This window comes from Gigantopelta aegis, chromosome 12 (genome assembly GCF_016097555.1).
Source record: "Gigantopelta aegis isolate Gae_Host chromosome 12, Gae_host_genome, whole genome shotgun sequence".
In the NCBI taxonomy this organism is placed as follows: domain Eukaryota; kingdom Metazoa; phylum Mollusca; class Gastropoda; order Neomphalida; family Peltospiridae; genus Gigantopelta; species Gigantopelta aegis.
In genome coordinates, this window is record NC_054710.1 from 38,502,957 (window position 1) to 38,725,456 (window position 222,500).

The window sequence follows — 222,500 nt, forward strand, 5'->3', positions numbered from 1 at the left end:
TGCTAACAGTTCACAAAAAGTCCTTACATTTATTTTAATCAATATCATCTCTTTCTTGAAAAATAAAAATAGTTTTTGTTAATTTTTTAGATGAGCTATTAAGTATTTGATATTCACGCCAATACAATTTGTGTGTGCATACGTGTGTGTGTATGTGTGTGTGCGTGTATGCGCGTGTTTGTGTGTGTGTGTGTGTGTGTGTGTGTGTGTGTGTGTGCGCGCGCGCGCGTGTGTGTGTGTGTATAATGTAGCACATTAAAAAAAATCCTTTTATATATTTTTTTAATTTACAAAAACAATTTTAATGTGCAAAAAAATTAATTTACGATTATTTTTAATACGCACTATGGATTCAATTTGTTACAGTAATTATTAATATTGTTGAATATAATTAATACACATTACGCATAGAAGATAATGGTATAATTAATGCCCAGAGTCATGGCAACAAAGATCTCAAGGCCATTTATAATAATAAATGAAAAACGAGTTTACTTGGTTTAATCAAACTATCGGATATTATATTGGATGTCAAACATTTGGACATTTTGATATATAGTCTTAGAGAAGACATCCACTACATTTTTCCATTGGTAGCAAGGGATCTTTAAAAAGCATCATCCCACAGACAGAATAGCACATACCAGTCGCGGTACACTGGCTGGAACGAATAATAGTCCAATGGGCCCATTGACGTGGATCGATCCTATATCGACCGCGCATCAGGCGAGCTCTTTACCACTGAGCCCCTAATTGTGCAATTTTCAATGGTACTAAAATTGGTCAGTATATCGGTTGATATACTGTATTCCAGTGGCGGAACCAGAAAATCCATTGGGGGTGCAATGCATTCCTGAATCGATTCTTCTGATTTTCCAACGTAAAAAATAAATAAATTAAAAAACAAATTAAAACATGAAATAGAAATATAACTTTCGCAAAATTTAGGAGAGCCCCAGACCCCCCCCCCCCCCCCCCCCCCCCCCCCAACTCCACCCTCCCTTAGATCCGCCACTATATTAATTAATTATTAAAACATCTTTGACGAAGTCTGGTATATTGTTCCTCCTAAGAAAATAATTATATTCACATTTACAATAATATTAATTTACAATATTTATACAGTGACAACACTGCTGACCTTCGTACGTTTATCATAGCGTTCAGTAACATGATATATCACGTGATATGTCTGTTCCCCCTAACAACGCAGACGCCTTGAAACAATCGTAGCCGGTTTTTGTTGACACACTCAACACCCGTTCGGATTTTCTACAAACCTACAACTCATTTGGATAAAGTTATAACAGAGTGAAAGAAGAGTCTGTGACTTTAAAACTGGGAAATAGCCTTAAAAAATAGACTAAAACTCGAATCAATACGCTCTACTTCTCAGACGCACGTGCGTTTTTAAACATATGAAACATGTATTTTTCATATCAACACTCAATATCTCTAATGATATTTCGGTCCATTTATGTCCACTATAACTATTTTACTAAAATATAAGTCAGTCCTTCATTACTTAAACTATAAGCACTATGTCCACACACTATGCACAAACTGGAACTGTCAGTAAACATCGCTATTTAGAAATGCCAGTGTTCTTCGACATCACATTCTAATGGACAAAGTTTGGTAATAGGTCTCAACAATACTTTATTCGCGGTTTGCACTTTTGCCACACGCACATGACCATCTGTCCCGGGAAAAACTTCTATGACTCGCCCTAAAGGCCACTGACCACGAGGAGTGTCTGTAGCCACTACTATCACAACATCACCTACACGAATGTCCCTTTCAGACTTGAACCACTTCTTCCGCGAATTCAAACTAGGTAGCCATTCTTTTAACCACCTTTTTCAGAAATGTTTAACAAGTTCCTGAACTCTTCTCCATCTTTTCCTAGGATGAAAATCACTCTTGTCAACGGATTCTGGAGCAAACTGTACACCAATACAACCATGTAAAAAGTGATTAGGTGTCAACTGAATATTGTCATCTGGATGAGCACTTTGATATGTCAACGGCCTCGAATTAATCAACGCTTCTGCTCCTGCAAACGCTGTCACTAAATCTTCATCAGTTACATCAGCACTACTTAAAATTGCATATATCGCCCGTTTTGCAGACTTGATCATACACTCAAAGACCCCACCAAAATGGGGTGCACTTGCAGGATTGAAATTCCACTGCATACCTCGATTTGCTGCAGATTTGAGCAATTTGTCCTTATCAAACTTATCAGCCAGCTCACGAAGTTCTTTTACAGCTCCTACAAAATGTGTTCCATTGTCAGACAACATCTTTTCCAGAACACTGCGTCGACTTGTCATCCGATATAAGGCATTTAGAAATGAATCAGTATCTAATCCATAAGCCATTTCAAGATGTACAGCTCTCGATGACACACTTGTAAATAAGCAGAGATACCGCTTTTCTCTACGTTTTCCTCTGCCTTGAACAGTGATAAATGGTCCAGCAAAATCCACTGCACAATGACTGAATGCTCTAAGGCTAAATCTGATATTAAGAAGAGGAGCCATCACTTATCTTGCAGGTATAGCTTTCCGCCTTCGACATTCAGAACACTCTTTTTTCCCACTCACGAATCTCTTCACGAGCTGATATTATTCAGAAACGACTTGACAAACTTGCTAATGTCTGATTAGTACCTGCAACATGATGCCCTTTTTCATGATGTTGTTTTACAATCAGCTTTGTAACCCAACTTTTTCGAGTCAATATAATTGGCATTCGAACATCATGCAGTAAGAAATGTGCAAATTTGAGACGTCCATTCATGCGAAGAACTCCATCTTCATCAATAAACGGTTGTAGCCCAATTAGTTTACTTCTCAGAGGTAATATTTCCCCCTTTTTGAGGACTGAATACTCTTCAGGGAAAAACTCTTGTTGTGGCAAGATTATCTGACTAATTTCTGCATCTTCTATTTCATCTGGTTGCAACTCGCCATACAATCTTTCATCTTTTGACATCTGGCAGTTTCTGATAAACTGACTAACCCAAGCGTGAACTCGTGTCAATGTTCTCCAACTTGAAAATTGTTTTGGATTCAATCTCCATTTCAGATCATTTTGAGTAGCAACAAATAAAGTCCTAAAAGGCATTTTCACCTCAGTGTCAGAAGTCTTTATAGCAACTTGAAAATTCTTGTCTGGCCAGTTTTCTTCATTCAGTCCACGAAAGTCAGGACCTTCCCATCAGAACGTTTCACTGACGAGCTTTGAAGCAGGTATTCCTCTAGAGAGCATGTCTGATGGATTAGCTGCTGTTGGGACATGACGCCATTGTCTAGTTTCTGTCGAACTTTGAATTTCTCCAATTCGATTTGCTACGAAGGGTTTGAAGTTTCTGCTTGGTGAATTGGACGAAGTGGAATATAGCTTTAAAAATTTCTTGTTTATGATGTTTATCTGGATTAAGTAGTGAGTTGGGGGTAATTAAAGTGGCATGGTTGGCTTTAGTTAGCGATTCTAACATTATGTTTTGTGATTGTGGTGCAGCGTGCAATCCAGAAGGTAATGTTTCAAACTTCTGGAGTGCCGCACTCACAGTTAGTACTTTTATTAGTTATTATGAAGGAACAGCTATTAAGTTGCATTGGTTTTTCTATTCGAAGTTTAGTAATAGTTTTATCCATATGAGAGGTTGAATGTTTGGGACTTAAAGAGTTAACTATTGGTTTAATGTTATAATGCCATGTGTTAGGTGTTTGGTCCAAGCTTTCTTGTCATTTGTTAATGTAGTGTTTCCTTGCTTTGGACATGAGTTCGGTGATGCCTAATGGTAGTGATTTAATTCTGTTAGTGATTGATAGTGCTGCTTTGGCTCCATAGTCCGCTACTTCATTGCCAATTATTCCTATGTGAGCTGGGACCCATTCGAAGACTACATTTAGTTTAAGTTGGTTAATTTCATTGAGTACATTATGGATAGCTGCTATTATGTCTGGCCTAGTAGATTGATTTGTTTGAAGTGATTGTATAGAGCTGAGACTAGCAGAGAAAATGACGCTTTTAGTATATTTTTGAGTTTTAATCCAAATGAAAGCTTCATGTATGGCTGTCAGTTCTGCTGTATATGCTGATAAATTATCTGACAACCTGGAGTATTTAACTAGTTTAGAATGTCTGGATAGTTTTTCTTATACTACTGCAAAGCCAACCCTACCGTTATCTGGATTTTTTTAGAGCCATCTGTGTAAATGTGGATGTGCTTGGAGTAGTTTTCATTAGCTGCGGCTTCGAACAGGATTTTTTTAAAGGGTGGAAATAGAGTTGTGTTGGTAGCTTTTTTAATTAGATAAGGGGTGTGGCAATCTACTGGCTGACTGACATGGTATAATGCCACTGATGTGTTATCTATTCCTACTTCAATTTCTATTTTGCTAGCTTTAGTGGCGAAAGAGTCATTAAGGTTACGGTTGGTTTTAAATACCTGCCCTGGTTTAGCTATTATAGGTGTGAGTTCCTGAACTAGGTGGTCTAGTTTAAGAGAATGAATTTTGAGATGGTAGTTAAGATGTTGAAGGTTACAGCGATACTTCAGTGGCATAATATTAAACTCGACTTCTAAGCTTTGTCCTCTAGTGTTTGATGGAACTTTAGCTATTATTCTAAGAGCTTGATTTTGAATGACATCTAATTTATGTAACAGCTTGGGGGCGGCGCAACTGTAGGCTTGGGCTCCATAATCTATTCTGGAGAGTATGCATGCTTTGTAAACCATAAGCATTGCCTCTGTTTGCGCTCCCTAGCTGGTACCTGAGATGGCTCTTAAAAAGTTTAGGGTTTTTTTTCTATGCCGTTGATATGTTCACTGAATGTTAATTTTGAGTCAAAGGTTACTCCCAGGAATTTAATTTTTTTTACTCATGGAATTATTTTGTCACCTGATTTTAGTTGGTGGTTATCTGATTTATTGGTTTTATTAAAGACAGTTTTAGTTTCTGAGAGTTTAATGCCCCAGTCCAGGGCCCATTTATTTAGTCTATTCATATCGGCCTGCATTTTGGTAAATAGAGCTGAGGTTATATTGTCTGTGCGCCAGATGGCACAGTCATCGGCGAATAATGCTGTATTTAGTGGAGAAGCCTTCCCTACTTTTTCATTAGCGTTAAGTGCTTTAGTTATATCATTAATAAAAATGTTAAATAAGGTTGGTGAGAGGACCGAACCTTGTGGTATACCATTTATTATTTCAGTTCTATCTGAGTAGTGACCGTTAACTCTAACTGAGACTGATCTGTTATGGATGAAGTTGTTAATAAAATTAAACATGATACCTTTGATTCCGTTACTTTGGAGTTTATTTAATAGACCATGGCGCCATACCGTGTCGAAAGCCTTTTCAATATCTATGAAGATTGGTAAAACTTTATGAGATTTTCTAAACGCATCGTTGATACTGTTTTGTAATCTAACTATTTGATCTATGGTAGAATGTTTAGTTCTAAATCCGCTTTGTACATTAGTTATTAAGTTATTTTTAAGTAAGAAATTGTTGAGTCGTTTATTGATGATGGTTTCTAAAGTTTTACACATGTGGGACCTGGGTGTTATCGGTCTGTAACTGCCCGGGAGGGCATGGTCTTTTCCCGCTTTAGGAAGACTAAAGCATTCTGCATGTTTCCATGCAGCGGGCATTTGACCCTCCCTCCAGATTCTGTTAAAGAGCGATAACACTACCGCTAGGGCTACGTCCGGCATGTGTTTAAGTAGCGTGTAACTTATTTTATCGGGCTCGGTGGCGGTACCTTTTTTTTTTAGCTTTAAGAGCGGTTTTAAGTTCTAGTAAGGTTATTGGTTGATTATATTCCAAGTTATCTGTAGTTGGTTGATTTGCAGTTTTTGTATCATTAGTTGGTAATGAGTTAGTTTTTTAAAGTTTCTCAAAGAATTGTTTAGGAAAATTTTCGTTACTACTATTTTTACTAAATGCTTTACTGAGAAAGTCGGCCTTTTGTTTGTTAGTGGTTGCTGTTTTATGTTTTTGAAGGACTGTGGAATTGACGCGTTGTCCTTGGATAGCTTTAACTTTTTTCCACATATCTCTAATGGATGTTCTATTGTTAATTTCTCCGCAGAATTTATGCCAGCTGGCTTGTTCAGCATTAATAATGAGTTTACCTACTTCACTTTTAGCTATTTTATACTTAGTGTGTTAGTCTTGTTTACGTGGGGGTTTTTTTTTATAAAGTTTACGCATCCTGTTCCGAAAGCCGTATTTACTTTAAATTTCATCGTCCACCAGCTAACTGGCTTATTTTTATTGAAAGGTTTGGTTTTAGGGATATTTTTTCAGCTATTTCTATTATTTTATTTGTACGTTTTGTAGTGGCATTGTCAATGTTTAGGTTATCTTCTAACTTGATTTTATTACATTCGCTGGTGAAGCCAGCCCAGTTGGTTTTAGTAAATTTAAATTTAGGTATAAATTTTTCTTCTTTTGAATAAGTATTATTACATTTGTAGCTGGTTATGATGGGGAGGTGGTCGCTATTGCGAGCTTCCAATACTTCCCATTTGGCGTTTGCACCTATGTTGCTAGATGTGATAGTTAAGTCAATGGCAGAGGTGCCTAAATAATCATGGATAAATGTAGTACTGCCATCGTTGAGACAGACTAGGTTGTGCACATTGATTAATTCGTCTATTACGTCTCCCTGTGTGTCGGAGTGCAGACCTCCCCACAGTGTGCTATGATAATTAAAGTCTCCAACAAGAATTAGGTTATTGTTTGGATTTATAAGTTTATTGTAATATCTCAGAGTTAGTTGGTTGTGGGCTGTTCTTGGCCGGCTATAAACATTAATGACGTCAATAGGCATTTTATCATTTTGTATAGTAAGTCCTAGAACTTCTAAGTTGGTGCTGATAGATTCATATTTGATTTCGGTATGAGGTATGGTATTTTTAAGTAATGTGGCTATTCCACCTCTAGTGCTATTATCTCTATTTTTATAGTAACTAGTATATCCTGGAATTTTAAATACTTTAGTATTTTTATTTTTAGTGCCGATTTCTAGCCAAGTTTCTTGTAGGCAAATTATATCTGGCTTGATGTTGCTGGTGCTAATTAGTTGAATGAGTTCAGCACCATGTCCCACTGAATGGAGGCCTTTAGCGTTCCACTGAAGAATGCTGAGGCCCTTATTTACTGTGTTGATATTATTAGTGGGGCGTGTGGAGACGTATCTCCCATTACGCAGGCCCGAAATTATGGTTGATGATATATATTGTTTAGTTTTAGCTTTAGTTTTTAGAAGTTACCAGGCTGAATTTAATATTAGATATTTCCTGAACTAGTTGTTCGATGATAGTTTTGAGTTCTCTAACCTGAGTTTGGTCAGTAGTTTTAAGTTTGTCGGCATATGTAATTGATTGAGTTACTGTTTCTGGTTTAGAAAAAGTAGGTCTGCTTTGCTTAGTTTGACTAGCTTGGTTTAGTTTGTTGTTAAGTTGTCGAAGAGCCCTCTGGTAGTGATGGCACCTGGGGTCATGTGCCATGTGCCTACTAAGACAGTTTGCACATTGTATCGGTTGGGTACAGGGGGAGTTTCTAGAACTCCATGGATGTTTTTGACCACATCGGTTACAAGTAGGAGGTTCCCTGTAATTTCGGCATTTTGCAGCCCCGTGCCCCCACTGTTGGCAGTGTTGGCATTTGCTTGGCTTCCTTTCAAATGGAAGAAGCTGATGTTGGCAACCATTGATGATGATGTGCATGTCGCCAGTGGTGGTGGTTGATATAAGAACATATCCATTTAACCATATGGTGGCATCCTCAATCTCAAGGTGGGGGTTATTAGTTTTGAGAGTGGCTAGAGCTGTGGCCTGAGGTGGAAGTGGGTGAAGTTTGGCTAGCCACTTGTTGGTAAGGTTCGGTGGAGCGGTTACGTTGGAATGGGTGTTAGTTGGTGGGGTAGGGGTGGGTTGGCTTGGTGGTTGGCTGTGCTGTTGTGGCTGGTGCTTCAAGCTACCAGTGGCCTTGATGGTCACCTCTTTATAAAATGGTCCAGGGGACAGTGAGGTGTTGTTGTTAGTGGGTGGGTTCACTATGTTATTGGGCACTTTGATGGTTTGACTGGTTATCTTGACTTTTTTTTCTGATTGAATGGTTTTGGCTGGTTTAGATTTGAAGAAGTACTTTGCTGTGATTGATTTGGTAGATTTGATGGGGCTCCTAACTTTCCTTTTGCTAAGTTTCTTATTCGTTGTCGTTTTGAAAGAGGAGCTGGCCGGTTTTTTAAAGCTAAATCCAGTTTGTTGGCTCGTCTTATCTGTTTTGCTCGTGTTATCTGTCGTGCTGTCACTAATGTCCGCGCCGGCTTGTTGTTTACCGGTGGACGTTGTGCCTTCGCACGGTTCCGCACTGTTGGTGTTATTTTCTTTGTCAGTTAGCATCATGGTAGCGGGCGCTGCGCCGTCAGTTGAGTCCGCCTGAGTGGCTTTGTCTACTGTTATCTTATTTCCTTTGTCCCCGGCAAAGTTTAGCGACTTCCTTTTTGATAGCTGAATGTATGTTTTTACTGGCTATCTTACTTTGTCTGTAGTCGGTGGTGCTTAAGGCCTTTGTCAGCTGTTTCGGGTTTACACTAGTAAATATGGGTTTTTTCCCCTGGGCCGAGTGTAGCAGCGCAAGCCGGACCAGTGACGTTTTAGCAGACTTTGGGTCTGCGTTAACTTGGAGGTGTGATCCGAGGGCCTTAAAAAATGTCTGGGATTCCTGATTTGTTTTTCCCATTTTGCATGGTTAAGATGCTTTTTTGTCAGAACGTGTACTCGTATGGGGTGGGGTTAAGCCTGTCAAATAGCACTCTGCGGAGGCCTGGTTTACTGGCGACTCCTGTTGTGTAAGTTTTGGCTTTTTTATTGAGGCATATGAGTCCTGCCTTTTTATCTTCTGCTAGTGGTTGGAATCTATTTTTGGTTATCACCTCAGGGTGGATTCCAATGGGGGCATCGTTTTTGTCTACGGTTTGCGTGTCCTTTGTCGTTCAGTATATATGCAGACGAGATAGACTGCTTGGTTTCTTCTCTCTCTCTCTCTCTCTCTCTCTCTCTCTCTCTCTCTCTCTCTCTCTCTCTCTCTCTCTCTCTCTCTCTCTCTCTCTCTCTCTCTCTCTCACACACACCAACGCAAAATACGTCTAAACCATTATCCAGCTAGGACACACTCGAGTAGCTTGCCTAGAAATGAATGCATGAAATTTATTGTGTTTACGTAACAATAGGTCTCCCAACCTGGACGGGGATAGAGCGGCTGTCTGAGGTCGTAGGATCAATCCTCATAAGCGTACGAGACGGCGTGGGCGGGGGGGGGGGGGGGGTGAGGGAGGTGCAACAGCACCCTACTTCTGGAGCAAAACTTAAAATTCGGGCAAAAATGGAGAGATGTTTGAGTAAAATGAGGTAATCTGAGACCATTTTACCATGTATTTCCATCATTCTACACTCATAATTAGTTGTGATCTACATAAAAATGCGTAGTGATTCGTTTGCAACCCTATATAGTTGTTTGGCAGTAATGCTAATATGAATAAATGTTGTTATCCAGATTCGGGTATTTTTGTTTAATTCGGGCCTGCTCTCCTTGCACATATGGGAGCCCGTAGCCTACACCTATGTTGATCCTCCTCATTGGAATCGGGGATTGTTTTTCTGTGTCAATCAGTGCCTCACAACTGATATATCAAAAACCATGGTATGTGTTGTCCTGACTGTGGGAAATTGCTGCCAATGGAAACAATGGCAGCTTATTTCCTCTGTGTAGGAATTATCTAACGTTTGACATTTAATACCCGATTATTAATTCATCAATGTGCTCTAGTGGTGTCGCAAAGCAAAACAAAGGTTTACTTGGTCTGGGCAACTCCGTTATTTAATAGATTAATTAAATTTGAACGTATCTCTCTGTTGGTAGCCTACCAAGTTTCAGAATTAATCAATCGAAACTTTAGGATAAATACTTCGGTTGTAATTGAATATATATATATATATATATATATATATATATATAGAGAGAGAGAGAGAGAGAGAGAGAGAGAGAGAGAGAGAGAGAGAGAGAGAGAGAGAGAGAGAGAGAGAGAGAGAGAGAGAGAGAGAGAGAGAGATTAGGGCCAGAGCGTCAAGCAGAAATGAATATCATAAAACACGATCCATTCAGCTTATACACACGTTGTATATAAGCACCCCCTCCATTACAGACCCTCTTGGAACTTTAGCACCATAATATGATCCCATTCAGAAGCCGATATTTCAACTGCATTTTTCTGTATGTTAGCATAAGTGTATGATATGTACTGTTATAAACAGTGTATTAAGGAGTGGATTAAAAATGCATTATATGGATATACTTAAAGATGTATCTTGAAAAGTAAGTATATACTATATTAAGAAAAAAAAAATCATATTTCAAATAAATAAATATGTACGTTAGGGGCACTCCGCTCTCACATCCTCCCCCTCCACTACCCGCCCCCTCCCCACACCCCCGAATCCAACCCTATATATATATATTATCGTCATCGAGATGTCTGTGTGTGTGTGTGAGGGGGGGGGGGGGGGGGTAAACAAAATTCAAGTGAGCTCACACATAGTTTAGATTACCAGGATGCAGATCAACTGAACGATTCACAGCTGACAGATATCGCATTTCAATTTGACTCCCAGACTGTGATGCCTTATATCGTATAAGATTACTTGCTAAAATCATTCTCACAAGTAAGCATCTATGTGGATTTTTCCTATGGATATTATTCTAATATAGGTGAATGTGGCATTAATATCATTATCTTCTATGCGTAATGTGTATTAATTATATTCAACAATATTAATAATTACTGTAACAAATGAATCCATAGTGCACAGTAAAAATAATTGTAAATTAATTTTTTTGCACATTAAAATAGTTTTTGTAAATTAAAAAAAAAATAGAAAAGGAAATTTTTAATGTGCTACTTTACACACGCGCGCGCGCGCGCACACACGCGCACACGCGCGCAGACGCACACACACGCACGTATGCACACACAGATTGTATTGGCGTGAATGTCAAATACTTAACAGCTCATCTAGAAAATTAACACAAATTATTTTTATTTTTCAAGAAAGAAGAGATGATGTTGATTAAAATAAATGTAAGGACTTTTTTTGAACTGTTAGCATTATCGTGCGCATAAACATTCTACAACGCAAACATCTGCAGTGGCGGATCCAGAAAATCCATTTGGGGGAGGGGGGGGGACCAGTGACGGAACAGGACCCAGTAATCCGGTTTCACGGAGATGAGATCATCAAAAGAATTGCAATTGGAGCCGAGTAACAAATCGGTTCACAGAGTTATCCGCCCCCACAGTACTGCGTGCACTATTGGTTTCTTAGTATTTTCAGCATTCCCAGTCTGCAGCTCGACGCGGTAAGATGTGTTTATTTCCCTTGTGCACACTGCACGTGCTTTCGCGGCTCGACTTGGGGATCCTTTACTTCGTTGTTTTTGTCAGCGAAGTAAAGTTTTCTACTGGGATGTATGCGGCCATTGGAACTGATTGAACGCTGGAACGCTTCTTGTTTCGACAGTCTGCACCACCAGGTTGGATTCCTTTTTAGCGAGATTCCTTGCCTCCACGTCATTTCTCCGTCTGACTATGTTGACTTGTTTTTTTCGTGACTCGTATGACGGCCATTCTGCAGAACGCCACGGTTGTTCGCGTTTAGTCTCTACATGTCCGAACCTGTCCTAGCAGCACTGGAAGATTGACCGCCCCACTCTAAGAAGAAATAGGAAGCGGGGTCGGCCCCTACTACTCTTTTCTAGACTTTACTTTGTTTTATTGTGAACCATCTCGTATCCTCCGGAGTCGGGCCCGTCCGCACCACTATACCAACCCATGACGACTGGACTATACCCTAGTCTGATTCTCTCTCTCGTTCAGACGGATCCGGTTTCTTAAGATCTGTATTTCAGCACAGCACTACACCTTCAACGTCTATTGACTGTCAATCTAGGGGTTTTCTTGACGGGATACAACCCATTTCGTCCCTACAAGCTGTGCACCCTAACGACCTTAACGAGGCCACTCACGTGGACATATAGATCGGACTTTAAGTTTATGTCGAAATTACTTTCTTTATTATTAAATAGTCTGATCCTCTCTTCTTTCTCTTATTTATTTTTGTACTCCAAATTATATAAATATTCGACCGAGCAGTCAATTCTTTTTATTTTTGGCTTGTAACTTTTTTTCTTTTTTTTTAAATTCTATTAACTTTTTTACTCATTGCTATTTTCAAAATTCTGCCTATTTTCAACTCTATCCCCCCCACCCCTCCATCCCGAGTCAGGCCATCGATCTTATCTAATTTCTTTTTACCACCCGATCTAATCTAGCGACCAAATTTAATGAGTAGCATTTCCTTTATGAATTATATTAATTATATGCGCATCAAAATTTTAATGGCCCACTATTTAATTTTTGGATGTAAATTTCAAAAAATAATTCTGTCCCGGGACAAGGCCCTGGCAATCCAGAGACAGGCCCCGGGACGGACATGCTCAAAACTCTAGTGGTATATGAGCATGTAAAAATTACTCGCACTCGCACTCTACTACACGTAACCATGAAATGCGTAGTAAAGTTTCATTTGTTTAACGAAACCACTAGAGCACATTTATTTATTAATTGTCGGCTGTTGCATGTGAATTTTTTGATAATTCTAGCATAGAGACTTGGAGAAAACACGATACATTTTTCGATTTGCATCTTTTATATACTAGTACACTTTTCCATAGACAGGATCGTACATACACGGTCTTTGATATAGGGAAGCGGAGTAATAGATCGCAGAGTTATCTTCCCTGAAAGTACTATTTGCACTTTTGGTATCTTAGCCTTTACAGCCAATAGTTTGCAATACTGCATTCGAATACATAATACAACAGTCTCTCTGTCTGTCTGTCTGTCTGTCTCTCTCTCTCTCTCTCTCTCTCTCTCTCTCTCTCTCTCTCTCTCTCTCTCTCTCTCTCTCTCTCTTTCCCTCTTTTCCCTCTTTTTCTCTTTTCCCTCTGTTTCTCTCTCTCTCTCTCTCTCTCTCTCTCTCTCTCTCTCTCTCTCTCTCTCTCTCTCTCTCTCTCTCTCTCTCTCTCTCTCTCTCTCTCTCTCTCTCTCTCTCTCTCTCTCTCTCTCTCTCTCTCTCATATTACTTTAGCCTTTCGCTGTCTTGGCGGATCCCATGTTTGGTTGTATTGTATTTTTGGTTGGTTTGTTTGTTTGCTGTGTTTTTGTTTTTGTTTTTTTGTTGTTGTTTTTTTGTTGGGTTTTTTTTTTGGGGGGTGGAGGTTGCCAAGCACCTATTAACGGTGAACTAAACGACTACTAAACGGCTACTAAACGGCATCAGCCTTTACAACGTTACAAACACCATTATACCAGGATACAGTATCACCATAGACGGCCGGAATTTGCGGAGGAGGGTCCCTTTCAAATACACTATACAATGTATTTCGGAATTGAGTCGTCATATAATTTTTGCAAGGTCAAATCATAAAAAGTGTAATAACATACTACTACTAATAATACATAGTTTTTCAATTAAGATATTGTTTTTTAATCGGCTTTAATCTATTTTAAACACACACACACGAACGCACGCACGCACACACATACACACACACACGCACGCACATATATATATATATATATATTGTAAACATTTAACATGTTGTTAAATCTATTGAATTCTGAAAATATGTACCTATTTCAAACATGCCTTCCTTTTCTACAAAATTCTTCAAGAACAAGACAATGTCTGTCCGCCCTTCGTTCGTTTATTCATTCATAATATGATTGTTACTAGTATGTCAACGACATATATAATATGTAAAACAAATATGTAGGTTAGGCCTACTTTAAAATATAAAAAAGGGGAGGGCGAGCGGATGGGGGCGGGATGTAGCTCAGTCTGTAGAACGCACATTGGAGATGCTTGCGTTGTTGAATGTTTATGCGCACGATAATGCTAACCGTTCACAAATAGTCCTTACATTTATTTTAATCAACATCATCTCTTTTTTCTTGAAAAATAAAAATAGTTTTTGTTAATTTTCTAGATGAGCTATTAAGTATTTGACATTCACGCCAATACAATTTATGTGTGCATACGTGTGTGTGTGTGTGTGTGCGCGCGCGCGTGTTTGTGTGTGTGTGTGCGCGCGCATGTGTGTGTGTATAATGTAGCACATTAAAAAAATTCCTTTTATATATTTTTTTAATTTACAAAAACAATTTTAATGTGCAAAAGAAATTAATTTACGATTATTTTTACTACGCACTATGGATTCATCTGTTACAGTAATTATTAATATTGTTGAATATAATTAATACACATTACGCATAGAAGATAATGATATAATTAATGTCCATAGTCATGGCAACAGAAATATCTCTAGGCCATTAATAATAATAGATGATGAAGATAATAATAATAATAATAATGATAACAACATTCAAATAAATAGAATAAAAATAAACAAATAAACATCTTTTCAACAACCTTTATTTAAAATTTAGATATCATAGACGTCGGGAGGTTACTTTGCATGTCAGCGGTTTGGGGGCGGGTGGGGGATGCATTATTTCCAAAGTAATTTAATTGTGCGAAAAAAAGAGTTTGTTTGGTTTAACCAAACCAATGGATATTATATTCGATGTCAAACATTTGGACATTTTGATATTTAGTTTTAGAGAAGAAACCCACTACATTTTTACATTAGTAGCAAGGGTTCTTTTATATAGACAGACAGAATAGCACATACCAGTCGCGGTACACTGGAACGAAAAATAGCCCAATGGGCCCATTGACGTGGATCGATCCTATACCGACCGCGCATCAGGCGAGCGCTTTACCACTGGGCCACTAAGTGTGCAATGGTACTAAAATTGGTCAGTATATCGGTTATTAAATAAATAAATATTAAAAAATTAAAAATTAAAACATGAAAAAAATAGAAATAAAACTGTCGCAAAATTTAGGAGAGCCCCAGCCCCCTCCCTTAGAACCGCCACTGTATTCTTTAATTATTAAAACATCTTTGACGAAGTCAGGTATTTTGTTTTTCCTAAGAAAATAATTATATCCACATTTACAATAATATTAATTTATAATACTTATACAGTGACAACACGTTAAGTAACAACTTTGAAAACACTGCTGACCTTCGTACGTTTATAACAGCGTTCAGTCACATGATACATCACGTGATGTGTCTGTTCCCCCTAACAACGCAGACGCCTTGAAACAATCGCAGCCGGTTTTGTTGACACACTCAGAACTGTGGCTAAACTCAACACCCGTTCGGATTTGTTCTTGTTGCGCTATTTTAAATCGGGATAATGGAGGCGAGGAGGCTATCTCCCCCGTTTATGAGCATGGTCCGTAGCAGTGGACACGGACAGACCTGGACACACCATACGGACGCCGAAAAGTTCAACGAGTTTGGATGGCGATCCACAACCAACGAAAGCAACTTCGAAAACAAAACACTGGTCGGAAACTGGAACGAAGAGCGATTCGATATCGAGGAACGCAAACAAGGAGTGCAATTACCGTCGCAGGTATTATTATTATTACTACATTGGCGTGCCTAGGCTATGATTTTATATTACGAGGAGGGGCGCAACACATATTTGGGGGGGGGGGGGGTAACCCACACCATTATTATTATTACTACTACTACTACTACACTGGAGTGCCTAGGATTTTATATTGGGGGGGGGGGGGGGGGGGGCGCAACCCATATGGGGGAGGCAAACCACACTATGTATGTGTATATTATATGAGAATAAGAATAATGTATATTTATGTTATTGTTACTGCAGATAAATGTATATTGTATTGTTATTTTTGCTCTGCCCATATTCGGGTGTTATGCAAATAAATTATTCTTATTCTTATTCTTAATAACAACAATAATAATAAATACATTTTAAAATACAATATACATGTAATTTATATTTCAACCTATTTTCATGCTTCTATCCAATTAATGTTCAAGCACCCTGTCCTGGTCACACACCTCAGCTATCTGGGCTGTCTGTCCAGAACAGCGAGTTAGTTGTTAGTTGTTAGTGAGAAGAGGATGTAGTGATCTTACACCTACCATTTGAGTCGTTAAAACTCGCTCTGGGTGGGAGCCTGTACCGGGCTGCGAATCCTGTACCTACGAGCCTTATGTCCGATGACTTAACCACAACACCACCGAGGCCGGTATAATTTATAGAAGGAAGATTCGTATATAACGAGTGTTTGTAAATATTTAAAATATTAACCACCTGAATGTTAGTTAATCTGTATTTATCAAAGCTCTGCTTTTTGTTCTAAATATTTGTTCTTCTTTTCTTTATGTTAATTAAAATACATGGATAAAAGAAGAGTAATCTACATGAACATAACATTTTATCTGGATTAAAAATAAAGGTAAATTGCCAAAAGTTATATAATAAATAGAAAATTTTATGTTTTTTGTCAAATATGATTTATATTTCATCTCGTGAAGTTTGCAAAAAACCCAAAACAAACATGAAATATCCTCTATTAATAATATTAATTAATTAATTTAAACACTTCTAAAAATACACATTTGTGATATTTAATAGTAGTAGTAGTAATACTAATACTAATACTAATACTAATAATACTACTACTACTACTACTACTACTACTACTACTACTACTAACTTCTTTTTCTTTCTTTCTTGTTTTTTAAACTATGTTTATGTTTTTATTTATTTATTTATTTTTAAAGCTACTCTAACTACCCTAGCCTTAATTTTTTTTCCGGCACGTTCCCGGAAATACACAAGTTTCCAAGCTCCCCAGATAATGTTTGAAAACTAGGGACCGAAGTTAGAAAGTCACCGGCCGCGGTGGTATCGTGGTTACGCCATCGGACATAAGGCTGGTAGGTACAGGGTTCGCAGCCCGGTACCGGCTCCCACCCAGAGCGAGTTTTAACGACTCAATAGATAGATGTAAGACCACTACACCCTCTTCTCTCTCAGTAACTACTAACAACTAACCCTCTGTCCTGAACAGACAGCCCAGATAGCTGAGGGGTGTGTGCCCAGGCCAGCGTTCTTGAACCTTTATTGGATGTAAGCACGAAAACAATTTGAAATGAAAAAAAAGAGAAAAAAAATATGTCGAATCAAGTATAGGGCGTCGCTTACAATGCTTTTTTCTCCCCCTGCGTTTGAAAAATTCGGCCTTAGTTGTCCAGAAATCATTGAAATACAATTTCCTGTGTATTCTGCAAGTAAAATTCATAATAACAAATCTTAGTTAATGTTATCATGTTTAAAATGCTTTTTTTCGCTACGTATAATTTCGATATATTTTACGCTGAATATAATTTTATCCACCGGCTGCGGTGGTGTCGTGGTTAAGCCATCGGACATAATGCTTGTAGGTACAGGGTTCGCAGCCCGGTACCGGCTCCCACCCAGAGCGAGGCCACTACACCCTCCTCTCTCACTAACCACTATAACAACTAACCTACTGTCTTGGACAGGCAGCCCATATAGCTGAGGTGTGTGCCCAGGACATCGTGTTTGAACCTTAGATGGATATAAACACAACAATAAGTTGAAATGAAATGAATTTTTATCAAATGAACGTGATACATTTTGACGTTCATAGAGAGTATTATACGTGCTTGTGTGTCGTACTGATTTTACGAAACGAGTGTCAGGATTATTGTATAGCCCGAGCGAGAATGAGGGTAATACATGAATCCTGACACGAGTTTCATAAAATCAGTACGACACACACGCGAATGTAACAATTTCTTTATTATTCATATTATTATTGTTTTTGTTTTTTATGAATAACAAGAACCGTTTCAAAATGTTTCAACCACAACTAGAAGGAGAAGACGAAATGACGTCATAATTCACATGCAAAGTGTGGCACCTCACATCTAATCTAGCTGCAAGAAAATGGGGGGTCACGTATCATTTAAGAGATTTAATTTATGTTTTTAATAGCAACCGTAATTTTTGCTGAAAATTGCAGTTCCATTTTTGGGGGTACCCCGCATTAGTTTCAACCTCTGGTATATACTGCATAACAACTGTATAACAAATAAAAGTGTATTTATTTATTGTCAATGGATAATAGTATTTGCACAAATAATCAATGTCACATATTACTACCAATCACACCCACAGCTGCTTTTACTCCGTAAATATTTGACGGTGCACGTCGAACTTTGACACGTCGAACTTTGACACGGTACTCTCTTCTTTGGTACTATGCAACCTATATCAACAAAATATATTTTTCAAAAAGTGTCCAATTGGGTGTTTTCGTGACTATCAGGATCTTCTGTGTTCTGATATGATGTGACAACAAAATTGAAAGTGTTGTTCCTACAGTGCAACCTGATTTAATGTACACCTCAGGAAGCATCAGTGTTATGCAAAGTTGTATACAAATGCAATGTATCATATTTAAAACAAATAATAAATAAAAATACTACTCTTGAAGATACATGTACATACTATGGGTTGGTTGTGTATGCTTAGTTGTATATGTAGTGTGTGCATGCATAGTCAGAGGTACTATGCAACCTACACGCGTGCTTCGTATGATTATTATTAACTCGGTTATGTTGAACCATGTTGATAATAAATACAAGTATGAAACAGAAACCCGTTGAATACGTAAGTGTGTAAACTGGTTCTGTGTTTCATACTTGCATGAACGTCAAAAATTAGTGTGTTCAAATTTTAAAATTCAAAGCGTATAACTACTTAGCATGAGACATTGTCCATCTTGCTCCCTTACGGTCGGAATACTACTATGAAATAACGATTATGCTATTACATCAGTAGCCGAATAAGGCCCAAAACACACAGAAGCAGGGTCTGGGTCTGGAGAGTGTGGCAAAGACTGGTGTATTTTGACGTCTGGGTCTGGTGAGTGTGGCAAAGACTGGTGTATTTTGACGTCTGGGTCTGTAACTGTTACGTGTTATCAATATAATTGACTGCGTTCATATCTTTGGAGATATTTTCTTCTATAAACATCAACAATAATTACGATGGTTCCACATTGCTTAACATGTATCTTTTTCTGTTGTTCATGAAAAAAAATAAGGCTCCAACATTGCGCAGCTGGCAGTCTGCAGGGGCGTGTCCGAACCCCCCCCCCCCCCCCCCCCCCCCCCCGCTGAAGCAAATGGTCCGCTTTCAGAACTAAAACATACAGGTTTATACATATGGAGTTTCTGGTGGTGCAAACACAAAATTGAAAAAGGTCCACTTGGTTCATATTCGAACACACACCACCCCCCCCCCCCCCCCCCCCCCCCCCCCCACCCCCCAGGTCCAGATCACGCTACGCCCCTGGTCTGGCAGTTTGAAAATATAGCGCATGTTCTATATCGTCTGTTGCCAGATCTGTAGTTGACGCAAGGCACAGACGCTGTGTGTTTTCTCACATTCGATTCAGTGAGTTTCGTTTTGAACTTGTACCATACTCGCCAGACCCAGATCCAGATTCAATGTGTTTTGGGCCTAAGGGAATTCTCACGGTTTTTTCATATATTAATCGGGCCTACAACCAATTTAAACAATTACTGATACAACATTAATAAATTACAATTATTTTATTAATATTATTTGAAATAGAGAAAACAGCAAAAACTTTTCATAAGTAGTGCAATATTGAGTTTCATGCAGTTACGAACGTCAGTTTTTATAATCACAGGATATCATTTTCGAATATTTTAGGTAAATAATGCGTCATATATGCAGGAATCCTGCATCATGTAAAACCCTGGTTAAATGAACACACATGCACGCACGTGCGTATAAAAATACGTAAGTAAACACACCAAACAGAGGTCGAACCCGAGATGGGCGTGCTTGAACCTTAACTGCATAGGGGCACGTTACAGTCCCCCACCCACCCAAACAACAAAACCTTCGTGCATCGTGTACAATTATGTTATCAAAGTGATTTGTTTATTAGAAGATGTTAATTTCCTTTTATTACTGTTCATTTCAGTACAACCATTACTTCGAAACGACGTACAGCACAAGTATCAAGGGTATGCCTCGCAAGGTGCCCCCAGAACTTAAACATTTAATAGGTTGGTATTTACTAGTATACGGATTTGTACACTAATTATACTGAAAGTAAAGTCAAATTTGTTTTGTTTAGCTACAATGTTGGCCGTAGGATCAGGCACGGCGGAGCAGGGAGGCTGCCCCCATCCCCCACCCCCAATAATTTTGAATCACAAATAGTATTGGTAGAGATGAATTTTACTTGTAGAATGCAGGAAATTGCTTGTCAAGACAACATTTCAACATTTTACGGGGGAGCATACCCCGAACCCACTAGAAAATGTGCTTTGCGCCCTCGATGTCAGTCAGTCAGTCCACACACACACACGCACACGCACACACACACACACACACACCTCCACCCCAATGTGTACTTGCTTCCGCCGTGCCTGAGGATGTCAAAATTGTTGTAAATGCGATACGTAGCCTTCATGGGAAACCCGCTACATTTTTCAGTTAGATGCAAAGGATCTTTTATATGCACTTTCCCAACAGACAGGACAGCACGTACCACGGTCTTTGATATACCATACGTCTGAGAATGTTAATATATTTCGTGACACTTTTTCGTCAAGAGACCATTAAATCTTATGGTAATTTATAAATATTTAAATTAATAAGTTAGCATAATATTGTAAATGAGAATTAGGTTAACTCGTATGTATGTATGTATTTTTATATTTTCAATATCTCTATTGTATGTATGTCGGCTTTTGACTTAAACATACATATATTCAATGACGCACTGGCACAGGGGATATTAAAATCCTTTATTGCCTTCACAAATTATCTCATGCCGTTACCGAGACCCGAACCTGTGGCACCCAATCGCCCGCAATTGTTGGGCCGGAACGCTACCAATCAGACCAACTACGTTCCACAAAAATAGAACGATCGTTAGTCGACCATATTCGTACCGGTCCAACAACCACGCGGTTCTAAGGCCCCATGGCTTGGCAACGTTTGACTGACATGCATATGGCTATATATGTATTTTTATATTTTCAATATCTCTATTGTATGTATGTATAGCATACTATTGTAAATGAGAATTAAGTTAACTCATATGTATGTATATATGTAAGTATGTATATATGTATGTATCGTGTATGTATGTATGTATGTATCAATAAGCATATTAAAACGTCAAAGCATTGTTGACATTACGTCAAAGGAATGTTGGCGTTGTTATGGTAACGTCTTTGGCAATTTTTGTAACTTAACAGAAAATGGTGAACTACCATTGAAACACAGCTCCAGCTCCCCACCCCTGGATCCGCGTCTAACAAATAATAAAGGTAGCGTAGAACTATGCACAGTAATAATCCACTCTTCGTTACCGGAAGGATTGCCGGTTCTTTGTCAAATCCAAAATGTAACATCACGTCTTGGCCTGTGGGTCATCCTCAATGGATGTTTCAATAAAATACATTTGGAAAAAACCCCAAAACAAACAAACATTGGAGTAAATACAATTATTAGGATGTAGGTTTTTTCTTGGGGGGGGGGGGGGGTATTTTAGGGCCGTATCCTCCGGGGGGGGGGGGGGGGGCAGGGGGGCAGTTGCACCCCTGAAAATCTCTTTTTTTTTTTTTACTCAAGAAAATAGCATACACATCTCAGGGTTTAATTTGTATAGTGTTCCATTTGTTTATAAAAAGTAGTGCTCCCCTAGGATTTTGATCAGGATACGGCCCTGTATTTAAAGGCACACTGTCACGGATTTAAGGACCTTATTTTTCTACAAATGGATAATAAATTAAAATTACATTAATTTTTGGAAACCAAATCTAGCTATCGCATCACCTTAACTGAAACATGATGGAGTGAAATCCATGTCAACCCTCTCGGCAATTTTAGCTTTTGAATTGTGTACCATTGCCATAATTCAATCATTTTTACATATTGTTAATAAGTGGAGTATGGTGGCTACATAGATGGTTGAATAAAGTACAGTTAAGGACAAATTAAATATATATTTTGTAATATTTTGTTAGGCCATATAGGCTAATTATTAACTATTAAATAGGTCAGTGGTCTGTGACAATATGCCTTTAATTCAATGTATAATATTTACACTTCCAAAGAAAAATGAATAGTTTGGTCATCGTACAACCTTGTCATGTCATGTCATAGGGTTTAACGTGTACATTCAGAGCAAGCTGTTGTAGCGCACGCCTGTCGTGGGCGCAAGTGCTTGCGGAGCAAGCTCTTTCGTCCAAGACAGAAAGTTGGGGGGGGGGGGGGGAGGAGGGACCGCCTGCACTGGCAGGTGCAAGGGAGCACCAGCAGTCTGCCCAGGATCGGTTGCAGGCGGGGGTGGGTGGTGGTGCTATGGAATTTTGAATGGAGCAGTTAATATGCCAAAGAGAAAAGGTGCGCAGTTTTGATTTGAATGAATTTTGGCGTGAATTGTGAATGGTCAGTCTAAACTGTAAAGGGTAGTAGAGCTAGTATAAGTTTTGACTTTAGTATATCGAGAGTAGCTCGTTAATTAGACCTAGGTGTTGCTGTGGTGTCTCCCTAGGTTGCCCGTACAACCTTGAGACTACCGTTTTATTTAAATGAATGTGTTACTCACCCGTTGGTGAGAACATCATGACATAGTGTTATTACTGATAACACATAGCTGTTTACACATGTACATGTGTTAACAATTTCAAGACATACGACTGGCTGCACCTAGGTGATGACCAGGTCACTAGTGCCATATGTGCAATAAAAAAAAAAAAACTCGCGATGGAAATCGATTACACTGTGACGTATAGTTAACCTGACAATCATCTGTCTGTGACGCGTAAGTCAGCTACAAGTGCAACGGCTGTAAATAACGTTTAGTCTAAAAAGATGTTAAAATTTGCTTAAAACCTGGATTTTGAGGATCTGTAAGAAATAGAATAATACATTCGTGTCCGTTAAATACAGGGGCGGGACGTAGCCCAGTGGTAAAGCGCTCGCTTGATGCGCGGTCGGTTTAGGATCGATTCCCGTCGGTGGCCCCATTGGGCTATTTCTCGTTCCAGCCAGTGCACCACAACTGGTGTAACAAAGGTCGTGGTATGTACTATCCTGTCTGTGGGATGGTGCATATAAAAGATCCCTTGCTGCTAATCGAAAAGAGTATCCCATGAAGTGGCGATAGCGGGTTTCCTCTCTCAATGTCTGTGTGGTCCTTAACCATATGTCTGACGCCGTAGAACCGTAAATAAAATGTGTTGAGTGCGTCGTTAAATAAAACATTGCCTTCTTCTTTCGTTAGATACAATTTATTTTACAACGCGTTGTTTAAAAACGTATCAAACTCGCTTTCGCTCGTAAGATACATTTTAAAACAACTCGCTGTGAGATAAATGAGACAGTCGTAGAAGTCGTGACAGCAGAATATTGTCCAACGTTTTGTTGGCAGTTGGCAGTTGGTCAGGGGTGGCACAGTGTAATTGCCAGATTCTCCTTTCAAATTCACCTGGGAAGGACACTTTCAAATATAACCCACACAAATAAAAGAAAAAAAAGAAAAAAAGAAAGTGGTACGGCTATTTTAAAAGTGATACGGCCACCATGACCGTACCGGCCGTACCGTCTGCGCCGCCACTGTTGGTAGTCTGAACTTAGCCGAGAGTACATGTTAAATGTTTGACATCCAATAGCCGAACGGCGGGACGTAACCCGGTGGTGGTAAAGCGCTCGCTTGATACGCGTACAGTCTGGGATCGATCTCCGTCGGTGGATCAATTATGCTATTTCTCGCTCCAGCCTGTGCACCACAACTGGTACACCAAAGGCCGTGGTATGTGCTATCCTGTCTATGGGATGGTGCATATAAAAGATCCCTTGCTGCTAATCAAAAAGAGTAGCCCATGAAGTGGCGACAGCGGGTTTCCTCCCTCAATATCTGTGTGGTCCTTAACCAACGCCAATATAACCGTAAATAAAATGTGTTGAGTGCATCGTTAAATAAAACATTTCCTTCCTTCCTTATTGGATGTTTCAATAATATACATTTAAAAAAAACAAAAAAACAACAACAAACAAACAAATAACATAGGAGTAAATACAATTATTGAGATGTAATTTTTCTCCGGGGGTGAGGGCATTTAATTCAAGGTATAATATAATGTAGCGGGTTTCGTCTCTGAAACTATGTAGCGGGTTTCCTCTCTGAGACTATATGTCAAAATTACCAAATGTTTGACATCCAATAGCCGATGATTAATAAATCAATGTGCTCTAGTGGTGTCGTTAAACAAAACAAACTTTAACTTTTGTTTTGTTGCAGGCCGTGAGCCCTACGCATACCCGGGACACCAGCCGGAACTGGACTCGCCCTCTATGAAAGAGACCTACAACAGCTGGGCGACAACGTCACGTGTTGCGTACGGCGATCCGTGTCTGCGCACGAGACCGCTGGAGATACTGAGCAGCACAAACAATCAAGAAGCAGGCGGGCTTAGCGGGTCAACGTGAAATGTGCTTCAATGTGAAACGTTTAGGTGTACCTGGATTGTAACATTATTAACAGGGTTGTTTTTTTTTGGGGGGGGGGTTGTTTTTTGTTTTTTTGTTGTTGTTGTTTTTATGTTGTTTTTTGTTTGGGGGGGGGGTGTTTTAGGGGGATTTTGGGGTGTTTTTTTTAGGATACATATATAATATATATATCAAATATATTTTTCATATGTAGGCTTTGATCAGAAGGGACAGATGATTTTTAATCATCTATCAAAGTGTGACAGAGGCGGATCTAGGGGGGTCGGGGTGGTGCTAAATTTGCGACAGTTATAATTTTATTACATATTAATTTTCACCCCCCCCCCTCACCCCCCCTCCAAACCTCCCCCAAAGTTCCCTTGGCATTCCACCTTATGTCATTGCCTCCCCCCCCCCCCACCCCCGAAATGAATTTTCTGGATCCGCCACTGCGTGGGGTGAAGTGATTTAAAATAAAATAAAATTGGAGGGTGTTTATACATATACATGACTTGTATATATATTTTTTCATATGTAGTCTAGTATAGGGGCTGGTCATTTGTAATAATCAGTAACGGGTGTTGGGTGGGTTGGGATGTAATGATGCTCGGCCTAAGTTCAGCCAGCATACGTTTCGTTAACGTTCGCGAACTACTTGATTGGTTCCCAATGTAGCCATATGGTTTAACGTGAAGCACATAAACCAGTCTAGCTGACATTTTTTCCGCTCGGTCTGGTTGAACGCAGTCATGTTAGACAGGTGACTATTATTTACACAAAGCAAAGCAATCAAAAATGCGAGTTGCCTAGGGATACCTATAGTCCGTCCCATCATTCTATAAACATGTTTTTTTTTGTAAATAATTTCAGTCTGACGTCAGAAGAAAAGCAAAATGTTTTGGAAATAACAAACATATACTATTGTGTGTGTACAATTTGCAAATCAATCGGCTTTGACATTAATAATTTGTAGTAAATTCCATAGCATGAAAAAAAAGGAGTTCCCTGTGGGACGGACTGTAGCTGGAACATGTTCTTAGGTTGTGCGCCTGTTTAGGGCTTATTTTGAATAATAAGTTTTTATGTAATTGTCTTTTTTTTTTAATTAATTAATTTATTTATTTAAATTTTATGCATGAAATATTCCCCAAGTCAGGTAATTTATACTGACATGTCAAGGTCAGCAAACTGATTCACCGTTACCTATTATTACCTTTATTTCCGAAGGTTTTACGCGTATTAATGTTAGTCTTATAACCAAAGGTTGCATTTTAGAGACTAGTATTTGTTTATGTTTTGATTCCTTATATTTCTCTTTTTGGAGAGGTAAGATAATGAGTGTCTGCCTGGGATACACTCACTCACTCTCTCTCTCTCTCTCTCTCTCTCTCTCTCTCTCTCTCTCTCTCTCTCTCTCTCTCTCTCTCTCTCTCTCTCTCTCGCTAAAGCTGGTTGCCATACACCCAGTAAAATAAAAAATAAAAACTTTATTATAAAAAGGTATCGAGGGTTTACTATTGTAGTACTATAATGTTAAATATTTCGTTGAGCTACACAGATAAAACAAGAAATATATTAAGATGTGTAGGTCTGTTCATAGAAAGAGATGTTGTGATCGATTACTAATTTACAGTTTTCCATTCTTGTTGGATTTATAATTTACTTTATATTGCATGTATTACTAGTATATATTCTTGAATTTTTTTTTAATTATTATATAAAAGTATTAATGCATACCTGAGTAATGCAGAAGTCAGCTATTGAGTCACGAGCACCTTAAATAATTAATTACTAATACATTGTAATAATTTAAAAATTACACTTTTAAAATCTGATACAGCCAATACATTATGAGATTATCATTTATAGGGTGTACTCTACAGAAACCACATTCTTAAACACCCGTTGCCGAGAACACCATGCATTATTTTTGATAACACATGGTTGTTTATACATCTACGTGTGTTAACAATTTCAAGACATACGACTGGCTGTTCCTTGGTGATGACCAGGTCACCACTGTCATATATCTAATGAAAAGCTACACGATGGAAATCGATTACATTGAGACGTATAGTTAACCTGACAATCATGGGTCTGTGACGCGTAAATTAACTACAAGTGCAACGGCTGTAAATAACTTCTAATAAAAAAAAGATGTTAAAATTTGCTTAAAACCAGGTTTATGAGGATATGTAAGAAATAGAATAATACATTCGTGTCCGTTGGATACCATTTATCTCACAATTCGTTGTAAGATAAATGGTAACTAACGGACACGAATGTATTATTCTCTATTTATAAATCGATTGTGTGTGTGTGTGTGTGTGTGTGTGTGTGTGTGTGTGTGTGTGTGTGTGTGTGTGTGTGATAGCCATCAAGAAGAGAGAAACAAAACCATCATTTAGAACAGGTTGCATTGAACCGGCCTCGGTGGCGTCGTGGTTAGGCCATCGGTCTACTGGCTGGTAGGTACTGGGTTCGGATCCCAGTCGAGACATGGGATTTTTAATCCAGATACCGACTCCAAACCCTGAGCGAGTGCTCCGCAAGGCTCAATGGGTAGGTGTAAACCACTTGCACCGACCAGTGATCCATAACTGGTTCAACAAAGGTCATAGTTTGTACTATCCTGCCTGTGGGAAGCGCAAATAAAAGATCCCTTGCTGCCTGTCGAAAAAGAGTAGCCAATGTGGCGACAGCGGGTTTCCTCTAACAAACAGTGTCAGGATGACGATATGTTTGACGTCCAATAGCCGATGATAAGATGAAAAATCAATGTGCTCTAGTGGCGTCGTTAAATAAAACAAACTTTACTTTTTTACTTTAGGTTGCATTGAAGAAATCACATTATTCTAGGATGTGCCCAATCCTTTTGTATACACTAGTAATTATATATACTATATGCAATAATAAATATGTTTACATTATATATCTTATTGGTATAATCAAACAAAACCCACAGTATTAACATAACTTACTATCACATTGTTTTGAAAATCATATTTTTGTTGTTAATATAAATATCCTGTTATATTATGTTTGTATTATAAAATTACTACTATTATTAATGCTCAATGATATTTTTAAAAACTAACCTGTACAGTATTAATGTAACAAATATTTCAACCTCCTCTGAGGAGATTCAAACCGGATTATCTGTATTCGAGTCCAGTGCTCTTCCAGCTGAGCTAATAGGGACATTCTCACTTGCTACTGCCAGTAGAACGTTATTCCAACATTATTAGTAGAAGTATATAAATATATTTTAGTTTGAATCCTTTTCCCCCGTTGTTATGGTACTATTATAATAAACAACGCTCAAAAACGTGTTTAGAACAAAATATGTAGAATATATGTATATATATATATATATATATATATATATATATATATATATATATATATATATATACGTAATTATGTGCTAATGTATGCATTTGAAACGTTTTTTCCATTAAATAAACGCTTAAGAGCATGCATTATCATATGAGTTTTATACGATTTTGCCATTGTTATGATAAGATTACAACAAACGCTCAAGAATATGCTTAAAAGTCGACAGTATTAGCAGTTATTGACATATAATTTTCACACGTGTTTAATACTATAATTGATTATATTTCTCTTTTGTTTGATGTGCTACTTATGGTACTCAGAAGAGCAGTAATAAACAATTTTATATACATTTTATCCGTATTTTGTTTCTTATTTTAATTCTAATGTTTTGTGGGTTGTTTTTCTAAATTATTTATTTGTTGGGATTTTTGTTGTTGTTTTTAAATTATAGATGATGGTTCATCAAAGGCCGTGATAGGTGCTGTCCTGTCTGTGGAAAAGTGCATATAAAAGACCCCTTGCTGCTTATCGAAAAGAGTAGCCTATGTGGCGATAGCAGGTTTCCTATAAAGAAATATGTCAGAATGACCATATGTTTGACGTCCAATAGCCAGTGATAAGATAAAAATCAATGTGCTCTAGAGGTGTCGTTAAATAAAACAAACTTTACTCTAGTTTTACAAATCAGAGCAATCTCTTTTTTTAATTACAGTTCAAGTCAGCGAGTTTATTACAATTCAATTCAGTATTACAATTCAGGGATTTTGTTTTTTGTTTTTATGACATTTCAAAGTTTAAAGTTTATGTTGTTTAACGAAAACACTAGATCACATTGATGTATTAATCATTGGCTATTGGATGTCAAATATTTGTAATTTTGACATTGTCTTAGAAAGGATACTCGCTACGTATTTCCATTATTAGCAAGAGATCTTTTATATGCACCATCCCACAGACAGGATAGCACATACCACGACCTTTGATATACTAGTCGTAGTGCATTGGCTGGGGAAAACCCCAAACCCAATGGGTCCACCGACGGGCAGCGAGCGCTTTGCCACTGTGTTGCATTCAGCCCCCATTACAATTCCAGTCAGTGTTACAATGCAGGACAGCAGGACATTTTCGACATATCCAAAACTATATTACAATTCAAGTCAGTGTTACAATGCAGGACAGCAGGACATTTTCGACATATCCAAAACTATATTACAATTCAAGTCAGTGTTACAATGCAGGACAGCAGGACATTTTCGACATATCCAAAACTATATTACAATTCCAGTCAGTGTTACAATGCAGGACAGCAGGACATTTTCGACATATCCAAAACTATATTACAATTCAAGTCAGTGTTACAATGCAGGACAGCAGGACATTTTCGACATATCCAAAACTATCAGGACATTTTCGACATATCCAAAACTATATTACAATTCCAGTCAGTGTTACAATGATTACAATTCAAGTCAGTGTTACAATGCAGACATATCCAAAGGACAGCAGGACATTTTCGACATATCCAAAACTATATTACAATTCAAGTCAGTGTTACAATGCAGGACATCAGGACATTTTCGACATATCCAATACTATATTACAATTCCAGTCAGTGTTACAATGCAGGACATCAGGACATTTTCGACATATCCAAAACTATATTTTATTGAAGATTCCTTGACACGAAGAACCTCACCAGGGGCCTAAGGGTGGGGCCCAAAGGAGAACATTAAGCCTATTATTAACAGTCTTCTCTCTTCCAGAAACGCTTTAACTAAATAGTCTTCATATATATCAACATAAAAGTTGCCTCCTCATTTAGAAATTATTACGGTTCACAAAATGACCCCTAAATATTTTTAGTCTAAGCTCAAGTCTAAGTCTAAAATTATGCTAAATCTACTCTCATCCAAATAATTTCATGCACTACCTTTAAAAAGAAATAATATATATAGATATATATATATATATATTATATATATCTATCTATATATATATATATATATATATATATATATATGCTATTAAAACATCCGCCGACAGGTTAAGATATGACTTGACTTGAACTTTTTAACATGCCCTATACCACTACGGTTTCAGGCATATCTATCCGGACCTGTATCTGGATAGCCAGGGAATTGACCCGGGACGGAACAAGATATGACGCTATATTTTTAATTTGACATTAAAAAAATAAAATAATGCATGAATATTATTATATTTGTATGCACTTTATATGTTTTGCATCATCAGTCATGTGGTTGACGGACCATGGATTATTACTGTACACAGTCATGTGCTAACTTTATCCCCTGTCAGGTGCGGATCAAGGCAAGCCCGTGGGGACGACATATTGAGTGGGGGAAGGGCACACTGTAGTGGAGGACGCAAAATTTTAGTGTGTGTGTGGGGGGGGGGGGGGGGGCACAAGCCAGATATCTATCTTTATTTATATATAGTAGGGTGAAAAAACACGTATATTTTTGTCTTCTACCCCAATTCCTCCATTCCTACGGGCCTGTAAGGGGAGGGTTTTGGGTGCGTATTTTCGATGGTATTTTGACATTTTCCTAACGAAAATGGCCAGAACCTACAAACATTCCTTTGGCGTGACGTCAACAATGCTTTGACGTTTCAATATGCTTATTGGTGTCAAAGCGATACTACGTACATGCTTCTGGATATAGAGATGTGCGAACAGATTCGCTTTTTGACATTTATAATCATATTTTATAATAATATTTTAAATGTGTATATATGTAAAATATCTGCGCATGGATCTAATACGTCTGGACCTAATGTCGGCAGCTAACTACTGTGCTAGCTGTTTGTTGGATTTTTTTTTTTTTGTTATAAGAGCTGCGTGGATAAATATTAAATAAATAGAGGTAAACTTTGATTTTTTGTTTATCAGGGCCGCGTTCCACGAAGCGGTCTCTTAGACCTAAGATCACCGTACCAGCATATGCACTTAAGGTGATCTCAGCGCTAAGATCGCTTTGTAGAACGGGGCCCAGGATCGTTGAAGTAGGAGCGGGGCGTGTGTGTGTGTGTGTGGGGGGGGGGGGGGGGGTGCGTAGGATTTTATGTTGAGGAACCACCCACATTGGACGGGGTGGGGGTGGGGATGGGGTGGGGTTATGTGAAACAAATACCATGCTCCACCCTTTCCCAATATACAAGAAATGTTCGCGACACACTACAGGAAGAAACCCGTCAGCAACTACATATTTAACCGGAACATTATTATCGGGTTTCTTTCTGTAGTGTGTTTAAGTAATGTGTGTAAGTAATGTGAAACGGTTGTTGTCGGGGAGCTCGAAAATTATCAATATAAAGGTATTGTTGTATCAAAGCAGGAATCTTTGACTATATTTGGCGATTGCGAGTGCGAGTGCGAATAATTTTTACATGCTCATATACCACTAGAGTTTCGAGCATGTCCGTCTCGGGGCCTGTCTCTGGATAGCCAGGGGCTTGTCCCGGGACAAAAAAATTAAGCGGACAATTTTGAAATTTACATCCAAAAATTAAATAGTGGGCCTTTAAAATTTTGATGCGCATCTCTAATTAATATAATTAATAAAGAAAATTCTACTAATTAAATTTGGCCGCTAGATTAGATCGGGTGGTCAAAAAGAAATTAGATAAGATCGGTGGCCTGACTCGGGATGGAGGGGTGGGGGGGGGGGGGGGGGGGGGTAGAGTTGAAAATGGGCAGAATTTTGAAAATAGCAATTGGTAAAAAAAGTTAATAGGCTTAGAATTAAAAAAAAAAAACAGGAAAGAAAAAAGTTACAAGCCAAAAATAAAAAGAATTGACTGCTCGGTCGAATATTTATATAATTTGGAGCGCAGCGATTGCACAGAATTTAGATTGGTCTGACGGTTAGAAAGTACTGGTGTAGGAAGCGGAGGTGGGCGGAGCAAAGGGCTCCCCCCACACTTTTCTTGATCTAGTAGCAGCAGCCATGGTTTATATACTAGTATTTATATATATATATTGTGTGTGTGTGTGTGTGTGTGTGCGTGCGTGCGTGCGTGCGTGCGTGTGCCCTCTGCCCTACTTTTTGGCACCTTCCTACGCCACGGGAGAGTTTTGCCATAACTGTCCAATTAAATGTCCGTCTATAGTTCGTCCCATCCTCCTATAATAAATATATATATATATATATATATATATATATATATATATATATATATATATATATATATATATATATATATATATATATATATATATATACTCTTCAAAAGAAGAAACGCAAAACCACATTGTCGTAACATTTGGAGAATTGATTTAATTATTGAATGGTGAGTCCGATAATTACCAAATGTTGCAGGATTGTTCACAATTCACTCTAGTCCATTTTGAGTAAGTGATAGGACACACCACCAAGGTCAAGGTCATCTGGAGTCAATACCGGGTGTGGCCTCCGCGTGTGTTGACAACTGCCTGGCACCGCCTGCCCATTGAAGCAACCAGAGTACGGATGACGTCCCGGGGGATGGTGGCCCACTCGGCCTGCAAGGCTGCTGCCAGCTCGGGCAGGGTCTGGGGCTGTGGTTGTCGCTGTCGGAGGCGTCGGTCCAACTTGTCCCATAGATGCTCAATTGGGTTCAAATCCGGGGATATCGATGGCCAAGGAAGGACATTAATGTTGTTGTTCTGTAGGAAAGCCGTTGTGAGACGTGCTGTGTGAGGCCTGGCGTTGTCATGTTGGAACACTGCGTTGGCGTTGGCCATAACTGGAACGATGTGTGGCCGGAGGATCTGGTCAATGTAGCCCTGTGCATTCAGGTTGCCCTGCACGTGGACCAGGTCAGTTCTGCCAGTGTGTGAGATGGCTGCCCACACCATGACACTACCCCCGCCGAATCTGTCCACTTCCTGCACGCAGTTTGCCGCATAACGTTCACCACGACGCCTATACACGCGACATCTTCCATCATGACGTCGGAGCAGAAATCGGGACTCGTCACTGAACCACACCTGTCTCCATCGCAGTTGAGGCCATTGTCGATGAATCTGGCACCACTGCAGTCGGAGTCGACGGTGTTGTGGTGTTAAGATGACACCTCGAACTGGACGTCTGGCACGAATTCCTACCTCACGTAGGCGGTTCCGTACGGTCTGGTCGGATATCCTGCGCAAACCTGGTATTGCTGCGGCTGTGGAGGTGGCAGTAGTCAATCGTTCCCGAAGGTGGCGTACCCGGATGTAGCGGTCCTGCCCGGGGGTAGTGACCCGTGGTCGACCGGATCTAGGGAGGTCACGTGTTGATCCATGTTGCTGGTAACGGTCCCACAGTCTGGAGATGGTGCTTGGGGACACATGGAATGCCCTGGCAACGGCCGTTCTGGATTCGCCTGCGTCTAGTCGGCCGATGGCATTGTTTCTCTGCGGTTCACTGAGACGTGGCATGTCCTGGATTGTCAACTGTCGGCCAGATACAGAGGCCAGGCAAGCGATCACCCTGCACTTTTATACTGTCGGTGTTCATGTTGCACGTGCAGACAACGCACGTGCAGTGGTGACATGGTTTGCACGTGGCTGCGTTTTTGCGAATATTCACATTTTGGAACTTTATTGTACAGTAGCTGCGTTTTATCGAATGTAACCGTGGGAATGTGTTTGGGACATGCAATGACCTTATATTCACAAAGCATGAACCGGTAGGAAACATAAAATCGGAGTTATAACCCATTTGTACCCTTTTGCGTTTCTTTTTTTGAAGAGTATATATATATATATATATATATATATATATATATATATATTTTTTTTTTTTTTTTTTTTTTTTTTTTTTTTTTTTTTTTTTTTTAAATAATTTCTGTTTGATTTGACGTAAGAAAAACAGTAAAAGTGTTTTTGAAAAAAAAAAAAAAAAAAAAAAAAAAAAACAATTTTTGTGTGCAATTTTGAACAATCGGCTCAGAAATAAATAACTTGTATATACTAAATTCCGTAGTATAAAAAAAGGCGTTCACTGTCAGAAAAGGCATACTCGCGCTAGGGTTTGACAATATAATATTGCATTATTACTACTACCCATCCGCCAACATTATGTACCGGCTGTACTGCAGCCTTTTTGTGACCCCTGTACGATTTCACGCTGGATCCGCCACTGTAGGGCCGTAGCTAGCGGGGGAGGAAGCATTGGGGGTATCCCCCCGAAAATTTTTATAGAAACTTAAAGAAAATTCTCTTCTTAACCTTTAAGGAGTTTTAGTCTATTAACTACTCAGTTGCCCCCCATAACAAAAAATCCTAGCTACGGCCCTGCCACTGATATTTGAAGGGGGGGGGGGGGGGGGGGGGCGTCAGTCTGATGGCATGGGTCTTTGCGGGGGATTTAGGAACATAGCCCCTCGAAGAAACTTTAAATTGCTGGTGTTCAGTCTTCTGATTACAATAACTGAGAAAAGTGAATGGGGCGCACCCTCCCCCCCCCCCCCCCCCCGCCCCACCGGTTCAGATCGACACCGCCAAAGCGTTCCGAATGGTACGATAAGTGTTGAAAGACTGAGTACATGTGACGGCTGCTTTTGTGATGTTGGAATAATGAAATAAACATAACATAAAATCTTTTTAAGTTATATATAATTAACGGCATTAAAAATGTATGCTCATACGATAATCATACGTTCAAAGACGTTCATTTGGCGTTTTTACCCTTAGACTAACCTGAACTTTGAGTGATAAATCATAAAAGTCAAGTTAAAGAAGTCTTTAAAGGCTACGCTAATGAAACTATAATATGTTTCGGTAACAAATTATAATAATCAATTATAACAAAATGATCTATAAAAAAAATAGACTAAGTTCAAAACAAAAACAAAAAATTACCACATGCACAATTTTATCCAATAAATATTGCTGTTCTTCATATATAACTTTATTTTGTAACGTGATGTCATGTTGGTTCGGTAGTGTAGTGGTTATCACGCTCGCCTCACACGCGAGAGGTCCTGGGTTCGACCCCCAGCCGAACCATTAGTTTATTTTTCTGATTTGTTTTTTTTAAATTTAATTTCTTTCATATTATTTAACAGCATTATGTTTATGTGTAAATTTTTATATCAGTTTAAATTACTGTTCTGATGTAATATTGTGTATTTCGTGATGATATTTTTATATTTATAGTTCAATTTATTATGATTTATCATTATGATACAAATAAAATGGCCATAGCTACCTCATCTTGATTAACTTGATATTTCTGTGAAAATTACCATGTAGATAATACATGTAAGTTAGTGTATTTTTTAATACTCTAGGTGGCCATTATAAACATTGCACCCCCCCCCCCCCCCCCCCCCCCCCCCCCCGAAAAATCTACTCCTGTTAAAAAAAAAGCGTCTGAGAACCCACCTCCATGAACACACGCACACTTGCATAAACAAATACTAAAAGTTAAGGGTTTTTTTTTTTACTGACACCACTAGAGCACATTGATTTATTAATCATCGGCTATTGGATGTCAAACATTTGGTAATTTTGAGTTTTAGAGGATACCTTACTACTAATGGAAAAGTGTAGCGAATTTCCTCTATAATTAGACTATACATTAAAAAAAACCACACACCCCAAAAAACATAATATGTCAATGTGCTACAGTAGTGTCGTTAAACAAAACAAACTTTAACTTTAGTTTTAGAGAGGAAACCCGCTACATTTTTCATTAGGTCAGGTCAGGTCAGAGGGTTTTATGTACACATTCAGAACAAGCTGTTGTAGTGCACGCCTGTAATGAGAAAGTATTTTCCCCATTAGTAGTAAGGCCTGTCATGAGAAAGGATTTTCCCCATTAGTAGTAAGGGATCTTTTACATGCACCATCCCACAGACAGGATAGCACATACCACAGTATTTGATATACCAGTCATGGTGCACTAGCTGGAACAAGAACTAGCCCAATGGGCCCACAGCGGGGATCGATCCTAGACTGCGCATCAGGCGAGCACTTTACCACTAGGCCATGTTCCGCCCCATGCAAAGACATACTTAGTCTCATACTATCTGTTTCCATACATACAACTATGGTACCACTAGAGCATACTGATTTATTAAAGGGACATTTCTGAGTTTGCTGTAATTTTTAAGATGCTATTGACTAACAGAGACTTTTTAACGATTGTAATTACATATGAAATATATTTTCCTTCATAACATACAATGTATTAATGTCTGTATATTAATTAAACATGCTTCTGATAATTCTAATATTTGTATTTTCGTACATACAAAATTATTTGAAGACAAAATCCACTTTGGGGTTCTCACAAATATTAAGACGACCAGAAACACATTGAATATACAGACACTGATATTCTAAACAAGAAAATATATTTAATATGTAATTCTGATATATAATCTTAGAAAACCCACTACATTTTTCATTAGCAGCAAGGGATCTTTTGTATGTTCTTTCCCACAGACAGGACAGCACATACTACAGCCTTTGATATACCAGTCATGGGGCACTAGTTAGAACAGGAAAAAAAAGCCAGTCTGAGAAAGTTTGCTTTGTTTAACGACACCACTAGAGCACATTGATTTATTAATCATCGGCTATTGGATGTCAAACATTTGGTAATATGACCTGTAGTTTTAGAGAGGAAAGCCGCTAATTTTTTTAATTAGTAGTAAGGGATCTTTTAAATGCACCATCCCACAGACAGGATAGCACATACCACAACCTTTGATATACCAGTTGTGGTGCACTGGCTGGAATGAGAGATAGTGCAATGGGCCCACCGATGGGGATCGATCCCAGACTGACCAAGCATCAAGTGTATACTTTACCACTGGGCTATGTCCCCTCTCTCCCCAGTCTAAAAATGTGTCCACCAAGGAGATTTGATCCTGAAACCAGAGAACCTCAGGCAAGTGTATACAACTACGAATAAAACCAAAATGTTTTACATCCACCATTTAGTGCAACTTTAAAAAAAAATCAATAGTTGCAACAAAAAATTTCCATTTATTTCTCCATATAAAATTAATGATAACAAAACAATAATAATATATGTAAAAAATGTCTATATACAGAGTTAGATATGTTACGGTCACTTGAGAACACTGGTGATTAATAAAATGTATAACAATACATTAGATATTATTTCCACACACATCCAATATAAAAATAACAAGAATTCTGCATAATTAATTGTCTTGCCTACCATAAATTTATTTGGTTTTGCCGATTATTAAACAAAATAATTCCAAAAATATACACAGTGAAACATCTCAAAACCCGACCCTCCTCTATATAAACCGGAACTCCCAGAAAACCGGACCCTCTATAAACCGGAATTCCCAGAAAACCAGACATTTTACTTTGTCCCGAGGGTGTCCGGTTTATAGGAGTTTCACTGTAAATATTTTTAGCATTAAATTATACATTTTTTAATTCAAAACAAAATGCACTTCAAATTTTAACTAAAATAAATTTAATTTTTTTAACATGCATTGAGATTAACATTCAAAGATGAAACTATAAACCAAGTTTCACTGAGAAATGAAGCTAAATGTGTAAGTTTAACATTGTTATTGAATTAAAATAAAAAGTTAACACAGAGGCCACCATTGTCTGAAATGTAATATCTATATCATTTCATTTCAACTTATTTTCGTGCTCACATCCCATTAGTTTCAAGCATGCTGTCCTGGGCACACGCCTCAGCTATCTGGGCTGTCTGTCCAGGACAGTGGGTTAGTTGTTAGTAGTTAGTCAGAGAGAAGAGGGTGTAGTGGTCTTACACCTACCCATTGAGTCGTTAAAACTCGCTCTGGGTGGGAGCTGGTACCGGGCTGCCAACCCTGTACCTACCAGCTTGTAGTCTGATGGCTTAACCACTGCGCCACCGAGGCCTATACCTATATCTCACCTTTTTACTTCATAAAAGCATTAAAAAAAAATTCCTGTCTTTTTTTTTAAAAGAAACGTTCACAGGAACCCTATATTTTTAAAGACCATGCAAAAAAATTCAGATTTTTTTTTCTATGTTAATGGATTTCCATCCCATTTTGACTAATGGGTCCCTGAGAAAAAACATCCCCACAATACTGGTCCCTTTGGAAGTTGGATGTTATTGATGAGTTTGATTTCTGACCTGATGTAGAATCTCTAAAAAATGTGGAGCTCACAAAATTGTAGGATCCTTTAAAATTGTAGGACTAACAAATTTGTAGGGTCCCCCGAAACATGGGGTCTGCAAATTTGTAGAGTCCTCAAACGTGTGAGTCCTACAGAGTTGTTCAGTTTGTCTAAGCTAGCTAGCAACCACTGACATCAAATATGACTTCATGATTCATAAATTAACAAGCATTCTGAGGGCATTGCTAAAGCAATACACGTCAATTGATGTCAAATATGACTTCATCATTCATAAATTAACAAGCATGCTGAGAGTACTGCTAAAGCAATACATGTCCCCTGCAAGGCCCAAAACCTTTTTCAAATCTCCTAAGTTCAAGGGCCATAACTCTATCAAAAATGAGTAAATCCCCATGAAAGCCGAACTTTATCTGTAAATCTACATAACAAAGCTATTTTACAACCTCTACACAAAATGTCAGCTTAATATATTGAGAGAAAAAAAGTCCAGAAGACTATATTTGGGACAGATGGACAGACCGACGGACAAACAGAATTATATATATTTACATATTAAAATATATTTATGTTAATAAAAAAAATCTGATCATCCTTTTCATTTAAAAGTTCATAATTATTTTGCAATATTGTACAGTCCTTCTGGTTAAAATATGCAGGTTCTTGCTTAGAATATGAATTTCTGAATATGAATGACATGACTATTGGATGTCCAACATTTAGTAATTTTGACATACATGTAAGCTTAGAAAGGAAACGATCCATTTTTTACTGTCTATTGAATCATCAAGATCCATGATTTGTTTTAGGGGATATCGAGATGCAACTAAACTAGTGAAATGGGTCCCAGACTCCTTTGACTTTCCCCTGGATCTGCACCTGATATGTGATAAATGTACTGGGAATCGGTTGGAATGTCATCACTACAATGCATTTGCACCAACCAATTAAAGGCATACTGTCACAGATTTAAGGACCTTATTTCTCTAAAATTGGATAGTAAATAAAAATCACATTAATTGTTGGAAACCAAATCTAGCTATCGCATCACCTTAACTGAACCGTGATGGAGTGAAATCCATATCAAACCTCTCGGCAATTTTAGTTTTATGGACCATTGCCATAATTCAATTATTTTTGCAAAATATCATTAATAAATGGAGTATGGTGGTTATGAAGACGGTTGAATGAAGTTCATTTAAGGACAAATCAAATTATTTTTGTTCAGGTAATACTATGTTAGACCATTAAATAGTTCAGTGGTCTGTGACAATATGCCTTTAATATTGCAACATTTTATTTCTGAGAATATGCACCTCAACACATTTGCAAAGTGTAAAATTTGCAAACAACCATTAGTATCTACAATGCGTATTTGTAACAAAAATAATGTGATTTGAGTTTGGTCGTGAACAATGCAAAATGTCAATGCACACATATTTTGTTGCTGGTTCTTAGTATACAATTGGTTAGAATTAAATGAATTTAAGAAAGATTTTAATTACTAGGACAATACACATATTGTCATGTTCACATAAATAGATCCTGCAAATCGATAATTTTAACTCCAATACCGGTACCTATTCAGTATGTTTTCTTTACTTGAACATGAAAACAAATCTAAACCCGAGCATATTAATCTAAATCCGAGCATATTAATCTAAACCCGAGCATATTAATCTAAACCCGAGCATATTAATTTACATCAGCAACCCTTGCAAATTAGGAAGCCGTCTACAGCAAAAAACATGACGCGAAAAAATCAATTGAATATAGTCCATAGTCAAAAAACAAGTGACGTGGTGAATTATAAAAAACCCACGGCACTCTCCATGGCATTGCCGATAGCTCTGAGCAGTTGCAGGGGTTGCATCAGTTCCAGTATCTAAACTGTAGAAAGAATTACAATTAATATTTCCCGTGACAATCAATTATGGGTTTTTATCATCGATCATCAGTAGAGCTCAATATATTTTCGATGATGATTAATTCAATCATAGTAACAAAACACCATACCATGTTTTATGAAAGCTTATTTAAAAGTTTAAATTTACTACAGCATTTTCTACATCAAAAACATTGCACAGAACTGATACAATAATAAAAATAATTTTAAAAAAATATATCAAAACTATCTTCTATATATTACATATAATTGCCCATCAAGTCCTCATATGTAAGTTATAACATTCAGTCTCACATTACTGACATTCAGACTCACATTACTGACATTCAATCTCACATTACTGACATTCAATCCCAATACAACTGGGATCCCATTGGGATTCCACCGGGAAATAGGTGGGATCCCGCTGGGATATAGTGGGATCCTGCTGGGATAAAATTATGGAATTCCCAGTGAGATTCTGGTCATATTCCAGTGGCATCCTGGTAGGATCCTGGTCATATCCCGGAAATATCTCACATTACTGACATTCAAGCCCAGACATTATGATGCTCATATTGACTGGAATTTGGTCTACATCCACGAAACTAAGTATTCCCTTTTTTCTTTCTCTTAGTATAACCCAATCTGATTAAAATTAGCTCTACTGGTATATGCCAGTAGATCTAACAGCATTGTACAGACTCCAATGTCCAGGAGACAATACATCTATAAATAACAATTTAAATATCGACCAATTACACTTCGCCTTTTATAGCGTTATTTGGGAGCATACAAATTCAAAAAATATCGGGCGAGACTATTTATGCAATTGGCGAACTTGTTGGTCTATTTCAACATTGAAAAAACAAGGGGAAAAGTGCAGTAATAAACTCTGGATTGTATACTAGTATAAACAGATTTTATGGCTAGACCATCATGGGTTTTTTTTTCATCTTAAAATGAATTTTATATAAAATTTTATATTGAAATTAATTTCCGGCATACTTTGTAATTCACCCGAATCATTTCGTATACCCTCGGCATAATCTCGAATGTTTTCAAATTCTTCTCCAATCACTGGCATGATTTTGCAAGTAAGGTTTTGATTGGTCAAATGAAAGGTCAACTGGACATGAGCTCCAACGGGCTGCTGTTAGATCCACATGTAATAGTGGAGCTAATTTTAATTAGATTGAGTATAACCACCCAGTATAGAATTATTGATGCATTTGGTGTATTTGACAAACATATAAAATAATTATTTTTCCTACTATGTGTGTTGAATTGTGGCCATTAAAGGGACAGACCCTAGTTTTTAAACACTAAGGCATATTTTTCACCTAGAATCTAGTTTCAACCCGTAACAATGGACGCTAAGTTTGGTTAATTTACAAACCTGTAATAAATTTGGATATAACAGAGTAAAACAATAGTCTGTGACGTTGAAATATCCTTAAAAATAAGACTACAATGTTGACTCCATAACCATTACTTCTCAGACACACGTGCGTTTTTAAAATCTCTTAGATTGGGGGAGGGGGAGGACAGGATATTTATATTTACAAAATAAGACTTAAATGCAGCATTTAACAATTTTGTTTTTCACTAGCCATCAGACACGGCAATAGTAGTTATTTACTAGCCCAACATTGAATATCACTAGCCATTGTATCATGTCCAGTGGGCTAATTCCATTAAATTGTTGTGTTTTTTTGTGGGTTTTTTGTGTGTGTTTTTTTTGGGGGGGGAGTTTTTTTTTTAAAATGGGTTTGTAAATAGAAAGGGGTATATACAGGGATGTGAGAAGGGCTGGAACACAAAAGCTTACTGCATGCGGCAGGGTCCAGGGGCCACTCAAGGGCCCCTGAAGGAAAATTGTTGTCTGCAACCCCTGGAAGTGCCAAAAATTGCATTCAATGCTAACAAATCTAAACTGGTTATAACGTATAATATAAGGCACGCATCATAAACTTGAAACTGTGAAAACATGCAAATGAACCTTGTGTGGTCAACAGTATTGAACATCATGTTTTTTTGTTTTCTTAAGATGAAATGAAAAGCGCATTTAAACGTTTCCGCGTAGCTCTCACATCCCTGTATATATGTATGAAAACAGTAGACGAGCATTTTAGTTGTAGTTGCTCTTTTCTTTTCATCAGCATATAACAAGACATTAAATGTTTTTCCCACCGGATTTCATTACAAAACACTACATTATATAGCATAAATAATGGTCTGAATATGTTGTGAAATGTACATATTTTTGGCCCATAAGAATTGAGGGGGGGGGGGAGAGGAGGTCCAACTGAGGCCCAACACATTAAATGTTTTGCCCTATTACATATAAATCAACTGATAAAAAAATAAAAACATAAAAAAACCCATCCCATTCTTTAAAGTTGAATTCCATAATGGAAAACAATATACATTGCACAGCATTAAAATTATGTATAAAATCAGTAATTGTAATTATGATATTATGGCATCTGACATATGGGACAGCCGCAAATCTAAAGACTCCATATGGTTACCTCATAAGAGTAGCCCACTGTATGGAGGCAGAGGGTTTCCTCTCTCATTATCTGTGTGGTCCATAACTTTATGTCAGACGCCACAATATCATAATTACAAGATTATGTGTAGGATATCTGTACTTATTTATTACACAAAAAAGGGTAAAATATGGCACATAAAGCTATATAATAATTCACCATTAATACAAACAATAACAATATAAATATTCAATGATAATATTCTTGATATCGCAAATAAATTAGCAACAGCTGGAAATTACTGTAACTTATTGATTCACTCTCCTGATTTTTATATTTGATATTCTATTTATTCAGCTAAAGAAAGTGATAAAAAAAAAATTAGAAGAAAATTTGCTAATTGTTTTTAAATTACATTTCATTACGTGATTTTTACATTACATCTTATTACATTTTTTTAATGTTACTTTTTATTATATGTTTAATAATTTAAGTTTTCTCAATTTGGGATTTCTGTATGGTACATTTTATTTCAGATTTATTTGTTCTCTGGGAACACACAACATGTTTATTAGCAGTTTATCCTTAGGCCTAAAAAAAACCCCAAATTCTTCGTTTCCTGGAACATGCCCAAATTTTTTAGATAGGACATCTTTAAAAAACTTTATTTTTATTTTTAAAATTATCACCTTCATTCTTACACATTTTGATAACCTACACATTAATAAAATTAAAAGAAAAAATACATGTAATATAATAATAAAAAATACATTGGAAAGAAACATTAGGGTCAGCTATTTTCTAGGTAAGTCGGGATCCCAAAAACACACAATATTTTGTTTAGATATGCAAAGACAAGAGTTATTTAAAATCCGGCTGGTGCTCCAGCATTTCTGTAATCGCTACAAGCGTAGAGATATTTCCCTTTCCGTACTACTCCCTGTACAACTGACGACACTGACACTTTACTTGTCACGTTGTGACCCTTTTCTACTAGACCTTCAATCACTTTCTGAAATAGAAAAACAAATAAAACAGAACTTAGGTTTAACATTCGAAAATAATTACACACTTCCTGCTGTTATACAATTTATTCTATTCTGATTGGACGAAAAGTTTTTTTTTTAACGACACCACAAAAGCACATTGATTTATTAAACATCGGCTATTGCATGTCAAATATTTGGTAATTTTCACATATAGTCTTAGTTAAAGTTTGTTTTGTTTAACGACACTACTAGAGCACATTGATTTATTAAACATTGGCTATTGGATGTCAAATATTTGGTAATTTTTACATAGTCTTAGAAACGAAACCCGCTATATTTTTCCATTAGTAGCAAGGGATCTTTTATGTGCACCATCCTACAGGCTGGATAGCACATATCACAACCTTTCATAGTGCACTTGCTGGAACAAGAAATAGCCCAATGGGCCCAATGACGACGATGGATCCTAGCTGATTAGATAACATCTCTAAAAAACGTAATCTTATTCTTCTACAAATGTCAGAAAATGACGTCAGTATGTAAAATGTGATGTCATTACATAAAACAGGTCAGGTACAGGATTTTAGAAAGTAATTTATGTGTATTTTAACTAAACATGGTCTGTTGTTTCATGCCTAGTGGTCTTAATGCATGGTCAGTCTAGGATCGATCCCCGACGGTGGGCTCATTGGACTATTTCTCATTCCAACCTTGCACCACAACTGGTATATCAAAGGTCATGGTATGTGCTGTCCTGTCTGTGGTATGGTGCATATAAAAGATCCCTTGCTACTAATGGAAAAATTTAGCAGGTTTCATCTCTGAGACTATATGTCAGAATTACAAAATGTTTGATATTCATAGCAAATGATTATTAAATCAATGTGCTCCAGTGGTGTTATCAAAAAACAACAACTTTAAGTTGAAAAGAAAAGAATTCCTGACAATGGAAGGAAGGAAGTGTTTTATTTAACAATGCACTCAACACATTTTATTTACAGTTATATGGCGTCAGACATATGGTTAAGGACCACACAGATATAGATAGAGGAAACCTGCTGTCACCACTTCATGGACTACTCTTTTAGATTAGCAGCAAGGGATCTTTTATATGCACCATTCCAGACAGGGTAGTACATACCACAGCTTTTGATATACCAGTCGTGGTGAACTGGCTGGAACGAGAACTAGCCCAATGGTGCCACTGATGCGGATCGATCCTAAACCGACCGTGCATCAAGCGAGCGCTTTACCACTGGGCAAGTCCTGCCCCTTTCATGACAATGGCAGCACTAACCTGATTGAACCCGGACTCGTATTCGATGTACGGAGCACTAACCTGATTGAACCCAGACTCGTATTCGATATACGGAGCACTAACCTGATTGAACCCAGACTCGTATTCGATGTACGGAGCACTAACCTGATTGAACCCAGACTCGTATTCCATGAAAGGAGCACTAACCTGATTGGGTTCAGACTCGTATTCGATGTACGGAGCACTAACCTGATTGAACCCAGACTCGTATTCGATGTACGGAGCACTAACCTGATTGAACCCAGACTCGTATTCGATGTACGGAGCACTAACCTGATTGAACCCAGACTCGTATTCGATGTACGGAGCACTAACCTGATTGAACCCAGACTCGTATTCGATGTACGGAGCACTAACCTGATTGAACCCAGACTCGTATTCGATGTACGGAGCACTAACCTGATTGAACCCAGACTCGTATTCCATGAAAGGAGCACTAACCTGATTGAACACAGACTCGTATTCGATGTACTAACCTGATTGAACCCAGACTCGTATTCGATGTACGGAGCACTAACCTGATTGAACCCAGACTCGTATTCGATGTACGGAGCACTAACCTGATTGAACCCAGACTCGTATTCGATGTACGGAGCACTAACCTGATTGAACCCAGACTCGTATTCGATGTACGGAGCACTAACCTGATTGAACCCAGACTCGTATTCGATGTACGGAGCACTAACCTGATTGAACCCAGACTCGTATTCGATGTACGGAGCACTAACCTGATTGAACCCAGACTCGTATTCCATGAAAGGAGCACTAACCTGATTGAACCCAGACTCGTATTCGATGTACGGAGCACTAACCTGATTGAACCCAGACTCGTATTCGATGTACAGAGCACTAACCTGATTGAACCCAGACTCGTATTCGATGTACGGAGGTAGCAGCTGATGATGAATGCGCTTCATGTCGATGGCGTGCTCTATATTCTTACCAAACCACAACACATCCGATGACACCTGCAAGAGACAAAAACTGAAGAAACATTTTTGTTTTCTCTTTTCATAAATACTTCACCTGACCTCTCACCTAATGCACTCCCCCTCACACCACCCCTGCTCCAAATATTTGAAGACTGGTTTCAACATCTTACAATCCTACAGCTATATCTTTCAATGTGTCTAGGGTATTACTTCCAGTCATACAAATACATGCATACAGGGCTAAAATAAGCTGATAATGTACCTTTAACTGTATATACAGTAAACCAGAATTTCTTCAAAACCGGATGTTTTTCTTGGTCCTTTTTTAAATATCAACACAGAACATAACCTCTCTAAACTGGAAACCCCCTTAAGGCAGACATTTTACTTGTTCTAAAGGGTGTGTGGTTTAGAGGGGTTTCACTGTACTTACAAACGCTGTTGACGTGGTGATGTCAGACCCATGACTGGTATATCAAAGGCTGTGGTATGTGCTGTCCTGATTGTGGGAAAGTGTTTATAAAACATGCTTTGCTGAATGTAGTGGATTTCCTCAAAGACTATGTGTCCAAAAAATTACCAAATGTTCGACATTTAATAACCAATGATTAATAAATCAATGTGTTCTAGTGGTGTCATTAAACAAAACAAATTTAACTTTGTCATGCAACACTAAAATAATGTGATAATGCTCCTTTAACAGTCTGTACTTACTAGTGCCGTTGCTGTGGTGATGTGCGACCCACCGGCCGCCCCGACCACTAATTTGACATCACCGTGCTTGTCGACAAAGACTGACGGACACATGGACGACAGAGGGCGCTTGCCGGGTTTGATGAAGTTGGCTGGAGATGGGGGAATTCCGAAGGAGTTGGTTTTGTTTGGAGACGAAAAGTCATCCATCTCATCGTTAAACAGGATCCCCGTTCGAATTCCGCGCACTCGAGAACCAAACCTGTAGAATAAATTAATACTGCTTTTAATTTAATAAGTTCGTAATTGGAATTCTACACACTCGAGACCTAAACCTGCAGAATAAATTAATACTTCTATCAAATGAACAAGTTTGTAATTTAAATTCTGTGCACTCGAGACCCAAACCTGCAGAATAAATAAATTCTGTTTTCTATTTAATAAGTTTGTAATTGTAGTGAAAAATAGAAAAATTTGTTTTAACAAAAATGATGTAAAATTATCAGGGAGTGAACAATATGGTTTTTTTTTTATCATCCTCTTACCTTTTCCCCTCCATACATACTCAAAGACATACACATAAACACTACACACACACATACACATGTACTCACCCCTAACATTAACACACCACACCAATGAACCAAAACACACACACACCAACCAACCAACCAACCAACCAACCAACCATGACAAACACACATACACTCTCTCTCCTATCTCTCTCTCTCTCCTCTCTCTCTCTCTCTCTCTCTCTCTCTCTCTCTCTCTCTCTCTCTCTCTCTCTCTCTCTCTCTCTCTCTCTCTCTCTCTCTCTCTCTCTCTCTCTCTCTCTCTCTCTCTCTCTCTCTCTCTCTCTCTCTCTCTCCCTCCCCCCTCTCTTACACATTGCTATATTCTACTTGTATAAAGATTTGTTTAACATATTCTGTACTTACAACATCACTCATTATACTCAAGCCATGAAATAAAGTCTTTAAAAAAAAAAAAAAATGTTCAAGCATTAAAAGATATTAGATATTTTTTTAACCATTTCTCAGTTATAACATATTAAAAAATGCGGATTAGATGTTATATATATTTATTGTATACGAAGACAAAATGATTCATTCTGCTGTGAGAATGTTCTGTCATCAACTGTAACCATAAATGTCCGATCTAAAAATAGATTTGGTTAAATATTAAAAACAAACCAAAGATTGATAGTTGACGTGACCGAGACTGCGTTTCCACCTTGGTCGATGATTGACAGGTGGGCGGTGCTAGTTTTGATCTCGCTGTAGGAAGTCTTCCCATAGTATGCAAGGTTGTGCGTCTGATTATCCCAGATCTTAGATCGGATCTCGTCCGCAAATTTATGAGAAGTTAGATTGGCTATCAACTGAAACATAAGAAGAAAACAATTTATTACCCATCTGGTTACAAATATCTTGGTACATATCAAAGTGATACGTCCCACTAGAATGCCAAGTGGGACGTAATACTTCGACGTCACATGATGACGTCATCGATTCGCACTCTACAACCTTACAGGAACGTTAACGAAACGAGCTGAGTGATATAAATTAAGATTGATTATGGGTAATAAATAGGATATTAAACTTCCTACCATTTCGTATCATATTTATGTACCTCGTGAAATAATTTTCATTGTCAGTGTGACAACTGAAAATAATTTCACTCGGGACATAAACATGATACGAAATGGAAGTTTGTTTAATATGCTATAAATATTGAATGTCAAACATTGGGTTATTTTGACATAGTCTTAGACAGAAAACCCACTGCATTTTTTTCATTAGTAGCAAAGGGTCTTTTGTAAGCACCATTCCACAAACAGAATAGCACATACCATGGCCTTTGATAATAATATACCAGTCATGGTGCACTGGCTGGAATGAGAAAATAGCACAATGGGCTCACCAATGGGGATCAGGGCTTCTAGAATTTTTTCTAAATCCACTAGCTATGGGATCAGTGATTTAAAACAATTACTAGCCACGATTAAAAATTCGCTAGCCCTACTTTACTTTAAGTTAATACAATTTTACTAAATAATAGTAATAATCAGATATGTCCCTAAAGAGGGAGATAGAGCTTAAAAATACTAACATTGGGGGTTGGGTGGGGTCAGGATATTCATATTTACAAAATATTTAACTGCAACATCTGACAAAAATATTTCACTAGCCGTCAGGCATGGCAAATAGTAATTATTTACTAGCCCAACATTGAACATCACTAGCCATGGGAGTGGGGCTACCATAATCTAGAAACCCTGGGGATCGATCCTAGACTGACTGTATAACAGATGACCACTTTACCACTGAACTACATGTACGTGTCATGCCGCCCCATGAACAGCTTAGACACAAAATGAGATACATTTTTTTTATTTTAAGAAATAATTTTTTTTTTCTTCAATTGTTTTTAGCGTAACTGATTTCTAAAAACAAAAGTATATTATAGCAAGTATGTACCTTGTACACGAAAACTTAATTTGTGTCAACCATAATTATATTAATATGGTGGTTTTTTCAAAATGCGCTAAATCACAATTTTCACTGTTAGTTATAATCAAATATATAATTAAAACATGAAGATATTAAAAATAAACTAGGAAAACATGACTATCCTTAATGTTTTATTATTTAAACAGTGTTTAAGCAAAGAAAAGAACTTTCTAAATAAGTGAGAAAGTACACTGTAATATAGAAAGATCTCTTAACGTTTTTCTTTCTGCAGGGATGTGCAACCCAAAATAGGGAAGGGTAAGTGAAAATAAATCAGTTCATAGCAATTTAGGGTCTTCTCCCACCTCCCATTGCTGGATTCTGCCCTGAATTTTTTCTTTTCTACATTGTTCATGTTAATGTCAATAAACTTAAACTGTGTGTTAATTTTCTTTATTATCCCTTTTAACATAGTGTGTGTGTGTATGTCTGTGTGCCTCTGTGTGTCTGTATGTGCATGTCTGTTCACGTGTGTGTGCATGTGTATGTGTATGTCTGTGTGCCTGTGTATGTCTGTGTGTCTGTATGTGTGTGTCTGTGTATGTGTATGTATGTGTGCCTGTGTATGTCTGTGTGTCTGTATGTGCGTGTCTGTGTATGTCTGTGTGCCTGTGTGTCTGTATGTGTGTGTGTGTTTGTATGTCTGTGTATGTGTATGTCTGTGTGCCTGTGTGTGTCTGTATGTGCATGTCTGTTCACGTGTGTGTGCATGTGTCTGTGTATGTCTGTGTGCCTGTGTGTGTCTGTGTGTGTGTGTCTGTGTATGTCTGTGTGCCTGTGTATGTCTGTGTGTCTGTATGTGCGTCTGTGTATCTGTGTATGTCTGTGTGTGTCTGTGTGTCTGTATGTGTGTGTATGTGTGTATGTGTATGTCTGTGTGCCTGTGTGTGTCTGTATGTGCATGCATTTGTGTGTGTGTGTGTGTGTGTGTGTGTGTGTGTGTAGGATTTAGCTCAGTTGAGCGCTTACCGAAGGTGCTTGCGTCGCAGGATTGAACCACACAGTGGACCCATTAAACTGACTGGGCTGTTTTTCATTCCAACCAGTGTACCACAACTGGTTAAATGCTATGGTATGTGCTTTCCTGTCTGTGGGAAAGTGCATATAAAAGATCCCTTGCTGCTAATGGAAAAATGTAGCGGGTTTCGTCTGATGACTACAAGTCAGAATTATCAAATGTTTCACATCCAATAGCTGATGATTAATTAATCAATGTGCTCTAGTGGTGTCATTAAACAAAACAAACTTTAACTTTGTGAATGAGTATCTGATGTGTGTGTGTGTGCGTGCATCCGTGCGTGTGTGTGAGTGTGCATGAATGTGTGTGTGTGATTAATATCTTCGTCGTTTCCACATGTATTTTTAATATATAATTTTTTTTAAAGCTACACCCCCTCTTTACAAAACTACTACATCCACCGGTGAAACAGTGACAGCAGAAAAACATAACATCTCTTACCTTAGGCAATGGTTCATCCCCCAGGTCCATCCGTAATGCATATGCGAACTTGAAGGTTTCCACGATCCTGTGGTACGTTAATATAGCATTTCTAGTGTGTTTGACACTCTCGTGAGTGAACCGATACCCTGAAACAAACATCATACAGTTATACGATATTATTCGAGATTCCATTTCATATCATGTTTATGTCCCGAGTGACAATGAAAATTATTTCACAAGAGGGATATAAACATACTACAAAATGATAGCGAGATTATTACCCATAATAGATTTTAATTTATATCATTGATCTCGTTCGGTTGACGTTCCGGTAAGTTATGGTTATAGTTTATCAATCGATGACGTCATCATATATGATGTTGAAGTGTTACATCCCACTTGATAATTATGAACCAAGATATTTTCAAACACATGGGTAATAATTAGTATTAGTTCATTCCAAACTTACACTGCAGTTTTCACTCGTCTTTAGGTACAGTACTTTTCATAACAGCAGTGGCCTCAGTATCAACTTCTGCATTTATCTCAATGTTAAAGTTTTGCGTTTATGTCATTTTTTCACAAACAATAAGTCCAAGATCAATAAAATATTATTTATAGTTGCACCATAGTCCTATAGATGTTCATCACAATTCTAGTGGGGGAATTTTTAATTAAATTTTTTTTTAATTAAATTTTAAAATTGTTTATTTTAGTTTTTGTTATTGACACAAATTATATTATAAAAATACCTGTTGATAGGAACAATTTTCTATTTACAAAAATATGTTAGATCCCCCCCCCCCCTTTATCAGGAGAACTCTCTAACACTAGCTACACCCCACCCCACCCAGAGTTGAAGAAGAATGAATATTCATGAGTTTACCGTCTAGGACATTAAGCATAAATATAAGCAGTGCCCCGCTGGATGGAAGTGGAGGAGTAAATATCGTCAGGTTGTCGTGAAGCGTGGAGGTGAGTGGATCCTTTCTCTCAGCTACATACTGCAACAGGTCTGCTTTTGTGATAATGGAATCTGAAGAAAGAAAAAAAACCCAGAAGTACAGATGAATCTCGTTGGCTCGAACCCCGTCAGTGTTCGAGAAAGTGTTCGAGAAAGTGTTCGACCCATCGGATAGTTGGACCTAACCATTTGGATAACAACATGTAAGTGTAACTTGGTACTTTGTTTTTGGTTCGAGCGTTGCGGTGAATATGACTCTTCCGAGTTTGACCCAACGAGATTCTACTGTAGCTATATTTGACATCATTAGGCTGATGGGGGTGGGTGGATGGAGGTTGGATCTAACTCAAATCGTAGAGCACTTACTTGAGGTGCATGGATTGTAGAATCAAACTCCTTTGGTGGACGAATTGTCTGGTTGTTTCCTACCCCCCCCCCCCCCCCCAAAACTTAAAATTTTTTCATTAGAAGTGGGGGATCTTTCAACAGGAAAGTCCATAGGAAGATATATATGAAGTTTGTTTATTTTGTTTAACAACACCACTAGAGCACATTGATTTATTAATCATTGGCTATTGGATGTCAAACATCTGGTAATTTTGACATATAGTCTTAGAGAGGAAACTCGCTATATTTTTCCATTGGTAGCAAGGGATCTTTTATATGTACCATCACACAGACAGGACAGCACATACCACAACCATTGATACACCAATTGTGGGTCACTGGTTGGGTCAGCCAAGGTGTTTCAATCCTATACGCCAGGTGACCGACTGTGCTCAATCGAGCCCCTTTGGTTCTAAAAATTAGACTAAAGACAGCAATGTTTTATTTAATTTGGGAAGATTCTTTAATATTATATAGTTCACCGAATTTTATTTATTTTTTTGAAGAAAAAAAATTTGAATTTTTTTTTTGTAGTTTGTTATTGTTGAATGTAAGAATAGAAGAGAGAAGAGAAGAGAAGAAAATAGAATAAATGTAAAAATGTGATATTGTTTTACCTCTCTCGTTTATATCTGACAATATGTCATCAGTCAGTGAACCATTGTAAAAAGCCTGCATTCCTTCGTCTGCTATTATCTGAAGAGTTTTTGCCAGTTTTGGATCCCTTCTTATCTCCCCTTCTTTATAAACATCGCCCGTCTTCTTGTTAACATAGGCTTCTCTGTCATAAAATAAAATAATTTTCAGTTACAAAAAGTCAAAGTTTGTTTTGTTTAACGACACCACTGGAGCACATTGATTACTTTATTATCGGCTTACTGGATGTCAAACATATGGTTATTCTGACTCGTAGTCATCAGGGGAAACACGCTATATTTTTCCTAATGCAGCAAGGGATCTTTTATATGTACTTTCCCACAGACAGGAAAGCACTTACCACGGCCTTTGTCCAGTTGTGGTGCACTGGTTGGAATGAGAAAAAACCCAATCAGCTGAATGGATCCACCGAGATGGTTCGATCCTGCGACGCAAGCACATCAAGTAGACACTCAACCGACTGAGCTAAATCCTGCCCCTTTTCAGTTACAAGTAATGATAATAATTTGATAGTCAATAGGTTTTTGCAATGTCTATTTGAAAAACATTGACAGGGTTCGACAAATACCACTAGCCCTCAATCCTGTGAATTTTTTATCTGGGATAGCAGAAATTATCAACTGTATTACTACATTTATCAACAACAAAAAAGAAAAGAAACTGTTACCTCATACTCTTGTCCTTCATAATCCAGTCTCGAGATTCATCCAGCGCTACGGCTAATTTGTTAGGGACCTTGAAACCCTTCTGGACCATGGAAATTGCAGGAAGGAACAAGTCTCTCCAAGGGAGAGAACCAAACTCCTGGTGTGCTGCCCAGTAACCTTTTATCTCCCCTGGAACTGCAATAGACAACCCACCTGAAAAGAAAAAAGAAAAAGATATGATAATCATTTCAAAAATAATATTTTACAACAACATTCTGTTCATCTAGTTCATGTTATTCCTTTGCATGTGAAGTCAATGATTAATCATTCTTAAATGTTTTTACACATCCCTGTCTTCCTACCTCTTTTTAAACAACAGTAGCCAATTAATAAAACACTGTAACTTTATGCTTACACTTATGATTGGTAAGATTACTACAATATAAAAAATTCAATATAAAAAATGTGTCATGGTAAGAACAAACAAAGTGATTCATGTATACTTTGAACTGTACTATTTGTACTCTTTGTAATTATTACAATAGATTTTCAGCCATAAATTTACATAAATCTACGAATGAATGCGATTAAGAATAGCCTTCTATGACTAAATGATTACAAATTGCTTCTCCTCCCACCATAAAGTATCGTCTTCCCTGCCAATGTTACTCAATATTGTCTACCCTCCCAATGTGATTAATTCTCTCCATCAGACATAAGGCTGGTAGGTACAGGGTTTGTAGCCCGGTACTGGCTCCCACCCAGAGCGAGTTTTAACGACTCAGTGGGTAGGTGTAAGACCACGACACCCTCTTCTCTCTCACTAACAACTAACAATTAACAACTAACCCACTGTCATGGACAGACAGCCCAGATAGCTGAGGTGTGTGTCCATGACAGCGTGTTGAACCTCAATTGGATATAAGCATGAAAATAAGTTGAAATGAAAAAAATTAGACAGCCCAAAGTATACTGGTGGGAAAAAAATAACAGAACACATGATGGGGTCTATTTGAGAACAAATTTAATTCACTTCTAGAGTAGTTATGGCTGAATACAATACAGAGAGGTAACGTGAGACTGAATGTCTGTACTGTGGGGTTGACTGTCAGTAACATGGTTACCTTCCTGACACTATAGATGAAGGTTTTGTTTGCAGACAATATTCTGTTAAAGGGACATATCCTAGTTTTTAAACACTAAGGCATATTTTTGATTATTATAGCCGTTTTTAATAACTGAAATCATACTTTACTTAGATTTTATGGTTTAGATTATCAATTTCCGTACATTCAAAGTGTTTTTGGTCATCCTGGTGTTTTAATATCACAAAATGCATTTCTCATACACACATGCATCTGAGAAGTAACAGTTATGGAGTCAAGTTTTAGTCTATTTTTAGAGGGTATTTCACCATTTCAAAGTTACAGAGTTGAGTTGAAACTAGGGTCTGTCCCTTTAATTATTTCCATCTGTATATAATTGCGTAGACTTGATACCTATATCAGATGACACGTTCTGGAACATATTCTTGTCTGCAGCCAAAGGAGCCGTTTCTCTCGCATCAATTATCACAGACTTCCCTGTTGTCCTGGCAACGAAAAATAGAGGATAGTTCATAATGTTTTTATCAGGGATTAGGCAAATGAAAAAGTCACTATATACCACTGAACTTCACCTTATTTTAGCCCAAAGGGGGTGAAATCAACTTCGCCTTCAATTTCTTATTACCATACATTTCAATCATTACATCATCGGTAATAATATATATATATATATACTCTTCAAAAGAAGAAACGCAAAACCACATTGTCGTAACATTTGGAGAATTGATTTAATTATTGAATGGTGAGTCCGATAATTACCAAATGTTGGAGGATTGTTCACAATTCACTCTAGTCCATTGTGAGTAAGTGATAGGACACACCACCAAGGTCAAGGTCATCTGGAGTCAATACCGGGTGTGGCCTCCGCGTGTGTTGACAACTGCCTGGCACCGCCTGCCCATTGAAGCAACCAGAGTACGGATGACGTCCCGGGGGATGGTGGCCCACTCGGCCTGCAAGGTTGCTGCCAGCTCAGGCAGGGTCTGGGGCTGTGGTTGTCGCTGTCGGAGGCGTCGGTCCAACTCGTCCCATAGATGCTCAATTGGGTTCAAATCCGGGGATATCGATGGCCAAGGAAGGACATTAATGTTGTTGTTCTGTAGGAAAGCCGTTGTGAGACGTGCTGTGTGAGGACTGGCGTTGTCATGTTGGAACACTGCGTTGGCGTTGGCCATAACTGGAACGATGTGTGGCCGGAGGATCTGGTCAATGTAGCCCTGTGCATTCAGGTTGCCCTGCACGTGGACCAGGTCAGTTCTGCCAGTGTGTGAGATGGCTGCCCACACCATGACACTACCCCCGCCGAATCTGTCCACTTCCTGCACGCAGTTTGCCGCATAACGTTCACCACGACGCCTATACACGCGACATCTTCCATCATGACGTCGGAGCAGAAATCGGGACTCGTCACTGAACCACACCTGTCTCCATCGCAGTTGAGGCCATTGTCGATGAATCTGGCACCACTGCAGTCAGAGTCGACGGTGTTGTGGTGTTAAGATGACACCTCGAACTGGACGTCTGGCACGAATTCCTACCTCACGTAGGCGGTTCCGTACGGTCTGGTCGGATATCCTGCGCAAACCTGGTATTGCTGCGGCTGTGGAGGTGGCAGTAGTCAATCGTTCCCGAAGGTGGCGTACCCGGATGTAGCGGTCCTGCCCGGGGGTAGTGACCCGTGGTCGACCGGATCTAGGGAGGTCACGTGTTGATCCATGTTGCTGGTAACGGTCCCACAGTCTGGAGATGGTGCTTGGGGACACATGGAATGCCCTGGCAACGGCCGTTCTGGATTCGCCTGCGACTAGTCGGCCGATGGCATTGTTTCTCTGCGGTTCACTGAGACGTGGCATGTCCTGGATTGTCAACTGTCGGCCAGATACAGAGACCAGGCAAGCGAACACCCTGCACTTTTATACTGTCGGTGTTCATGTTGCGTTTTTGCGAATATTCACATTTTGAAACTTTATTTTACAGTAGCTGCGTTTTATCGAATGTAACCGTGGGAATGTGTTTGGGACATGCAATGACCTTATATTCACAAAGCATGAACTGGTAGGAAACATAAAATCGGAGTTATAACCCATTTGTACCCTTTTGCGTTTCTTTTTTTGAAGAGTATATATATATGTATGTATGTATGTATGTATGTATGTATGTATGTATGTATGTATATATATATATATATATATATATATATATATATATATATATAAATAAATAAAAATGATAAAAGAAAACAAGTGTACAGTATATATGTATTTTAAAAAACAATTTAAAGAAATAATTATCCTTTTACATGTTTCAATCTTATCTTCAGATACATACATATATATATATACGTATGTATGTATGTATGTATGTATGTATGTATGTATGTATGTATGTATGTATGTATGTATTGATGTATGAATATCTATATATTGTATGTATGTCGAGGTTGACTATTACATACATAGATATTAACGCACTGGCGCAGGGGATAATTAAATCCTTTCTGGCCTCACAAATTGTCCCATGCCATTGCTGGGACTCGAACCTGTGGCACCGATTCGCCCACAAATTGCAAGACTAACCACGATACGCTCTGAGCTATGTATGTATGTATGTATGTATGTATGTATGTGTGTATATATATATATATATATATATATATATATATATATATATATATATATATATATATATATATAGTCACCATGGAACGTGTGTTCGTTAAACAACTGAAGTAAAACTTTAACAAGTAAATATTATTAGTGTAAAAGAAAACCAAATTGTTATAAATTATAATATTCTGTTGCTCACCTAATAAAACACTTTATTACATTAAAATAATACAATTGTCAACAACGTTGAACAAAAGAGATAAAAAGATCATCACATGGTTTACATAGACCGGGACCTTGGTCATTTTTTGTTCTTGTTTTTGTTCTAGGTTGGATCTGGTACTGGGAGTTGAACCCCAAACCTATATGTTAAAGGCCGATGTCTTAACAACTATGCCACTATTTTGTTTGGCTGTTAGAAAAAAAACATAAATTGTTACATATGAAATTATGGCAGGCAAATATTTTATACTGAGCTACTACCAAAATTAGGATGGGCAGAAATACATTGAATATCCATACAGCTATTACTATACCGACATCCAAAAGAAACTTTACAAGGCTTGAAATTGTATTACAGAAAACCAACAAGCGGTATGGTGGGATATGAAAGTATCATGAAGTTCAACATCTAAACATCACAAAACACTTTGTGATACATGCAAAGTGTTTGTAAGGTGGTTTCTAAATTGGGGGTTTTCCGATTAGCAACAATATTTATCAAATTATTCAAATTTTATGTACAGTATCTTTTGGACATCAGAATATTTTATGCACAAAAGTCTAAGTAGAGTGAAACTCCTCAACACCGGATGCTCAGTAAACTGGGATTCTCTCAAAAGCAGACATTTTTCACAATCACATTTTAAATATCAGTAAAAAACCCAGAACCTTTTTAAACTGGATACTCTTAAAACCGGATTTTGTACTTGTTTCCATGGGTGTCCGGTTTCAAGGAGTTTCACCGTATTAATATTTTAAGCCAAAAAAATCCCCCACGTAAATATATTGCAATCTTTAACGAAAGCAGACATTTTTCACAATCCCTTTTTAAATATAAGTAAAAAATAGAACCTCTTTCAACTGGATACCTCTTAAAAACCAGATTTTTTATTTTCATCCATGGAAGTCCAGTTTCAAGGGCTTTCACTGTATTCATATTTTAAGCAAGAAAATCTAAATATATTGTAATCTTTAACAGAGGATATTCCATTAAGATACCTGTTATAGATGGTCATGAAAAATCCTCCGCCTATCCCCATGTGATGAGCATCCGCCAATCCCATACACAGCAGGGTTGCAATGGCAGAGTCCACAGCATTTCCGTTCTTTTGCAAAATTGATCTGGAAAATGTTTTAACAATGTCTTTCATCACAGAATTTAGGACACAACCATCTCTCGGACACCCTCTATATAGAGTTTCAAATATATAAAAAAAAATTATTACTAGTAATTGTAATTATCAGGGCTTCTAGAATTTTTATAAAATCCACTAGCCATGGGATCAGTGATTTTAAAAATTTATTAGCCGCAATTAAAAATTTACTAGCCCTACTTACATTGTACTTAAGTTAATATAATTTTACTAAATAATAGTAATAATGAAATATGTTACCTAATGAGGGAAATGGAGCTTAAAAACACTAATATTGGGGGGTTGGGGTGGGGGCAGAATATTAATATTTACAAAATAGACTTAACTGCAACATTTGACCCAAAAAATTCACTAGCCGTCGGGCATGGCAATAGTAGTTCTTTACTAGCCCAACACTGAATATCACTAGCCATGGGAGTGGGACTACCACAATCTAGAAGCCCTGTCGGGCATGGCAGTAGTAGTTATTTACTAGTCCAACATTGAATATCACTAGCCATGGTAGTGGGGCTACCACAATCTAGAAGCCCTGTCGGGCATGGCAATAGTAGTTATTTACTAGCCCAACATTGAATATCACTAGCCATGGGAGTGGGGCTACCACAATCTAGAAGCCCTGTCGGGCATGGCAATAGTAGTTATTTACTAGCCCAACATTGAATATCACTAGCCATGGGAGTGGGGCTACCACAATCTAGAAGCCATGTCGGGCATGGCAGTAGTAGTTATTTACTAGCCCAACATTGAATATCACTAGCCATGGGAGTGGGGCTACCACAATCTAGAAGCCCTGTCGGGCATGGCAGTAGTAGTTATTTACTAGCCCAACATTGAATATCACTAACCATGGGAGTGGGGCTACCATAATCTAGAAGCCCTGTCGGGCATGGCAGTAGTAGTTATTTACTAGCCCAACATTGAATATCACTAGCCATGGGAGTGGGGCTACCACAATCTAGAAGCCCTGTCGGGCATGGCAGTAGTAGTTATTTACTAGTCCAACATTGAATATCACTAGCCATGGGAGTGGGGCTACCACAATCTAGAAGCCCTGTCGGGCATGGCAGTAGTAGTTATTTACTAGCCCAACATTGAATATCACTAGCCATGGGAGTGCGGCTACCATAATCTAGAAGCCCTGTCGGGCATGGCAGTAGTAGTTATTTACTAGCCCAACATTGAATATCACTAGCCATGGGAGTGGGGCTACCACAATCTAGAAGCCCTGTCGGGCATGGCAGTAGTAGTTATTTACTAGCCCAACATTGAATATCACTAGCCATGGGAGTGGGGCTACCACAATCTAGAAGCCCTGTCGGGCATGGCAATAGTAGTTATTTACTAGCCCAACATTGAATATCACTAGCCATGGGAGTGGGGCTACCACAATCTAGAAGCCATGTCGGGCATGGCAATAGTAGTTATTTACTATCCCAACATTGAATATCACTAGCCATGGGAGTGGGGCTACCACAATCTAGAAGCCCTGTCGGGCATGGCAATAGTAGTTATTTACTAGCCCAACATTGAATATCACTAGCCATGGGAGTGGGGCTACCACAATCTAGAAGCCCTGTCGGGCATGGCAATAGTAGTTATTTACTAGCCCAACATTGAATATCACTAGCCATGGGAGTGGGGCTACCACAATCTAGAAGCCCTGTCGGGCATGGCAATAGTAGTTATTTACTAGCCCAACATTGACTATCACTAGCCATGGGAGTGGGGCTACCACAATCTAGAAGCCCTGTCGGGCATGGCAGTAGTAGTTATTTACTACCCCAACATTGAATATCACTAGCCATGGGAGTGGGGCTACCACAATCTAGAAGCCCTGTTGGGCATGGCAATAGTAGTTATTTACTAGCCCAACATTGACTATCACTAGCCATGGGAGTGGGGCTACCACAATCTAGAAGCCCTGTCGGGCATGGCAATAGTAGTTATTTACTAGCCCAACATTGACTATCACTAGCCATGGGAGTGGGGCTACCACAATCTAGAAGCCCTGTCGGGCATGGCAATAGTAGTTATTTACTAGCCCAACATTGAATATCACTAGCCATGGGAGTGGGGCTACCACAATCTAGAAGCCCTGTCGGGCATGGCAGTAGTAGTTATTTACTAGCCCAACATTGAATATCACTAGCCATGGGAGTGGGGCTACCACAATCTAGAAGCCATGTCGGGCATGGCAGTAGTAGTTATTTACTAGCCCAACATTGAATATCACTAGCCATGGGAGTGGGGCTACCACAATCTAGAAGCCCTGTCGGGCATGGCAGTAGTAGTTATTTACTAGCCCAACATTGAATATCACTAGCCATGGGAGTGGGGCTACCACAATCTAGAAGCCCTGTCGGGCATGGCAATAGTAGTTATTTACTAGCCCAACATTGAATATCACTAGCCATGGGAGTGGGGCTACCACAATCTAGAAGCCCTGTCGGGCATGGCAGTAGTAGTTATTTACTAGCCCAACATTGAATATCACTAGCCATGGGAGTGGGGCTACCACAATCTAGAAGCCCTGTCGGGCATGGCAGTAGTAGTTATTTACTAGCCCAACATTGAATATCACTAACCATGGGAGTGGGGCTACCACAATCTAGAAGCCCTGTCGGGCATGGCAGTAGTAGTTATTTACTAGCCCAACATTGAATATCACTAGCCATGGGAGTGGGGCTACCATAATCTAGAAGCCCTGTCTGGCATGTATATATTTATATATATATATATATATTTATTTATATTTACATCTTTCTTTATATTTATTGATTTATTTAAGATGTTACTTTGTAGACTAGTTATCACATTATTCTTAAAATAGCCCTACACTGTATTAGTATACACTGTATGCATACTTAATGTATTTATTAAGTTTGATTAATTATTCACTTTCAGTGTATTAGATATAATATATATTTGAATTCTTTTTCTGACACTATAAAGTTTATAAACAACTCATGTATACTCCTCTGCTTGGGCCAAGTTTACAAATGATGAACTAAACCAGTTTATAAAAATAAAAAAAACATCTCGACTTCAAACAAACTGAGATGATTTTCACCTTTGAATAAGGGTTTAGTTAATTTTCAGACTTACTTCCCGATATCTGAACACTGCGGCACATCAGAGGCCACGGCAGCGTGACAGTATTTCCCCCACTTTGACAATGAATCATCGTCGTCATCGTCCACCTCTTGGAACAGACAGAACATCAAGACTACGAAGCAGACGAGAAGCAAGACCATCAGAGCAATAGAAAGGTAAAGTCGACATCTGTAATAAATAAAAGATTGTTTTGTTTAATGACAAGATGGCGCTAGAGTACTGAGGCATGCTAAAACAAGCTAAGGAAGAAGAAGATTGTTTTGTTTAATGACATCACTAGACCACGTCATTGATTTATTAATCATCGGCTATTGGATGTCAAACATCTGACATAATATTAATAGTCTTAGAGAAGGAAACCGTTACATTTTCCCCCATTAGTAGCAAGGGATCTTTTATATGCACTATCCCACAGACAGAATAGCACATGCCACGACCTTTGATATTATAATTATACCAGTTGTGGTGCACTGTTTTGAATGAAAAATAGCCCACCAACGGGGATTGATCCCCGTCGGTCATGATTTCGAAACAGACAAGAAGCAATGTCATCAGAACAGAAAAGAAAAGATTCTGTAATAAACATGTATATTGGATGCTCATGCTAAGTTAGAATGTTGTTGGAGACATCAATGGCTCACGGACAGGGCAAATGCATGAATTCTACATGTTAGGAATGGTGGGTTTTTTTTACACATATGGGCCCCGTTTTTTCCTTAAATGCTCGCACAAAAATGAACAAATAATGTCCATATCATTCATTTTGTCCAGGGACGGGATGTAGCCCAATGGTAAAGTGCTCGCTTGATGCGCAGTCGGTTTGGGATTGATCCCCGTCAGCGGGCCCATTGGGCTATTTCTCGCTCCAGCCAGTGCACCATAACTGGTATATCAAAGGCCGTGGTATGTGCTAGCCTGTCTATGGGATGGTGCATATAAAAGATCCCTTGCTGCTAATTGAAAAGAATAGCCCATGAAGTGGCGACAGCAGGTTTCCTCCCTCCATATCTGTGTGGTCAATATGGTGTCACACATATGGTTAAAGACCACACAGGTACCTGCTCCCACCCAGAGTGAGTTTTAATGAATCAATGGGTAGGTGTAAGTCCGCTACACCGACTTCTCTCTAACCACTAACATACTAACCCATTGTTCTAGACAGACAACCCAGATAGCTGAGGTGTGTTTTAACGAATCAATGGGTAGGTGTAAGTCCGCTACACCGACTTCTCTCTAACCACTAACATACTGACCCATTGTTCTAGACAGACAACCCAGATAGCTGAGGTGTGTTTTAACGAATCAATGGGTAGGTGTAAGTCCGCTACACCGACTTCTCTCTAACCACTAACATACTAACCCATTGTTCTAGACAGACAACCCAGATAGCTGAGGTGAGTTTTAACGAATCAATGGGTAGGTGTAAGTCCGCTACACCGACTTCTCTCTAACCACTAACATACTAACCCATTGTTCTAGACAGACAACCCAGATAGCCGAGGTGTGTTTTAACGAATCAATGGGTAGGTGTAAGTCCGCTACACCGACTTCTCTCTAACCACTAACATACTGACCCATTGTTCTAGACAGACAACCCAGATAGCTGAGGTGTGTTTTAACGAATCAATGGGTAGGTGTAAGTCCGCTACACCGACTTCTCTCTAACCACTAACATACTGACCCATTGTTCTAGACAGACAACCCAGATAGCTGAGGTGTGTTTTAACGAATCAATGGGTAGGTGTAAGTCCGCTACACCGACTTCTCTCTAACCACTAACATACTAACCCATTGTTCTAGACACACAACCCAGATAGCTGAGGTGTGTTTTAACGAATCAATGGGTAGGTGTAAGTCCGCTACACCGACTTCTCTCTAACCACTAACATACTAACCCATTGTTCTAGACAGACAACCCAGATAGCTGAGGTGTGTTTTAACGAATCAATGGGTAGGTGTAAGTCCGCTACACCGACTTCTCTCTAACCACTAACATACTAACCCATTGTTCTAGACACACAACCCAGATAGCTGAGGTGTGTTTTAACGAATCAATGGGTAGGTGTAAGTCCGCTACACCGACTTCTCTCTAACCACTAACATACTAACCCATTGTTCTAGACACACAACCCAGATAGCTGAGGTGTGTTTTAACGAATCAATGGGTAGGTGTAAGTCCGCTACACCGACTTCTCTCTAACCACTAACATACTAACCCATTGTTCTAGACAGACAACCCAGATAGCTGAGGTGTGTTTTAACGAATCAATGGGTAGGTGTAAGTCCGCTACACCGACTTCTCTCTAACCACTAACATACTAACCCATTGTTCTAGACACACAACCCAGATAGCTGAGGTGTGTTTTAATGAATCAATGGGTAGGTGTAAGTCTGCTACACCGACTTCTCTCTAACCACTAACATACTAACCCATTGCTCTAGACAGACAACCCAGATAGCTGAGGTGTGTTTTAACGAATCAATGGGTAGGTGTAAGTCCGCTATACCGACTTCTCTCTAACCACTAACATACTAACCCATTGCTCTAGACAGACAACCCAGATAGCTGAGGTGTGTTTTAACGAATCAATGGGTAGGTGTAAGTCCGCTACACCGACTTCTCTCTAACCACTAACATACTAACCCATTGTTCTAGACAGACAACCCAGATAGCTGAGGTGTGTGTGCCCAGGTCAGCGTGCTTGAACTTTAATTGAATATAATCATGAAAATAAGTATAAATGAAAATGGAAGAAGTTTGTTTTGTTTAACGACACCACTAGAGCACACTGATTTATTAATCATCGGCTACTGGATGTCAAACATATGGTCATTTTGACATAGTCATAGAGAGGAAACCTGCTACATTTTTTCCATTAGTAGCACGGGATCTTTTATATGGACCATCCCACAAACATGATAGCACATACCACGGCCGTTGATATACCAGTCGTGGTGCACTGGCTGGAACAAGAAATAGTCCAATGGACCCACCGACAGGGATCGACTGCGCATCAAGCGAGCGCTTCACTACTGGGCTATGTCTTGTCCCAAATGAAAATGGAAAAAAAGGAGTTAAAAATTACTATCTTTAACTTAGACTGAGGTGAGTAACAGGAAGGACGAGTGATAGTTATAAATTACTGTCTTTAACTTAGACTGAGGGGAGTAACAGGAAGGACGAGTGATAGTTATAAATTACTGTCTTTAACTTAGACTGAGGGGAGTAACAGGAAGGACGAGTGATAGTTAAAAATTACTGTCTTTAACTTAGACTGAGGGGAGTAACAGGTAGGACGAGTGATAGTTAAAAATTACTGTCTTTAACTTAGACTGAGGGGAGTAACAGGAAGGACGAGTGATAGTTAAAAATTACTGTCTTTAACTTAGACTGAGGGGAGTAACAGGAAGGATGAGTGATAGTTAAAAATTACTGTCTTTAACTTAGACTGAGGGGAGTAACAGGAAGGACGAGTGATAGTTAAAAATTACTATCTTTAACTTAGACTGAGGGGAGTAACAGGAAGGACGAGTGATAGTTAAAAATGACTATCTTTAACTTAGACTGAGGGGAGTAACAGGAAGGACGAGTGATGGCTACAAATTACTATCTTTAACTTAGACTGAGGGGAGTAACAGGAAGGACGAGTGATAGTTAAAAATTACTATCTTTAACTTAGACTGAGGGGAGTAACAGGAAGGACGAGTGATGGCTACAAATTACTATCTTTAACTTAGACTGAGGGGAGTAACAGGAAGGACGAGTGATAGTTAAAAATTACTATCTTTAACTTAGACTGAGGGGAGTAACAGGAAGGACGAGTGATAGTTATAAATTACTGTCTTTAACTTAGACTGAGGGGAGTAACAGGAAGGACGAGTGATAGTTAAAAATGACTATCTTTAACTTAGACTGAGGGGAGTAACAGGAAGGACGAGTGATAGTTAAAAATTACTATCTTTAACTTAGACTGAGGGGAGTAACAGGAAGGACGAGTGATAGTTAAAAATTACTATCTTTAACTTAGACTGAGGGGAGTAACAGGAAGGATGAGTGATAGTTAAAAATTACTATCTTTAACTTAGACTGAGGGGAGTAACAGGAAGGACGAGTGATGGCTAGAAATTACTATCTTTAACTTACACTGAGGGGAGTAACAGGAAGGATGAGTGATAGCTACCCGTAAACAGTGAGGTCTTACAGTAATCTTTAGAGCATGTTTTTTAAAATAAACTGGGGCGGGACGTAGCCCAGTGGTAAAGCATTCGCTTGATACGCGGTTTGGGTTCGATCTCCATCAGTTGACCCATTGGGCTATTTCTCACTCCTGCCAGTGCACCATGACTGGTACATCAAAAGCCACGCTATCCTGTCTATGGGATGGTGCATATAAAAGATCCCTTGCTGCCAATCAAAAAGAATAGCCCATGAAGTGGTGACAGCGGGTTTCCTCCCTCAATATCTGTGTGATCCTTAACCATATGTCTGACGCCATATAATCATAAATAAAAATGTGTTGAGTGTGTCGTTAAATAGTGTAAGTTGTTGTTTTTTCTAATCTTTATCAAGATAAAAATCTGGTTTGTTCCGCTACCACCACTAAAGACAGCCTGAGTACTCCAATATATAAGAGAGCTAGACGGACATCTGGACGGCCAATAACCATCCAAATGTCGTCTAGCTCTCTTACTGTCAGAGTACTCAGGCTACACTAAAGACTACACCCTCCACTTGGAATTGTGCCCCGGGAGCTGGTCAATTGGCCCCCTACCAACTCACGGCACACTGTGATTTAAACAATAATGTGGATTAAATAATATTGTTGAATATGCACACCAGTCGGAGTCCAAAAGCTTTGCCTGATCATTCCTTTAAGGATATAATGCAACAAACTCATAAAAACGTTGTTAAAATAGACTTGACTGATTATTGTTTATCCGTTATTAGGATTTCCCAAATATAAAAACATTTTTAATATTAATAAATAAAAGGACACCAAAGTTGTAGAGGTCCATTTTTAATTTCCTCACAATTATTTATGTCAGTTATCACAAACGATTTTGACGATGGAACTGATCAATTAGAGTTACGTACCTTCGCTTTCGTTTTAAACGTGTGTCGATATTCTCATCTGGACTGAAAATAATCGGATCCTTTTCAGACCTGTACATCGTATATTCAGTTTTGAGTATTAAACAAAAATGAAACCAACGAAATATATTCTTAAAATTACAGTAAGTGAGTACCCTTCTACTTGTCGTCAGGAGGGCAATGACCGTAATGTAGTTTTTGCCAAGTCACGATTACCGTACACAAAGGGCTACTGCTTCAAAAAAAAAAAAAAAAAAAAAAAAAAAAAACCCAACTTTGTTACGGTTGGATGCTCCCCTTCTCGGGTTTTGGGGTTTTTAAAACATATTTATATTTATTTTATTTTAAAGTGTTCATAGCCACGTAGCTATGATAAGTTTGTCATTTGTATTTCGTTCAATTAAAGAAATACAAATAGTTTTAGCGTTTGCTCTTGACTAGTTCAGTAAAAGGTCTCGCACAAGACTTTTGTTTAACATTGGAGTTTTCAGAGGTATGCGCTATAAATTTTATTACCTTTTTTGTTATAGAATTTCAGTGAATTTTGTGTTATTAAACAAACAAACAAACAAACAAAACCTATAACAGGCCCCCCCCCCCCGAAAAAAAAACCCCAAACAAAACCAACAACACACATACACACACAAAAAACCCCTCAACCAAACCAAACCCAAAACCACTGCCTGTGTTACAGTGTGAAGCAGGGTGTGTTATTTATCATATAATTTTATTAAAATCCATTTCCGATACACCTGTAGAGTCTACTAATTTTATTACCAAAGACAATCACACGCACACACACTATACAATATTCTAATAGGTTCCGTGGACGAATCGTCCGGTGGACGAATTGTCTGTGGACGAATTGTCCAGTGGACGAACCGTCTGGAAAGCATTTTTAGCAGGGTCCCCAAAAGGTAAGAAGAATTTAAAACAGAGAAGGAAGAATGGCGTCGATAGACGTGGAAGACGAGAACATTTTGACAACTATATTTAAAAATGCATTTCCAGGTAATAATTTGAAATAAATTACAATGCCAACCATCAATTGAATTGAACTGACGTAATTTACTTAATTCTGCATTAATGATTAAACCCTACAGACGGCATAGTCACGATAGTACCGATGCTTCTGCTGATCCGGTCCCGGTGTCTGTCTCAGTGTGACTGTCTGACAACAGACTCCAAACAGGTCAATCGATTCACTTCCGTGTTATACCTTTAAGGTCGACGACAGTCACTTTTTGCACCCTTGTTTTGATTTCGTATGCATTAAATATAGCATATCTCACTTGAAATCCATATTTCGTAAATTGTACAATTTTTTAATTACAAGATTTTCTTCACACTCGTCCAGGTTCATCGAATCATTGGTAGTCCAGAGAGACGTAGAAAGTGTGGTTCTTTCTGCATCTGGATCTTGTAACATACCCTCTATATAGCCTGTATTCAAAACTTGTGGCACAATGTTTCAACCGTTCTCAACCGAAATAGTGCAACAAACACAAACCAAAAATGTATAACTTACCGTACTCACAAAATCCTGATTGAAGTACTTGCATCATTATTAACAAAATAAGTCTTCAACGACAACCTTAAAAAATATCCCCGCCATTTAAATTTGCTAAGTAGAGTTGAAGCAAAAGTTAAGAATAGTATTGACTTGTGTCCCGTGCACTAGTTCTTACTTAATATTCAAACAACAAAAATGTGGGAATTGGGGTATAAAAATATTAGTGCCAAATACTCAAATATTTCTCGAATTCCTCTCACAACCGATTACAAAATTTTTAATAAATTGTTCAAACGTCTCAAGAATTGATCCATTGTTTTTAATGGAAGCACTGTCCACTAAATGACTCTCAACAGTGTTCTTGCTGCTCCATTTAAGCAGGGCAGGTCACCCCGCTATTGCATTTTGCCACCCCACTTTTGTGTTTTGCTGCCCCTCTTTATTTTTATGCACCCCTCTTTATTTTTCTGCAGCCTACTATGTTTTACAGAACCCAGCTCCGCTATTTCAAAATGCACGTGTAGTCTTTTTCACACAGTGAAAAAAATCGATCAGTTTGCACATCAAAGGCAACAAGTCACAATGTGTATGGAAACGCAACTTGACAATTATTGTAACATAATTTAACAATATTTTTAACAGCCTCCAATATTGTGTCCAGTATCCATTTGTATGTTTGATATACACAATAGCTACAGCCCTGATGCATATACTAATAAGATAAATAATATTAATTTTGTTGTTTTCAGCAAGTTGGCAAGAAAATCCCGACTTTCTTCAGTACTTGGTTGAACTCAGCTCATGTGGAGTGGAAAAGCTTGGTATGAACATTAACATGTGCTTTTTTTTGTTTTTAATGTAAATCAGATTTATATTGCAACATGTGTTTTTTTTTGTTCTGGAGAATATGCACCTTATTGCATGTTTGCGATTTGTAAATTCTACAGACATTTATTGCTATCTGCAATTAAACTAATGTGTGCATATTAATTTTATGAATATAGGTTTGGGATTGAATAACACAAAATTTATATACACCCATTTTGTTTCCTGATTTACAGTAAATTAATTTATCCTAATCTTGTGACAGTTCAATAGATTCACAAAAAATTAAAAAGAATTCTTATAATTACAAACTAAAACAACTTGTGTATCTTTAAATGTACAAATCAGTTATCTTTTGTCCTTCTTATGATCCATTTTCCTGGGACTTACACATTATGGTAGCCCTACTCCCATGGCTAGTGATATTCAATGTTGGGCTAGTAAATAACTACTATTGCCATACCAGACACAGTCTTCGCCTGGAAAGGCGAGTGATCACTCCCGCTCCCCTCCACACTCGCCTGGAGGGTTTTAGGAGAGTGGCAAACTGATCGCCTCTCACTAAAATATTTAATGCATTTTATTTGACACATCATGTGATTGCTCGCCTAGAACAATTTCAGGAGAGTCATCTTCAGCTGGCCTTGATTTTGCTGGTGGCGAGGACTGAGACAGGGCTTCTAGATTATGGTAGCCCCACTCCCATGGCTAGTGATATTCAATGTTGGGCTAGTAAATAACTACTATTGCCGTGCCAGACAGGGCTTCTAGATTATGGTAGCCCTACTCCCATGGCTAGTGATATTCAGTGTTGGGCTAGTAAATAACTACTGTTGCCATGCCAGACAGGGATTCTAGATTATGGTAGCCCTACTCCCATGTCTAGTGATATTCAGTGTTGGGCTAGTAAATAACTACTATTGCCATGCCAGACAGGGCTTCTAGATTATGGTAGCCCTACTCCCATGGCTAGTGATATTCAATGTTGGGCTAGTAAATAACTACTGTTGCCATGCCAGACAGGGCTTCTAGATTATGATAGCCCTACTCCCATGGCTAGTGATATTCAGTGTTGGGCTAGTAAATAACTACTGTTGCCATGCCAGACAGGGCTTCTAGATTATGATAGCCCTACTCCCATGGCTAGTGATATTCAGTGTTGGGCTAGTAAATAACTACTGTTGCCATGCCAGACAGGGCTTCTAGATTATGATAGCCCCACTCCCATGGCTAGTGATATTCAATGTTGGGCTGGTAAATAACTACTATTGCCATGCCCGACAGGGCTTCTAGATTATGGTAGCCCTACTCCCATGGGCCGGCTATTAATGACACCCCTGACTATACGTTTTCAAACAAAATGTGTGAAATTGCAGACACTAATTTTTCTGTATTCTTCTTTTAGCTAGAGAACCCGACCGTCTGGCAGAAGAAAGTGCACAGGTGTTGGAGGAGACACAAGATTTAGCCTTTCACAACTACACAACATTCATACAGACAGCAGACTGCTCCAAAGAGATTTTCCAAGATGTAATCTTCATTTGTTTATAGGATAGCTTTGTATAAATATTCTCAACATAGTGTTTTCCCTACCCAGTGATAAAGCACCATCAGTCTAGGATTGATCCCCGTCTTTGGATCCATTGGGCTATTTCTCCTTCCAGCCAGTGCACCATGACTGGCATTTCAAAGGCTGTGGGATGGTGCATATAAAAGATCCCTTGCTACTAATGGAAAAATGTAGCGGGTTTCCTCTCTAAGACTATATCAAAATTACCAAATGTTTGACATCCAATAGCTGATGATTAAACAAAACAAACTAGCTTGTTTTAGCATGGTGTGGCACCATGCCTCAATAGTCTAGTTAGTGCCATCTTTATGATCTTGTCTTAATCAGTGCCATGCTGTCCTGAGATTAAACAAGCCTTTTTCAATAATTAATTCTAAAATTGCCTTTTTATAACACTCAGAAAATGTATTATTAATTAACAAACTATGCCTGTTATATTTTGCCATTCGTTTATTAAAGCAAGCACATTAATTACATCTATTTTTATTTCAATGAATTAAAGTGTTTAGTCTGCCATGCCGTGCCAAATTTCTAGAGAAAACAATATCCAACAAAATTCATTAAGGGCCATAGTTCTTTATTAGGGTCATATTATTTTAGCAAATTTTGATCACAGATGCGGGGAACATCTTGTTCAGTATCGCATTGTGATTCGCTACGCAAGTTTCAAAGATCACTATCCAATTTTAAAATATTAAACATTACTTGCTAATCAATTTTCAGTTGACTAGAAATATCGCTAATCATGATTTTGAAAATAAAATGTCCCTGAGATAGCTTTTAAACACGGTTTCATTAAAAATTGATACATGCAAAAAATCATGCTCATTGCTAATTCTTTGCTAGTGTTAAGTTATTTTACAGCCCTGTCAGTTCAGATTATTTAGCAATGGCAATTATGATAAATTGTTCATCTGCCTTGTGAAAGGAGATACCATTTTATGATTTGTATGCTGACTGCCATTATTTTCTAATCAGTTCCAGATTATAGAGAAGCACTTGGACAATGTGTTGGACAAACTGCCACCTTTCGCTGAGGAGTGCAACAAAGTCGTGAAGAAGGCACAGGAAATCAGTTCAAGGTAAAGTTGTTTCCAATGTACAGAGTTTTTGATGTAATGCCGCGGAACTTGGAAAATGGGAGGGGCCGTTTGTTCAGATATTATTTAGCTTAACATTTTGTTTTCTTTTGTTTAATGACACCACTAGAGCACAATGATTTATTAATCATCGGCTAATGGATGTCTAACATTTGGTAATTCTGACATATAATTTTGGAGAGGAAACCTGCTATATTTTTCCATTTGTAGCGAGGGATCTTTTATATGCACCATCCCACAGACAGAATGGCACATACCATGGCCTTTGATATTCCAGTCGTGGTGCACTGGCTGGAACGAGAAATAGCCCAATGAGCCCACTGACAGGATCGATCCTAGACTGATGCGCATACAGTGAGCATTTCATTACTAAATTAATACAAGTCGGTCAACAGATGAACACACTAACTCTCCAGCAACACACACAACAGCACTATCGCCTGATCTAGATCCTGTTAAACAATCATTTATCTTTGTTTCAGTCGACAGATGAACACACTGACTCTCCAGCGACACACACAGCTGCACTATCGCCTGATCTAGACCCTGTTAAACAATCGTTTCTCTTTGTTTCAGTCGACAGATGAACACACTGACTCTCCAGCGACACACACAACTCCTGGAGATTCTCGAAATGCCGCAGTTAATGGACACCTGTGTGCGGAATGGTTACTATGAGGAGGCGTTGGAACTTGCATCCCACGTCAAACGACTCGAGAAGAAACTCTCAAATATTCCTGTTATAATGGTACAGTAATTAAATCATATAATATGTTGTCACCGCTAGCTCTGACACTCACCAGATTTGCCCATTGCTAATTTTGAAAACAATAAGGGAATTTTATAAAATTTTTGGCGAAGTAATTTCATGTAGTTTTCATGTAATATTTTTATTTTTTTAAAAAGAACTCTGAGCTTCTACAATTTTTTAGGTTTAATTACTAGATAATTTGGTGAAATGTTCGGCTCACCCAGTGGTAAGCCTGGTTCTTGGTACAGTTATTTGTTTTATCACACAGTCCTGTTCCAAAACATAATACACCGTACATAAAACAGTAAAATATAAAACTGACTTTCCATATGTCCGTCTGACATGCAACATTAGTCATACGTGAAAACACCTTCCATATATACAATTTCACGGACTGATGGGTTATTTTAATGTATGTTTTAATGCACTATACTGCATAAATTGGGTAAAGTCCGAGGACTGTGATGAAATTCCAGGTCAGTCAGGACACATCATCAGCAAATGACGCATTGAATTGCAATTAAAACGGTTTCACATAACGTGTGACGGACACTCACAGACATATGGAAGCAGGAGAGCATTTTTTGTGTGTGACAGAAGCAAAGATTGCACATATAGAAAGCCATCCTAAGACTTGTATTTTGAGCTGTTTAGAAAAAAATTGTGATTTCATTCACTAATCCTAGTGATATCATTCCTGCCTATCACCTTGTTAAATATTTCAGGGTATTGTGAACGACATCAAGACTTCTACTCAGCTAATGCTGAACGAGCTTTTACAACAGTTGCGGACTAACCTACAGCTGCCTGCGTGCCTTCGTGTGATTGGATATCTCCGACAGATGGACGTGTTCACGGAGGCGGAGCTTAGGATCAAATTCCTCCAGGTGTTTTGGGGTTGTTTTTTTTAAAATATATATATTATATTTATATATATATATATACAATAGAATCTCGTTGGCTCGACCTCAGAAGGGTGGAACACACCGTAACGCTCTAACCAAAAACGAAGTCCTGAGTTTTTGGTTCGGTAAACCCTTATATTAACTGCTGATGGGTCAAACATGTCAGTGTCAACTATAAGGCTACATTTTTCCATTAGTAGATAAGGATCTTTTATATATGCCATCCCACAGACAAGGATAGCACATACCACAGCCTTTGATATACCAGTCACGGTGCACTGGCTGTAACGAAAAATGGCCCAATTGGTCCACCAATGGGGATCGATCCCAGACAGACAGCGCATCAGGCGAAAGCTTTACCTCGTCCCGCCCCATGTTTGGCCTTGTAGGAGCCAATATCTTTTCACCAAATGTCACTTCCATTAAATAATATAAGGGAGAAGTTAATTGTAAATCACCCGTCAGTGGACCCATTGGGCTATTTCTCGTTCCAGCCAGTACTCCACAACTGGTGTAACAAAGGCTGTGGTATGTACTACCCTGTCTGTGGGATGGTGCATATAAAAGATCCCTTGCTGCTAATCGAAAAGAGTAGTCCATGAAGTGGCGTCAGCGGGTTTTCTCTTTCAATATCTGTGTGGTTCTTAACCATATGTCTGACGCCATATAACCTTAAATGTGTTGAGTGCGTCATTAAATAAAACATTTCATTCCTTAATTGTAAATTACAAACAATGGAGTGTTCATTTTATTTTATTTTATGTAATTAGCAAGATATCACATATTTACTACTACTTTAAAAGTGGTAAGTGTCCCATTCTCAATAAAGATTTGTTACTAAATTATTGTTGTTTTTAATTGTAGGCTCGAGACTCCTGGTTTCAAAGTATTCTGAATGCTATACCACATAACGATCGTAAGTTTAATCATTGTCACATAACGATCGTAAGTTTAATCATTGTCACATAACAATTATAAGTTTAATCATTGTCACATAACGATCGTAATTTTAATAATTGTCACATAATGATCGTAAGTTTAATAATTGTCACATAACAATTATAAGTTTAATCATTGTCACATAACGATCGTAAGTTTAATCATTGTCACATAAAGATCGTAAGTTTAATCATTGTCACATAAAGATCGTAAGTTTAATCATTGTCACATAACGGTCGTAACTTTAATCATTGTCACATAACGGTCGTAACTTTAATCGTTGTCACATAACAATCAAAGTTTAATAATTGTCACATAACGATCGTAAGTTTAATCATTGTCACATAACAGTGGTAAGTTTAATCATTGTCACATAACAATCGTAAGTTTAATCGTTGTCACATAAAGATCGTAAGTTTAATCATTGTCACATAACGATCGTAAGTTTAATCATTGTCACATAATGATCGTAAGTTTAATCATTGTCACATAACAGTGGTAAGTTTAATCATTGTCACATAACAGTTGTAAGTTTAATCATTGTCACATAACGATCGTAAGTTTAATCATTGTCACATAACAATCGTAAATTTAATCGTTGTCACATAACAATCGTAAGTTTAATCATTGTCACATATCAATCGTAAATTTAATCAAACTGGGCTCTTGTTTTCTCTATATACATGTAGGTATCAGTTATCTATGTTGTTAGTTTTTTCAACTTATTTGCACATCTCTCTGAACATGGTATTTAACCTTCTTGTCACCTGATTAATTTTTGACAAAAACCACATTGAGGGTTACAAATGTATTTATTTTAGGATTTGACAGTTTTAAGATCTCTTACTATGAACAAACTGGGCTCTGGTTTTCTCTATGTATCAGTTACCTATATTGTTTTTGTTTTATTTCAGCTTATTTGCATATCACGAAGACTATAGAGGCAAGTCGCGTCCATCTGTTTGACATCATCACCCAGTACCGAGCCATCTTCTCCGACGAGGATCCGCTGCTGAGCGTCTCCCATGACGACGTGATAAACGAGACTGCTCTCTTCCATGGCTGGGTCGTCAGAAAGGTATCTCATGGAACACAGTATTTAAAGGGATATTCACAGAAACATATTTCCAGCTAGAAGAGCTTTTTGTCTTTTCAACATTACCTGTCCTCAACAAGTGCACCTTCCTCTGCCCCCCCCCACCCCCCATGCAAGTTTGACTCTTAAAAACAGAGCCAAAGAAAAGACGTCTGAACCCGACGGCGAAGAGAAAAAGAAGGAAGATAAAGTCACAGGACCAGAACTACAGGGAGCATACAGTAGAAGAATTTTAGGCCATCCCTTTGGCTGTTGGGATGTTCAGACCAGACCGCTTGTGTGTGTGTGGGGGGGGGGGGGGGGGGATGCACTTGTTGAGGACAGGTAATGTATCTATAAAAGAGAAAACACTCCAAGTTTTCTCTATTTTTTTTATCTCGCCTTTATGAAGTGATATAGGTATTACTTTTTTTGTTGGAACCAACAGCGTTAACTTTTGCATTGAAACTTGGTTTATTGTTTCATTTATGAATGTTCATCACAATGTTTATGAATTTTTTTTAAATTAAATTAAATTTTTTTATTGAATATTTTGTTCATTTAATGGGATTTATTTTTTACTTTGATTTTTGTTTAGCTTGCATTGAGATGAACATCTGTCAGCGACATTGTAAAAGTATGGAGGCAAGACATTTCATTTTGTGTAATTTATGATAATTAAAATTTCATATTGATTCCATTTGCAACGGGACATAAAAGACTTGTGTTTTATCTTCCAGGTGTCCCAGTTTCTGAATACCCTTGAAGTCGACCTTCAGCGAGGCGTCGGGGGTCGTCTGGACTCCCTGCTGGGTCAGTGTATGTACTTCGGTCTGTCATTCAGCAGGGTGGGGGCGGACTTCCGGGGACTCCTCGCACCCATATTCCAGACCGCAGCAATTGTCTATTTCAGAGCCGCTCTTGCAGAAGCTAATAAGAAGTTTGTTGAATTTTTTTTCTTTTGAACATTTTTGAGTTTCTGACAGTTCTATAATTGAGGACTGTCATATTCGGGGGTAGGGGGAGAGACAGGAATCACATAATTTATAATTTATTTTTTGCAGAATTTTATACCTAAGTATACTTCCAAACCATAAGGGGGTGGGATGTAACCCACTGGTACAGCACTCACTCGATGCATGGTCGGTCTGGGATCGATCCCTGTCGGTGGGCCCATTGAGCTATTTCTCGTTCCAACCAGTGCACCACGACTGGTATATAAAAGGCTGTGGTATGTACTACCCTGTCTGTGGGATGGTGCATATAAAAGATCCCCTGCTGCTAATCGAAAAGAGTAGCCCATGAAGTGGTGACAGTGGGTATCCTCTCTCATTATCTGTGTGGTCTATAACCATATGTTTGACGCCAGATAACCGTAAATAAAATGTGTTGAGTGTGTCATTAAATAAAACATTTCTTTCTTTCCAAACCATAAGAGAGATCATGTTAAATATTCATGAAAAGAGAAAACATGAAAACTTTTCTTCAGTTTGTATTGTATGCTGTCATAATATTTTAGTTTTTCACTACATTAATTTCTACTAAATTTGTCACTATTGTTCATGTGCATCAGAAGTGTTATGGGGCAGCAGTCAAATATATAGATAGTACTAAACCAAATAACTTCCAGCTGGGTCAAAGTTTGAGGTGCACTCAACTTTTGATAGAGAAGTTAACACCACAAGTCCTGTGATTGGTGATAAATGTGAGTGTGTTGGTTGTAAAAAAAAAAAGAAGTTTCATCTGGGTAAAAGAAAGATGCAATTTTACTTCATCTAGTACCACTGAGTCAAGTAGCATTGTGCTTGAAACATGTATGGGGTACCTGTAAAAAAACAAGTACTAGAATTTTGTGTGGAGCTAGGGTAGTCATAGACTCTACCCGTTGTCTCAGAAATGATTAGCTTGACTCCCATTTTTTTCTTATTCACTTTAAGGGTGAGGGGTGGTAGTAGTTTTATCTGTGGTGTTTATGTTGATTGATACGCTGCAGGTAGGAGTTTTAGCCACATATGTTACTATTGTCATCTATGGGATTTGATTTGGTAATGTACTCCCTAGAAGGTAGTGTTGGGGGAAGGGGGTGGAGAATGCGGTGTGATAGAGCCTCTTACGCTACGTCAGTGAGAAGAGGTGGGCAAATAGCACTGGTTCCTCAACTTGGAAGGTTATACATTGTCCCTTCCATTTGAAATGGCCCCCTCTACCCAGAGGGTTGAGACATAGCCCAGTGGTAAAGCACTCGCTTGATGCGCGGTCAGTTTAGGATCAATCCCCATCGGTGGACCCATTGAGCTATTTCTTGTTCCAGCCAGTGCTCCATAACTGGTGTAACAAAGGCCGTGGTATGTACTATCCTGTCTGTGGGATGGTGCATATAAAAGATCCTTGCTGCTAATCGAAAAGAGTAGCCCATGAAGTGGCGACAGCAGGTTTCCTCACTCAATATCTGTGTGGTCCTTAACCATATGTCCAACGCCATATAACCGTAAATAAAATGTGTTGAGTGCGTCGTTAAATAAAACATCTCCTTCCTTCCTTCCTTCCATCCATATAACCGTAATTAAAATGTGTTGAGTGTGTTGTTAAATAAAACATTTCCTTCCTTCCTTCTCCCCATTTGGTGGTATTTTCTGATGGCTATGCTGTTATACATGATAAAATGTCCAAAACAAGAAAAATTGTTGTTTGATCAAATGTACATTTTTAATAAAGGTAATTTTATTTCAGTTTTGAAGAAAACATGCAGTCATACAACTTGTTGGGTGTGACATCGACGGGGGGCACTGTTGCAGCATACGGCTCCATATCTCAGGTGAGAGATTTGTTAATAATTGGGGTGGGGAGGATGCTGGGGAAAGAGTGCATTATACATTATGCATGTTTGTATGCCTTTATAGACCGTAGGTGCCTGTTGTAAATGTTGCATCTTCTGCATTAAAAATTAGATTTTAAAACAGGGATCGAAACTCACCAAAAAATATGGTGGCCCAAAAAATAATAACGGATGTTGGCAAATTATGGTAAGAGAAGCACAAGCAAGATTTTAATGTTGAATACAAATATTAATAGTGGCTCATAGGTTATAGCGCTAAAGAAGATCACCCACATAATATTATTTGGGCGACTAATGCCATTATTTTTTAAATATTTGTTGCCCACATCGGACATTGGTTGCATTTGGCGACCTGGTCACAGGCCCTTTCAAGGCCTGTTTAAAAACAAGTAACACAAATCAGTGATAAAATGCTCACGGATTGATTTCCGTCAGTGGGTGGGCCCACCACGGGTGTCAAAGGCCATGGTATGTACTGTCCTGTCTGTGGGATGGTGCACACAAAACATCCCTTACTGCTCATTGAAAAGTGTAGCCCATTGAGTGGTGGTAGAGGGTTTCCTTTCTAATTATCTGTGTTATTTTCAACTATACACCTGGAAATTAATTAAGCATCATCTAGTTCTGATGATGGGGTTTAAATTTCACAAGGGGCGGGACGTAGCCCAGTGGTAAAGCACTCGCTTGATGCGCGGTCGGTCTAGGATCGATCCCCGTCAGAGGGCCCATTAGGTTATTTCTCGTCCCAGCCAGTGCACCACGACTGGTATATCAAAAGCTATGGTATGTGCTATCCTGTCTGTGGGATTATGCATATAAAAGATCCCTTGCTATTAATGAAACAAATGTAGCGGGTTTCCTCTCTATGACTAGCTAAATGACCATGCGTTCGACATCCTATAGCTGATGTTGAATAAATCAATGTGTTCTAGTGGTGTAGTTAAACAAAAACAAACTTTTAAAATATTTTACAAGTATATGTATACATTCTACGAAAGTAATGTTCTGAGGATAATGAAAAACATTGACAGCGAGTGGCATTGTTGTTATATCAACATTTAATGTGTTTAGGAAAAAAGACCGAAAATATAATTGTACAAGAAAATGTATGATAATTAACTATGAAGATGGAATTACACCGCTGAGCTTCTCGTAAGTTATTTATTTATGCGGTCTCGGTAAATATCCAGTAGATACAGAACATGTAAAAATTCAGGTTTAAACTATGTGGGCACAGACAATTACTTCTAAACGCCTTTTTGGCTGTAATGCAAATAAGATGGTGCTTCATTCACATCCAGGTGTATACAGAGATGCCAACCATTACGAATTTGGCGGAATCATTACGAATTTAAAGCATAGATTATGCTATTACGATTGTCTTGTTCGAAATTCCAGTTTTTGAAAGAAAATCGTAATTTCGCGTATTTGGTGTCAGATTGTATTTTGGAAGGCACAAATGTTGTAAACACCGAAGAAATGGAACTTTTTCTGTCTTTACTGTCAACAATCATAGATTGGTTTCCTGCCTTGTTCTTTAAACTTATGGATTCCGAATAGCGAGCATAGCAAGCGTGACGATATAGAATAAACCAGTCTAGCAATTGGTCTTCTAAATAGCCCCAATGTTTGCCGATTAGGTACGGCCTTGAACTTGACTTTACCAAAATGTTGAAAAACGCACTCCTGAGCCATCACTGATAACATTCCTATTTTGGTGGGTGGAATTCCTATTTTTGAAGGCCTGGATTCCTGTGACACTCCAACTAGGGTTGGCATCTCTGTGTATGTATATGTTTGATGCCATATAACTATAGCTAAAATGTGTTGAGTGTGTCATTAAAAATACCCATTTCTTTCTTTCTAGGTAGGACAGAGTTAGCTAAAACGTGTTGGAGTGCATCGTTAAAAATACTTATTTCTTTCTTTTCTAGGTAGGAGAGTTAGCTAAAATGTGTTGAGTGTATCGTTAAAAATACCTATTTCTTTCTTTTCTAGGTAGGAAAGTTAGCTAAAACATGTTGAGTGTGTTGTTAAAAATACCCATTTGTTTCTTTTCTTGTTGGGACAGGGTTAGCTCAAATGTGTTGAGTACATCATTAAAAATACCCATTTGTTTCTTTTCTAGGTAGGACAGAGTTATCCTCCCACCGTTCTGCTCGACTTTTACCCACTGGCGTCATATTGTAACCATGTGCTGGTGGCGTTTAACGAACTGCGTCTCTGCGCTCCAGTTAATCTAGCATGTGATGTCGCAGACGCCCTGCAGAGGTCACTACTAGAGGTCAACAGAGTCATTCTGGCTTTTTTCAGGTTAGCTAAATAGTGTGTTCAAATCTCTTTGATGGAAGGTGGGCCTAAAGCCTAGATTGCAATTTACAACACGACACAGCTCAACTGTCGAGTTGAGTCGCATCAGTATTGAAAAAACAGTTATCTGCGACTGATTTTTAGTCAGCCCGACAGCATTGGACATGACCAATGTTCGGTGGCAGAAGACAGCCATCATATATTGTGAAAGGGTCATGGCTTGCAACGTGACCGTCTAATTAGTTGCATCGTCTAATGTGACCTAGGCTTAACGGGACATTCCTGAGTTTGCTGCAATTTTTAAGATGTTATGGACTAACAGAGACTTTTTAACGATTGTAATTACGTAACAAATATATTTTTTTGCATAAAATATTAGTGGCTGTATATTAAATGTGTTTCTGATTGTTCTAATATTTGTACTAGGTAAAATTTCTATTTTTTTCCTAAAATAAATTGTTCGTGCGTACGAAATTATTTGAAGACAAAATCCAGTTTGGGCTTCTTACAAATATTAAGACGACAAGAAACACATTGAATATATAGACACTGATATTCTAAACAAGACAATATATTTAATATGTAAGTTTAATCTTAGAAATAGTTTATTAGTGGAAACATCTTAGATTGCAGCAAACTCGGGAATGTCCCTTTAAGACCATGTGTCAGAATTATCAAATGTTTGACATCCAACAGCAGTGTGTATACTACCAAATCAAATCCCATGGACGACAATAGTAACATATGTGGCTAAAACTCCTACTTGCAACTTATCAACCGACATAAACGCCACGGATATAAATACTACCACCCCTTACACTTAAAGTGAATCAGAAAAAAATGGGGGTCAAGCTGCTCGTTTCTGAGATAACGGGTAGCGTCTATGACTACCCTAGTTTCGCACAAAATTTGAGTACTTTTTTTTACAGGTACCCCATACATGTTTCAAGCAGAAGGCTACTTGACACATTGGTACTAGATGAAATAAAATTGCACTTTTTTTTTTTCCCCAGATAAAACTATTATTTTTTACAACCAACACACTCACATTTATAACCAATCACAGGACTTGTGGTGTTCACTTCTCTATCAAAAGTTGGGTGCACCTCGAACTTTGACCCAGCCGGAAGTTATTTGGTTTAGTACTACCAGCAGATGCTGAAGATCATGTTAAACAAAACAAACTTTAAATTCAAATATATATGTACAAACTTTATTAAAAAAATATTTTGTTTTCATTTTAAAAGCCGATGATAGTTGTATTTACTGGTACGACCATGTCCATCGGCAATGACATGGAGATTGCCGTTGAGTTTTTAATTCTCATTGATACGTTTTGCTGTGGACTATATTCCTTCTCTCTTTTTTAACGTCATGTTAAGGGTAAAATTGTTTGTTTATATTATTTTTTTTTTTTTTTTCCAACAGAGCTGAAGAGACGACGTTCAATGTGGAGGAGAAGGACCAGTTTGGTCAATTCTGTGCGACGTATGTGACCGACCTACTTCCGTACATGAACAAGTGTCTGCATGTTCTCTTTCCTCCATCGCAGCTGGCTGGTGCTCTCGGTGTATCCGTGTCAGAAATGTCAAAACTGGTATGACTTTCAGTTGTTGTTATATTCAAGCTTTATATTGTTGTTGGGGCGGTATGTAGCCCAGTGGTAAAGTGTTCACTTGATGCACGGTCGGTTTTGGGATCAATCCCCATCGGTGGGTCCATTGGGCTATTTGTCATTCCAGCCAGTGCACCACGACTGGTGTATAAAAGGCCATGGTTTGTGCTATCCTGTCTGTGGGATGGTGCATATTAAAGATCCCTTGCTACTAATGAAAAAATGTAGCAGGTTTCCTCTCTATGACTGTGTAAAAAAATGACCATATGTTTGACATCCAATAGCCGATGATTACTAAATCATTTTTTTATTTTTTTAAAATTGTTTTTAATTATTATTATTTAACTTTTTTTTATTCCACTGCCCCCTTTCCTTTCTCTCCTTTGAATTCCATCTAATTTCTTCCCGAACTGGCAGCTCTTCCTGTCTTTCAACTTCTTTCACTGTCCACCTCCATATCCCAGTCCTTGTGTATCCAATCGCGACAGGTGGCTATCCATGCTACACACCTGCCATTTCCCATCAGCTTTTAGCTGTGGGCTTAGTCTGATTTTTCGGAGAGTGTTCAGTAATGAATTATTAAGAGGCATTTGTAACCACTTACTATACTCCCCTACTACCAGCGGTTGTCAGTGCCAATTAATTTTTTTTACTTCAGCTAAAACAAATGTTGAAGAAAAGTAATTTGCTTCCGCCAATATAGACATGGATCTAAAACATCTGCATCGATCCCTGTCTATTGCCCATTGGTCTATTTCTCATTCAGCCAATGCACCACAACTGGTATATCAAAGGCCATGGTATGTGCTATCCTGTCTGTTGGATGGTGCATATAAAAGATCCCTTGCTACTGATGAAAAAATGTAGCAGGTTTTCTCTCCGAGTCTATATGTCAAATTTACCAAATGTTAGAATTCCAATAGCCGATGATGATTAATAAATCAATGTGCTCTAGTGGTGTCGTTAAACAAAATCGTGGAGTTTTTAAGTCTCCATGGTACTTTTTGCTGTGGACTATATTCCTCTTGTTTTTTTAACGTCATGTCTTTTGCTGTAGACAGACTAAGTGTAAAATTGTTCGTTTATTACTTCTTTTTTAGTGTTAACTTAAAACAGTACCTAGAATTTTCTAAAAATAAATGATCAGTTTTGGTAAATTTAGGGTATGCACATGTGCAGGAAATTATGCAAGGGTAGGGGTAGACTGTGTGGTGAGCGAATTTCTAGGGGATTCAAGTTATACTCCCTTGGAAATTACATTTTAAAAAAGACAATTTGCCATGATCCTAATCCCCCCTCCCTATATATGCCTTCAAGATTTTGATACCATAATTTCCCCCCTTCCTATATGTGCCTGCAAATAATCATGCTTGCAATGTTAATTGATATTTATTTATCTTCTTTTTTTTGTCAGGGTAATGTCGGAGTGATTGACTTACAAGCAGTCATCACCCAAGTGGAACATCTTATTCCTATAATAGAAGAACATCAACCTCCAGCATCAACTACAGCAACAGCTACACCAACATCCAGTGTGGTTACATCAGCTACCACGACACCAGCGGTTACCGCAACAACCGATTCTCTCATTCCTGGACCCAATTCAGATCTACTGACTCCATCGTCTGCTGAAGCTAACCAATCAGAAGTGGTTTCTCAGATCGAACATCCTACTGACCAATCAGATCTCTCGAGCCATCTGTCTTCTCAGACTGAAGAAGTGACTAGCCAATCACAAACTGCACAGCCAGAATCAGAGACTAGCCAATCAGAACCTTCTCTGCCTGAAGCAGTGACTAGCCAATCAGAACCTTTAGAGCCAGAAGCTGACTCAGCAACTAACCAATCGGAAGCAAGTAAACAAGATATTACAATTTCAAAGACTCCAGAAGGTGCCGACACAAATGCTGCACAGATCAGCGATCAGGTTTCAAATGAGAGTGGGGTTGGTGAAACTGTCACTGAACAAGAAGGAAATGATGAGATCGATTTAGATAATCTGCCCTTTGAATTCGATTCTAGTACGTCACTCGCTAGTGGATCCCAAGAGCTAAACATTGACACTAGTTTGGCTGCAAGTTTGGCAAGCAATGTTATTTTAGGTTCACCATCTCCATCTGAGAACAAGCAAGATTAATGTCAATTTTGATCAATTATATTTAATTCAAATGTAAGATACACATACACATATCATTACAATAGGAACAGTAAGACTTTGTTTTCCATTAATGCGATTCCATACGTGGAAATCTGATTTTCCATATCTGTATTTTCGCAAGTGGATTACTATTTTTAAAATCTTTATGTTGTTGAAGTTTACTTGTAAGCTGAAAGTAAATTGTTTGTGTTATGACGCCACCTTGTTGAAAACCTGCACCTGAAAAAAATCACTCGTTGACATGTTTTTCATTTGAATTGCATCTCCTTATTAAAGGTGCAGACTCTAGTTTCAACCCGTAAAAATGGACACTAATTTTGGTTAAGTTGCAAACCTGTAACACATTTGAATAACGTTACAAGAGAGTGACACAAGTGTCTGTAACGTTGACACTGTGAAATATCGTTAAAAATAGACTAAAACTCGACTCCATAACAGTTATTTGTCAAACGCATGTGCATTTTTAAAAGTATGAAAAATGCATTTTGTGGTATTAGAAACACCAGGATGACCAGAAACACTTGGGTTGAATGGAAATGGATTCTCAAAACAATAAAATATAAGTAATGTTTGATTTCAGTGATCATAAACGGCTCTAATAGTGAAAAATGTACATTAGTGTTTAAAAACTAGCGTCACTCTGTCCCTTTAACAAAGAACCTGTACATGATTAGCAACTAGTATTTAATGTTATAAAATTGTGTAGTGATCTCCGAAACTCAAGTAGCAAATTGCGACATGATACTGAATAAAATGTTCCCTCCTCTCTTAAGCAACATTGCATTGCCCTCACAAGTCGTTTTGCCCAGTGGTAAAGCACTTGCCTGATGCACATTTGATCTAGGATCGATCCCTGTCGGTTGCCCATTGGGCTATTTCTTGTTCCAGCTTGTGCATCACGACTGGTATATCAAAGGCCATGGTATGTGCTGACCTGTCTGTGGGATGGTGCATATAAAAGAACCCTTGCTACTCATGGAAAAATGTAGCAGATTTCCGCTGTAAGACTATATGTAAAAATTAGATGATGATTAAGAAATCAATGTATTCTTGTGCTCTGTGAGATGGCAACGTTGCCAGAGTTTTTAGTGAGTTAGGCTTCTAATTATTATCAGTGTGACAAGTTATACCTGTTTTTGAGGTATGTAATTCAGTAATATAAACACATTGGGCCAAATTTTGTTTACGATGCCTGTTTTTCTTAGATGCAGGTGTTTTGAGCATTGTAAATGTATGTTAAACACGTTTAGGACATAAACAGGCATTGTAAATTTGATCTGCAGCTGTATGTAGGTTCCAGAATGTTGTACCTGCTTCAAATAAATTATAATGAAATTATTGGTATTAAACATTTTGGGCTTGGCATATATTCCTAATTTTAAAGGGGCGGGATGTAGCTCAATGGTACAGCATTCGCTTGATGCACGGTCGGTCTGGGATCGATCCCCATCGGTGGGCCCATTGGGCTATTTCTCGTTCCAGTCAGTATAACACAACTGGTATATCAAAGGCTGTGGTATGTGCTATGTGTGATGATTCATATAAAAGATCCCTTGTTGTTAATCGAAAAGAGTAGCCCATGAAGTGATGACAGGGTTTCTTCTCAATATGTGTGTGGTCCTTAACCATATGTCCGACACCATATAACCGTAAATAAAATGTGTTGAGTGTGTCGTTAAATAAAACGTTTCCTTCCTTCCTAATTTTAAAAAGCGTTTGTTTATTACATTGAATCGTGATGTTTTATTGAGGGTTTTCACATAGGTTGTTAAATGTTTTGTACGTACATAAATAGGCAGCAGCCTAGTATTGATATATATTGTATATATGGTAAAATGAAAATAAAGCATTGAAAATTTGTGTTTGTCTAATACATACATTTGATAATTCATGAATGGTGTGGAGGAATTTTAATGTAAATTATAAATTTGATAAAATTGTCATAACCTATAAATTAGAGGGGCCTTATTTTCGAAGCCATCTTAGCGCTGCGAAATCGTAAAACCATCGAAAGCTATGACATTATTATGGCATGTGCTGTAGTGACGTCATTGCCTACAATTGTTTTACGATTTCATAGCTCTAAAAGATAGCTTCGAAAATTCTTAGTCGGGTCTCTGAAAATTTCGATAACGATAGTTTCTTTCGCACACTGCTCGCACGTGTAGTTTCTCATTTCATTTCATTTCAAGTTATTTTCGTGCTTGTATCCAATTAAAGTTCAATCACGCTGTCCTGGGCACACATCTCGGCTATCTGTTCTGTCGGTCCAGGACAGTGGGTTTGTTGTTAGTGGTCAGTGAGAGAGAAGAGGGTGTAGAAGTCTTACACCTACCCATTGAGTCGTTAAAACTCACTCTGGATGGGAGCCGGTACCAGGTTGCGAACCCTGTACTTACCAGCCGTATATCCGATGGCTTAACCACGACGCCACCGAGGCCGGTGTAGTTTTGCATAAACAATGTTTTTGTAACATTGCTTACATCAAGACACTGACTTCAGCTTCTGTAGGCCTTAGGGTTCATAGTGGTCTTTAAGTTCCTTGAAAGTCTTTTAATTGGGAAAAATTATTTTTAGGTCTTTGCAAATCTTTGAATTGTAATAAAAGTCTTTAAATTCTCACAAATCATAGCCAAAGCAATGATGATATCTATTACAGCTGCATGTATTTGATATTTTCCAGTTACAAGGTTATAATCTGTCATGATGCATGTAAAAAGGCTTAATTTCTTGCCATGGACAGCAACGTAAACAAACTGATTTGGTATTTTTATCGCATTCTAGTGTCTTTGACCGCTGTGTGAAAGTCTTTGAAAGTGTTTCTTCTTCTGCATTCAAGCTATGGTTGATCATGTTTTAGATTTGGAGTTTGGTTGTGGTGATAAAAAAAGCTTTCTCTGTCAAGTCTTCTTTGGAACCCCAAAGCTTGACAGCCAGTCTTGCTCCGTTTGGCCAGTGCTTTATCCTGGCTTCATCGTAGAGGGGGCAGAATTGCAGGGTGTGATCTGGAGACTGTGGTCCATGGGGCTTAATTCACAAAGCTCTCTTAGGCTCTGCTAGACACCAAAGCATTCTCTTTGCAAGTCTTTTAGCATTGCACTGCGAGATTGCAAAGTTGCGAGACTTGGTGAATTAGGCCCCTGTTTAACATGGACATTCATCAGTGAAAGTGTTTGAAAATGGCAGGTAAAAGTCTCTGAAAAGTCTTTGAATTTGTTTGGTCTTTTAGGCTATGAACCCTGCTTAAAACGACTAAAATCTAATCAGATATTCAATAATGAATATAATAAAATAAACCCCAAAATGTAATAAAATAAAACCCGAAATACCATACAGTGATTTTAGTTTAAAAACATGTTGAAAAATAATAGTTTTATTGGGGTTTTTTTTTTTAACAAATACAAGGTATTGAGATGTTTTGGGGGCGGGGTGATGTTTTCTTTAAAAAGGTACCCAATCTGCGAGTTTAGCAGAGTTGAGTCAGAAGTGTAAGATTTTAAATTGGACTCTGAAAAATTGCGAGAGCGATAGTTTCATTCGCTGGTATAAGTATAGTTTGCTTTAACCCATTTTTCTTTCACGCGTTGAATTTATGACATCATTTACATGTCCATAATGGGTTACCTAAAAATGAAATGGGTTACCTGAATTTGTTTTTGCGTAACCCATAAATGGTTTTTACGCAAATTCTCAGAGCCTGGAGTTATGAAAAATCACCATATTCAGAAATCCCCATATTCAATGCCTGAAACCTTATGTAATACAGCAGGCTGCAAATTAATTACAAAAGGGAGTCAAAACTGACTGCAATACACAAGAAGCAAACACACTATTAAATGAAAAAAACAGCTTCACTTCAGAATTCAATAATAAATTCAGAACTCTAAGAATTAAAAAAAAAAAATTGAAAACTATTTAGGGCTAACAACCAAAGACGTTCAGAAAACCCATTTCACTTTGCATAATCTGTTTTGACTATTTATTAATGATGTCTGAAATTTAATAGGGGAATGAAACATGGTGCCTGAGCCATAGATATACAATATAAATTGTCAAAGTCCTAGTAATGAAACGCCAACATGGAAGAAATGTATAAAGTTTCTAGATGCAGAAACCAGAATGAAGATAATAAACTCACTGACAATGAAGACGTCACTGAATTCAGATGATGAAGAACGCTGGGCAGTGGCACCAACTATACGACACCCGCATACGTACACACACACACACACACACACAAGCACCAACGCATACTCACAGAGACACATATTATGCATACACGCATACACTTGGACACACGCATAAACAAACACAGACGCACACATACACACACTCTCTCTCTCTCTCTCTCTCTCTCTCTCTCTCTCTCTCTCTCACACACAGACGCTTAGGCCTACACAAACACAGACACATGTATATCCATACACAGACGCACACACACGTATACACACACATACGCATACACACAAACACACGTATACACACGCACGCATACACACACAATACATACATAACACACACGCACGCATACATACAAACACACAACTATAACACGCGCTCACAAACGCGCTACAGATACACACACAGCGAGAGAGACATGCACACACACACACACACACACACATATTAGGCCTATATACACTTGCACACACACAGAGAAAGACACACACACACACACACACTTGGACACACACGCACACACATACACACACCCGCATACGTACACACACACACACAAGCACCAACGCATACTCACAGAGACACATATTATGCATACACGCATACACTTGGACACACGCATAAACAAACACAGACGCACACACACACACTCTCACTCTCTCTCTCTCTCTCTCTCTCTCTCTCTCTCTCTCTCTCTCTCTCTCTCTCTCTCTCTCTCTCTCTCTCACACACACGCACCGACGCATACACACATACGCTTAGGCCTACACACAAACACAGACACATGTATATCCATACACAGACGCACACACACGTATACACACACAGACGCATACACACACGCACGCATACACACACATAACACACACGCACGCATACATACAAACACACAACTATAACACGCGCTCACAAACGCGCTACAGATACACACACACACACACAGCGAGAGAGACATGCACACACACACACGTATATATTAGGCCTATATACACTTGCACACACACAAAGAAAGACACACACACGCACACAACACACACATACGCACACAACATACACACATGCGCACACAACATACACACACAGATACACATGTAATGTTTCATTTTGTTCAAAGTACCTGGATCTGGGTCAATAATTTAAAAATTAGTTTAAAGATTATTTTGCATAGTGTTATAACCCAGGGAATTTGCTTTTGTTTGGTGGTGGTGGTTTATTTAAATTTATTTAGATGACCTTAAACGCATCAGTTATCAGTGATTAAGAAATAAGACATCTAGGAGTCTGTGATTATCCATTTTTAATAAATAATAATAATTAAAAAAAACTATTTGAAGGATTATCTTGCATAATATTATAACCCAAAAATGTTTTGGTTTTTATTTAGATGCCCCTAAACGCATCATATCTCATCCGTCAAGTGAGGGAGGAGGGGGATGATCACCCGAGACAATATTATTGACATCTCAATTGCAAAATTAACCAGTTTTAAACAATTTGTTTACTATTTTAAGGATTGTTTTGCAAGAATGTTTTATTTTTGTTTAGATGGTCTTAGACGTGATTACTTGGAATTTGAATAACAAAATTCACATTATCAGACAGTGATGTTAGTTACTCTTTTGGAGTTTTATAACCCCAGAATTATTATTTATAGTCTAATCCAAAGAAAACGAATTTTTCATAATATGGAATTTACTACAAGTTATTTATTTCTGAACCAATTGTTTTCTAAATTGCACACCAAAATAGTTGTTTGTTTGTTTTTCCAAAGCACTTTTTACTTTTTTTTCTTATGTAAAACCAAACTGAAATTATTTAAAAGAAAAAAACTAATTTTGTAGGAGGATGGGACGGACTATCTATATTCAAGGGTTTTTATATGCATTTTGTTCCTAGTGTATTCATGAAGATTATAGGCTAAGTATACTTGAATTTTTATAATATATTTTATATGCAAACAAAAAGAAAAAAGAAAAGAAAAAAAGAACACCCACCTTCCCTCCCCCGCTGAAGCAAATGTTATTTTTTCCAATACATTTTCGATCCCACCCCATAAAGTAGCCTAGTTCGCTCGTCAGCTAGGATAACCTCCCCCCCCCCCCCGCTAAAATCCCTGGACAGCTATAACTCACATTATTGAAATGCATGTACTTTTATATTATTGTACATTATCAAGTGAAGTTATTGAACATCTCGTGTAATCAACTATATACGCAAAAATATTTTGTCATTTATCAACAGGAATAGTATTCTTAAAGGGACAGACCCTAGTTTCAACCCGTAAAAATTAACAATAAATTTAGTTAATCTACAAACCTGTAACACATTTGGATAAAGTTACAATTGAGTGAAACATGAGTCTGTGACTTTGAAATGGCGAAATACCCTCTAAAAATAGACTAAAACTCGACTCCATAACTGTTACTTCTCAGACGCACGTGCGTTTTTAAAACTACGAGAAATGCATTTTGTGATATTAAAAACACCAAGATGACCAAAAACACTTCGAATGTACGGAAATTGATAATCTAAACCATAAAATCTAAGTAAAGTATGATTTCAGTTATCAAAAAACGGCTATAATAGTAAAACATATGCCTTAGTTTTTAAAAACTAGGGTATGTCCCTTTAATAACTATATTGCACTGGCCGAATTGAACACTCACAGGTTTTAAATACATCAACTTTATTGGTTTGGTAAAAGCAAACAACAACAAACAAACAAACGAGAAAAGCAAAATACACCCTGTTGTACATAGTGTGTGGTTTGTTTGTTTGTTTGTTTTTGCCTCTAGGAGCAACAGATTCTGAGCGTATCATTATAAGCATTGCTAGGGCAGGATGTAGCTCAGTGGTAGAGCGCTCGCCTGATGCGCGATCGATTTAGGATCGATTCCCATCGGTGGGCCCATAAGGCTATTTCTCATTCCAGCCAGTGCTTCACAACTGGTGTAACAAAGGCCGTGTTATGTAATATACTGTCTGTGGAATTGTGCATATAAAGATCCCTTGTTGCTAATCGAAAAGAGTAGTCCATGAAGTTGCAACAGCAGGTTTCCTCTCTCAATATCTGTGTGGTCCTCAACTATATGTTCGACGCCATATTTAACCGTAAATAAAATGTGTTGAGTGCGTCGTTAAATAAAACATTTCCTTTCTTTATAAGCATTGCAGTTGTATATTTCGAGCTGTAGTTCCGACGACGGTTCAGTGTTAGTGTATTCATGAACATTATAGGTTAAGTATGCTTGAATTTGATAGTAGATACAAATAAAAAAAACGTAAAACAAAGTGAGGGGCATAGCCCGGACGGCCCTGTTAATAAATCAATGTGTTCAAGTAGTGTCGTTAACAAAACAAACTAACTTTAGCACACACACCCCAAGTTGAAATTTAGGCAAAGAAAATATGGATTTAAATGCATATTTTGTTTTTTACTACCAGTTTTATGAAAATTCCCCAATACTGTAGCTCAAGTCAGTGACATAGTTCATCGCTATGATCAATGCTAACAGGATTACTTAATTAGTACGTCCAGACTAAAAAAAATTATATATTATTATTTAATAAATTTATGACCCTTGCCCCATCTAATACCTAATAGCTACTAGTATATTATGTTTGTGTACCTTTAATCACTAATCTTGAATTTGTTACGTAACATAAAAATAACCATGGTTCTACCCCCCCCCCCCACACACACACAGACAGATAACGATTAAATATAGCTATTCTTTAAATATAAATAAATAAATAAACTATAGGCATATATATATATATATATATATATATATATATATATATATATATATATAGGTAGGGGAACCGAACATACGTTTTGACCACAGACATCCTAGTAAAGAACGTTCAGGTCTGTTTATCAACACACCGAAACACATTCCATAGTTTGCACATGCATCACACAGTTGCCCCGAACACGTGCGTGGGGTGTCATTCTCGATATTTGACAATTTCAAGGAAGGTCCATTAATCAATGTGGAACATTATTTCTGTCAATCTTTTTCATTCTGTTGATCATACAGTTGTTATTGTTTTGTTTTTAGTCATTTTTATTGTTTGAATTTTCGATTTACTGATAAAAAAACCCGTCAGCTTTCAAATTTCACTTCTGACCCCAGTCGTCCTTCAAGATCTTTGGTGGTCATAAAACCTACTGTAGTACTGAACTACCGGTTGTAACGTTTAACCAATTAATTCACTATTATCATATAACCATTCCACACAGCTAATATACCTTACAATTTTGGCAATTGTAAATTCATATTAGAGTTCTCCCACTTTTTTTAAAAGAGTATACACATGAATCATAATACTTAACCATCAGTGGTCTACACAGATGTATTTAAGCAAATATAGAAAATGGAATCTTTATAGAATAGGATATATAACCAAAAATAACAACCTGTCATCCGAATACAAATCAAGTAACGTTCGTCAATGCTGATATTGTTTACGAACGATGCCCTGCAGCTGAAGGTGGAAATTTCAGCCAGAAGATAAGATGGCGGGTGTTTTGTTTGAGGATATATTCGATGTAAAAGATATTGATCCAGATGGCAAAAAGTTTGATCGAGGTACGATTTTAACCTATGAATCTTTCGTACTCATACACACAACACCTCCGACCCCTTGCCAACACCACGCCGGCCGTTTCCGACTATAATACCAATAGACTGTCCCACGTTACTTTTTTAACATGGCGGACCATGTGATTTTTCGCCGATGCGCAATTACTTTCAACTTGGACTTGAGCCAACCCTTGTGACGCTAAATGATAATGTATTGCGTTCCACTTTAAATATTTCGACTATATATCTTAATTAATTAATCTTCTTATTAAAACTTCCAATAAATGTTTATGAATGATGGAATCGGCGCTCGGATATGTTCGGGTAAAAAAGTACCCGCATTATTGACACACAAGTTACAACATGCCTACATTGAGATGAACTGATTGGATCAACGCTGCCAAGACACACACAAAATCAGAATACTAACCTCACTGCCTTCATTAGGTCAGGACCAGACAACCCTCTAATTATTCAAAAATATATATCAAATTTAAAATGACAGACAGGCTAAAAAGTCTGGCACTTCTGGACATGACAGAATGGTAAGTACATTACATCTGCCATTTTCAGGTTTGTGTTTGTGTTCCAGCATTACTGTACATGTTTTCATGAATGGGGAAAAACTCAAACCATTTGATTCTTTGGTAATATATGTTGACAGCTTTTAATGTAGCATAAGATGTATTATTTTTTAAATTGAAGTATATGCGTTGGTTACAGCCACACTTAATTACCATTCCAGAAAATATTAGTCTTTAAATCTATTCCATATTTAGATGTGTTAAGACAAAAATTATTATGTAAATTGATGACAGTGCATAATTAGTATTTGATATTTCACTCGCATAATTCTGTCAGTTGTTTTTCTGTAAAATGCTTCTTTTTATGTATAGTCATATAAACAGTAACTAATAAAATGTAAAATTGGTGTGTCAAGTGATTTTAGTAACAGTATTTGTGTAAAACATGTATTGTAAAGTAATTTGCAATTCATGTCGTGACAGGACATGTAAAGTGTCACTAACACTGGTAGCTAAACATTACGGCTGTTTTTTCTTTACCAACATGCTGTTTTAATGTAAGTACATCCAAAGTACAATTTGTTAACTTTCATTATGTATCATATAACATTAGAGATCACGTTTTAATATGAATGTATATATATATATATATATATGTTGAACGTGACATGACATGCTTCATGTAATCTGGAATCACACTGACACATTTGTACCAGGACTCTTGATAACGATATAATGAAATTAATTTGTTTCATGTAGATAAAAGTGAATGGATTTTTATTCATTGCAATTATATTGATGACTTTATGGATGTTTTTGGGGATTTTATTTCTTTTTAATTAATTTGTGAGATGTGAAATGACTTTGTGAAATGCAGGCTGTTGGTAGCCGCTGGTTGTACGGGTTCAGTCTTGCCTGCTGTCTGTTGCTAGGCCTTCAGTGTGTGTGTGTGACATAAACACATTGAACAAGAATTGATAAACCCTCATGTATTGCACATTGTTAGATCTCTGCTGTATAATCAAACACTTAACTTTTGGTTAATCCGTATAACAAATTGTATACATTTTCCTTTTGACAAGTTTGTAGAAATGTGTATTTTTTAGGGTACCCCCCCCCCCCCCCCCCCCAGTTGAGAAGGTTTTGTTTAATGAAACACTCAACACATTTTAATTACGGTGATATGGAGTTGGACATATATAGTTAAGGACCACAGAGATAATGAGAGGAAACCAGCTACCACCATGCAATAGGCTACTCTCTCCGATTAGCAGCAAGGGATCTTTTATTTGTACAGCCAAAATGGTACATTATACCACACCGGCCTCGGTGGCATCTTGGTTAGGCAAAAAAAAAAAATAGGTGTGTTTCCAGTCGACCGACCGTCCCTAATTTTACCCCCCTGACCCTAATTTTTTTTCTCTCTTAAACTGAAAAAAAAAATTGAAAAAAAAAAAAATAATAAAAAAAAAAAGTAAAAATAAAAGAGAACAACATCACCAAACAAGAGTATTTCCTTCCTTGCACATTGTTTACGTACTATTATACGATACATTTTGCACATGTAATTCCCTTCCGAAAAACATCGAGAAATTATGGAAAAGCTTTTGTAATAGAGTTCCTTCCCCTGATTAGCTACCACCGAACAGCTTAGTCAGTCACGGAAGTAACCGAATGTACGAACATAGTCTTGGTACAGGTTATTTCGATTAAATACAATCGTATCAATTCAGCTTAATTCTCGTCTTCACTTAAATCAACAGGTCTTATTATTAATGCATCTCAAATGTTTGCATAAAGTATTTAAATTAAGAACAACGAAATTAATACAAATGTCCCATTAATTTAAGGAAATACACAAACAGTGCATACCAATACTACTACTACTACAACAACGACAATAACAGTAATGATAATAATAATAATAATAATATTATTATTATTATGATAGTATTCAATTTAAAAAAAAAAAAAAAAAAAAAAAAAAAAACCTACCTACCTACCCTAATTTTTTGGGGGATGCAACCGGCAACACGCATATTTTTTTTTTTGGCCTTAGGCCATCGGTCTACAGGCTGGTAGGTACTGGGTTCGGATCCCAGTCGAGGCATGGGATTTTTAATCGAGATACCGACTCCAAACCCTGAGTGAGTGCTCCGCAAGGCTCAATGGGTAGGTGTAAACCACTTGCACCGACCAGTGATCCATAACTGGTTCAACAAAGGCCATGGTTTATGCTATCCTGCCTGTGGAAGCGCAAATAAAAGATCCCTTGCTGCCTGTGGTAAAAAAGGCCGGTTTCCTCTAAAACACAGTTGTCAGAATGACCATATGTTTGACGTCCAATAGCCGATGATAAGATAAAAAATCAATGTGCTCTAGTGGCGTCGTTAAATAAAACACACTTTACATTATGCCACATTGTTTGTTACACCAGTTGTGGCACACAGGCTAGAACATTTCATTTCAACTTATTTTCGTGCTTATATTCAACTAAGGTTCAAGCACACTGTCCTGGGCATACACCTCAGCTATCTGGGCTGTCTGTCCAGGACAGTGAGTTAGTGGTTAGTGAGAGAGAAGAGGGTGGGAGCCGGTACTGGGCTGCGAACCCTGTACCTACCAGCCTTATGTCCGATGGCTTAACCACGATACCACTGAGGTCGGTTGGCTGGAAAATGAAATAGCCCAGTGAGGTCCACCAATGGGGTTCCATTCTAGATAGATCGCACATCCAGCAAACACTTTAACACTGGGCTGGCTACCTGTACATCCCAGCTCATTTTAAAGAAATGAGAACATTGCGTGGGTGGGTAACACTGGGCTGGCTACCTGTACATCCCAGCTCATTTTAAAGAAATGAGAACATTGCGTGGGTGGGTAACACTGGGCTGGCTACCTGTACATCCCAGCTCATTTTAAAGAAATGAGAACATTGCGTGGGTGGGTAACACTGGGCTGGCTACCTGTACATCCCAGCTCATTTTAAAGAAATGAGAAGATTGCGTGGGTGGGTAACACTGGGCTGGCTACCTGTACATCCCAGCTCATTTTAAAGAAATGAGAACATTGCGTGGGTGGGTAACACTGGGCTGGCTACCTGTACATCCCAGCTCATTTTAAAGAAATGAGAACATTGCGTGGGTGGGTAACACTGGGCTGGCTACCTGTACATCCCAGCTCATTTTAAAGAAATGAGAACATTGTGTGGGTGGGTAACACTGGGCTGGCTACCTGTACATCCCAGCTCATTTTAAAGAAATGAGAACATTGTGTGGGTGGGTAACACTGGGCTGGCTACCTGTACATCCCAGCTCATTTTAAAGAAATGAGAACATTGCGTGGGTGGGTAACACTGGGCTGGCTACCTGTACATCCCAGCTCATTTTAAAGAAATGAGAACATTGCGTGGGTGGGTAACACTGGGCTGGCTACCTGTACATCCCAGCTCATTTTAAAGAAATGAGAACATTGTGTGGGTGGGTAACACTGGGCTGGCTACCTGTACATCCCAGCTCATTTTAAAGAAATGAGAACATTGTGTGGGTGGGTAACACTGGGCTACCTGTACATCCCAGCTCATGTTAAAGAAATGAGAAGATTGCATGGGCGGGTGGCTTGTAGATGTTTGTCAGTTACCTTTGTTTGACATCCAATAGCTGGGGGCGGGATGTAGCCCAGTGGTAAAGCACTCGCTTGATACGTGGTCGGTTTGGGATCAATCCCAATCAGTGGGCCCATTGGGCTATTTCTCGCTCCAGCCAGTGTCCCACGACTGGTATATCAAAGGCCGTGGTGTGTGTTATCCTGTCTATGGGATGGTGCATATAAAAGATCCCTTGCTGCTAATCGAAAAGAATGGCCTATGAAGTGACGACAGCGGGTTTCCTTCCTCAGTATCTGTGTGGTCCGTAACCATATGTCCGACGCCATATAAATAAAATAAAATGTGTTGAGTGCATCATTAAATAAGCTATTTCCTTCCCAATAGCTGATGTGTATTTTTGTGCTGGGGTTAAACATTAATTCATACATTCATTCATTCATTCATTCATTCATTCATTCATTCATTCATTCATTCATTCATTCATTCATTCATTCATTCATTCATGCACATGCAGAGCTCGACATAACAGCCTGTGAAAAAGCAGTCCAGGTGAAATAGAAACAAAGAAGTTTGTTGTGTTTAACGACACCACTAGAGCACATTGATAATTAATCATCAGCTATTGGATATCAGACATTGCGTAATTCTGAAATAGTATTAGAGAAGAAGCTCTACAGTTTTCCATTAGTAACTAGCCACTGTTTCTGCCAGATTTTTTTTTTTGAGTATGGCGCTATGGAATTGAATGCAACCACATTCAACAGGGGGTATAGGGGGCCTCTCACAGAAAGAAAATGGGTCAACTTTAGGGTTAGGGTTAAGAAAATTATAGAGTAATGATAAAAGTAATTAATTTTGACAAAAAGTTAACTTAAAAAATAAAATCTGTCAAAACATTTAGGAATGGCACCATACCCGCTTTACCCTTTGGCAGAAACCCTGGCTAGCAAGTGGTCTTTTATATGCACCATCCCACAGACAGGATAGCACATAAAAAGCCATATACCCCGAGAGATGCTTCTACAACGAATTTATCTTGCCGACATGTTAAACCATATAACCAAATAATCAAAATAACGCCAGACAATAATTGTTAACAATTTATTAACGGAGCCGTACCACGCGGACGCGAACGAAACCACTTGCCAGTGACGAAAAATAGTTCCATCGATAAACAAGTTTTTAACTTCAAATGTTTGTAATACGAAATTGTCTGAAACAGATATTAATAATAAAAAATAAAAAACTTTATTTATTTATAATCTAATTATTGCTTTAGCATTAACTGGGGTGGCTGGAAACTGTTGGAAATTACAGACAGGGTATAAGAGAATTTGGCTCCGTCCACAGGGGTATAAGGGATTTGTCCAACGGCAAACAACCAATGAGATTAAAGAATTTTACATGAAGGCGAGATAATTGTATTTATTCACTTTCCACATCATTTTATAATATTATTATTAATGGATTTTCAAATCACAATCCTCATTGCAAATCACATGTGAGAAGAAAGGAAGGGAATGTTTTATTTAACGATGCACTCAACACATTTTATTTACGGTTATATGACGTCAGACATATGGTTAAGGACCACACAGATATTGAGAAAAGAAACCCGCTGTCACCACTTCATGGGCTACTCTTTTCAATTAGCAGCAAGGGATCTTTTATATGCACCATCACACAGACAGGATAACACATACCATGGCCTTTGATATACCAGTCATAGTGCACTGGCTGGAGCGAGAAATAGCCCAGTGGGCCCACCAATGGGAATCAATCCTAAACCGACGATGATTTTAAAAATGATAATTGTATTCATTCACTTTCCATAACATTTTATGATATTAATGGATTTTCAAATCACAATTCCTCATTGCAAATCACATGTGAAAAGAAAACAAAAATTATTATAAAACAAGCATTCTTCGTCCTTCGTACAACAAGAATAAAGTGAATTTAAAGGCACATTCCTGAGTTTGCTGCAATTTTTAAGATGTTATCGACTAACAGACTTTTTAACGATTGTAATTACATATCAAATATATTTTTTTGCATAAAATATTTGTGGCTGTATATTAAACGTGTTTCTGGTCATTCTAATATTTGTACTAGGTTAAATTTAATTTTATTTCCTAAAATATAATTTTTTCTTACGTACAGAATTATTTGAAGACAAAAGCCAGTTTGGGCTTCTTACAAATATTAAGTCAACAAGAAACACTGAATATACAGACACTGATATTCTAAACAAGAAAATCTATTTAATATATAAGTTTAATCGTAGAAATATTTTATTAGTCGTAAAACATCTTACAATGCAGCAAACTTAGGAATGTCCCTTTAACAGTAATCTTTGTTTCCTCTAGGGGCCGTAAGAACCCTGCACTAACCCCATGAATTTCTTTACCGAGATTGTAAAAATCATAATCATTTTTAAAAAAGGGACTCACCTGTATGATTAATTTGCCGATATTACAGTTTGTTTTAAAAATACAAATGGTAGTAGTCATAAATATACTAGAATTCCAGTCCTCTTCAGGGCTAGCTCTGGCACTTGCCAAATTCGCCAGTTGCGAATTTCAAAGACAATTGACGAATTGTATTTTAATTTGGTGAAATAACTTTATGAAATAATTGATGTTTTGTTAGAAAATATCTGGGTTTCTGCTATTTTTGAACTTTAATAAATAATTTGGTGAAATTTTCTACTGACCCAAAGCTTGCCCTGCTCTTAATGAAAATCCTGGGGGAAACACTGGGTAATACAATTTGGTGTGAGACGTATAAATTATGTAAGTCACGTAAGATGTGTACACACAGACAAACTGGATCAATATCGGGTTAAGTCTCGACATCTGGTCTGCAGATCAACGTTGTTAAAAATAGTGAGAGTCCTGAATCTAGCTTAGTGGTTAGAGCGTTCACCTGAGAAGCTAGGGTCGAAGGATCAAATCCCCACGGTGGACCCATTCTTTGATTGTTTTTTTACCCATCTAAACCAGTGAATCTAGCTCTGGCAGTAGCTCAATTTGAACATTTTAAAAGCAATTTACAAATTTTAATTTCATGTAATAATTGTTATTTTGTTGGACAATAACTCAGTTTGGGCAAATTTTGAAGTTTTAGAAATAATTTAGAAAAAATATCTGCACACTCAGAGCTATTCCTCAGTGTCCCACACCTTAAAACAAACCGTGGAGCAGGAGCAGGGCTTCTATGATGTTTTTAAAATCCACTAGCCATCGGATCAGTGATTTAAAAAATGTACTAGCCATGATTAAAAATTCACTAGCCCTACTTTACTTTAAGTTAATACAATTTTAATAAATAATAGTAAAAATCAGGGGCCTAATTCACTAAACTCTCGCAACTTTGCGATCTCGCAGTGCAATACTTAAAGACTTGCAAAGAGGATGCTTTGTTGTCTAGCAGAGCCTAAGAGACCTTGTGAATTAGGCTTCTCGTATGTCACCGAAAGATAAAGCTTAAAAACACTTACTTCTATTTGGAGGGTTGGGGTGGGGGACAGGATATTTATATTTACAAAATAGACAACTGCAACAATTGACAAATTTTTTCACTAGCCATCGGGTATGGCAATAGTAGTTATTTACTAGCCCAACATTGAATATGAGTAGCCTGAGAGGGTAGAACAGGGATTTAATCAGGCATTCTGTAGTACCGAACATCAGCCACTTCCCAAAAGCATGTGGCATTCAAAATTCTAATTTGATATATACCGTAAATAGATTTGTATTTATGTCTGTTTTGATAAAATTAATTTAACAGTTGTGGTGTGCATCATTCAGTGGCTTAAAAAACATCCCAATTATGATGAATAAATTGCGTTAATTTTCTGAGACACTGACGAAAACTCCGGGATAAATCCATGTAGAAATTAGCACATTGTGAAAAGAATCTATAAATTATTTCAGGGTGGAATGTAGCCCAGTGGTAAAGAGCTCACCAGGGCTCCGTTCCACGAAGCGATCTGAGCGCTAAGATCACCTTAAATGCATAACTACCTAATGCACTTACGATGATCTTAGTGCTAAGATCACTTCGTGGTTCGGGGCCCTGATGTGCAGCCGGTGTAGTATCGATCCCTGTGGCCACAGACCACAATTAATTATGCTATATGTTTCTATATAGCCTTAGTGGCTATAACATTTTTATTAATATCAGCAGGCCCATGGATTTTTGTATGTACCTTTGCCTGCCTGAGGGAAACATACCCTGAAAATGACAACCCCTGTTGTCCAGTTCTTTTTCCCAGGATATTGGTTTAAACAAACACACCCACTAAACCTGGCCGGAGTATACACCCATTTGCATGGGCCAGAATTACCATAAACAAGTCTTCAATGTCAACAAGTTACACATGTTTACAAACTACATGCTCTCCCCTGTTAACGTCAGTCAAATAGTTGTCACTTCAAAGCTGTCTGCCATGAAATAATCAATCAGCAGACTACATGCACGGACGAATTTCCGGATTTTGGACAACCAAATGGGAAGATAACTGTAATCTGAGGCTCTGTCGGTGAGGTGAGCCCATTGGGTTGTTTCTTGTTGCAGCCAGTGCACCACGACTGGTATTTCAAAGGCCGTGGTATGTGCTATCCTGTCTGAGATGGTGCATATAAAAGATCCCTTACTACTAATGGAAGAATGGAGCGAGTTTCCTCTCTAAGATTTTGATTAATAAATCAGTGTGCTCTAGCAGGGCTAGCTCTGTGTTAGCAGAAACTTTGCCAAATTATCTATTAAAAGTTAAAAAATTGCAGAAACCCAGTTATTTTGTAACAAAATATCAGTTATTACATTAAATTATTTTGCCAAATTAAAATAAAATTCGCCAATTGTTTTTGAAATTCGCAATTGGCGAGTGTGTCTAGTGGTGTTGTTAAACAAAACAAACTTAAACTTTATCTAAAATATTTCTTTTCTCCACCTCGTGCATTTATCTCCGTTGTTATGATGGGATTTAGCTTAGTAGATAGAATACTCGCCTGAGGTGCATGGGTCATAGGATCCAATCCCTTCAGCAGATCTATTGGGGTTTTTTTTCTCTCATCCTAACCCGTGCACCACGACTGGTGTATCATAGGTTATTCATATAATATTGTATTTACTCAGGGTTTTAAAACAGTTTTTTTGCAACATCAATTTATTTAAGGATTGTTTATTATTTCATTTACATTCATCAGTATATGAAGAAAAAAAATCATCGACTTTTACTGTAGAATCGGTTGCTTTTTTTTTCGTTCACAAAAGAATTAGCGGATTTGTTTTTGTTCATAACCTGATCGACGTAAACAAAACCCCCAAACAATCCTTACAATTAAATTTGAAACATATTTTATTTTGAATAATTTGTTTTGTTCTTAAAAGCTCAATAACACAAAGTGCCAGTATAAAGTGACATCATCAGATATTGACGTTCCCTGGCAACGTTCATCGAGCGATGAACAAACTCGCATTGCTACGCCTGGACCGATAGGATGACATTATATATAGTAATGAATGAAACAGAATTTTAATCAAGTAATGTTATATCTTTTCAGTTTCCCGCCTTTTCTGCGAGAGCGAGTCGTTCAAGATGGACCTCATTCTGGATGTGAACACACAGATCTATCCAGTCGACCTAGGTAAAACTTATAGCAATCAACAGACAGATTTATCCAGTCGACCTAGGTAAAACTTATAGCAATCAACACACAGATTTATCCAGTCGACCTAGGTAAAACTTATAGCAATCAACAGACAAATTTATCCAGTCGACCTAGGTAAAACTTATAGCAATCAACAGACAGATTTATCCAGTCGACCTATAGGTAAAACTTATAGCAGTCAACAGACAAATTTATCCAGTCGACCTAGGTAAAACTTATAGCAATCAACAGACAGATTTATCCAGTCGACCTAGGTAAAACTTATAGCAATCAACACACAGATTTATCCAGTCGACCTAGGTAAAACTTATAGCAATCAACACACAGATTTATCCAGTCGACCTAGGTAAAACTTATAGCAATCAACAGACAGATTTATCCAGTCGACCTAGGTAAAACTTATAGCAATCAACAGACAGATTTATCCAGTCGACCTAGGTAAAACTTATAGCAATCAACAGACAGATTTATCCAGTCGACCTAGGTAAAACTTATAGCAATCAACACACAGATTTATCCAGTCGACCTAGGTAAAACTTATAGCAATCAACACACAGATTTATCCATCCAGTCAATCACCTAGGTAAAACTTATAGCAATCAACAGACAGATTTATCCAGTCGACCTAGGTAAAACTTATAGCAATCAACAGACAGATTTATCCAGTCAACCTAGGTAAAACTTATAGCAATCAACAGACAGATTTATCCAGTCGACCTAGGTAAAACTTATAGCAATCAACAGACAGATTTATCCAGTCGACCTAGGTAAAACTTATAGCAGTCTAGGTAAAACATAGCAATCAACAGACAGATTTATCCAGTCGACCTAGGTAAAACTTATAGCAATCAACACACAGATTTATCCAGTCGACCTAGGTAAAACTTATAGCAATCAACACACAGATTTATCCAGTCGACCTAGGTAAAACTTATAGCAGTCAACACACAGATTTATCCAGTCGACCTAGGTAAAACTTATAGCAATCAACACACAGATTTATCCAGTCGACCTAGGTAAAACTTATAGCAATCAACAGACAGATTTATCCAGTCGACCTAGGTAAAACTTATAGCAATCAACAGACAGATTTATCCAGTCGACCTAGGTAAAACTTATAGCAATCAACAGACAGATTTATCCAGTCGACCTAGGTAAAACTTATAGCAATCAACACGCAGATTTATCCAGTCGACCTAGGTAAAACTTATAGCAATCAACAGACAGATTTATCCAGTCGACCTAGGTAAAACTTATAGCAATCAACACACAGATTTATCCAGTCGACCTAGGTAAAACTTATAGCAATCAACACACAGATTTATCCAGTCGACCTAGGTAAAACTTATAGCAATCAACACACAGATTTATCCAGTCGACCTAGGTAAAACTTATAGCAATCAACACACAGATTTATCCAGTCAACCTAGGAAAAACCTATAGCAATCAACACACAGATTTATCCAGTTGACCTAGGTAAAACTTATAGCAATCAACACACAAATTTATCCAGTCGACCTAGGTAAAACTTATAGCAATCAACAGACAGATTTATCCAGTCGACCTAGGTAAAACTTATAGCAATCAACACACAGATTTATCCAGTCGACCTAGGTAAAACTTATAGCAATCAACAGACAGATTTATCCAGTCGACCTAGGTAAAACTTATAGCAATCAACAGACAGATTTATCCAGTCGACCTAGGTAAAACTTATAGCAATCAACACACAGATTTATCCAGTCGACCTAGGTAAAACTTATAGCAATCAACAGACAGATTTATCCAGTCGAAGGTAAAACTTATAGCAATCAACACACAGATTTATCCAGTCGACCTAGGTAAAACTTATAGCAATCAACAGACAGATTTATCCAGTCGACCTAGGTAAAACTTATAGCAATCAACACACAGATTTATCCAGTCGACCTAGGTAAAACTTATAGCAATCAACAGACAGATTTATCCAGTCGACCTAGGTAAAACTTATAGCAATCAACACACAGATTTATCCAGTCGACCTAGGTAAAACTTATAGCTCAACAGACAGATTTATCCAGCACCTAGGTAAAACTTATAGCAATCAACAAATTAAATGATTAGAAAACTTCATGAAACCAGTGATTTATCCAGTCGACCTAGGTAAAACTTATAGCAATCAACAGACAGATTTATCCAGTGAAAACTAGATACAGAAATCTGACCTAGGTAAAACTTTTGCATATTTTATTAGTCCCATACCAGTCCAACCGGAGGGGACTACAGGTTTCATCTCTGTCATTCAGTCTTGTCTGTCTGTCCATCTCTCCGTCTATCCCACCTATAGTTTTTCGGGTGTGTTTTTTTCACAATGCCTTGGGATATTGAGATGAGAATTTGTGTATATCTTTGTTGTGTACTGTTACAGATCAAGTTACCTAATTTTGACAGAGTTGTGGCCCTTGAACTTAGGAGATATGAAAATTTGTTTTTCAAACTTGTTTTTGCAATGCCTCAAGTTACTGAGCTAACATTTTGTGTATATCTTTATCATATTCTGTTACACATCAAGTATAATTTTCATAGTGATTTACCAATTTTTCACAGAGTTATGGCCCTTGAATTTACGACGGGGAATACAACTCTGCTAACACAGGGCCATCACGGGCAGATCCGTTTGAGTACGTCATGTACGGAAAAGTGTACCGGATTGAGGGAGAAGAGGGAGCCATCGACTCTTCACGACTGTGAGTTAATTTTTTATCATTGTTCCATCTCGTCTTGACTGAAGTCTAACGGCGAGATATAAATACAGGGGCTCTGGTCTTGAAAGACAGGCCTTTGCATTGTTTCTGCCAGAAATAATATTTTGGGTATGACACTATAGAATGGAATGCAACCACAGTCAACAGGGGATATGGGGGGCCTCCCGCAGAAAGAAATTGGGTTACGTTTAGGTTTAGGGTCAAGAAAACATACAGTAATGATAAGAGTTATTAATTTTGTCAAAAGGTTAAACAAAATCTGCAAAATATTTTGAGTATGGCGCCATACCCATTTTACCCACTGGCAGAAACCATGCAGTTTGGATTTCATGGAACCGATTGTTTACGGTACTGTAATGAGAGTGTGTCGGTGAAATCACGGAACTGAAATTCGTTTCACACGATTATTATATTTAGTATTACTATTCAACGAAAATAATATATATATATATATGTATATATTTTTATTTTTAAAAAAAACCGAAAGATTACCATGATCACAAGGTATGGAACCAAAAAAGTGTTTCCCGTGAAATTTGAAATCCTATGGCTTGAAATTGTGGCCTGCGAAAAACAAAAAGCAATCAATTATTTAGACCTAGCAGATGAAATAAAAATTCACTTGTTTAAAAAAAAAAAATCTCATGTCATTCTTTTTAAAGGGACAGACCCTAGTTTCAACCCGTGAAAATTAACACTAAGTTTAGTTAATCTACAAACCTGTAACACATTTGGATAAAGTTACAATTGAGTGAAACATGAGTCTGTGACTTTGAAATGGCGAAATACCCTCTAAAAATAGACTAAAACTCGACTCCATAACTGTTACTTCTCAGACACACATGCATTTTAAAAAATATTAGAAATGCATTTTGTGATATTAAAAACACCAGGATGACCAAAAACACTTTGAATGTACAGAAATTGATAATCTAAACAATAAATTCTAAGTAAAGTTTGATTTCAGTTATCAAAAAACGGCTATAATAGTCAAAAATATGCCTTAGTGTTTAAAAACTAGAGTCTGTCCCTTTAAGAGAGAGATGTGTGAACAATTATCTCATCTGCTATTTAACTGTTAATTCTGTTATATTTTAATTCTATAATGCCTAAAATCCATCTCGGAAGAAAATCCAAACCGAATTCTTACCATTAATTTTCAGAAAGCGTACTGTGTGTCATGCACCCTGCCAATTTCAAGCCTTATTTTTATACTTTAATACTTTGTGTGCATATTAAAATTATGAATTTTATTTTTGTTTAGTGAAATAAATTGCATGTTATTTCTTGGCAGAAACTTGTACATTGACATAGCCAAGAGTTTACAGGAAACATGTTTTGTTTTTTAAAACTTTTGATTAACAACAGATGGTAATCATTTAAAAATTGTGTAGCAACTACTATACAGATGGAAAGAAACAAGAGAACACATGACAGTTTAGACTAGATTTAATTTACTGTTAGATTAGTTACGCCACTATAGAATACAGAGATGTGTTGTGGGATAGACTGCCAGTAATACAGTTAACGTCATGACACTGGATGAGGGTTTTGACTGCTGTTAATACTTATGTGTTCCCTTATTTCTTTCTATCAGTATATTTAATGTTTTAGAATTGCGTAGCAATCTCTGGAATTTGTGTAGCTAATCGTGTAACAATACTGTTCAAAATATTTCATGGTTTATATTGGGAGCTAGCCACATTGAAAAGGGGGTGGGGGGGACTACACTGTCCCGCAGCCATGTTTTGTGCTGACAGGCAAACATCAAAGGTGGTGGTGTGGGGGGGGGGGGGGGGAGAGAAGAGTTGTGATTAAAGAGTGTATTTGTGATGGTTCCCCTCTGGCTAAGCCAGTAAACCTCTATACACAATAGCTCAGTGTTTTTATGAGGATACCCATTAGATATGTACAGGGCTTGAACTAAAAAAATTGTCTCCCACAGCAATGTTTAAAAGAATTGCAATGGATGAAACAGTCCAACGACAGCAATTTTTAAGCCTGCCTATGGCATTTGCAGCAAATAAACCTGATTGGAAGGCTTTCTTGTTATATATAGACATTTTTTAAATGTGCAAATGTTAAATATTGGCAGATAATGTACACCAGGTGTATACATTTCGCCATTGTTGAGAAGCTTTACCGACAGCACAAAAGTGCCAACTGTGATGCTCTCTCACTACGGCAATTTATATCTCAATGACAGCAATTGCCGTTGGTGCCGCCGTTAAGTTGAAGCCCTGGGCATGTATCATAATCATGTAACATGTAAGGTAGCCGCGCATGTCTTGTTTTCCCAAAATGTCAATGTGCTACATGTACTTTAGCTTTAACTTGCATGTCTTCGGTAAACAAATGTCCATCTCAGTCTAGCAGTAGAGTTTCAAGGTTTCTTTGTGTACACTAGTTAGAAATGTTTAAAACGGAGCGTGCAACTAAAGGGAGATAAGCCTTGTTATCTAGTTTGAAGGCATTTTGTGTACATTACGTATAGTCATAATTTTAAAGGTGTAACACAAACTAATTTTCAGGTAAAAAAATAAAAATAAATTAATAAAGGGAGATAAGCCTGATTATTTTGTTTAAAGATTTTTTGGTGTACAAAAGTTAGTCATGATTTTCAGGTAAAATTGTGATTAAAAACATGTTACTAAAGGGAGATAAGCCGAGTTATCTAGTTTGAAGGATTATCTGTGTGTATTAGTTGCAGACTTTATTTTAAACAGTACTACTAAATTACATTTTCATGTTAAAACAAAAAATAGGGGAGATCTTACTAAAGGGAGATAAATCTTTGTTATTTTGTTTGAAGGTTTCTTTGTGTACACCAGTTAGAGATGGTTTAAATGGAGTGTAGCACTAACATTTTTAAGTAAAAAGTGAGGAGAAAACAAATCTTATTAAAGGGAGATAATCCTAGTTACATGTATCTGGTTTGAAGGGTCCTTTCTGTATATAATTGCAGTAGTGGTGTAACGAATACACATGGTGGCGAATACGATACATATCATGAATATGAAGTAACAAATATGAATATGTATTCATGTCCATGAATAAAAAAAGTGAACATGTTTTGCAGAAAGGAAAAACAGTATTTTTAAATTTAAAAACCCCAACTTGTTAATCATGGGTGTTTTTTTTAAACAAAAGCGAAATTAAGGTACACGTAGGATACCAGTCCAATACGTTGAATAAAAAAGAATTGGTCTATGCACTTGATCTACTACAAAACCAGTCTTGACATCATAAAAACAGTCGCATCGGTATTGTGTTTTGGTTAGTGTGAATTAGAAACATAAATTATACAGTTAGCATTTCATAATATTATATGTATTTGTGTATTTGGTTCAGCTAGTAACAAATGCGAATGCAGCTACAATGTAGATCGCTGTTCGGTGCACCGAATATTCGAGAATATCTTACGTTACACCCTTAAATTGCAGAAATCTTTTAAATGGTGTTCCACTAAAGGACATTTTCTGGTGACAAGTGGAAAAAGGTTCTTATTAAAGGGAGGTAAACCTGTATGTCCTGCTGCCAGGCTTTCTGAAAGGTTTCTATGTGTAATTGTTGTTGTTAGTCTGCATCTCGTTTATATGCAGAAGTGAGCAAGATTTTATTTTTGATTAAGGGGAGATAAGCTATTATGTCCTATGTAATATCACCTGATACAAGACTTTTGTTTTAAGGCGAGCAGTCACCCGTGTAAGATGAATTTTAGACGTATTAATGGACAAAAGTAATGTGTACCTATAGGTTGTATACTACCAAATCAAATCCCATAGACGACAATAGTAACATGTGGCTAAAACTCCCACCTGCAGCATATCAGTCCACATAAACACCACAGATATAAATACTACCACCCCTCCCTCTTAAAGTAAATCAGAAAAAATGGGGGTCAAGCTATTCATTTCAGAGATAGCGGGTAGTATATATGACTAGCCTAGTTCCGCACAAAATTTTAGTATACTTTTTTCACAGGTACCCCATACATGTTTGAAGCACAAGGCTACTTGATACAGTGGTACCAGATGAAATTAAAATTGCATACATTTTTTGCACAGACTAAAACTAATTTTTTTTTTACAGCCAATACACTCACATTTATAACCAATCACAAGACTGTGGTGTTAACTTCTCTATCAAAAGTTCGGTGCACCTCGAACTTTGACCCAGCCGGAAGTTATTTGGTTTAGTACAATTCTGTTTTTTATGGGATAACATGGATATTGGTATAGACAGACCCTAGTTTTTAAACACTACAATATGTTTCACTATGAGAGCCATTTTTTTATCATTAAACTTGTATTATTATGTGTATTTTATTATTTAGATTATCCATTTCCATACATCCAAAGTGTTTCTGGACAACTTGGTGTTTGTAATAGCATGGAATGCCTTTTTTTATAATTCTAAAAATACACATATCTCTGAGAAGTAACAGTTAGGGCGACAGGCTCTAGTGTATTTTTAGAGGGTACTTATTAGTAGTACTATAGTATTTGGTGCCAAATTTGTCGCATGATCAGAACCAGTCATTAAGTCTTTTTATGACTGCTGATATTTTCTCCTCAATTGCAGATTTAATTGGTCAGAACTGATGATTTTTATTTACCACCGTTTTTTATTCTGTAGTTCCCTATAAATGATTAAAAACTACATTTTATTGGGGATATCACCACTTATAAAAAACCCGGAAGTGGTAGTGTTCATCATTGCAGTTATCTATCGCTGGTGTTAATAATGTCCACTGTTTTATAAAAGTGAAACTACATTTATCAGCTAGCGATGTCAATGCGATTGATTCATTTGAGAAAGACAGAAATAAAATAACAGAACAGTGATATCCCACATTAGAGGATTCTTCTTCTTCTTCTTATTTAAAATCTTTATTCTTTTTCAGCTATCTTTATTAAAATAGTTGTTGTACTTTGATTGATTTACCAAAACCAATGCTCAGGACCAACATTATTTCAATTTATTAAAATGTTTTGTCCGGTTCAACTATGTAAAAGTTGAGTCGGCTTATGTAAATCATACCAACCTTTTTGCACTAGATATGAATGGGAAAATTAAGGGGTCGGCCTATCTGCAGACTCGGCTAATACACAGTGATATATGGTATATCAAAGGTCATGGTATCTGCTGTCCTGTCTGTGGAAAAGTGCATGTAAAAGATCGCTTGCTACTAATGGAAAAATGTATGGGTTTCCTCTAAGACTATATGTTAGAATTATGACATTTTTGACATCCAATAGTTGATGATTTAATTAATCAGAGTGCTCTAGTGGTGTCGTTAAACAAAACAGACTTGAGTGAAAGTGCAGTTTGAAAGTGCTGGACAGCGTGGCTTTAAGAGATGAGTCACATGACATGTTTGTTGGAGATGACCCGAGGTGTGCGCGGGAGTTTCACGTCACGTACTGTTGACCCGCAGACAATATACAGGTGTCGCGCCATGTGTCGTCACGGAGATAAGTGGTCGCTAAGACAACACATTTCCAGGTTGGGATTAGGAAGGGAAAACAACCGAAGAATCACACTTCCCTGTCATGTATGTTCGTCTTTCAACAATGTGAAATCATTTTTAATTTTTTTTTTTAAATGTTTGAAAGAAAAGGACTATTTGTTTGACAAAACCTCAGAATATTATATATTATTATATGACTGACTAATTGGTGTTTGATAGCATATGGTTATTTTGACATTATGTGAAAGGAAGAGAGAGAGAGAGACAGAGAGAGAGACAGATAGAGAGTGAGGAGAGAGAGAGAGAAAGAAAGAAAAAGAGAGATAGTGAGAGAGAAACAGACAGAAATAGTGAGAGAAAAACAGACAGAGATGGAGAGAGGGGGCTGAGGGAGAGAGAGAGGGATAGGAGAGAGGGAGGGGGAAAGGAGAGAGAGGAGGGGTGAAAGATATATGGAGACATTGGGTTAAAGCACAGAGGGAGGCAGAAGGAAAGAAGAGAATGAAAACGAGGGTGGTGGAAGGAGAGAGCGACAGAGAAGGGATAGGGGAAGTGAAAGGAGAGTGAGGTGGTGTGGTGTGGGTTCGCCAATTGTTCTTAAAATTCACAATTAGCTAGATTGACGATGACAACCTTGAATAGATCTGGTTAGAATAAAACCAAATTAATGTTGTGTTTTTTTACTCATCGAGACAGAAATGCACAGAGCTGCATATGTGTGCCTAGCTGCCCTTACCCACCCTCACCCTCAAAGCTACTGCTCCTTCAGATGCCAGGGTTTCTGCTAAAGGGTAAAACGGGTATGGCGCTGTACCAAAATGTTTTTGCAGATTTCTTTTTTTAAGTTAACCGTTTGACAAAATTAATTACTCTTATCATTACTATATGATTTTCTTAACCCTAACCCTAAACTTAACCCATTTTCCTTATTGGGGGGTGGGGGGGGGGGGGGGGGGGGGGGGGTACCTCCTGTTGATTATGGTTGCATTTAATTTCATAGCGCCATACCCAAACCCATACCCATACTTTGTGACAGAAACACTGGACCGTTAGTCTAGAAGCAAACACTTGGGGTGGGAACTGTTACTCTTCAAATTTTCCCACTTCAATACTGAGACGATGGAAAAGCTAAATTTAACATGCTCCGAAATACTCAACAGAGTACAATCTATGATTCTAAAGTGTGTGTGTGTGTAAGAGAAAGAGTGTGTGTAATATATAATGTATATCTGAGAATTAAAAAAAAATTTGTTTTGTTTAACGACACCACTGGAGCACATTGATTAATTAATCATCAACTATTGGATGTCAAACATTTGGTAATTCTGACTCAGTGTCATCAGAGAAAACCCGCTACATTTTTCCTAATGCAGCAAGGGATCTTTTATGTGCATTTTCCTACAGACAGGAAAGCACATACCACGGCCTTTGACTAGTTGTGGTGCACTGGTTGAAATGAGAAAAAAACCAACTAGTTGAATGGATCCATCAAGGTGGTTCAATCCTGTGACTCAAACACCTCAAGCGAGCACTCAACCGACTTAGCTAAATCCCACCCTTGTATATTTGAGAGAGAGAGAGAGAGAGAGAGAGAGAGAGAGAGAGAGAGAGAGAGAGAGAGAGAGAGAGAGAGAGAGAGAGAGAGAGAGAGAGAGGAGAGAGAGAGAGAGAGAGAGAGAGAGAGAGAGAGGGAGAGAGAGAGAGAGAGAGAGAGAGGAGAGGGAGATAGAGGGAGAAGAGATGGGGGCGGGAGGGGGGGATAGAGAGAGAGAGAGAGGAGAGAGAGAAGAGAGAGAGGAGAGGGAGGGGGAGAGATATAGATAGAGAGAGAGAGGGAGAGGGAGGGGGATAGATAGATAGAGGAGAGAGAGAGGGGAGAGGGGAGGGAGGGGGAATAGGATAGATAGAGAGAGAGAGAGGGAGGGGGATAGGTAGATAGATAGAGAGAGAGAGGGGGGGGGGATAGGTAGATAGAGAGAGAGAGAGAGAGGGAGGGGGATAAGGTAGATAGAGAGAGAGAGAGAGGGGGGGGATAGGTAGATAGAGAGAGAGGGAGGGAGGGGGATAGATAGATAGAGAGAGAGAGGGAGGGAGGGAGATAGATAGATAGAGAGAGAGAGAGAGAGGGAGAGGGGGATAGATAGATAGAGAGAGAGAGAGAGAGAGGGAGGGGGATAGATAGATAGAGAGAGAGAGAGAGAGAGGGAGGGGGGATAGATAGATAGAGAGAGAGAGAGAGAGGGAGAGGGAGGGGGAGGAGATAGATAGATAGAGAGAGAGAGAGAGGAAGAGAGAAGAGAGGGAGGGGGATAGATAGAGAGAGAGAGAGAGAAAAAAAAAAGAGAGAGGGAGGGGGATAGATAGATAGAGAGAGAGAGAGAGGGGGGGGGATAGAGAGAGAGAGAGAAGAAGAAAGAGAGGAGGGGGATAGATAGAGAGAGAGAGAGAGAGAGAGAGAGAGAGAAAAAAAAAAGAGAGAGGGGGGGGGATAGATAGATAGAGAGAGAGAGGGAGGGGATAGAGAGAGAGAGAGAAGAAAGAGGGAGGGGGATAGATAGATAGAGAGAGAGAGAGAGAGGGAGGGGGATAGATAGATAGAGAGAGAGAGAGAGGGAGGGAGAGAGAGAGAGATAGGGAGAGAGAGAGAGCATGAGAGAGAGAGGGGAGAGGGGGAGAAGAGAGTGGGAGATGGGGGAGAAGAGATTATGAGAGGGAGAAGAGATCATGGGGGGAGGAGAGCATGAGAGGGGGGAGAAGATAACATGAGAGGGGGAGAAGAAATCATGAGAGGGGGAAAGAGATCATGAGGGGGGAAGAGCATGAGAGGGGGAGAAGATAACATGAGAGGGGGAGAAGAGAGCATGAGAGAGGGGGGAGAAGAGAGACAGCTAGGGACAGACATACATGTATAGACAGAAAAAGAATTAAAGAGAAAACAAGGCAGTTTGCTGCTTTCTGTTTTGGTATACATCTTTATACATACATCCCAGCCCACCCCAGCAGGCGTGTTACAGTTTAGATTACATATCTTTAAAAACAATCGATGCTTTGTGTTTTCTCTGTACTTGTGAGTTGTTATCTTGTGCACATGATGAGATTTACATGTACTGAGTAATCACAAACAATAGTTGTGTCTGGTACACTGACTTTAAAGTTTGAGGGGCGGTGGGGGTTTTGATGAGGGGAAAGAGTAGCCCCTGAAGTGGTGACAGTGGGTTTCCTCTCTCAATATATTTGTGGTCCTTAACCATATGTCTTATGCCATGTAAGCGTAAATAAAATGTGTTGCGTGCGTCGTTAAATAAAACATGTCTTTCTTTGGTGGGGGGTGGGGTGTATTTCAGAATTGTATTGCTGGTCTGAGGTGCAGTGAGTTGTCGGATATACTATTGGTGTTGGGAATCAGTTAGAATTTCATCGTCAGTCATTGGTTATGATCAGTTTGCACAGGGCACAATATTTCACGAGAAACGCAACTTTAAAATCACAAGAACCACCAATCAGTTACTGTACGTGGTGAACAATTACATTCTAAAATTAAAAGTACCATATATCAGTATTGAAAGTGAAAATCAGTTTATGTTTTTAAATGCATTTGAAGCATCATTTTAGCACAGAACCCATAGTTCAAGTGTTTTAGGATTAGGTAGGCCTAACTCATCGGTTATGTTCATGTAACCAAACAATCAGTTACCTAAGTAAAACTCACGTGAACTGAAGATTTTGAAAACTTCAGATACACATTTAAATTTTTAAAAATGAAAATGGCACTTTTTCACAATTTTAGGGGATGGGAGAGGGTGTGTGTGTGTGTGTGTGCGTGTGCGTGTGTGTGAGTAAACCTCAAGTTTAACTGACTTCTGGTTACCTACAATTTTGAAATATTGTCACCTGTTTGCATCAATCAATCAACTTTCGACTACACAGTCGGTTAGAATTATATTAGCATATAATAAGGATTGATATTATAAGCACCATGCACATATTGTGATATTCACTGGGATATACATGTACCCTACAAACACCATACACATATTGTGATATTCACTGGGATATACATGTACCCTACACACACCATACACATATTGTGATATTCACTGGGATATACATGTACCCTACAAACACCATACACATATTGTGATATTCACTGGGATATACATGTACCCTACAAACACCATACACATATTGTGATATTCACTGGGATATACATGTACCCTACAAACACCATACACATATTGTGATATTCACTGGGATATACATGTACCCTACAAACACCATACACATATTGTGATATTCACTGGGATATACATGTACCCTACAAACACCATACACATATTGTGATATTCACTGGGATATACATGTACCCTGCAAATGTCTAAGTTTGCCTTTTATGACTTTTAAAGGGACATACCCTAGTTTTTAAACACTAAGGAAATTTTTTGACTATTAGAGCTGTTTTTGATAACTGAAGTAAAATTTTACTTAGATTTTATTGGTTAGATTATCCATTTCCGTACATTCAAAGTGTTTTTGGTCATCCTGGTGTTTTTAATATTACAAAATGCATTTCTCATATTTTTAAAAACGTGTGTGTGTCTGAGAAGTAGCAGTTACGGAGTTAGGAGAAAGTTCATATAAAAGATCCCTTGCTGCTTTATTTGTAGCGGTAGGTCATATAATCCATGGTATGTACTGCCCTGTCTAGGAGAAAGTTCATATAAAAGATCCCTTGCTGCTTTATTGGTAGCGGTAGCTCACATAATCTATGGTACGTACTGCCCTGTCTAGGAGAAAGTTCATATAAAAGATGCCATGCTGCTTTATTGGTAGCGGTAGCTCACATAATCTATGGTATGTACTGCCCTGTCTAGGAGAAAGTTCATATAAAAGATCCCTTGCTGCATTATTTGTAGCAGTAGATTACATAATCCATGGTATGTACTGCCCTGTCTAGGAGAAAGTTCATATAAAAGATCCCTTGCTGCTTTATTGGTAGCGGTAGCTCACATAATCCATGGTATGTACTGCCCTGTCTAGGAGAAAGTTCATATAAAAGATGCCATGCTGCTTTATTGGAAGCGGTAGCTCACATAATCTATGGTACGTACTGCCCTGTCTAGGAGAAAGTTCATATAAAAGATGCCATGCTGCTTTATTGGTAGCGGTAGCTCACATAATCTATGGTATGTACTGCCCTGTCTAGGAGAAAGTTCATATAAAAGATCCCTTGCTGCATTATTTGTAGCAGTAGATTACATAATCCATGGTATGTACTGCCCTGTCAAGGAGAAAGTTCATATAAAAGATCCCTTGCTGCTTTATTTGTAGCAGTAGCTTATATAATCCATGGTATGTACTGCCCTGTCAAGGAGAAAGTTCATATAAAAGATCCCTTGTTGCTTTATTTGTAGCGGTAGCTTATATAATCCATGGTATGTACTGCCCTGTCAAGGAGAAAGTTCATATAAAAGATCCCTTGTTGCTTTTTTTGTGGCGGTATCTTCTGTGATAGGGGCGAGATCTAGCTCAGTCGGTAGAGTACTCGCAGGATCAAACCACCTCAGTGGACCCATTCTCATATTGGGTTTCTTCCCATTCCAACCAGAGCACCACGACTGGTATATCAAAGGTCGTGGTATGTGCTGTATTGTCTGGGGAAAGTGCATATAAAAAATTCCTTGCTGCAAATGTTTGACATCCAATAACTGATGATTAATAAGCCAATGTGCTCTAGTGGTGTTGTTAAACAAAACAAACAAATAACCAAACTTCTGTGACAACGGTCGGTTTAATCAAGTTAGACACCAAATGGCCATAGTTTTGTTTCATTTCAGCTTATTTTCGTGCATATATCCAATTAAGGTTCAAGCACGCTGTCCTGGGCACACACATCAGCTATCTGGGCTGTCTGTCCAGGACAGGGGTTTAGTGGTTAGTGAGAGGAAAGAGGGTGTAGTGGTCGTACACCTACCCACTGAGTCGTTAAAACTTGTTCTGGGTGGGAGCCTACCAGCCTGTAGACCGATGGCTTATCCACGACATCACCGAGGCCACTGACCATAGTTTAAAAATGAGCTGAGATGTTGTTAAACAAACATTCCTCTTGGGTTTTTTTACTACATAAGATTTCTGTATGTTTAAAGTGCTTTGGTACTTTCTTCTTTTATTTTCACAAAAATGTCAATCTTCTTTAGGATTATCTCATGAACTTGCCAGTAATCTTAATGCGTTCTAAGCCTACCAATTAGCGTCCTTTTGTCCTCCGCGGCTACGACTGTAACGGCATTACTAACACCGGTTTTTCGGGGACATATTTGCCATCGTCTCACACATATATACGGAAAAGTGTGCGTCTGTCATGTCTGGAGGGGAGACAACGGAACGGCGGGAGAGATTCGCACTGTCACCGGGTTGCTAATCTTGGCAGAACAAACGTTATGACACGGCCGCAGATTTGCCCCGACTGCTTATTCAAGTTATAAAAATGAGCCGGCAACTCGCTGGTTCTCCACTCTGGATGCCTATTTTAGTTGTGAAAACACGAACATTAGCGCATGCCTGTCATGCAACCAGCAGCCGAAGACGGTTTGGTGATGGCGCGAGATGCCGGCACAGAATACGAGTCGGCAAATATTAATATGGCGGCTGGAAACAAATAAAGTCGCGAGGACGTGTTTGGAGGGTTCCGTTTGCCTGGCACGCTCGGACCCAGCACGTCTTGCGCCCGGCCGGTGTTTATTCTTGTTGATTGAGAGCCGTTGTTTTTAGGTGAAAAATTCATACAAGGCTTTTTAAGTCTCCGTGTTGTAGGAGGGAACATCATATGTCGGAGGGACTTTGGTCGCAGATGGTCGATCGTGGTCGAAGATGAGATTTCGTGTTGGGTTTTTTCTTTCTTTTTTCAAAGTTGAAAGTCGTTTATGACGGTTGGTGTTTTGTGAAGTTGCTGTCGTTTGTTGTTGTGGATGGAGCGAAGGGGAAAGAAATGTTTCTTGTGTTTACCTAGCTTTGCTGGCAAAGAGAAGTCAACTGCTTGAGGAAATTAGCGTGTGTTAGGACACGGCGAAATGAGGACAGACTCGATGGAATGTTTAAACGTGGATGTTGGGGAAAAGTTTTCAAACGTTTTCTAAGAGCAGACTTTTGTGTGTTTGTGTGGTTAAAATTATTACTTATAACGTTCGATTTATACCATATTATTGTATTTGTTTGATCTTCTTTTTTCTGTTTTCATTTTTAAATATTTGGTTTGTACTTTGGTTTGTACTTTATTATTTTATTTATTTGATCTGTTATCGTTTTCTTTCTTTTTTAAATTACAATTTCATAAATACATTTTTTAAATTTTGTTTGTTTTGATTTTATAATTTTTTTTAATTTAAATTCTTTTTGATATTTTAGTTTTCAATCAAATGTTTTATTTTTATTTGTTTTAAATTAACTGATAATGTTTTGATGTAGTGGCTTTTTTCCTTCTGAAAACAGTCATGTTTATGTATTTAAAATTATTACTACAATATTTATTCTTACAGTTATACATTTTGTTTGTTTTCACTAAGTGCATTTCTTTATTATTTATCTTTTGAGCATGTGCAATAGCTGATATGTTTTGGGGGGTTTCATTTCGAGTGTTATTAAACATTCATTCATTCAATCTTTTTCTGGATGTTTTAAAGTGTTCACTTCAGTTTAAATGTTTTAACTTTTTAAAGGACTGTTAACAGTTTTTATAATTGCCTAATGGTGCAATATTTTAGTAAATTTCTCACTGGTTTGGGTACTTTAATTTCACTGCATATTTTCGTTATTTTATTTTGAAATAGAAATGCTAAGTACTGTTTCAGAAATCTAGTTCAGATGTCATGGAATTATTTTAGGAACTGACTGCAATTATTTTTCAGTTCATGCAAATATGATCTGAACTAATGTTGTACACACTTTTGTATGACCAGTTTTAAAAATTATTATTAATTTTTGTATGACCACCGTTTTTTTAAATCTAATAAGTAAATTTAATTGCATTATTTAAGAACAGTACCGGGTACAGTATATGTCTGCAGTATTTTTGCCAGAAAGAAATTTTTGGGTATGGCGCTATGGAATTGAATGCAATAATGATAAAGAGTCATTAATTTTGTCAAAAGGTTAACTTAAAAAACTAAAATCTGACAAACAAATTTGGGTATGGCGCCATACCCGTTTTACCCTCTGGCAGAAACCCTGGTCTGAATTTGTTTTGTTTAGTTTTAAATGTGTTTGTAGTTTTGTTTAGATAAAGTTCATTAAGATATGTGTGCCATAGGAATGCAGACATTTGTTCACTAGTTCCACTTTTCCACTTCTTCTTCATCTGCATTCAGGCTATATAGTTGATGATGCTTTAGATATGGAGTCTGGTTGTGTTTAGATAAAGTTCATTAAGATATGTGTGCCATAGGAATGCTGACATTTGTTCACTAGTTCCACTTTTCCACTTCTTCTTCATCTGCATTCAGGCTATATAGTTGATGATGCTTTAGATATGGAGTCTGGTTGTGTTAAAAAAACAAAAAAAACGCTATCTGGATCAAGTCTTCCCTGCTGCCCCAAAGTTAGTCAGCTAGTGTATCTCCATTCGGCCAGTGCTTTAATCTTCGACCAGCCTCGTTGGCATCATGGTTAGGGTTTAGGCCATCGGTCTACAGGCTGGTAGGTACTGAGTTCGGATCCCAGTCAAGGCATGGGATTTTTAATCCAGATACCGACTCCAAAACCTGAGTGACTGCTCCGCAAGGCTCAGTGGGTAGGTGTAAACCACTTGCACCGACCAGTGATCCATAACTGGTTCAACAAAGGCCATGGTTTGTGCTATCCTGCCTGTGGGAAGCACAAATAAAAGATCCCTTGCTGCCTGTCGTAAAAGAGTAGCCTATGTGGTGACAGCAGGTTCCTCTAAAAAACAGTGTCAGAATGACCATATGTTTGACGTCCAATAGCCGATGATAAGATAAAAAATCAATGTGCTCTAGTGGCGTCGTTAAATAAAACAAACTTTACCTTTTTGCTTTAATCTTGTTTCACTGTACATGGGACAAGACAGCATGATGTACTCTGGAGACTGTGGTCCTGTCTGACGTATAATTCATCAATTGTCAAAAACATGTATCAGAGAGATATCACCCTGGTTTCACTGTACATGGGACAAGACAGCATGTTGTACTCTGGAGACTGTGGTCCTGTCTGACGTATAATTCATCAATTGTCAAAAACATGTATCAGAGAGATATCACCCTGGTTTCACTGTACATGGGACAAGACAGCATGATGTACTCTGGAGACTGTGGTCCTGTCTGACGTATAATTCATCAATTGTCAAAAAACATGTATCAGAGAGATATCACCCTGGTTTCACTGTACATGGGACAAGACAGCATGATGTACTCTGGAGACTGTGGTCCTGTCTGACGTATAATTCATCAATTGCCAAAAACATGTATCAGAGAGATATCACCCTGGTTTCACTGTACATGGGACAAGACAGCATGATGTACTCTGGAGACTGTGGTCCTGTCTGACGTATAATTCATCAATTGCCAAAAACATGTATCAGAGAGATATCACCCTGGTTTCACTGTACATGGGACAAGACAGCATGATGTACTCTGGAGACTGTGGTCCTGTCTGACGTATAATTCATCAATTGCCAAAAACATGTATCAGAGAGATATCACCCTGGTTTCACATTGAATTGTTGGTGTATGTCAGAGAGTGTACCATCCTCGTTTCACTGTGAGGTATATATCAGAGTGTGTCTGTCTGGTTTCACAGCGAAGGTGTATATCAGAGAGGGTGCCACCCTGGTTTCATAGTGAGGTGTATATCAAAAAGGTGGCCAACCTGGCTTCAGTGGGGTGTATATCAGAGAGGGTGCCACTCTGGTTTTACAGTGGAGTGTATCACGAAGGGTGCCACCCTGGTTTCACAGTAGGGTGTATATCGGAGAGGGTGCCACACTGGTTTCACAGTGGGGTGTATATCAGAGAGGGTGTATATCAGAGAGGATGCCACCCTGGTTTCACAGTGGGGTGTATATCAGGAGAGGGTGCCACACTGGTTTCACAGTGGGGTGTATATTGGAGAGGGTGCAACCCTGGTTTCACAGTGGGGTGTATATCAGAGAGGGTGCCACACTGGTTTCACAGTGGGGTGTATATCAGAGGGTGCCACCTTGGTTTCACAGTGGGGTGTATATCAGACAGGGTGCCACCCTGGCTTCAGTGGGGTGTATATCAGAGAGGGTGCCACCTTGGTTTCACAGTGGGGTGTATATCAGAGAGGGTGCCACCCTGGCTTCAGTGGGGTGTATATCAGAGTTATACATCAGAGAGGGGTGTATATCAGAGAGGGTGCCACCCTGGATTCACAGTGAGTTATATGTGTGAACACAGCTGGTGGTATCTTTTCAGATGTGCACAATGTCAGCGAGATTTTGTTTGCTGTATAACTCAAGTTATTAATGTAATACTGTTAGAGCTGTTAACATTTCTGTGGATTTGTACTAAAAAAAAATGTTGAAAAATACCTGATGATATTTAGACAGTTTTGATTTTTCATAGTAATAATATCTGTTGATGATTTCTGTTCGTTGACGTTTAGTCATGGTCATGGTCACACAGTGTGGTGTTTCTGTAAGATGTTTCCTGTGTCACACTGTCAGTAGAAAGGTATAAAAGACTTGGGGAGCTTAAATGATCTACACAGACTGAACATCTAGTTTAGAAATTACAGAAATTACAGTAATGTTCACGGCTTGGTGAGACACCCGATAGCTGATGTAGTCTATGTGCTGCTGGGGTGTTGTTAAACATTTATTCATTCTTTAATTCATTCATTCATTCATTCATTCATTCATTCATTTATTGTTGTATTTTTGTTGACAGCTCACTAATGTTTTCACATGCACATTAACATGTACCTGATTTTTGTTTTTTTGTTTTAAAGGTAGCAATTTAAAAAATACAACATTTTTATATAGTTTAAAGAAGATGATATTCGTGATTGATGTAAATAGCTGTACAAGCAGAGGGCTCTACAGAAATACTCAATGTCTACTTCTTCTATAGGGGGATGGGACGTAGCCCAGTTGTAAAGCACTCGGATGATGTGCAGTCGTTTTGGGATCAATTTCCATCGGTGGGCCCATTGGGCTATTTCGCGTTCCAGCCAGTCCACCACGACTGGTATATCAAAGGCTGTGGTATGTACTACCCTGTCTGTGGGATGGTGCATATAAAAGATCCCTTGCTGTTAATGAAGTGGTGACAGCGGGTTTCCTCTTTCAATATCTGTGTGGTCCTTAACCATATGTCCGACGCCATATAACCGTAAATATAAATAAAATGTGTTGAGTGTGTCGTTAAATAAAACATTTTTTTTTCTTACATGTATTTCAATTCACACAAGTTAGTCCTACACCCCAGAGCATTCATTCCAGACAAACGAACGAACAAACCTCCTCGATGTAGATTGTTACATAGTGTTGCACTTACTTTTGTTTTTGCAGAAGAATCGAAATAAAACAGTTTTGATGTATTAAATGATGCAAGTCTATGGGTTTTTTTCTTACAGTAGAGAAAATTTAAACTGCAGACTCAGTCTGATAAGATGATTTGTGGTAGGGTGAGACAGCTGTCTACAGTTAACTGCTTTATTGTTGGGGGAAGTGGTTTCATTATATACAAGACATGTATACTATTTATGGAGAATTCACTAGAGGTTTGATGGTGAAATTGCTATAAGCTAACAGCTGAGCCAAACGTCATAAGGAACATTTTGCTTAGCTGACAACTCGTGTGCAGTAGGCTTAAGAGTAGCCAATATGGAGGGATGAATTTTCTTTCTGTGTATCAACAAAAAATTAATATTAAAAAAATCATTTGTTAGACACAAATAAATAGTCATAGTTTAAGATGTGCTGAAGTGTCGTTAAACAAAAATTTCAAAAGGGTGGGACATAGACCAATTGTAAAGCTGCTTATCTAATCTTATCTACTGGCTCCAACCCAGAGTGAGTTCTTACGGGCTGAATGGGTAAGGTGTAAGGCCACTACACCCTCTTCTCTCTCACTAACCACTAACCAACTAACCCACTGCCCAGGATAGTGTGCTTGAACCTTAATTGGATATAAGCACAAAAATAAGTTGAAATCAATCAATCAATCTAATGTTTGGTCGGTCTAGAATTGATCCTCATCGGTGGACCAGTGGGGCTATTTCTCATTCCAGCCAATGCACCATGACTGGTACATGTATATCAAAGTCTGTGGTATGTGCTATTCTGTCTGTGCGATAGTGCATATAAAAGGTCCATTGCTCTTAATGGAAAAATATAGGAGGTTTCCTCTCTGGGACTATATGTCAAAATTACCATTTGACATCGAATAGCCCATGATTAATAAATCAGTGTGCTCTAGTGGTGTCGTTAAACAAAACAAAGTTTTAATTGTTGCTCAACTGATAGCTCACGTTTGCGGTAGGCTTTAAGAGTGGCCTGTATGGAAGGAATGGGTTTTTTTTCCTATCCAGTAATGTCGCTGGGTGAAAATTAAAGGAGGGCAACCGTGCAGCACCACACAAAACCTCCCCCCAAACACACACACACACACTCACACACACACACACATACACACACCTGAAAGCATGGTTACTATCATTGTGTGTTGGTTGGTCGACTTTGTGGAAAGACATACTCCTTATTTTGCCTCTCATTATTTGGTACAAAAAAGTTGATATGAAATACAAACCTAGTCATGTTGTGACAGTTGTCGGCGTGACATTCATGGGCAATTCCAGTTTTGCTGAACCGATGAAAGTTTTAATATTATAATTTTAATAAAGTTTTCATGATATATGTAAAACAATAAAGATGTTTGTACAGTGATCCCCTAATGTGGGACTAAAAACAAATTCTGTTCATTTTATTTCTATCTTCATCAAATAAATCGATCGCTTTGATATCACCAACTAGTTTAGTTTTTGGAAAGGTGGTGTATATATTATTTGGCACCCAAGATAAATTATTTTAATTATAAACACTACCACTTGTTTTTATAAGCGGTGATATCCCCCCAAAAATTAAAAGTTTATAATATTTCATTAAGAATTGCTGAATTAACAGAATGACAGAAATTAAAATTCATTAGTTACAACCAATTAAATCTGCAATTGAGGACAAAATATCAAACGATGGTTAGTTGAAACAAAAGACAGAATGACCAGTCTGATCACGTGATACATTTGGCACCAGATTGCCGAGTCGATAACAAATAAAATGTTTTCATTGCTCAAATGAAATATAACTTTTATTGCGTATATCAAACATACAAATGGATACAGGTATGGGACAAAATAGAGGCTGTTAAAAATACTGTTAAATTATGTTACAGTAACTGATGTAAGCTTAAATGGAGCAGCGAGAACACTGTTATCGACAACAAATGTATATTGAAATAGCCCAATAGACTTTAAATACCAAATAGCTCTAATTTATAATATTCCACGGTGTCATTATTAAACAAACATTCCTTTTCTTTCCTTTCTCAATGTCACCTGGATGTACACAATAAAAATGGGAATAGCCCATGTGACATACCTTATCATTTTTATCAGTCTATTTTTAAAGCTGATGTGTTGAGACGACTTAATAAAGATCGTTTATTGTGCAATTATCTGATTACCTGTATTGTTAATTAAACAGACTGGTACACACTGACACACGCCGATACCGTTTACCTAATAAATGTACAGTGAAACTCTCAAAACCGGACCCACTTTAAACTGGAATTCCCTCATAACCGGACGTTTTCCATGGACCCTTTTAATATATTTGTACAGAAAATAACCTATCTAAAACCATACACTTTTTACAGACTTTTTTTTTTTTTTGTTTTTTTTGTTTCATTGGTGTCCGATTTAGATGGGTTTCACTGTATTTTATTTATTCTCTATTGTTTTACACTGGACTTGAGACAGGTAGAGTTGCGGGTATCAGCTGTTACTGTCTCGACACCTCAGCAAATTTTAAACTACGGTTATTCAGTGTCTGATGTGATTATTTTAACACTAGGTCGAGATAAGAGAAAGACAGACAAGACAGACAGTGAAAGTGAGAGAGAAACAAGACACAGACACAAAGAAAGAGAGGGAGGGAAGAGATAGAAAGGAAATCCACTGTTTTCCATAGGCTAATTTTACCAATAAAGCAACAAGAGATCTTTTATATGTATTTTACCATAGACAGAGACACAGACAGACATACAGAGAGACTGAGACTGAAAGAGGAAAAGAAAAAAAAAAAGAGAGAAAAAGTAGAGTGGAGAGAGTGAGAGAGACAGACAGAGACAGACAGAGAAACTGAGACAGACACACAGAGACAGACAGGCACAGACAGACAGAGAGACTGAGACAGACAGACAGACACAGAGACAGAGAAACTGAGACAGACAGACACAGAGACAGAGAAACTGAGACAGACAGACAGACACAGAGACAGACAGACAGACAGAGAGACTGAGACAGAAAGAGAAAAAGTAGAGTGAAGAGAGAGAGAGAGAGAGAGAAAGTGGAATGAAGAGAGAGAGAATGAGAGAGAAAGTGGAATGAAGAGAGAGAGACAGAAAGAGAATGAGAGAGAAAGTAGAGTGAAGAGAGAGAGAATGAGAGAGAGAGAAAGTGGAATGAAGAGAGAGAGACAGAAAGAGAATGAGAGAGAGAAAGTAGAGTGAAGACAGAAAGAGAGAATGAGAGAGAGAAAGTAGAGTGAAGAGAGGGAGAAAATCCACTGTTTCCCGTGAGATCTTTTATATGTACTTTCACATTGACATTTGACATGTCAGTCATTGAACATTGGCTGGGATGGGGGAAAACATTGTGAATCCCCTAGGGTGACTATAAGCACAATGGATACTGATATTCTTAAAGAGACAGTCCTGAGTTTACAACCATTGTAAAATATTTCAGACCAATAGAGCCTTTTCGATGATGTAACATACAAATTAAATACATTTTCTTATTTAAAATATCAGTGTCTGTATTTACAAAATATTTGTTGCGGTCATAATGCTTGTAATAGCCCAGACCAGATTTTACCTCCCAATAATTTTGTACGTACAAAAAAAATATATATCACAAATTAAAGTAAAAACTCTAATGCTACAAACATTAGTATATGACTGCAAACACGTTTGATATACAGACACTGGTATTCTACACAAGAAAATGTATTTAGTATGAAATAGTAGTCGCCAACAAGGCTCTGTTATCTCAAACATCTTACAATGGCTGCAAGCTCAGAACAGTCCCTTTAATGCATCTCAGATGTAAGTTTAGGAGGCTGTTTGTCAGAAGGATCTTTACTTTGGATTCCTTCACAGGAAAGGGTGTGTGCAGTTCATTTGTTGTGGCTGGGGATGGCTGCATGCATTTTGTAAACATGCATTCCATGTGAACGCTCTCATTAAAAATAATGTTTTTCAAAGTCCTTGGTATGTGCTGTTCTGTGTATTTCCCATATAAAAGATCCCTTGCTACTAATGGAAAAATGTAACGGGTTTCTTCTCTAAGACTATATGTCAGAATTTACAAATGTTTGACATCCAATAGCCAATGATCAATAAGTCAATGTGCTCTAGTGGTGTCATTAAACAAACCTTTTTACCTTTAAAGGGACATACCCTAGTTTTTAAACACTAAGACATATTTTTTACTATTAGAGCCGTTTTTTGATAACTGAAATCATACTTTACTTAGATTTTGTTGTTTAGATTATCCATTTCCGTACATTCGAAGTGTTTTTGGTCATCCTGGTGTTTTTAAAATCACAAAATGCAGTTCTTATATTTACAGTTCTCATATTTACAGTAACAGTTACGGAGTTGAGTTTTAATCTATTTTTAGAGGGTATTTCACCAATTCAACGTCACAGACTCATGTTTCACTCATTTGTAACTTTATCCAAGTGTGTTACAGGTTTGTAAACAACTAAACTTAGTGTTAATTTTCACGGGTTGAAACCAGGGTCTGCACCTTTAACAGTTGCCGAAATCCGGCAGATAAAAACCACGCTGACACTTGCAATAATTGTTGATTTGCACTGGCAAAAACACAACAACAAAAAACAAGCCCTGTTGTCATATGATATGACAAAATTAACTTTTTTTATACTGTATGGCTGTTGTGTGGAAAATGAGAGAACCGAATACCCCACTTTGTAGCTGTGACACTATTTTACTGTAAACGTAATTATTCTCATTGACAGAATAACTTAAGACATTAAAAGCTGACAGGTGTGCTGACAGTGACCGATTAGTTAATTAAGGTGAGGGTTACCTGTAATTGAACAGGTGTAAGAAATATTCAAATTATCGGTCACCTGTCAGATAGCTGACCACGGACATCGGTCTATCCAGGAATGCTAACTCTGGAGGGGAAAACTGATTTCAGCTCTCCTGGGTTTGGAGGTTAAAATATGTGAAAAGATTTGACTGAAGAAAATTCCAGCCTGAGGAGAAAGAAGATTTTTTTTTTTAATAACTAATTGAATTAATTAATAAAGTTAATTAAGAAATTAAAACATATATATATGTGTGTGTGTGTGTGTGTGTGTGTGTGTGTGTGTGTGTGTATATATATATATATATATATATATAATAAATAAATAGAATATAAAACTTATTAGTCAATCAATCCAAGAAGTCATTCCAGCCAGTGCACCATGACTGGTATATCTAAGACTATATATCAAAATTACCATGTTTGAAATCCAATAGCCAATGATTAATAAATCAATGTGCTCTAGTGGTGTCGTTAAACAAAACAAACTTCTTCTTTTTTCAATCCAAGAAGAAACAAGGAAACAAACAAAATGTTTAAAAAATATTTAATTAATTTTACAAATAAAAAAAAAAAAAATTCAGCATATTTAAATTACCCGAACTTTCATGTGAAAACTGTGAAGAAACACTTTAAAAGTGTCACAACAAAAGTTAACATTTGAATATTTGAACATACTTAAGTGACTTAAATAAGTACAAAATATAAAAAACCCAATTTAATTAAAATATGTTTTGCTCGCAGCAACTGCCTAAAACTTTATGATGGTGAAGACGTGGTTTATGTGTTGATAATAAAAAGTTTGTTTTGTTTAACAACACCACTAGAGCACATTGATTGATTACTTAATCATCGGCTATTGGATGTCAAACATTTGGTAATTCTGACACTAGTTATCAGAGGAAACCTGCTACATTTTTTCTAATGGGACAAGTGATCTTTTATATGCACCAACCCACAGACAGGATAGCACATACCACAGCCTTTGATATACCAGTCGTTGTGCACTGGCTGAAACGAGAAATAGCCCAATGAGCTCACCGATGGGGATCAATCCCAGACCGACCGCTGTACCACTGAGCTGTGTGCCATAGGAATGCAGACATTTGTTCACTATTAGTTGAATTGGATGATTATCAAACGACGGGGATCGATCCCAAACTGACCGCACATCAATCGAGCACTTTACTACTGGGCTACGTCACACCCATGTGTTGATAAATACAACAAAGGTAGACTAAGTAAATTGTTACATTGATGTCGGCCATCTTGAACAGTCATCGTTAGAGATGGGAAGGGAGTGGATGTGTAAGTAAACAAAAGAAGCAGTTGCTTCATTGAGAGAAAAACGTTTTGTGCTGCTATATCCAGCATCTTCAAAGCAAGCAGGGTTTAAATAAAATATAACAATGGTGTTCAGGTAACACTGATGAACTTCCATCTCGGTGATTCATGGGTCGAAATGCCCCCAACTCTAAACACAGCATTGGTGATGCACTGCCATACCAGTCACACCCAGCCCTACATGACTGATACAGTATTTATCAGTAGTCATGGTATGTACTGTGTGTCAATATCTATGTGGTCCTTAACCATATGTCTGACGCCATATAACCGTAATTAAAATGTGTTGAGTGCATTATTAAATTAAACATTTCTTTCTTTCTTTTGGAAAGTAAATATAAAAGTTTAGAATAGTCTATTAGACCATGTTTTGTTTACAATTTTCTGTGATGGCAAGGCTCTAGCACATGATTTATACGATGTACATCAAAGATCATGGTACATGTATGTATTGTACTGTCTGTGAAACGTGCTCATAAACATTAGTTCCTTAGAATAAACTGTTGGTTATTTACAATTTTGTATAATGACAATCAATGTACATGTAAATCTACCAAATGATTTGTCATGGTATGTACTGTACTGTCCTTTGAACAGTACATATAAAAGTTAGTTACTTGGAATAGACTTTGTGTGGGTTGTTTATAATTTACCATCACCTCAAGCTCTTGAAGCTGCCTGATGCAATACAATATTAAAACGCAAAAAAAAAAAACCCCAGGTTTGGCAAGTGCTGAGGTGTCTTTAAACAAACATTCCTTTCCTTTCTGTAAAGATGAGGCCCGCCATTTTAAAACATTTATTAATTCTCTTGAATGCCTTGAACTAGATTCCGCATTTCCTTGCAGCAGGTGGATTAAATGTGAGGTAGCAAACGTTTTAAACTTTTAAATTTACTGATGGAAAGAAATAAAGGATCACACTAACTGACGAAACTCTCATCCATGGTGTCAGAAAGTTAACAGTGTTACTGATATTCAATCTCACATTAAATCTTTTTCTTACACACCCGTTGGTGAGAACATCTTTCGTTAATTTTGATAACATATACTTGTTAACACATATATGTACGATAACATTTTGAAGACATATGACTGGCTGCTCCTAGGTGATGACCAGGTCACCATTGCTATTCTATCCAATGAAAAAAAAAAGCATGGTCGAATCGATCACTCCGTGATGTACAAGTTAACCTGAAATTGACTTGTGAATGTCTGTGATGCAAAAGTTAACTATAAGTGCTGTAAATAGGTTTTCGTTGGAAAAGGCATTTAAATTTATTTTAAAACTGTTTTTGTTTCAGGATATGTAAGAAATAGAATACAATATTCGTGTCCATTCTAAGATACCATCTACCTTACAACTTGTTGTTTAAAAACGTATCCACCTCACGTTTGCTCATGAGATATGTTTTTAAAACAACTCTTGGTAAGATAAACGGTATCTAACAGTCACTTATGTAGTATTCTCTATGTACTTTATACAAACATTAAGACATTAATAGTGACTGAAATCTGATCTACCATACTAAGTGTTCTTTCTCTCAGTAAAAATATACTTCCTGTGTGGATTAATTACACAAGGTATCAATTTTAGTACATGTAGAGAAATGTTAACATTATCAGCAATGAGAATTGATTTGGTGTAACAGACCCTCTAGTAGTAACACTATTAATATACCCTACGTAACAGCTCCATACTTCCTCAATGCATGTTCAGGCCTGTGCGGTCACATGACGTTTATTTTTGGCCTATATGTCACTAAGGAGTAGTCACACAGGGTACAGACGTGAATTGGCTAGCTGGCGGTCAGGTGGGTAAAACTCAGTTATTAAAACCATCAACTTTTGTCTCTATCGGACATTTACACTTTTAAAAAGGTCTCACACCCCACTCTTTGTTTTTGTTTTAATTGTGACAGATGTTGTGGTTTGTTGTTATAGTTTTTATTGACTGGTTTCCATGTACCTGCAGACAGGTGGGTGTAATACAGCAGATATACAACATGTGTATACAGGTACAGGTATTGTATGTTTAATATGTGTGTTGCTGTGTACTAAAAATGTTATGTTATGTTTTGTTAATATGTGGTGTGTAACAAACTGTTGCATAGATATATACATTGGGGTTAATTTACCTACCTTGGATTAAACAGGGTTGAAGACTGATTTAAAATGTTGGTTAGTCTAAAGTGGGAGTATGGCCACAGCAAACCTTCTTTTATCAATTGTATTCATTACTTTATATTTGGAAAGACACACATAGTGTAACAGTAACGCATAAAAAGTGACATATACCATATGTCTACATATGTATCTAATTATGTAAATTAAAGTTTGTTTTGTTTAACGACACCACTAGAGCACCTTGATTTATTAATCACCGGCTATTGGACGTCAAACATTTGGTAATTTTGACATATTGTCCCAGAAAGGAAACCTGCTACATTTTTCCATTAGTAGCAAGGGATCTTTTATATGCACCATCCCATAGGATAGCACATACCATGACCGTTGATATACCAGGCATGGTGCACTGGCTGGAGCGAGCTAAGTATGTAAGTTTACATTGTAAATTTGGATGCATTTAAGTTTTGTTCATCATGCCACCTCCACTCTATATAATTGACAACTTGTTAACATATTATTACCAGCCTTCGTGGTGTCGTGGTTAAGCCATTGGACATAAGGCCGGTAGGTACAGGGTTCGCAACCCAGTACCGGCTCCCACCCAGAGCGAGTTTTAATAACTCAATGGGTAGGTGTAACACCACTACAGCCTCGTCTCTCTCACTAACCACTAACAAGTAATCCACTGTCCTGGACAGACAGCCCAGATAGCTGAGGTGTGTGCCCAGGACAGCGTGCTTGAACCTTAATTGGATATAAGCACGAAAATATGTTGACATGAAATATATTATCTTAAAAGTGAGTAACTTCTAAGACAAGTAAAATCAATGGATACCATTTAAAAACAATGAACAGTATGTGAGACAAACAAACAATATTTAAGACTAGCAAATAGCATTAAAAAAACGGTAATAACCTTTAAAACCGGTGAATAAGCTTAAATTACCAATGAATAATATTTAAAACTGATGAATAAACATTTATTTTCAATAGTGAATCGCACTGGAAACCAGACAATAGGAAATCAAATTCCTTTTCCTATCAATTCTTACTTTTGCTTTTATCATCATGTTTTCAGTCTTTAAAGGCACAAACCCTAGTTTTTAAACACTAAGACATATTTTTGACTATTATAGCTGTTTTTAATAACTGAAATCATACTTTACTTAGATTTTATGGTTTAGATTATCAGTTTCCGTACATCCCGGTGTTTTTAATATCACAAAATGCATTTCTCATATTTTTAAAAACTCACGTGTGTTTCAGAAATAACAGTTATAGAATCGAGTTTTAGTCTATTTTAGAAGGTATTTCACCATTTCAAAGTCACAGACTCATGTTTCACTCAATTGTAACTTTATCCAAATGTGTTACAGGTGTTTAGATTAATTAAACTTAGTGTTAATTTTCACGGGTTCAAACTAGGGTCTGTCCCTTTAAACGTAATCAGTCAGTAATATACTATGTTCACATCATCGGCTATTTAATGCTACAGAGCACTTCCTTGTCCATTCTTGTAACTGTGCCAGAGAAAATTAAATGGAGGGGGCGGAAGCAGGGGTGGGGAGGGAAGGAAGAGGACAATGTACATATTATTTTATGCTTAGATCTTTTTCCTCTTATCCTGAGGTGCTTGGATTGTTGGATCAAATCTTCTCAGTGGATCCATTCTCAGATTGGGTTTTTTCCCACATCCTACTCAGTGTCCCAGGAATTGTACATCAATGACAATGGTATGTGCTGTCCTGCCTTTGGAAAAAATGTAACATATGTCCTTTGAAAGAAATGTTTTATTTAACAACACACTCAACACATTTTATTTACGGTTATATAGCATCAGACATATGGTTAAGGACCACACAGATATTGAAAGAGGAAACCCGCTGTCGCCACTTCATGGGCTATTCTTTTTGATTAGCAGCAAGGGATCTTTTATATGCACCATCCCACAGACAGGGTAGTACGTACCACAGCCTTGATATACCAGTCGTGATGCACTGCCTGGAACAAGAAATAATAGCCCAATAGGCCCACTGACTGGGATCGGTCCCACACCGACCGCGTATCGAGTGAGCGCTGTACCACTGGGCTACGACTTGCCCCCGTGTGTCCTTTGAATACAGTATGTTAGAATTACCAAAAGTTTGACGTCCAGTAGCCGATTATTAATAAGGGGCGGGATGTAGGATCAATCCCTGTCGGTGGGTCCATTGGGCGATTTCTCATTCCAGCCAGTGCTCCACAACTGGTGTAACACAGACCGTGGTATGTACTATCCTGTCTGGGATGGTGCATATAAAAGATCCCTTGCTGCTAATGAAAATGAGTAGCCCATAAAGTGGCAACAGCGGGTTTCCTCTCTCAGTATATGTGTGGTCCGTAACCATATGTCTGACACCATATAAAAATATGTTGAGTGCGTCATTAGATAAAACATTTCCTTCCTTCCGATGATTAATAAATCAATGTGCTGCTAGCAGAGAGTGCGATCTCAGAAAACAGCAGGATGTTTGAGAAAAGTAGGCTGCTATATTTACTGAATGTAGAGAGGTTTATACATAAAAATCACTACTTGCTCTACTAATGCTCTTTAACGGGGTGGGCGATTTCTCATTCCAGCCAGTACACCACAAGAGGTATACCAAAGGCTGTGGTATGTGCTATCCTGTCTGTGGGATGGTGCATATAAAAGATCCCTTGCTACTAATGGAAAAAATTTAGCTGGTTTCCTCTCTATGACTGTGTCAAAAATGACCATATGTTTGACATCCAATAGCCGATGATTAATAAATCAATGTGCTCTAGTGGTGTCGTTAAACAAAACAAACTTTTTTTTTCTTCTATAAATGCTCACACTATACTAGTCATTTTATTAAACAGACGTAGCCCAGTGGTAAAGCACTCGTTTGATGTGCGGTCGGTCTAGGATCGATCCATATTGGTGGATCCATTGGGTCATTTATCATTCCAGCCAGTGCACCAGCCATGGTATGTGCTATCCTGTCTGTGGGATGGTGCTAATAAAAGATCCCTTGCTACTAATGGAAAAAAGTAGCAGGTTTCCTCTCTAAGACTATATGTCTAAATTACCAATTCTTAAAGATCCAATAGCCAATGATTAATAAATCAGTGTGCTCTAGTGGTATCATTAAGCAAAATCAAACAAACTTTATTAAAACAAACTTTAACTTCTATTTTTTCCTCTAAGCATATATCGTTTGTGGGTTTTGAGTATATATTATAAAACAAATTGTCTACTGCTGACCACCCACCCCCAGTATGATTCTGGAACAGCCCCTCATAAGTCTCTCTTCATTTGTTGAAACTGTTATTGATTTAACACGTTTACAAAGTCGTTAGTTATGAGATACGGAGAGGTAGGTTTGTACTGTGTAGTGTATGTCTATTGACCAGGCCCAACTGTTGCAGTGTATATCATAAATGTAGGTTGCGTACATATTATAACTGTTTAATACAGTGAAACTGCTCTAAACCAGACACCAATGAGACCAAGTGAAAAATCTTATTATGATTTGATGGGAACATTTTGTTTAAAAATCTTGATGAGCGATGTTTCTAGCACTGGTTTAGGAAATGGGGGGTGGGGGCAAGGGGGGTATGTACCTCCCCACTTTTCAGATATTTTGCTTTATATTTGCTTTATAATAGTGTAAAAGTGTGTAAATATAAAAGTGTGCCCCCCACGTTTTTGCACCTTCCTACGCCACTGTCTAGTCAACTGAAAATTTATTAGCATCTACTGTTTAATGTTTTAAAGTTGTATAGCAGTCTGTAAAATTTGCATAGCAAATCGCGACACTGTACTGAACAAAATGTTCTTTGCCGGGTATCAAGTTTAATTACAAGGATTTGTATTGTGGTAAAAGTCATTGTAGTATTCTTTTGTCAAGCAACAGTAATAATAATAATATTTGGATAAAACAATGCATCTATAATTATAAACACTCACCGATGTGTTGAAAATTACTTTTGAAATGAAATGCTTCTAACATTGTTTTCACTGAACGATACATTAATTCTTATTTTTTATCATTTCACGTTTATAAAATAAAAAGGGAAGATATAGGTATTAGCCCAGTGATAAAGATTTCACCTAATGCACGGTTGGTCTGGGATCGATCCCCGTCGGTGGGCCCATTGGGCTGTTTCTCGTTCCAGCCAGTGCACTACGACTGGTATATCAAAGGTATGTGCTATGCTGTCTGTGGAATGGTGCATATTTAGATCTCTTGCTACTAATGGAAAAATGTAACAGGTTTCCATTCTTAAGACTGTATGTCAAAATTACCAGATATTTGACGTCCAATAACCGATGATTAATAAATCAATGTGCTCTAGTGGTGTCACAAATTAGAATTAGGTCAATGAAACTTGGTTTATAGTTGCACTGAAAAAAGTTTATAGTAGCCGACACATTTAATTCTAAAGAATTCTTATTTTGTTAAGTAAACGGGGAAACTAAACTGACATTAAGGAAGGAAATGTTTTAATTGACGACGCACTCAACACATTTTATTTATGGTTATATGGCGTCGGACGTAGATATTGAGAGAAGAAACCCGCTGTTGCCACTTCATGGGCTACTCTTTTTTTAATTAGCAGCAAGGGATCTTTTATATGCACCATCCCACAGACAGAGTAGTACATACCACAGCCTTTGATATACCAGTCATGGTGCACTGGCTGGAATGAGAATAGCCAAATGGGCCCACCAATGGGGATCGATCCCAGACTGACCGCACATCAAGCGAAAGTGTTATTTGTTAAGTACACTAAAGCTGCAGGTAATAGTTACCTTATACACATACATCTGTAACAGCTGTGTTAACTGTGTGTCTATTGTTGATAAAAAAAAAAAAAAAAAAAACATATCAGGAAAAGTGTCTCTTTGTAGGAAATACTCGACCTTGACAGGAAATTGTGTTTTATTATTTTCCTCCTCATTGTAATGATGCATCCAATAACTGATGGATTGTATTTTTGAAAAACTGTTTGAAGCATCCATTCATTATTATAATTCATTCATACACACTTGGTTCTGTTCATGTCAAGAGTTGTAGTAAATGGTTTTCCTCCGTTTCTGATGAAGCACTCATTGCTGATGATCTGTATTGTTCTATATGTCATTGATCGTCTTTTCCTATCAGGACAATGAAATTATTATTTTCCTCCTTTTTTAATAGAGCATTCAACAACCTGTACTTCATATTTTTAAAGAATTGCCATAAATATTATTCATTCATATACTACATATATTTCCTGTTTACATTATGAATACTAAATTAATTATCTTTGACCTCGTATTTTAATGGTACATTCATGGCAACAGTTTATTACAGAATCAGATAAGCCATTTGCTCATTAATCACAAATTGTTTTTATTGTTATTAATATCATCATTATTAAACAGTTATTTTCCTCCTTTTTAAAATAATCTCCACATTAACTATTATACATATAGTGTATTTGCAGAATTGTCAAAAACATACATTCATTTATACTTTAAAAAAAGAAGAAAAAATTAATGAGCACTAAATATATGTTTATATTTTCTTTCCTTTTTTATGGTGCACTCTAAAGTTGATTATTTGCATTTGTGCAAATTCAGCATAAAACCTTCATCCATTTATGTACCTGACACCATATAACGGTAAATAAAATGTGTTGAGTGCGTTGTTAAATGAAACATTTCCATTCATGTACATGTATTGTTTTCCTTTTTAAATTATGAGTGCTAAACCTATTTTGCTCTTTTTTAAATATATGCACAAAATGTAACCAAAAATGTAATTTAAAGCATTTTTTTTTCAATTCATAATATGTTGTTTTCCTCATAAACGTGTATCTACACTAAATATTTACTTTCCTCCTTTTAAAGATGCACTCATTAACTAATAATTAGTTTCCAAGTTGTTGGGACACATCTATTAATTTGTTTAATTTATTTGTATGTTTATTGTTCATTCATTTATTTTCTTTTTTATATCATGAGTATTTTATAAAAAAAAATTGTCCTTCTTTTAATGAATCTCCCAGTTAAGGATAAATAATTTTGTACTATTTTCCATAAAACATGCCTTTCATTCATATACTCATCGTTTCATGAGTTTTATCATTTCATGAGTACGTATTATATTTATTGTAGGACATGTGATACACACACACATATATATATATATATACAGGTGTCACAGTTTGTGAGTTTTTTTTACGTGGACCAGTTCTTACACGACTGACATACCTGACATTTTTTAAGCCGACCCAAATCCTACTGTTTCGGTTAGTGTGTCAATAGATGTCCTTCAAGCGAGTGTCGATCACAGTGGGTGTGATGGCCAAGATACAGATTTTCCTTTCATTTGTTCATGGGTGTGCGCCCACCCACCTGGGTTTCCTCATCTTGGCTGGTGGACCAAGCAGATGTCAGTTTTGTATGAAGCAGACGTGAGTAGTGTGCTTTATCAGGTCTCATAGAGAAACGGGCAGACGTGAATTTAATGAATGAATGAATCAATCTTTAATGACACCCCAGCACAAAAATACACATCAGCTATTGGATGTCAAACAAAGCTCTCTGTATCTTTATCTCTTTCTCTGTCTCTCTCTGTCTGTCTCTCTCTCTCTCTCTCTGTCTTGATCCATCCATCCTTCTGTCCATCCGTCCGTCCATCTGTCCGTTCATCAGTCCGTCCATCCATCCGTCCATCCATCCGTCCTGTCTATCTGTCCATCTGTCTGTCCATCCATCCATCCATCTACCTAAAAAATCTGTTGTTGCTAGTTGATTGGATTATCCCATGTAGCAGCATTGTATTCCCTCTCACTGTCTATGCGTCATGTCGATGTAACACACACTATATGCACCAAATAGCCACAGTTTAAAATATATAGATAATACTCCCCGAGTGTCTTGTTATATCATAATTTATTAGTACGAGTTGATAAAAGTATGAAATCCGAGGCTTGCCGAGGATTTATATACTTTTATCAACAGGTGCTGATAAATTATTATATCACAAGACAAGAGGGGAGTATTTTTTTTATCATTCATCATCATTCTTTTCATTTGCGATAAGATGTAAATAATGTCATAAATGTTGGTTGAATGTCACTATATTTGGCAGCAGTAGACTGGTTAACTAGCAGAACGACAGTGGCGTGATGTCACTAATCATAGGTTTAGTGCTGAAACAAACATAGTGATGTAGCAAAAAGAAGCGATATCTCCTAGGAGAATATTGCAGGAGATATCGCAAATCATAGTGCCAACAATATCTCCTACAGAAGCCTTTAATGGATGATAAACCAATATATTATTGAACTAACCTTTCTTTTCTTTCATCTCAGACTTTATGAAACAATCATTTAATGTATTATTTGGATGGTTAAAACAAAATTGTGGGTGGTGGTATTAAACAAAATGTCGCAGTTGTCTTGCTCCACATGCTAATTGTGGAACTGCTCTTAGTTAGAAAGACGACCGTGTGACATTTTGCAAGTTTGTTGTTCACATGCATGGAATACTTAGCAGCTAGTTGCAACTGCTTTTAAAAATGCCCCAAATAGTCGCAAAACACTCTGAAGTGAATAGGTTGTGCCCACAGTGATGTGTATTGGGAAAAGGGCGAGACGTAGCCCAGTGGTAAAGCACTCACTCGATGCGTGGCCAGTCTGGGATCGATCCCCGTCGGTGGGCCCATTAGGCTATTTCTCGTTCCAGCCAGTGCACCACGACTAGTACATCAAAGGCTGTGGTATGTACTATCCTGTCTGTGGGATGGTGCATATAAAAGATCCCTTGCTGCTAATTGAAAAGAGTAGTTCATGAAGTGGCTACAGTGGGTTTCTTCTCTTATTATCTGTGTGGTCCTAAACCATATGTTTGACACCATATAACCATAAATAAATTACTTTATGATTTTATCTTAATGAATAGTGAAAATATTATCAGGAAATAATATTTTCTAACAGTTGTTGGTGCAATACTGGGTGTTATTCGTGGTGGGGGTTTTTTGTGTTTTTTTTAAATGTAATTTTTGTAAGAAGAATGAATATAACTGCATGACCCCACCCCACCCCACCCCACCCACCCACACCTACATGTACACATATGGTTGTGATAACAGGTTTCTTCTCTCAATGTCCAGACGTAATATTTCCATTATTATGATGTTAGACACTTAAAATAGCATGCACTGATTAAACAGCATTTTTGGATATTGTTCAACCAACGTTCCTTGTTTATCAGTTAAGTGTTATCAGACGTCACTATACTTCGGAATTGTGGGTATCACAATGACTATGTCTCAATATGTTAATATTGTCTGCACTTGTAGATAATAATATTAATTTACAGATATTAATATTGACATATACAAGTGTATTAATATTAATTTTAAAATAGTAATATTAATTTAGAGATATTAATAATAATTGATAGATATTAATATTAATTGACAGATCTTAATATTAATTGACAGATATTAATATTAATTGACATATACAAATGTATTAATATTAATTTTAAAATGGATTTTTTTACATGCACCATCCCACAGACATGATAGCACATACCACGGCCTTTGTTAACCAGTCATAGAGCACTCCTATGGTGGACACAAAGCAGAACTGAAATACAAAATGTACAGTTAGAGAGGCACACTTCATAAATCAGTTATTTGCATATTATTCAGCTACACAGAACCTTTTAGCATTAAACCAAAACAATTTATATCACATAATCGGATAGCTTTACAAATATTGGTTAATTGCATACAAAAAAAAAAGGAAAAAAAGAAGAAAATTTCATCATAAAATGTTCCACAAATCTTTAATATTTTACCAGAAACATTTATATTTGCTCAGAAAATAAAACTAATGTGCACACAATTACTTTATGATTTTATCTTAATGAATAGTGAAAATATTATCAGGAAATAATATTTTCTAACAGTTGTTGGCGCAATACTGGGTGTCATTCGTGGTAGGGTTATATATAAAAAAATGTTTAAATATTGTAATTTTTGTAAGAAGAATAAATCTAATTTACAGATATTCATTTTAATTTACTAAAAGAAAAATAATAACTCAAAAATAAGTATGTCATTAAAAACAGAAATAACAGAAGGTACGAAGGTCATGTGACATAATCAGATTGATCCTATAAAGCCTAAGAAAGACAATCGGCTAATATTAACCAATCAGGAACAAGCTTTCATTTGCGTCAGACAAAGTTACTAATATGTGCAAATGACATATAGATTTCCCCGCCATGGAATCGAAGGCTGGCGAAGTCAGAACCCGAGTCCATGGTGGGCGTGCCTGAACCGAAAGGATGTGGGCACGTTAATACAGTTCCCTTCCCTTCCAAGTAGATTTTAAAATATTGACATCTGGTGTGGAAACATTTATTGCTATTACAGAGAGTCAGTGAACAATCTCCACCTGCCATCTCTTCATGACATACCATAAATATATATGGTTAAAAAACAACAACGCATAGTTAGATTAAAAGTGCATTTTATTACAAGACAATACATAGATAAAGGTCTTCAGAAAATCAGCACAGTCTAAACTGATAACATATTACACAGCAATGTTAGTGAGTTTACAGATTAGAGTCGAAGCATAGATAACTGCAGTTATTTGTTCTTCTTTTTTGGTCGGTCATAAATGCATGTAAATATCGTTAAAGATTCAAACTATGCATTTCTTTCTTTGAAGAGTATATTTTGAACCCTAAGCTTCTTCTTACTTCTTCTGTACAAATACAAAGAAGTTGAAATTATGTGAACTATGTATAGTCATTGGCTGATATTGCCTTTAAATTTTTCGAACCCTGTTCTAAAAAGATTACTTCTTCATAAAAAAAGCTTCTGCAAACTGTGTATAGATACATTGTATTTTATGTTGTGGTAACCACCCCGTTACTTAATAGAGTGCTGTCCATAATGAAGTCTAAATTAGGTAAAGTATGTCCAATGATCTTTTATCCTGCAACGACTGTTTCTATTGGTCGATTATGATGACAGATTAAAGCAAAGTCATAAACGTATGCTAGCAGATTATGACATGCATAGCTACTATTCAATATTGCTCATTTGACCTCTAGGTCATTGTACAGTGTTGCTGAAATACCAGAAATAAAAAACTTTTTCCATTTAGTTTTTATGGACTGCAAGATAAAAATAATAACTAGTTAATGATGTAGGATATCAGCTTTAACCTGTTCAGGCTGAACAGGAGATTTCCCATTCTTACCTTCACAGGATAAAGCTGGTATCCTACATCATTAACTAATTATTTTATTTGTACATGTAGAATTGGTTGTCATTTCCATAAATATTTCAAAACCTGTACCTTCTTTCTGGACAAGCTTGAACAAACTGTATTTGGCAATGACTTGTGGCAACACCCTGACCATTCTAATAAACAGATCATTGTCCGTAACAATCAAGGAAGTTAGAATTATATAAAACTACATGTACGTCAGCATTTGTTTTAATAGACATTTGCTGGCACTGTCATAAATTGTTTCGAGCCCTGAGTACGGTATTTGGCAATGATTTGTTGTGGCAACACTCAGTTCTAACAAACAAAGCATTTTTCTATAACAAGCAAGTACATCAGAATTATGTAAAGCTACAAGTACCTGTATGTCAGCAATATTTTTAATAGACATGGGCTGGCACTGCCATAAATAGTTTCGAGTCCTGTTTCAAGAAGGTACATGTACATGTAGCTTCTTTTGGGACAGGCTTTGACAGGTTGTGTCTAGGTAGGAACTGTTGTGACAACCACCCACCCAGTTCCAAGAAGTGACGTGATCCACGGGAGTTGTATCTGTACATACAAGGAAGTCTGAATTTATACGACTCGCAAAGAATGTCGTTTGCTTTAAAAGGGAACCAGCAGTGAAAGTATCAGCTTAAACAGATCCAATGGTTAATGTTTGTATTGCATGTGGTCTACGTCTCTTGTCACATTAACCTGGCTCAGTGGTCACATTGTCTTCGTTAATTACAGGTAAGAAGAGAGGTGGGGTTTTAAAATTATTTTTATTGTAACATGTTGAGTAAGTTTTGCTGTAGTCATGTAAGGGGATTTGGTAGTTTGCATGGATATTTATGTTGTTTTAACATACATTTAGTTGTATTTTATTTGTTTTGTAGAAGATTGATTCCGTTTGTTTTAACATAAATTTAATTGTATTTTATTGGTTTTGTAGAAGATTGATTCCATTTGTTTCAACATAAATTTAATTGTATTTTATGTTTAGTTGAAGATTGAGAAATGTTAATGTTTGAGGGGTGGTGCGGCAGTTGAAAGTTGTGTTAGAGTACTTTATGTACAGCATTAACATATCCACCTGTTATACATACACACACACATGTACGCACAAACACACACATATACACACACACATACACACATGTATGCACACACGTATACAAACACACACACACAGAAACATACACAGAAACATACATACATATACACATACACACACACACACGCACATACAGACACACACATACACACATGCACACATACACACACAGACACACACACACACATACACACACACACACACACACAGAGAAAAACATACACACCATATGTCCGACCTTGTCCAGTGCATCATTAAATAAAACATTTCCTTCTTTCCAAAAGAATATTTTGTGTTCTGGGTGGAAATTAACTCTTAAATTTTTATCCTTTCCAACTTAGACAAGAAGTGTTTCATTGCATCAGTACTTAAGAATATTGTTTTTATTTAGTAGTCAACTATTTTCAGAGTGTTTAAACTATACACTTGTCCGTTTGTCCTGACAAGTGAAAATATGCCTGCACCTCAGTGATTGTCCAGTATACGTATCAAAATGTTCATTGCAGTTTAATTTTGAGCAGTACACTTGACTAAACTTATTTAGACAAGTGAATATATATTCAGGGCTTCTGCCAGAGGGTAAAACGGGTATGGTGCCATACAGAAATGTTTTGCAGATTTTATTTTTTTATGTTAACTTTTTGACAAAATTAATAACTCTTTATCATTGCTTCATGCTTTTCTTAACCCCAACCCTAAACTTAACCCATTTTTCTTTCTGTGGAAACCATTAAATTCCATAGCGTCATACCCAAAAATATCTTTCTTGCAGAAACACTGATATTGTCGTTACAACTGGTGTAACAAAGGCCGTGGTATACACTATCCTGTCTCTGGGATGGTGCATATAAAAGATCCCTTGCTGCTAATCGAAAAGAGTAGCCCATGAAGTGGCGACAGTGAGTTTCTTCTCTCTATATCTGTGTGGTCCTTAATCATATGTCTGATGCCATATAACTGTAAATAAAATGTGTTGAGTGCATTGTTAAATAAAAGATTTCCTTCCTTTCACTGATATTGCACATGTTTCTTCTCTTATTATTCAAATAATAACAGAATGTGCAGAGTCTAGAATGTGCCAGGTGTTGTTTATAAAAATATTCATTTTACAATGTGTGTGTAATACAGATCGTATACAACACCTGTTGTGGATTTTACCTCCGTCCTTAGTCAGTATCTGATTATTAAAAAAAATGTGTTTTAAATTGTAATCAATAAAACTCATAAACATCACTAGGGCCATAGCGAATGGGATGGCAAAGGAGTAGTTGCCATGCCCACCAGAAAAATACCCCCCCCCCCCCCCCCGTCTTAAGCGGTCACACAAGGGAGCATATAAAAGTGGCTGCTTAAGACAGGTGACCGCTGATTACAGGTTGTCACATATATTCATTTGTTGAAATAACTTTGTTAAACATTAAATAGCCGCACAGTGCTGTTTAAAATGTGCTGAGGTGTCGTTAAACAAACATTCCTTTCCTTTCTTCTCTCAAACAAGGTCTGAAATAACTTTGTTAAAAATTAAATAGCCACATGGTGCAGTTTAAAATGTGCTGAGGTGTCGTTAAACACAACATTCCTTTCCTTTCCTCTCTCAAACAAGGGTTGAAATAACTTTGTTAAACATTAAATAGCCGTACGGTGCAGTTTAAAATGTGCTGAGGTGTCGTTAAACAAACATTCCTTTCATTTCCTTTGCTTCTATATTTCCATATAATATTCATAAAATAAAATTACTTTACTAATTTACTTATGCACCCCACTTATGGTCGGTCAGTCACATGACTTCAGCATTGAGATGTATATCCAAGTCTAACCCCCTTGGTGATAATTGTAACATTTTATAATATCCAGTGTGTGTAACATTTCTCGATTATTTAGCCTTTGTATTGTCGTCAATAACTGATTACCATATTAAAAGTTAGCTGGCTAGCTCCAAGTCACAGCTACTATTATGAAACGCGACGTCAGTCGTCCCAGTACGTGGTATATTATTGATTATTAAACGCGGGCTCACTAAATACCTGGAAATACCGCCCCCACTTATTTCACTTTGAGTACAGAACCTGTTGAAACTTGACGACATATTTTCACATGTGGGAAGGTTGCCTTGCACCTTATCTGTAATCTTGAAATTTTGGGGTCAGAGGTCAAGGGTCATTTATAAATGTGTGAGAAATACAATCGAGTGACTGGCTTTGGTGATGTCGTGGTTAAGCCATCAGACATAAGGCTGGTAGGTACTGGGTTCGCAGCCTGATACCAGCTCCCACCCAGAGCGAGTTCTAGTGACTCATGGGTAGGTGTAAGGCAACTACACCGAGTTCTCTCTCACTTACCACTAACCACAGACAAACGGCCTAGATAGCTGAGTTGTGTGCCCAGGACAGCGTGCTTGAACCTTAATTGGATATAAACACGAAAATACTTTGAAAAGAATGAATGAATGAATGAATGAATGAATGAATGAATGAATGAGCAAGCAAGTGTTGTTATAACCGGTAGTTATTAAGTGATGGGGTTTATTATTTTTAATGCTGTTAATATTATTTATACCCACTAAAGGAAAGGAATGTTTGTTTAATGACAGCTCAGCACATTTTAAACTATGGCTTTTTGGTGTCTAAATGTATGGTTATTTAAAAAAATTGAAAGTAGAGAAACAGAGAAAGAGGGGCAGTACATACCACAGCCTTTGATACACCAGCAAACGTTTTCAAACTTTTGTTTTGTTTAATGACACCACTAGAGCACATGTATTCATTAATCATGTGCTATTGGGTCTCAGATGTTTGATCATTCTGAACTGTTAGGCTTAGAGGAAACCTACTGCATATTTTTTTAGTAACAAATGATCTTTTATGTGCACTTTCCTACAGATAGGACAGCACATACCATGGCCTTTGATAAACTACTTGTGGGGAACTGGTTGGGATGGGTATATTATTTATTTCAACTTATTTTTGTGCTTATGTCCAATTAAGGTTCAAGCACGCTGTCCTGGGCACACATCTCAGCTATCTGGGCTGTCTGTCCAGGACAATGGGTTGTTAGTTTGACAGAAGAGGGTGTAGTGGCCTTACACCTATCCATTGAGTCATTAAAACTCGCTCTGGGTGAGAGCCGGTACCGGGTTGCGAACCCAGTACCTACCAACCTTATGTCCGATCGCTTAACCACGACGCCACCAAGGCCGGTGGATGGGTATAAGTGTTTTATAGGAAAATGTTAACATTATCACCAATAACAACTGATTTGGTATGTGACAACCTGCAATCTATACCATTAAACAGGTTATATATATGACTGCATGTGACTGTTAGTACTACATCTGGTCATGTGATGAAACATACTGTATGCAAATGTAAGCTAAGTGCTTTAACTACATATACTAGTACATACACGTTTAAAATAAAATTCTTATGCTTTGATTTATATTATAGTGTACAAATCCATATCGATAAAATATTACGATAAATTAATTAAAATGTTTGACACTCAATAGCTGATGATTAGTTAATTAATGCATGCATTAAACAAAACAAGTATGTAGATTTATAGGTAGGGTTTGGTAAGGTAGGTTTATAGGTGAGCTTTGGTTATGTATGATTGGGTAAAAAGAGTTTTGATAAGTGGGTTGTGGGGGGGGTTTAGGTTTTTTTCCAGGGGAGGTGGGTATGTGGGTTTGTTTTTAGATGAGTTGTGTACATGTGTTTAGCTTTGGCTATTTGTATAGGTGTGTTATTTTATGAATATATCTGATTTGTTTCAGTATTAATACTTAATACTTGGTTGTAGGATCAAATCCCCCTCAGTGGAACCATCCTTTAATTGGGTTTTCCCCATCCCAACCAGTGCCCCATGACTAGTATTTCAAAGGTTGCGGTATGTGCTGTCCTATCTGTGAGAAAGTGCATATAAAATATCCCTTGTTGCTAATAGAAAAATTTAAGGATTTCGTCAAAAGACATGTCACAATTACTATATGTTTGATATCTAATACCCAAAGATTAATCAATGTGCTATGCTAATGGTATCATTAAACAAAACAAACTTAGTTTTAAGAAATATATATTGGATTTCTTGTGAAGGCGTCACAATTACTATATGTTTGATATCTAATACCCAAAGATTAATCAACGTTCTCTAGTGGTATCATTAAACAAAACAAACTTAGTTTTAAGAAATATATATTGGATTTCTTGTGAAGACATGTCACAATTACTATATGTTTGATATCTAATACCCAAAGATTAATCAATGTTCTCTAGTGGTATCGTTAAACAAAACAAACTTAATTTTAAGAAATATATACACATGTATTTGCCCAATTCGACCCGAGTTCAGATTCAGTGAAAGATGGCCCAGAATTGTATCATCGGATGCATGTGTGTTTGTCTTGTTGTTGTAATTATTCACAAAGCAGGTCTTCTTTGTTGTTTGTGTCGTTTTGTCTGTAATCCTTACAAAGATCAGGTCTCTATTTTGTATATTTATAGCATTTCATGATGCATTGTCAGTCTAAAAAAATGTCCACTGCATGATTCATTTCCTGTATGTTGGTGTGATGCGGGTTACACTGCCCTTGCGTCTCTACACCCCTCTTTCAGCAAGTCACACCACTGAAAAACCAGACCTCACCATTTAAAAGGGAATTCAGGTCCTTAGAAACTAGGGGGACGATGGGGTCCCATAAATACAGATAAAAAATCTGACTTGTGCCACATTCACTAGAGATTATGTAATATCTCCCCTCCCCCCCCCCCCCCCCCCCCCCCCCCGGGTTTTTGCCAGAGGATAAAACAGGTATGGCATCATACCCAACTGTTTGGCAGATTTTGACAAAATTAATGACTCTTTATCATTACTGTGTGATTTTCTTAACCCTAAACCTAAACCTAACTCATTTTCTGTCTGGGGGGAGGTACTGTTTATCATTACTGTGTGATTTTCTTAACCCTAACCCTAAACCTAACCCATTTTCTGTCTGGGGGGAGGTACTGTTTATCATTACTGTGTGATTTTCTTAACCCTAACCCTAAACCTAACTCATTTTCTGTCTGGGGGAGGTACTGTTTATCATTACTGTGTGATTTTCTTAACCCTAACCCTAAACCTAACCCATTTTCTGTCTTGTGGGAGGTACTGTTTATAATTACTGTGTGATTTTCTTAACCCTAACCCTAAACCTAACCCATTTTCTGTCTGGGGGGAGGTACTGTTTATCATTACTGTGTGATTTTCTTAACCCTAACCCTAAACCTAAACCTAACTCATTTTCTGTCTGGGGGGAGGTACTGTTTATCATTACTGTGTGATTTTCTTAACCCTAACCCTAAACCTAACCCATTTTCTGTCTGGGGGGAGGTACTGTTTATCATTACTGTGTGATTTTCTTAACCCTAACCCTAAACCTAACTCATTTTCTGTCTGGGGGGAGGTACTGTTTATAATTACTGTATGATTTTCTTAACCCTAACCCTAAACCTAACTCATTTTCTGTCTGGGGGAGGTACTGTTTATAATTACTGTATGATTTTCTTAACCCTAACCCTAAACCTAACTCATTTTCTGTCTGGGGGAGGTACTGTTTATCATTACTGTATGATTTTCTTAACCCTAACCCTAACCCTAAACCTAACTCATTTTCTGTCTGGGGGAGGTACTGTTTATAATTACTGTGTGATTTTCTTAACCCTAACCCTAAACCTAACTCATTTTCTGTCTGGGGGAGGTACTGTTTATAATTACTGTGTGATTTTCTTAACCCTAACCCTAAACCTAACCCATTTTCTGTCTGGGGGAGGTACTGTTTATAATTACTGTGTGATTTTCTTAACCCTAACCCTAAACCTAACCCATTTTCTGTCTGGGGGGAGGTACTGTTTATAATTACTGTGTGATTTTCTTAACCCTAACCCTAAACCTAACCCATTTTCTTTCTGGGGGAGGTACTGTTTATCATTACTGTATGATTTTCTTAACCCTAACCCATTTTCTGTCTGGAGGAAGCCCCCCATACCCCCTGTTGACTGTGGTTGCCTTCAGCACACACATTGTAAATACATGTATTTAATTCCACAGCACCATAACCAAAACATTTCTTTCTGGCAGAAACCCTGCCTCCCTTAACTTCCAGATATAGTTCCTATGGGCCTGAAACTTTCAATATAGCTCTCCATCACTCCCATGAAATTAGATCAATTAAAGTAATTTTTAGTTTCACTTGGCATGTAAATTTTAAAAAAAACCCTATAGTACTGCAAATGGATTTAAAGGGACATTCCCTGAGTTTACTGCATTGTAAGATGTTTCCGACTAATAAAATATATGTTATATTAAACTTACATATTAAGTATATTTTCATGTTTAGAATATCAGTGTCCATATATTCAATGTGTTTCTGGTCATCTTAATATTTGTAAGAAGCCCAAATTGAATTTTGTCTTCAAATAATTTCATACATATGAAAAAATATTTTTTAGGAAATAAAATGAAATTTAACCTAGTACAAATATTAGAACGATCAGAAACACGTTTAATATACAGCCACTAATATTTTATGCAGAAAAATATATTTGATATGTAATTACAGTCATCAAAAAGTCTCTGTTAGTCGATAACATCTTAAAAATTGCAAAAAACTCAAGGAATGTCCCTTTAATACCGGTATCAACTTTTAAGTTAAATTAAGAATGGTTAGGGGAGCAATCAATCACTCCCCTCAAATCTTTTCATGGTGAGGTCTAAAAAATAGTGGGTTTTTTTCTTTTTCTGAGTCTAATACATGTAGTAAATTCTATGAACTGTTGGCATTGGGTTGCTTGTTCATTAATTCGATTGGTTTGTAATAAATAATACAACATGTATATATATGTACTAACCACAAAACTTATCTTCATTCATTATACATTAAAAACCAAACTTTGCTTTGCTATAACCTATATATGGCTTTTGCTATTAAATTGACAGTTTTTAAAGAATATTTATAAAACTTTATGTAAGTGGAACAAAAATGTCCATGCTGTTTTTTTTAAATCAGTGGTGTAAAAGTGAATCTTCTTGACAGAATTAAGCGAGAAACAAATTGAAAAGTTGCATGCCCTGGTTGCCTCTGTACCAGATATGTATTATACATTTAACATCTGATGGTGTAAATGCATCATCTGGTATCTGAGAAACCACAGGCTTCCTGCATGACAGGCCAATCAGCCGAGCTGTAACATCTCACTTCCTGCATGAAACAACCAATCATGTGCTGTTCTCTACTCACTTCCTGCATGACTCACCAATGAAAACTTGTGTAACATTAGCATTAATTTACTTTCTCTCTATCTCTGGTGTCTGTTTGTGTTTGTGATTTTTTTTTTTTTTTTTTTTTTTTTTTTTTTTTTTTTTTTTTTTTTTTTTTTTTTTTTTTTTTTTTTTTTTTTTTTTTTTTTTTTTTTTTTTTTTTTTTTTTTTTTTAAATAAAACAGATTTTGTTCTTAACTTGCATGTTTGTTTTTTGTTCACATTGTTTTGTTTTTTTTTTTGTTTTTGTGGGTTTTGTGTTTGTGGTGGGGTTTTTGCAGAGGGTGTTTATTTTTTCTATTCTGTTGTACAACATTTTCTAACAGTATTTTGCCAGTTCACCGTATGCTTAATATTTTTAATGTCAGTTGGTCACATATCTAAATTTATCAGGATGTTATAACAATCCGGAAATTACAATTCTGTTGCCAACTTCCTGTTTCATCCGTTCCACTAACACATCACAAATAAAATTAAACCTGCGGAAATAAGACCTATAATATATGTCAGTAAATGGAAAATATACCTGTAGTAGGTTTATCCCCTAATTATTACCCATATAGTTTACAATAAATGGTTGTATAAATATATTTTACCATGCTATTTTTTATGGCATGGGTCCTAATAATTAAGGGTGAATATTGCGGTCAGTTTTACTATTGCAATAGTATTGTGATAGTTAAAATACTATTATGATAGTATTGCAATAGTGATAATACTATTGCAATAGTATTGTGAATGTTAAAATCGCTTTATAACAGTAATATAAATAGATATTTTGTAAAACTATTTACCTCAGACTTAAAGTGTATGTGTGTGTATGTTATTTGTCTGTGTGAATGTGTGCACATATGTACGTATGTTTGTGTTTGTAATAATGTTAATGTTAGTGAAATTATGCATTGGTTATAGACCTATTTCACTATGCATACTATCAAAACTATCGATATTTGAGTAAACAATTGCAATAATTATCGCTAGTTGAATTAACTATCAATGCATTGGTATCGAGTCACTGACTATCGCAACATATCGATAGTTTGATGTATTGTTACACCACTACTAATAACACATTGAAAACCTTTATTGCACACTCCTAATGCAGACTTCTGAAAATTGCGAGAGCCATAGTTTCGTTTGCACGTTGCTCGCATAAGAATAATTTGGCGTAACCTATTTTTCAGACATCATTTACATGGTCATGAGGGATTATGAAAAAAAGAAATAGAGATTATTACACAAGCTTGTGTGTCGTACTGATTTTACAAAACGAGTGACAGGATTCTTGTATTGCCCGAGCGAGAGTGAGGGTAATACATGAATCCTGACATGAGTTTCGTAAAATCAGTACTATTCGCATGCGAATGTAATAATCTCTTTATTATCCGTATTATACACAATATGTTTTTAATGAATAACGAGGACCATGCCAAAACGTTTCAAACGTAACTGGAAGGTGACGATGATATGACATCATTTTGGTAAGAGATTACACAGGACTAAGACTGGAGACGCCGCATTAAGTTACGATGTTGCTTCCAAAAATGACGTCATTCAATGTGCACGTGAAATGATTATGGCACACATGTATTATACTGATTATATTTCCCTGAATATCTTGAACCATGTGGATAATAAATGGCTTTATCTGATTTCTTTTTTTTGCGTAACCCATAAGTGGTTTATGCAAATTTTCAGCTCTCAAAGGCCTGCGATGCGTCACTATAGCAGCTGCAAGCTTGCTGCAGTGGCAGTTTGTGAAATCGTTCACGGTCACTGTAATTGACATCACTGAATGTTATTAACATCGATTGGGAAGCGATCACAATCATATTTAATGTTTGTTTCAAATCACAGATGATATAAATAAATTATGACATTTGCAGGAGTGCCATACAAAATTTATGAAACTTGCAGACGAGCACTCTAACACCTGGCCACGTTCCAGTCCGGCATTAGTTGACTAGCTTGACACCTGTAAGATAATACCTGGTTTAATATTAGTGGCTGTGAACACCTGTAACGAAAACACCACGCCTCGCACCCTGACAAAGTGCGTGTTCGTTCACGTTGAGAGACGACATAGTGAACTCCATTGAAAATGTACTACCTGGTTTTCTGTTGTTATTGCTAAATTGCATGTGTGAGATTGCCGTTACGAAAAACACAATGACCGTAAAGTAGCGTGTCCACTTGTGTGTGTACGTGGATTAGTTGTAGCGGTAGGTATGGCAATGTGTATAGAAAAGTGTCCAAAAACACAAAACCGAACTGGTAACCGTATAAATGGAAATGTTTTATTTAGTGACACACTCAACACATTTTATTTACGGTTCGCCACTTCATGTGCTACTCTTTTCAATTACCAGCAAGGGATCTTTTATATGCACCATCCCACAGACAGGGTAGTACATATGATGGCTTTTGATATACCAGTTGTGGTGCACTGGCTGGAACGAGAAATAGCCCAATGGGCCCACTGACGGGGATCGATCCCACATCGACCGCATATCAAGCAAGCACTCCATTAAATGGACTCTTACATCTATGTCTGCAGAAGTGGACAGGCAACTTAACCCTTGTATAAACATTTTGGATCGTTCATTGTCTTCCAGAATACATCCAGGTAGGGGTGGAGTTTAGCTCAGTGCGTTGAGTGCTCGCTTGAGGTACTTCCGTTGCAGGATCGAACCACCTCGGTGGATCGATTCAACTGATTGGGTTTTTTTCTTGTTCCAACCAGTGCACCACAACTGGACAAAGGCCGTGGTATGTGCTTTCCTGTCTGTGGGAAAGTACATATAAAAGATCCCTTGCTGCATTAGGAAAAATGTGGCGGGTTTCCTCTGATGACTACATGTCAGAATTACCAAATGTTTGACATCCAGTAGCCGATGATTAATTAATCAATGTGCTCTAGTGGTGTCGTTAAAAAAACAAAATTTAACTGTGTGGGGGTAACTGGTGTGTGTGTGTGTGTGTGTGTGCATGTGCATGTGTGTGTGTGCATGTGCGTGTGCATGAATGTGTGTGAATAATATTTTTGTCGTTTCCACATGTATTTTTTATATATAATATTTTAACAACGAATCTACAGGGATAGAAACAGGATTTTTCTAGGGATGGAGTGTGACTTTTTAAAAAGGACACCTGCAGTATTCTTACTCAGTTATGGACAATTCATACTGTGATTGCCGACCTCATGCGCAACTGAAATTTAATTTTTTTATTAGGTAAACTAAAAACTGTTGAACGAACGCGCACTAAAATTTAATATGAACTGTGTTAAAATCACACTGAACTAACTGAAACATGAAGATTAGGTTTGAACAGGAGGGGTACTGGGTGAGTCAACTACTCACCAACAACAGACACTGTTGAAGTACAAATCTAGCTTTACACTCTGCTCACCTGTTCAGGGAGGGGTGGAGGGGGTGCAACTTTAAAAAAAGATCACCTGCATTGTTCTCAATTACATAACATTTGTAAAGACTCAAACAACTAACTTGATACATTTTTTCCGATTAAAACCCCCAGCATAAATTGATTATATTATACATTCAACTTACACTGAATTTTGTTTTGAGGGGTACCCTTATTTTTTTTCAGGTGGTATCACCTGAATTTAGTTTTTTGAGGGGTACACCCCCAGCACACACATGGATTCTCACCTGATTCTATACAGGTGGGTTTAACGAACATGTTCAACGTACTGTGAACTGTCACAAGCTTGCAACAGTTGTAAAGATATCACGATAATGATATACCAGTTGAGACGGCCAGGGTCAAAGGTCAGATGGGACTGGTAGCACAGATGGCACATAGTTTTTAGCATACCGGAGATACCAAGCCTTTGATGTTCCAGGTGATCGCTTAATCTGCGTAACGAGCCAGTTAAACATGCAGGTCAGCCATGTTTAATTAATTAATCATTCTGCCCTGATGTGTTTCATCTTGAATGTAATTAAGTAGAAGAATTTGAGAAATGACACTATGAAATGGTTTTAAATTCGCTGTCGTTTGTGGGTGTTTACGTTTACAGGTAGATGGAAAATCGTATGTGGTGTGCGTTTACGTTTACAGGTAGATATGGAAAATTGTATGTGGTGTGTGTTTTTACATTTACAGGTAGATGGAAAATCGTATGTGGTGTGTGTTTACGTTTACAGGTGGATGGAAAATCGTATGTGGTGTGTGTTTACGTTTACAGGTACATGTAGATGGAAAATCGTTACAAAAACAGCCACAGGTGAAAGATGAATAGGGGGATTATTACTGTATTTGGTTTAATCATTGTCCTACTTGCATGTTGGTGTGATTTCAAACTGTGGTGACAGAAATTCGCTGAGGGTTGGGTGGGTGGGGGTACCAGGGGGAAATCAGACGTGAGTAGGGAAGAATTGACAGAGGGGAAGTATGACAAGGAGGAAAATGCCCTGTTACCATGGTGACATGGTTTTCTTCAGCACTCATGTCTGTACAATCGGGTGGGGAGGGGTGGGCTGGGGAGAGTGACCATAAGTTTATCTTTAGTTTGCTTCTATTAACCGGCCTCTGAAAATTGTGAGAGCAATAGTTTTGTTCGTGCGTCACTTGCATTAGCATAGTTTGCGTAACCCATTTTTCGTGGTTAGGCCATTGGTCTACAGGCTGGTAGGTACTGGGTTCGGATCCCAGTCGAGGCATGGGATTTTTAATCCAGATACCGACTCCAAATCTTGAGTGAGTGCTCCGCAAGGCTCAATGGATAGGTGTAAACCACTTGCACCGACCAGTGATCCATAACTGGTTCAACAAAGGCCATGGTTTGTGCTATCCTGCCTGTGGGAAGTGCAAATAAAAGATCCCTTGCTGCCTGTCATAAAAGAGTAGCCTATGTGGCAACAGTAGGTTTCCTCTATAAAAAAAACCCACTGTCAGAATGATGTAAATGACCATATGTTTGACATCCAATAGCCGATGACAAGATAAAAAATCAATGTGCTCTAGTGGTGTCGTTAAATAAAACAAACTTTACTTTATGACATCATTTACATGGTCATAACGTGTTACTTGAATTTGTGTTACTTGAATTTGTGTTACTTGAATTTGTTTTAGCGTAACCCATAAATGGATTACATGTATTTTCAATTTTCAGAGATCTGCAGAATGACAAATTTAGTATTTGATAGTAATATACTAATAATTATAGTCTAAAACAGTTCTTCACTCTACTGGTTGTTGTGTTGCAATTAGTAAAACTAGTTGATCATAAATATCCTTATTTACTTTGTTTAATTTGCTTCTTTCTGTTTTTTTTAACTTTCACAACTTTTTTTGTCATTTTATTCATCCATCCATCCATTCATACGACCATCATTCATTCATTACTTTTTCTTTTTTTTTGACCCCACACTATTTCACATCAGTCTTCTTTGCACTGGATATATTAATTATTTTCAAAATCATTTTCCACCAATTTTTACCATCATACTTTTGAAATCATCGCATCTTTGCAACTGATGTGATTTTTTGGCAGTGTGGTTAGCTGGTTGTATTAGGCCCACCACAACCACTATCTAGACTGCCCCAAAAATGCATCTCGTTTCGGCAGAAATTCATTCATTTATCATAAATCAATCATTGTTTTTCTCTCGGTCATAAATATTAATGTATTTCATAAATATTAATGTATTTCAGTGTTGGTTGTTTATGGATGTATGGATGAAGGCGTTGATCATCTTTCTTATAATAGTTGCTATGGAAATGTGTAGTTGCTATGGTAATACTAATATATACATGTAGAACCATCAGTCAAAACATTGAAAGTGTGTAAATAACCATGAATACGACTCATATCTTTATGCTGGTACTTTAACTTACAGTAGTTTTTCTAGTTGCTAACCTTGTATGTAATTTCCAACCAGTGCTCCACAACTGATATGTACCAAGGCTGTGGTATGTACTATTCTGCCTGTGTAATGCTGCATATAAAAGAACCTTGCTGCTAATTGGAAAAAGTAGCCCATTGCGTGACAGCAGCGGGTTTCCTCTCTCAATATGTGTGTGGTCATTAACCATATGTCTGATGCCATATAAACATAATAAAAATGTGTTGAATGTGTTGTTAATAAAAACCTTCCTTCCTTCCCTCCCTCCCTCCCTCCCTTCTTCCTTCCTTTCCCCTTCCTTCCCTCCTTCCTTCCTTTCTCTTCCTTCCCTCTCTCCTTCCTTTCTCTTCCTTCCCTCCCTCCTTCCTTTCTCTTCCTTCCCTACTTCCTTCCTTTCTCTTCCTTCCTTCCTTCCCACCCTCCCTCCCTCCTTCCCTCCTTCCTTCCTTCCTTCCCTCCTCTCTTCCTTCCCTCCCTCCTTCCTTTCTCTCTTCCCTCCCTTCTTCCTTCCTTTCCCCTTCCTTCCCTCCTTCCTTCCTTTCTCTTCCTTCCCTCTCTCCTTCCTTTCTCTTCCTTCCCTCCCTCCTTCCTTTCTCTTCCTTCCCTACTTCCTTCCTTTCTCTTCCTTCCTTCCTTCCCACCCTCCCTCCCTCCTTCCCTCCTTCCTTCCTTCCTTCCCTCCTCTCTTCCTTCCCTCCCTCCTTCCTTTCTCTCTTCCCTCCCTTCTTCCTTCCTTTCCCCTTCCTTCCCTCCTTCCTTCCTTTCTCTTCCTTCCCTCTCTCCTTCCTTTCTCTTCCTTCCCTCCCTCCTTCCTTTCTCTTCCTTCCCTACTTCCTTCCTTTCTCTTCCTTCCTTCCTTCCCACCCTCCCTCCCTCCTTCCCTCCTTCCTTCCTTCCTTCCCTCCTCTCTTCCTCCCTCCCTCCTTCCTTTCTCTCTTCCCTCCCTTCTTCCTTCCTTTCCCCTTCCTTCCCTCCTTCCTTCCTTTCTCTTCCTTCCCTCTCTCCTTCCTTTCTCTTCCTTCCCTACTTCCTTCCTTTCTCTTCCTTCCTTCCTTCCCACCCTCCCTCCCTCCTTCCCTCCTTCCTTCCTTCCTTCCCTCCTCTCTTCCTTCCCTCCCTCCTTCCTTTCTCTCTTCCCTCCCTTCTTCCTTCCTTTCCCCTTCCTTCCCTCCTTCCTTCCTTTCTCTTCCTTCCCTCTCTCCTTCCTTTCTCTTCCTTCCCTACTTCCTTCCTTTCTCTTCCTTCCTTCCTTCCCACCCTCCCTCCCTCCTTCCCTCCTTCCTTCCTTCCTTCCCTCCTCTCTTCCTTCCCTCTCTCCTTCCTTTCTCTTCCTTCCCTCTCTCCTTCCTTTCTCTTCCTTCCTTCCTTCCCACCCTCCCTCCCTCCTTCCCTCCTTCCTTCCTTCCTTCCTTCCTCTCTTCCTTCCTTCCCTCCCTCCTTCCTTTCTCTCTTCCCTCCCTTCTTCTTCCTTTCCCCTTCCTTCCCTCCTTCCTTCCTCTCTTCCTTCCCTCTCTCCTTCCTTTCTCTTCCTTCCCTACTTCCTTCCTTTCTCTTCCTTCCTTCCTTCCCCCCCCCCCCCCCCTCCTTCCCTCCTTCCTTCCTTCCTTCCCTCCTCTCTTCCTTCCCTCCCTCCTTCCTTTCTCTCTTCCCTCCCTCCTTCCTTCCCTCCCTCCCTCCTTCCTATCTTCCTTCCCCCTCCCTCCTTCCTTCCTTCCTCTCTTCCCTCCCTCCCTCCTTCCCTCCCTCCTTCCCTCCCTCCCTCCTTCCTTCCCTCCCTCCCTCCTTCCTCTCTTCCTTCCCTCCCTCCTTCCTTCCTTCCTTGTATGAGAGATTCTGCTGGATAGTTTCTATGGTAACATATCTAACTTGCATTACAGTAGTTACTGAAGGCGGGACATAGTCCAATGGTAAAGCGCTCGCTTGATGCGTGGTTGATCTAGAATCGATCCACATCGGTGGGCCCATTGTGCTATTTCTCGCTCTAGCCAGTGCACTGCGACTGGTATATCAAACACCATGATATGTGATATCCTGTCTGTGGGATGGTGCATATAAAAGATCCCTTGCTACTAATAAAAAATATATCAGGTTTCCTCTCTAAAGACTATATGTCAAAATGTTTGACAACCAATAGCTGATGATTAATAAAATCAATGTGCTGTAGTCGTTAAATAGAACAAACTACAGTAGTTACTGAGGTACAATACTTTCTTTACCTGGGCCCCATTTCACGTATGGTAGTAAAGGTTCATTGTGGTACTTAACTTACAGTGCATTATTACAGGTGACACACGTAAGCTATACAGCCATTCCATAAAGCAATCTTACCATTGCAGTGTTCGAGATTAAATATTTTGGGCAGTATCCCAGTTGGATACTAACATTTCAAAATCTGGTATCCCACCTGAGAATTTAGTATCCCACTTAAATGAAATTCATAAATAACATCGTAACAAACATGGACGACACTGTTACTTAACTTCACCAGTAAATGATGACTTTCATTGTTTCAGTGAAAAATAAAAACGTAGGATTAAAAAAACAAAAAACAAACACATTATAATTTATATGGTATCCCGGTGGGATACTGGGTTATTGAAGTCTGGTATCCAAAATTAAATTCTGGTATCCCTGGGATATCAGGATACCATTAATCTCGAACACTGCATTGTCATAAGTGCCACAAGTTATTTTACTACTTTACTTATGAAGCGATAATTGCCCAATGCATAAGATATTTGATATCCAAAAGCCGATGAATAATAAATCAAAACAAACTCTAAGTTCCAGGGCTAGCTCTGTGTGACCACAAAATTTCAGCAAATTATCCATTAAACTTCAAAAATGAAAAATTTTTGGCAAATAAAAATAAAATTTGCCAATAGTTTTTAAAATTAACAATTGATGAATTCAATTGGTGAGAGACTGGCCTCGGTGGCGTCGTGGCAGGCCATCGGTCTACAGGCTGGTAGGTACTGGGTTCGGATCCCAGTCGAGGCATGGGATTTTTAATCCAGATACCGACTCCAAACCCTGAGTGAGTGCTCTGCAAGGCTCAATGGGTAGGTGTAAACCACTTGCACCGACCAGTGATCCATAACTGGTTCAACAAAGGCCATGGTTTGTGCTATCCTGCCTGTGGGAAGTGCAAATAAAAGATCCCTTGCTGCTAATCGGAAGAGTAGTCCATGTAGTGGCGACAGCGGGTTTCCTCTCAAAATCTGTGTGGTCCGTAACCATATGTCTGACGCCATATAACTGTAAATAAAATGTGTTGAGTGCATCGTTAAATCATTTCTTTCTTTCTTTCAATTGGTGAGTGCCAGAGCTAGGCCTGAATTTCATTCATATCATTGCTGTTGTTACATATGTTTATCTTATATTTGAATGACACACAATTAATTAAAATTTGTGGTGCTGTAATATTTATTTAGGAAAATGAACGACCATTGTAAACTTTATTAACATGTGGTAACCTTCTGGTAATACAAACAACCATCTTCACTCTTTTTTGATGATTGCAATACACATTGTTTTTGTTATCCCATGAACCAGTGCTCCACAACTGGTATATCAAAAGCCATGGTGTGTACTGTCCAGTCTGTGGGAAAGTGCATATAAAAGATCCCTTGCTGCTAATGGAAAAATGTAACAAGTTTCCTCTGATGACTATGAATGAATGAATGTTTAACAACACCCCAGCACAAAAATACACATCGGCTATTGGGTGTTGGATTATCAAATATTTGACATCCAATAGCCGATGATCAGTAAATCAGTGTGCTCTTGTGGTGTCATTTAACAAACATTTTGTTATCTCATGAGGAATGTTTTTGTCATTTTTGTCTCTTGTTTCTATTTCAACACATCACCCATCACCTAAACAAAGATTGACTGAACATTTACTTTTATGGGTATCCCACAGGTTTCCAAGATATAACATCGCGGACTGTCGAATGTCATGTGATCCAGTGTTGTCGGTTCAAATCCAGTTCATACCCTTTGTGTATCTAATTTGTATTGAGGTTTTCTTTTAATTTATTTATTTTATTTCAGGGCAGAGTGAGTCTCATTCAGAGGGTTGCTTTGTGGCTTTATTATTTAACTTATAATGAGGTTGTCGTCTTGTTTTAATTCAGGGCAGAGTGAGTCTCATTCAGAGGGTTGCTTTGTGGCTTTATTATCTAACTTATAATGAGGTTGTCGTCTTGTTCTAATTCAGGGCAGAGTGAGTCTCATTCAGAGGGTTGCTTTGTGGCTTTATTATCTAACTTATAATGAGGTTGTCGTCTTGTTTTAATTCAGGGCAGAGTGAGTCTCATTCAGAGGGTTGCCTTGTGGCTTTATTATCTAACTTATAATGAGGTTGTCGTCTTGTTCTAATTCAGGGCAGAGTGAGTCTCATTCAGAGGGTTGCTTTGTGGCTTTATTATCTAACTTATAATGAGGTTGTCGTCTTGTTTTAATTCAGGGCAGAGTGAGTCTCATTCAGAGGGTTGCCTTGTGGCTTTATTATCTAACTTATAATGAGGTTGTCGTCTTGTTTTAATTCAGGGCAGAGTGAGTCTCATTCAGAGGGTTGCCTTGTGGTTTTATTATCTAACTTATAATGAGGTTGTCGTCTTGTTTTAATTCAGGGCAGTGAGTCTCATTCAGAGGGTTGCCTTGTGGTTTTATTATCTAACTTATAATGAGGTTGTCATCTTGTTTTAATTCAGGGCAGAGTGAGTCTCATTCAGAGAGTTGCCTTGTGGCTTTTATTATCTAACTTATAATGAGGTTGTCGTCTTGTTTTAATTCAGGGCAGAGTGAGTCTCATTCAGAGGGTTGCTTTGTGGCTTTATTATCTAACTTATAATGAGGTTGTCGTCTTGTTTTAATTCAGGGCAGAGTGAGTCTCATTCAGAGGGTTGCCTTGTGGCTTTTATTATCTAACTTATAATGAGGTTGTCGTCTTGTTTTAATTCAGGGCAGCATTTAATTCATTTGAAGGGTTGCTTTGTAGTATATAGAGGTTATTACCCTCGTGTATTTCGATATCGTCAATATCATATATTAGGAATAAAAATAATGTATTATGCTCGCCTAATAATCTCTTTATCATATAAGCTCAAGCTTAATACAACGTGTTTTTGTAAACTGTACACGCAACTTTAATTCCTGTCCGCCATTACTAGATATTCAAATGACGTAAGAATATGTGGCGCGGTGTATTTTTGAATGGAAATGACGTCAAACTCGAATGACATCATTTTGGATGTCCTTACATCAAAATAAAGTTATGTCTAACGTTTTTTCCTTTCAGTGTCAAATTGCTATTTAAATGATTTTATTTGATGACTATGAATGCATACGTCAATCATGGACTGTCACCCAAGTATGTTTGCTTAAATGTCAATAAACCTAGTGCTGTGACCTCGACTAATTTACATCTAATTTGCAAAGTTATCAAATTCTTAAAGTATGTGATCTGAAAAATATCACATACTTTGATTGCACTGAAAATGTAAGATATATGATAAATATATATATGATCCAATTTGTAATGAGGTTGTTGGGTGGGGTATTTTCAGGGCAGCATATTTTTTGTTTGGATGGTTGCTTTGTATATATTATCCTATTTGTAATGATGTTTTGTTTAATTTCAGGACAGTGTACATCTCATTTGGAGGGGTGCGTTGTATATATTATCCACTTCATAAAGATGTTTTGTTTCATTTCAGGACAGTGTACGTTTGGAGGGTTGCTTTGTATATATAATCCACTTTGTAATGAGGTTGTTGGGTTTTTTTTTAATTTCAGGGCAGAGTATGTTTTGTTCAAGGGGTTGCTTTGTATTATATGTGATCCAATTTGGTATGAGGTTGGGTTGGGTTCTTTGGGGGGTTTTTATTCTAGGGCAGTATATAATTCGTTTGGAGGGTTGCTTCATATATACATGAATATCATCCAATTTGTAATGATGTTTTTGTATAATTTCAGGGCAGCGTACGTCTCGTTTGGAGGGTTGCTCATGAGACTGAAGGGAGACCCCAACAATCTCCACGGGTTTGAAGTGGATTCTCACGTCTACCTCATGATGAAGAAACTCGCCTTTTGATTTCGTTACGTTTATATCTCAGGGCCATACCTAGCACAAAAACTGAAGGGGGGGGGGGGGGGTTGTATTAAAAAATATAATTTATGACATTTAAACTTCAGATACACATTTTAATTTTTTTAAACGAAAATGGCACTTCTTCACATTTTTAGGGGAAGGAAGGGGGTGACAATTGCCCCCTACTAAGTACGGCCCTATATATACACACCATGTAACAAAAAGTGACAGGGTGTGGACCGGTGCTATACATGTTTTATTATTACCAGATAAGGTATGGAGGGTGGTATTCTGAAATCTAGTTTCCATCTCGTAAGCATGGAGATTTCGTTAGCCCATGTAATTCTGTATACAATACAAGATCGAGAAATAAAATCAACTAGTCACCCATGGTTGGTTTCTATTGCAACGATAATTGGTAAGTAGTAATTACCTAGCAACCCCTAGAATCCTCGATTCTTGGATTGTCAAAACACATTTTCACTGGGAAACCTCCTTGCAACCACCTATGTCTAGTTGATTTTATTGTTGGGTTGTGTACTGTATATATACAGTTGGTGAAACAGACTGGAAACCATATAGCCGACCACCCATGTCTAGTTGATTTTATTGTTGGGTTGTGTAGTGTATGTATACAGTTAGCGAACCAGGTAGGAAACCACCTTGCAACTGCCCATGTCTAGTTGATTTTATTGTTGGGTTGTGTACTGTATATATACAATTGGTGAACCAAACTGGAAACCATCTAGCGAGACATCTACGTCAGATTGTTGGTTTGAGCACTGTAGAGATTATTTTAGGAATATGTGTGTTGTATGAAGTATGAGAAAAAAACCTTTAGGAATTGTTTTTTTCTTCATGCATTGAGATAAGGAGGAATAATCCAAGTCCAGCGTTCTGTTAGTAAACTTTTACTTGATGCCAATGGTTCTGACTGAAAATTAAAGTCATTTTTTGTAATATTGGGAATTTGTTTGTTCATGTTCAAAAACATGATTGTAGGCCATCTTAAAATAATAATTCTAGGCAATTATGTCTTTGTTACATTCCTTTATGATATTTTATAAAAATTTCTTTTTCACTCTGCTTTTTGCATAGATATGATTTTCAAAATGTTAAAAGTTGTCAAGGTACATACCATTATTCATTTATTGTTTCACATAAAATTAATTTTGAGCTACTTTAAACATGAAGACAACCAAAAACAGTAGACTTGCAAACACACAAAAAAGAGAGAAGATAATTAATCTACAATTTGTAAGTAATGTGTAAACAGAATTTTTAAAATTTCATATTCTCTAATAGATGAAGTCAGGGGCTTAAATGAATTAGGCATTGCAAGCATAACAAATTCAGTAATACTTCGTATAGCACACATGTAGTACTAATTTATTTATTACTAGAAAAAGGATCTGCTTATAAACCATTTAGTTGGTTTGACTGATAAGATGGTAGTAATGGGAAAATAAGGCTACCTGCTTGTTGTAACCACCTTTCTTAGAGTTGTCTTCTCTTGATGACCTTTTCAAATGATGATTGGTCTAGGTATTTTAATGATGCAATATTTTTTTCATTTTACATTGTCATCTGTGAATCTTTTATCATGTTTTGTCATCATCATGTTGTCAAAGACAATAAAAATAATATACCATGGTTTGTGTTGTTGTTTTCTTAAGCAAAAAATTATTATGAAAAAAAGAAAGAAGAGAAATTACAGCTTAAAAAAATACTTTAAAAAAATTAAAAGAAAAAGGGAGAATATAAAAAAGTTTGTTTGATTACAGCATTATATAAGGTTGTTAAAGATGGTCTTAAAACCAACCACTTAACACCATTTCAGTTGTAAACCAAAAAGTCTTCAAAAGACTGAGTACACGGGAAACAACTCTTGAGCACTGTGTGCAAAACAGTTAAAATGTGGTTACCTCCCATGGCCATTTTAGTATCTGCTGAATATGCAAGCTGAAAGAAACCATCTGGGTCTTTTATTCAGTCGGCCCCCGCTCGTCCATCTACACACCTCCTTTCTGTCACACACGCACACACACAATCTCTATCTCTGTCTCACATGCACACAATCTCACAATTAATTCTCTCTCTCTCTCTCTCTCTCTCTCTCTCTCTCTCTCTCTCTCTCTCTCTCTTCCTCACAGTCTGCCACAATCATTCTCTCTCACACAATCTCTCTCACAATCAGTCTCTCTCTCTCTCTCTCTCTCTCTCACACACACACACACAGTCTCTCACAATTATTCTCTCTCTCTCTCACAGTCTCTCACAATTATTCTCTGTCTCTCTCTGTCTTTCTCTCCCTCCCTCCCTCCCACACACACACAGTCTCTCACAATCTCTCTGTCTCTCCCTCTCTCTCTCTCTCTCTCACTCTCTCACACACACACCGTCTCTCACAGTCAGTCTCTCTCTCTCTCTCCCTCCCCCTCAGTCTCCCACAATCAGTCTCTCTCTCCCTCCCTCGCGCACACAGTCAGAATCAGGCCTTTCCCCAGGATTTTTTTAAGGCGCTTGCATATTTAGCATCATTATAACACAAAAATCAAGCCAAAAGAAGTGGGGTAGTGAGTTGAAAACAGTTAAGTGTTTGTCTTCAATCCATCAAATCATGTTGGGGTTGTTTTTGTGTGTGGGGGGGGGGGGGGGAGGGTTTTTTTTCTAAAAAAAAACCCCATCAATTCCCCACCCCCAACAACTTCATAATTTGCGTCATGTTGTTGTTGATTTCAGCGTCGTGTTAAATGCTTGTTGTGATTTCTGCTTGTAAAATACCTAAGCTAAGAATGCTGACTTCACAGTATATTTCATTTATTAAAAAAACTACCAAAAAAACCCCAAAACGTTAATAAAATAAAATTTTACTTTAAAAACAAAATCCAGCTAACTTATTAAATGTCATCTCACAGTTTAACAAATATATATCTAGCATTATCTAACAAATATGATTATTGTAAACTAATTCAGTGTACGTTTAACTGCAATTTGTATAAATACTGCATGCACATTTCCCGCGATCGCGATCTCAGTGCGTGCTCTCGACCATAGGTACAAAATTAACAAAGACAAAGGAAATAACGAAACTGCAGTTAGGTATTCATTAATGCAAACAACTATTGTTTTTCTACACATTTACATCAAGATTTACTCCTGTGTAATCGTATTGTTCATGTCCGCAACGATATCTCTTGACACGTGGGTGTCAGCTGACTCTGAAGCGTGACGTATATTACGCCGAGAGCTTTCCTCAGTTCAGCCAACAAACGTTTTTCCTAACGTTCGCGAACTACTTGATTGGTGTCCGTCGTGTCCATTTGGTTTAACGTGAAGCGCACAAAACAGTGTAGCGAACGTTTTGTTTCCGCTCGGTCTGGCTGAACTCAGCCCTTGGGATAGCCGACATGTCGTTCGGCCCTGAACTGGCATGTGTATTCAAATTGACATGCATTGTCGGTTTGTTTTTATTACTTTGGTTCAAAGACTTTACAAAATTAAAATAGCAAGTTACATATCTTCCAGACATTGAATCGCCGTCACATTGCTGTCATACATGTCGAATGCATGTGTTAAAATTAATAACCATGATTATTAAAATTAGCAAACATCATAAGGCATACGCTGTATTCTGGATAACACCGTTTCTCGTTACCGGTCGCCAGATCGCTATTATGCTAATTGAATATTTGGTATTATTATGTTTGAGGTGTCGAATAGATTATGTAACCGTTTGTTCACATCAGAAGATAGAAAATGACGTTACGGATCACAGCTCCATTGTTTTGTATACATGTTACAAATTAAGCCGACACGGTCCTGCAGTTACGGCGCTTACCAGACATGAAGGCGCTTACTTGGCTGGCTAAGGGAGCACGGGCCGTGTCGGCTTATCGCTCTAGGGAAACCCCTGAGTCTCACAATCATTCCCTGTCTTTCTCTCTCGCTCTCTAGGTCGCTTTTCTTCACACACACAGAGTCTCTCACAATTATTCTCTCTCTCTCTCTCTTTCTCTCTCGCTCTCTCCCTCCCTCCCTCACACATACACACACACACACACAGTCTCACAATTATTCTCTCTCTCTCTCTCTCTCTCTCTCTCTCACTCACACACACAGTCTCTCACAATCATTCTCTCTCTATGTCTCTCTCCCTCCCTTACACACACACAGTCTCTCTCACAATCATTCTGTCTTTCTCTCTCACTCTCTCTGTCTCCTTCACACACACACAGTCTCTCTCACAATTATTCTCTCTCTCTCTCTCTCTCTCTCTCTCTCTCTCTCTCTCTCTCTCTCTCTCTCTCTCTCTCTCTCTCTCTCCCTCCCTGCCACACACTCACACAGTCTCTCACAATTACTCTCTCTCTCTCTCTCTCTCTCTCTCTCTCTCTCTCTCTCTCTCTCTCTCTCTCTCTCTCTCTTTACCTCTCTTTACCTCTTATCTTTCTGTTTGTTCCCCTTTCTCTCTCTTCATTTCTGCCTTTGTAGATGAAAAACGTTTGTGGAGAGGTGGCAATGTTTGTCAACAGTAAGCATATTTCCCTCTATCAGTTCTCAGCGTAATACGTTCACTAAAATACTTCACATGCCTAACAGCTTGGTCAGCGGCTCTAAAACAAACCATGAGTACCACTATGATTTAAATGGAAGTCCAAATCATCTTTCAAAATCCTGAGTCAAGGGAAGCAACGTTTGAGTACTGTGTGGGGAATGGGTTACTTCCCTTGGGCATTGACTCAGGAAGTTGGTGACACTGTCTTGGGTCATTGACATTGCGACTAATAATGTTAACGATATCAACAGGCCAACATGATTTCTCGTATTTAAATTTATGTATATGCGTAAATCCAAATGAGCTATCATGAAGGTTGTCCATAGTAGGTTTATGCATACTACACACAGAGGCAGATCCATGATTCTGTAATGGGGGAGGGTCACAATATTCGAAAAAGGACAAGTTTAAGTTTGCTGAAGGCAAATAATTCGAGCTCTCAAAGGGAATCTGCAATCTGCAGGAAGGTTCTGGAAGTATGCTCCTCTCTGGAAAAAATTTCCGGGACGAAGCGTCCGCTTGATTCGCGGTCGGTTTAGGATCGATCCCGGTCGGCGGGCCCATTTGGGCTATTTCTCGATCTAGCCAGTGCACCACGACTAATATATTATATCAAAAGCCGTGGTATGTGCTATCCTGTCTGTAGGATGGTGCATATAAAAGATCCCTTGCTACTAATGGAAAACTAGCGGGTTTAATCTCTATAACTATATGTCAAAATTACCAAATGTTTGACATCCAATAGCCGATGATTAATAAATATTTGTGTTCTAGTGGTGTTGTTAAACAAAACAAACTTTAACTTTTCTGGTGTAATTTAGTGCTGTTTATGGTAAATGATGAATTTTAAAAAAGGACAAAGTCATTAAAAAGGGCTTTTCGAAGGGCAGGGGAGGGAGTGCGCGGCATATCTCACTTCTTTGACATGTTTAGAGGAAGAGAAAGGAAGGAAGAAAGGGATGTTTATTTAACAAAACATTCCACCCATGTTTATTTACAGCGATATCGCATCAGACATATGATCCATTCCTTGACGTGGTGAGGTAGTTTGCATGTCTCAATGACTCAGAGAGCTTTGCCAGCTGGAGCATCGGCACCTGGTGGTAGTACTAAACCAAATAACTTTTAGAGGAAGAGAAAGAAAGGAAGAAAGGGATGTTTATTTAACAAAACATTCCACCCATGTTTATTTACAGCAATATCGCATCAGACATATGATCCATTCCTTGACGTGGTGAGGTAGTTTGCATGTCTCAATGACTCAGAGAGCTTTGCCAGCTGGAGCATCGGCACCTGGTGGTAGTACTAAACCAAATAACTTTTAGAGGAAGAGAAAGAAAGGAAGAAAGGGATGTTTATTTAACAAAACATTCCACCCATGTTTATTTACAGCGATATCGCATCAGACATATGAGGTAGTGGTGAGGTAGCTTGCATGTCTCAATGACTCAAAGAGCTTTGCCAGCTGGAGCATCGGCACCTGGTGGTAATACTAAACCAAATAACTTCCGGCTGGGTCAAAGTTCGAGGTGCACCGAACTTTTGATAGAGAAGTGAACACCACAAGTCCTGTGATTGGTTATAAATGTGAGTGTGTTGGTTGTAAAAAATAATAGTTTCGTCTGGGTAAAAAAAAATAAAAAATTATTTCATCTAGTACCAATGTGTCAAGTAGCCTTGTACTTGGAACATGTATGGGGTATCCGTAAAAAAAAAAAGTACTCTAATTGTGTGCGGAACTAGGGTAGTCATAGACGCTACCCGTTATCTCAGAAATGAGCAGCTTGACCCCCATTTTTTTCTGATTTACTTTAAGTGTGAGGGGTGGTAGTATTTATATCCGTGGTGTTTATGTCGATTGATACGCTGCAGGTGGAAATTTTAGCCACATATGTTACTATTGTCGTCTATGGGATATGATTTGGTTTTATACACCCTGGTAGGGTCACCCAAGCTGGACTGGTCAAAGGGTAGAGACTAAACTAATAAGGACCAGGCAGACAGAGGACTTGGAGTCCAGAAAGACAACTGTCTAGGAGAAGCAAACTCCAAAATCAAAACTGGGCTGGAGAGGCTCAGAATCCTAAGGAAACTCTCCTAGGAGAAGGAAAACTCCAAATTGAAACCAAGTCCACTGAAGTCAGAGTACAGAAGCTATGCATCAGCATTAGCGTAGAAACTGAAAGGAAATTTCTGTACATGCACCAAGCTCCATGATTATTATATTATATGGTTATGGATCATGCACATAATGAGAGAGGAAACTCGCTGCAGCTATACCATGGGCCACGATTTCCGAATTTATATCAACCATCCCACAGAAAGAATAGTACACACCACGACCTTTGTTACACCAATTGTGAGGCACTGGCTGGAACGGGAAATACATGTAGCTCAATGAATCCACTGACGGGGATCGATCCTGGATGGATCTTGCATCAGGCGGCTGCTCTACCACTATTTTATGGCCACGTTCTCGCCCTTGCGTATTTTATTACAAAATTACACGTCGACAGTTAGGAGATAATCATATGGTTCGGTGGCGTAGTAGTTATGAACAGACTGAAGGCTGGTAGATCCTGAGTTTGCATCTCGATTCGGATACCGGCTCCCACAAACAGAGTGAGTGTAGCGACTAAATGGGTAGGTGTAAGGCCACTACACTGACGTCTCTCTTACTAAAAACAGACGAACTAACCACTAACTCTATCATGAACAGACAGCCCAGATAGCTTATGTATGTGCCCAGGACAGCGTGCTTATACTTTAATTGGATATAAGCACGGAAATGGGTATTCAAAAGGTCGAGCAAATTGACTGGTATCATCGTCTTCTATGATACTACGTTCATCTAAAGTTAGGTGTAAAAACATTCCCCAGTTTTAAATCCGATGGCCTAACCGCTGCGCTGTCTACTGGGGTCGCTCAGCCATTACAAACCGCGAAATCTGACATTTTAATACCCGTCCATTATATTATAACGTTTTGTAACGCTAAAACTACTGCACACACACACACACAAACACACACACACACACACACTGACATTATGTCAACTTCTCATCTCCCCACCCCCACCCAACCGTCAGTTTGACATAATTTGAAAAACATTATTTCGGGGTTTTGTTTGAATTTTTCATTACCATTTTTCTTTGATAATAAATGCTACACACACACACACACACACACACACACACACACACACACACACACATACGCACGCACGCACACACACACACAAACGCACAAACACAAATCATTTGTTAAGCTTCAAAATGGCTGTGATTGACTAAATTTTTACTTTATGAATGAAAATTAAATATTGTTTTGACAAAATTACGTAAATCTTGACATTTTTACTTCTTGAATAAAAATTGAACATTTGTTTTAAAACAAATTACATAACTCTGACTAACTCTCTCCCATTATCGCATGTTACAGCGTTACACAGCTGCAAGCCAGTACAACTGTGTAAGCTGACACTGGGAAATTATTTGTAAAACTAGTCACGTACTATTTGAAATTAGATGTATAACTCCGCGGCGAATCAAGGGAGATGATTCAGGTCTAACTCGTTTAGATGTCGCTTTCTGTGCCTAACAGAAATTGAAAAGGAAAAAAAAAAAGAGAGGAAAAAACCCTCAAGAAGATAAAAACGGCATTAGAAATTCTTTGGGAAGCGGGATTGCAGTACAAATAGACTTGCAGCAACACAAATGCGTACATCTCGACAACGTCTCGCGAGATTTGGCGTTATTTCCGCTCACGTGAACACGGATTCCGCGGTAATTGTAAGCATGAGTCACGATTGGTTAACTTGATTTGTCACTTGTTGAGAGTGACATGCGACCGCGGTTTTCATATGTGCTGTCACGACAAGAGTTAGGCCCTTAAGGCCAGATGTAACTGATTGAACTACATCCCGCTTTTAAAGCCACTTTTTTCTCTTTTTTTCTTTCTTTTTTTTCGTCGTCGTGTATTTCTTTTTAAAACATTCCAATGCATCGCAAATGATATTTATTTAAAGTGGGATTTTCACTTTGAAATGGATAGTGAATTAGGTGATTTCTGACTGAACGCCTATCTAAACGCATCTGAGCCCAATCTTGCGAAGCTGACGTTTTCTAATAGAACAGATTAAACTTGACAAACGAATAAAGCTATACTGCATAAGAGAAAGACAAATTAAAAAAATAAAATCAACGTCTTTGATGGATTGCAAAATGATAAAAAGACAATTAAAGCTAAACATATCGATTTTATTTTATGTTTCTTTAGTAGTATTGGTAGTATTCTTGTTGACGTAAAAGAAAGAAATGTGTATTTAAGATGGACGTAGTAATATGGAATGTACTATATGTCTACCGTATTTATCATGCATTTTACTGTATCTCACCAGTATTGGTCATATTGTCATGATTGGTTTGTAGATGCTAATTTCTAGTCAACTAAAGATGATTATAGGAGTATTAATAGTATTGTTTTTATGTAAAAAAAAAAAAAAAAAAGGAAAGGAAAGGAAATGTTTTATTTAACGACGCACTCAACACATTTTATTTACGGTTATATGGCGTCGGACATATGGTTAAGGACCTCACAGATATTGGGGGAGGAAACCCGCTGTCGCCAATTCATGGGCTACTCTTTTCAATTAGCAGGATAGCACATACCACGGCCGTTACTATACCAGTCGTAGTGCACTGGCTGGAGCGAAAAATAGCCCAATGGGCCCACCGACGGGGATCGATCCCAGACCGATCGCGCATCAAGCGAACGCTTTACCACTGGGCTACGTCCCGCCCCTTATGTAAAATATTTTAAGAAATAAAATTAAATTTAATCTAGTACAAATATTAGAACGGCCAGAAACACGTTTAATATACAGCCACTAATATTTTATATAGAAACATATTTGATATGTAATTACAATCGTTAAAACGTCTCTGTTAGTCGATAGCATCTTAAAAATTGCAGCAAACTCAGGAATGTCCCTTTAAGATGACGTAGTTATATGGAATGTAGTATATGTCTACCCTATCTACCATATGCATGTTACCGTATCTGACCAGTATTGTCATATTGTCATGACTGGTATATAAATACTAATTGCTCACCTAAAGATGATTGTAGTAGCGTTAATAGTATTTTTTATGTAAAAGAAAGAAATGTGTATGTAAGATGGACGTAGTTATATGGAATGTATTATATGTCAACCAAATCTACAATGCATGCTACTATATTACACCAGTATTATTGTTATGATTTGTATGTAAATGCGAATTGCTAGTCAACTAAAGATGATTATCGAAAAAACCCGTATATACACTACTATAAGTTTGCGGTGTAGACCTACACCTATGTCCTTCATAGAATCGTGACTGGGAAGTCACTTTTCTTTGTCAAAAGCACATTCTATATATACAAATCTATTGCGATCCGATCGTCATTTTTCGGATCTTTTTATAAGTAGAATGTTATCTTTTCTTTCTTTTTTTTCTTTTTCTCTTTGATAGCACACAGTATAGCAGCACACATGCGGGAGATCGACTAAAAGACATCTGACTGATTGCACAACGTTGATGATCGTAAAGCCAAAGTCACATCATTCAATGAAGTTAACACTACTGAAGCTGATTGCTTTATGGCTTAATTTAACTGTGCACGAGCGAATGCACGAGCGAATGCACATAAACAAGCAGTAGGTGGGGAAAACGTTTAAAATCTTGCTCTTCTGTCTTTTTTAGTATTATTTTTTTAAGAAGGGGCAGGACGTAGCCCAGTGGTAAAGCGTTCGCTTGATGCGCGGTCGGTCTAGGATCGATCCCCGTCGGTGGACCCATTGGGCCATTTCTCGTTCCAGCCAGTGCTCCACAACTGATGTAACAAAGGCTGTGGTATGTAATATCCTGTCTGCGGGATGGTGCATATCAAAGATCCCTCGCTGCTAATCAAAAAGAGTAATCCATGAAGTGACTACAGCGGGTTTCCTCTCTCAATATCCGTGTGGTCCTTAACCATATGTCCAACGCCATATAACCGTAAATAAAATGTGTTGAGTGCATCGTTAAATAAAACATTTCCTTCATTGCTTTGTTTAAAAACGTTTAAATGTGTAGCAACCTTGTTTTGTTTTGTTTTGTGCGTGTTAAATTAAATTTAGAACATCAGTCACATGGTCATGATAGATTATTCAACAATTAAAAATGTTACATGCATATTATTTTTTTCGGATAACTCACGAAAAAATGTTCAATTTTCAGAGACCGGCTATGGCATTAAAGGGACATTCCTGAGTTTGCTGCGTTGTAAGATGTTTCCGACTAATAAAATATTTCTGCGATTAAACTTACATATTAAATATATTTTCTTGTTTAGAATATCAGTGTCTGTATATTCAATGTGTTTTTTGTCGTCTTAATATTTGTAAGTAGCCCAAACTAGATTTTGTCTTCAAATAATTTCGCATGTATAAAAAAAAAGATATATTTTAGGAAATAAAATGAAATTTAACCTAGTATAAATATTAGAACGATCAGAAACATGTTTAATATACAGCCAATAATATTTTATGCAGAAAAAATTATTTCATATATAATTACAATCGTTAAAAAATCTGTTAGTTGATAACATCTTAAAAGTTGCAGCAAACTCAGAAATATCCCTTTAACAACATTGAAATCGTTTATATACTGTCCCCCACTGAAAAGAAAGAAAAAACAAATTTTAACTGATTTTGTTTAACTAGGTGTATTCTGTTAGGCAGTAAATAACCTCAAAATTATACACATGGGTTAGGGTTGTTGAATATTTTTTTTAGCAACATCAAACATGCCAAATAGTTAAAGTTCGTTTTGTTTAACGACACCACTAGAGCATATTGATTTATTAATCATTGGCTATTGAATGTCAAACAGTTCGTAATTTTGAGACATGGTATTAGAGAGGAAACTCGCCACATTTTTCTATTAGTAGCAAGGGATCTTTTACATGCACCATCCCACAGACAGGATAACACATACTACGGCCTGTGATATACCAGCCGTGGTGCACTGACTAGAGCGAGAAATTGCCATAGTAATAGAAACTGAACATTGGGTTGTGCGTTTTCAATGGCGATCAGTGTATTTCATTTTTGATTGAATGCTGATCTCTTTATGGCTGCAACTTGTTCCGTCATTCTCTCCAGTAAACGCTTTATTCTGGGAAGTTGTTGAGATAATCTTTCCAGTAAATGCCCATAACGAACTTGAAAGAGCAAATTGGACGTTTTTCTTGCTGTCCTGGACGTAACGAGCATGGAATTCAGAGTCAAACGTTTCACTGTCGTCATCAATAACTTTAGCAGGCGCAATTACATCACGAGTTGACAGATACTTCCGGTTGACCGATCAACCAATCTGCAGCGCGGTTGCTCGTTTTCTCGTGAGTGAGGTAACGACGTCATCACTGCTCCACTGGGCTGTCTCTTGAAAAGAAATAACAATCGTCCTGCCATGGAGCAAATGAGCGGGTCCGAGAGATGGGATTTTTGCCGATCATCATCGATACGTTTGCATGAACGTCACTTCAGAGATGATGAGATGTACAGAAAGGGGAGAGGGCGGGACGTAGCCCAGTGGCAAAAATAAAGTAAAGTTTGTTTTATTTAACGACGCCACTAGAGCACATTGATTGTTATCTTAACATCGGCTATTGGACGTCAAACATATACTAGTAGTCATTATGACGTATTTCTTTAGAGGAAACCCGCTGCTATTTCCGATAAGCAGCAAGGGGTCTTTTAAATGCACTTTCCCACAGACAGGACAGCACATACCACGGTTTTTGATGAACCAGTTGTGGACCACTAGTCCAGTGGTAAAGCGCTCCCTTGATGCGCGATCGGTTTAGGATCGATCACCGTCTGTGACTATTTCTCGTTCCAGCCAGTGCTCCACATCTGGTGTAACAAAGACCGTGGCATGTACTATCCTGTCTGTGGGATGGTGTATATAAAAGATCCTTTGCTGCTAATCGAAAATAGTAGCCCATGAAGTGGCGAAGGCGGATTTCCTCTCTCTACATTCTGTGTGGTCCTTAACCATATGTCCCACGCCATATAACCGTAAATGAAATGTGTTGAGTGCGTCGTTAAATAAAACATTTTCTTCCTTCCGAAGCTAGAGAGTTGAGGAGCAATGTCACCTTGTCTACAACTTTGAAGATGAGCACCACCCCAGCTGAATGAATGAATGAATGAATGTTTAACGACACCTCAGCACAAACAATACATCGGCTATTGAGTGTCAGACTAAGATAAATGCAAAAATTAAATGATGAACAACATCAATATAAAAATGCAAGAGGTAAAATAAAACCGTGTTTACAAAGACCTGTGCAAAAAAATACAAATATCACAGATAGATAAAATTACAATTTACATTAAAATTGAGTAGGCTATCACGAAACATAAGCGTACGAGACAGGGGGAATAGGAGAAAATCCTCAAATTCGGGCAAAAACAAGTTTAAAAATTCGGGAAAAATTAGCTGGCCTGAACACTTTTCACCGTGTAATTTCATTATTCTACCCAAAATATTAGTTGTAACCCATGTAAAAATACGCGGCCATTCGTTTGCAACCCAATATAGTTGTTTGTCACGAATGGTAATACGCATAAACGTTGTAAAACAAAAATCAGTATCCCACCCCCTGTACAAAAATTGAAGCCCGTACGACCATGTCACGAAGAAATTGCAACAACACCGCAGTTGAAAGGCGAATTATGTGTACTGTTTGCTTCTAAACTCTACCCAGTATTTGTAGTTTTTATTATATAACATTTAGTGAAATATCTTAAAATATCAGTGAAATAAAAGTGTTATTAGTCACTCAGTGACGATAACACATTTTAGAGTGAAAATTTCACTATTTCACTCTAAAATGTGTTATTGTCACTGTAGAAAGTGTTATCTTCAATGTGAGAAAGCCGGAACTATTTTGCTGCTGGCATTTTAAAAAATAAAGGTAAATTGCTAAAAGTAGAAAATTTTATGTTTTTTGTCAAATATGATTTATATTTCACTCGGTAAGTTAGCAATCATAAAAAACTGATTGATTGCAAACTTCACTCGATGAGATATAAATCATATTTGACAAAAAACCATGAAATATCCTCTGTGTATGTAATGGCTGAATGAGAGTTTTGTAATGTTATATTTTGTTTAGCATTAATTAAAATGTATGCAGTATGTAGAATCATCTCAAGAAGAGGCCTTCATATAGGCCAGTTTGCCGATCCATTGTATTTTTTAAAATAAATATTGTTAAAAAAAGGCGATTTAATATATAGCCAGTTGCTTATATCTTTCAAAGATGATTTTTTTTCCAGTACTTGTAACTCGTAACAGTGCCGCCGGAAAGGAAGGAAGAAAGAAGAAGGAAATGTTTTATTTAACCTAAAATAAACGAGAGGATAAGGTTAAAAAAACACCCACATTATTAAATACAAGAAAAAGTCACTTTTCATCTGTGCCTTGTTTTGTTTTTGATTGTGTCGTTGTTGTTGTTTTGTTTTGTTTTGTTTATTGGGTTTTTTTTTTTTTTTTTTTTTTTTTTTTTTTTTTTTTTTTTTTGGGGGGGGTGTATGTGTTTTTTGGTTTGGTTTGGTTGTCTGTTTGTTAATTTTTGTACTTCTTCCTCTCCTCCCCTAGTTATTGAGTTAGGTGCGGCTCTGTGATAACTCAATTGCTCACTAGACAGGTGTAACGACACGCGGTGACAGTCGGCTTAATGATGTTTTGTTTGATTGATCTCGGCCAATAGATCAATTGACACACTGCAAATTACGATTGCCGAAAAGTGGCACTCGGCACGAGACAACGCGAAAGATATGTTGTGAAAACTTTTGGCTACGATCGATAAATATTGTTGCCACGACAACGTCGTTTTCCGTGGCCGTTTTCGCTGTGACTTTGTGTCAGTCAAGCGATGTTCTTCAAGTTAAAATGATTTGTGAATTTCAGCGTGAAGAGTTGAATTTATTTCGAGATTTTGTCTCACTGAGGTTTATGTCAAGTTGTGAACATCGATCGTACTTCCTCCCCTCTCCAAACTAAAACGAGAACACCAATAACCTGCGAATCGGAGCAGTCAACTTTCTTTTTCCCTTTTTTTCCCTTTTTTTTTTTTTGGTTGGTGACAACATCGTGCGTTCTTTATGATATTACAAGGCAATGACACAAATCGATTCATGCGGTTGGCTGCTTCTAGGTTATGACCCGGTTGCCACAGCCAAACCATCCAATGAAATAAGCACGATCAAAATTGATTAATCTTAAATATTCATTAGAAGTTGGGTTGGAAAGAAAAGCAGTTACACCGACGCCTATGACTAAACAGGTACGTTTTTGTGTTTGACAGCCACAGTTACTGTTACGGATAATGATAGGTCACCACTTTGAATATAGTTGGTGAAAGAAAGAAATGTTTTATTTAACGACGCACTCAACACATTTTATTTACGGTTATATGGCGTCAGACATATGGTTAAGGACCACACAGATTTTGAGAGGAAACCCGTTGTCGCCACTACATGGGCTACTCTTTCCGATTAGTAACAAGGGATCTTTTATTTGCGCTTCCCACAGGCAGGATAGCACAAACCATGGCCTTTGTTGGACCAGTTATGGATCACTGGTCGGTGCAAGTGGTTTACACCTACCCATTGAGCCTTGCGGATCACTCACTCAGGGTTTGGAGTCGGTATCTGGATTAAAAATCCCATGCCTCGACTGGGATCCGAACCCAGTACCTACCAGCCTGTAGACCAATGGCCTAACCACGACGCCACCGAGGCCGGTGTAGTTGGTGACGTCACCGTAATTTACTGTCTGCGTTTTACGATTAAAAAGCCTGCTACACGTAATACATTTGTGGCTAATATATTAATTAAAAAGAAAAGAAAATTAAATAAATAAAACTTCTGAGAATGCCGCCATTTTGAAGTCACTAACCGTGCCGATCTGCGAAACTAGCTTAACGAAGTAGTACAGTTGCCGAATCATATTTGGGCCGAATTTACAAAGCCTGTTTTTCTTAATTGTAAATGTATGTAGGCTAGTTACATGTGTGTCATCTTCATAAATCAAGGCTAATATTCGTTCCTCGTATTCAGCCTTGATACATGACGTCAAGAAATCGTGCCACAAAATGCTTAAATTTCATTGGATGCGATGAGATCTGATTGCAACGAATCGCAACGCTCCTTATAGATTCCCTTGTTATTGTAAACAAAGGTGGCAGCGTCAGCGTCCGGCGGTTAATTTTTGATATTGCTTTCAAGATTGTCACATGTTACCGATGCTGTGATTGGTCAGCGATGTCATCGTGTAAGGGACATAATCGGTGTTACAAATTTTCTTCCAATAGAGGGCGCTAGTAGTGGATATCAGTAATCTTGACTACATGTATCACGGCTGAATACGAGGAACGAATATTAGCCTTGATTTATGGACTTCCGAACTGATTCACGATGAGAACAGACGTGTCGCCTTGTACTCTCGAGTTGCCCCCCCCCCCCCCCCCCCCCACCTGGGGGGACTCTTATGCAGTTATGGAAAACTTTGGAGTATCGCGTCTCGTACACTGGGTCACGGGCTTTGGTGACTTTGGTGTTCGGTGACGCGATCGTACCGACGAAGAAGAGGAGATGGAGGAAGAGGGAAAGCGCGCCAGGAACGGCACGGGGGGGGGGGGGAGAAAACCAAAGCTGGCGGCTGAACCGCCATCGGCGGTCCCTTCTGCGACGCCGCCCCCAGCCCAGCCTGAGTTGACGAGACCAACCCTGCGGGAACCGTCGACCACCGAGAGGGACCGACTCAACACCGCGATGTGTGAGACACCCCACGACGACCCTCCATCGCCGACCGTCACGCGGCCCAGGCAGAACTGGCCGGTATCGCCGGTACAGCCAGTCGCCACGCCACAGGTCCGATCAGCCGCCGTTGGGAAGAGGAAGGCAACATCACCAACCAACCAGCCAGCCAAAACCGAGAGACCAGCGCCGGTAGTCGCCCCCCCCCCCCCCCCCCCCCCCCCCCCGAAGCTCCGTGGCAGTTACCTCAACGCGGACTGGAGACCCCTGGAGGACGGCAGCGAGTACGAACTTCACAGCAAGATGTTCGGTACTCACCACACCGTAGTCGTGACGCACCGGAGGGAGCAGACCTATAGACAGGCCATACTTTCGAACAAGTTGGACAACCGGAATCTACATAAGATGATCCGAGCGGTCTGCGGCCCCGACTACGGTACGGTAGTCAGTACCCTGTTACGACGTCAACATCTGCTGCCGAACCTTCGGGACACTCCAGCCTCGCCGACGTAATAACTTAACGGCCTTAACGAGGCCACTCACATGGACGTATAGATCGGACTTTAAAAACTTTTAGACCTTCGTTCAAAAGTTCATGTCGAAATTACTTTTTTTTTATCTTTTTTTTAAATATTATTAAATAGTCCGATCCTCTCTTCTTTCTCTTATTTATTTTTGGACTGTCCTTCCAAAATGCTCCAAATTATATAAATATTCGACCGAGCAGTCAATTCTTTTTACTTTTGGCTTGTAACTTTTTTCTTTCTAATTTTAATCCTACTAATTTCTTTTACTAATTGCTATTTCAAAATTCTGTCCATTTTCATCCCCCCCCCCCCCCCCCCCAATCCCAAATCAGGCGTGTTATCTAATTTCATTTTGACCGCCCAGTCTAATCTAGCAACCAAATTTAAAGAATAGTATTTTCTTTATTAATTAGAGATGCGCATCAAAATTTTAAAGGCCCACTATTTAATTTTTGGATGTAAATTTCAAAATTGTCTCCTTAATTTTGTTCTGTCCCGGAGCAAGTCACTGGCTATCCAGAGACAGGCCCCGGGACGGACATGCTCGAAACTCTAGTGGTATATGAGCATGCTAAAATTATTCGCACTAGCACTCGCTTGATTTATGAAGATGCATGTATGTAAGACATAAAGCGGCCTCGGTGGCACAGTGGTTAAGCCATTGGACTACAGACTGGTAGGTACAGGATTCGCAGCCCGATACCGGCTTCAACCCAGAGCGAGTTTCTTAAGGGCTCAGTGGGTAGGTGTAAGGCCACTACACCCTCAACTCTATCACTAACTAACTAGTTTTGTTTATCACATTAGTACCCACCACCATGCCACTTCCACTCTATATAACTGACAACTTGTTAACATTATTACCGGTCTTGGTGGTGTCGTGGTTAAGCCATCGGACGTAAGGCTGGTAGGTGCAGGGTTCGCACCCGGGTACCGGCTCCCAACCAGAGTGAGTTTTAACTCAATGGGTAGGTGTAAGACCACTACACCTTCTTCTCTATCACTAACAACTAACCCACTGTCCTGGACAGACAGCCCAGATAGCTGAGGTGTGTGCCCAGGACAGCGTGCTTGAACCTTAATTGGATATAAGCACGAAAATAAGTTGAAATGAAGTAAAGACATAAACAGGCTTTGTAAATTCGGCCCAAATATGGTAAGCTATCGGTATCCGCAACAGTAACGGTGTGTTTGCGAAACCTCTTTTTTGACTAAAATAGTACTTTTAAAGGGACATTCCCGAGTTTGCTGCACTGAAAGATGTTTTCGACTGATAAAATATTTCTACGATTAAACTTACCTATTAAATATATTTTCTTCTTTAGAATATCAGTGTCTGTATAGCCAATGTGTTTCTGGTCATCTTAATATTTGTAAGAAGCCCAAACTGGATTTTGTCTTGAAATAATTTTGTACGTACAAAAAAATATATAAATTAGGAAATAAAATAAAATTTAACCTAGTACAAATATTAGAACGATCAGATACACGTTTAATATAGAGCCACTAATATTTTATGCAGAAAAATATATTTGATATTTAATTACAATAGTTAAAAAAGTCTCTTTTAGTCGATAGCATCTTAAAAATTGCAGCAAACTCAGGAATATCCCTTTAAATACAGTTTGTGAGGGAGCCTAACCAAGCCTACTCCACCTAGGCTAGGCATGGATATGACTGCTCCACTACGTCCGATTCCTGTAATTCAGACACCAACGAGAAATTCAGTGCTCTTTTTTTTTCACGTGATAACACACACCGCAACAAAAAACAGTTAAAGTTTATTGTTTTAACACCACCGTTAGAGCACATTGATTTATTAAAGGGACATTCCCGAGTTTGCTGCATTGTAAGATGTTTCCGACTAATAAAATAGTTCCACGATTAAACTTGCACATTAAATATATATTCTTGTTTAGAATATCAGTGTGTGTATATTCAATGTGTTTCTGGTCGTCTTAATATTTGTAATAAGCCCAAACTGGATTCTGTCTTCAAATAATTTCGTACGTACGAAAAAATATATTTTAGAAAATATATTGAAATTTGACCTAGTACTAATATTAGAACGACCAGAAACATGTTTAACATACAGCCACTAATATTTTATGCAGACAAATATATTTGATATGTAATTACAATCGTTAAACAGTCTCTGTTAGTCGATAACATCTTAAAAATTGCAGCAAACTCAGGAATGTCCCTTTAATCGTCGGTTATTGCCCGTCAAACATTTGGTGATTTTGACATAGTGTTAAAGAGAAAACCTGCTACATGTTTCCATTAGTAGAAAGCGATCTTTTATAATATGGGATCGATCCCCGTCAGTGGGCCCATCGGGCTATTTCTCGCTCTAGCTAGTGCACCATGACTGGTACATTACATGCCGTGGTATGTGCTATCCTGTCTATGGGATGGTCCATATAAAAGATCCTTGCTGCTAATCGAAAAGAGTAGCCCATGAAGTGGGGACAGCGGGTTTCCTCTCTCAATATCTGTGTGGTCCTTAACCATATGGCCGACGCCATATAACCGTAAAAAAAATGTATTGAGTGCATCGTTAAATACAACATTTCCTTCCTTCCTTTTATAATATCTGCACCATCCCACAGACAGGATAGTACATAATATGGCCTTTGATATACCAGTCGTGGTGCACTGGCTAGATCGTGAAGAAGCTGCCAGGGGCCTAATTCACTAAACTCGCAACTTTGCAATATCGCAGTGCAGTGCTAAAAGACTTACAGAGAGGATGCTTTGTTGTCTAGCAAAGCCTAAGAGACCTTTGTGAATCAGGCCCCAGCTACCGGCCTCGGTGTCGTCGTGGTTAGGCCATCGGTCTACAGGTTGGTTGGTACTGGATTCGGATCCCAGTCGAGGCACGGGATTTTTAATCCAGATACCGACTCCAAACCCTGAGTGAGTGCTCCGCAAGGCTCAATGGGTAGGTGTAAACCACTTGCACCGACCAGTGATCCATAACTCGTTCAACAAAGGCCATGGTTTGTGCTATCCTGCCTGTGGGAAGCGCAAATAAAATCTCCCTTGCTGCCTGTCGTAAAAGAGTAGCCTATGTGGCGACAGCGGGTTTCCTCCAAAAAAAAACCAGTGTCAGAATGACCATATGTTTAACGTCCAATAGCTGATGATAAGATAAAAAAAATCAATGTGCTCTAGTGGCGTCGTTAAATAAAACAAACTTTACTTTTTTAGGCCTCAGCTCCACAAAGTTCGGTTCCTGTAATTCAAACACCAACAAGTAATTCAGTGCTTCTTTTTTTTTCTTCTTCTTCTTCATCTTTTTTTCTTCTTCTTCTTCCTTTCTTTCTTCCACGTGCTAACACACACCGCAACAAGTTCAGTCTCGCGGAATAAAGGTCTAATCAATTCTGGTCGCGGTTCCACGAGTTGAACAACTATTAGTTCAGCACGAACTCCGCCGGTCCACTTTGCATGGCACACACTCGCGTCGCCGAGTATTGTAGTAGATGTACACACGACACCACTGTTGACTCACTCATCAAGCACTCTCCAAGCACTTCCGGTGACACCAGCCAGCATGCGCTGCTCGTGCAGGACGTGAGCGAGTCGTCGCTGTCGTCATCAGTGACATTTCCTGACTCCACAGCCAAAAGAGCTCCTGTTCGAATTATTTCCGCGCAAAACACATGTGGCTGTCGCCAGTATATTACGCTGCTTTGTGATGAGGAATAAATTGCATATCAAAGGCTGAGCGACACAGCATTTCACCTACTAAAGGAAGAGTCGTGTAAATTACAGGGGTCGCGGAACACGCCCTTTACCACTTTTGGTTTAAACAATATTTATTATATCCAGAGGCGGATCTACGGGGATCCCCAGGAGCTCGCCTCCCCCCCCCCTAAATTTTACGACAGTTATAATTTTATTATATATTAATTTTTTTTTTTACGATCCTCTAAAGTTCCATTGGCATTCCGCCTCATGTCATTCTCCCCCCCCCCCCCCCCACACACACACCTAAATTGAGTTTCTGGATCCGCCACTGATGTCAAGAACATACTGGAATTGGTCAACAGGCTTAGCCTACATTAATGAATGAATGTTTAACGACACCCCAGGATAGCCTACATTAAGACCTCTCCCTGCATTTTACAAGCGGATACATGTTAAAATACAACAGACTTATATAGGCGAAGAAAACGAGAATGGTAGAGAAAGGGAGGGTGGGGGGGGGGGGGGTATAACTGCTGAACGTTAACAACAGATTGGATGATATCTAGCATAACATTAATGTATTAACTTCAGCAAAAACGGTTAGCAGCAGTTATGATTTTTAAAGTAGTTTTAATCATTTCTTCATTTTCTTGTTCACTAAATTCTGTATATCCCAATAAAATCATTTTATAATTTAGATGTAAATAGTTTGACATGAAATTGTTTCTTTGTTCCACTGTTCTGTGTTACTGTCCTCAAAATACTGAAAATGCCATATTTTAACAGCAGAAATTCACCTTTATTTTTGGGGAGTATGTCTTTGAGTCATCCTAACACATTCGGGCTCTCATAAACGTGTAATTTTATTCTACCCAGACTATCGAACTGACAGCTCCACCACCACCACCACCACCACCACCACCACCACCACCACCACCATCACCACCGACCCCTCAGTATCAAAAACTTTCAGATACACTCCGCACACTTAAATATATACATTGTGTGTTACGTTTTTCTTCAGAAAAACGTTCGCTGGCGTAAGTCGTTTTAATAAAGTTTGTTTTGTTTAATGACACCACTAGAGAAAATCGATTAATTAATCATCGGCTATTTGGTAATTCTGACAAGTAGTCATCAGAGAAAACATGCTCCATCTTCCCATAAGCGCCAAAGGATCTCTGATGGGTGTATGCTACCAAATCAAATCCCATAGACGAGAGAGAGAGAGAGATAGAGAGGAGAGAAGAGAGAGGATGTGAGAGAGAGAGAGAGAGAGAGCGAGAGAGAGAGAGAGAGAGAGAGAGAGAGGAGAGAGAGAGAGAGAGAGAGAGGAGAGAGGATGTGACAGACAGACAGACAGACAGACAGAGAGAGAGAGAGAGAGAGAGAGAGAGAGAGAGAGAGAGAGAGGTGAGACAAGAGAGAGAGAGAGAGAGAGAGAGAGAGAGAGAGAGAGAACGAGAGAGTGAGAGACAGAAAGACATAGACAGAGCGAGAGAGAGAGAGAACGAGAGAGAGAGAGAGAGAGAGAGAGAGAGAGAGAGAGAGAGAGAGAGAGAGAGAGAGAGGCAGAGACAGACAGAGAAAATATAAAAAAAAGTATGAAAACATCAAAAGATGGAACAAAAATACCCAGAAGCAATAGAATGTATAAACAGAGAACACAGAAAAAAAGAAAGAAAAAAAACCCAGGACGAGAAGCATTAAAACATTACAAGCCAAATTGAAAACTGCGGAAACGAAATCGCCTGTGTACCGAAAAAAGACTGTAGAGATTACAGACGTAAATTGTTAGATGCAGTAGAATGCACAAAATGGCTTCTCTTACTTCTAAGGCCAGGGGCGAATCGGGGGGGGGGGGGGGGGGGGGGGGGGGGGGCGGTGTTATGATGAAGGGAGGCTGTCAGTGGCGTTGATAAAGTAGCAGACTCCACACCTTATATAAAGACTAAATCAATTATTTTGCTACACAATAGGGAGCCATGCTGATAAAACGGTTAGAGTCCAGACTCAATCTCTAATGACGTCACTCACATACAATCTGTATGGCATTGTCAGTGTCTCAGTCTCTATTAGAGTCTCGAGTCTAGACTCTAAAAGTTTTATAAGTGTCAGGCCTGGTCCAAACTAAATAAAGCCGTAAATCTTCTGAATACTTCAGACGTTATGTTCACATGTTCACATGTTTTGATTTGAAAAATCCCAGACTGACAGTTTACTAGCACATTCTAATATTAAATTGACATTATTTCTCGTTCTCTACATAAAAATACAGTTAAAACTTTTAAAGGGACAATCCTCAGTTTAATACATCGGTACGACTAAAATACAGTTAAACAATTTTAAAGGCGCAGACCCTAGTTTCAGCTCGTAAAAATGGACACTAAGTGTATTTAATCTATAAACTTGTAACACATTTAGATAAAGTTACAACAGGGTGAAATAAGACTTTGTGACGTTAAAACCGGGAAATATCCTTTAAAAATAGACCAGAACTCGAATCAATAACCGCTATTTCTCAGACGCACGTGCGTTTTTAAAAATATGAAAAAAATGCATTTTGTGGTATTAAAACACCAGGATGACCAGAAACACTTCGGTTGTATGGAAATGGATAATCTAAACAATAAAATATAAGTAATGTTTGATTTCAGTGATCATAAACGGCTCTAATAGTGATAAATATGATGTAGTATTTAAAAACTAAGGCATGTCCCTTTAAAGGGACAATCCTCAGTTTAATACATCGTAACGACTAAAATATAGTTAAACACTGTTAAAGGGACAATTCTCAGTTTAATACATCGTAACGACTAAAATATAGTAAAACACTTTTAAAGGGACAATCCTCAGTTTAATACATCGTAACGACTAAAATATAGTAAAACACTGTTAAAGGGACAATCCTCAGTTTAATACATCGTAACGACTAAAATATAGTAAAACACTTTTAAAGGGACAATTCTCAGTTTAATACATCGTAACGACTAAAATATAGTAAAACACTTTTAAAGGGACAATCCTCGGCTTAATACATCGTAACGACTAAAATATAGTAAAACACTTTTAAAGGGACAATCCTCGGCTTAATACATCGTAACGACTAAAATATAGTAAAACACTGTTAAAGGGACAATCCTCGGCTTAATACATCGTAACGACTAAAATATAGTAAAACACTTTTAAAGGGACAATCCTCGGCTTAATACATCGTAACGACTAAAATATAGTAAAACACTTTTAAAGGGACAATCCTCGGCTTAATACATCGTAACGAATAAAATATAGTAAAACACTTTTAAAGGGACAATCCTCAGTTTAATACATCGTAACGACTAAAATATAGTATGTTAGTATGTTTTGTTTAACGACACCACTAGAGCACAATCATATATTAATCATCGACTATTGGACGTCAAACATTTGGCAGTGTTGGCATACAGTCTTACAGAGAAAACCCGCTGCATTGTTTTTCCATTAGTAGCAAGATATATTTTATATGCACCATCATACAGACATGGTAGTACATACCATGGTATTTGATATAACAGTCGTGTTACACTGACTGGAATGAGTAATAGCCCAATGGGCCCACCGACGGGAATCGATCCCAGTCTCATGGCTCATTAGGCAAGCGCTTTACCACTGGTTTACGAACCAGAAGACACATTACCGTAGCCCGAAATGGAAGAAGAAGTTTGTTTTGTTTAACAACGTCACAGGAGCCTTAATTTATTAATTTGACATATAGTCTTAGCATAACTCCATAAACAAACCTCCACACAGTCACTGGTATCGAAGATCAAGCGCCGAAGATGGCGCTGGATTGGCCATGTCATCAGAATGCCTCAAACAGCCCTATCAAGAGTGGCACTCCGATGGACCCCTCCTGGAGAAAAAGGAAACGAGGAAGACCGAAAGAAACACGGAGGAGGACAGTAGAAAAGGAAATTCGAGAGAGCAGTCTGAGCTGGGGGCTGCTGGAGAAGCTGGCTAAAGACGGGCAACAGTGGCGATATCTGGTTACAGCTTTATGTGCTTCTTAGCACGAAGAGGATTAAGTATATAGTCTTAGATAGGAAACCCGCTAGGGATCTTTTATATGCACCATCCCACAGACAGGACAGCACATACCACGGCAATTGATATACCAGTCGTGGTGCACTGGCTGGAACGATAAATAGAAAAACCGTTTATTATAAAAATAAGAAATAAAATATTGTTATTTAAAAACTATTCTGATGGAAAGAAATAAAGGATCACACAGATAGCAACAAGAAAGAATGACTGCATCAAAACTCAATTCATATTGTCAGAAGTTGACTGGGAACATATAGGCAGCACATTGAACACTAAATATTTTCAATCCCACATTACAACTTGGTATGAAATACAGACATTACTACGCTAGTAGTGAATTAAATTTGGTTTACAATTCGATGTGTTCCCTTATTTCTTTCCATCAGTATATATATATATATATATATATATATATATATATATTGTAGGCAACAAAACATTCAACACGTGTGGACACACTCAGACTGACAGGACATCAGGCGAGAGCTTTACCACTAGGCTACGTCCGACCCACGAGAATCGAACAGGAACCAGAAGACACAATACCGTAGCCCAAAACGGAAGCCTCAGAATATGTGATATACATTCGCTTATTTGATCACGAAACACAAACACTCGACTCAGACAATCAGAACAATTTTCAAATATTTTGACAATCTTTGAGAGACAAACCATGTAAAATAACCAGAAGCAAACCCGACGGATATATAATCAGATAGAGTATATCCGTTATAGATGACTATATACTGAAAGAGTTTCCATAGACTAGCACTCTTCGCTCTCCCGGGAGCAGTCATTAACGCGTATGTTCAGACTTTAATATTTATCTCTGCCGGTAGCTGTTTACGACAATCGAAAGTGATGACTCGCATGCGTAGACGAGGGACACACGATGAGACATCTAAATTAATTTACTTGAAGGAAAATCAAACAAAATCTCTTAATACAAAGGAGAAACGGTCGTTTGCCTCTGGGAATAACTTGGAGTTAGACAATGTACCAAACTTAAGAAGACACAAAAGAATAGAAAAAGAAAGAAAAGGACTGAGCTTGACACACACCAGGCCACTGGCTACTGTGCCAGAGACTGGGCTTGGAATGGACGTGCCCATAGACTACCATTTTTGTAGGAGGGAGTAGGCTGGTTTTTGCACGAATTATACGAAAATGCCCGAATTTGGATAACAACATTTATTCATATTAACATTACTACCCAACATCTATATAGCTATAAACGAACAACTATACACGAAACACTACGCATTTTTACATGGATTACAGCTAATTTTGTGGGTAGAATGATGGAAATACATGGTAAAAAGGTCTCAGGTTAGCACATTTCCCCTGAATATCTGTGTCATTTTTGCCCGAATATGAGGTTTTGCTCCAGCACTAGGGGGAAGTTGTCCACACCCTCCCTCAGCCCCCTGTCTCGTACGCGTATGGACGTGCCTGTACCCAGTTCCACGAAGTAATCTTAGCACTAAGATCAGCTTAAGTAATAACTACTCTATGCACTTAAGGTGATTGTAGCCCTGGACCTTAAATATGATATGAGCGCGTTAACAGTGCACAGGACCAGGGCCCCATTTCACGAAGAGATCTTAGCTCTAAAGATCAACTTAACTGTATGACTACCTGATACACTTACAGTTATCGTAACGCTAAGATCACTTCGTGGAACGGGGCCCAGGACCCAGTTTTACATTTAACGATCTTAGCGCTAGCATCACCTTAAATGCATAGCTGTCTTATTATATGGCCTTAAGGTGTTCTTGTCGCTATGGTCGCTTCGTAAAATATGGCACAGGACTTGGGTTGGAAGCCGAATTTTAACATTGGTTCTAGATGATGGTCAAATCCACACGATATAGGTGTTCCAAACTGAACGAAGGTACGGCGGGAGGTCCTTCTTGTATTCTAATCTTGAAATGAATAAAATGCAATGTGTAACGTTAAAGTTTGTTTTGTTCAACAACACCACTAGAGCACATTGATTTATTAATCATCGGTTATTGGATGTCAAACATTTGGAAACTCTTGACAGGTGGTCTTCAGAGGAAACTAACTACATTCTTGATAATGCAGCAAGGGATTTTTTATATGCAACACCCCACAGACAGGATAGCACATACCACGGCTTTTGATATACCAGTCGTGGTGCACTGGTTGGAACGGGAAGAAAACAGTGAATGCGTCGCCGTCCACCAAGGGGGTTCAATCTTTCGACTCAAACACCTCAGTTAAGCGGCCTATTGTCTTAGACCAGAGATCTTTAGTCTGACCATTTCGAGGTCAATGAAGACATTAAACTAATATGTTTGTCACCAATGGAAACACTACAAGCAGAAACCTGACAACGTGGAGTCAACCGGTTTCCAATGAGGTGTCGGGTTTCTTCTTGTAGTGTTTGTGACACACCTCGCCGTTTAAGGCGAGCCATAACTTTCGCTCCTCATCACTGCCCTCAGACTAGTTCAAGGAGAGTCACATTCAGTTCCCCTTAGAGTGTGAATTTTTATGCTATCGGGGTAAAAGCGCTCGCTTGATGCGCGGTCGGTCTGCGATCGATCCCCGTCGGTGGGCCCATTGGACTATTTCTCGTTCCAGCCAGTGCACCACCACGACTGGTATATCAAAGGCCGTGGTATGTGATATCCTGTCTGTGGGATGGTACATATAAAAGATCCCTTACTGCATTAGAAAAAATGTAGGGGAGTTTCTCCGAATTACCAAATGTTTGACAACCAATAGCCGATGAGTAATTAATCAATGTGCTCCAGTGGTGTCGTTAAACAAAACAAACTTCTTCTTATATGGTATCGGAATGATAATATGCTAAATGTCTCCCATAATCTAAATTAGGGGAGCGTTTAAAGTTATTTTGTTTAACGACACCACTAGGGGACATTGATCCATTAATCATCAGCTACTGGATGTCAACCGTTTGGTAAATTTGACATAGGCCTATAGTCTTAGAGAGGAAACCCGCTACATTTTTCCATTTGTAACAAGGGATCTTTTATATGTACATACCATGGTCTTTGATATACCAGTCTTGGTGCATTGGCTGGGACGAAAAATTGCCCAAACGTATTTCTTTCTTTCTTTTTTTCTTTGGAGGGTTGAGAGTTGGGGGTATTTTTAAATTTAAAAATAGTATTTCAACGTTGTTATTGAAAATTGACGAACAAGTAGGGGAATACATGAACCAATGGCAGCCATGTAGGTTCCAATGGACCAAATCAATTTCTACTGCCGATAATGTTAACGTTTATTAATAAAACTGATAAGAGCAGCGTATCAACACACCCAGGAAGTACACCAATAAAACGTGTGGAACTCACATTTGATCTACCTGCAAGAAAATTAGGGTGGGGGGTGGGGGTGGGGGGGGGTGGGGTCCACATACCATTTAAGAGATTTAATTAATGTTTTGGTTAGCAACCGTAATTAATTTTTGCTGAAATTCGCAGTTTCATTTTTGGGGGTACAATGCACTGGCTTAAACCTCTTGTGTATACTGCATAACAGTTAGCTCACTCAAGCCAGTGCACCATTACTGGTATATCAAAGTTTATGGTATGTGCTATCCTGTCTGTGGGATGGTGCATATAAAAGATCCCTTGCTAGTAATGGAAAAATTTAGCGGGTTTCCTCTGATGACTACGTGTCAGAATTACCAATTAATTTATTCATTGGCAATGGATAATAGTATTTTAACAAATAATTAATGTCACATATTATTACTACCAATCAGAGCCACAGCTGTTTTTACTCCGTAACACCTCGAACTTTGACATCGAAATTTCCTTATTTAGTACAATGCAACCTGTATGCCAACGTCTGCCTTCCGTCCAGACATCGCCCATTGTTATTTCTGGAGAAGACCAAGTAATATCACGCCCTTTTAGACAAATCAAACATCACCATCTGCAGCCGAGTAGCATTATAATTAGCTCTGACACTAGTATCGCAATGATATTGGATTTCCTACAATGCGGACCAATCTCTGAAATATCCGTCTAGACGACTCGGTGTCGTGTTCCGGTTCGCACTATACCAAATTAATACTGCACAAGTGGTACAAATTGCAATGCGCTCGCTCCGTGAGACGCCATTTGCAATTTTTTTCCGTCTTGATTCTCGTTTGTCGGAAACGGATTCTACGATAATTATATGATTCTTTTTAACACTTTTTTTTTCCTTTTCCTACTTTTTTTTTTATGAATAGTAATGACCGATTTAGGAGGTATTGATAGAATTAAGATGCTATTTAATATAGAAAAACAAGTCACAAGCAAATAACAACAGATGGAGGGATCAACGGATTAGGACGGACCGGAGATAGATAGACTGACAGACAAAGAGACAGATGGACAAAGAAAGAGACAGATAGACCGAGAAAGAGACAGTTAGACAGAGCAAGAGACATATAGACAGAGAAAGAGAAAGATAGACCGACAAAGAGACAGACAAAGAGACAGATAGACATACAAAGAGACAAAGAGACAGATAGACAAAGAGACAGATATAAAGAGAAAGATAGACAGAGAACGAGACAAATAAAAGAGAGACAGATAGACCGAGAAAGAGACAGATAGACCGACAAAGAAAGAGACAGACAAAGAGACAGATATACCGAGAAAGAGACAGATAGACAGAGAAGAGACAGATGGACAAAGAGACAGACAGCCAAATATAGGGACAGACAAAGAGACAGATGGACAGAGAAAAAGACAGTCGGACAAACAAACAGGCAGACAAAGAAAGAGACAGATGAACAGAGAAAGAGACAGATAGACGGACAACTCTGAATGACAAAACCGTAATACATGATCAGGGTCGTAAATTTGTACAATGCAGTCGAATGGACATTTGGCAATATAGTGTATGATTTCATGAATCTCTATCTAGTGCCTCGTCTGTAGGAGGACAGTCACTCCCGAGAAGATTCTTTACTGGAGATTTCATTCCTCTTGAATCGTCATGAAGATGACTGCCACTCTCAGACTAGTTTACTAAATGAAAACTAGCACAGAACAGAGCTCATTAGAATAAGTACAGCTGTGATGACAAGCACTCACGAATCACTGTTATAACAGTGATGATATCAGGTGTTAGCGAAAGGTGAGCGTATCCTGCCTCACCGATGTTACCTGTCGCCACCACGGCTGTCAAGTCTGTCACTTCATCTAAAGCGATGACAAAATAATAAGTGTACAAGAGTTTCACCAAGGAGATGAAAAAGCATGCATAAGTTTAAAATATGGAATAGCATCAGCCATTTTTGTTTTGGTCGGTGATGCATCGTATTTAGTAGATATAGCCTCCAAATGTCTAACATAAAACCTTTCGAATACTCTTAGGAGTTCCTGGACATCATAACCCTGATGGAACAAATTCTGTGCTAGAATGATATGGCGTTGCTTGAAATCTGCATACATTTAGCATGCCCTAAGGTATTTTAGAAGTTGCGATATGTAGATAGTGAAAGCTGGAGCAGAAGGTATATTGCTCGATATAAATGGAAAATTGATTATTGGAAAGTTAAAATAATTTTTGTCATACAGCTTGATTTGGAGACCAGAGAAAAATACAAATAGACGGACAGACTAAGACAGACAGACGGACAGACAGAGAGACAGTTTTGTTTTGTTTTCGATCATCAAAATAATCTTCTAATAAAAACAAAATTGATATAAATTGTCATCCTGTATTGTTTTACGCTGGAAATGGACATTTGCAAAATCCACGATTTTTCAAGATTTCCATAACCAGAATGAACCATGCATTTCTGCACCAATGTAAATCCCATGACTTTACACATGTTCGCAAGCTGAGGTAACCATTCCGTACAAATATTCCATTTCGTAATGACGTATCTGTACGGAATGGGTAGCCTACCTCGGCTTGCGAAGATGGACTTTACAGGCCTGGAAAATGACATTTGCAAAATCCATGACTTTGCAGGGCTGAAAAATCACATTTGCAAAATCCTATGACTTTTCAAGATTCCAAACTTTTTTTAGAGTTCAGACTCAATCGTTAATGACGTCACACACATACAATGTGTATGGCATTGTCATGACTTTAGTGTCTCAGACTCTGTTAGAGACTCGAGTCTAGACTCTTAAAGTTTTATAAGCACGGGCCCTGAATGAATCTCATGTCACTACGACAATAAAATGGATTGTTGACTTAAAGGACGTCCATATATATTACAGCCAATTGTAGACTGTTACTGTAGTTATCTTATTTTTGAGACAGTACAATTTCTGCATGTTGTGGCACATGCATTTTTAATGTGTTGCAGGACCCAATTTCACAAAACATCGTAAGCCTAATTAAGCACGTAAACGTAAATCTACGACTAAACAACAATTCTTATTACTATTATAGTACAGCAAATATAGTTAGAAATACACATATTTCATTTTCTTTTGTCTTTAAAATGCTCCATCTTCCATAATGATGCAATTTTCTGCGTGAAATAGACGTCAAACACGTGTAAACGCACGACCGGTATAAGTGCTAGTAGCAGACGCAAAGTTACGATATTTTGTGAAATAGGCGCCAGGTTTGCAGATAAACAAAACTTGGTGTTAATTTTCACGTGTTAAAAACTAGGTTCTGCGACTTTAAAGGATTGCGATAGATAACAGCCAATTGCAGACTGTTACTGAAGTCATCTTGTTTTTCAGATAGTACAATTTCTGCACGTGATGGCACGCGCACTTTTAATGAGACAAATGATTGACGGTTATCAGTCGAGCTGCCACTTAATCAAGATTTGTGTTTTCATACAAACTAATATGCAATGTTCTATCCGAGAGGCTGAACTCCCACTTGTGTCGTAAACACGCTACCTAATGCATAACTTCTGTCGAACATGCTTCGCAAGGCTGGTTCCCAAACGACCGATTGTAGCTGGTTTATTAAGAAAAATATCTAAACAACTCTCTGGGACTCCCTTGTTAAAAACGATTAACTTGGTTCGTTTGAAGTCATCAAACTGTCCCGGAGTTTTAAAAGTAACGTCGCCGCATAGTCTGCAGTTTATTACTAACCTCCATGCATACCGGTTTATAGATTCGCCGATCACCGCCGAGTTCGGATTGATTCGGAGATTCCTCTTACAGCGTAACAGCAGTTGGAAGTTAAGTCATTAACTGGTTCCCCAACCATTACTGCTGTTTTATGCAAATGTAATATAAACAAATGACATTAGTGTGTGTTGGATGTATGAATTTTTTTTTAATTATTGGAAACCAACTTCTGTATTACATTTTTTTTTTTTATGATTAAACTTAATCATTGCTCAGTGCTGTACCAAGTAGAAAATAACCAGAGAGTGGACTGAAAATCAGGGAACAGTAATTCAGTCTTTTCCATCTAGGGAGCAATAACCAGTGGCGTAGGGGGGGGGGGGGGGGAAGAGAGAAATACCCCCCCAATCAAACCTTTAAAAATGTTTTTAGTTTATTAAAACCATACATACATACATACAATGGATGCCTCAATAGCTCAGAGCGCATCGTGATTAGTCTGCAATTTGCGGGCGTTTCGGTGCCACATGTTCGAGTCCCAGCAACGGCATGGGACAATTTGTGAGGCCAGAAAGGATTTAATTATTCCCTGCGCCGGTGCGTTACTATCTATGTATGTGACAGTCAACCTCAACATACATACAAACACGCACCTGTATATATATATTCATACATCAATATATACATACATACATACATACATACATACATACATACACAGGCCTTTCCTCAGGATTTATCTATCTATGTATGTAACAGTCAACCTCAACATACATACAAACACGCACCTGTTTATATATTCATACATCAATATATACATACATACATACATACATGCATACATAGTGTGGGTTGCCCCCTCCCCCAATAGTGTGTTGCTTTCTACCCAATATCAAATCCTGGCTACGCCAGTGGCAATAACACACCCTATTTCCTATTTTCTGGGCGCTACATACATGTATTAAGCCGCCGTATATATTTTGGTTGAAATATACAGATTAAATACATCATAGCACATAACAAACATGGTCTTAGATACAGTTTGTTTTATTTAACGATATCACTAGAGCACATTGATTAATTAATCATCGGCTATTGGATGTCAAACATTTGGTAATTCGTAGTCATCAGATTTTTCGTTCCAGCCAGTTCTCCACAACTAGTGTAACAAAGGCGGTGGTATGTACTATCCTGTCTGTGGGATGGTGTATATAAAAGATCCCTTGCTGTTAATCGAAAAGAGTAGCCCATGAAGTGGTGACAGCAGGTTTCCTCCCTCAATATCTGTGTGGTTCTTAACCATATGTCCGACACCATATAACCGTAAATAAAATGTGTTGAGTGCGTCGTTAAAGGAGGAAACCTGTCGTCATCAGAGGAAACCCGGTACATTTTTCCATCAAAAGCAACGGATCTTTTAAATTCACTTCCCCAAAGACAAAAAAGCACATATCCATAAGCGTACGGGCTCTCATTTTTGTAAGAGGTGGGGGGTGGGGGTGGGGGCAGGCTGGTTTTTGCCTGAATTAAACGGAAATGCCCGAATTTGGATAACAACTTTTATTTTAGGATTGCAAACGAATCTGAGGGCGCAAAGCAAAGTTTCTAGAGCCTATGGGGGGTATGCTCCCCGGTAAAATTTTGAAAACTAGATGTCCTAGATCCCCGTGCCTGATTAGGGTTTGCGACTTTAAAATGGGTTGTCCTTTCGGGTGCGCATGCATGTCTGCTCGTGCATGCGCGCGTGTGACAAGAAGCTCCTTTCTCTCGTAGCATTGTAAATCCATGCACGCCTATATTACATGTAACTTATAAAATGTGTTTCTCGCGAACTAAATGCAACATCTTGCCCTCCGAATTAAGACCAGCAAGGGAAACGAACATAGAGCACAATGTAGTTATATCCCTGCGACATTCAAAACTACTCAAGCGTAACCCACGTGTCTGCAGCATTTTAATTGACTAACATTTCGTGAATTGGCAGCTTAAGTCTACATATCGATGTTTGCATAAGAGTCACAGTTAAACGTACGGTAATTTGCAGCCCTTTTCAAATAACTTAATTTAGCATGCATTTCCAGAGCGTTAACGCAAAAGCATATCTGTGTCATCGGGTGCGTGTTTGCTGGCGCAACCATAATTTGAACGGGTGTTACAAATGAGCGCAACTTTTGCAGCGACCAAGTCTATTGAAGTTAAAGGATGTGGAAAAACATGGGAATAACTCGTGAAATAATCAAGTAAAGTTTGTTTTATTTAACGACGCCACTAGAGCACATTGATTTTTAATCTTATCATCGGCTATTGGACGTCAAACATATGGTCATTCTGACACTGTTTTTAGAGGAATCCCGCTGTCGCCACATAGGCTACTCTTTTTTTACGACAGGCAGCAAGGGATCTTTTATTTGCGCTTCCCACAGGCAGGATAGCACAAACTATGGCCTTTGTTGAACCAGTTATGGATCACTGGTCGGTGCAAGTGGTTTACACCTACCTATTGAGCCTTGCGGAGCACTCACTCAGGGTTTGGAGTCGGTATCTGGATTAAAAATCCCATGCCTCGAGTGGGATCCGAACCCAGTACCTACCAGCCTGTAGACCGATGGCCTGCCACGACGCCACCGAGGCCGGTCGTGATAATAATCAAATGCAGGATGTTGATAAAGAGAATGTAATGTTATAAATTATTTTCTTGTCTTGGTTCCACATCACCATTAATTTTTCTTTAATATTTATTACGTTAAAAAATGCGCAAATATACATCTAATATGCATAAGAAAATACATTTTGTTCAGAATGATATCAAAGTAATATTTCGCTGTGTTCCGAATAAAACAGAGAGCCTATATTGTCTAACTGGATAATATCCTTTACGTCACAAAAAAAAATGCGCAAATATAAATCTAATATGCATGAAAAAATACGTTTTGTTAAGGACGATATCAAAGTAATATCTCGCTGTGATTCGAAAACAAAATGCCTATGTTGTCTAACTGGATAATATCCTAATATACTATATCCAGGCGCGTATGCTGGGTGGGGGGTTTGGGGGTCACCTATATATATTGCTGTGTCATGGTCGTTAGTTTTACTCGTTCCCACCACGTTCCGCCCGGGTTAATTTAGACCATAGCGTACGGGTTCACATTTTTGAAGGGGGGGGGGGGGGAGGCAGGTTGGGTTTTTGTCCGAATTAAACGAAAATGCTCGAATCCGCATTGTTTCCATATTAGCATTACTACCAAAGAGCTATATAGGGTTGCAAATGAATCACTACGCATTTTTATATGGATTACTATTTTTACAACTAATTTTTAGAGTAGAATGATGGAAATCAATGGTAAAAAAGTATCAGGTTAGTACATTTTCCCCGAATATCTCTATAATTTTTGCCCGAATTTGAGGTTTGGCACTGGGGGCGGGGGGGGGGGGGGCAGTTGACTGCCCCCTGTCTCGTACGCTTATGATTTAGACTGCATACGACCTCTGAATATTATCTGATTAAATAATGTGTAGAATAATATTACTATAGGACCACGATTTGTATATTAAAGGCCGTGATATGTGCTATCCTGTCTGTGGGATGGTGCATATAAAAGTTCCCTTGCTACTAATGGGAAATTGTAATGCTCTCTGAGACTATAATGTCAAAAGTATCAAATGTTTGACATGCAATAGCCGATGATTAGTACATCTCTGGGTAATTGAAGTAAAGTTTGATTTATCAATCATCGACTATTGGTTATCAAACACTTGATTGGTTTTTTTAAAAACATATACGGTCCCCTAGGAACAGTGTCTGAAGTTGGTGCGGGGAACGTCGCCGAATTGGCCTACCGACGGTGTGAAGCGAGCGCTCTACCGATTGCGCTAGATCCAACCCAACTAAATGTTAAATATCTAATAGTTCCAACTTAACCATGTGCTGGGGTGTCAAAAACAACCCCACCTTCTTTTTTTTGTGTCCAACCCTTCTAATAACATAATTTTGTTTTGTATCTGAAAGTAAGCTTTTATGAATATTCGCAATCCAGCGAATGGTGAAAGCCAGCCAATTAAGGGCGATAACTTTGGATCAACTGCAGCGTAATTAGGTTTAAACTTTATTCTCTAAGCTCTTAGCCCAGAAGTATGTAATAAATAAAACTAAGCTCATTTTCGTGTGATGCTATGCATAATAAACCGTTGCTTAGCCGATACTAAAATGTATTGATTGACTTTCATCCCTCCAAATTCCTGTACTTTATCGGTTAGTGTAATTGATCAGAGCTGTAAGCGGCAGAACTTTTATTTAAAACGTTTCGTTTTTATTTATTTTTCTACGGATATTTTGCTCAGGTTTAAGCACACATATACCAATAGGAACTGGAGGAGGAGTGAAGCTGTAACCCACGGGGTGGATCCAGGAAATATTTTGGGGAGTGACTAATTGGAAAAGGATGGGTCAACTCGTGAAAAAGGCATCCCAATAAAGGACAAAAAGGGGGCACTTGGCAGAGGCGCATCTGGGGGGTGGGTGGGTGGGGGGGGGGGGGCTAAATTTTGTGACAGTTATAATTTTATTATATATTAATTTTTATCCCCCCTTCAAACCTCCCCCAAAGTTTCCTTGACATTCCGCCTTATGTCATTTCCCCCCCCCCCCAATGGAGTTTCTGGATCCGCCACTGCTTGGATATTTTTGGAAGGGCCGTTTCCCTTAATGCCTGTGGGATGAAGGTGTGTCCCCCAGGGGCGGATCGGGAAATATTTTGCCGAGGGAAGGATTAAAGGAAAAAAGACACATGGACCGTAACATTTTTGTGTTGTTTAACGACACTACTAGAGCACATTGCTTTATTAATCATCGGCTATTGGATGTCATATGGTCATTTTGACACAGTCATAGTGAGGAAACCCACTATATTTTTCTATTAGAAGCAAGGGATCTTTTATATGCACCATCTATCCGATCGACCCCAAACCGACCGCGCATCAAGCGAACGTTTTACTAGTGGGCATCGTCCTGCTACTGGACCGTAAAACGTAATCTGAATTGCACACGGACAGAGTAATATTTTAAGCCAGGAATTGTAATTATTTTATTATTATAATAAAAGTAATGTTCAAACGATTTAGAGGGAGAAGGTCATGTAAACATACCCGTAGGAACCAGAAGGGCCGGCAAGGGACCTGTTCTTCCCATTTGAGGATGAAATTTGTAGATTTTGTGGTCCTACTGTTATATAAATAAAGTTAAAAATCTGGCCCACTCCCTACTTCTGATATCATTCCTACGAGGCCTGGTAAATAATCAAGCTTACAATCATCACCACCCACCCGCTTCAACCATTCAACATTACAGCCACCACCATCGACCTCCTTCAAAATTACAACCACTATCTGGCTCTCCCTTCAAGATTACAACCGCCACCACCCACCCCCTTCTGAGTGTATCAACTGACAGTTTCACAAGCTATAAGAACCGTTATAGATGGATGAATTTAGCATCAGTGCCACAAATTTGAATAAACATGCTAATACAGCAGCAAACTGTGCACCTAACTGCCGTTTCGCGCGCACATCTTGCATATAAAAATTGATTTGGCAGCCGGCATCTTCGATTTTCGCGCCAAAGAGTTAATCACGCGTAAGAAACATTGCCTCGCGCGCGCGACTGCACGAGACGTGCAAGTAGACGATTATTTTTTTATCGATGCTGGCAGCAGCTTATATTCACGCTTCATTGAATTCCAATGTGAAATTGATATTTTTATTTTTGCAGGTATCCCTGAATAAAGTGCAGGCCTAGCTTTTGCAATTTCTTGGCGTCTTGCTGTTAAAAAGATAGTCATGCAAAGTAGTGCCCCGGTCTTAATTATATGTATATATTCGCACTTCTTTTGCTCCGTTTATTTAAATTCAAGCGACTTTGGGAGTAGTGGACCTCCTAACAGGACGAGCACTTGATAGTGGATCATGGAAGCAATCACAACTTTGTCTAAAACGTTATTTCGACTCTGCGTTGTGCAGAGATACAATTTTGATCACGGAATACGGTTTTGTCATTCAGATTTCGTAGGCCTGCAGCGTCGCGACTTTGGACTTTAGGCATTATTTTAATATTTTGTGAATGGTGTGTGTGTGTGTATATATATATATACTCTGTCACGTCTGGCACTGTCGAGAAGTGATTGGTTTGTATCAGTGTTCGCTTGTATGTTGGCACATTTTGGTATACTTAGTAACTATGTCAGCACGAAGAAATTCACACATGAAAAAGGGTTATTTTAAAATGCAAAAACGACCATACTGTTTCGTGTTGTTAAGTTTGCAAACATAAATTTATGTTTAGGATAATTTTCGTCAGGAAACTGTTACGTTTATCTCGAGCTACCGATATCTCGAGCATGTTGGTCCGGTCCTTTCAACATCAAGATAACGACGTTTGACTATATATGTGTGTGTGTTGTGTGTGTGTGTGTGTGTGTGTGTGTGTGTGTGTGTATCTACTAGTATATATAATACCCTTATTCCCAACCCATCCCCACCCTCAATGTGATGAATTCCGGAATATTACTTACATTGCTGGGCCGTCATGGCCGGTAACATAACGCTTATTAATGGTCGCCGCCTTTTTAATATTTTATTTCAGAGACGGCCGATTGCTTTTCGCTTCATTTATCCAATCCTACTTCTAGCTCAATCGGATATAATCTCGGACAATTGTGCCCAGTCTTTTCTTGTTCATTAGGTACGTATTCACAACGTCGTGAAATAAGCCGTACTCATTTGCAGTGATTGATGAATGTTGCGAAAATTTGTCTCTTTTTTTGAGGACTTAAGCTTTACAAGAAATCGACAAAATCGAGTGAGCTTAACTGGTATTGGTCAATTTGTACATGGTAATAATTCTGTATTTATTGCCTTGACATTTTCCCACATCGTCAAAGAAAATCGTGACTTTTATTTATAACATTTCGCAATTCACAGAGTTGAAGATGATATCAATTTATTGTCTTGATTGTATTCAGCAGATATTTCAACAGATTCATCGGAGAGAAGTTTGAAGCTGAGGACGGGTAGGGATGGGTGGGTAATAAAAACAAAATACTACATGATGTCGTTAATCTTGCTTGAAATATCGCCAAACACCGACATCAAATTACCTCAGAAAATATCGCGAGGAGCATTGTTAGATTCTCAAATCCTCCACGCATGAGAGAGAGAGAGAGAGAGAGAGAGAGAGAGAGAGAGAGAGAGAGAGAGAGAGAGAGAGAGAGAGAGAGAGAGAGAGAGAGAGAGAGAGAGAGAGAGAGAGAGACAGACAGACAGAGAGACAGACAGACAGACAGACAGACATAGAGAGAGAGAGAGAGAGAGAGAGAGACAGACATAGAGAGAGAGAGAGAGAGAGACAGACATAGAGAGAGAGAGAGAGAGAGAGAGAGAGAGAGAGAGAGAGAGAGAGAGAGAGAGAGAGAGTATACATTATTGCAGTCACAGACATTTGTAATATTTAAGAAATATCCCAGTAAGTTAGGTAACTTGGGCCCTATCGTGTGTGTGCGTTTGCGTATACGTGTGCGTGTGTGTTTTGAATGTTGAATAGCTAATAGAGTATGCAATACAACACATTCTACATTTACAAAAAACACACACAACTTTTTATTATGTCGTCTGTTGATAAAAAGAAAATACATAGCTTACTTTTAACATCGAAAATAATGCTGTAAATTTCAGAATTACAACACCGATGGTTTAACAACTGCGCATGCGTGACTGATTCCAGATTTCAACGAGGTAGAAATTAACATTCCCGTCATGCTTTGAGAATTAACTAATAGACATTGGTCAATGTGAAATTAATCTGTGTTTAAACTAAAGCTTAAGTCTGTGACTACGGAATCCACATGATACGTGGTACACGATATTAATCATAAACCGAGTGATGAGACTTTCAATTAGAATTTGAGCGAGATATAGCTCAGTGGTAGAGCGCTCGCCTAACGTGCAATGGATTGCAGGACTGAGGTTACACACCACCATTAATTTCTCCAGGCAGTTCAATACAATTTCTATGTCAGAATATATTCTGTGAAAAACACAACACTGTCGAAAGAGTCATGGGACTACATGTACCTGTTTTACGGAGTGCTCTCCCTTGACTTTACGTTTAAAAAAAGACTTTGTTTTGCACCACTAGAGAACATTGATTAAAGGGACATTCCTGAGTTTGCTGCAATTTTTAAGATGTTATCGACTAACAGAGACGTTTTAACGATTGTAATTACATATGAAATATATTTTTCTGCATAAAATATTAGTGGCTGTATATTAAACGTGTTTCTGATCATTCTACTATTTGTATTTGGTTAAATTTCATTTTATTTTCTAAAATATACTTTTTTCATACGTACGAAATTATTTGAAGACAAAATCCAATTTGGCCTTCTTACAAATATTAAGACGACCAGAAACACATTGAATATACAGACACTGATATTCTAAACAAGAAAATATATTTAATATGTAAGTTTAATCGTAGAAATATTCAGGAATGTCCCTTTAATTAATCATCGACTTTAACTTTAACTTTCAGTGCACTGGCTGGAATGAGAAATAGCCTACCGACGGGGATCGATTCCAAACCGACCGCACATCAAGCGAGCGCTTTACCACAGGGCTACGTCTCGCCCCCCCCCCCCCCCCCCCCCCCCCCCCCGACTACCTTCAAATAGAATCAATTCTAGGTCGACCACAAACATTTTCAGTTAGCCACCCTCATGCCAGAGCACCGCCTCGTGTTGCTGTTATACAAGCGACCGCACACCACGTGTATACTTGGTATATATCAGTTAGCCACCCTCATGCCAGAGCACCGCCTCGTGTTGCTGTTATACAAGCGACTGCATACCACGTGTATACTTGGTATATATCAGTTAGCCACCCTCATGCCAGAGCACCGCCTCGTGTTGCTGTTATACAAGCGACTGCACACCACGTGTATACTTGGTATATATCAGTTAGCCACCCTCATGCCAGAGCACCGCCTCGTGTTGCTGTTATACAAGCGACTGCACACCACGTGTATACTTGGTATATATCAGTTAGCCACCCTCATGCCAGAGCACCGCCTCGTGTTGCTGTTATACAAGCGACCGCACACCACGTGTATACTTGGTATATATCAGTTAGCCACTCTCATGCCAGAGCACCGCCTCGTGTTGCTGTTATACAAGCGACTGCATACCACGTGTATACTTGGTATATATCAGTTAGCCACCCTCATGCCAGAGCACCGCCTCGTGTTGCTGTTATACAAGCGACAGCACACCACGTGTATACTTGGTATATATCAGTTAGCCACCCTCATGCCAGAGCACCGCCTCGTGTTGCTGTTATACAAGCGACTGCACACCACGTGTATACTTGGTATATATCAGTTAGCCACCCTCATGCCAGAGCACCGCCTCGTGTTGCTGTTATACAAGCGACTGCACACCACGTGTATACTTGGTATATATCAGTTAGCCACCCTCATGCCAGAGCACCGCCTCGTGTTGCTGTTATACAAGCGACTGCACACCACGTGTATACTTGGTATATATCAGTTAGCCACCCTCATGCCAGAGCACCGCCTCGTGTTGCTGTTATACAAGCGACCGCACACCACGTGTATACTTGGTATATATCAGTTAGCCACCCTCATGCCAGAGCACCGCCTCGTGTTGCTGTTATACAAGCGACTGCACACCACGTGTATACTTGGTATATATCAGTTAGCCACCCTCATGCCAGAGCACCGCCTCGTGTTGCTGTTATACAAGCGACTGCACACCACGTGTATACTTGGTATATATCAGTTAGCCACCCTCATGCCAGAGCACCGCCTCGTGTTGCTGTTATACAAGCGACTGCACACCACGTGTATACTTGGTATATATCAGTTAGCCACCCTCATGCCAGAGCACCGCCTCGTGTTGCTGTTATACAAGCGACTGCACACCACGTGTATACTTGGTATATATCAGTTAGCCACCCTCATGCCAGAGCACCGCCTCGTGTTGCTGTTATACAAGCGACCGCACACCACGTGTATACTTGGTATATATCAGTTAGCCACCCTCATGCCAGAGCACCGCCTCGTGTTGCTGTTATACAAGCGACTGCACACCACGTGTATACTTGGTATATATCAGTTAGCCACCCTCATGCCAGAGCACCGCCTCGTGTTGCTGTTATACAAGCGACTGCACACCACGTGTATACTTGGTATATATCAGTTAGCCACCCTCATGCCAGAGCACCGCCTCGTGTTGCTGTTATACAAGCGACTGCACACCACGTGTATACTTGGTATATATCAGTTAGCCACCCTCATGCCAGAGCACCGCCTCGTGTTGCTGTTATACAAGCGACCGCACACCACGTGTATACTTGGTATATATCAGTTAGCCACCCTCATGCCAGAGCACCGCCTCGTGTTGCTGTTATACAAGCGACTGCACACCACGTGTATACTTGGTATATATCAGTTAGCCACCCTCATGCCAGAGCACCGCCTCGTGTTGCTGTTATACAAGCGACTGCACACCACGTGTATACTTGGTATATATCAGTTAGCCACCCTCATGCCAGAGCACCGCCTCGTGTTGCTGTTATACAAGCGACTGCACACCACGTGTATACTTGGTATATATCAGTTAGCCACCCTCATGCCAGAGCACCGCCTCGTGTTGCTGTTATACAAGCGACTGCACACCACGTGTATACTTGGTATATATCAGTTAGCCACCCTCATGCCAGAGCACCGCCAGAGTGGTGTGCTGCCTGGACAGTCTTCGATGGACTCCACTGGCAGGGCCAGGGAAGGTATGAGGGCAATGTTCCTTCAATCACATTTCTTTTTTCCCCCAAACATTTGATAAGCTCTCCCCTCGACCAGCTATCGAATTAGTAATAATATGTTAGACACCAAAGTAGCCGTAGTTTAAAATGTTTTGATGTTTCATTGAACAAATATTCCTTTCGTTTCTTTAAACTAAAAACAAAAGTTCTGTGCGTCTTTAATTATTTTAGAAATATGGACGTCATTTTCGATTTACGGAAACGGCCGAACCGACCCGACTGACCCTACGATCTAGCTGTTGAGTAGTTTAGACAGTTACGCATTAAAATGCAGCAGTTTAGATATAGCAGTCAATACCAATTAACCCCTTGGAGGTCTTCTCTGCAAGTTTGATAGAACTGCAATAACAGTCTTTGATTTAGTGTTACGAACCGGGCGTGGGGCTAGGACAGGAGCTATATAATGTCCATCTTTAGGCCGGACCTGTGACCTTAGAGTCTTTTATTGGTTGGGAAGTGCGGAGGATACGTTAATTCTTTTATCTGAAAGCGTCATTTGCCTCGACTCGCGCCGGTTTCGTCTGACCCCAGGTTTTATGCTGAGCTATCACCTCTGTAGCCCTATAATCAAATTGTGTTCAATTAATGGAGATGATGTATGGCTTTCGTGTCGGTTTCTGAACCTAAACCGTGTCGATCAAATTATCGGTGCGATGTCTACTGAATGAACAAAAACGTCGACGTGGTTCGGTTTGCTTCGCTAAATATCGGGCGTGAGACCACAGTTAATTTACCCTTTTGTGGAGTTTAGGTCAATGGAAAAGCGCCCGTGTCTTGAATTGGATTTTTGTTTTGTTAAGGAGGACGTGCAACGTTTAAAAGGGGTAGCTACATTATTCAAGGATGATCTGCAACATTGAATCAGCCTCGGTGGCATCGTGGTTAAGCCATCGGCGATAAGGCTGGTAGATACTGGGTTCGCATCCCGTTACCGGCTCCTACCTAGACCGAGTTTTAACGACTGAATGGGTAGGTGTAAGGCCACTACACCCTCTTCTCTCTCACTAACCACTAACAATTAACAACTAACCCACTGTCCTGGACTAACAGCCCAGATAGGTGAGGTGTGTGCCCAGGATAGCGTGATTGAACCTTAATTGAATATAAGCACAATAATTAGTTGAAATGAAATGAAAAATGTGACATTGAAAAGGTCAATTTCAATATTCAAAAGTACACCAATTGTTAATTTGTTTTAATAGTGATGTTCATGCTTTTGTCCAATTAAAATTCAAACACGCTGTCCTGGGCACACACCTGTCTCAGCTATATGGGCTGTCTGTCCAGGACAGTGAGTTAGTGATTAGTGGTTAGTGAGAGAGAAGCCGGTGTAGTGGTCTTACCACTTGAGTCGTTAAAACTCGCTCTGGGTGGGAACTGGTACCGGGAGGCGAACTCAGTACCTACCTACGTCTGATGGTTTAAAACTACACCAGCAAGGCTAGATGTACTGTAATAATATGTGCATTAGGCTTATATATATATATATATATATACACCTGGGCCCTGTTCCACGGAGCGATCTTAGCATTAAGATGCACTTAAGGTGATCTTAGGGCTAAGATCGCTTTGTGGAACGGGGCCATGAACATTAATGAGACACCACCCAGTTTTAACCGTGTGACTTTATGTTTCGCAGAGGGCGGGACGTAGCCCAGTGGTAAAGCGTTCGCATGATGCGCGGTCGGTCTGGGCTATTTCTCGTTCCAGCCAGTGCACCACGACTGGTATATCAAAGGCCGTGGTATGTGTCATCTTGTCTGTGGGATGGTGCATATAACAGAACCCTTGCTGCTAATCGAAAAGAGTAGTCCATGAAGTGACGACAGCTGGTTTCCTCCATCAATATCTGTGTGGTCCTTAACCATATGTCCGACGCCATATAACCGTAAATAAAATGTGTTGAGTGCGTCGTTAAATAAAAAAACATTCTTCCTTTCTTATATTCTGCAAGTAAGTGTGACCATTTCGTAAAAACAAAACACTGAAACTATGTTGTGTGTATAACAGAGGATATTGAAAAAAGAACAAAGAATAGGAAGTACCATTGTCGTTACATCGATATTTAATGTATTCAAACTTCCTCCTAACAAAGGTAAAGTTTTTTTTGTTCAAGGACACCACTAGAGCACATTATTAATCATCTGCTACTGGCCACAGACCACAATTAATTACGCTATATGTTTCTATATAGCCTTAGTGGCTATAACATTTTTATTAATATCAGCAGGCTCGTGGATTTTTGTATGTACCTTTGCCTGCCTGGGGGACACATACCCTGAAAAGGACAACCCCTGTTGTCCAGCTCTTTCTTTCAGGATATTGGTTTAAACAAACACACCCACTAAACCTGGCCGGAGTACACCTATTTTACACAAAAAGCACTACTTATGAATGGGCCAGAATTACCACAAATAAGTCTTCAATGTCAACAAGTTACACGTTTACAAACTACATGCTCTCCCCTGTCAACTTCAGTCAAATAATTGCCACTTCATAGTTGTCTGCCATGAAATAATCACAGTCAAACAGCAGACTACTTGCAAATGGGAAGATAACTGTAATCTGAGGCCTTCTGGGTGTCAAACATTTGGCAATTTTGGCTCATAGTTTTCAGAGAAAACCCGCTACATTGTTTTCCACTGGAAACAAGGAATCTTTTATATGCGCTTTGCCACAGACAGGACAAAACATACCACGGCCTTTGATTTACCAGTCGTAAGTCACTGGTTGGGACGAGAAAAAAAGAAAAGAGAATGGGTCCACTGATGAGGTTCGATCCTGTGACCTAAGCACCTCAGGCTAGCGCTCTGTCGACTAAGCTAGACCTCGCCTCTCCTCTTAAAGGGACATTCCTGAGTTTGCTGCAATTTTAAGATGTTATCGACTAACACAGACTCTTTAACGATTGTAATTACATATCAAATATATTTTTCTGCATAAAATATTAGTGACTGTATATTAAACGTGTTTCTGATCGTTCTAATATTTGTACTAGGTTAAATTTCAGTTTGTTTCCTAAATTATATTTTTTTCGCACGTACAAAATTATTTGAAGGCAAAATCCAGTTTGGGCTTCTTCCAAATATTAGACGACCAGAAACACATTGAATATACAGACACTGATATTCTAAACAAGAAAATATATTTAATATGTAACTTTAATCGTAGAAATATTTTATAGGTCGGAAACATGATACAATGCAGCAAACTCAGGAATGTCCCTTTAACAATGTTGGGACTATTTTAAACTGTACTGAGGTGTCGTCAATCAAACATTCCTTTCCTTTATTTCACAGCGACACCTGAAACAGCCAAAAAGCCAGTGGCGCCAGAAACTCCATCCCAGGATCCTCTTGTATCGATCTCGAGGCTCTAAGATAACGCTGTGTGGAGATCGTGGCGATTAATTGCGGTGTTTTATGGGTAATAATCGCCAGTTTAGAAGACAAATTGCCGTTAGACAGTTTTTTCACTGACAAAAAAACTCAACGATTTTCGTTTTTTCACCTCAAAATATTGATCCCTTTTTCGTTTTATGGGATGATTAAAAGAATTTAATAAAGATTTTTAGCGTAGCAAATCATCATCTTTAATACTCATCCGCGATGAAGAGGGCGATCCTAGAAATAGTTAACTGTTCACGTTGTGCGATCGTCAAACACTGATCTGAGACCCTTTAAGGCGACGCCACACGATACGATTTTCTCGTACGATAACAGCCTCGAGAATGGCCGGTTGTGACAAGACAAACATTACCATTTCATCGATTGCTGTGTAATCGATCATTTACGGAAACATATTTTATTGTTTAAAAAAACCAAAACCAAATGGATTAGGTCCAAGTTATACAACATATTAGACCTGTGCAATCAGGGGCGGGATGTTGCCCAGTGGTAAAGCGCTCGCTCGATGTGCGGTCGGCGTGGGATCGATCCCCGTTGGTGGGCCCATTGGGGGGCTATTTCTCGTTCCAGCCAGTGCACCACAACTGGTATATCAAAGGCCGTGGTATAGACTACCCTGTCTGTGGGATCATGCATATAAAAGATCCCTTGCTGCTAATCGAAAAGAGTAGCCCATGAAGTGTTGACAGCGGGTTTCCTCTCTCAATATCTGTGTGGTCCTTAACCATATGTCTGACGCCATATAACGTAACTAAAATGTGTTGAGTGCGTCGTTAAACAAAAAAATTCTTTTTTTCGATTGCTGTGTAATGGATTATTGATGGAAACATATTTTATTGCTTAAACAAAAATTGGATTAGGAAATTTATGCTAATGCAGAAAGGGATCTTTTATATGCACGTTCCTACAGACAGGAAAGTACATATCACAGCATTGACCAGTTGTGGTACACTGGTTGGAACAAAAAAAAAAACCAATCAGTTGAACGGATCCACTGAAGTGGTTCGATCCTGTGACGCAAACACCTCAGGCAAGTGCTCAACCGACTGAGCTAAATTCCGCCCCGTGCAGTCGGTTATTCTTGTGGCTATTCTCGTACGAGGCGCTCGTATCGTGTGATGGCGACTTAAATATGTATCGTTGCAACCAGTGCTCCAAAACTGGTGTAACAAAGGCCGTGGTATGTACTGTCCTGTTTGTGGGATAGTGCATATAAAATATCCCTTGCTGCTAATCGGAAAGAGTAGCCCACTGCGTGACCGTAGTGGGTTTCCTCCAAAAGAAGCATGCCACTCCACAAGACTAAGCATGCTTCATATATGTTAATAGGAAGACTGCCACTCCACAAGACTAAGCATGCTTCATATATGTTAATAGGAAGACTGCCACTCCACAAGACTAAGCATGCTTCATATATGTTAACAGGAAGACTGCCACTCCACAAGACTAAGCATGCTTCATATATGTTAACAGGAAGACTGCCACTCCACAAGACTAAGCATGCTTCATATATGTTAATAGGAAGACTGCCACTCCACAAGACTAAGCATGCTTCATATATGTTAACAGGAAGACTGCCACTCCACAGGACTAAGCATGCTTCATATGTTAATAGGAAGACTGCCACTCCACAGGACTAAGCATGCTTCATATATGTTAACAGGAAGACTGCCACTCCACAGGACTAAGCATGCTTCATATGTTAATGGGAAGACTGCCACTCCACAGGACTAAGCATGATTCATATATGTTAATAGGAAGACTGCCACTCCACAAGACTAAGCATGCTTCATATATGTTAATAGGAAGACTGCCACTCCACAAGACTAAGCATGCTTCATATATGTTAATAGGAAGACTGCCACTCCACAAGACTAAGCATGCTTCATATATGCCCCTGCGCGTGCTGTAACCTCACCGTGGTGCAGGGGTGTAACATTCTCTTTGACAGTGGCCAATACAGCACAGGATTGAAATTTTGAGTAAAATTCAGTATCTATCTGTAATGTTTGTGTTTTTGCACAGTTCTTTACACTGTGTTTTTGTTTAAATCTTGAGTTTTTATATTGATGTTGATCATCACTTTGTTTGTATTACCATAGTTTGACACCCAATAGTCGATGTATTTTTCGTGCTGGGGTGTCGTTAAACATTCATTCATTCATTCATTCATTCATTCATTCATTCATTCATTCATTCATTGCTTCATATATGTGTATAGGAGAACTGCCACTCCACAAGACGAAGCATGCTTCATAGTTCGTGTACATGAGGAATGTCACTCTGCAATATTAAGCATGCTTCCTATTTCATATATAGGAGGATTGCCACTGTGCAAAATGAATCGTGTTTCTTATTTCGTATATAGGACTGCCATTTCGCAACATGAAGCATGCTTCTTATTTCGTATATAGGATGACTACCACTCCATACGACTAAGCGTTCTCCTATTTTGTGTATAGGAGGACTGCCACTCCACAAGACTAAGCGTTCTCCTATTTTGTGTATAGGAGGACTGCCACTCCACAAGACTAAGCGTTCTCCTGTTTTGTGTATATGAGGACTGCCACTCCGCAAGACTAAGCGTACTTCATATTCGTGTATTTACCTTTGTTAGACACCCAATAGCCGATGTGTATTTTTGTGCTGGGGTGTCGTTAAACATGCATTCATTCATACTTCGTTTATAAGAAGACTGCCACTGCGCAAGAATGAAGCATGCCTTCTATTTCGTTTATAGGAGTTATGCTTCTCGTAAGAAAAATATACACGTGTAAAGACAAATCTCAGTGAATATTTAGACAGAACGGTCACTGCAGTCACATATACTGAGAGGCATAAATAACGCAGTGGGTATTTCACTGAATAATCTCTTATAGAAATGTCAAATCACATATATTAAGTATGCGGACAAATAACATAGTGGTAATAATTGTAAGTGAAAGAGGATTTTGTTCAAATCAGAATTTGTTTTGAATAAAATGAGTTTTCAACAAAAAGCATAACTTGTGTGTTTATTACAACAAGACAACATTGCATATGAATTTTTTTTTGCATGTGCATTGCCTGCTCTCGTCTCCCTATAAAAGCAACCATTTTTTGTGTTTTCTGTCTTTTTTTAATATGACATGGTAAATAATGTTAAAAAAATTGCTGTTTTATTTGTCAAAAAACCCAGTTGTGTTTTATGTTTAAAACCACATTTTATTTTTTAAAAATCCCGATTTGAACAATATCTTCTTTCAGTTAAAGTTGTTACCAGTATGTTATTTGTCTGCATGCCCAATACTGCTGACATAATATTTCTATAAGAAAATATCAGCGAAATACCCATTGCGTTAGTTACGCCTCTTAGTATATATATAATGGTGTTGTTTCTTTGTTTGTTTATTTTGTTTGTTTGTTGTAGGTTTTTTATATTATTATTGTGCATATCTATTTTATTTTAACTACAGTAGAATCTCGTTGGCTCGACCTCGGAAGAGTCGAACATACCGCAACGCTCGAACCAAAAACCGAGTTTTTTGTTCGGTAAACCCTAACATTAACTGCTGACGGGTCGAACACGTCCAGGGTCGACTATAAGCCTTAGCTCGAAACAAATTATCGGTCCCATCTGTATTAATAATATATTTCCATCGAATTGATGATCCGTCAAATATGAAATGGTAAACCAGCAAACAGAAATATATACAGTTTGTTTTGTTCAACGACACCACTGCAGTACATTCATTCATTAATTATCGGCTACTGGATGTCAAACATTTGGTAATTCTGACTCGTAGTAATCAGAGGAAACCCGCTAAAAAATTTCTAATGAACCAAGGGATATTTTGTATGCACTTATCCACAGACAGGAAAGCACATACCACGGCCTTTGTCCAGTTGTGGTGCATTGGTTGGAAAGAGAAAAAAACCCAGTCAGCTGAATGGATCCACCGAGATGGTTCGATCCTGCGACGCAAGCACCTCAAGCGAGCACTCAACCGACTGAGCTAACTCCCGCCCCACCACCAAACAGAATCAACAATTGCTGCGCTTGCGCAGCTGGTTTTTACATATATCTGTTTTATTTTCTATATATGTGATGTACATAAGGTGATACCAGAGGCGGATCTAGGGTGGCCCCCCCCCCCCCCTAAATTTTGCGATAGTTATAATTTTATTATATATTAATTTTCATTTTTTACGATCCCCCTCCAAACCTCCCCCAAAGTTCCCTTGGCATTCCACCTCATGTCACTGCCCCCCCCCCCCCCAAATGGATTTTCTGGATCCGCCACTGAATACCTTAATAAATGATCTGTTTGTCTGACTAAGCTCTCACTAACCATTAACTTCTGTCCAGGACGGACAGTCAAGACAGCTGAGGTAGGCTTAGGTGCCCAAGACATCGTGCTTGAACCGTAGCAGGATATTTAACTGAAGGGATTACTTTACCAAACACGGACAAGACGCTGCATGTGAAACTACGGGTCAAACAAATATTTGCACTGGTGACTGCAAGAATGTGGCGAAAATGACAGGTATCGGTCTATTAGATTATGCCAATTTTGATTGGTCCACGGTTGGAGAATTTCGAAAGCGGCAATATAGTCACAATTGAATTAGTATCAACTCGGAATCCAATCGCCGAATTCTTACTGTGTGCTATTTGATAAGAAGATTGGATTTTTCTGTCCAAACTGAGTTAATAGTTTTTGCTGACATGTTTTCAATTCTACTGTGCGAAGCCACACAAGTTGGACGTTATTTTAACGTGGTCCCAGATTTCTCATTTCCACGACATTTCCTTGTACGAATGCATTCAGAATTGGGTTTGTTTAATAAAGCATATTTGCGGTCAATATTGATTACTTTTAAAACTGATTTTCAGCTAACTCAGATATTTCAGTGAATTTAAATTTGCGTCTATAAACCAATTTATACAGCATCGTCGCCATTTTGAATTTTGTAAACAAACACAGACATACACATACATACACACACACAAACATACATGCATACATACACACGCATAGACGTGCACACACACACACACACTCACACATACACACGCGCACACACACATGCATACATACATAATAATAAACACATATATACATGCACACGCGCGCGCGCGCGCGCACACACACACACACGCATAAGCATAAACGTACATACATACACACGTATATATACACACACACACACACACATATACATTTTCCTATCGCTCCATAACACGTGTAAAAGATAGTGAGGTGCCCCCCCACCCCACCCCACCCCCCGAGACTCTCCCAATGTGAGTGTCCTCCCAGTATAAAAACCTGGCTACGGCAATGACATCGATATAATTAATTTGTACATCATTTTCGTGATGGTTAATCGAAACAAGTAACTGTGGTTTGAGATCGTTTGTGTGTGGCGATGATGATGATGATGATGGCGGCAATCAAGCAAATTTCTGGTACCTATCTGATATTCATTTAGAGTCACGCCGGTTTACGGTAATGATAATCACCCAAACAACGTCCATTCGTCGAACAAAACCGCCATAATGGGTAATTTGCAAAATTGTTCAAGAGGAAAATTTGAGCCGAAATATCTTTTCAAACTCGGCGTTGCCTATTAGAGATAATCTTGGGAAAATCGTCGCCATTTTGCATGTAGCGTTGGCGGTAATTTTGGCTGTTGAAAGTTGTTGCGATGTTTGCAAGTGTCCATTCAAGGGGAACATTTGTATCCGTTTTCATGTTTGGGTTCAAGAGAAGAAGATTATTAGTTCGTTTAAACAGCTTCTGTACTGTAAACTTAGTCACAGTTTCGTTTAAGGGGAAACAAATAACGGATAACAACGTCTTTGTTTGAAAACTGACGTGTTAATATAGATTTTCAAATACTATGATTTATTTACACTTAGTATTTTTAACCTCTGTTCTAATCCACCTAGTTGCTGGTGTAAACTCCTCACAAAACGTCAAACAACATTCAACGAAATATGGAAATGATGTACTATGTATATATGTGATAGTGTTTGTATATAGTTTTAATTGTTTTGACATGTAGTAAGTCTAGGTATGGTTATCTATAATAATTATTTTTACATGTAGTAAGTCTAGATATTATTATCCATTACTCGGGTATAGAGATACAGATGTGCAACGAAATATGGAAATGATGTACATGTATATATAGACTGACCCTATAGTTAAAATGCACTGATGTCTATTAAATGAATTTACTATGAAGGCAAACTTCTCACCAACACCATGTTCGACTTCATGCCACTTTTATTAATAAGCCTAAATATATTTTAACAGGTTAACAACTCGCTGACATTTATATGTATACTAATCTCCTTTGGTAATTGCTAATCAATAATAGCTATATACTAACGCTAAATTTTTCCATGACTAAATAACTAACAATATATTCTATTCATATTATAAAACAAGTCACAGGATAACCTTAAATGACTGAGTTCAATCATACTGTGAATACTTTCACTAATCGGTTACTCAAACTCAAAAAAAGGAGTCTAAAAAAACATATAACACATTTTGTACTACTTATAAATCCTCCAACGCTTCACTAGAAAAAAGTGTATTCTATTGGTCTACAAATAGCTTAAATCGTTTAGGTCAAATACTAGTACACTCGCACTTTTCAAAGGTACAAAACAATACAAAAAATATAATAATTGTTACTGACAACAACCCAACTGACTATACTATGATGTGATTATGACCACACTAGATGACGCGACTGACCAGGAATTGGGAATTGGGAAATTGTTTAACGTGCACATTCAGAGCAAGCCTCAGCCGGTTCCTCCGTCCAGGACAGGAAAGGGTTGGGATGGGTGAAGAAGGGGCCGCCTTCACTGGCAGGTGCAAGGGGAGCACCAGCAGTCCAACCGTAGTCGGTAGCAGGCGGAGCTAACCCACCTAATGGGACGAAATGGTGAAGAAGGGGCCGCCTTCACTGGCAGGTGCAAGGGGAGCACCAGCAGTCCAACCGTAGTCGGTAGCAGGCGGAGAGGGGGGGGGGGGGTGAAGAAGGAGCCGCCTTCACTGGCAGGTGCAAGGGCAGCACCAGCAGTCCAACCGTAGCCGGTAGCAGGCGGAGAGGGGGGGGGGGGTGAAGAAGGGGCCGCCTTCACTGGCAGGTGCAAGGGGAGCACCAGCAGTCCAACCGTAGTCGGTAGCAGGCGGAGGGGGGGGGGGGGGGGGGGGTATGGTGCTACATAATTTGGAATGACCCGTAGGATTAAGCCAAAGGGAAATGAGTGCGCATTTTAATAAGGACGTTTGGCGCAATTTTGATGGTCGTTCTAAAGAATAAAAGGTAGGGAGCTACGTATAGGTTTGGATTTTAGTAGGCCGAGAGTAGCTCGTATGACTAGACATTGGCTGGATTGCTATTTATACCCCTGCCACATTTCACGTTTGGCGTAATTCTGCTATTGCTTTATTTCCAGCCGCTTGCGGAATTTATCCTGTACAATTCCGCCGATCCCGTTATTGGTTGGAACGGCAGAATTAGTCTGCCTTTTATTGGATAAATTGTCAATAACGCTCAAATTAACTCTTTAAAATAATAAATATACTATTGTAGCTAACTATACTTCATTTTACATATTTTATAACTTTTATAAGATATTTCTCGTATTTAAAAACACATAAATACATAATCAGCTAAAAATAGCACTTTACCTTTGCACGGTCAATGTCGTCTGCAAATCAGCCGTTTATGACAGAAAGTATTTCACAACGAGGCTCGCCAACTATCAGAACAAGGCTCTCCAACTATCCGTGTTATCTTTATTGTAATATTGTTCTAGCCATCTTGATGTATAACATGTATATTTGTTAAATGTAGGGAGAGGCCTTAATATAGGCACTTGCCTGTTGGCCAATCCCAAATTTGATTTGCTAATAAATATTGTTTAAACCAACGAGGCTTTGGCGCCATTTTCGTATAGCATATATCTTACGAGCTACTATTGCTAATCTTCGATCTTATTTCCACTTGAAAACTGATAACATCTATCATATGGTAATAGATACCTCCATTAATGCTAAACAAATCTAATGACATGTCGTATGAATTGTGAGTAATTTGAATTGTCATTAAAATAGGTGTAAACAAGATGTAAATAAACGTTCTTCTTTGATTTTATTAAAGCCTAAATGTGCATTATCTTGAAATACGAACGTCAACAATAATGCAGATGTTATTTATAAAATACACCACTGGTAATGTCACCCATTACCAAATCATTTCATTATAACATAATAAAATACAATATGCACAATAAAAATAAAAATATAACACACTGCGTAATATATATCGAGTAATATATAATAAAATACATGTACAACATTTATTGTTCACGAGTTGGCTAAATTTATATATTGTTTATACATGTAGCAACAATCATTAATGTAAACGTTGTGACCTAGAATTTAAGGTGGGCGGAGGTGTTTTGTTTGCTTTTTTCCATTTCCAATTTCTCCCCAAATGAATATTATTGTAGCACTCAGTTTCAACTCCTAGATAATGGTTTGAGTTCTAAACTTCATAAAAGTTGTCCATAACTATTGTAGAATAACATTAAAGTATTTTTTTTAAATACTTTGTTTTAGAAATGCTGGGACATAGCCAGAGAGGAAAAAACGCTGAGGGAGGGAATGAATGAATGAATGTTTAACGACACCCCAGCACGAAAAATACATCGGCTATTGGGTGTCAAACAAACGCTGAGGGAAACCCAGACCTGTAAAATAAATATCAGTGTCATGGGAAAAATAAAATAAATCTGCATCATGCTGGCTACGCCATTGGAATGTATATGTTTTGTCTATTTCAGTAACAAATAAATAACAACAACAACAACGACAAAAAATTCAATAAAAACAAATTACCGAATTTTTTTTTTAATGTGTCAATAATTGTAAAGCGTTTGTATCAAAAATAAGATTTAAGAATACAGGATTATCAGGACGGATGAATTACAACGATAAAGTATATATACTGAATTATTCGTCCGGTATTCAGTTTAGAGAGGTTTCCGGTTTAGAGAGGTAAGCGTTAGTGTTAAAAGATGCGTAAATCACGGGACCTGGAAAACGTCCGGCTTTGAGAGAATTCCGTTTGAGAGAACAGCTAAAACGAGCTCCCCAAAATGTAATAGTAAAATACTAATTATGTTGAAAAATATGTTGATGGGCAGTTATTTTTCTTAGAGACCTATTTGTTGAACGAGCAAGCATAAGAACATTGCAAGACTTTCAAAAGTTCTATAACATTGTAACACATTTCTTAGAATATGGCTCACCAATAAATACAGTAAAACCACACACGTACACACATTGTAAATATAATTTATTAAAGGGAGAGTAAACTAAAACATGACCCTTATGTGTTGGAAAGATGCATACCCGGACCATCAACACATACTGACACTTTACCTAATGAAAAACGCGTAACTTTAGTGTTAATAAAAACACGTGATTATTCCTGCTAACTGGGCGCAGCCATTTTCTTTTCTTTTCGAGGCGTCCGGGACAGCTAGCTTGGGGCGAAGTGACGTCGGCTTATGACCATCTTCTGTGTAAACAAAAGCAGTAATTTTCGACAAGGCGCTTCTTATATCTCTTTGATCAACCTGACTTGTAAAACGGCGTAAATGACGTAATAATATAATAAACTATTTAACAAAATATATTTCAAGTTGCATTAACGGAACAAAATGGGGTTAAAGTATTTTTCTCTATTAAATAATACAAAGGAAAAATGTACACTATTAGGCCTATTGATACCCACGATACCCAAGTGATAATTTTCTTTCTTTGGGACTATGTAATTGGTCAGTTCTGTGGTTTTAGATGGAAAAGTCTACTTAATCAATAGTTTTACAGAACTATTTACAGTAATAAACCATGTCCATTAACATTTTAGGGGCGACAGGTAATATTATATGTACACAATACCGGTATGTATTTTTGTGTCTAGACAGCGACAATTAATTGCCTCGTCTGGTTACCAATCAAATACACGCCTGCCAATCAGGAATCACAGGTAGAAGCAACTAACAGCATAGATCAATTAACTAAGAAAACACTCCGTGTATCATTTCAGTCCATCGGTTAATGCATGGACAAAACATTGTTAATTATTTCGACTTTATGTGTAGCCACTTTGACAATGGTGTTGATTTTGTATTGAAAAATAATATATATATATATAAATATATAATATATATCTAGTGGCGTATATATATATATAAATATATAAATATAATATTTATATTTAATATATAATATTATGAATATAACATGTATATCCAGTAATATTGGAAAGGTATTCATATAGCTGGCTTACTGGGATGTATATTATTACAGAACATTGCAATGTATGACTATTTATCATCCCGCAAAAACCAGGTAGATTGTGTTTCTCTAGTTCTAAGGTTCATTCCTGACGCTACGCGTTAAGTTTTACGTAACCATCAGCTCGCCAGAGGGCGTATTCACTGGAATGGAACAAAATGGCTGCGCCCGTTAAATCTAATAGCCGTCACATTTAACCGTTTTATTAATTAAATATAATAATATACTTGTTGATATTAGGCAATAAAGTGCATTATATATCTTTGAATATGCATACCAGTCCAAAAGCCTTGCTTAAGCATTCCTTTAAATAAGATGCTATTTGGCATACTGCTATATAAACAATTTCTCTCTCTCTCTCAAAATTCCTTTAAATAAGATGCTATTTGGCATACTGCTATATAAACAAACTCTTTCTCTCTCTCTCAAAATTCCTTTAAATAAGATGCTATTTGGCATACTGTTATATAAACAAACTCTCTCTCTCTCTCTCTCTCTCTCTCTCTCTCTCTCTCTCTCTCTCTCTCTCTCTCTCTCTCTCTCTCTCTCTCTCTCTCAAAATTTTGCTGAATTAATATGATACTAAGGCTGAATTAAAATGACAGATATCATTATGAACCAACTCTCTCTCTCTCTATTCTCTCTCTCAGATCTTCTCTCTCTCTCTCTCTCTCTCTCTCTCTGTCTCTCTCTCTCTCTCTCTCTCAAAATTTGCTGAATTAACATGGATACTAAGGAAGAATTGCCAAAACGTCTCTCTCTCTCTCTCTATGAGGCTGTGGTAAATAAATAAAAACAAAGTTACAATAAAGCCGTACAATAAATGCATGAAAGTGATATCACTGGGTGTGAGCATTTGATCAACAACAGGGGCGGATCCAGGGTTTTGTAAGAGGGGGGTGTGGGCACAAAATTCTAAAAAGGGTCACAAATACATAAGCCGAACTGTTAAAGGAAACGAGATCTGTAGGCGGCGGGTTTGGGGGGGGGGGGGGGGGGGGGGGGGTCGAGGTAATGTCCCCCGAGAAACCATTGAAATAAAGATGCTGAGAGACGCGGTTTTTTGTGTTGTATGTTGTGGATGATGATTCTTTTCTTTAAAGTCGTTAAAAAAGATACTTCAAATGGGCGTGGAGGATCACGGGAACCCTATGACCCCCCCCCCCCCCCCCCCCCCCCCACACCACACCCACCCCTGGATCCGCTAATCAACAAAAACATTAACAATGGCACACTAATACGTTGTTAAGATTTAAATGGTTAAAACAATTCTAGATGGATGGATTAATATTACTCAAAGCATTGCTTAAAACTGAGTGAGGGTAAATATTAAACCATGAATTTTTGAGTAGCCAAGACTATCAGCAGATCGTACAAAACGAGGGAGGTGTCTGCCACATAATCATATATTCACGTGCTTGTCACGTCCTTGATAATAGTCACAATAATAACAGTGGCGGATCCAGAAAATCAATTGGGGGGGGGGCAGTGACATGAAACGGAATGCCAAGGGAACTTTGGGGGAGGTTTGGAGGGGATCGTAAAACAATGAAAATTAATATATGTAACCAGGTGTTAAATTATTAATTATCAAAGATTTCAATTAAATATTAATTATAATATATTAAGTATTTTTAAAAACTAATTTGTAGGAGTCGATCTTTAAATATAAAATAGTTAAAGAAAGGTGTGTTGTCTATTTCATCTTTTGTGTTAGCAGTGGTCATTGTTTATTGTGTTGGGTTTGTTAGTAGTTGTTAATTCACGTGCGACGATGACAGTTCACGCAAGACTGATGAGTCGACACCGAGACATGCACTGCATGCTTTTGGACTACGCCCTTTATAACTAGATTTTTCCTAATTGTCAGATTACGATCAGCTTTCATCAGAAGCAGACAGTCAGTACTATTTTATCTAATTATTCTGCAGAGAATAAGTGGTTAATTATTATATATATTTTTTAAACACTGCTGCATTTCAAGTGTCTGATCAAATAGACATTGTGGATGTCTGGTAAGATATATTTATTTGTAATAGTGTTTTATATTGATATTCGGACATAGTGATGTAATAATTGTACCTTAATTGAGAGTTTATATTATACATGTGCGCGGAAGTGTGTAAGTTAATGTGTGATTGTAAGGAATGTTTGTATTATATTTTACAGGTTTTTCCAATTGGCCTACAATAAAACATTGGAACCACAAGAAGTGTTGTCTTTACTTCTGCCCCGGGTTACATATATAATAAAATTATAACTGTTGCAAAATGTATTCTGACAAATTCCAATAAATATTTCATTTAACGACATTAACCCACCAACCATCGGCTATTGGATGTCAAACATTTGTTAATTCTGACACGCAGTCTTCAGAGGAAACACAAACACATTGTTTCACTAGCGGCAAGGAATCTTTTACATTAACTTTCCCATAGCCAAGACAGCACACACCACGGCCTTTGATACACCAGTCGTGGGACACTGGTCAAACTTACGAAATGTTTGGCATCCAGTAGACGATGATAAATAATAAATCAATGTCCTCTAGTGGTGTCGTTAAATAAAAACAAAAAACACTTTTAATTGTGACGTTTAGAGCAATTTAAAAATATAATATGTGAAGTACTTCTAGAAATGAACGGTTTAAGTTTATCTAAATTTTCAGGTGACAAAATGTGCCCTGATTGACTGTCAACCATACAGAAAACAACCTTCCGTTCTATTCCCATAATGGGAACGGCACTGAAAGTGGCAATGGCTGTGTTGCTGTGACCTAGAAAGACATCCTTGCGAAACGTAGCAAACGTGTTATCCCCGCTTCCAGCAGAATTCTCTACGCTTGGATACTCACAGTTGATGCCAAGTCTACGCACGAAGTCACCTTTTGACGGATCTTCTGGAGTGGCGACTAGGACGTCAGACCAAGTTAGCTGATTATCAGGAACAGCTTTCACTACCTGATCTAGTCTGGAGTCACGACGTGATGATGACACTACTTCCGGCTCAGGCCCCGGATCAGTTCTTTCGACTTTCTCTGATATGCAATCACGCGATGATACTACTTCCTGTTCACAATAGTTTGCTTTCTCTCTGAAGCTAACATTTTTCAAAGTTTTCTCAAGGTCTTGGTCACAGCGTTCAGAAACTCTTAATCCAAGCAAAGCAAATTTGTCAAGGACTTCGTTTACGCACTCCGTGCATTCATAGTATTGCACGTCCCTATGGCGACTGTGATCTATGGTTGGAAAGTTGGACATGTCGCCATTCGTCAGTAAGCTTCGGACTCTTTCGGGACACCGTAATTGTTTACTGAAACGAACCACTTTGAATCCCTTGAAATTAACCTGTCCAGCTTTAACTATGTCAACGGGAGCTTTCACAAACCATATCGTTGAATCTACAGTCTGGGTACGTTCAGCCACACTGTGTTTGCCTTTTCCTAGGAATGTGGACCATGTTTCATCATGGAACAGATGAGCTGACGTATCCCTAACGTACTCGAGGACAGATTTTAACGATGCTCCTTCAAAGAGTTTTACCTTGTCTTTCAGATGCTCCATTCCGGCTATTACACCTTCATACAAGTAATGACCCATACAAGTAGCACGACCGCTGGCAAGGCAGACCTGTTCCCCTTTCTTAAGGAGCTCTCTCGCCTTTAGTATAAGCAGGACAGTTTTGCCTGTTCCGTAATCGCCTTCGATCACCAGTCGTTTTTCGTCAGAATTCAAAATGGCGACTTGCTCAGGTGTGAGAATAATCCTCATGTGTCTGTAGCCCAGTTCCGCCATGGCCTCACCCTCTGTTCGTGCTTCGACTTTACCCCCTCTTCTAATTTGTTCTTGTTTGGTTGTAGGGATTTCAACCACGGACAGAAGTCCACAGTATCTACCAATAACCTGTTTGTAATCCTCAAACTTGTAAAATCCTGGCTTTATCTGTATGTTATTTGACCACCAGCGCTTGAAGTTGTTTAATTTTTCTTCCCTGGTTTCTTCCGTATCTTCTGCAGTTGGTATCTCGTCTGCACATAGGCAGCTGTTTAATAAGTTTTCAAATTCTAAAACATATTTTGTAGCGTCCAGTTTGTCGAGGTATTTTCTTGTGATGTTTGGCAGGACGACCACTTTCGTGACATTAAAATTGCATTGGAGATCTTCCATGACACATTGAAAAAACTTCTCATCCTTGTTCAGCTGTTCGATAGCTTTACGAACAGCCTCCTGTACCTTTCTATTGTGGTTATCTCTTTTCTTTTTCGGATTTTTTGTTTCCTCCGACTTGAACTCTTCAATGCCTTTTACCTGAAAAAACGTTATGCCGTGATCCAGATTTAGAAGCAGAACATCATGCTCCCCATGTTTGTCAGGACAGTTGTATTTTTCTGCTTCTGTACCAATTCTCCTAGACTCAATCTTTGCCTTTAGTTTACAAAGATAGTTCTCGAACTTGAAATTCGTTATTATCATCATAGGTTGTTCACCGCCTTCACTGTAGAACTTCATGGATTTTAAAGCATCACAGAATCTCATCTCGGCCCCTTCACCGCGGATAGTGGCTTTGTCCACCTCTCCCAGCTCCTGATACTCAGCGTTCTGTTTTAATTTCTCCGACTTAAAATAAACAGCGGGGACCCGATATGTCTTCGTTGCAAGCTGTCGATAGAATTCTTCAATATAGCTGTTAACCAACTCCACAAAGTGGAACACGTCATTTTCGGCTGTTCTTAGATTGAGACTTTTAAGCTGATCTAACGCTTGTGGTTTTCTTTCATGGAAGGAAGATTCATTTTCTTCTTCCCTGTCACCAGTCTCTGTTGATGCATGTTCTTCTTGATAGGGACTGGAACCAGTTTGTG

At 38.3% G+C, this 222,500-nt stretch overlaps 4 protein-coding genes and 1 non-coding gene across 5 annotated transcripts; 4 read left to right on the forward strand and 1 right to left on the reverse strand.

The window, feature by feature from the left end:
* Positions 1 to 15,285: 15,285 nt before the first annotated feature.
* On the forward strand, positions 15,286 to 24,908 carry LOC121386817 (UPF0686 protein C11orf1 homolog). The gene is made up of 3 exons (XM_041517830.1): positions 15,286 to 15,638; positions 20,095 to 20,179; positions 24,433 to 24,908. The coding sequence occupies exons 1-3, from the start codon at positions 15,417 to 15,419 to the stop codon at positions 24,618 to 24,620; spliced, it is 495 nt and encodes a 164-aa protein (XP_041373764.1). The 5' UTR covers positions 15,286 to 15,416; the 3' UTR covers positions 24,621 to 24,908.
* A 9,975-nt stretch (positions 24,909 to 34,883) lies between these two features.
* On the forward strand, positions 34,884 to 34,956 carry Trnav-cac. Its single transcript has one exon. It is a non-coding gene; the product is annotated as a tRNA-Val (tRNA).
* Positions 34,957 to 41,511: 6,555 nt separating this feature from the next.
* Positions 41,512 to 66,681, reverse strand: LOC121386409 (glutathione hydrolase 1 proenzyme-like). Its single transcript, XM_041517296.1, has 12 exons — positions 66,298 to 66,681; positions 61,194 to 61,370; positions 57,934 to 58,056; positions 54,500 to 54,591; positions 53,021 to 53,213; positions 52,314 to 52,477; positions 51,232 to 51,381; positions 50,364 to 50,491; positions 47,585 to 47,772; positions 46,413 to 46,653; positions 45,621 to 45,734; positions 41,512 to 43,471 (listed from the first exon to the last, which is right to left on the reverse strand). The coding sequence occupies exons 1-12, from the start codon at positions 66,372 to 66,374 to the stop codon at positions 43,325 to 43,327; spliced, it is 1,794 nt and encodes a 597-aa protein (XP_041373230.1). The 5' UTR covers positions 66,375 to 66,681; the 3' UTR covers positions 41,512 to 43,324.
* Positions 66,682 to 67,197: 516 nt separating this feature from the next.
* Positions 67,198 to 84,748, forward strand: LOC121386318 (conserved oligomeric Golgi complex subunit 8-like). The gene is made up of 13 exons (XM_041517184.1): positions 67,198 to 67,305; positions 68,557 to 68,628; positions 70,038 to 70,162; positions 71,181 to 71,284; positions 71,879 to 72,050; positions 72,779 to 72,940; positions 73,823 to 73,874; positions 74,812 to 74,975; positions 75,713 to 75,912; positions 77,703 to 77,787; positions 79,937 to 80,121; positions 81,547 to 81,715; positions 83,148 to 84,748. Exons 1-13 carry the CDS (start codon positions 67,242 to 67,244, stop codon positions 83,868 to 83,870), a joined length of 2,277 nt encoding a protein of 758 aa, XP_041373118.1. The 5' UTR covers positions 67,198 to 67,241; the 3' UTR covers positions 83,871 to 84,748.
* A 7,819-nt stretch (positions 84,749 to 92,567) lies between these two features.
* Positions 92,568 to 162,847, forward strand: LOC121386389 (DNA-directed RNA polymerases I, II, and III subunit RPABC3-like). Its single transcript, XM_041517267.1, is given in 4 exon segments — positions 92,568 to 92,665; positions 102,361 to 102,490; positions 105,057 to 105,194; positions 161,082 to 162,847. Coding segments are annotated over 4 exon segments (459 nt in total). The 5' UTR covers positions 92,568 to 92,592; the 3' UTR covers positions 161,200 to 162,847.
* The last annotated feature ends 59,653 nt before the right edge of the window (positions 162,848 to 222,500 follow it).

What these genes read in the sequence shown, in the direction of transcription:
- LOC121386817 (XM_041517830.1), top strand. Translation starts at nt 15,417, where the DNA reads ATGGAGGCGAGGAGGCTATCTCCCCCGTTTATGAGCATGGTCCGTAGC. An exon ending in GAGTGCAATTACCGTCGCAG is followed by an intron (nt 15,639 to 20,094) that starts GTATTATTATTA and finishes TGTTCATTTCAG; the next exon opens with TACAACCATTACTTCGAAAC. An exon ending in AGAACTTAAACATTTAATAG is followed by an intron (nt 20,180 to 24,432) that starts GTTGGTATTTAC and finishes GTTTTGTTGCAG; the next exon opens with GCCGTGAGCCCTACGCATAC.
- LOC121386409 (XM_041517296.1), bottom strand. Translation starts at nt 66,374, where the DNA reads ATGTACAGGTCTGAAAAGGATCCGATTATTTTCAGTCCAGATGAGAAT. An exon ending in CGTTTAAAACGAAAGCGAAG is followed by an intron (nt 61,371 to 66,297) that starts GTACGTAACTCT and finishes TATTTATTACAG; the next exon opens with ATGTCGACTTTACCTTTCTA. An exon ending in ACGAGTCTGGGTTCAATCAG is followed by an intron (nt 43,472 to 45,620) that starts GTTAGTGCTCTG and finishes TTTCTATTTCAG; the next exon opens with AAAGTGATTGAAGGTCTAGT.
- LOC121386318 (XM_041517184.1), top strand. Translation starts at nt 67,242, where the DNA reads ATGGCGTCGATAGACGTGGAAGACGAGAACATTTTGACAACTATATTT. An exon ending in CTTGCAGAAGCTAATAAGAA is followed by an intron (nt 75,913 to 77,702) that starts GTTTGTTGAATT and finishes ATTTTATTTCAG; the next exon opens with TTTTGAAGAAAACATGCAGT. An exon ending in CATACGGCTCCATATCTCAG is followed by an intron (nt 77,788 to 79,936) that starts GTGAGAGATTTG and finishes TTTCTTTTCTAG; the next exon opens with GTAGGACAGAGTTATCCTCC.